The sequence below is a fragment of the Callorhinchus milii genome, unplaced genomic scaffold (assembly GCF_018977255.1).
Source record: "Callorhinchus milii isolate IMCB2004 unplaced genomic scaffold, IMCB_Cmil_1.0 Scaffold3, whole genome shotgun sequence".
NCBI classification, from domain to species: Eukaryota; Metazoa; Chordata; class Chondrichthyes; order Chimaeriformes; family Callorhinchidae; genus Callorhinchus; species Callorhinchus milii.
The window spans coordinates 43,547,760-43,836,117 of NW_024704744.1; the positions used below are offsets into that span (position 1 = coordinate 43,547,760).

General features: G+C 39.3%; 1 protein-coding gene and 1 non-coding gene across 13 annotated transcripts; both read right to left on the minus strand.

Annotated features, from left to right (window-relative positions):
- Positions 1-5,331: 5,331 nt before the first annotated feature.
- On the minus strand, positions 5,332-215,237 carry eya4 (EYA transcriptional coactivator and phosphatase 4). Of its 12 annotated transcripts, none has more exons than XM_007903513.2 (20): positions 215,182-215,237; positions 139,968-140,086; positions 100,150-100,199; positions 91,238-91,362; positions 85,163-85,249; positions 78,077-78,169; positions 61,857-61,923; positions 61,057-61,199; positions 60,512-60,634; positions 57,128-57,210; positions 56,371-56,548; positions 53,454-53,590; positions 48,758-48,841; positions 35,289-35,378; positions 25,648-25,706; positions 25,366-25,526; positions 21,130-21,244; positions 18,683-18,804; positions 17,572-17,672; positions 5,332-7,604 (listed from the first exon to the last, which is right to left on the minus strand). In XM_007903513.2, the coding sequence occupies exons 4-20, from the start codon at positions 91,356-91,358 to the stop codon at positions 7,524-7,526; spliced, it is 1,845 nt and encodes a 614-aa protein (XP_007901704.1). In that variant the 5' UTR covers positions 91,359-91,362; positions 100,150-100,199; positions 139,968-140,086; positions 215,182-215,237; the 3' UTR covers positions 5,332-7,523. The 12 variants fall into 12 exon arrangements, with proteins under 12 accessions (XP_007901704.1, XP_042188903.1, XP_042188902.1 ...); XM_042332969.1 differs by lacking the exon at positions 215,182-215,237 and adding an exon at positions 213,957-214,097 and having other exon boundaries at positions 78,077-78,154; positions 85,178-85,249; XM_042332968.1 differs by lacking the exon at positions 215,182-215,237 and adding an exon at positions 213,957-214,097 and having other exon boundaries at positions 85,178-85,249.
- A 54,127-nt stretch (positions 215,238-269,364) lies between these two features.
- On the minus strand, positions 269,365-269,468 carry LOC121848602. The gene has a single exon (XR_006084980.1). It is a non-coding gene; the product is annotated as a U6 spliceosomal RNA (small nuclear RNA).
- Between the last annotated feature and the right edge of the window lie 18,890 nt (positions 269,469-288,358).

A 288,358-nucleotide genomic window follows, 5' to 3' on the forward strand; every position in this document is an offset into this window, starting at 1 on the left:
TGAGGATACTGCCAATATCGTTATCCAAAATTTCTGAAATCGAAAATCAGGTGCGAAAGACACTGTTGTTGCTGCACCATCAGAGGTCGTGATTTCAGCCACTATGTCCCGAAACTCTAGGACACTCCCTCAATCCCTCTAGCTTGAGCCCTCCCCTTTTTGAAGTCCCGCCTGAAAACTTTCTTCTTTGACTGCTTATGGCCACATCTTACCATTAACACTCTTTTCTAAGTCCCTTTGGAAGTGAATACTTGATGCTGTATAGCTGCTGACTTTTTTTCAGAAATCTACTCCCTCTGCAGTCTAGTTGATTGCTGATGTGATAAGGTTATTTTCAGATAGGCTTCTGATTATTCATTCTCCTTGTTGCAATCAAGGTAATGGTTCCTGTTGTCAGACAGTGCTCCTTAGACACTTATATGGGTGACTACATTGACAAGTTTCCATTCCATTTAGAAATTAGTGTTCATTCACTCCAAAATGACCTTGAGTGCACAGCAGAACTCCATGTCTAACTTAGGGTATATTTCATTTAGGAGATTTGGTTAGGACACCTTTTAGCATATCTTGAACTGTTCCTTTGCTAAGCTCTCAGTACGGTCCTTCAGGACAGTATCCAGGCAATCTTGAGGCCAGCCCCTAATTGAGGCCTCAGGAGGCTGGTCTCGGGAGTCTGGTTCGTGAGTCTGCATTAGTCCAGGACACCGTTAATGACAGCCCAAACTACCCAGCAGGATTGGGAAGGGCAGACTAGTCACTGGGGACAGGGAGTCTTCCTATTGCAAAAAAAGTCATGCAGTAGATTGACAAGTTTTTCACTTTCCACTTGGGCATTCCAATTTTTATAAAGTGCTGTTAAAACAACAACAAAATTACATTTGTACAGCGCTTTTCACGGCGGGAGGACGTCCCAAGGCGCTGGACAGACAGAGTTACAGAGCCGAGCTGAGGGTCGGGGTGGGGGAAGGTGGAGGGCAGGGGGGGAAGCAGCGAGATAAGCATGATCAAAAGTAAAATAAAATGATAAAAGTACCTTGCCAGTAACATTTTACTAATCCTTATAATGAAAGTGGCAAGTTCTATACCAAAGGTAAAATGCTTCAGCCCCGCGATAACAACAAGTTGGATTTATATAGCGCCCTTCATGCCGGACGGCGTCTCAGAGCGCTTCACAGTAACGGATCCCGGGGCCGAGCCAGTGGGAGGGGGAGGAAGGTGACCAAAGGCATGGTCGAAAAGAAAGGTCTTCAGCAGAGACCTGAAAATAGGATGGGAGGGAGCGAGGTGAATGAGGAAGGCTGCTCCAGAGCCTCGGGGCATAGAGGCCGAAGGCACGACCGCCGAGGGTTGAGCGGAGGACTCAGGGGACAAGGAGGAGACCAGACCTGGAGGAACAAAGGCAATGGGTACTGTTTTGAGGAGAGAGGTCAGAGAGGTGGGGTGGGAGGGTGCAGAGGAGCGGGACTTAAATACAAGAGTGAGGATCTTGAAATCGATCCTCTCTGGGACCGGCAGCCAGTGCAGTCTGGCAAGGACTGGGATGATCGGGGAGCGGAGGTTCGTGCGGGTGAGAATGCAGGCGGCAGAGTTTCGAATGATTTGGATTTTATGGATGGGAGACTGGCGAGGAGAGAATAGTCCAGAAAAGAGGTGACAAAGGCAAAAGTATCTTAGCAGGGAACTTTGTATTGCAAGTTTTATCTAGAATGCTGTCTCAAACTTACACATTATACGGCCATTACATCCTTAATGGGAATATTCCTGTGGAAAAAAACATAGCACCTGTCTTAATTGAACTGAGTGATGAATCAGCATACAATTTTAACTGCAAGAGCTTCAAGGCTGGATTCCTGTAATTGCACACAGTTTGGATCAGGAGCATTTTTTAAATCCTAAGTCAATTGAATGAGGCACAGCTGAGCAGTACAAATATACAGTCAATTCACTTTACAACATATTCTGTGAAGCACTTTGAGATGTCTAGAAGACGAGGAAAGCGCTATATCAAATGCAAGAATTATTATTATTAAAGGGTGTGTAAGTATAATCCTAAAATGTTCTTTGTGTATAATGGTAAACAAGAATTCAGAAAGGAACTTAGAATTCTAGCACAGACATGGCAATGAAGATGAAGTGGTTAAATCAAAATATTTTAAGTATTCACTGCAAAGGAAATATGGGAGGGAGTTCCACAGAGCAAAGCAGTATGGCTGAAAGCTAACCCACTAAATATGCCTGCAGCAGGGAAGGAATGTTAAGTAGGCTTGTGTTTAGTTAGCGGAGGGGGAATCTGGGTAGTAGGATCAGCGGAGGTTGCAGAGATACAGTGGGGTAAGTAGTGGAGGCATTTGAAAGAGGATGAGACTCTTGAATTTGATCGGGCGGGTGGGGGGAACATTTATATAGCGCCTTTCACATCTGGAGGACGCCCCAAGGAGCTGGAAAGACAGGGATCAACACGGGTGGATAGTGGGGAGGGTAGGAGGGAGACATGGTCGAAGAGGAGGGCCTTGAGATAGGTCTTGAAAGAGGCAAGGGAAGGGGCAAAGCAGAGGGACTGGGGGATGGAGTTCCAGAGAGTGGGGGCAGAGAGACTGAAGACATGCCTGACGATGGTGGGGCGGACAAGGTGGTGGACATGAAGCAGGCTGGAGCCTGCTGAGCGGAGGGAGCAGACAGTTTGATAGGGGGTTAGGAGGCCACAGCGATAGGGAGGAGCAAGGCTATGAAGGGCTTTGAAGGTGAGGACAGGATCTTGAACTGTATCGTCTCAGTGATGGGGAGCCAGTGGAGCTGGGCAAGGATGGAGGTGATAGGTGGCGGAACTTGGTGTTGGAGAGGACACGGGCTGGAGAATTCTGGGTGATATGCAGCCTATTGAGGGAGGAGTTGGGGAGGCTGACAACCAGGAGAAACGGAAGTGAGCAAGGATGGGGGTGGTGGCTCGCAGAGCTCGGTGTGGGAAACGACTTGAGCTGCAGCCTGTGAAGGGAGGACCTGCGGAATGTGGTTGAGCAAGAAGCTGGAATAATCGTACCTGGTGGTAATGAAGTTGTGGATGGGAATCGGAGTAGTATGGGAGAAGAGAATGGCAGAGATGGGTAATGAAGCAGAAGTGAATAAAAGCTCAGTAGGTGATTGTACGGGTATAAGGTTTGACGGTTTGAAAGATAGTTGGGAAGTTTGAACAAGATACCGAGGTTCCACCGTGGATCAATAAGATGGATTCAGCACCTATTGAGGTCAAGAAAGTCAAAGTCAATGCCTGACGTTGCGGCATTGTTTGATGTGCCATCCTTTGGATGAGATGTTAAACCAAGGTCCCATCTACCTCTTTAGATGGACGTTAAAGATCCCTTGCACTATTCGAAATGAGAAAGGAATTTCTACTGATGTCCTGGCTAACAATCCCCCCCAAAAATTGGTTATTTATAATAATAATAATAATAATCATTTATTTCAGGTCGGTCCAGATTTTTGGCTGCCGTGGGCTGGATTTTGTATTTGAAAAATGTACGTGGGCTGCATCAGAGCAGGCCAGCTGGCTGCCCGGCCGGTCATTTTATCTTGCCCAAGGCCATTTCCAACATTCCAACGTCTGCTCCCCCCCATCCCTCTCTCCCCCACTCTCCTTCCTCTCTCTCTCTTCCTTCTCCCCACCCCCCACCTACCCCAATCCCTCTCTCCCCCAGACAGCCGTGCAGCAATCACTATGGGCTGCGGCAGGAGCCGGTGCTTGCCAAGGACACGGTTGGTAAGCGACGCGCTTGCCTTCCTGACAGACTACAGTAATGGCTGTTATTATTTCCACTCTCCATGCTGCGTTCTCCCAACCGCCGGCTCCTGCCGCCAGTTGGACCACTCTGATTTACTTTATGGCCACCTTTGGGACATTACTGCGTGCAAATTGGCTGCTGCATTTTTAAGTGTCTGAGACGCAAGTGCAAGTTGTTGTTGCATTCATTCACATAATTACTACACTTTATAGAATATCCTGTGAAATGCTTTGAAATATCCGCCTGACACAAAAGGCTGTATCATCAAATGGAATACTTTTGTTACATTGCTGCATTAATAGAATTAAAAAATAAGTATGCAGTAACATTGATTTAACTGTTGGTGGCTCTGTTGAGAAGTGACATAATAATGGTCTAACACTGCCACCATCTGGAGCCTTTTACTACAGCTTTTCCCAATTTCCATAAATATAAAATTAAAACATGCAATGGGTATGAGCTTTTCTTTAAAAAAACGATAAAATATGACAGTGGCTGCAGAATGTAGGGCCTCACACTATCCTAGCCAGTGTTCTGAAGTTGACTTTAATGGTAAGTACACAGCCCATTGTAAAATCAACAAATTTGACTACGACAAAATGTTTATATTACGTTTTTTTTAAATTCTTTACATAGATTTACAGAGAAGGTACAGCATGGGAACAAATTCCTGCCGGTGTTTATACTCCACACGAGTCTTCTCTCTATTCCCTCCCATACTCTTATTCTCTTCCTCGTGGGTACATCACATCTTTATATGATGTGAATTCTCTAACTGATATGAATTGTGTTCACCTTACTGAGGCTGAGCTTCCTTACAATCAATTCTGGTAAAATCATGCTCTGGTAAGCTACCAACATTTTTAAAATTAAGTTCCCTATGCCCCTTCCCCCTGCACAGAAACTTAACCGTAAGATCATCAGCTGATATCTATCGTGAGCAGACTATTTTCCCCATGAGAAAAGGACTGATCGACATCTTAAGGGAGCCTTTCCACACTGCGTAAACACACTGGGTAGATTATACTGGGTACAGTATGAATTCTGTTAGCAGCCATCTGTACTTAAGATGTGCAAAATGCAGTTTCATAAAGAGTTTTGATAATTAGCACATCTTGCCCAGCCCAACTCACTGTGAAAGCTGTGGTCTGGCTTTCAGCCTATCTGCCCCCACTCGGGAACTTCATCCCGGAAGTCCCTTGGCCTTGCCCCTCATATCATCTTCTACAAGGTCTGGCCAAACACCTTCCTCTTTGAGTACACCTTGGGTCATCTCTCCTACCTCCATCCCCCTTGGCTCCCACCCCTCACAAATTCAACCTCCAGCTTGGGAGCAAACCCTTTCCTATCCAGCGTCTTGGGACGTCCTCCCTATGTGAAAGATGCTATAGAAATGCACTTTGTTGTTGTTGTTTACACTCCTTGATCTTGGTCGTCAGTAAAAGAGTTTAGCAAAACAATTGGCTTTACTGGGCTACAATACTGAATTTAATACAATTATAGTAAACACCTTGCCTGAAACAGGTTGTTGTGTATCCCAAAAACGGAAACTGTCTTAATCAATGAAATAAGTTTGTTTTATTCATTTGAAACACAGAGGTATCAAGACCGTTTCTATACATGTATATTCAAGATAAATCACACTAAATATATTACAAAGAAACCAAGGACTGTTTAAAATTTCCATAAGAGTTGATTTTAATGTTCAAAAAGCACAATCAAAATAAATAAAAAAAACATAAACAGTATACTGTTACCACTTAAATGTTGCTGTGTGGCTAATACTTATTATTCTATAGCCCCTCAGCTAGAATCTGGAGGAACCAAGTTAAACAAATCTGAGTGGTGTATCAATGTTATGTGCATCCTCTGAGCATCCCTTGTACTAAATCACACTTAAAGCGGAGAACCTTTACTTACAGCATATTGGCAGAAAAGTCTGTACTTCTGCAGAATTTCCTTTGCTTTTTATGTTTTCTTTGGAGCGGGAGGGGAAGGTTGCTGTGTAAAAAGCAAGATATTGTTGCTTCTCAAAAGCTTTATATTGTATAGAAGAGAACCATCATATAAACCTATGTGTCTGGTTTAGAAGATCTGACTATCATAGGATAATTTCAGTGGTACACGGCAGATTGTATAAATTGGTAAATAGTATTTTAGAGTAACAAAGCAGTTGAAGTTGAACTGCAGTGTTACGATATAAAAAACAAATATGTGCTTCTCAACAAGCATTTGAGCCTTGCATTAAAAGCCATCATATTTTAAATTAATCTTTAATTTAATTTAACTTCTGCCATTATGCTATAAAGCTGTGTAATACATAATCATATTTATGCTATGTGAGGAACTTAGTTTAAAGGCCTTTAACATCAGTGTTACTTTAGGGTCTCTGTCCTTTGAACAAATGACTAGGATGAATTTGGAGGCATTGTCGTACACTTGTAACAGCCAATATTGATTGAGTAGGAGAGAATATTTAGATTATCTGAGAATTTACCTTTTCACTTTGGGTCAAGTTATTGCTGTGTGAGGCTGCCAATGAAGACTGGGAGTCTTGAGATGAAGTAAGCCCTTAAACCTATTTTCAGCCTTGTACCTGCTATCCCTTTATACATTGGGGAAGAGGTGAAACGAAAGTTATACAGTATGTTGATGTCAGTGAGGCTGGGACATTGTAGTTTTGAGATTAGAAACAAAAATAAACACTAGCATGAAATCAAATAAGTGCCCAAACCAATAATTATTTTAGAAACTTTCCAGAAATGGTAAAGACTAGCATATATCAAAAAGTGGCAAGCTGTTTCTTAATGACTAGAGTAGATTACCTCACAGTTTAAATTAAAATGAATCTCCTGAACATCATTAAGGATTGCAATTTACAATTAAACACTAAATTCCAAGTAAAAACACAAACTCTCCAATTTTAATTTCCTCTTTAGACCAATAGTCTGGAACATTTCTTTGCTTGCGGAACACAGAGTTCTTTTACTTCTGATTCTTTCAAATTTGGTCATTTCAAAAATTAATTATCACAAAAGAATTTATCTACACATTTGTGGAACAAAAGTTACATTGTAACACACCAACACTGTCTTTTCTTTTAAGGCACAACACATCGTTTATGTATATTCTCCTTGTCAAGCTTTACAAAAAAGTGACTATCTCCCATAAAAGCATTAAGTTTTCAAATACAGCTGCTAACTTAGTGTAAGCTCTCACAGTAACTAAGTTACACAAACTGCAGGTCTAGACGTGATTGTCAATATAGCCCAGTGCACTTCTAATGCAGGTTCAGCTTCGATAAGCAGACTAAAGTTTGCTAAAACACTGCATTACCGAGAACATCCAAAGGCAAGGAGTGCCATTGAACAACTTCATGTTGGATACGGAGAAGCAGCTTCATATTTTATAAAAGAACTAGTTCATTGTAAAAGCTGTTCAAGCATCCTGGGCATTGTATTATCACTTGAAGAGTTGTAAAATACACACAACTTGCACTTTATCTATAATGAACAATATTTTCCTAAGACCAACAGAGTTCCTTATGCAGAGGTTTAATGTACCAGTCACTGTTCAGCAGTTTGATTTCACAATAGCCTCACATGACAAATCAATTCTCTTCATTTCTTCTTAAGACAAATGTGGAAGCCAGAGCTGTTGCAAGAATGCAGAAGAAAAACTCATGTATTCCTAAACGTTGCTATCCAGATGTTGGTTTTGGATCTCTGGCTGTGCTTTTCAACGCAGCTACAAGTACTCCAGTTCCAGTGCTTGATTCAAAGCCAACAGGTCCGAGTGGCTTGATATCCTCCAGAAAGGCATATTGTGCTGGAACAATAAAACATAAAATAACATCAATTACTGAATTACCCATGCGACAAATGCAAGTAGGATTTTAAATTCCTAACTTTTCAAGCACATTTTATACAATGAAAACTACTTTGAGAGTTGTCTACACTGCATATCAGTTACTATAGCTATTAAACTTTGAGAGTTCTGCATTTCAGCTAAATCACTTTATGTCAAATCTCAGGATCATGTCATTCTTGTGATGGGTGTGTGCAGACAGCAAGGGCTTTTTGCCATTCATTCATTGCATGTCTGTCAATATATTTGAGTAATATCTCACCTGTATGGATGAAATGTGTCAAATTATATCATCAGAACAACTGACTATAGTAAAATGATTAGGTTTAGATTATATCGAAAATCTATCAAGATTTTTTGTGTGGCTCAGTAATCAGGAATATTCAGGAATATCTATCCTCAGTGTCTGAGATCAGCACAATGTATTTATTACATTAAAGCACAACAGAAGAATCATTTGCTGAGGATTAATTGGAGCATTGACTACTTGTGGCCATTTTAGATGAGCGTTCGCAGAACTTTAAGCTGTGAATGGTGCAGCATAGTAAATCCCTGCTATAGAAATGGCTGATATTGTGCTTTTTTGGTTTTTACACGACTGACCATAGTTCTTTGGAACGTCTGATATAAAAATAGAAGAATTTTACCCACAATGACCGAGTTGTAACCTGAAACATACAGATGGTCAACATCTCAGGTTTGATCCCCGATCTAAGAAGGTTTAGTGGAAGGGATACAAACACCACGGAACCTTAATATAATGCGCTTTGCTAGAGCCGTGACCCATTTATATGCGAATGGTGTTTGGCCCCCATTCAATACACATGCCTGGTGCTGGCTAGCTCCTGCACTAAAAATGACCAGGTTACTGCCGCCACTCTCTGTGTGATGTGCATGTGTGGCACACAGGAAGTGAGATCAGTAGCTAACTGATGGCCCAAAAGTCAGGCATTTTGGCTTCCAGTACACTAAAGATGGACAACATCTGGGTCATTATTGAGGTAATTTCCTGCATTGTGCATGTACGCCACACAGGATACAACGTCAGCAGCAACCTGTTGACCCAGAAGGCGGTCTTTTACTTTAAAGAGTTAGAGACAACCGACGAGCAAGAAGTGACTCCTGATCTGCATTCAGTGACCCCTGTCCCTTACTGGGTGTGGCTGAGTGTAATGTCTCTTCTCCCCCCCACCTCCAAAGTGACACTGGTACTAACTGTCTGGGTTGACATGTGAACAATGGACACTTGGGAAAGTTACTGGAGAGAGCATGGAACTGTATTCCAGCTGCAACAGTTACTGTTTTGGTGCTGAGTGTAGATGTGTCATTAAACATCGCGGGCTACCAGAATCAGCAGTGTGCACGCACAATACTATGAACAGCAACTACTGCAGATGTTCTTTCATCACTCCCTTCACTTCCATTGTGTGCTCCAGACTTTCAGACACAACTACATCGCTCCACAACTTGGTTCTAGCCAGTTAGACTGACATTCTAAAAAATTTTTTAGAAAAGTCATAAATGATGCTGAAGTATTTCCCACACATAATTATAAAAACTCAGATACTTCACTTAAATACACAGCATATGTTCCTGACTCCCGACTGACTTTATGGGAGGAAAAGAACCAAACGTTTATAAATTCCCTCCTGACTTAATGGGAAGGAAAGAAGAAAGTTTACAAACGGGATAGAATTGCCAGCGTCCCAGCTGTGGTGGCTTATTTTGTCAGTCGCACTTGAGGGAGATGTGGACCGACGGGCGGTAATGAAAACCAAATGGGGATGTGTTTAGCAGTGTGGAATGCAAGCAAGCAAGCTCCTCCCTCAGGGTATATGTGGTGCAACTCCTTACTGCATAAAAAATCATAGAATTCTACAGCACAGGAGGGCACTTGTCCACCATGTCCATGCTGGCTCTCCACATTTACTCCCACTACCTTGGCCTTAGTGGCAACACTCTCAGCTCTTAGTCAGAAGGTGGTGGGTTCAAGCAGGGCTTTGAACTCACATCATTCAGGCTGACACTCCAGTACAGTGATGGGGGCAGCACTACATTGCTGGAGATGCTATTCCTTCAGATGAGATGTTAAACTGAGGTTTCATGGAGTCCTGTAGCTCAGTGGTTACAGCACTCGCTTTGCAAGTGAGAGACCTGAGTTCAATTCCAGGCAGGGCGAAACCTTGGGCAAGTTTCCTTACTCCACACGCCTAATAATAATCCCTCCAAAAAACAAAACAATAATAAATTGGTCATTTTCAATCTACGACTGTTTGTGGGACATTGCTGTGCACAATTGGCTGCCGCGTTCGCCCACAAATATACAGTCAATTCACTTTACAGTGTGTTCTGTGAAGCGCTTTGGGACGTCCTCCCGACGTGAAAAGCGCTATATCAAATGCAAGGATTATTATTATTATTATTATCTGGCTGTTCGGATGGACATTAAATATCCCATTTTACTATTCAAAAAGTGAATGGTGTTTCTCTCGGTATCCTAGCCAACAATCCCCCAGTTACAATTGTCATTCACTTCATGGCTATTTGTAGACCACTGCTCTGTCCAAATCACTGATGCATTCACCTAGTCACTGCATATTGCAACAACAACAACAACTTGGATTTATATAGTGCCCTCCACGCCGGACGGCGTCTCAGAGCGCTTCACAGTAACAGATCCCGGGACCGAGCCAGAGGAGGGGGAGGAAGGAAGGTGACCAAAGGCACGGTCGAAAAGAAAGGTCTCCGAGACCTGAAAATAGGAAGAGTAAACAGTGATTGCAGTAAACCCTGTAAAGCACTTTCAGACGTTCCCCTAACATGAAAGGAGTTGCTTCAGATGTAAGGATTATGATTATTACTATGAACACTGACCCACTTTAGGCAGAATGTCACGGCAATGGAGAAGGTACAGAAGAAATTAATTTTGATGACACCAGGGAGGACGAGAAAAAAATGGGATTCTTTTCACTGGAACAGACAGTTATTGTTTTAACAGGGATGGTTGCGAGAGACCTGATAGTGGTGATTAAAATTAAGAAGGTTTTGGCAAAATAAGTGCAAAGAAACTATTACACTGGTGAGTGAGTGAGAAAGCACAGATTTACAATAACCACCAAAATAAAGGCAGAGGTTTAGTTTATTTAGAATAGTGTGTTTAAGTTCCACTCCCCTACTCTTGACCCATACTTATTATATTTTTCCTTTCCAAATATTTTTCGAATTTGCTTTTCTTTAAAAAAAACTAATGATATATTCTGCTTCCACCACTCTTTCTGTCCATGAACTAATACAACAACAAGAATAACAAAATTACATTTATAGAGTGCCTTTCACGTTGGGAGGACATCCCAAAGCGCTGAAAGTCAGGTGTCGGTTAATAATAATAATCCTTGCATTTGATATAGCACCTTATCAAGTCTTTGATACGTCTCAAAGTGCTTCCCAGAAAACACTGTAAAGTGAATTGACTATATATTTTTGGGGCGAAGCGCAGCAGCCGATTGCACACAGCAGTATCCCACAAACAGTCATGGATTGAAGTGACCAATTTATTATTATTATTTTTGAAGGAATTATTACCCCGGAAAAGCGATCCGTCAATTGACTAACAGCCTGCTTACTGCTAGGTAAACAGGCGTGTTTGTAAAAGAATGAATTTTACCAAATTCTTTGTAAAAGAAAATTCTCTACACCTGTCCTTTTTACTATGATCTTTAAAATCTGGCCTTGAAAGACAGCCCCAATAGTGTAGTGGATGGAGCTGCAGCCTATACAACAGGAGGTTCCTGGTTCAAATCCTAATCCTTGCTGAGTTTGCTGGTCTGGGATGCTACATTGGTGCTAAATTGACCCTCGCCCCTCAGGGTTAGCAAAGGTAAACCAACCAGGGTTCCTCTTTGCGCCCTCTACTGGTAATACATGTGCAGCTCCTGAATCAGGCTGAGATGTGATGCCCTCTACTGTCGAGTGAAATTCATTGCTAAGGCTCACACGTGAATTGCCACTCGGACAGAGTAATGGAGAACAAGTGGACGTGCAAGAGGAGGCCAGACCGGGGCAGCGCCATGTGCCAATGAGGAGAAAATTGAACTCTATTTTTTTAAAAAAATATGCCTCTGGTTACTGACTTGCCAACCAATAAAAATAGTTTCTTCCTATGTATCTTAACCCCCTCTCTCAATGATTTTGAACTTTATCAGGTCTTCTCTCAACCTTCTTTCTTCAAACCAAACAAGCCCAGTTTTGATTGTCTTTTCTCATAAATAAAGCCCATCATCCCAGGTGTCACCCTAGTGAATCTCTTCTGTGCCCATTCAATAAGATCACATATCTCAACTTCAATTATGCACTCTTGCCCCATATCCCTTGATACCCTTGATGACCTAACAAATATCTATCCACCTCTGTCTTGAAAGTATGAATGGATCCACCATCCACAGCCTTTTGGGGGAGATCGTTCCAGATTTCCACTACCCTTTGTGTGAAAAATTGCCTCCTGATTTCATTCCTGAATAGCCTAGCTCTAATTTTAAGATCATGCCCCCTTGTTCTGGATTCCCCACCCGAGGAAATAGTTTCTCTCTATTTACCCTTTCAAATACCTTTATTATTTTAAAAACCTCAATTATATCACCCCTCAACCTTCTAAACTCAAAGGAATACAGACAAAATTTATGCAACCTGTCCTCATAATTTAACCCTTTAAGCCCTGGTATCAGTGGCCTTTGGCCCTCTCATTGGCCATCACATCCTCCCAAAAGTGAGATGCCCAAAAATAAATACAACACTCTTGGCCATTAATTTGTACAGGTTCCCAGATCCTCTATACCACTATGTAGTAGTTTTTTGTTCATGGCTTTTATAGCTACAAATGCTAACCTTTAGGTCATGCCAGGCAGTATGAGAATTGAAACTTTCATGATTTATTTATTTTTAAAAGGTAGAACAATGATATTTATTTTTAAGATGTAGATTTATGGCAACTAGTCATAAAATCAGACTGGGATAATCTGACGTTCCTCCCAAAGACATACACTCTTCATCTCAGATCTCAACATGCAATCTTAAAAAAAGTTTGATTTGTTCTCAATTTAGCAAAATACTTCCCCTCTTTTTAGACCTGATCAATCTAAAAGATCTCCAGTTCCATGTCTCATTTCCAACTTAAGAAAGTTTGACCTAGTCTCAAGGATCTTAGTGCTAAAACCAGAAACTGTACTGTGAGAAAGTAGCTCAGGGTCAGAGTCTCTTCCCTGTCTGTGAGGAGGTTTCTAGATTCTGTACAGTGCAATTCCCTGTACAGTGATACTCCAGCCAGGCTCAGTCATTTCTGATGAAGGGCTGTGGACCTGAAACATTGACTCACTTTCCTTACTCCATAAATGCTGCCTGACCTGCTGAGTGTTCCCAGCGACTTCTGTTTTTGTTTCAGATGTCCAGCATCTGCAGTATTTTCTGTTGCATTTTATTAAAGGCTGTTTGGTGGACATTACTTTGCACAAATTGGCTGCTGCATTTGCCTGCACATAAAACATCACCACCCTTTAGAGTAAAATTTTGTGCAGTACTCTGATACTTCCTCCTGATGTGAAAGGCGACAGATCAAATGTAAGGATTTTTTAAAATTCCACTCCTTTTACATTTATTTTCAACATTAAGTGCTGCACAGCCACATAACCAAAGTACCTAAATTTAGAAAACTGCTTTATCACAGGTGAGGAATGTGTAGAAACAGATGAACTCAGGAGCATGTTAAACTATAGTCATTACAAGCAAAAATGAAGAGTGAGATAACCAGAAATATTTTCACACATGGTTATTGGGATATAGGATTGTCTTACAAAAAAATGTGCTTAAATAGCATTTAAGAATGTTTGAAAGAGAAAAAATCTAAAGAGATTTGGAGGAAATTGGAGAGGAATACCTAAATAGTTCTTTACCAGGAGCCGGCATAGACACAATGGATGAAATGTCTTTATTCTACCCTATAAAATGTTCTGAATCTAGCTGGTATTTTTGTTCCTCACCAGTAACAAATAACCACTTGTGCAAAGAACAAAAATAGCAAATCAGCAAATAAAAGTCGACATGTTTTAACCCTAATCTTTCGGAAGTGCCTCAACTCCTTCAGATTTATATTCCCAGTTTACTTACTGCAGTCCTGTATCTGTCAGAGCTGAGACAGCTCAATGAAATGAAAACCCTGGGCTATTAATAACACGTCTTTAATGCAGGAAAGAATGCATTATTTAGTCTCCTATGGATCATTAATTTTATTTCATCTTACGCCTGTAACCACAAAGCAAAACTGCATCTGATTTGATCTCAGGGGAGGAGTTTCGGATAAAGAATGGATTTACTTTTATGTGGAACCTACTTGGTGGGGGAGGAAAGCGTTTTAAAAAAACATATTTTTAAAAAAAGTTATGAGAATGGTTTGCTGCTGTCAGAAAGCAGACCTGAGCTGCGTACGACGTGGATCTCAGAAGCGTCTGCAAACAGGACTCCCAGAGGAGTCATGGTATTGACTAGAGAGTCCGGTAAGTGGAAAATTAATATTCAACTCATGTTTTCGGTCTGCCGATTGAACATTCCAAAGTATATTAATGTTATTTTCAGTCCTGACCACAGAGGCTTCACAGCACACGTTGGGAAGGTGGGACTTTACCATCAAATTTAGGAAAGGATCTGAGGAGTGCAGAGCTGAGACATGGAGATTTTCTGGTTCGGGAGGGAGACTGTATGTTAACTCAGGACTCAAGCCACCTCCTAAAGTCAGAGAAATAGGGGAACCAAGCCGGGGTACTCACCCTATCCAGGGGAAAATGGAACAGTTTTGTTTTGATCTATAAATGACCCGTTATGTAGTATACAATAAGAAGGGGAAGGGGGAAAATGAAAATTTCAGTAGCATATTTGTACAATAATTGATGATGGCAACAGACAGGCCATCAATCCTCCCTGTGGCTTGTGCTTTACAGATCTCCCCTGCTCAGAAACTGTCCCACCTATAGGAACCGAGGTCTCAATTCTGCGCAGTGACGCTATGGGTGGAGGTGGGGGAGGGCGGATGGACAAAATATTGATGCACAGACTGACCTTCAATTCCATCTGTTTGCCTGGTAATCTGCCCCTATTTTGTAGTTTAATCTGAAGACGAGTACAATTTCATTCACAAAACAAGACTGCATTGACTAAAACAAGACTGTGCTGCAGTGTGAACAGCAGCCCAATGTTACATGAGAACTAAATTCTCAGCCAGTGGTCAAAAATCTCGGTTTGTGTACATTGAAACATTAGCATACATAATACTGTACCTGAGCAACACACAGCTGCTTGCACTATATTCACTTGTGAGGAGGAGACCTCAACCTTGCCTGCAAAAGGTACAATTATGCAACTGTGCTGGTGCCACATATGCTGCTAAATAGCCAAAGTGATTGAATACTGGAATATTTCTACTCGCCTGAAATTCTCTGTTATGTGCAAAATTTGGGCTAGTCCTGTTTTTCCATTGCATGCTATGCTAAGAAACTAAACTCAGTGGCTGCTACTGGGTACCAGGGGAACGAGATTAATGTGCCTTTCTCAACTCTTCAGATTGATGGGGCAATAGCCCCAGTTGGTTGGTTAAACTACCCCAACTGTGGAGTCCTGTAGCTCAGTGGTTAGAGCACTCGCCTCGCAAGCGAGAAACCTGGGTTTGATTCCCGGCAGGGCGAAACCTTGGGCAAGTTTCATTACTCTACAGGCCTGATAATAATTCCTCAAGAAAAAAAAAAAATTCGGGCACTCAATCAGCGACTGTTTGTGGGACACTGCTGTGCGCAATTTGCTGCTGCGTTTTGGCCAAACAATATAAGGTCAATTCACTTTACAGTCTATTATGGGAAGCGCTTTGAGACATCTTGAAGATGTGAAAAGCGTTATATCAAATGCAAGGATTATTATTATTGGTATACTACCAACATCATCAACCAATCTGCCCTTTTAAAGACAAGCTCTTCAGTGGAGGCAATAGGCAGCGAGAGCTGCAGTTTAACTTTAAGAGATATATAAAGCGATTACACCACAGTTCTCTTTCTCCGCTCACGGTGCATTACAACTGACCTATCACTGTTTGAATGGTTTTGACAGCAGGAGTGCCGTACTTTTAATAAACGTTCCATCCTATTTTTAAACTTGCAATGCAATTCATACCATAGGTGCAGGAAATAACTTGGCACAGTATTTTCCATATTTCACGGAGGGGACATCATCAACTGGCAGGTGCCAAGAGTGGTCTGTTCTATATAAACTAGTCTCAGAAAGTAAGCGCTACCTCCCCTAACCCGATAAGGTTGGATTTTAACATTCAGTCACACATTGGTTCTAGCAATGCTTAATCTCTTCGACCATGCTTTTAGGTCAACATCCCAAATGCTCCCTTCTCCCTATCGTGCAAATGTTAAACACTTTGAGACATTCATTCCACAATTCCTAGGTATTAGCCTGGCTCAGTCGGTAGTACTTTCGTTCCTGGGGCAGAATATCGGCCCTCGAATTCACAATCTAGGCTGACACTTCAGTATAGTCCTGGGGGAAGCACTGGATTGTAGGGGTGCTGATCTTCAGATGACACATTAAACAGAGGTCCCGTTTGCCTGTTCAAGTGAATGTTAAAGATCCCTTGGCATTATTTGAAAAGAGAAGGGAATTTCTCTCTATATCCGGGCAAACAATCCCCCAAATAAAACTGGTCACTCATTTCATTTCTGTGTGCAAATTGGCTGCCAAGTTCACTCACCAAAATACACTTAAAAGTATATCCTGCAAAGCACTTTTGAGACATCTTCCCAATGTGAAAGGCGCTATATCAAATGCAAGGATTTGTCTTACAATGTTATATAAGTTTAAATTGCTGATACCCTTTCAGATGTAGAATTGCTCAGTTTATATGTCCCAATTCCATGACTTCTTTCTGAATATTTTAAGAATGAAAGATTTTACTTTTCTCCCCATTTCCTGCAATCTCACCACTGCCATGCACATACATATCATATTACATGAGTCAGTGATAGTTATAATTAAACTATGGGGGTAAATTGTATCCAAAGCAGTTTATCGCAAAGTGTAGTGACTTTTGTGGTTATAAATGTGATCTTCTTTGTCAGTGTCGCTACAATGAAGGGAAGAGGACTATCACTTTGTAATCTCTAGATTCTATTGTATTTTCATGTTGAGATAGAAATCTAAACTGGCTCCATTCTTTGCCTGATGTGATAATTATTATCACTGATTCCTGGCTTCTGCACGTTTCCCACCAATTAATCTTGAAATTACCAATCACTTTAATCTACTTGTAGAGCAGAACTTTTATTCTAATATCCTAAACTATTCTCATATCTTAATATCTCTTCTATCAGATGACAAAACCTAATGTTAAATGTAAGCATTGATTAATGTTCCACTTTACCATATGCAAGTCATTTCAGTGACTTTATTTACATAAACATTAAAATATAAAAGATGAATTATAGATGGTTCACGTCAGTGCTTATAATATGTTTTCTAACAAGGCGATGTTGAGGAAATGTATATTGATCGCAATAAAACATGCACATTGTTGCTTTGGTCCACTCAATCTGTACTATTACACTACACACACCATTTTGTGAAATATCAAGCAAGCAAACACAAATTACCCACCACCTTATAATGAAGACAAAAACAAGTATCTAATCGGGTTAATGCTATTAATTCCAATGTACAAAGCAGCATGTCCAGAATACTATCTCATCATGCTCTACATACTAATGCAGAACTGCAGAAAAAAGTTTATTTTAAAACAAATAAAACTTTTTAAAGATTGAATGAATTCAAAGAAAGCAAAGCCCACGGTAATATATCTAAATGTCACACCAACGATATTTAGCAGACTGGTTACCTTTTTTGCTGCCTGTTCTTCTTCTACACCATCCCCAATAACAACATACACTACTTTTCTGCCAAACCTTTGCATAATTCGTTCAAAGCAACTTTCTTTGCCTGGAAGATAAATGAGGAAGAGTTCAGGATGAATTTACCTGATTAGCAGCACACTCTTCATCTCGGGCATCTCCAATGCCAACATAAGTAACTTTAGTGCCAAATTTGGACATTATACGCTGAAAACAGCTTTCTTTGCCTGAAAAACAATGCATGGCTCAGCCTTCCAATAATAATTGAAATATTTTACTAGATTCTTCCCTTAAAATAATAATAATAATAATCCTTGCATTTGATATAGCGCTTTTCACGTCGGGAGGACGTCCCAAAGCGCTTCACAGAACACACTGTAAAGTGTATTGACTGTATATTTGTGGGTGAACATGGCAGCCAATTGCGCACAGCAGTGTCCCACAAAAGGTCGTAGATTGAAAATGACCAATTTATTATTGTTTTTGGTTTTGGAGGGATTATTATTAGACGTGTGGAGTAAGGAAACTTGCCCAAGGTTTCGCCCTGCCTGGAATTGAACTCAGGTCTCTCACTTGCAAAGCGAGTGCTCTAACCACTGAGCTACAGGACTCCACAAAATCAGTCTTGGAGAAATCAGCTCAACTAATCTTTCAGTTTGTAGCACTCTCGCCTCTGGGTTGTGTGTTCAAACCCCATGGAGTTTGAGCTCACCATGGAGGCTGACACTTCAGTACAGTGTTGGGGTAATCCTGTTTAGTCAGAGGTGCCTTTTTCAAATGAGATCTCAAACATGGCTTCTCTGCCTGTTAAGGACGTTAAAAATCCCATAACACTGTTCAAATAGACATGCGTTTCTCCCAGTGTCCTGGTGAAACAAATTAATTGGTCATTCACTTCAAGACTATTTGTGGGCGAATAGCTGGTACAAGTTGTAGTCTCATTTATCTACAGTCACAACCCTCGACAGGAATTATTTACAAAGCATTTTGAGACATTTCCGTATAAGTCACTAAAACAATCTTGTTTGACTTCCTAAATTGCAAATAATATTATTTCAACATTATGATAATGGCTATGATGTGGTGCTGGATCCTTACCTATTTTGGTTGCACTGTAAATATTTTCAATAGGGAAAGCGCCACCTAAGCTATACAGCAGGACTTTGGCAAGTGCTGGTACAAGTTGTGTTGTAGTTACCAAGACATTAACACAGTTACTTCTAGGAGGAAACAAAAAAAAGATTAGTCCATTTCCATGTAACACAAGGTAGAAATTCCACCCGAATTTAGATTTACTCCGCTTTTGAAATGTCTTGGTGTCCAAAATTTGGCAAATTTTCAACAGATTCTTAAATACAAGTTTATGTTATTTTAAGAGCAATAGAAAACTGTCTTCAAAGTTAAGACTGAATTCAATAACTTGCCAGATGCTGGACACTCTGAAATGCTACATAAATAGAGTAAATCTAAACCTGGTGGAAATTGTCACCAACATGCTGAAAACTATTGATTTTTTTTGGCTTAATTGAATATATATATTTTTACATGAATCCAAAATAAAGTTTGGGATATTTCCTAAAGTAACACCAAGTTATTTAGCCAATTTATCTTTAAATTCTTCCAAACAACCAAGAAACTCGAACAGAGAATCAAAACCAAGCAATATGGAATGGAAGATTAAGAATAACTCTGCTAAAATAACTTGCACCATTTTGTCATATCTATTTCAGTGGAGCATGAGGAAGATCGTTTTAATTCTTGGATTAGTCTTTAAATTCCATTGTACCATAAAGCACTGACTACACGATTGATAACTCACAAGTCAGACAACAGAGAATTTTCCCCCACAAAGGATTAGATAAAAGGAATAAACAGACGCGTCACATAGTTAATGCTGCATCAATTAACTCAACGTCCAAACATTTCAACAGGACTCCTCTGAAGTCTGCGAGCACAGGAAGTGTGCCCCTTTCTTTTGGTCAGCCGGGTGTCTTGACACATGGAAAAACCCATCACCGTGCTTAAGAGTATCCAAACCAAGCTGAGAATTCCATGCATCCCACCTACACAGAGATAGATTGGACTGCACGCACTCTCCCTACCCCCAGTGACTGGTCTGCCCTTCCAGGTCCTGCCGATGAGCCAGGTTGGCTGTGCTGCCATCAGCAGTGACCTTGAATACTGCGGACCCACTTGGCTCAGGAACCGGACTACCAAGACAACCACCCAGGGTTTATTCAGTGGATACTGCCCTAACTCTGCTCAAGTTAGTTACTTATCCTTTGAATAAACTTGGAATAATTGTGTTAATGCTCAAAAATGATCCCATTACGCATGAATCCAGGATGGTGGCACCCAGGGCTTTCAGCCAGGTTTGGGCACTATCCAATAATGAGTAGTGGGAGGGGAACATTTCAAAATTTGACCATTATTTCATAAATAAAGAATGGAAGGCATTTAAGCATATCAGTTTTGAAATATTTTTCTAAATTCACTTCCAATCATCTTAGCGATTCATTTTCCCAAGTCACCTTGCCAATATTTAATGTTAAAGACTTCAACAACAACAACTTATATTGATATAGTGCCTTACATGTGGGGTAGCATCCCGGAACGCTTAAATAACATCTTCATAAGATCACAAGATTAGTCAGATGAAGCATATCTTTCAGCCCATTTGATCTCATTCCCCACCCTCCCATCCTCCCATCACAGGATCTAGCTGTTTTTAAATGAGTCCAAAGTTCTTGTTCTACTGACTATTGTAGGGTTGTTAAGTGCAGTGAGTTTGGGCAGTTGTGGTTCAGATTTTGGTTCAGATCATGCTTGAAGACCTTCCTCTTTGACCACGCTTCAGACATCTTCCCCCTCTCCCCAGCTCGGCTTCAGGATCCACCACAGTTAAGCGCTCGAGTTGCTCTGCTACCCCAAGTGAAGGGCGCTATATAAATGCAAGTTGTTATTTAATGTAATCTGTGCCGATTGGTGAGTTCCATGTTTATAGTGGGCACCAAAACACTGGAACAAATAGGTTCTATTTTCTTGCACATCAAGACTCTCACAAATATAAGCACCTGAAGGGATGACATTTGTCCAAAACAAAACTAGTAGGAATTTAAGAATTCTTTGCATGTTTGTAATTTAACCATACTCTCCAGAGGCAAATTGGCACAGAACGGCCAACCTCTGCATGGGGTGGTGGTGCAGGATGAATCTGATCAGGACAGAACGTCAGAATCGAGCTAGACCTCTGTGACAGTCTTGGTAGTCCAGTTCCTGAGCCAGGCGGCTATGCAGTACTCCAGGGCACTGCTGACAACACACCCACCAGCCTGGCTCAGACACTGGGAGCAGGAATTCTTCCCATTTGCCTCTTGATAATGTCTTCTAATGGCAGCATTTGGTTCTGGATGAATGACATTACAGAAACTTCAATAAACTTCACTTGCATCAAGGTGAACAGTTTGACATTTCCAATGTGTACCTGTCTGCATGGACAGCATAATACATTGTACCGTGAGCTATATATTCTGTATATTTTGTACCTTGAGCTGATGATTGACAGTGATTTAAGTGCATTTGACAGCCAGGAGTCTGTCAAGGCTTCGATCTCAGCCCTTAACTGAAGCCAGGCATCTCGTTTTGCTGGACCAAGTAGTCCTAAAACAACAAGAGAGACAAACGTAGAATATGTACTATCAACATTTTGGATGTCCTGCTTGAAAAAAGATTTCCATCTTCACAAAAGTAATCATTGGTTATTTAGATTGGATAAACTATTTCTCGATCTGTTTAATGCCCTGTTTATAATGGACATGACCTCACTTCCAGCAGTGGAGTGAGAAGTAAAGGGAGCAGGATTTATATTTTCTGCTCCTGCTCTATCGCTCTCATCTGGACTAAATCTGGACTAAGCACACATGCAGCGCTCTGCCAATCTCAGCACACCACCAAAAGGCTTTGGTTACAGTGTGTGTGACACTTCAGTTACAAAGTCCTGTCTGTGGTCTGAAGAGGATGGGAGAGGGGAAAAAAGGCAAAATTGCTCACCCTGGTGACATGGGATCATTCTTGGCTAAGGGAGAGCAGATCTGTCCACTCACTCTCGGGGACTCACAATTCAATATCTGAGTCTGGCACGACGGACCAGCTTTCCTGGCTCATAAGTGGTGCATGAAGAAGGAGAGACTTGCATTTTCAAGTACCTTCTTACACCAGAATTCACCTCACAAGTAATTACTGTCATATGTGACTCTTTCTGATGGCAAACATATGCACTTGTCAAGGTTCCACAAACAGTCATGAGGTGAATGATCAATATATCTGGAGGATTGTTGGCCAGGACAACAGGAAAGAAAACAAATTCTCCTCTTTTCCATCATATCATGGGATCTTTAAGATTCATCTGAAAATAGAATTTGGGATCTTGGTTTCAAAGACTCATTTGAAGGGCGGCATGGCATCTCTGATGATACAATGCTGCTCCAGTACAGTACCAAACTGGCATATCAATCTAGACTATTTACACACATAATTACCCACAATCTTCTAAACCAGAAATGAGAGTGCAACTAACTGAGCCAAAATGACATCATCAGCAATGAGGGGTAGGCAATTTCTGGAGGATTAGATTATTTCCACTTGTCTCTTCATAACCTCTTTGGACAAGCAATGAGAATCTTACTTACCAGGTACCTTATACTGATATCAGTTAGTCGGTTCAGTTCAAGCAGTAGCCCCAAGTGTGCTGTGGGTTCTGATTTCTTGGCTTCTGCCAATATACAGCTGTAGTTTAGGCAAGTCTGGACAGGCAGGGAGAGATTACTTGCTCTCGACTTCTGTACGTTTCTCAGTAGCTGGAACTGGAGACTCGTGTGTCTGCAAACTCCCGGCTGACCAAAAAACATCTAACGTAATGGAACTATAAATCCATTTTCAGGATGCTGTTTTTCTCCCAAATTGAATTAACATATTTTTCGTTCAGATTAGACTTCCAGTTGGTTGTCATTCCATTGATATGTTCTTGTGTTTATTTAAAGATAAACAAACTCAACAGTCTCTTGACCAACTCCAGCTATTATTCTATTTGTTACAACAACAAACCTCCCTAATGGTAGACTATGGTCTCGGACACGTGTCGTAGTTCTCCACTTACCAATTTACTCTTAATTGAAAACAAATACTGTTTAGAAGTTGATCTGCTGTATTTTATTCAAACTATTAATAATTTCAGATATAGAAGTCAATTCAGCATTAAATCACTGTATCAAAAGGAACACTCCAACTTTCATTTTCATACATCAAAATCATACAGGAATTTGTTTGCGTAAAATAATTATGGGCATCAAATGTTTACTTGCCATGAAATGCCAGTAAAATTAATTAGTTGTGCAACACGTAAAAAAAAATCTATTTTGTTGCCCATCCTCCCAACAGTGTGCAGGGATGAGGCTGATGGCATATGATTGTGGGGAGGAAAAGAGGAAGGGAAAACAGTTTTATCTAGCACCCAAAATACTCTCCCAACAACATTCTTAGTCAGATCAGCATGCAGCAGTCCAGGCATGTCTGACTCACTAATAAAACTTGGTGATCTAGAAATGTCCTACAGTTATCATCATTGAAATGTCCTTAATAATAATAATCTTTGCATTTGATATAGCGACTTATCACGTCGTTGAGATGTCTCAAAGCGCTTCACAGGATATACTGTAAAGTGGATTTATTGTGTATTTTGTGAGCGAACAATTACAATTTAACTCTGTGAGCCAAAGCTCTAATGGTTCTAGTAGGAGATATACCATATTGTGCAGTTACATTTACACATTTTTCTGACAAAATGTTAAGTGGATTAAGTTATTATCGTGACTTATCCTGCAATAGTCTTGGGACAGCACAGAAACTGATGGCGACTCCAGGTCACTGGCCAATACAGAGCTCACTAATAGGTACTTGTGAACCGAGATCTTCCACAATTGCTAGTGTACATGAGCCACTGGCCCGTGGACAGGGCCTTTTTGAGAAGCAGATCATGCTGCGGGAGGTTTCCCCCTGCTCTGTCGCCAGACTTGGACATGAAATTTTTTTTTGGTTACTTTTAGTTTTGCGGAGATACAGGATTCCAGTGTCTGGAGGAGATTGGCTCAGTTTAGTTTTATACTATTGGGGCTGTTTAAGGGGACTTTTTGATGAAAACGAATGGATTGCCAAATATTATAAGCTCTCATACACACACACACAAACTGTTTTAGGTTTCTTTATATCTTAGTGAAAGAAGTTCCACTTCCCTTGTTTTATTGAGCTTCCCTCGCCTTTTTCCTAAAGACCATTTTGTCAAAATCAGTTTTTTTAAAAAACTAACTTGATTCATAAAATACTGATTCAGAATCACAGCTGCCAAATTATATCAGGGAATGCAAAACAAATACTAAAAACATGTTGGGAAATGGTCCTGGAACTGATCAGTGAGTATTAGAAAACAGGATAAACAAGATATATCATTGACTGGATCACCCCAACAGCTGGTTACTCTACTAGTAAGAAATCTGACTATTACACCACACAGGCAAAGGCTCCTGACCTCCCTACTTCCCCTTACATGGGGGGAAAAGAAGGGGATTTTTATCCGTGCACTGGACATTAATGTTTAATGCAGAGGAACAGGTGAAAGAGGAATCACAGTCACTCACATAGATTCACACATATCACAGGCACATATATATACATGGTGATCAACAAGATCCCCTTTCTATGGTACTTAATTGCAAATGTCATATACAAGAACCTTCCATATTGAATGTTAAGACAAAAAATTCTCTGAATACAATACACATCTCAAATTAATTTGTGCCCCGATGCTTGCATACACACAGGAGTCTAAATTGTGTTGTTTCTTAACAGAATTCCATAAATAAGGAATCCTGTTAAACGTTATAAAAAGTTAAAAGAACTACTTTGCATTGGGGAGAGTTCCTGTAGATTGATGCAATGTACTTCTGGTTAAAGGATGGAGTCCACATTTGTGCTTCTTGGATTCCCCAATAGGGAATCCTGTTAAGAAGTATTGTAAATTATTCTCCATATTAGATACGTATTTCAGTATCTGATTAAATGCAATTATCAGTTGTTAACTTGTCTCAGCTGGTAGCACTCTTGTCTCTGGGGCAGAGAAAGTTGTGGGTTCAAGCCCTATGTAGGGACTTAAGCTCACATTCTACAATGACTCTCCAAGTCATAGGGAGTGCAATAGTGGGGGAAGTGCAGAATTTTCAAAGATGCCGTCCTTCAGGTGAGAACTGAGGTCCTATTTGCCTATTCAGGTAGACTTAAAGGATCCTATGACGACTACTCAAAAACAGAAGTGGGTTCTCCAAGTGTCCTGGCCAACAGTCCTCCAGATAAATTGATCAGTCACTTCATAGCTGTTTGTGGGACATTACTATGTGCAAAATGGCCACCACAAATGCCCACAAATACACAGTCACTACTCTTAACAACACTTACCTTTGAGATGTTTTGACATTACATTATCAAATGCAATAATTATTATCATTATCATTTCTTTGACGATGGCTCTCAATCAATGTATTGCTAATAGTATGGAGTTAGTGAAAAATATTGGACTCTAACGATCACTGTAAGCTCTTCTTGCCAGTCCTTAACTGGATGCCAATGAATTGCATTTCTCAGAAAAGTAGCAATTTGAAATGTTCATGGTTAGGAGAAGTAGCCCTTAACAGAGCTCCCCTCCATTGGAACAAAACTAAAACAACCCAACTCACCTCCTACATTGTTTTTGTAAGTGTTGTACAATTCTTTTACACGTCTGTAGCGGAAGGCTAATTTTCTCATCCAGTCAACTCCACCCCGTACACCAGTGGCTAAGCAAAGGTTTGCACTGGTGGCAGCTGCATGAAAGCCGTCAGTTGCAAAGCTATAGGTACTGCAAACATAACAAAAATGAGCAACCGTTGAGATGCATTATAACATGAAACAGGTGTTTACCATTTTGAAATTGGTCTTCAATGTAACATTCATTTTTCCAAACCAGGTGAAAAGATTACCTTAAGTCTTGTCCATTATCATCAGAGGAGACATCATCTATATGAACCTGATCACACTCCTGTTGAAAGATCATTGAATTAAAAACAATTTGAACTTGTATATGACTTTGAATGTAGGAGAACATCTCCAAGCACTTTACAGAGATGGAGTGGGAGTCTAGGTAGAGTGGGAGGGTGAAGGAGGTAAGACATCCCTTTGATTTAGACTATTGTGACTGCACCTTAACAGACTATTAGCAGTCAAAGAGATAGGTTTCAGACAGGTTTTGAATGTGGAGAGGGAGTGAGCCGGGTGGGAGGATTTCAGAAGAGAGTTCTAAATATACAAGTATCTCCTGCTCACCATTCTTGGTTAGAGCACTGCTGCTGTTTCAAGTGTAGTTACTGTTTTAAGTTAACTGGATGCCAACCCCATGGCTGACATTTCCAACTTATATTTTGTGCTGCATTATGAAGCAGTCATTAAAGTTTGCCTCAAACTGTAACACTGTCAAGGGTTGTGCTGTTAACCTGAGTACTGTGCAATGAAGCTTTGTGATAAGATTGGTTTAAGTCAGTTGAAATGAATACAATCTTTTTCAGATTCGAAGAAAACCCATCTCTTTCCCTCACCCACGCATTCGTCACATCAAGGCTCGATTATGGAAACTTCTTCCTCATCGGCCTTCCCAACTCTTCCCTTCATAAGCTGCAGATCATCCAAAACTCTGCAGCTCGTGTACTCTCGCACACCAGGCTCTGTGACCCCATCACTCCCACACTTGCCCGACTCCACTGGCTCCCATCCCCCAGAGGATCGAGTTCAAGATCCTCGTCCTCACTTTCAAGGCCATCCATGGCCTTACCCCCTCCTACCTCTCTGACCTGCTGAATCCCTACCAACCTGCCCGCTCCCTCCGTTCAGCGGGTTCCGGCCTGCTCCACGTCTCCCGCCCGACCATCGGTGGCCGGGCTTTTATATTCTCTGCCCCCACACTCTGGAACTCCATCCCACTGTCCCTTCTCCTTGTTTCCTCCCTTGCCTCCTTCAAGGCTGGTCTCAAGATCTTCCTCTTCGATCATGTTTTTGGTCGCCCTCCCACCTCTCTGCCTTCCCTCAACCCTACCCCACCCCTCCCCCATGCTCGGGTCCTGACCCCGGACTGTCCAGCGCCTTGCGAAGTCCTCCAGACGTGAAAGATGCTATATAAATATAATTTTGTTGTTTGTTGTATATACAAATATCTGCATAGAAAGTTTTAGTAATAAGTTTTAGTAAGTTTTAGTAGAATTAGTGGAACTAAAGCTAATGCAAATCAAGTTTCATAAAAGATGGGGCTAAGAAATTAATTACTGTGCTAAAGTAATCAATTCATTTAACATCTTTAGGTAATGGCTTGCAAAATACTATTCAACCAGTAGGTGGCAGCATCGATACACTCATATCAATACTCACACTGGCTCTTGCGGTGCTCTGATCGGCATGTGGACAACAATACCAGTGGCTGACAGATTACTTTTCAATATGTTCACTGAGCATCATATTGTATTGGTCATGTGGTCTTTATTAAGAAGTAAATAGTTTATAATAGAGTTCACTGTGCTTCTGTAAAAGCAACAGAAAAGGTTCTACCTTCTCTGATTATTCATTGAGAACAATTCCACAGCACAATCTTTTGAGGATGGATTGTGAGTTTAAACGAGTGGAGCAAGGTCTTCTCAAGATCAGCTTGATTCCCAAAACACTGGGCAATGAAGTAATGTTTTACATAATACCCTGTTTGAGCTCCTCCGATGGCAGGTGGGTTCATCCAGTGAGTTTATGAGCACTACCAATTGTGAAAGTCCATGTTTGATTCCCAGTGTGTGCTGAGTTTGCACATCTAATTCTGGATGGGATTAGGGTGCTTCAATTGGTCTAACATTTCAGTGGGAAGGGAAAATTAGACAAAGATATAGAGTGAGGACAGTTTCAATCTCTGCAATGCCCCACATACACAGATAACATGCTCGCAAGGCTCACAAAAGTATAATAGTCAATTGAGTGAGGTATCCAAAAATTACTGATGCCCAGAAAGCTATATCCAGCAGCAGCAGAACAACTAAATAGACTCCTTTTTGGGGGAGGAGGAGGTAAGTAGTTAGAATAGAAAGAAATGCATTAAGAGAAAATTCATTTGGGCCTTTTCATCTTCCCTGAAAAAGGGACAATGTAGACATGGGGGATAATCAGCAAGGACGAACATAGTTGCCCTGATACTCTCTAATTGTTTGTTAACGGGACACTGGTGTGAGAAACTAAACATAAAAACTAAAGTTCAAAGCTTAATTTTAACGATGGTTCAAAAAAAACCACTTGAAAATGTAGGGCGCTTAGAGACTTGCATTCACTACCACGACTAATAAAGTATCAGGAGTATGGAACACTGTACCACTGTTCTCCAAAAAAGACTATCAACAAATCATTTTAATTTCACAATCGAACTGATGGCTGCTGCTGCCTGACCTCAAGCCTTAAGAGCTATATATCTTTCATATGGACCCAATAATTTACGGCATATGAAACTGACCTCAGCACAGCTGAATCAATGAATGTTCTGCACATATACCCGAATAGAGATTAAAGTAGAATTCCTGTACCTAATAGCCAAATATGACAAGGTTAAGCAAATATAGTCCTCAGTGATAGGATATACAACTGTAAAAAGGTAGGCTAGCTTCGATGTCCAATGAACAATGTGCTCATTAACCAGATGTCATTCTTGGGTAACACACAATAGGATCCTCACACATATAAAATGCATGGTTTCTCGGGATCTTAAATATAGACAAACCATACACAACCATATACGTTCCTGGCAAGAATACTTTAATATCATATGCTTTTCATATGGCTTCATTGTCAGCCTTCTATAGGGAGAATCTACTGTATTGAGAGGAAGCACCATACGTTAGGCATAAGAATCAGCCGAAGAGGGAGCAAGAGGTAGATTGAGGGAATTAGGTTTCATGCATGGAGACTGAGAATCCTGAACACGGGCAAGCTATTAGCATAACTGCACTCCAGTGGTTCCCCAGTAATATATAAGACATGCCACTTGTGGCTATTTTAATAAAAGTACACTGTTTGCTACACTAAAGCGTACCTTATAGCAGCTTAGAATAATTGTGACAGCTTTGGCAACGTCATAATCCGCCTCACTGTCTGGGTTATGGGGAACAAGCACGACTGCAACACAGGAGGCTTCTTTAACCCAGCAGAGCACGACGAAGAGGCCAGAGTCTGTGCCTGAAGCAAGCGAGACAGAACTCCCCCGCTCTACCAGCAACCACTTAGAACCAACAAAGCAGGTCAAGGTGAGGGTGTACAGGAACTAAAATGACCAAAGGTTATGGAAGCCAATGTCCCAGAACATTAAATGACAGATGGCTGCGTGAATCTAGCATGAAAAAGTAAACCCAACTAAAGCAATAATTCAAAGCACTGCTATGGATTCAGACAGCCATAACATTTTAAAATGCCAGATTCCAAGAAACCTTACAAAGCAAGAAAGGACTTGCATTTTTATAACACATTATCAATGTTGAAATGTCTCAAAGTGCTTCACAGGTAATTACTGTCAAGTGTGCTGACTGTTTCTGTAGGCAACCATTTGGGACAGCAAGGTTTCACACACAGAACAATCCAATTAATCTGGAGCATTGTTGGCTGAGTCACAGACAGAAAGGCAGGTTGTGGGTTTAAGCCCCGTGTTGGGATTTGGAACTCACAGAATCCAAGCTGACACTCCAGCGTAGTGCTGGGGGGTGAGCTTCATTGTCCGAGGTGCCGCCCTATCGATAAGACATTAAACTTAGGACCCGCCTGCCTGTCCGGGGGCATGTTAAAGATCTCATACACTGTTTGAAAAGAGAAAGGTCAAAGAGGCAGGTCTTGAGACGGACCTTAAACAGGGTGAAGCAATTGAAGCAAATCGGAGACACTCGAGGATGGAGTCCCGCACAGTGGAAGCAATAAGGTTGAAAGCCCGACTAACGATAGGGCAGACATGACAGCAAGTCTACTGAATGAAAGATTTGAGGAGGTTGCAGCGGTAGGGTGGAGTGATTTGAAGGTAAGAAGGACAATTGTGAACTCGATTGGCTGGGGGATGGGGAGCCAATGGCCCGATTGAGGATGGGGGTGATAGGCTCGCTGAGCTTGGTGTGGACTGCAGAGTTCTGTATTGTCTGCAGCTTGTGTAGGGAAGAGCTGGGGAGTCTAACCATTTATGAAAACGGTAACCAAATGCTAAAGAACTTGCATTTTTATGGCATCTTATGTTGAAATGTCTCAAAGCACTTCACAAGCTAGAAATCTACAGTCACAACCAACTAAAACCGCGTAGCTTGCCATTGATATCGCTGCCTGGCAAGCTTTCCCGCTGCTTGTCCAGCCAGGATCACCCTCTGTTAGAACTTTGGCTTGCAGGGTTAACAGGACCTGAGTGGGATGAATCCCTACCCCCAAATATACAGTCAATTCACTTTACAGCATATTCTGTGAAGCGCTTTGAGACGTCTAGAAGAGGTGAAAAGCACTATATCAAATGTAAGGATTATTATTATTACAAATCTATTTTTATGAGACACATTGTACACACATATTTACAACATGGAATGTCAGCCTAGACTATACGAGTTTAAATTCTCGATGCTTGAACCCACAACCTTCACACTCAAAGGCGAGAGTGCTACCAATTGAGCTAGGCTGACACTGAACTCAAGTAGAATAAATCTAGATCCAGGCAGAATTTGTCTCTCGAATCCATCATAAATAGAAAGAGGGCATTCAGCTATCCTCCCTGTGAGGAGGTAACCGGGGTCTACTTGGAGCTGAACTGGCTCCAAGGTGACATATTTGGCGATGGAATGTTGGAATCAAGTCAGCCCTCTGTGGTGGTCACCGTAGTCCGGCTCCTGAGCCAGGTGGGTCCGCAGTATTCCAGGGCATTGCTGATGATAACACAACCAGCCTGGCTCATCAGCAGGACATGGAAGGGCAGACCAGTTCCTGGGGGCAGGGATTCATCCCACTCAGCTCCTGTTAACCCTGCAAGCCAAAGCTCTAGCAGAATGTGATCCTAGATGGACAAGCAGTGGGAAAGCTTGACAGGCAGTGATATCAATGGCAAGCTATGCGGTTTTAGTTGGTTACACTCCAGCAGTACCCCAACACAGACTCTGGGGTCCCCAAGCCTTGGCTCTTGCCAAACTGCACCTAATACTTTCTGGAATTAGGCAAGCAGGATGTGTCCCTTCAGGGAGAGAGCACATTCCATTCCAACAAATATCTCTGGAATTTCCATGTCTAGGTGGGATGAATGGAATTCTCTGTTTAGTTTGGATATTCTTAAGCACGGTGATCGGTTTCCGCATGCGTCAGACTCCCCCCAAAAAGGCTCTTGAGCTTTCTCAGCCATTAAGACTAATGCAACCTTAGACTATTGCTGCCGGGACAGATATTGTGACCTGGCCTCAATTTAAGTTTGAGCTTTGTTGTGGAACTTTATTCTGTCCAGCATTATGAGGATCAAAGTACATAAACGTAAGAGAAGGGACTAGAAAACTACATACTTTCCACATTTTCTCACAATTGTAGCTATGTTTCAATATGAGGTGATATGTTGAGAACAGGTCTGATCTTCATTGGGGAACTCTGGAACACTCTCTCTCAATACCTCCACCTTGCTCCCTCCTTCCCCATCCTCATTGGCGGGAGAGCCTTCAGCCACTCTGCCCCCAACCTCTGGAACTCCATTCCCCAATCACTCCGCCTCACCCCCTCCTTAGCCTCCTTCAACTGTACAGCGCCTTGGGACGTCCTCCCGACATGAAAGGCGCTCAATAAATGGAATCTTGTTGTTGTTGTTCAAGTTCTGCCTCAAAACCCTCCTCTTCGACCATGCCATCGGTTACCCCCCTTCCTCTCCCTTCTCCTGACCCCAGCTCGGGTCTGAAATGCTGTACACTGTCCAGCGCCTTGGGATGTCCTCCCTACGTGAAAGGTGCTATACAAATGTAATCTTGTTGTTGTTCTGGTCGCACCTGAAGACCTTACTCTTCTACCATACTTACTGTCACCTCCCCTCACTCAACGTAGGTTTTGACTCTGGTGGAGCATGCTCCCCCACAGTCAAATGCTACGCTGAGTGAGGGGTGCTATATAATGCAAGTTGCTGGTATGATACTGTATGTGGATGCCATCATTTGCTTAGATTAACAACTGGAGCTTTGCTACTTCTAAACTAAAATATGGGTCGACATAAATCTCTCAGCAGACAACTGTTGCTGAGTAAGACTGAGGTTCTTCTGGGACTGCAAGCTAAATTCTACTGATATTAAAAGTGCTGCTTTCTATGGAATTTGCCCCGTCCCAATATTTGTAAATTTGCCTGAACATGCAATTCTAGCTGCTTAAAAAAGCAAAACTATTTCAGGGGGAGCTTGCTTGTGAATCCCTCCAGAATTACAGTATAATTCCTGCTTAATGGCTTTGGGTCTTATTGGCAGCTGTAGGTAGGTCAGTAGTTTCAGTATTATTCCACACAATAGGATACTTTCCATGTAAAATCATATTAGCTTCAGATATCTCCAATGACAATTCAATGCAAACTGTGCAAACTGCACAAGCTGCAATGATAATTGTTTCTGCAGCACAGCATAACCAACCCAAATATTCCACTGAGCACTGGAGACTTGAAAGTATTTTACATCCAGCCAAACACTGCTATTTAAACCTTTGGGTGAAACAACAACTTGCATTAATATAGCACCCTTCTCATAGGATAATGTAGGATTAATTTCTCTTCAGCTCCATTTCATGAGGGCTGCAGAAGGGAATGTGAAAGATGACTGATCTCATCAAGCAATGTTCACGTGGCCATCAATCAGTGTGCACACATGTAGAAATGAAGTCAGTTAGAGACCGGGATCTGAACAGGGAAAAACTTCCAATTGTAGGAGGAGCAATGGACCCATTGTTAGCACATCCAATGTGGGCCGAGCAGATTCAACTGTTTAGATCTCCAGGGACGATCCAGACAGGCAGTCCTGTAAACTAAACTCATTTCTTACTAATCAAACCTTCACAGTCATCTCCCCTGTATTACCTCTTCATTTAGCCCTGTGCAGCTGAAACCTACATTTCCTGCAGTATCACTTAATTTAATTAGCATCCTTCTGGTAGGATTACCTTTAATTTGATGAAAGACTGATTCCAAAACCATTGCTCACAATTGGCCCAATTCTTCCCATCACCACCAGCCTGGACGTGTAACAATAACACTGGCTAATTCCTAAAAAAACTCAGTTAAAGCCCTCAATTGCTTCCCCTTTGTTGTACTGATGACTAATGCAGGCGATTTATCTGACTTTGGTTCTTTTCATTTCATTACCAGCACCATTTCATTAGCGGTCACACATTTCCATTGTTACATAATATATGTGGAATGCATTATTCACTCATGTACAGGGGATGCTATAGAGGGTTAAGTGTTAGACTGAAGTGAACCTACTGAACACTGCACAGCTTAGAACATAAGAATTAGGAGCAGGAGTAGGCCATTCGGCCCCTCGAGCCTGCCCCACCATTCAATAAGATCATGGCTGATCTATTCCAACTCCACCTACTCGCCTTATCCCCATATCCCTTAATCCCTTTATCCACAAGAAATCTATCAATCTCAGTCTTGAATATGTTCAAGGACTGGGCATTTACAGCCCTTTGGGGTACAGAATTCCATAAACTCACTACCCTCTGAGTGAAGAAGTTTTTCCTCAACTCAGTGCGAAAGGGCTTACCCCGAATTTTAAGACTGTGCCCCTGGTTATAGTTTCTCCAAACAGAGGAAAAAGTCTCCCACTATCTATTCTGTCGTGCCCCTTAATAATCTTATAGGTTTCTATAAGATCACCTCTCATTCTTCTATATTCTAGAGAATATAGGCCTAAATTGCTCAACCTATCCTCATAACTCATCCCTCTCATTCCTGGTACCAACCTAGTGAATCTACGTTGTACCCCCTTCAAGGCGAGTACATCCTTTCTTAAATAAGTAGACCAAAACTGCACGCAATACTCTAGGTGCGGTCTCACCAGGGCCCTATACAGTTGCAGCAAGACTTCCCTACTCTTATAATCTAACCCTTTTGTCAGTTTCCACCTCCGATGTGAAATGTATTAAAATGTAAATTTGTATTGTATTGTTCAGGGTATGCGATTATAATGTCACTGAGTGAGTGGGGCGATGATGTCTGGCCTGTGGCACTTGTGTAAAAATGTTGTTTGGGACGACTCTCATTGAAATAACGACAGGGAGATGCACCCTGAATATCAGTCAGCTTTACACCTGGCTTCTCCCCTACTCCCCCTACCCCTGCTCCACAGGTGATATTTCATTAGCAGTGATCAGGAAACTGAACGTTAAAAGTTTTTTTCACATGTGCCCGTATGCATTTTTAACCAGCTACAACCACATTAGCATCGTCTGTCACACTACTGTCCTTCCCATCATTGCATCAAGTTGTTTTTTTAAATAAGTCTACTGGTCACTGGCACCCTTCCTGATCATCTGCTCCAATCATTAATTACTTTCTAAGGAAAGAAAATCTTCCTGGTGTCTGTCCTGAAATTGCCCTTTAGAACTCTTAAGCCTATTTCCTCTTGTTCTACTGTCTTGGTGCATTGTAAAATATTGTTCTGGGTTTACTATTTCAATCCCATTTAAGATTCTATACACCTCTATGAAGTAAGCACTCTGAGATGCTACCCCACATGAAGGGCATAATATAAATGCAAGTTGTTGTTGACGTCCTCTCTGAGTCATCTTCACTCAACACTGAAGAGCCCTAGCTTGTCTAATTGTTCTTCATGTCTCATTCCTCTAACATTGGGGATCATCCTTGTTCCTCTACTCTGCACTGCCTCCAGGGCTGGGCAGCCCCCTTTTGAAGGGCCTCGTGGTAACTGCCATTATGTAACAGTTAAAAAAACCTGCATATTTCCTGCTTAGTTTCCTTTTGAGGCACTGTTCCCTCTGACTGTTGCTGTGATTGATATTCAAATAAACCTCAGAGAGGGACAAGACAAGAGTGCAATGGACAATTTGTTTTTACTCTTGCACTGAGGAGGAATGTCCTTCTTTCATGAAGTGCTCAAGTTCTGATTAGAACAGGCAAAACACATCCAACTAAGTCAGATGAGCCTGAGCATCAGGCAAGGTAGGAACTTGAACTCATGGCTGGAGTCAAGGGCTCAGAGTGATCAGACAGATGTTCTGCAACCGTTTTAATGTAGTTTTCTTTCAACCAGATTCACAAATGTATCGATGAGCTAATGTAAATCGTAAATAGTCAAGGTGGTCAGATAGAAAGGAGTCAATCTCTTCGAAAGTAATGAAAAACAACATTTATATCAATAATCTTTCTGTCATCTCAGTATGATGGAGTTTGAAGTAATGAACGGAAAACACATGAGGGAATCATGTTTACCAATCCCAGCGAAAACATCCTGAAACATAAAGTTTGACTGAAGACTAGAGTTCCCAGAAAAAAACATTTTTTGAAAACTTCTGTACTCTAAGCCGAAAGCACTTGTTTTACAGAGATGCAAGATGTTCTTACCTCTAGATCATTGAAAAATAAATGGGTGTCAGCCAGATTAAAAATCATTTCTTCCATCCGAAGTCCAAGCGTCACAGCCATCGGTGGATCCTGAAACATAAACATCATCATTAACAACGCTGACCTGCTTTGTGTACTTCAGTGTCACTCTTTACCCAGTGCCTATAAAAGTGATGCTTCTCGGTACCTCACTTATATAGCGTGGCAATAACCTGGGTGTAACACTTTTACAATCTACTTACTGTTATTTTTCTCCTCTAAAACTGTTTACCTCCTGAAAAGGTAAAATAAAGTGTTAAAGAAACATGGAAAAAAAACACCCACTAGAATAATGATAAATCCCACAGATATTTTTCTGCAGGTGTTGATGTACTGTGGAAGAAGAAAGAGGGAAAGGAATAGACTTGTCTCTTGTTAAAGAGTTTCAATATTCATTTCCTTCCAAAACAGGCTATAAATTCTTGCAAACCAAACATTTGTACTCATCATTTTTAGGTTATTTTCTTCCCCCGTTTTAGATTTCCAAACCTTCTGTTCACTCTCCTCGACCCTGGCTGTAAGAAAAGATCACGTTCAGCAGAACAAGTATCGATTGTGGTTGTGGGAAGTGAGGCCAGGGCTAAATTAGATGTGACAGGCACAAGATCAAGGACTGAGCAAGCGGTGTGTTGCCACACCATTGTTGGAAATAAAAGAGGACCACGAGGGGATTGCACTATCAAATTTATGACTTTGAGCTCCAGTACGATGAATGAAATCTTCAGCTTTAAGACAATTATCATACCATACCTCTGCTCTGTCAATAGACACTTTTTAAAATTTAAAATTTGTGCAGGGTGGGGGGAGCGAGTGGGCTGAAACACAAGGTCCTCTTATACTCAGCTTGGGTGTTCTTTTTATGTAAACACTAGGATCTAACATATTTATTTGGATTTAGACACTGAAAACAGTACGAATCATCAAAATGAAATGTCTGCCGAATTAAAAGCTAGGTCAGCAGCAAAAAAAAATCTAAACATACAGACACAGTCTCTATCACACCTGTCCTGTTCTGTCAAGATCTTTATTTTAAGGGTTCAGCGTTTTCAAAAATTCTGTGGACCAACTGGTACTCAGCTGCAAAAACCATCATCGCTTCGAGGTCAGACCAGGTCAAATACCAATCTTCCTAATCTGTTGTTATGGTAACTAACCCAAAATAGAAATAGATTTACTACCATAAGGTATTTTCTCTATGAAGAACATTAACATCCATCTAAGCTTTTTAAAACCATTATTTAAATATTTATCTTGCACACAAACAAAGGAATGTATAATCATACAATTATAGTTTACATTTATATAGCGCCTTTCATATATAGCTTCGGGAGGATGTCTCAGAGTGTTTGACTCCACTGACTGGCTGGGAACTGAGCTGGAGGTGGGAACAAGGAGAGTGGGAAGGAGAAAGATGTCCAAAAGTTCGGTCAAAGTAATTTTAGACAGTCAGAAAGTCACAAATACATTATGTACAGACTATTTGTATTTAAACCTAATGAAAAATTCTTGCAATAAGTGAACACATCTTGGCATGAAATCCATTAGCATATACTGTAGGAACAGCTTGTTTCACTGTGTGAATGGGACATTTGCAATTCTTCAAAGTGGGGCTCCATTTGGATTGGGAGAATTTAGTTCAATACAGCAGGTGTACTCCATGGATGGGACAGCACTTGCCAAGGAGAAAACTGAAAGAGATCTAGGGGTCTTATTTGACTCAATGCTTGCCACGTCAAAACATTGTGAAGCAACAGTAAACAAAACAGACAGAATGCTGGGTTATATTGCCAAATCAATTGAGTTCAGGTCCCTAGCAGTACAGTGTTCTGGTCAGATTGCACCTAGAGTACTGTGTACAGTTCTGGTCAACACAATTTAAAAGTACCTCCCATGCCTGAGGGGTAGAATAGAGAAGAGCAATGAAAATAATCCCTAGTATTCGGGGATTGGGCTGTGAGCGACAATTAGATAAGCTAGGGCTCTTCAGTCCTGAAAAGACAACACTCAGAAGGGCCTCAAAGAGGTATGTAACATTTTAAATGGGATTGAAACTCAGAACAGTCATTTCAGAAACATCAAGATAGCACAACACAGGTTAAGAGTTGCAAAGGTCAATTTTTGAACAGACACCAGGAAATATTTCTTTATCCTGAGAATAAATAAAAACTGGTATAAGTTATCAGGAAAGAACACTGGACTCATTTTAAAAAAAACACTTGATGCTATAATAAAAGGACTATAGAATGAGACTATGCTTAGATTATACTTGGAAGGACTATATTTGGAAGGATAAGATCAAATGGGCTGAAGGTCCTTCTTCAACTAAACTGCTCTTGGAAGTCTGTAAAGTGAGTTGATTGTATATTTGTGGGTGAAACATGGCAGCCAGTTGCCCACAGCAGAGTCCCACAAACAGTCATGTATTGAAGTGACCAATTTGATTGCTTTCTTTTCTTGAGGGATTATTATCAGGCATGCGGAGTAAGGAAACTTGCCCAAGCTTTCGCCCTGCCGGGAATCGAACCCAGGTCTCTCGCTTGCAAGGCGAGTGCTCTAACCACTGAGCTACAGCACTCCTATATCAAATCAAAATAATTGATTATTATTATTAATTATATCAATAATTATGGAGCTGTGTAGTGCTTCCTGCTGAATGGTACATATACGCCATTGTTGTAAAGTAGAAATATATATTTTTAATGATACAAGCCCTCAGTTACTCTTAACAGCAATTACATTTACTGTGCTGCAGTTTTATTTACGTTTTGGCAAGTTAGCCATTATTTTGACATTGTTTTTCACAGACTGTCTCATTCTCATTTAATGGCTCAGTAATTCTTCCTGTATACATCTAGTAAAGTATTCCAAAGTACTCCTGAAGCTGTCACTTCACTAGATCTAATATACTGCATACCCTACAGTCAATAGCCTTCATCCTCCCACCTATCCTGTTACTGCTACATTAGCTGCAGTTCTCATCTCAATGTAGATCCTGAGGACTGAACTGTGCATGGTAATAATTAAAAATTTATTGATGTCTAGACAACTAGAAGATTCATTGTTACCCACTGGTTGTGTGGCTGGGAAAACAGAGACCAAATTACCTCAATGTTATGCATACTTAATATGCTGGTTCCCTTATCACTCTAACTTGACATTTAAGTACTTTACAGCTTATCTTTAAACACTTTAAATGGTAGTGCTTATAGCTCTCACACAGCCCAATGTGCAAAAACTATGTTTAAATTATTATCTGTAACACTACTTGCACTGTTTGAATGTTCCCTGGTTGCTGTCTTCGATACTCAATCTCACTGGATGAACATGCTTGCATGATCATGAAAACTCTAATAGGCCATCTTGTTTTAGTTCAACCTCACACAATGCTCCTCTAAGGTTACAGTTGCACTGTACAGTTACAGTGCAACCTCATTACAATGCGATGTTTGGGAGCCATAAAAACCCACCTGCACTATAAAGAGGTGCAATAGTCGACTTGCTTGCTCCCTGTGTGCCAGCCAGTTTCTATAATTTAAAAAATGGCTGATTCCCAAAGTTTTCACTTCCTCTGTGTTGAGCATGCACAAGGCAGGAAGCTGCATCGACAGCAATTGATAACCCAGAGGATAACCATTAGCTTAGCTCTGTAAACTAAAATGGCTGACTTCTGGTACATCAGAACTACACTGGTGTCACAAAGGAAAAATATTTTTCCTTTGATGGTATTATGTTTACTAAATGTCACTGTGTTCCCGACAACTATTTTCAACTAGGGTGCAGACCGAGCATTGTTTCTGATGGAAATACCTCAATACATTCAACAAGATGTGTAAAATTAGGTATGGTCAGCTGAGGTATTTATTCATTCTGCTATGAAGCCTGGCTAAGAACTGCATGTGCCCAGTACATAGGAAGTGATGTTGGTGGTGACCTAAAGTTGACCATTTTAGAGCTAGGACTGGCTGGCCAACGTTCTGGAAGTGAGCAGCCTGGTTGCATGCTCTGCTCCCTGCACTAAAGCATGTCTGACATCTGGGTCATCACACCATTGGTGACGTCACTTATGATGTGATGTCAGCAGTAATCTGATAACCTGAAAGTTTGTCATTATTTAGCATGTGGAGCACCAGATGTTATGCAGGGAGACAAAATGGCCAGAAATGGCAATGATAGTGACCCGATGACCTGGAAGTAGCTTTTTTCTAAGCCCGTGGAGCACAGCTGACGTTTTAAAGCAAATATGCCCATATTTTAGATTTTTTGTTAAGTGAATGTTGAGGTTCTTGCCTAAATGTGCTATGAGCATACGCACGTTATAATGAAGCATGTTTTTATTGGGATTATACTGGAGGCTGCTCGGTCCTCTGCTGACTCAAGCTACATTATATTCCAGAGTCACCTGGTGATCTCTGGTCCTTCAGCCAAATGGCTAGCTCTTATGCCAGAGCCTGTATAGTAAGTGACCCAAGGCTGTTTGACTATAGAACACTTTGCCCAGTTCTGTTGTAGTGTCAAATCCTGTTTTACCGAATATCTACAGGTGTACAATTGCAGGAGTGGGAATCATGGCAATTATCCTTCCTACTATTGACTCAAGGGTTCTTGTCAACTGTTGTGACCTTACCCTGCTTCAGCTAATAGCAGCTAACAATACAGAACAAGGCAAACCTGGGACCTTTCTGATCTGTTTGGCTCAGATGCACACTGAGCAATACCAATTCAGTCATCACAGGATTTGTAACTCCGTGTACTGTACCAGTGAATTAGGCTCAGGCAGTAAAACTGAAGGATTCAATTGAGAATATTTTTCCTTTTATGGTATTATGTTTACTAAATGTCACTGTGTTCCCGACAACTATTTTCAACTAGGGTGCAGACCGAGCATTGTTTCTGATGGAAATACCTCAATACATTCAACAAGATGTGTAAAATTAGGTATGGTCAGCTGAGGTATTTATTCATTCTGCTATGAAGCCTGGCTAAGAACAGGCAGACACTTCATTCAGGGTAAAAATACACTGGATTCATTCATATACAAATCTGGATGAAGTCGATTTCATCAGTTCTTTATCTTCTTCAATTTTACCAACTTTGGGTCCATAAAGTTTCTTCAGCTTTTACAAATCTTGTACTTTAGTGTTCGGAGACATGTGGAGCCCCCTGCTCTTAGTACTGAGCTTGTATATGAATGTAAGAATAAGAGAAAGCCATTCAGCCCAAATGAGGCTGTTCCTTCACTAAATAAACCACAAAGGATCTTTTGGTACTATTTATCTGCCTATTCTTTATGTACCTTCATACCTTCATTAATCTATCTTAGATTGGAAGCGAAACCTTGATTAATCACCAACTCAGAGGACAGGATTCGAACATGACATATAATCAAGGTTTTAATGTATGTGAATTTCTTATTGCTGATACATACACAGCAATAAGAAATTAGTACATAAAGAACATAAGTGATACAATATAACCAAACTGCTACCACACTCGCTTATTAATAGTGCATTAACAAGCGAGTGTGGTAACAGTTTGGTCATGTATCACTTATGTACCTTGTATCTTGGATATGCAGAATTATCTGAAACACACTCTCCTAAATCTGCATATATAACATCTGGAGAATTTCTTGAACTTCTTCCAAAAATACTAATGCCTGGGTTATATCAAAAGCTTGCCAAACAATTGTCAGAGCAACTGGTATCAGACAGCATCCAGAAATACAGTGATGCTGAGCTGAGCCAGTGTTGGAAAACTATTGATGAACAACTGCTTCCTGTACTTTTCCATACCTTTCCAACCCTTACGTGTGACTCGTCACTGTACAAATGATCACTCTATATTCTGACATTTGTTGACATTTCTGAAGGTTAGTTTACCTTTTCATTAGAAATATATACTGACATTTTCCAGTAAGCCTCACAAGCATGGACACATTCACCAGCTACCGACAAACTGGTAAAAATTGTTCAGATTGGAAAAGTAAAATGGTGAATGCTTAGCAGAGCCATGGACATGTTGTAAATTTCATAACTTGGCAGACTGATGTACAGCAATTGCTTATTGAGGAATCCAACTGGGAGTTCTTTCTTGTAACCAAGAGTTTCCATGAGTCAATCACTATGACGTACTTCTGGTTTCCTTATTAAGGAATCACGTTAGAATTGATTCTATATTACACCCCATTATTATGTTTCTTGTTATGCTGTGATGGTGGGATGGTAGGTTGTGGATTCTGGAAGGATGAGATCACATGGGTCGAAGGGCCTTCTTTATCCAAACCAATCTAGTGATCATGTGAACAGAAATACTATCCAATTTCCCCTTTGGTGGTGGTGGGTGAGAGGGACAAATAGGCTGAAATCAGCTAATTTAGCACAAACCAGGAAATCAGGTCTGCAGCAATTTGTTTCATGTAGGGCAGTAAATCTACGAACGGGTCATCAAAAGCTTTGCTTTTTATTGAAAATAAATTTTTGATCTCTCACACAATGGTGCTCTTACATCATTATATATGTGTGTATGCGTCTGTGTGTGTGTTCTTGTGATTTTGTTCAATTCAATTCACAGATGTCAAAGATAGGTGCTTATGTAGTATGGCCAATATACCGGTTGTCAAAGCACACCTTCAGTGATGTATTTCAACAATGACCACTAGCGTCAGTTGTTATTCCTGTTCAGCACAATCACAAACCTGCACATAGAACAACAAAGCACTTTGAATATTGGTTTCCCAGCAAGAGAAGTTTGCATTATAATGGGCTTGGTACACTCAGGTGTTTGGTACACTTGTGTAGCAATGCTTTTTATACCCATAGACAGGAGGCTTGCTTGAGCGTGTTAATTCAGGCTGAAAGGGAAGGCTGTGCCCTCTGCAGCCTATGTGTGTGGCATATGGGAGGTGCCAAGCCTGCGCAGCTTGTTTTCTGGTTCAGTGTATGTTACTTTCCCAACAGAAATATTTCAGACATAAGCAGACTTAATGTAAAAAGGTGGGTCAGGGCATCATATGCAAGACAGAAGGGAAAGTTAAACTGGAAAAATCGTAAGTAAATTAACTTAATTAAGTCATTAATTGAGTGAGAAATGAAATGAAACACACTGAAGCAAACAAAAGTAGGGGAGCCTCAAGCCTCATTTAATAATAATTCTTGCATTTGATATAGCGCCTTATCACGTTTGCAAGACATCTCAAAGTGATTCACAGAATATACTATAAAGTGAATTGACTGTATGTTCTGTGGGCACAATGCGGCAGCCAATTGTAAGAGGTTGAATAAAGAAAGCAACAATTTAGATATTATGAGGTATGAAATCCAAAGAAAGATATGATCTGAAATCCATTTCAAATAGGCTACTAAAATAACTGAACAGAACAAGCAAATGCGTTCATTTTATAAAAAATAAAGTCAATCAAAACACAGAGATTAGAAGAAAGTGAAAACAGATATAAGAGGAATATTAAAGTTACAGGACCAACAAAGAAATAAAATGACACGTAAACTGAAGGCCTAATGAACTCCATTCCCCCCTTCCAAAAAAAGAATGAATAGAAGAATGAAATAAATAGCCTAAAGAATAAAGTGTATCACACAGCAGGACATTTTGATGAGGATTTAACTTAACACTTTTGGAACGGCTCCAAATATAATCCTTACCAATTAGATTGCAAGCAATAGAAAACAAGCAATCCTTAAACACAAACATATCATAACTCAAACTTAGTTTAAGTCCAGTACACTAATAACTCGCTCGTTGATATATGGATCTTAGGAGGGAGTTTACAATGCAGTTAGACTATTAAGAGGCTCAAAAGACATCAGAAACCATAGGAGCAAGTTTGACAAAGGCAAGGAGCAAAATCATCTGAACTCCTCCCTCTCCCAGTTGGGCTAGTGCCCATACATTCTTGCTAACAGAATCCTTTATATTTTCTATTACAGCTCACTGCTACAGAATGATCATTTACAATATCGTACAGTCTAGGAAGTGCTCCATTGACCTAAACACTTCATGACCAATGGCGAAAATTCCCATAACATAAACATCAATTTCTCCAGGGAATAACCTGTATACCATGTAGTCAGTCCTGAAACTTTAGATTGGACCCTAGCTCTCTTGAGACAAAGTCTTATGGCTCTGTGTGGTGTACATGGGATTTCTCAGAGCAAATGCTGTTTTGTGTTGCTGGTGCCAACAGCCAGATGGTTTGACATATGCAGGGAGAAATTGTGTCTAAATGCAGTTGCTAAATAATTTAATGTATTTGATCACTCGCTGCCCTGCAACACTGAATAGGTCATTTTAAATAATAATTATCCTAACAATAATAATAATCCTTGCATTTGATATAATGCCTTATCACGCCTTCGAGATGTCTCAAAGCCCTTCACAGAATATACTGTAAATTGATTTGACTGTATATTTTGTGGGTGAAATGTGGCAGCCAATTGGGCACACCAGTGTCCCAGCAGTTATGGACCGAGTGATCAAATTATAAATGGTGCAAGCGATTACAGCCAATCAACTAACAACCAGGCTCCTACTTACTGCTACGTAAACAGAGGCATATGAAGTAAAGAACCTCTGCGACCTCTTAACCCCCTACCAACCTGCCCGCTCCCTCCGCTCAGCTGGCACCGGCCTGTTCCACGTTCCCCGACCCACCCGCCCCACCTTCAGCCACTCTGACCCCAACCTCTGGAATTCCATCCCCCAATCACTCCGCCTCACCCCCTCCTTAGCCTCCTTCAAGTCCCGCCTCAAGACCCTTCTCTTTGACCATGCCATCGGCCACCCCCCTTCCCTTCCCCTCCATTCTCCCCCCCCCCCCCGACCCCAGCTCGGGTCTGAAATGCTGTACACTGTCCAGCGACTTGGGACGTCCTTCCGACGTGAAAGACGCTACACAAATGTAATCTTGTTGTTGCCTGACATTTAAAATAAATAATGCTTTTTAGAAAAAATTAACGCAGTTGTAGAAATTCATGAAATAGTCAACTTTGAAACAAAAACAGAATACAGTAATTTGGGTGTCCCTACCCAGGGCAGAGAAATGCGTGTCAGACTCCTCCTTTTGCTGTTACCTCCTGAATGGGGACAGTGAAGTGTGGACAGCACTTCCAAACCAGCTGCTCCAGACCATCAAACAGGATAACAAGGTCAACCGAGTGACACCACTACATGTACAGTACTTGCATCTCGCTTCACAATTAACAGCAATGGCCAATTAATTTAAATGTACTTTCCCTTTAAGTGAAATTTTAATGCTCCATCATATTGTTACTCTGTACATCCACATGTCGAAGAAAAGGGTTTATAGATATCCTTTAGTCTGGATTTGATGTGGGTCTTCTTAGGAATTCATGTTACCATTAAGATTAATTATTGTTTGGGACCATATTTGCACTTTCCACTTTTATCATCCTTATCATTTTCTTAATTTGGTGTATTTTTATACAACATATACTATATATATATTTCTATTTTTTGTCTTGTAACAGTGAGCCACAAGATAGGAATTTTAGAATTCCCTAGTTAACTTTCAGTGGTTTTTAAGAAGTAACTGCTAGGTTCAGCCAGATGGAGTACACTATTCCTCAGGGAATGCAGTCTGTGGCGGAGGCAACTGTTCCATCTGTGACCAGGGGTTAGACTCTCAGTTCAATTCAATTTAGTGACAGACTCTTCAATGTAGTGACAAGCTGTTCCCTTCAACGGGAGAAATACAGAATTCCAGATTGTGTAAATACTCTCCCAGTTATTCACTGACTGTTCTGCAAATAGGGAGAGTGCCGGATGCTTACATACGATCCAGGGTTTTCATTGTGGGTTATGGCCAATGTCAGGAACCTCACGTATTTCTGTAGTTGTTTCAGTGACAGGATTTGTAAGTTTTACAGCTGTCTCCTGCAGGCTTACTGGCTCTGTCAGAAAGCAATAAACCACCACAAGAAGGACGGACAGTACTTCATTTGTGGATTTTTAAAAAAAAGAATCACAAACATTTCTTAAGACGACTGAAGAATAGTTAATAGAATAAATTTTCATTACCAATTGAATTATATCAGACATGTAAACTCCTGTATCCTGACATGAAAGGCACTATACAAATATAATGTGTTGTTGTTGTTGTATACTACATCTGAAACAGTCTTCCCTGATATTTAATTCAATTGGTTACTCACTCCATGGCTGTTTGCGGGACTTTGCCATGCACAAAATGGCTGCCTCATTCTCCCACAAAATATATAGACACTCCACATTACAGTGTATCCTATTAAGCATTTTGATGACATAATAAGGTGCTATATCAAATGCAAGGATTATTACCATCTACATAATTGGGTGAAACTTGTGGCTGTTCATAATTCATTCTATGTAATAATTTCACACTGAATGCATTATGAAACACCACAAATTTCATCCTTAGGTATTATTATAATGATCCCTGCATTTAGTGTATATTATATTCCACTGTTGTAAGGAGGACTCTGTTTTTCCAGTTTTTCTACAGCTAAGAATGAGATCTTGATTTTCCATTTCAGTAAGAATCATAGACTCACTCACGAAAGGTGACTGTTACTGTTGCCCTATTAAAGATATCAACTCCCTTTGAGCCTCTCAGTAACAAAATTAGACCCTCAGTTCTATCCATGAATTTGCAATCTAAGTTACTCCTCTTCTCAAAATTTACCCTGTATGACCTTGCTAATATAACATTGAGCTAATAGAAACATACTGAGTGCTTTGGTAAAATGACACCAGCACAAAATTAAAGGACAAAAGAACCCTGTGAGTGTATATTGCCCATAACACAAAAACCTTAGAGAGACAAACAAGTCAAACAATTGAAGGTGTATTTCGCTTGGCTCTCGTCTGACTCACTTGCATAATCAGTCAGTATCCGCAGGCATAGTTCTATTGAAGACGAGTGTCAGGATACTACCAAACGTAGGCAGGTCAGACAACCATTTTGAAAAATGTGGCAGCCATCTTATTCAGCTTAGAGGTGTGGGAGGGAAATGTTTGACACAAGCAGGGGTGTTTTTACAGCATGATTTGGATCCATAAACTAAACTAAAACTAGCTTCCCCAATGTCTTTGCGGTCTGTTTTTGTTTTTTAGAATTACCCCACACAACTTGGTTCTGCAAGTAGACAGGTGAATCACAGGCGTCTGTTTATGAAGGCCTCAATTCAAACTAAGTGGCTGAAAATAAGTTGCTGCTGCCATCACTTCCTGCATGTTGTGCAGCTGAATCACTTCCTGCATGTTGTACTTGGGCACTATGGGTATGAAGTCCTGCTGTTGTTACTTCCTTTGCAAAGTAACAAAGTGTAAGGCACTTCCTGCACACAGGCAGTATGCAGAAAATGAGATCAGCAATGTTTCCTTTGCATATTGGGAAGGAAGTGACGTCAGCAGCAACCTGATATCCCAGAAGTTGAATATTTTTTGGGATGGGACGCTGACTAGCCAGCCAGAAGCCGGATATGCCCTGTTTGCTTCTGGTATAGTGAGGTCCACAGTAGATCTACGCATTAAGAAAACCTGGGCTGAACTGTGGTGACTTCTAGCAGAATGTTCTGAATGGTTTGAAAGGATCATTCTCTTATCCGAAACTCATTCAGCAGCTGAACACTGAGAAAAACTAAATGAAGGTTGATACAGTTACATTGCTTTTTAAAATGAAGCGATGTATTCAGCTTAGAACCCGATGAAACAAAAACATTTCAGCACAAGAAGGGGCCATTCATCTCATTGTGTCTGTGCCACTGTTAACTGTTTTTATAAATCACCCTTTATTGATTAATCTCACTTTCCAATTCTTTCTCCACAAGAACATTTAGAATGATCTGGTTTTGTTAGGATGATACAGGTGGATGTTATATCTAGGAAGTCAAAACCCTGTGCTGACTGGAGAGTATCACTGTGTGTCTGGCTTTCCACACACGTTGCTATCAGGCTGGCAAGTGGAGGAGGTTTCAGCCATCAGTCAGCTTGAAGACTGCCTTCATAGTATCCTCAGTAAATGAAAGCAGAACACTGCATCAGTAACATCAACCATCCTGGGAGACTGGCCAAAGACTTTCCTTGAAATCTGAGGTCAATAGCTTGTCACATCAGACATCTTGAAGATTCATGCTGGCTAACGTGTAAGCTCGGTTCAGCAGTCAATTGGGGTCAATGTGTTTGTGATCTTGGATACTTCCAAGAGTGGGTCAGTGACCTACAGCTTATTAACAACAGTCATTAATAAAGAAGCTCCACCAGTGTCAAACTCGCAATATTTGCTAGCTGGACTCTCACAAGATTTGTATCCAGATGTCACGTTGACCTGTAAGACCTCCGCTCTCGAGGCTACCCCAAAATCTGAAACTGACTGTTACGCAGTGAGGTTTCTACCTAGTGTTCTCTGTGAAGTATGACAAAGAACTGTAGGTAAAAACATGGCATACAATATTCATTAAAACTTCAGTCACTTCGACAGAGAGGCTCATTGGTTTCACGTTTTATACAGATCAAAAATTCATAAATCGAGGCAATGAGGAGAGGGAGATGAATACACACGACAGTCACAAAGACTGTAACATAAATCGCTCGACTGGCAGCATTGCTTGTTCCTGGTTCTAATACAATTTTTTGATGATTTTTACCTGTTGTAGTGTAAACAAGACTCAAACATCATAGTATACAGATCCTCCAAATCTCAGTTAATTCTAAAGCACTGTCCCCACCATGTCCCACCCCATCACACAGGGATCTCACTTGCCCGAGCGAGGATCACACTTTCCTGCAAGGGAACCAAAGCTAAAATTTAATCTACAATCCCCTCCTGCTGATACTTTGGAAAACATGCCATAAAAGCAGCACTAAAATAAACAAAACCTTAAGTCCTTGGAACTAATTATATTTTGTTTTGAATATATTTGTAAAATATGGCTTAGATGCTCCAAAACAGGACATTTATTTGCAATTTTGCAGCACCTAAATTTGCAGACATCAAACTCGAAGAGACTCTTAAAAGGTACTTTAAAAATCATAAATTCCACTACCAAAATCAGATGGTTACATTTCTATAGAAGAAAACGTATTAAATTGTCTGTGCTTTATCTAGTGAGATGGTATGAAGTTTTTTAATCTCAGTGTTAGCAACAGTATCATAAATTGTCCAAGTCAGAAGTAGCCTCTTATCTGTTGGAACAATAACAAAAGTTCACAACTTGGCTGCAAACTCCAGTCCGTGTTGCCAAATGTTTGCCATTGCATTAAAACACAGAATCTCACTGGGGAAGTACACTGGGGAAGTAGAAAGGAAATTAATTGAGAAATGGAGAACTGGGGTTGTCACTTCTCATAAACAACAAAGCCCTTTTTATTAAGTGCAGAAACAGAAAGTAAATTGCACGGTTGGGTTAACTTCTTACCTTACCAAACTTTTGTGCATACGATCCTGTGAGCAGTGAATGAAAGATGATGATCGTCTCATCTAGATCCCACACAAATACTCGCTGTAAATGCAGGAATAAACAAACAGTTAAATACTGTAATAATTTCTATTTACTGTATTTGCAATTCAGAGAATCATTGAATGTTACAGCCAGTTGGCTCATCAACATCAAAAGCTGTTACTTTTCCGTATATATGGCACTTAATTTATCTCACTCTCCTGTTCGTCTCTCATACTCTCTAATATTCTTTTTCAAACATTGATCAAACTAACCTTGAAAAGAAATTTTCAAACTGTCCAATCTGGTATGGTTAAAAAACAAAAAAGGAATAGGACAAAGCTGTAGCAGTGAGATTTTTTTTGTGCTCAGTTAAGGTGAAGTAAAGCCATTAATAACAGCAGACTACTTGTACATACATAAGGTGAGTGTGCTACACAAGGCACAGTGACAGTGAGTCAGTTACCACCAAGGATCAATAAGGAACCTCGGCTGTGGCACCAGCAGACCAATCTTCCTATTGACCCAATGGACATTAAAGCATCGAGAAAACAAGAGTGGAAACAAAAAAGGAGCTAATGTAGCTGAGTCACTGCCATATTGTTTATGGCCGGGAGCAGCAATCTCAGCAAGCCATGACTCCCGCTAAGAGCTGTGCAACAGTTTTCCCACGTAATAAATAAAATGATAATTCCACACAATTTATTTAACTGCACTACTGGTACTGGTACCAATTGTTCCAATTGACTATTCCTGTTAGGAAGTGTGGAGACCACTGCTGGGCTGCGTACAGTCTGCTGAGGAGCCATTACAGCAGCTAAGCCAATTCAACAATTTAAGGGAATGGAATTACTCTCAGAACCCCAGGGAAATATCTAGTAATCAAAGCAGATGAGATTTTTGATTTGCTGCAATGCTATGTACCTCAGTTGTATCTTGGGAGTGTAAGGTTTAGTTCTCCTTGTTTGGAGCTGAACTGGTCCAAGGTGACATGCTTGGCAACGGAATGTCGGAATCAAGCCAGCCCTGTGTGGAGGTCTCGCTGAGCCAGGCGGTCCGCAGTATTCCAGGGCATTGCTGATGACTGCACAGCCAGCCTAGCTCATTGGCAGGACCCGGAAGGGTAGACCAGTCATAGGGGGCAGGGAGTCATCCCACTTAGCTCCTGTTAACCTTACAAACCAAAGTCCTAACCGCTGGGGTGCGGGAAAGCTTGCCAGACAGCGATATCAATGGCAAGCTATATGGTTTTATGGTTAGACTCCAACGCACAGTCTGGGGTCCCCAAGCCTTGGCTCTTACCAACCTGCACCTAATACTTTATGGAACTAGGAAAGTAGAATATATCCCTCCAGGGAGAGGGTGCGCATTCCATTCCAACAATCATTCTCTGGCATTTCCATGTGTAGGTGGGATGCATGGAACTCTCAGCTTGATTTGGATACTCTTAAGCACAGTGATGGGTTTCCATATGCGTCAGACACCTGGCTGACCAAAAAAAAGTTTAGTTGGGAAGTTGGGCAGCGTAAGGATTAGTTTTGAGGAGTTGGGTAACCTTGAGCACTTGAGAACTTGGATCACTATTTACTTGAAAAAGAAGAAAAGGGATTGAGAGGGAGTTTCATCTGATAGATTAGGTAAGAAATTAACTACAAGAAGTCCAGTCTCTGGTGCAGTTTGGTGGGAACGACACATAAATGTCCATTTTTGAAAAAAATACACAAGCGTTTGGTTGCTGTTGAATTAAAAACAATTGTAAAATTAGAAAAGTAGGCAGTACTGAAAACATTGCTTGGAGCAATGAGAGTAAAGGAGAGTGGGGCAGTCCCTATTAAACCAGGATATCTGGTCAGCTGAATGTATTAAATAAACATAAAACATTTATCAGATGCGATTCCTATTACACCAGCTCACATTTCTCGCAGTAAACAGTAATGTCCTTTTCACACACAGAGAATGTTGGGAGGGAAGTGCTAGGAATGAATGTGAATTAGTTCAGTGTTGGCAATGGCTCACTTGATTTTTCACTTTCTTAATAAGGAAATGGATTGCAGCTGAATTAGCAACATATGCCTAGGATTTCTGACTCAGTTAAGCAATGTGCGTGTGTAATTCTGATTACACAAGAGAACACAGAATACCACAACACTGGCCCAGCTGAGCAGGAATCCTGAAGGGCCCTTGCTCTGTTTGCAAAGTAACGGACAATCTTTTTGTAATGTTATGTGATGATGCCACCAGAAATAAAAGGGAGTCTTGCATCAAATACATTCCCACAGCACATGTCATTTGCTGTAGTTAGTGAGGCTCCAGCCTCGCGGTTTGCACCATTTCAGAGCTGGTTTGTGAGTTGCATTAAATCGATGTTTTGAGAGTTAAATGTAATTAGGATTCCACAAACTGGTACTGAAATGCTGGGATGTACACGGATGCTGCCAGCTGGCTCAATGGCTGCCAAAAGTGGATTTGGGCAAAACCATCTAAGACCAAATCAGAGGTGGGGATGTTCCTCCCCAGATGTTATCCTGGGAGCTTCTCCAGGAGCAGAAAATCCCCCAATGCGATATCACATTATAAACTGCCTCACGGCTGTGACTTCAAGTGCTCTTTATTACCATCAGTCTCCTCACCTGTGTAGTTCACAATGTTCAGAAGAGCTTGGGAATTGGAAACAAGAAAATGACTCATTCATGTTACAAAATAAAGAATTTCAATTTATGCCAATTCAAACCAACTGAATGGATCCAAAAGTCTGAACTGATCCGTGCAGATCACACCATTTTAGCAGCTACAATAGGTTGTGAAGGAGGACTGGTGCTCATAACTGACCTGGACAAATCCAGTAGATCCACAGACCCTGGCTATCCAACCACTTGTGGGATGTAAAGAATTTAAGCAGAAATTGGGATTTTCACCTACTTCTTCTGTGTTTGATTTAAAAATGTTTTAATAAATGTCTCGGGAGAGACCGTCGCTGTCTGCACCATCCCAAATACATGGTATAAGGTTAATCCTCCTGATTTCTTTCATTGCAAAACCAGGGTATGACAGATCAATGTAATTTCATTTTTTTTGCCATAATATCTTTTGGCATTTGTTAAGTTTGCCTATAAAACATAGTCACAATTCTAGTAAATCCTTTGAAAAGTCCTCTGACATGAAATGTAACGATTACTATTATTATAGTATTGAATGGGAATAGAAATTCTTATTTTATTCATCGCCGTTGACCACCAAAGGGCTTTTCTCTCCTTTACTCTCTTCACACTGCCTGTGACTGTAACCATAGGAAAATTGTTCTCCTTTACTCTCCTCATGTTACTCTCTCTATGTCAGCAAACATTGCAATTAGAAAGGATCATCGCTTACATTACACTCTGCAGGGACTTCCTACTCATTCATACAGAGAACCTTTCATTATTTCATTGTGGCGGGAAAGCCTTTATGAACATCAGGTTTGAGACCAATCCATCTGATGGATAAGAAGGAAAACCGAGGGAAAAAGTAACTGAGTTTTTTAGGTCAGTCAGTATCCAAACTTAGCAGCTTAGTATGTGGTAATTTTTATTTTGTCTTGTATACTTATCTGTGCTATTACCCTGAATGAGTTGATTTGCACTGAATGGTGCAAAGAGCATGCTGGCTGAAATCAGGAGATAGGTTAAAGAGGGACTATTAACTCCTTTGGTTGGGCTGAGTTCCTGGGACAGGCAGGAATAACCTATTTCTGAAAACTCCGCTTTTGTTTCCAATATTGTTCACTGGGAAAGTATGTGGTGCAGCGAGAATAGTTGCAATGTTCTGTTTGCAGCCCCATCTCCACTTGTATAAAAATAAATTATTTTCCTATGGCTACAGTCATGGAAAGAATGTCATATCATCACTAATCCCATGTTGCTTCTTGTGTGAGGCAATGTAAAAAGGTTGGTAGAACACTCTTCTGGTGAAGTGACACTGCTTTATTAACTAATATATTTAGTAACATTCCTCTCAGAGGGCCCCTGTTAGAATTTTCAGATGGTACAGACCATAGAACTATAGACATTTACAGCCCAGAAGAAGGCCATTTGGCCCACTGTATCTGTCATGGTAGGATAATGGGGAAAAAACAATCATCATAAAATGGTCATGAAAAATACACCTTTTTTTAATAAAAATGCTATGAAATGTTATTTGTGTGCAGTGTTAAATGCATCATTTCAGTAACATAAATAACTCCATGGAGAAAGAGCAGAGAACTGGGATTAAGATGGATGGCTTTATGCAAAAGCAAACACTAAGATGGAAAAATGGGCCAATGGCTTCCAACTGAGTCCGTGTTTCTATGGTTCTATGGATGAGCGGCTGAGATATCCCCATGATGCAGCTGCTGGAGGTTAATTTACTTTAATTGCTTCCTTTTGCTAAAGAGGGAAAAACAAGTCCTGAAAAATAGTATAGATTTGGAAGTGTTTGGAATGGTCCCACCATTGTGCCTGACCAGGGCCACCTGTCAGGAACAAAACCGCCTCACATAGCAGTTTTCCCGCATAGATTTAAGAAAATTGCTTTGTGTAGCACAGTTTCGGAAAGATCACTTCATCTTTTAGATCCAATTAACACAATCATGCCTGCCATCCATTCCCTGAAAAATTCATGTTATCTTAAACTTTCATCAATTAAAGTCAGGGCTTACCTCCAAGTCATTGTCAGGAGGTGGTGATGGATTGTTCTTCCTGCCCCTTCCCCGCGACTTTGACCCTGAACTCCTACATGTTCGCTCATCCATGTCTTTGATTGGTGTTGATGGACTCTGCACTGTATCAAACTCCCCTGTAAAAGCGACCATTCACATTACAGCTATCACACTGAGGGTTTTTGCCAGAAGCCGCTCAAGACAATCTGCTGTCCTTTGCAAAACCTCAGTGTTCTGCTCCCCTCCTATCCCTTTAGAGGCTTGATAGCTTTAACTTAAGAGAGATGAATTTACCTTAAAACAGCTATAGACGGCACAACCACGCAGCACTCACTGCAGCCCCGCCCGTTTCAACTTCGCCGGTCAAGTATTCAAAAACAAATCCCAGAAATCTGCCACTCTAGGCAGCTGCTTAGTTTGCCTATAACTAGAGAGGCCCCTGGTTTCTGTGTATGAGGCACGAGAGCCTCACACAAGCCCACACTGCAGCCGTAACAAAACAAGTGCTGAGAAGTGCATGGCAATGGGTTTGACAGTAGTTGAATAATTGCATATACAAAATACAGCAGACACAAAAAAGCAAACAGTTGAGGATATTTATTTAACTGTTACCACAGGACAAACTATTAAAGCTCTGTGAAGTGGAGCTTTAGCATTGTATTCTTTTACCGCACATTTGCACTGACTATTTGAAAATCTTGGGAGGCACCAAGTCAAGCACAAATTCAAATTATAACCCAAATTGGTACAACAAATTATAGATTGTGAGAAATGTATTTTTACTCCACCCATTCTAGATACTGTTATTTTTATGCATGGAAGCTCATTGGGTACTTCTAAGGATTAAAACCTTAACATATGGTTGTCTACATTCAGATCCATGTGGCTTATATATATTGTAAGGGTATCTCTATGTAGTAATAGGGTAATCCAAGATTCCAAATCTACCTTCTAAGCCCAGTGATTGAAATAGTTAGTGTTGCGGTAAAAAAAAACTGCTCGTTTTTCTAAAGGGATCATTGGAAAGGCGACAATGGAGTTTGGTTATAAAGCAAGATAATGAGTGTAAGGTTGTGGACAAAATGAAAGTGGCTAAAAATGTTAAACTAAAGTCAACAAACACAAGATCTTTTGGGGAAAGTCCTACAAGGCCAAAGCCAAATTGTTCAGAATCAGTATTTTCTCTGTTACAATTCTTACCCGAGAGCAGATCACACTCGAAGGGCATCTAGGGCAGTAAGAGTAACTGCTGAGCACGCAGACCAAGAATCCCACATAATTACCCATGTTTAGTGAGTGAAACTGAAGGGTGTTACAGAAAAATGTTAACAGGAAACAGAACAGGTTTTAAAGCACTTATTGTTATGTCTCAATAATGAAAAACAGTCTAACTCTCTGGAATGGAAAAAGAAAAATGTCCTTGATTGAAGAAGAATGATAAGCTTTCTTAATCAAAAACCTGTAAGGCTGCCAAAGACAACTGGAAAAAAAGACTTTAGATTCAAGAATGTTCCACTTTCTCAAGGAAGCTTTGATATCAGAGTTCAAATACCTGCTATCACAACAGTCACAACTGGAATAATACAGAAAATGCCATTTTTTTCACACTGCAATGTGAATGGAAAGTTCTGCCTTCCTTGAAAATAAAATAAGGCGCTTTGAAAAACAGTGAATGGCTCTGATGCTTGAGCCGTTTTATGATCTATTTTAACTATGAAAATATATTAACAGTAACATTTGAATAAAATCCTATCACCGATTATAGAACTCTCAAACAAAACAAACACATCATACTGTTATTCCGCAGATGATGATGTTGAACCCTGAACAACACAAGTTTTCAGACAGCTTTTGCTGCTCATGCAGTATTTACTAAATTGAAAACCTGCTTCTATTTAAGTCAACCTGGCTTTATTCACTTTATGGCTAAGCCTCAACATCACACACCATATAATAAAAAAAGAACCATACAAATCTATCAACAGCGTGCTTATTGTCCTGTGTGCTTTTCTATCTACTTGTACCAAAGACAATTTTTCTGGTTACATCCCATAACCCAATGCCTCTCTGTGCATAGTTGAGTGTATGACTTGGATCCCAACTGGAACTCATTTATAACTAAATCCCAATGTGAGGGACTAACGGCCTTTGTGTGAGTCTTACTGTAGAAATACAGGCTTCTGCTTTCAGGAGCAAGTGCAGCAATCAGTGGTGAAGTCATTGTTTTGACCAGTGTAAACTAAACTGCTGAATTTCTCTTTTTTTCTCTCTTGCTCTTCCCCCCACCCCCATTTATACCTTCAAAACCCAACTTGCACCTTAAACTTTGCACAAAATAAAATACACACATTCTTGTCCACTGGAACTCCCTCCCACTCCACAACAACTTATCAATCAGAATAAAATTAAATCCATCAAAGTTCAATGGTTAGGATCTTATATGAGAGGTAAATTGATTCAAGCCACGTTGCCTGCCATTGTTACAGTTGCCTCCATTGTAGCATTGAAAAATAACATGAAGACATTTAAATTTAAAAAGTATGAAAAGAAATGAGTAAAAAATGAGATCCGTTATTGGGTTAACTTAAACCAGACACATTCCATCTTTGTCAAAAGAGCAGCATTGATCATTTAGAAATGCCAACTTGGGAGAGAAATTCTACCTTAGTCTAAATTTATTCTACTTATGTATCATTTCAGAGCGTCCAAAAAGTAGCAAATTCTAAAATACAGCCTTCTTTCTGAAGCCGGTTTTCTGTAAGTTATTTTAAAACTAGAGAAAATAGAATTCCGAGTTAAGACTGATTCAACAATTTGTCAAAATGTGGATGCTCTAAATTGCCTCATAAAAAGATTAAATCTAGACTCGGGTGGAATTCCTGACTATAGAGTTACAGAGGAAAAGGAAGCTCATTACCTCCAGGTAGATCTGTGGCTGGTTGACTTGTGATAGTGGGAGGTTCCTGCAGCTGATATGTTGTTGATGACGAAGAGGTGCCATCAGTATCATTTGAGGTCATGTATGTGCCGTATGTTGAGGCTGGATAATACTGTGCATATTGGTTTTGGCCAAATGCAGTGTAGGAAGGGTAATCCTAAAACAGCAACAGGCAGCTTTAAGCAACACCTTCTGGATTTCACCTGTAATTATTTGCTTAACACTGTGCGGTCATATATCAATGCAGGTGCTGCAACATTGCTGGAAGTCATGAAAGAACTTCAGTTAAGCCAAATCATGCTCTGCATGGATACATGACGCATTAACCAGAAGAAAATGTTTCCCACCAAACTGAGATTATATTGGATAAAAATACAAAACAGCATCCCCTTGGATAGGGAGAGGTGGGAAGAAAGATCAGCCAGTGTTCCCAGTCCTGATTAGTGCTGTGCCCCCCTACTGGAGCTGTGTATGTGGCAGGGGCAGGGGATGGTAATTCAGCCTGAGTCTAAACATGGGTTGAATTTTTCCCTGGTTGAGGGCAGGTGTTTGCTGGGCTTTGAGGATTCTGCAGTATAACAGACTGCTGACACTCACTGTCCAGGCTCATGCATGAACAACAGCTTTTTATGTGAGGGCAGAGTGGTGATGATGGTTATCCCACTGTTACACAGGGCAGACCCTTCAGAAGAACAGAGATCCTGAAGAAAATTAGGGAGAGAAAAAAAGTGCATACCTGCTGGGAACTGTTGAAGTTTGTTGAGTTGGAGACTGAATTGCTGCTTGCATAAATGCCCGATGATGGTGTGAAACTAGAACCTATAATCAAAAGAAGCAGCACATTTAGAAATCTTGAACGTCTCATAGACTTCCATTTGTCACAGTAAGTGCTGTAGGTGTAAGTACTAAGCGTAATAGCCTATCTGTGTAATAGGTTAAAGACATCTCCCAAAAGACCACAGAAAAGAATAAAAGGGACAAAAATCGAATCCACACTTCTATACATCAGGAAAAGGACAGCATAATGTGTAATGATCTAGACATCAAGTAATCCTGGTACAACCTTACTCTCAGTCTTGGAACTCATATGACTTTGCAGTGTTAAAATTATTTGAAAATCACTACCAAATGTTCTCTCACTCTCTCTTCATATAATGTATTTTGTGTTGATTTGGTGCAGCAATAGCACCAGATCAACACTAAATGAACAGTGTAAGGTGAGCTTGGTTTGTGATCTTGAAGAAAATTGCAGTGAAATTTTTCCCCCCAACCAGTTGAAGGAGCTGGTTTCTCCCAGAAATCAAGTGCACTGCCTCATTGGAAATGGACAGTAGGAATTAATTTAGCTTACACTCAAAATTCTCTCCTTAAAACTTCCTTGAGCAGTCCAATGGCTCACATAATAACTTTTAAGGGAACATTCTTAGCGTAACTGAAAAGCTAGGAACACGTTAACATTAAAAAAACTTCTGGGTGGCAGTTCTTCTGTGTCAAACAAGGTTTGCAGAAATACCAATGCTGTTTCCCTCCAATGCTGAGAATGTTTTTTAAATAGCTTCCAGCAGTGCACAGTGGCATTTGCATTAAAACCAATCACAGCGACACACAAGACAGGAAGGGTTCAGGTGCCAGAGAGCCTCCATTTACTGCCACCCTGGAATGGCAGCATCCCCAGAATGAGCTGCTGTGGTCAGAAGAGGAAACCCCAAGGAATTTGACAATGAGTCAGGCTTTGGTTTTGTTTCAGACTCTTTACTCTCAGGTTTGCTAGGAGGCAGCACAATGAACTAGTTTTACTGATTGGTGCAAGAAACTACTGTGCAGTCAACTTATGTGCAATTCAACAGTTAGTGCTCAACAACCTATCTGATGCAATTGGGTAGCAGTTTAAGTAGGTTATTCTCTTGTATGTGCCACCAACTGAACAGTGATCAGAATTAGGATATACTGTATTTTGGGTATTTAATGTTAATTAAAAATTAGTCGAGTTTTGGGACCATAACTCCAAAGAAACTGAAATCAACAAGATGCCAATTTTGAATTTTTCTTAAAGAAAATCTGTTTCAGTGTACTTTTTATTTCTATGCTGAGCATGAAATCTATCAGGGCATCTCTTGTAGCTCAAGTTCACAATATCACACCTAAGTCTTCAGCTGGAATTGGAAAATTTAATAAAATATCTTTTAGATTTACAACCACAATGGCTTGGCTTCTCTCGTCTTTCAACAATTCCCTAACACTTCAAATTTGCAAGAGACTAAACTTAGGGCAAAATAATGCAACTCTGGTTCAACAGTCCCAGAGCTCATTAGTTCTGGATGGAAGTTCTGGTCCAAATGTAACTACTGCGAAAGAATGGAGTAATAGGGCTGCCAGTAATATTGTTTTATATACAAGACTAAAATAAACTTCTTTCTTACACCAAAACATTTTAATCACATCTCAGGCTCATTTTGGCAGCTGAAATTTTCAAACTTTAGCCGAGGTTAAAAAAAATTGTTCCTCCTCTTCTGAAAGTGCTGATGGTTTTGCTAATAGCGCTGTGTCTTGGATACCAGCCATCCCTCCTCACAGTACTTAAGCGGCTATTCAATACCCACCAGCCCAGGATTGGACAGCAGTGGACAGCTGAGTCCACACATTCGCAATTTCCAGCAGGGAGCTCGGGATAACAGTCAGGAGCAGGAACCATGGCTGATTTTCTCCTCCATAATCCACAAAGTGCTGAGACCAAATGTAGCACCTCTACTGCTGCGCTGGCTCAGACCAGAATTTGAGCTTCTGATTTGCACAGCTTATTGCTACTCTGTTCCATAATAGTGATAGAAATACTAAACACTAACAATTAGGTGAATTGAACAACCATCAGCGTCTTCCAGTCTGTACTAAACATTTTGCTTCTTACTGGGCTTTGACATGTTTGAAGCAGTTTCACATGGAGGCAAGCTGTCAGAAGAAGCATTATTATTTAACAGTGAAACTCTTCAAAGCAACAATAAGTATAAATAAGGTTTAATTACAGAGTTAAAAATACACAAGAAATGTTTGAGAATTGTATATTACAGAATTGATTCCTGTTTTGGGCAGAATTACTGTAACAGATTTCCAAATTACAAATGTTAGAATTTGTTTATTATCATGTCCAATGTTGATGGGACCATCACTGAGACTTACAAGTCTAACTGGTGGCATAACAAATATTATTTTCTACTAGTGTCTGCCATATTTCAAGAACAAATTCTTAACTAGTAATTGATTGACTCAGGGAGTTCATCCAGCAAATAGTTAAGCTGTCCAGATCAGAAAGGACACTCCCAGTCAATGTTTACACATGAGGAACGAGCAATTGGGTAAAGTTTGGGAACTGTGGCCCCATAGAAGAAAAATATTCATAACTGTCAGAAATGTGAACACAAGACTAAATTGGCCCAACAGTATTTATGACACAGGGGTTTAAAATGTGGGATTCACAACAGGATTCCAAAAAGATTTGTAAATATAAATTCCTGCAGCTATGTCATGCCAACCCTTGGGAGCTCCAGAGCTCCAATGTGAACAGGAGGAGATTTGCTGTAATTGCAACAGAAACAGAGACAAGAGCAATAAACATGATTCAAATCAGAGAATATATTTTTGTGTTTTGCAGATGGGTGGGGAGAGTACACAGGGGAAGGAATAATGAGAATCTCTTTCTAATTCCAGGGATATACAGGTTGACCAAAAAGTCATGACAACTACCATATTATCTAAAAAAACACACAATTTCTTTAAGACTGATTAGACATTGTAATGGTATCATGACTTTTTGGTCACCCTGTATAGTTTCCTTGTAAAAAAATGAAAGTTGAGGAAATAACTGAAAGATGATAGCAAAGAGTTTGTAGATGGAATGTTTCCATAGAAATATAAGAAAATGAATTGATCAGGCTACAGAATGATTCTGTCAGCACAATAGCACTTTAAATCTCTCCATTATCATTCTGAGAGCTTGAAATTGGAGAATGTAACTGCTATTAAAAATCAATATCTCTCCATTTGGAATAAGGAATAACATGACTGAAGCCAAAAAGCAAATCAATGTGACAAGGGCACATTGATGAAGGAAACGGCACACACTAACCTTGCATTTGATAGGAATATGGTGTTTGGCCTGGCTGAGGTGTGCTAAACCCTGGGCTGTAACTAAGGCACCCAGTCTGCAATGCAGATTGTGCTTGTGGTAGTCCTCCCTCTGTTTTGATTCCTGAAAGCAACACAATCAGATAAACCAATAAAACACACATCATGTTCAAGATTCTCTTCCTCACCTTTAAATCCCTCCACACCCTTGCCCCACCCTACCTATGCAACCCTTCTCAAACTGTACCAACCCAGCCGAATGCTCCCTCCGCTCAGCAGCCATTGGCGTGCCCTACCTGACTCGCCATTGGCAGTCAGGCTTTCTCTGGGACTCCATGTGAAGTTCCTCTGACTCACCCCCTCTCTCTCCTCTTTCAAGGTCCTTCTCAAGACTTTCCTCTTTAACCGCGCTTTCATTCACATAAATATAAATTTATTGTACGCGATTGTGATCTCCATTTCTCTCTTCTCTCGATAATAGATTACAACTAAAATGATTTTACACATTAAATAGCTCATATACCATTACAGAAGTGGGTGTCTCACCATAAGCAGGTAGTCCATAGGGCTGGCCTGTTTGAGAATACGCAGTATAAACTGCCGGCTGCTGCATTCCTGAATACTGTGTTTGTCCAGCATAAGCAGTCATTGACTGTGCTGCTGGTGTGGAAAGAATGTGTGGGTATGGCCTAAGGAGAAGAGAAAGCCGATGATGTCAAGCTGTCCACTACAAAAGATTAAAGCATTTTGCAACAGCAGAATCACAAACAGCAACATCTTGATGATTTTTTCCTGGAACACTTCTGCGGTATTACTTAGCGGCATCAATTGATTATAAAGAGCATCATAGCTGGTTTTATTATTCTAGTGAAATCGAATCCTATTTTGCTCTCTTTTATAGCAATAATAAATAAATTTGGCTTCAGAATTAGTCACACTTCAGTTTCCACAGAACATCCACATATGAGTAAATTCCTGAAAGCTTTTCCAACCTTCCCCCACCCCCCACCCCCCACCCTAAGTTCTCTCTGTACTCAGCTAACATTGGGCTTCTTCCTGTACCCAGCCTGATACACCACACCATCGATGAGTGAGCTTTCAGACATTCTGCCCCCACTCCCTGGAACTCCTTCTGTCTCGTAGCTTCTCTCCCCACCTTTTAAAGCCTGTCTCAAAACCTTTCACTTGGACTGTCCTTTCCATCACCTTCCCCTACCCTGCCCTGGCTTAGGTTCTCAGTCAGTTGCGTGAAGCTCTTTTGAGACGTCCTCCCAACATGGAAGATGCTATATACATGTGTGAATTGTTTTTTTGCCCTACGGTTGGCTTAGAAACATCACACTTACTTGGAAGGATAAAGCTGTGGTGAATATTGGTGTATTCCTCTTGGACTGTAGCCACTACTGGTTATTACTGCAGAAAAAAGAAAAGGCAAGTGAAACGTTAAATGACAAGCAGAACAAATGGGTTTGGGATTTTGTGGCACCAATTCAAATTAAGCAGGTGTGAGACAACAGAATAAATTTGAACAATTTGACATCTGCAAAAATAAATGCATGAAACACGGAAAATAACATTTAACATGGTTAAAGGAACTGTAACAAATGCAGATTAAGTTGTGTACAAAAATTGGTGTTTGGAACATTTAATTTAATGTAGTGCTAACTGGGTACATTAGTCCTGCTAAACCACAAGATGCAAACGGCGTAAGGAGTTATGAGAAGTTAGCGTTGACCTCTGTGAGTTTAGTCTTCATTTCAAAACCTCACTTCATGTCAGTTTTTATAATGCAATCATACATCCAGTGGATACGTTAACTCTTTCAGGACCTCAGTAACACTCAAGCAACAAAATAAAACAGCAAACAGAGGTTAGTAAAGAAGTAAATGCTAGCAACAGATGTTTGACTTAAGTGAAAGTTAAAAGATGACATGATACAGTTCAATCAGCACGGTTCTTCTATTTTTTGTGTGTTGGTTAAAAACAAACACTTTTTTTGCTGGCAGTCTCATCTACATACATCTCATATACACTTGAAGCTACTGCAAATGAAATATTTATATGATAAAGCATAAGTTATTCTATGTAGTCATGGGAGTCTAATTTGTGGTATTCAAACCCGTTTGCTACCGTTTATAGCATGGCAGAAAATAGCATCATAAAACAAGTTTCAAAATTGCAAAATGCACATTTTGCCATCAGATTTATTTACATTCAGTTTCCACAGAAATCCAATAAATTCTTAAGAAAAAAATCCTTTGCTGCAAGGGTAGAATGCAATAAATATTTTTAATCAACATTTCTATAGAATTCCCATCAACCCATGGGAATGCTGCTCTGGAAGTAGACTATATTAGAGTGGAATTGCCATGGATTGATGTGACATATTTCTGGATACCTGAAGGAGCTCTGCTTTTTGTGACTCAAATTCCTCATTAAGGAATCTCGTTAAGAAATGCTTCAAATTAAAGCCAATTTTCTTAACATAAAACTTTCTGAAAATCACTAATACATAATTTTCAGTGTGGGTAACAATCCGGTGGATTCTCAGAAATCTTATATGGTTATTGCTTGACCGTGATCAATTGTCAATTTACAAAAGCAACTTATGATGTTTAGAAAATTCGGAACTCTTTCTAAAAAAAAACAAATGCCTAAACTATTCATCGAATTTTTTTTAAAAGAATGGCTTAACTTGCTTCACTTAATAGTATCTTTCAAGAGATCTGGGAAATGATTGAAGAACTTTAGCTGACCAATTAAATTAATGTGTACATACTGAGATCAGTAATCTTCTCATTTGTGCCAAATGAAGAGCTTTGGAATTTATTATACTGTACGATGATAACAAATCACTGCTAACTGGGTCCATATGAGACTCAGCTGAACAATGTAAAATATTACCTATTTGTTCTTTATTAAAGTAAGAACTCTCAGGAATGGATTGAATATTGTGAAGGGTTCAATTTGGAATTTCCCCTCACCCTCTGTGCGTTATTCAATACCGATATAAATATAAACATTATCGTACATTTAAACCCGGTGAATTCTTATTTTTGCTCAGTTTCTGATTGGAACAGGAAGCACTAGCCATTTCCTAGTTCAGGATTCATGACAGAAATGGTAAATGTTTCATTCCATGCACAAGAAATAAGGAAATATAAACTTCAAATGTTTCATTTCCTCTGCACTGATAAGGTTACGTAATCAATCCATAAAATGAAAAGTTAATAACAAATAGAAACACTGGCTAGCAGTATAGGACATATTTCTGTACTTTTCTAAATCTAAAATGTTTGCAAACAGTTTCTCTTGTCCATCAACCTGCTCCTTAATACAGACATGTCCTAAAGAAATGAAAGACACCCTAGCCATGTTAACTTAAGAGACATGTAATTTCAGTATTAGTGAGTTATGCTTATTTACTGCACATTGTTTATCTTGAATAATACATACATGGATACAAAATATTCAGCAGCTTTACGAGTTCATTACTGAACTAAACGTTTACAACCCTGCAATGTCCTAAAGCAGCAGTTACATACTGGGAGCTGGTGAGAATGACATTGAAATAAAATGGGAAATTTACTTCCAATGTGACTTCTACTGTCAGTGGCTCTTGCTCCTGACTAGCACTGAAAAGGTAGGAAAAAGGGGGCTTTGTGCACATTATATAAAATAAAAAAAATGGCAAGGGATGGGAGAATGGAATCCAGCCCAAACCTTTTGTCAGCACTCTCGCCTCTAAGTTCGAAGATAATGGGTTCAAGCCCCACATCAGGACTTGAACTCACATAGTGTAAGCTGACACTCCAATGCAGTGCTGGGGATGTGGTGCATTGTCAGAGGTGCTGTCCGTTGGAGGAGACGTTAAACTGAGGTCCCATCTGCCTGTTCAGATGGATGTAAAAGAACACGGAAAATGAAGTGAGTTTCTCCCAGTGTCTTGGCCAACAATTCCCAAATAAAATTGGTCATTCACAGTTTATGGGATATTGCTGTGCGCAATTGGGCTGTCATGTTCGCCAAAAAATACAAAGTCACTCCACTTCATGGTAAATCCTGTAGAGCGCTTTGGAACATCCTCATCATGTGAAAGGTGCTATATCAAACACAAGATTATTATAATATTATTACTATTATTTAAAAATGAATTTCCTCCATTTTGCATCAGTGATGAACAGATGAAAATGTTTATTGCAGACATGTACATTCTCTACATGAGCTGTGGACATGCTTTGGAAGCAACTCATGAAATTCCAAAATATATGCACTAAAGCCAATAATGTCTACAATTGGTTGTCATTGATGTGGTGGGAATATTTTCACATCATAGCTCTGTTCCAGTGTTACATTACTTTTTCAAATTCATATCCATTGCTTCTGACATTGCAGTCCCAGACCTTAGGGATAAGCACTATATAATACACATTGGAATAATATATGTGCAAGTTACTTCAACCTATAATTATTTCAACACAGCAATGATAGGAGTCACAATTCTTATAGAACCTTTGACATCTGGTATTTTACTTCATGTGTAGCTCAAAATTAATTAAGTAAACTCCTTTCCTTTGATCACCATTGATATCTTGGAACAGAGGACAAGGAGGAAGTGCCTGCTCAGTACAGAGGAACCTGTGGCTCAGGAGAGTGTGAAGGCCAAAGTGGGCAATGCACTTACCACTTCATAGAATCATAGATTTATACAGCACAGAAGAAGGACATTCGGCCCATCCTGTCTGTGCTGGCTCTTTGAAAAGAGCTATCCAATTCAATCCCACTCCCTCACTCTCTCCCCATAGCCGTGCTAACTTGTCCTCCCCAAATAATTATCTACTTCTCTCTTAAAAGCTATTATCGAATCGGGTTCCACCACCCTTTCAGGCAATGCATTCCAGATCCGAACAACTCGCTGTGTGAAAAAATTTCTCCTCACCTCCTCTCTGTTTCTTTTAATAACTATTTTAAATCGGTGTCCTTGGGTTACCGACCCACTCACCGGTGGAAGTAGTTTCTCCTTGTTCACCCTATCGAATCCTCTCATAATTTTGAAAATATCTAGTAAGTCTCCTCTTAACCTTCTCTACTCCAAGGAGAATAATCCTCGCTTCTCTAACTTCTCCTCATAACTGAAGTTCCTCATTCTTGGTACCATCCTGGTAAATCTCCTTTGCACCCTTTCCAATGCCTTGACGTCCTTCCTAAAGTGCGGTGCCCAGAACTGAACGCAGTACTCTAGCTGACTTCTAACCAGTGTTTTATAATGGTTCATTATAACTTCCTGACTTTTGTATTCTATGCCCCTAATTAGAAAGCCTAGTATCCCATATGCTTTTTTAACAGCTTTATCTACCTGTCCTGCCACCTTCAAAGATTTACTTATATGAACCCTCAGGTCTCTCTGTTCCTTCACTGCCTTTAAGATTGTACCATCAGCTTATATTGCCTCTCCTCATTCTTCCTCCCAAAATGCATCACTTTGTATTTCTCCACATTAAACTTCATCTGCCACGTGTCTGCCCGTGTTACCAGTCTGTCTATATCTTCTTGCAGTCCGCTACTATCCTCCTCACTGTTTACTACTTTTCCTAGCTTAATATCATCTGCAAACTTGGAAATTGTACTCTCTATATCCGAGTCCAGGTCATTTATATAAACCAAAAACAGCAGTGGTCCCAATACTGATACCACTTCTCTTGGTATAGACATTTACGTCTAATATGGATACTAAAAGTTTGCACTTCCTGAACTGAATTAAATATAGACATAACACTAATATACAAAGACTAAAATACATATATTGAACCACTTATTGGAGACCTCACAAATGAAGTAATGCTACAATCTTCAACTGTATTTACTGTTGTAAGTAAGTCTCCGAGAGGCATATTCACAAACTATCTACTGTGCAGTGCTCTGAGAAGCTATCCTGCGTGAAGGGCACTATATAAGTGCAAGTTGCTGTTGTTGTACAATTCCTACGTGTCAGATGGCTTACTTAAAAGGCATTGACAAGTAACAGTTATGATAATGGAGAGCCTGGCGCGTAAAACCATATCCCAGAAGCTTGTTAAAGCGAAATGCAAAATACAGCCAACTTTGAAACACNTTTTTTTAAAAGCTATTCAAATATTATTATTTAAATCATAAACCTGATTTTCAGTATGGAGAACAAAAAACAGGGCCTGTGTTCAAAATTGATAGTTTTTTCTAATTTTTCTAATTTACCACACCTTTAATGGTAGAAAACTATTATAGTAAAATTCGGTAATGATCAAAGATTGGTTATTATCAACGTCCGGTATAAAAACACTAACTGAAAGAGACGTATTGGGGAGAGTATCATTATAAGGAATCCCCACCTGAAGAAAGTATTTCAGCACAAAGGTAACTACGATCCCACCAGTTAATAATCAGAAGATTCCTCCAAAAAGCATTGATTTCAACAACTTGCAGCAGACTAATGGTGTTAGGGGAATAAGAAGAAAGCTGTAACCAGGTGACTTGTACATGGCAATTGTAACACTTTTTTTGAATTGATGCAGTCAGACCAGTGGGTGTTTAGGGAGTGTCCACTGGTTGGAGTGGTAGTTCCCTGGCACCTGGAGGATGTGACATTGTTTAGAGGGATATTGTCTTCTGGATAGCTCATGTTCAGGTGTAAACACGTAAAGGTGAAATGTAAACAGGAAACTGATGAAAGTCAGCTAGCACAGCAACAACGTACATTCAACAATACAACAACAACTTGCATTTATTTATAGCGCCCCTCATGCAGGGTAGCATCACAGAGCACTTAATATTATAATAATAATCCTTGCATTTGATATAATGCCTAATCACATCTTTGAGACGTCTCAAAGCGCTTCACAGAATATAGTGTCAAATGAATTGACTGTATATTTGGTGGGTGAAACGTGGCAGCCAATTGCGCACAGCATTATTCCACAAACAGTCGTGAAATGATGGACTATTACCCCCGGAAAAGCGATCTGCCAATCGACTAAGTAACTATGGAGTAAAGAAACTTTTCCAACGTTTCACCCTGCCTAGGAATCAAACCCAGGTCCTCTCGCTTTTTTTCAGGCTTTTTGATTGGCTCTCTTGCACGTTAAATAGTATTCCATGGCCAAAGTAAAGACTACCTGCAGATGGACCTGGCTGATCATCAGTGTGAGAGCTTTAAGGACTAACTGGATACACTAGGACTCTTCAACCATGAAAAGAGATATCTCAAAGGGTAGGTTACAGAGGTATGCAAGATACTAAGTGGGATTGAGAAAGTAAATCCACAACAAGGGAAGAGAGGACAGGTTCAGGGTTATGAAAGGCAATTTTAGGACAAGCACCAGAACATACTTCTTTACACAAAGGGTAATCAACAGCTGGATTTGGTTACCAGTGAGGCCAGGTCGCTGGACTCATTTGGGAAAAACTTGATGCTGGAGTTGGAAGGCAAGTAGGGTGGATATTCTGGAAGAGGAGGATCAAGTGAGGCAAAGTATTAGAATTGCAGTTTCACAAATCTGGGAAAAATGTACACAATGTAGTCATCGCTCATTGCTCATTATACCTTTGGAGACCTTTCACACAAGACATCAACCTGGTATTTCTACTTTAAGGTATGGTACTACTGAAATGAGGTATGTCTACCTCTTTAAATCTAATTATCATATATCAATGAAGAATTGAAACAAATAAAAAAAGTATCAGAAGAATATAAAATCACTGAGTCAGTGTAATAGAGGCAAATCAGCAGAATACCAACTAAAATTGGTTATAGAAGTGCTTGAATTACTTCCTTATCCATCGCAAAGCTGACTAAAGTAAATTATTACCTTTGTAAATGATTTGGGAGAGCTTCATATACTGTATTAATAGCTTGTGCAAGTCTGCATATTAACTTCTCGGTCAGAAAAACTGCTCGTGTATCATTGTAAATGCAAAGCAGAAACTAGCACTGGAAGTGTCCTACTGCGAGACCATGGCGTACCCAGGACCAATCCATTCACATCAGAACTCAAGCAAAATAAATAAACCCTGGGACTGGATTGAACACTAAGCTTGTGTATGATAAGCGAGGAGCAAATCTTAACTATCACAATGCTGTACAGGGCTAATCAGGCTCAGATTATGGTTTGGGGCAGGACTTTAGTATTAGGTTCTGCCCTCTCCAGAAAGTGGTAGTAAACCAGATCCTAACTGGATCATTTCCAAAATTGTGAATAGTAGCTTTTTCTTCCAGCCATCTGACATGACTAAGATAGATGTATTCTGCACACAAACTCTAGAGTGCTGAACCAATCCCATCAGCGAAAGACCAGACTGGGCAAGGATACAGGGTCTCTTTATTATCACATCTGCTATTCATTCTCCATTCTAAAGATTAAAGTAGCACGTTATGCAACACAGGAATCGCTCTCTCCTAATCCATCATATTTGCACTTCAAAGAACACAGTATGATATTTAAGTTATTTGTTTTGCTATTAGGAATATGTTGATTTCAAGTTTATTTGAATGACAACTGTGATTGCACAAAAAATCTTCAATGTCCATACATATACTTTGATGGATGTCAAAAAATTGCACCAAGATTTAAAAAGAATCCGTTTAATAACTTGCAAGTTACCCCAATGTATCTAATTCCTAATTTTATGGGGTGTGCATTTCTAGAAATAACTGCCTGTGTAACAATTATATATATGTGTAATTAATTACTCATAACAAGAAGTAGTACAGTACAGTATTATATAAAAAGGAACCTCTCAGCACTCTGTTGAAATTTTTTTTTACCCAGGCTACAAAGGCTAGATTTCAAAGCTTAGAAAACATAGATTAAGACCTTATGCTCACTTATCCCAGTAGCACAATTCAGGATTTAAATTTTGTTGAGTAAGCTTCCCACTGTGCTGTACAAATATGAAACCGTTATGAAACTGTTGCACAATGTGCAACAGTTTAGCCAGGTTGAAGGCATTTACTTATCTACTTCTCCATTTACAGTTTCCATTTTGTTTACAGTGGAACCCACGCTGACTAATCTCTCCACGGACTGACCCGAATCAACTCATTTAAATCTCATTAAAAATCATGGCAATTGGGCTGAAAAGCAACAACTGTCTGATACAGATGGAGAGCTTCCTGCAGCTGGGGGAATTCACAGACCGGCTTTGCAGTATAACTAGGCAATAATGAATGAGATGTACACCAGAGCTCCTCATCTTTCCCCCAAAATGCTGGTGTGAATAATAAAGCCTTCAAGCTCGTTATTGGAGTCTATAGTGCAACATTGCAAAATGATTTTTAAATAGCATATCCTGAAAACGCTTCGATGTGCACCTCTGGAACACAGCTCAGACACCAAGTTGAGTTTTGATGTTTGGACTGCCGTCTCAGGATGAGATCAGTCTCTGTGTGGGGTTCCAGATTCGCTATTTACAATCCTTTTGTGAATCTCGCAATTTAGACCCCATTAATTCTGTTTAACATTTGGTGGTATATTTAACATTTTACTATTACAGTTCTTTAAAGTTGTTCTCAGCTGGTGACTGCGATTTTCTCTCACACATTTACACTTACATATTTTAAGTTGCTGACTGCAATCCGCTCAGGGTACTGTCTCTAATAGACCACAGGAGCCATTAATATAAATGTGGGCGCACTCTAGAGTGTCGGTTTAATTCAAAACTCCTTGTAATATTTCATTATTGACTGTGATCATAATGACTCAATATATAACCAGGAGTCTGCAATGCACTGAATACTTATAAACCCCATAATTCTCCCTGTTTCACAACAGCAGCTCTGATGCACAAAAAATGCTCTAAGGTAAAGTGAAACAATATTCAGTTAGAGTTTGACAATGGTTCTCTATCAGTTCAAACCTATTCTTAGGCTTTTAGTAACAAGCAGATTTTGACTTTCCTGAATGATAAGGTCAGCTTAATTGCAAGAAGTAAAGTACTGAATATTTATTTCCAGAAAAGAGGACATTTCAGATGTTCAGATTATCAATCCTCAAATATATTTATTAATTATTTACCATTTGCTTGTTCCAACAAAGGGAGACTTTTGAATAGGGCTTTCTTATTTCATTAAATTGTATCAGGCAGTCAAACACAATTCTGTCCTTTCACTTTGGTGATCTGAGTGTGATTTTCAATTCGACTGATGGGTGAAAGACATATCTGAATGGTGTGAAGTAGGCTCAATCTACAATCCACTGCCATTGAGAATTGGATTGAAACTGCTGAAGTTCATTCCATGTACGACCATCACAAGCAACAGACAATCATTATGAGCTGGACCTCTTAACCTCCTTGTGGAGGCAAATCCACTGAGGAAAACAGGCTGCAATACAGGACTAATTGACAAAAAAAATTAGTGTGGTGGAGGATGGAAGTTACGTAAAGATACAGTGGGAGCTGCTGTTCTGAGGTTAAAGACTAAGGTACAATGTTAGGAGTGCAATGAATATCTGCAACCATGATACAAATCAATGCCATTCATTAAGTTTGTTGTTTTTTAATTGAAAAAACTGTTTTCTTTCTAAGTCGAAATTCAGTGAAACACCAGGATCTAATCTGTCTTCACAAACTGCGACTTCTTGTTTGTGAATATTGCAAATCATTTCATTTGAAAGATTCCCAAAAGGACCATTTGTGACTTGTGAAAGCCGAATCAAGCTTTGCTAGCATTTGGGATTCACAATTAACCATTCTTCAAATCTCGCCCATTAAAAACAGCCTCCAATACTCGCTGACTGTTCAGCGCCTTGGGACGTCTTCCTGACGTGAAAGGTGCTTTACAAATGTAATTTTGTGTTGGATTTTATATTCACAAACTGGAGGATGTCAATAATGCATCAAATCCTATTTGCAAATATCACCAATTAGACCCAATTATTTAGCAAAACTAACAATAACAAATAGCATTTGTATAGAGCCTTTTATGTCGGGAGGACGTCTCAAGGCGCTGGACAGTTAAGGATTGCCCGAAGGTGGGAAGATGACTGAAGGCACAGTCAAAGAGGAAGGTCTTGAGACTGGTCTTGGAAGAGTCAAGGGATGGGGCGAGTCGAAGGGACTCCGGGATAGAGTTCCAGAGGGTGGTGGCAGAAAAGCTGAAGGCCGGACTACTGATGGTGGGGCAGGCAGGGGACATGGAGTAGGCCAGTATATAACAATAATAAGAATAATAATCCTTGCATTTGATATATCACCTTATCATGTCTTCGAGACGTTTCAAAGTGCTTCACAGAATATAGTGTAAAGTGAATTGACTGTATATTTTGTGGGCAAAACACGTCAGCCAATTGCACACAGCAATGTCCCACAAACAGTCGTGGATTGAAGTGACCAATTTTTAAAGGAATTTTCACCGTATCCACCAAACGCAGAGAATAGGCAGGTTGATAAGGTTTTAGTAGGTGGCAGAGGTAGGGAGGGCCAAGACCGTGGAGGGCTTTAAACATGAGGACAAGGATCTAAACTCTGCGGGATGGAGAGCCAGTGATTCTCCACAACGTATCAACACATGGTGCAGAGTTTTGTGTTTATGGGTAAATTCTTGGATACTTAAAACACTTCATTTATTTAATGGGTCACATTACCAGATTTGATTAATAACAGAAATGTGGAAACTTGACTGAATAAAAATCCTATTAATCTAAATGGTTGCAGAGATGTTGCTTCAGGAGAATAATTCAATAGGGCAATTTTTAGATTGGGATGTTTTGGAATATGCTTAGTCACAATGGAGCTGAAGAAGATGAATGGGACATGTGTGGTGTTAATGATTTCTACATCCTAATAATGAATGAAACTGAACTGCCTCATTTTATGCTCATTTAAAGGCTGATTGTTAACCAACTATACATCCAATCTTTGGCACTGATTGTCTGTCAAAATAATGCCATGTTTTGCCTACAAAATCAGTCTATCCACTTTATAATATATTCTGTGAAGTGCTTTGAGATATCTCAATGACATGATAAGGCACTATATCAAACGCAAGGATTGTTATAATTTGAGGGGTGTTAATACATCTTTTAGGCCAAAAATTCTATTAAAAGAAAATTAAAACCACTCCACAAGGGTTTAGTCCAGCTCTAAGTGCTGGTATGGAGGTCTCTTCTGTTGTAATCTATCTCTCTCCGCTTTGCCCCTTCCTTCCCGATTTTCAGGTCGCGCCTGTAGACCTTCCTATTTGGCTGTTCCTACGGTCACCTCCTCTCCGCCCGGCTCAGAGTCGTGCTCCGCCACTGTGAAGCGCTCTGGGATTCTACCCAATGTGAGGGGCACTATATAAATGCAAGTTGTTGTTGTTGCAATCCAATAGTGCTAGAATAGGGGTCTCCAATCGATCACCGCTAGGTGGCGCTCTCGTGCATGACCAAAAAGGCAACAGGTTTGAGAGATAGAACTGGGAAGTTATTGAGTCAAATTGAAAACAAAGCCAGATGAATGAAGTATTTCATGCATCTTGAAGTACAAATATAAACTTTAATGTTTAAACTGTGGTAAATATCGCTCCTGCTCTTGTTTTTATTGAGCATGCGAGGGACGCCACCTAGCGGCGATCGACCAGTTGGAGCCCCATGTCCTAGCATATCAAAGGAATTTAGAAGGTTCAATCTAGTTTCCAATAACTGTGGGGCTATTAGCATTTAAAAAAAAAGCCTGAGAGTAGCCATAGGATGACCATGTGTGAGAAGTACAATGCTGGGGTAGGATGATGCTATCTTTAGTCTGACTGAATCTAATTGTACTCAAAACTGATAAATGAGTATCTAAAATGGGAAAGAGCGCCAACTTCTCTCACCTTGATGAATTTAATGAGCAGCTTGATGCTGCTGATGAGATCAGTTGGACTGAGGGGGCCTTCTTCATCCAAACCAATCTTGTGAGTACAAAATCCACTTCATGTAGCCTGAACGAATCTTGTCACCCTGTCACAGGGTGTCATTTTCACTCCACAAACCTCAGATCTAAATGCTACTGACATAAACTCTAACCAGAAAATGCATCACAAAGGAATCATGTGCCCATTGCTCCTTGTGGCTTAGGAGAAAAAAGCTAACATGTTCCTGATTATCTGACATGTTGCCTGACACAGAAAAAAGGTTTCAGTCTGTGTTGATTTAGCTGATATAATGTCACTAAGTTGGCATCAGCTCCACATGTTAGAGAGAGAAAAATTGGGCACAGTTCCCACTTCTGAAATTGGGCCCTCCATTGACTATTAGAGGTTCACTAGTGTGGATGTGAGGTGCAAGCTGGAGCAGGCCTGACTATGATGCCTCCAGGATCAAATAGTCTGCTGACACTCATTGTCAAGGTTCACTTGGGTAAGATACTGGAGAGCACCCAAAATCCTTGGACCCACGCTCAATTAGAGCAAAAAAAGCAGGCAAGTACCTTCACAAATGGAGGGCAGAGAAGAAGAGGCGTCTTCTATTTATTATAAAGAAAATCATCTTTGATGACATGAAACTCTCTAAAAATGGAACTTCAAAACAAATGGATAAATAATATATCAGGCAGTAGAATATGATATTATCTACCGAATCTACTCGCAAAAAGCTCTTGAATTCCAATCGAAAAATGTGTAAATAGTTGATGTTTACCAACCTCAATATTAATGCCCGATTGATTCTATTGATGGCTGATCTACTTCCTGACATTTGTCTATGACTGAATACCTGGCATTACTCTATAGGGCTACAACCATGCACAGGATGGAAAAGGCAGTGGAATAAATATGATAAATTCTATATCTCGCTCAGCTTTCACTCACCTCCACAATATTGACTGCTTCTGCTGCTACCTTTGCTCAGACCCTTATTCATGTCTTCATCACATCCAGACTTGATCATTTAAAAACCTGCCTGATGGGATTCCACAGCTCCTCCCCAAACAAGCTGTACAGTCCATCCAGAATTCGGCAAACAGAGTCCTCTCTTGTAGCAAGCTCTGTGAGCTCCATCACACCCGTCCTCACTCGATTCCACTGACACTCCATCCTTCCGCAGATCAAATTCAAGATCCTCATCCTCACACTCGATACCCTCTGCAGCCTCATCCCACTCTACCTCTGCAACCTCCACAACTCTACCAACTTGGCCACTTCCTGTTAAGCCAACTATGACCTTCTTCATGTCTTCCACCCAATCTGCCCTACCATTGACAGGCGAGCTTTCAGCCATTCTGCCTCTAATCTTTGGAATTCCATTCTGGAGCCCCTCCGCCTTGCCCCCTCTATCTCCACTTTTAAAACCCACTTCAAGACCCACTTCTTTGATTGTGCTTTTGATCATCATTACCCCTGCCCCAAACCTACTCATTCAACTTACCTGTAGCTCGGCTGCTAGTCAGCTCTGTGAAGTACTTTGAGATGTTCCTCTGATATGAAAGGCACAATATAAATGTACATTGTTGTTGTTGTTGTTGCACATGCAGTAAGCCTTAAAGTTGAATGCTAAATAGAACTAAAAATTGTTACCATTTCATTATTAGAGAAGGAAAACAAATATTGAGTCACTGTTAGAAAATATAAATGCCCAGGCACATCTTACAATGTTGGAATTTTAATTGAAATACAATGATGCAAATAGACCTCCTGATAAAATAAAATATCTGTTGCGATCTGTAGCACCCACATCAGAACATTGGAATAGATTTATTCATTGCAACATGCAGTTTCTGAATCTTAATTTGTCAACTGTGACTACAGAACCAGAAGATAGAGTATAAAATTAACAAGCCTCAAGGGAGATTGGAGATTATGAGACTTTATTCTAAGATTCCAATGGCTAGCATTATGTCACTGAACTTCTTTTAAAAAACACAGCTGAATAAATATTAGGAACACTGCTGAAGGCTACAAAAGATTACAGAATGAGATGGCCAAATATTCCGTAGAACACAAAAGTGCCATCTATGGATTCCAACAGGTCAAAGCTGAATAAAGAAAAAATTAGCGTAGATACATAGTCTGGAGTTTGATTCTTTGTTTTTGGGGGTTAGGGAGAAAGAGTATAAGGTATTGGAAATCAGCAGGCTTGATGGGCTAAACAGCTTGTTCTCATTCCATGGTTCATTTTGTTCTTAAAGGTAAAGGTTTGCCAAACCTTTGTGTTAACAGCTAGTCAGGAAAGGTGGTTAAGGTCAGGGCACTGGACTCATTTAAAAAGCAACTTGATGCTGTGGTGGGAAGACGGTAGGCTGGGTATTCTGGAAAGATGAGTTCAGATGGACCGAAGAGCCCATCCAAACTAATCTGCAATCTTGTTGATGATAATATATTTCAAATGAATGGATCAAGATCAGAATCTATGGGAAATTTTCTGCCCAGACTGGGGAGATGTAGCATGGAAGTATATAAAATGGCTGTCCAGAATAGGAATGTATATTATTTATACAGTTACAAAGACAGACTGTCTAAAGGGTCTGAAGAAAGTAGCTCCGGACAGGAAAAACAGATGGGACTTGTAATATACTACTTGTAATATAGAGCAAATTATATGTGACTGAATCAAAGCATTTTGCTCAAAATTAAGCATTCCTGAGTGCATATTTGTCCTTGTTTAAGTATGTATTCATACTGTAATATTTTATTATTATGGCATTATATATTATGTAATGTGTCATGCTCTGGTACAACTCTTGGCAACTACAGTAAAACTTACATAAGTTGTATCAGTCGGGACCATAACATTTAATGATTTATTTGAACACCGAGTTGCAGGCCAACTTGGATAAATCATATAAAATCCAATCAATAATCTACACTGAGCATGTGATACTTTGTCACTGAAGGTGGTTAGTGCACATGCGATGATGGGTGAAGACGATGTTTCCCGCGATTCAGTGAGTTTTGACCTGTCACCACATAGACATTTACCAGCAAGTATAGGAAACGCTTTGAATTGCGGAAAATGAAGTTCTTCTACGCATGCATTGACAGATTAAGACTACCGTTTCCCGCGATTCAATGCAGCTGGCCAGTTTACCACATTTGTTTGAAGCATCTTATTAGCACTAAGAAATGCTTTGTTTTGCCCATTATGGCTGATGCATAATGCTCCTTCCCCTCAGGTGCCAAGATGCTGACTTTGTTGGAATGCAGAGGGCAAAATTGAAGTAGACAAATTACTGCTTCCCCAAATCCCAATTCCTCTTTCTCCAATGGCCAATCTAATCTGATCATTGCATAACAGTAATAAATATAGTATATTTTATTGGGGGAGGGGGAACAAGAACCCTAACCCAGGAGAAACTACAAGCACAACCAATATGGCGTTGTACATTCTGAGCTATTTTGTTCTGAGTAAATTCATTTTGTACCTGTAATAATGGGTTAGATGGGTGGTTTGACTCCATGGTGGAACACTTGGACCAGATGTTTTTTTTCCCCATTTTAAAAATAAACTGGAATCTTATCTTTTGAACATGAAGCAATTGAACAGCTATGTTCTGGCCCAACCATCTTAAGTTTTTAGCCATTCCTCGGGGGTTAGGGGGGGAACCCCCAAAAAGTAATTTAAATACATTTCAGAAACTATCTTAAAGTTGGGTTTAATATTGCTGCAGTAAATCAGGAGCAGGTGGTTACTACTGGCCAGTCATTACAACAGACATTAACCCTGTGAGTACTGAGAAGTAAATGGCATTTCACCAGTTGTCTGTTAGAACCTGATGCTAATAGGGAGAGCACACTTTTAAATTAGTGTAAAGCATGGGTGGAGGGTAAAAACTCATAATAAATTGATAGCAATTAAATAAAAAATGGCTCTTATAGTAAGAATTCAATGAATGAATAGCTGCCCCCCTACACCTTTTCTTTTCTTTTCAAGCCGTGCTGGACACCACTTGTATGAAAGTAAAAAAAGATTTAAGCCAATGTGATTTTCTGAAGAAACAAATGAAAAACAAGGAAGTGCTACTTAAAAGAAAACAAAATAACTATTCTACTATAAATATAATAATCCTTGCATTTGATATAGCGCCTTATCACATCTTCGAGACATCTCAAAGCATTTCACAGAATATACTGTAAAGTGAATTGACTCTTTATTTTGTGGGCGAAATATGGCAGCTAATTGCGCACAGCAGTGTCCCACAAACAGTTGTGGATTGAGTGACCAATTTATTATTATTATTTATTTTTTTGAAAAAATTATTACCCCCCTGAAAAGCAATCCGCCAATCAACTAAAAAACGGGTTCCTACTTACTGCTAGGTAAACAGAGGAGTGTGGAGTAAGGAAACATGCCCAACTTTTCCTTATTCCCTATATGTTCCCTATTTAATAATATATAGTGGCTATTTGGCCAGAGAGCCCAATTTCCTCACTAATACCATGCAAATGTGATCCTCATACAATAATACCCTAGCGGTTTGCTGGCCAGAGAGAGCCCATTTGTCCCCTAGTACCATGATGCCAATGAAGAGCCGCAATAAACATTAATCTACCCAGCTGAGTTCTTCCTTTGCCATCAGTCAACAAGGTCGGGACATTTATGTCTGTACTCTATGTTGAGCTATGTGGCCAATGCCTTACCTGACCCAGTGTAACTGTCAAGTGATCCATCTCCTGTTGTTGTGGCAGTGTCACTGCTGTTCATTGGCTCTGTTTTGACTGCAAGAAGAGACACTACATAGAAGAACAAGTACAAAAAAAGATTTAAGCCCTAGTTTTTCATACTGATTTGTACACTAAGTAGCTCCAGCATTGGTTTAAGGCCATATGGTTTATGGTTAGCATGCTACCAGTACTGGAACAACAGGTCCCTGAGCTCACCACCACATTAACTCATCACAGAGTGGTTCTGCCTCAAAACAGAAACTTTTTTTGTTAAAGAGAGTCTGGATCTTTATAAAACGTAAGATAATACAGTATCTGCTGTATATAGAAATTCCTTATATTTTACTGCAAATGATTCCCTATGGCAATGCTGCAGTAATTACATCAAAATGTGGTTAATATCTTCATGGAAGTGCACAGGTCCAAGTCACTAGAATTCTCCTGACAATGGTAAGAAACAGAAGTTGTCATTTTGTAACTTAAAATAAAATGCAAACAGTGTATCTTGTACAAAATAACAGATTGCAGATAGCAATTTCCAGACGGTGATCTAATCTAGGGTTTCAGATGATGTTTTTAAACCACTTAAGCTCTGCTCTTGCAGTTTAGGATATCATGCAAACCCTTGATTAGATTGCAACCTTGTAACTTACCCCCAGGTATCCATTATTGTTTATGTATAAATAGAACACACAACAGATAGTGATGGAACCACTAAAAATAAAATTCTTGTAACATCAGGCGAGTGATGCCACTCAGTGGTTTACTTTTCGTAAATCATCACTGCCCATCATGTATTTGCTATTTAAAGCTATGAGACCTTGACTGGGGACTGGATTTAGCAAACAACCATCTATTGCTGTGCTATTATAACACTGTAGAACCAGACAAGTTAATTAAATATGTATGGCACTAAAGACAACAATAAACTGAATCGCAAACTTCTATTTCTCTATGTATTAGCAAAGTCAACACACGCTGAAAACTTGTAAACCAATCAGTGTTAGATATAAATGCCAATGGGACAGGTTTAGTAAGTTAAAAAAGAAAGATTGGGAAACACTTGCATGCAATTTACAAGACTTAGCCAAGAGATGTGTCAAGAGACCAAAACATCTGAGTGCTGTGTTACTATATTAGTTGTGTATAAACAGATTCTTCATTAAAAGCTCCGCCACCATTTGGTACAGTAAAGGTATTCAGATACCAACTCAATAAAGCCAGAAACAGAACAACATTTTTATAAAATGGTACAAATGGAATACACCATCAATGAGATAACATTCCATAAGTGACCAGCTGATAACTCATGAGCTACATAGAAATCCTCATGACTGGAATAAATGGGATAATAAACCTTGCATTTAAATCGGATATTCCACTATTGTTCACTAAATATTTTATATTTATACACAAATTTCAATGTTCTTTCCAATTTCACAATGCGCCCTGAGATGTCACAGGAACATCCTCATGTTATTGTAGGTGGAGTTTAAGGCTAGGAGCATGGCTGGCTAAATTCTCATAAGATACTGCAGTTATATCAGAAAGTTATCTCAAATTGACCGAAGAAATGCTGACTTTTAAATGCAATTTGTTACCAGTGCTGCAATGTTCCATTAAGAGGGAATGAAAATATGAAGCAACATCATTACCATGACTTTTCATTTGCTTCAGTTCAGTTGTTACTGTGCAAGCCTAAGGGAAGGAAAATAGCCAACTTTTCGACCAGTGAGACTGCCTTTGCCCAGCAAAAAAAAATACTTCTTGCCGGTGACTCACTTGAGGGGTGATGGGTGGATTATGATAATTGGGTCACCACAGACTCCCAGTAAAAAATATAAAAACTTTGCCACTACTGTGCCCATTAAAAACTTTTAAAAAATAATTCATGTACTTTACAATGGCTCGTTCCAGCCATGTCAATTTACTGCAATTGCAGTGGTGGAGGGAAAGTGACCTCTGTATTTATTTATTTAAAATTTCTTCTGGCTCATATTTCAGTGCTGGGCCACTGCCTGCTGGTGGTTTTCCATATTTCAGAGGTTACTATATGTATACTAGTACCATGTTGATGTTTACAGGTAGCTCTGCTTAAGGTAATAATGTCATATGAGAATGTATAGGCCTTACCACCCAATCTTCTGAGCACCAGTGCTTCTTCATTTGAACTCAAGTTTCCACACTCCAGGTTATGGGTCTATTTAGCATGATCACATCATCAAATCTATGCATATCTTGTTTGACATTGCTGTCTAAAATAAAATACTGTACTGGAAAATAAGTCTAAGCAACAACATCGGGTTTGTCACAAATGTAAACCAAGCATCATCTTACCTTACAAATTTTATTGGAGATTCTGTGATAGATAAATGTTCTGACTCTCTTTTAAGGTGTTCAGGCAATATGAAGCGGAAACTTTCCCCATGTAATATTATTAGATTTTAGCTGAACATCATAGACCAAGATCAGAATGATTTCCGAGCAAAGTTGTTTTTCTACTATCCTAATAAAAGTTAATGAAGTGGGACAAATGGGCAATCTGAAAGTGGGTAAATATTTGGGAAATAGCAAATCACACCAAAAACAGGTGCAATATAAGAATAAATAAGGAAAAGGGAAAGACAAGTTTAAGGGCACTCTACTGGAAAACAGCAGAGTTCACTGAGCGAGATAAAAAGGGATCTAGCCCAGATTAATTATACGGAAATTGTGGCAAATAAAACAACATTTCAGCAGTGAGAAATATTTAAAGGTGGATAGGTTATAGGTTAAAACACATTGTTACAAAACATAAAGTGGGTAACTCAATTGCTAGCGTTCCATGGAAGAATAGAGAAATTAGATCAAAAATGAACCTTAAAAATTGACATATGAAAAACATAGGATTGATAATATGAAAGAAAAGTATAAAAAAGTATAGAAGGGAAACAAAAAGGGTGGTTAGGAAGTCTATTAATAATAAGCCTTAAATTTGATATAGCATCTTTCATGCTGGGAGAACATCCCGAAACGTTTTACAGACTATACTGTAAAGTGGAGTGACTGTGTTTTTTGCGGGTTAATGCTGCAGCTAATTTAAATACAACAACATCCCACAAACAGCCATTAAGTGAATGACCAATTATATTTGGCCAGGATACTGGGAGAAACTCCTTTCCCTTTTCACATAGCACCTTGGGATCTTTAACGTCTACTTGAACAAGCAAACGGGGCCTCAGTTTAACATTTCACCCGAAGGATGGCACCTCCAACAATAGAGTGTCAACTTAAGACAATACGAGTTCCAAGACCCGATGTGGGCTTGAACCCACAACCTCCTGACTCAGAGGTGAGAGTGTTACCAAATGAGCTAGCCTAACACTAAGAGCATTAAAAATATCCAGTGGCTGATATAGAGGGTTCGAAAGATTTTAGAAACATATTAAAATAATTATCAAAGAAATATTGAGACAACGTAGGATTGAAGGCATCGAATATATTACTGAGACTGAAGGAATGGTGCAGTTACTTGTTAAGTACTTTCCCTCAGTTTTCACAGGGAAGTGCTAAAGTGAACTGCTGAATTACCAAGGAAGGATGTTAAATAACTACCGGGGAGAATTATTCAAAAGGAAACTCAAACTGAAAAAATACATGGAATTCAAAGCAGAAACATCATCAAGCCCTGATGGTTAATGGATCCTAGAATGATTCTAGAGAAATAATAGTATAATGCATTTTGGGAGGAAGAACAAAGAAAGGAAATGAACCGTAAATGGTAATATCCTGAATGGAGTGGAATAGGAGAGAGACAGGAGGACAGGCACATATTTGTTTAAAGGTGTATAATTCTAGCCTGTACATATTGAAGTTGAAATTCCAGTTACCAAACTGATACTGGAGTAAAGCGAGAAAGAGGTCACATATACATTGGAGTATTCGTATCTGTTGCAGTGATTGTAGCCTTTTTCAGCACAAGACTCGGACTGGTTTAACAAGCAAAGCAAGTGATAATCACCCTTGGGACCCGTTTGCTGTACATAAGCATTCATTTCCATGGGAAATGACACTGGCAAACATGGAATCACTGGGGGAAAGTTTGTGACAAGAGAGTTGGTGTCTTGGGCCAGCTGCCCCTAGCTGAGAGAGCAGGTCTGTTTGGGTGCTATGGCAGACTTCCTAATGCTGCCAAAGGAAAACCTGGCTCAAGGCTACAGTGGGAGTCAATGTTACCAGTATCTTCAGGATGTCGTGCCTGCCAGTCCGGAGGTCTTTTCAACAGCAAAAGGTAATTAGAAAGGTTAGATCAGCAAAATATGATGCTGTAAATGGAATACACAATTATATATCTTCCTAGAAATAGGCGACAGCACAACATAGAAAGTTACAAATGTGCATGTTTTCTTCACAGAGTAAATTCCTGCACAACCTACTTCACGTAGAGCAAAAGTGGAGGGCCCAGGCCTGTCCAACAATTGACCTATAGGGCCAATAGGGCCTCCAATCTAATCAAAAAAGGAGAGGAGCAGTTTTAGATTCAGGAGCCAGGTTGGAGCCAGGGAGGCACGGGCACAAAATTGGGCACTGATGGAGGAGCATTGTTAAGTATATAAATATTGTGCATTTACAATATTGTATGCAGTGTTTGATGGGGAATTAGAATAACTACTTGGGAAAAATAATATTAAAAAGTACAAGGGAGAAAGAGAAGGGGAATGGGATTATGGCAGATAACTTCAGTGAGAAAGCTAGCAACCAACAAAGACCCAATGGGCTAAATGCCTCTCCCCTTACCACCACCATTAACTTTCTATGACTCTAAAGCAATCTGAAAATTTTATTTCCTTCAGCGTTTAAAACACATGTTCAATGCATAATATTTTTGTCTGCTAAAACTATATACGGCATACACAGATGGTATAATAAGAGAAAATTAAAATTAAATTTTTTGCTTGGTACTTACACAATTCTCTCCTGACTTTATTTATTTCATGAAGCAGGTGGGGACTAACCACAAGGTGTTTGATTCTCCCGCCCCCGTCCTTTTTATTCTAAGAACTAGATTCTAAGAACATTGAACTGGAGAATAGTTCAATGGCTCAATTCACTCTGGTCTATTTGCATTATTCCAGGTGTTTTGACAGTTCCTTTTCACTCTTACACCTGGATTTTGAAATTGCATATCATTAGGATAGCAATCAGGTTTCCCAGTTAGCAGCAAGTTCTGGCTGCATTTGTTTATCATAGTAGAAGTATTTGGCAGCTGGTATATTGCCTATCACGCTTAATGTGGAACACAAGGCATGCAAAGGCCAGGGCTGGACTTACCCTCATTCAGATTCTGTCACCACATGGAACCCCATCCAAACTCTTCAGGTGTGTATCATCTATCACGCAGCATTGCTAACTCCTGCTTTTGAAGCACAGGGAGAGCTCTGCACATCTATTCATGGAACTACAGTGGAGGTCAGGCATCCTGTTCATCGGCCTCTGCTGACAGCATTTTGTGATTGGCCACTAGGAGGCATGAGGCCTTCAGATTTCCCCTTTCCCTGTTGGGAAGCACCCAGACTTCACTCGGCAATTTTTCATTGATCACAAAACTAATCGGATCAAAAAGGCCCTTCTTATCCCTCCAGAACATCCACCCTACAATCCTCCCATGACAAGTTCAAGCTGCTTTTTTATATGAGTCCAGTCAACTGACCTCAACCTCCCTTCCTGGCAACCTGTTCCAATCATTAATTACCCTCTGGGTAAAGAAGAGTGTTCTGGTGTCTGTCCTGAATTTGCCTTTTAGAACTCTAGACCTATGTCCTCTTGTTCTACTGTCGCACTGCATCAAAAAGTTCTCTTCCTCAACCTACCCGATCTGTCCTTAAAATTCTCTGAACCTGTGCGCAACAGGTGTCAGGTTCGATCCCCAGTTATCCTTCCTTCCCTACATCCAGTCTCTGGCCAGAACCGCTTTCCTCCATCTCTGCCACATTGCCCATTTCTACCTCACTCCACAAGCTGCCGAAACCCTTGTCCATGCCTTCATCGCCTCTCGGCTGGACTACTCTAATGCCCTCCTCGCCATCTCCCCTCCTCCACTATTCACAAAATTCAACTCATCCAAAACTCCGCCACCCGCATTCTTCTGCCGCTGTGCCTTCAGCCACTATGGCCCGAAGCTAGGAACTCCCTCCCTGAATCCCTCATCTTGCCGCCTCTTTCCCCATTTTCAGGTTGCGCCTGAAGACGTTCGTCTTCAATCACGCCTATGGTCACCTTCTCCCTCCCCCTGGCTCAGCATCAGGCTCCACCATTGTTAAGCGCTCTGAGACTCCGCCCGGTGTGGAGGTCGCTACATAAATGTAAGTAGTTGTTGTTGTTCTGGATTTACTTTTTCAATCCTATTTAAATGTTACACCCCTCTGCATGGCTGGTACTGGTAACTCGCTGAGGGTAATGAGCTGGATGGATGCGTTTCATGCACACTGACAACGTATGCTTGTACATTTATAATTGAAAATCCTATTAACTGCATACAAGTGAGCTAAATCTACTGGCCATACCCATCATCCTTTTCATTGTTTGGAAAATCACAAAAGTATACCTTGGTGCTTCTACCCTGAGCCACATTTCACCCACTTTCCAACAAGCTGTTACTTCCTGAATTCTTCTAGTAACTTTCCATAAAAGTACACAATCTATTCAAACCCATAGGGTATTGAAATGAATTACACTGCTGTTGTTCTCAAAGTACTTTTAACCAGATTTCCCTAGTCTAAGGGAAAATGTAGAATGGGGTTATTACTGCAGCTGTGTAAAGTTGAATTGGAACATAGGAAAAGACAGAAGTAGTTAAGACTTTATTGCAAAAATAAATAAAATGGCATTTAAGGGACCTCAATGACAACAGGTTCCACTCCACACAAATAAAAATCAAGTCCATAAGCATTCTGTTAATAGCAAAGGCAAATGCTAAAATCTATTTGTCTTTGTAACAACACTTTAATAAAAGAAGCATTCAGAGTATGAAGAAGACAAAGGCACTGCACTCATATTTCACACTAACACACACATGCACTGTACCATAATCTGTCATACTTGATGCAGAGGAGGGGGTACTGCAACCCAGCAACCAGTCTGCTGTGTTTAATATAGTCATGGAGGTGTCTCCTGAAGAGGAAAAGTCAGAATCACATTCAGTTTCAATAATGCTGCTTGTGACAGTTGCCATTTATTTATATACAGTAATTCAGATTCCTGCACGTAAATGCTCAAAGGCATCAAATAAGTATGCTTTAAAGTAATGTAAACATTAAGTCCCATAACAGGGCCTCGTGGTTGAATAATAGCTTTTTTGGCAGAATGGATTGGTTTGAATAAATAACTTTTTTGAAGTACAAACATCACACTTCTTGGAATGCTGGACTCCACTCTGTGCTTTGTTTCAATCAAATCATCTTTTCTCTTTTATAATAATAATAATACTAATCCTTGCATTTGTTATGGTGCCTTTCACGTATCGGGAGGACGTCCCAAAGCACTTCATAGGATTTACTGTGAAATGGAGTGACTGTAATTGTAGGTGAACATGGCAGTCCAATTGCACAGAGCAATATCCCACGAACAGCTATGACACAAATGACAAATATTATATGGGGGTTGTTGATCAGGACACAGGGAGAAACTCCCTTCTCTTTTCAAATATTGTCATTTTTTTTTAATATCCACCTGAACAGTGAGAGGGGAACTTGGATTAACATCTCATCAGAAGGCCATTCACGGCCTTGCTCCCTCCTACCTCTCCGACCTACTATCCCCCTACTTACCTGCCCATAGCCTCTGTTCCTCTGGCTCTGGTCTGCTCCACATCTCCCGCACTAACCGCCCTACCATCGGTGGCCGGGCTTCAGCCTCTCAGCCCTCAGGCGCCTTGGGACGTCCTCCCGACGTGAAACGCGCTCTATAAATGGAATCTTGTTGTTGTTGTTGTAGGCTCTGGAACTCCATCCCCCAGTGCCTTCGCCTTGCTTCCTCCCTTTTCTCCTTCAAGGTCGGTCTCAAGACCTTTCTCTTTAACCGTGCCTTCAGCTTCTTTGACCGTGCCTTCAGCTCCCCTCTCGACTCTCTACCCCCTCCTCGCTCCCTCCCTCCCTCCCTTCCCTCCCCTCACCCTGACCATTTCCCCCCTGCTCGGGTCCAACCCAACTGTCCAGCACCTTGGGGCGTCCTCCCGACGTGAAAGGCGCTCTATAAATGCAATCTTGTTGTTGTTGTTGACGGTACCTCTTAACAAAGCTGCACTGCCCTGGCACCACAGTGGAAGCCACAGGCTTTGAATATACAACCTGGAATGTGGGACTTGAACCCACAACCTTCTGATGCAGAAGTAAGAGCGCTACTTCTGAGCCAGGATAACACACTCATCTTATAGTTCTGTCTAACATGTGGTCAGTCGCAAGCTATTCTTTTCTTGCAAGCAATAAAATGGCATTGTCGTTTGAAAAGAACTATTTCACATGGGTTGGCTTTTAATGTAAATTGCAGTAAAACTGCTCACTGGTTAACTATAAATTATTACAGTTACGTTTTTAAGAGTAAAGATTCAGTTAATGAATTATGATCTATATATCTTAACACACTGCATGAGGAATGACAGGACAGAAACAGTGATAAAGAACAATAGCAACTGTGTGTCATTCCAAACTCCTATTATCCACCCTGCACGTTCATGACATTAGATGTTTTAAATTTAAAACAAAGAAATAATTCAACATAGTTTAGGTAAACTGCAGAAATCATTGAAACCAAGTCTAAATATGATTTCAAAGTAACAGGACATTCTGCTTGATACTATCACCTGCTGAGATTCTGGCTTGTTGCATTTTAGTGAATCCAATAAACGTTTTTGCAACAATTTTTTTCTGCCTTTGGCAATTTATCAAGCAAAATGTTGAGACTTTGTATGAAACAAGACCCTTAAATCATTAATTGAAATGTAGTCTTGCAGCAGGTAGTTTTATACCCTTTCTACTCTTTCTACTATTTTAGAAATAAAATAGTTGGAAGACAACACTACATTTTGGATAGCAAAAAAATATTTTTTAGTTAAATTCAGTTAATCCAAGTACTAATGATTTGCAAGGAATACAATGTTCTCCATTTTGTAAGGTCTTTTTACTTTGGTACCTGAGTATATATTACTCCCAACATCTGAGCGCTAAAGTGTACAGCGGTTCTGTTTTACATCTCAGTCAAATTAGTATAGGTTTGGTCTCAGGATGAATTATGCATGACATGAGGTACACATATGTTGTGGTACAAATCAGCTGGCATGACATTCCTAGCTGCTACAAATCCAAAGAGTAAAGGATAGTGGGAATGCTTCTTTGTTCCATTCACAACATCAGAACAGGAAATTAGAATGACCTCTGAAGTCAAAAGTAAACAACATTAAATGAAAAGGAAAATAGAATTAAACTTCATAAATCAATGTCGTGTATTGGACATCAAGTCGACCGGACTCTTGCTTTCCTCTCAAAAGCGCTTTGAGACGTCCTCCGGGCAGGACAAGCATAATATAAATGTAATTTGCATTGTGTATTGTAAAATATAAAGGATAATTTAAATAAGTACTAATCTAAGATAGGTATATCCATCAACTATTGGAAAGAGCATGACCATTGATTTAAAAACAGCACAAGGATATACTTTTAGTTTCTGAAGGAGCTTTCCCACTCTTAAATTTACTCCTTTCCATGCATCACAAAAAGAGATCTTAAAGACACAAGAAGTAAAGCGAACATGAAAAAAGGGGGAAAGAGAGAAACAGAGGGTGTGAGTGTGCACTGAAAGACTGGAGAAAAACGATACAAAAAGCAAGCACAGATGTGCAAATAAACACAGAGGGATTAAACTTGAAGGAAGACTCAAACACAGAAACGTTGAGACAATAGAAAAAAGGATCAAGTTCAAGCTAGAGTGAATAGAATAAATAGATTCAGTAAAATGTAAATTATATACAATATCTGAAATCAGAGTGCTTTAGAGGAAAATAGGAACTTAAACCACACAAGATGTGCTAAAGAAAAATAGTACAAATTCTTATGTTACAATATTAAATAATGTCAGTTTCAAGGTTTTATCTTAGGCACAAAATTGCTGATAGACTTAGATCGACTTGATCCTCGAAGACCCATTACAGATTGTACATAGTCATTATAAATATCTTTGTGCTAAATAATAACACATTTTTACGTGGTCACTCTTTTTGTCTGAATCTAAACACAGAAAAATTTGGAGCGCAGTGGAAAAGAAACATGATTTTATTTCCTACAAGCTGATTAATTCACACAATTGACAATACACAGAATAACAGAGAACAGAAAGTGAGATAAAAGATTGGAATCAAAATGAGTTACGTGTGAAGATGGAACCTTATAAACAGTATCTGAACTCAAAGTGGTTCCATGTCGGGTTTGAACTTTTTTTTACTATTTATTGTGGGTTCTTGTAGTATGTGTCCCAGACAACCTTTAAAACATAACAATTTACATTGGTTTCTGAAACATTTCTGTAACATCCCAGATGAACAAGGTTAGAACAAAACCATAAAGTCTGAAGTCTGTACGCCTCAGTTTTTCTTAACATTCACTTTAATGTTGAAAACAAAATCAGAAAAGAGAACAAGTGACACAGGGGGATATCAGTACTTCTCTTTCGTCTCTTTGACTAAGAAAAAAGAAATGCAAGTTTCCCTTTGAGATAGTCTTACATAAAAAACGGAGGATTTTGCAAGTTGCAACAATAAAATATATGATTTGAGGTCCAGGTGCCTCATTTGCAGACAGATGTTCCCATCCTTTGATAAACTATACAGACAATATAACATTCCCATGGGAGTTACTTCACTATCTGATTCTTCCTTCAGTGCTGAAAGAAGTATTGGAAACTCCTCTCTATGGGTCAGAGCACAGGTCTTTAAACAGGAAAGCATTTCTTTGTTTCCCATGCACATGCCTTTCTGAATAAACACTGCAATAAGACAGAATTAACTATCGGTCAGTAATGGCAGGTAGATTTAGGCGACAATAAAGACTCCTATTTGCAGTGTTCAATTTGATGCATGTGATATTGGGAGTCAAAGTGAAATGGATGTAAATTAAATTGTAAACATAGGTGTGATTTTGACAAATGGAAGTGCGAGGGGCAGAATAAATAATGCATCTTGTTGGGACCATCATTGGTCATTTTCAACCAGATTTCTTCCGCTTTCTGCTTATTTGACTCTTTGATAGGTTTTGGATCCATAGAAATGTATGACAGAATAGGAGGCCTTTTGACCACCTTTTTATTTTAGTGTTTGCTTCTCAAAGAAGCTATCCTTCCTAATCCTAAATCCCTGCTCTTTCCCCACAGCCTTCAATACCTTTCCTATGCATATGTTTCCAATAATCTTCTAAATGTCCCCAATCAACCCTGTTCTTACAGCCGCCCCTAGCAAATCATTCTGACAACCCTGTGGGAAACTTTCTTCCAAAACTTCTCCTTTCACTCCCCCAGTCACAATTTTTAATTTGTGCCCTCTTATCCTGAAATCTTTCATGAGCAGGAAGAGTTTTCCATAATTAATTATTTGAAACCTTTTAATTATCTTAAACACCTCTACATTATCACCTCTCAATCTCCTCTACTCCAATGGAAAGAATTCTAACCACTCTAGCCGCTTCTCATAGCTGTACCTTTTATTTCTGGTATCATCCTCTCATGAATCTAAGTTGCACCTTTCCCATTGTTTTAAAATTCTTTCTGTAATGCGGAACCCAAAACTGCACACAATATTCCAATTGCAGCCTAACAAATATCTCCAAAATATTCGTCATCACTTGGTACCTTGCCCCAGTTGTCATACTTCATGTGTGAGCCAAGAGAGTGAATGTGGACACCCTATCTATGTGTAGAGACACCACACCCTGGACCAATCTTGTTATCGTCCAATGCCCACAAATAAGCATTTTCCAGTGGGAGGGGAGAGGTGTCATTGAATGTCAGTGAGGAACATGAATGTTGACTCAATCTCATCTCTAGGCCAATAAAATGCTAAGGTCCACAGCAGCACCCTGCTGTTTATTGGAAGGAAACAGGGGAATAGGAAATATGGAATAGGAACAATTATGACAAGGAAAAGTTTGAAGTATATTGACATTGTCCATCTACCTCATCAACATGAGTATAACATAACATAAGTCAAGTTTTCATAGTTTAACAGTCTTGCCTTCAAATCCAAAACAGACGTAGTAATAGGAAACACAACACAGGTACATGTCTAGATTTCAGGAAAACTGTCTGGGTATATATGGAGGGGGAGGAGAGTCCTGCATGAGTCACCAAATAATGCAATGATTGACCCCATGGCTCAATCCAAATGTAGAAACAAGGCAAATTCTTCATATTTGATGATAACAAATATACATTTGTTCACACACAAAGGTAAAAGATAGTTTATATGCAGTGAATTAAATGAGGGGGTAAAAATCAAACCACACAAAAATGTAGAAAAACAACCAACTCATACAGTCAAATATCAGTGGTAACCAACAGCACTCCCGTTATCTTACCTTTATGTCTATGTGGTTTTCCTTTTATAGCAGGGGAACATTTTCAAATTTGTAGAGGTTGTCAAAGGTCATGCTTTAGTTTATAGTTGCAATGCTTCAAACAGAACTACTGCCACTACCATCAACAGAAAGTCGTAACTATGGAAATATACATTGTGGCAGTATGTTCTAGAATAAATAATGTTATGGGAGAAATTATATAAGACATCAATACACTATAAACACTTTTGCAAATATGACTTATTTGTACAACTTTATCCATTTTTGGACATATGCAGGTTGAGCTGGAGACTGAGAAATGTGCACCCCCGTATCTTTGAAGCATCTAAAACAAAAAGCTGACATCTCTTGCACTTTACACTCAACCACCCACGAAGGACATGAACACACATCTCTGAACCGAGGAAGTAGGTGAAAATGTTTCCCCTATTTCTTTGTTATTCTCATGAAAAGAAAACTGGAAATAGCAAAGGACATTGAAAAGAAGCACTAGAGAATGTAAGCAAAAGGTAGAAATGTTGGAGAGTCACTTTCCACAACTCACCCGCTGTTCCATTTGATATGATTGAAGTGCTACTGAGGTTGGCCTTGTCCAGTTTGGAGCCAGCAGAGGTATCACTACTGCTCACTCGATTGTGCGGACTTGCTAATTCCTGCATTTCCATAGACCTGCCAGGACAGGAACATTACTTACATCATAGCCATGAATACAAATATTCAACTTACCACCATATCACTTTGAATAGTCCTCAATGCTTCAAAAACACACAGTGACTAAATAATGAAAATGGTAAGGTCAAAGAGCGACAATATAGAACAGAAATCACTGTATTTATTCAACTGAAATGAGAATAAAAAATGTTGACATTTTCCATCCTAACATTTTACATGAACCATCTCACAATCCCACCAATTTGTTAGCAGTCATTCACAAAAAAATTGTGAATTTTGTATGCTTATTTTATATAAGCATACAAAATTCACAATTTTTTTGAGCTGTCCCCTAATGTTACAAATCATGCGTTTTTTCAAACTACCACCAAAATGGTACATAAGTTGGAATCTATTTCCCATCCTAAAAATCCCTCCCCCAACCCATTAATTCAGAGCACAAGGACTCCTGGATCAGATGATCCCAGTTACTCTCAGGTTGCACTCTGTCAATCCAGATTGCAGGCTTTGAAAGCCATCTCCACACACACGTTTGCACTTGAATCCTATCTCACTGCTAACAGATTCTCGCTGCCCTTTCAGAAAAGGAGGGAGGACACTTTCCAGTGTCTATTTTACAGGTATGTATATTGAAAGAATACCAATTCCCCCATATGCTTTTTAAAAGCTCTCCCTGCCCCCTTACCAGTGCACATCCTCTTTGTGTGGCCCCATCATTAAAAATGATATGTTTTATACTTTTTTTCAAAATGTGTCACATTTCATTTGTGCGGTAGTTGGATGATAACAAATGTCTTTATTCCAAAGCACTTAGACGACATATAGTACTTTCTACAAGAAAGTATTGATTTCCACCTCAAATGATGTCATGCAATTGGTGTAATGCCCTTGAAAAATGCTAATTTGCAGTTAAAAGTTCAGCATTCCCACTAATACTTAGTAAATATTAGGTACGTGAAAAGTTTTTCTTTCTTTTCAATCTTTGTTCAACCACAAATAAACCACTGTCGAGCATTTTGTTAGCGGAATTAATGTTCTTTAGAAATCATTCCATTTCCTACATTCATTGAAATACAGATGTTTTTGAGAACAGTTTAGTGGTTTTACATGTTAAAATATTTTTTTAAAAAAATAACTTTTTGACAAATTAATACTCAACGTAAGATCATGGCAGAACATGAAAACACATTTTAATCAAAAAATAATAATCTCATCTGTTGTAATACTTTCTAATGTTGCTGAAACATTGCTGAAATATTTCAAAGCGCTTTACAGTATTTACTGTAAGCCAATTTGCACAGAGCAATGTCCCACAAACAGCCATGAAGTGAATGTCCAATGTTATCTGGGGATTTGTTGGCTGGGTCACCAGGAAAATTTGCTTCTCTTTTCAAATAGTGTCACGGGACCTCACTTCAACATCTCATCCAAAGGATTTTAAAACACGTCAATACTTCCAAAAGGATACCTCTTTGGAACATTTAGTTCTTCACTACCCAAATGTACAAGGCACACAAGGAGAACTACATAGCTCTATGAGCTGCCTGATCATATGTCACTCTGCATGAATACGGTTTAGGAAGCATACATTTGAGGGTCATGTTCGCATGCTTTCCTTACATCTATAAGTGACTCAAAATACACCCTCCTGATTGGAAGAAGACTTAAGAAATCTACACTAAGGAGCTGTCATTAGTTTATTACTATTTCTGGGACTATGTATAAAGTAAAAGAACCTAGGCCCTAATCTTGATAAAATTATAAATAAAAATCATTTCATTTGATATAGCACTTTATTGTTGAAGAATCTCAAAGTGCTTCAGAAAATTTACTATAAAATATAGTGACTGTATTTTTTAGGCAAATGTGGCAACCACATCGCACACAGTAATGTCCCACAAACATCTTTGAAATAAATGACCAATTTTTTTTCCAGAGATTAATCCCAGGAAACCAGGAGAAACTACATTCTCTTTTCAAATAGTGCCAACTGAACAGACATATGGGACCTCGATTGGACATCTCATCCAAATGAGAAAATATCTGCCAAGGCAGCATTCCGCCAGCACTGTACTAGAATGAGCTCAAAGTCTCGATGTGGAGCTTGAAACAAAATTCTTTTGACTCAGAGGTGAGACAGCTACCAAATAACCAGTTGGACACCAAACAGAAAAGAAAAATGCAAAAAGAAAAACTCTGAATATTGGAAATCTGAAGCCGCAAAATAGAAAATACCAGTAATCCATGATAAGAATTTGAACATTGAAAGCGAGTTTATGCAACCAAGGATCATGAAAAAAAAATTGGCCAAAGGTTGAGACTTAGATTTTGAATCTATTTTTCCACCTTTGAATTATTTATTATTTTGCATGTATGCACACCTCACAAGCAATTTATTTCAAAGCATCAAGTCAGAATTGTGCACATAAATCACATCTAAATAATCTCAGAGGAATAGATGGGATCTGTGAGCCTGGTCTGAAATGTAAATATGAACGAAGCTGATCCATCAGTTATAATGACCGATCTCTAAATCCAAATCATGTAAACTTTTACAGGCACTGTTTGCCAAAAGTGCTACTATGGCAAAGTCACTGCCAAGATCATCAAACTAAATATATTTTAAAACAAATGTTTTTAATGGCTGTTGAGTTCCACATGATTTTCAATTTCTATGCAATCATCATTTCTGGATTAAGGTTTAGAATTTAAATATATTGCTTCACAATAACTGATAGTTAATAGCAGATGGTCACAAATCAAAGTAGAATCTGCACCAGTTGAAGCAGAAATTGAGTACACTGCTCCATAATGTAATAATAGCACTTAATGTAGATCTCCCTTAATCAAAGCATGTGCTCAGGCACTATTTCCCTTCCTGACTCCACCACCAAAGACTAATGGCAGAAGTCACAATGAAGCCTCAGATGTGATGTTCAGGAAGAGGAATCTCCAGTTACTGTTTCCAGTTCAAATAGCAACTGACAGAGTGCATCATGCCGATCCATAGGAATTCTGCACCAACAAAATTTACTTCTGGAGCAGAGTTCCTTGGATTGGCATGATACACAGTTACCATGATCCACCATGATGTACCAACACAAGCTGATATTTGTTACTTAGAACTGCTATTTGTGCTTCTGAATATCTTGTTTCTGTTCCTGAAAATCACCCCCTGGATGTGCTAAACGTTACATTTTCCAATCCTGTATTGAAAATGATCATTTATGGTCTATAGCTGCTACCTGGTTTAAATCTTTAGTGCCTCAGTAGTATTGTGCAATGCAATATTTTTTCCAAACAAAGACAGAGATATTCCATTGTGTACAATAAAAATAATAAATAGTCCTTGCATTTGATACAGCACCTTTCCTGTCAGGAGGAAATCTCAAAGTGCTTTACTGGATATACTATAAAGTGAAGTGACTGTATATTTTTTGTTAGCGAAAGCAGCCGCTAATATGGGCACTCTCAGAGGTGAGAGTCTTACCACCTGAGCCAGGCTGGCACCTAATAAGGGAAATAAATTAATTATTTGTGGTTCAGTATGTCTATGGTTCTCTAACAGTCAAGAATGAATGCATTTTTCTTTAGTTTGGCACAGAAAAACATAGACCAGACTCCTATGATTGAACATCCACAGCTTTATTAACGGCTGGTGGAAGTGATTTGGTGAAGCTCAGACTTCGGTTTGAGCTCCCTTATAGTTTTACAATGATCCAATATAATGAAAGATTTTGATGCCAAAAAGGGTCAAATTGTCTATTACTCTAATTTTTCTTTCCTCCAGCTAAGAAAATGCTTTTACATTGCATTCTTTCTGCTGTACAGTCCTCTCTTGACATCTTTGCTGAGGTTAGGAGCACAACATGTGAGCAGTCGCGAGTACAACCCTTGTTGTTTCATTTTGTGCCACAGTATGTTGGGCACACCACAAACTAAGCCGCTGAGCTATCTATCCAACCAATCTCTCCCAATTTACTGCTCAGCTCAAAATGCTGTTATTTCTAGAACACTGGTATTCGACTGGAACAGTTTACGTTCAGGGCTGATACTTTTGGGCGGACATTTTGAAAACAAGTTCCTCAGATTATCCAGTTCATAGATCATTGCTCACAAGTAAGCCATTTTTGTAACGTTTTTGTTACGAGGCATTTTCATGCAAGTGCTCGATGTCTCCTTTACCATTTGTCTTCAGCTGAAAACGCACACAGCCGTGGGGTATGATTTTCCTATCTGACCTTCACTTCCCTCCTACTGGTAGGCCTTCATCCAGACTGGGCTGAGTGGTATTTGAATGTACATCTGTCCCCATTCTATGTGAACTACCGCAATACCTAGCTTGGCTCTTGCCAAACTGTGCCAAATAATAGGCAGAATTAGGTAATGTTAGTGAGTCCCTCCAAGAAGGGCATTCTATTCTAGACACGGGGAAAAATTACCATGTGTAGGTGGCATACATATGTGGATCTGTTTGGTTTGGATGCTCTTATGCATGATGATGAGTTTCCGCATGTGTCAAACACCCAGCTAACTCCCGCAAAAAAAATTGAGGAACATTTTGTCACATTTGGGTTTAAAATATTATCTTTAGGAAGTTGCTTCTTAATATTTTTATTTGATGTATTTAGCATACATTGAATCCATTTCATCGCTGTTTCATTGAGTCTAGCTGGAAACCTCTAAGTGGATAGAAGAACTCAAAGCACACATGACATGCATTGTTCATTCATCCCTTTCATGGATAAATGTATTTTGGCTAAGCATTGCTTTTTCTGAGAGGCATTATTAGCTTTAGTTACTAGCAATACTGGGATAATTTGGGTATTGTGTGTGCTTCAGAGACTCGGCACTACACTAAAATACAAGGCCGCAAGTTTAAAAGACATGCTCGCGGCACTAACACATTGTACAATGGATAGAAGGAGCATATATTAATTTGCATTTAGCCCTACATATTATTTTTAACTTTACCTTTACTTCAAGTCTAACTTTCAAACACTTTCTGTGCCTCTCAAATCCCACATCAAAATCATTGAAGGGAGCTTCTCCCGGCTTCCTGGCCAACAATCCACCCAAATAAATTTGGTCACTCACTCACTGTTGTGGGACACTGCTGAGCGCAAACTGGCTGCCGTATTTTGCCCACAAAATATACAGTCAATCCACTTTACAGTATATCCTGTGAAGAACCTTGAAACGTCTCGAAGATGTGATAAAGCGCTATATCAAATTCAAGGATTATTGTTATTATTATTGTCCTCTGAAAGGCTGAAAAATGGTTTTCAAAGTCAGGTTCCTCAGCAAATCAAAGTCTAGATGTCCAGTGATTGACAACAACCATGCCATTTATGCAGTGTCTTTCACTTTCAAAATAAACATTTCAAAATGCTTTACAAAATAATACAAAAATAACTTGTGAATCAAAGGTGAAACTTGTGACCTGTGGTCTGTTAATTAACACTGGTATTTATCACTTTGAAAAATACAGTCAGTAAACAACTAAAAATACAAACTAGTCTGGAGGAGTGAATCCTCTTTTGACTTCATCACAACGGTTGGGTCTGAAACCGGTCTATGGATAATGGCACTCGATGACCAGTTACCAGATAGCATCTTAACTCTCATTTGTTTTGTGGAGTTTAGGTAGTACCCTGCTAACTGACCAGCTAATCCAGCCTAATAGATAGGCATGTAGAATCATAGACATTTACCACAAGGTAGGAGATTGTTTGATTCATGGTGCCTGTGCTGGCTCTCTAAAGGTGATATCCATTTAGCCCTATTCACCTGCCAATGATCCAGTTTTATGGTTGTGACGTTGGGCCCTGCAACCTAATGAATCAACTATGACTACCAATTAGTGTCTAGGTCACTCACTAGAAGTCAAAAAAGGAACTCACACAGAGTTACGAAGAGGCGTACTACATAGACAATCTTGGAGTCCTTCCCATTTGTGTATTCCCAGTTTACGTTGGGGTTGTTAAAGTCCCCCATCATTGCTATCTTCTTTTTCTCTGTAATATAACCATAAAGTGACACATCCTTTTTCCTACTTTGGCCTAGCAGTTTGTAACAATCCTCAAATGTTAGTCGTGGTCTTTTGTCTTTGAGCACATCTAACAAGAGAATTTCATGCCATGATCGACCCTGGTTTGCTGGCTCAACTGCATTTGTTTTGTGCCAGTGGTTTAGTTACGTATAAACCATCATTGCCATAAATGTTTCATATATTTAAAAACTTTTAAACTTTTAACAAAAATCTCCAGGTATATACAAATTTAATTTCCTCCCCTACACACAACTTTCCTATCCAGTTAGTAAAGTTAATTTACCAGCAAATGGGGATTCAGCGAGCCCAAAATGAAGTCACACTACTCACAGCACACAGAGGAGATGCTTTCACTAAGCTGCTACATAAATGCACTAGGCTCACTGTTCTATAGAAAGCTCTCAGGCTGTATGATGGAGCAATGCAGCAACTTTCAGTGGGTCGAAAGTCAATGTTATTAAAGAGCTGATCGTACAAGCATCTCTTTAATAACATTAAAAAGGAAATATCTGATTTTGGTGCTCTGTGCAAGCACCAAGCAGCCTGTGGACCGACTTTACATCTGCATTGCACAAAAGCTGGGTGCTTGATTTTCTTTGGCTTCAATTTGATTTGGAGCAGCAAGGGTACATCAGAGGCTTCCCACTCCGCAAAGTAAAACTGCCAGGAGCAAAGGGGCTTAATTCCTGGCAGTATGAAGGCAGAATAAATAGAAGTGGGCTGCATTTTCTCACTGCCAGTATAAAGTTACTAAATTATCATTGTGCTCTGAGATACGCAGCAATTAACACAAAGAAACATGATGACTAGTATCTTAAGGGTTAATAATGACATAAAAGTAACTTCATCTAACAAGAATGAAATAACCTACAATGGTTGGGTCAATAAAATGATCTTTCTGCATTTTTTCCCTGTAGCTCCATCTATTTCTATATCCATTTATCCATTTATGTAACAAGAGATGGATGGATATAAAGCTGAGTCTTTACAAATAAACTGGTTTGCCCGGATCAGTACTCTAGTAGACTGCTTATTCAAAAAATGGCTAATCTGTAATATTAATACTGCAGCCCATTTAGTCACTCACATTGCAACTAAATCTGAATTCAAACAGTTTCTTATACAAAATATGAGAAACTGGTAATTCAGACAGGCAAAGTTCCCTTTAACACACTGACTACAGACAGCTGAACACAAGTGCTCTGGGACACTATCCTCCATGAGAGGCACTATATAAATGCAAGTTATTGTTGTTGTAGCTTGATATGCAAAAAATCTATGAAGAATTTAGGCACAATTTAGGCTAGATTCAACTTGAATCTAGCCTAAATTGTGCCTAAATTCTTCATAGATTTAGTGCATACCAACCTACAACAACAATAACTTGCATCTATATAGTGCCTCTCATCAAGTTTGATTCAAGTGGATCAAAAGTTCTGCATGATGAAATTCAATGGAAAATTCCTACTTGGGAATTCCTTGCTTGGATTTTAGATTGCTTAGATTATTTACATTGTTTAGATTATTGTAGATTGAGTAAATTGGGCTGAAATTGATGATGTTTCAATAATGTACTAATTGTCGCATCAAGCATATTTTTGAAATGTCGCTAAATTTGCCCCAACATTTGGCTCAACCTCTGTAAAATTCTAAATACAGCCCGTTGACATTATCAAGTGCTTCTGTAAAGTGTGAGCCTGCTTATAGTACGGATATACCATATAGCAGAAGTGGGGTACACTTGCCTCTTCCGGCGCTGCTTAGCCAGTTTCCTGCTGGAAAGGCTCGCAGGAGCGGGAGCTGATTTCCTCCACCCTGTGAGACGAGCAGTGATCTGATGCCCTAGAAGCGCAGACTGGCAGGCATTTTAATAATGTGGGGTTTGATTTTGCAGATCCAAACTATCATGTTATAACAAGGTCTGACTGCATATGAAAATGTCAGCTCAGTCATAGTGCAGTTCTAGCGGAGCACTGCATTATTTCCGATGAGATGCTAAACTGGTGATCCATCTGGCTGTTCAGGTAGATGCTAAATATCTCATGGGATTATCCAAAGGGGGAAGGCAGTTTCTCCTGGGCTCCTGGCCAACAATCCTTCAGATAAATTGACCATTCATTTCATGGCTATTTGCGGGACATTACTGTGTGCAAATTGACCACTGAATTTGCCTAAAAAAATACACAGTCACTTCACTTATCAGCAATTATATGTGAAGCATTTTGGAACATTTCAATGCAATAGGCACTGTATCAAACATGAATGCATAATACAAGGATCACAAAAATAACTTTCCACTTAGGTCTAAAGATGTCAAATTGATTTCATCCAATTACAGTTCTACAAACATGCCATGCAAAATTAAGACTGAAAGTTTAAACAACTTGGCGACTGTACAGGACGGTAAATTCCAGTGTTCTGATTTTCAATTGCATCTGTAGCTTGAATGCTTGCTCCCTATAGAGGCGAGAGTGCTGAGCAGGAAAAGGAATTTGCTGATATCGGCATGTCACTCCAAGAATTCTCTTGACAGAGTTCCCACACCCACTTTAATCATTTCCTTGCTGTAACACTCTCCATCTGCGACCATTCTTATGGTTGTTTATAGAAATGTTGAATTTGAATTTGTTAGTCACACAATGAGCAAACTCTCAAGCCATGAATTCGAGGCAATGCAGCAGCCTTTAACAGTACAGGTCAGCAAAATGAGAGAGCACAGAATTCTCAATTACCTGGAGTTCTGAGGCTCTGTAACATCTGAGTCCGGCTGTGTTTTCTTTACCTACAAGAAGAAGGGAGTTTATTAAACTCACCGAATAACTTAAGACAGCTAATCTAAACAAGCCATCATCATTGACACATAGAATATGGGTGATCATGTTATTCACCATGATCTCTGCAAGACACTTTCTAAAGCTTACAGCAGCAGTACATAATACTAAACAGTATGAATCATTATTGCACATGAACAGCTGCCAAGCACGCTTCCCCAGACTCATTAGAATGTGAAATGCATTTTTACATTGGTCAGGGAGCGCTCTGCCTAGAAACAAAGGAGCCAAAGAACCAAGTTCCAGCATCTAGAGTGGAAAATGATACTGTCTGCAGCTCACTGGAGCATCAAGTTCTGCCATGCCTTCTGATCTGCACTTGTCTGCCTCTTTTTTGGAACAGTTCTGACATTTAAATCTGGTAAAGCTGGTATTTCTCAGTGAACTCATTTTTGCCTTTCTCTGTAAAAAATCAAAGATGCAGAATTTTGCTTCTGCTCGTCAGTCTACAAACCAGTTCAGACCTTAAAATGAAAGTTTTAAAATGAAAGTTTTACTTCCTGTCTTATGATCTTGCTACATCTAATTCCTCTCCCCTAACTTGTAACTTTGTAACTTGTTTGGTATATGCACCTTTCATGAAAGTGTTCGCAGACTTTTCTTTAACAAGGTGCTTCTCATACAAATAAAATAGAGATGCAGATACCTCCCACCCTTATTAAAAAAGAGGAATGAATGTGTCTGTTTTTGTATCCAATATTTTCACTTCGCCCCTCCTCTGCTGAATGCAGTTAATGGCTCATGTAGAGATACGGTTCCTTAGACACCAACAAGCCTTCAGTATTTCACCTAAGTAGCCATTTTTCATGCAAGAGACTGGCCAGCAAGTGTCAGCACCCTACTTGACTGCAGACAGCATCACAGCTGAGCCTGATTCTGTTTTTCCCTGACATATCTATTCGCCAGTATAGGATGCTGGATAATGATCAGCCTGGAAGAATTGCCCCTCATTAACCCCAGAACACTGGGATCTAAATTGCGGGAATCCTAAAAGAATTCAGAACTAATGAATCCCAGATATGTTGTGAACGACCCTTTGCAGCTCTGCTGGGTATTGACTTCACAGGGGTTGGAACTGAGATTGACGTCTGAGTGGAGTTCCAGAGGGTCAGTGTGACATATCTATGATCTACAGATTACAATCCTTTCACGATTCCTGCAATTTAGACCCTATTGAGACGACCTTTGGAATTTTTATTCACATATTAAAGAAACTCGGAGCAATGGCTAATTCCATTCCAGAAAGATTCTCTCAAAGACCAGTAAAGATATACAGTAAACTGGTGAAAAAGTTAACAGTGCAGAGCGATTTGTTGAATATACAAATGGAAAAATACAAATGCCAAATTAAATGACCGAACAATTCTGTGTGGTTAATTAATCGATTAACAACAGTTTCTGTACATTTCATGTATCATATAACAGAATTGGAAAAGCAGGTCAAATTAAAAATTGATTCGCTAATCTATAATGTAAGTGGACTGACATAAATTAGTTAGAAAAGTAAATGTCTGTAGGTGTAACTTTTCTGGTACGATTTATAAATAAATGAACTCGAGAATTATCCAGAACTCTTTAACTGAACAGAGAAAAGTAGTAAACGGTCCATTGATGGTAAATAAATATGAGTTGTAATTTCTGAAGTGTATTCTTTTAGTGCAAACAGCACAGGTATTCAGAATAAAATATCTTTTGACATGCTATAAAAACAAATATCCATCAGTTAGATGTATTTTTCTAAGCTTCACCTTGCCAAGATTCTGTACTGTTTAGGCTTATAGTACTGTACTTCGTAATGCCTGGCAAACATTTTAGTCTCATGTGTATAATACCGTCTATGAGGGAACTACTGTAAACACACAACACTATACATACAAAAGTGCTATGATCACTTGACTAAATTATAACTGAAGTGTCAAAGTCTACAAGAAACTTCATTAATCCAGAAATACATCGTTGTAAAGCAATAAATAAAATACTTGGGAAAACATATCGTGATATTGAAGTATAAAATGTATTTTCTGTACAATGAAAGGTTATCATTTTCATCATGAGCAGGGTTCGACTGGAACACAATTCAACAGAGCAATCCATTAATCCAAGCAAAAGTAACACGTACCGTAACTTTACACTTCACGGACTAATTGGGATAATTTTGCAACAAAATAAAAAGTAAAACAAGGGTGCGATAGTTTATTCACACAACCTTTTAAATCTAGAACTGTTTCTGAATGGAGACAGTGGGCTTGAATTTCTTCCTAATGTCTTTGCTTTCTTGTTCTACTGTTCTACTGACCCTCCCCATCCCAGCTCAATTGTTCCACTTCTGATGAAGGGTCTCATCCCACCCTTTCTCTTTCAGATGGAGATTGACTATCTGCTCGACATTTCCAGCACTTTGTGTTTTTTATTTTTTTCATACGGAAACTGTGTTTGGTTTTGAGTGAGCCAGAATTTACAGCATTCAGACTGTTGACTTGGGGAGTCCCGGGTTCAGTTCCCAACTGAATACTAGCTGTACTCAGGCTTCCCCCAGAGCATACATTTCACCAGTCTCGGTCAGGATGTGTGTGGGAGGAAAGGAAAACTGTTGGGAGGGGGAGAGGGAGGTGATTTCCTGCTGGTTAGACCAAGGTGAAAAAGTGAAAGGCTCTGTGGCAAGGTCCACAGGCAACCCTGTCAGATGGCTGAGGAAGTTCATACATTTCCCTGAATTTGGTGTTGCAGTATTTCGCTTTCTAAAGGTACTGAATTGGTTTCAGATTCTGACAACTGTTCAGATCATTAAGAGCTACAGAGAAAGAGAGAAGCCTTGGAGTACTGGCTGTGCAAGCAATTAAGAGAGTCCCTGAGGTCCAGCAAATTGGGGTTAGAGCCACAAGTTTGGTCTCGTAAATTGCAACTTCAATTGGAAATCCCTGATAAACCAATGAGATGACATAAATATCCAATGAACACAGCTCCAAAACTATTGTGGGATATTTGGGGATTGTCGTAAAACAAGAATGTAGTTTACCTATTGGGAAGATTTGAGATTAAAAGACAAATTAATTTTAAATAATTGTGCCTGAATTTCATCATTAGGACTTCTCAAAATGTTACACAGGATTTTGCTGTAAAGTATGGTGACTATGTGTTTTGTAGGTGGATGCGGCAGCCAATTTGCACCCAGCAGCAGCCCACAAATAGCCATGAAGTGAAAAACAATTTTTTGGGGGATTTTTGGCCAGGACACTGGGAGAAACTCCCATTGCTTTTTGAATAGTGCTGTGGGATCTTTAATGTTCACCTGAAGAGGTAGACCAGGACTCGGTTTAACATCTCATCTGAAGAATGGCACCTCCTACAATGAAATACCCTCCAGCACTACACTGGAGCCAAGACTATGCAAGTTCAAAGCCCAGTTTGGGGATTTGCTAATCTAGATTGGATAAACATGTATACAACAACAACAAAATTACATTTGTATAGCTCCTTCCGTGTCGGGAGGATGTCCCAAGGCACTGGACATTTATTACCCAGCAGTATAGAATTATTGCTGGGTAATAAATAATAATAATCCTTGCAGTTGATATAGAACTTTATTATGTCTTCAAGATGTCTCAAAACGCATCAAAGAATATACTGTAAAGTGAATTGACTGTATATTTGGGGCAAAATGCGGCAGCCAATTTTGCACAGTAGTGCGCAACAGTCGTGGTTTGAGTGACCAAATTATTATTATTATTAATTTTTTAGGAGACTAGTACCCCTGGAAAAGTGATCCGCCAATCGACTAACAACCTGGTTCCTACATACTGCTAGGTAACCAGAGGAGTATGCATTAAGGGAACTTGCCCAATGGTTCACCCTGACTGGGAATGAACCCAGTCCCCTCACTTGTGAGGCAAGTGCTCTAAACACTAAGATACAGGACTCATAGTCAGTATCCCCGATAATGCTCAATAATGATGCGCAAGACTCCATTGCATCCGGTAATAACATGTTTGGGTGTCATATACAGTTTGGCTCAATTGGTAAGACTTTCACATCTGGGTCAGAAGATTGTGAATTCAATCCCCACGTAAGAACTTGAGCACTTAATAATAATAATAATCCTTGCAGTTGATATAGCGCTTTTCATGTTTTCTAGATGTCTCAAAGCGCTTCACAGAATAGACTGTAAAGTGAATTGACTGTATATTTGTGGGCGAAATGCGGCAGCCAATTACGCACAGCAGTGTCCCACAAACAGTTGTGGTTTGAAGTGACCAATTTATTATTGTTTTATTTTCTTGGGGGATTATTATCAGGCAGGTGGAGTAAGGGAACTTGCCCAAGGTTTCACCCTGCTGGGAATCAAACCCAGGTCTCTTGCTTGCAAAGAGTTTAGACTTAGTCTGAACTGATGCTCCAATGAAGTAATGGGCGAAGTACTGCATTGTCAGAAGTGCCATCTTTCAGAGCAGACGTTTAATAGAGCTCTGTTTGTTCAGGTGCATATTATATATCCCATGACCCTAAAGAGTAGAAAGTTTGTCCTGGCCAACAATTCACCAGAATAATTTACTATAATTAATTTACTGTAGGTCACGGGGTCATTGGTGCAAATTGTTGCTGTACTTGCCTACAAAGATAGTCACTACATTTGACAATAATTAATCTGAAGCACTTTGAGATGTTTGAATATGATAAAGCACTATAAAATATAAGTTCTTTCTTTCATACACTGTTAAGTGGAAACTGGATTGCACAGGAAATTCAGACTGCTCTGGTTTCCAACAAGCAATATAAATGAGCTGTTAAACTTCCAGGGGTGGAAGGGAATTCCTAAATCCCCACATTGCTTTACTGTCCTACTGTACTGTGAAACCATTACTTGTTTTCCTTTTCCTGTTTATTACAGTATAATGTATCCCCTCAATTCAAATTCAATGTCATATTATGTACTACCTCAAGATGGCTCCCCTAATGGGTGAAGGCATCGCCAAATGTAGCAGTGCAGGCCATGTCAGTGATTTGATCCCTAGTCTGCAGTGCTTTGGCTGATTTCTGAGGGACAACAAAAAAGCCAGAAAAAATTCACAAATGGGCTCCTTGCTCCTGATCGCTCACTGGTGACTCCCCTCCCCACAACCCCCACCCCCCTGGCCTCTGCTGGAAATAGTGTTGGTGGGCATTAGGTGAGGAACGGACATTTAGACAATGAACTGGAGAACTAGTGCACCTCTAACAAGAGGGCAAGGAAAAAAATTAGGAAATTAAAACAAAAATGCACTACATTAAAACATTGAATAAAAGAATGCATCACTTTGTTCTGATACAGAAACTTCATTAAACCAAGATTTGTCACTAATAATAATAATCCTTGCCTTTGAGATAACGCCTGATCACTTCTTTGAGATGTGTCAAAGCGCATCACAGAATATACTGTAAAGTGAATTGACTGTGTATTTTGTGAGTGAAACACGGCAGCCAATTGCGTACAGTAGTGTCCCAAAAATAGTTGAGGATTGAAGTGACCAAATTATTATTTAAATTTTTTTTGAAGGGATTATTCAGGACAACATTGCCTTTGCATTTTTTTTTCATCTTTGTTTTCATATCTGTCTGCCTCACAACTTTAAAAGAAGCAAAACTGTAAAAGAAGCAAAACTTTGCTCTTTGCATTGAAGTAAAGGTCTCTAAACAGAAGCTTTTGTTACAATCATATGTAAACTATTAATATATTAGATGAATTATTGATAGCATGACTGTAGAAATGCATCTAGAAAAAATAATGACAAACAAGTGAAAACCTTGGGTATTTAGGTTAGACTCTCTCTAAGGAATTGGGTCCTAGCAGCAGACGCGATTAAATTACAAACAGAAAGGTCATTGCTCAGTAATGTGCCACAGAGCAACATTTCAATGGCCATTTTACTCAGGAAAAAAATGAGCACAACCTTTTAAATACTGAACCGTAGAGGCTAAGATATAATAAAAAGAGCCAATATTAATTTTCCTAATAATATATGTTTTGTAATTTGATGCGATTTGGGTAACAGACAACATGTCTGTTGAACAACATGTTCCAAGGCAAAATTAGTCAGGGCATGGTTCTCAATAATGTAACAGAACATCTTTTAATAATTGAAGTACAGAATAAACCATTGTGCACACCTTACATATAAAATTATTTTCTAAATTAGCTGCAACGATATTTGATTTAATTGCCTCTCTTGATACAGTACGTGTATTTGTAATCAGGTTAGTCTATTTTGTCAAGCAAGGATATCGAAATAATAATAATAATCCTTGCATTTGATATAGCGCTTTTCACGTCGGGAGGACGTCCCAAAGCGCTTCACAGAACACACTGTAAAGTGAATAGACTGTATATTTGTGGGCGAACGCGGCAGCCAATTGCGCACAGCAATGTCCCACAAACAGTCGTAGATTGAAAATGACCAATTTTTTAATTATTGTTTTTGGTTTTTGGAGGGATTATTATTAGGCGTGTGGAGTAAGGAAACTTGCCCAAGGTTTCGCCCTGCCTGGAATTGAACTCAGGTCTCTCACTTGCAAAGCGAGTGCTCTAACCACTGAGCTACAGGACTCCACCGTAGAAATGTAATTTCAATGCATTTCATCTGCTCGTATATCTCTTATCATCCTGATACCCATCTTCATAAGGTACCAAATCATCTGAGACAAACCATGTTTTTGGGCAGTTTTCTTCCTTCCATATTGATTCATAGATAATTGATTTTCTTTTTAAATTTCCTCTTTTTATCTTAATTTTTATGTAATTCATTCAAAGCGCTAAGAGGGACTAAGCCATACAGACAGGAAGTTTGCAGTACCAAATCCATGTTGTTACAATAGCCCGTGAATTGAGACAAAATTACCATATTACTTGTCCTTGTGATAATCATCACCAGTAAAAATGACCAGGTCACGTTCTCCCCAAATTGCTCAGTAATGTGCCACGGAACCACACTTCAATGGCATTTTACTCAGAAAAAAAAATGAGCATAATCTTTCAAATACTGAACTGCGCAATTCTCCCCCCACAAATAAAATTACTCACTCACTCCATGGCTGTTTGTGGGACATTACTGTGTGCAAACTGGCTGCCACATTTCACCCACAAAATACACAGTCAATTCACTTTACAGTATATCCTGTGAAACGCTTTGAGATGTCTCGGCAACATGTCTCGACCCATTATAAACACTTAGTCACCCATGTGGAACATCTCTGGTACAGATTGAAATGATGCATCTGCTAATGACTACAGTGATGTTTTCTTTTTTTCTTGAAACTGAACATTGAATGGACATCTGTAAAGATAATCCACACAGATCAGTCATGGCTGTTCCAAGGTACAACTAGAGGCACACAGTCTAAATAAATCTGTGGCAGTTCACATTTCAATTATGCAAGGATGGTGATTTCAACTTTGTTTCACATTTGCCACCACTCTACCACCACCATCAATAGCTAGGTATTGCAAGCGAGGATCTCCAATAGGTAATATATTTACCAACCATGACTGGCAAGATCATCTTCAAATTAGCAAATGATACCAGGGCTTAAATGGTTACATTATGAGGGCAAAACTTGGTGTGTATTCTCTTGAGCTTAGAAGGTTGAGAGGTGATCTGATTGAGGTTTTTAAAATAATAAAGAGATATGATAGGGCAGCTACAGAGAAACTATTTATTCTGGTGGGGGAATCCAGAACCAGGGGCATAATCTTAAAATTAAAGCTAGGCCATTTAGGAGTGAAATCAGAAAGCATTTTTTCCGCACAAAGGGTAGTGGAAATCTGGAACTCTCTCCTCCAAAAGGCTGTTGATCCTGGATCCATTCAAATTTTCAAGACTGAGATGGATAGATTTTTGTTAGGTAAGAGTATCAAGGGACATGGGTCAAAGTCAGGTAACTGGAGTTGAGTACAGATCAGCCATGATTTAACAGAATGTTGGAACAGGCTCAAGGAGCTGAATTGCCTACTCCTGGTCCTATGTTCTACTTTGATGGCTGGTAACTGCATTGATGTTGACACTAGTTATCGGGACAAATCCATTATAAATTACAACCAAAGGCTGATGGGTAAATTTACTCCGTGTCTGATTCTCCACTAGTCATATTGAAGAATCAGACACAGAGTAAATTTACCCATGGTTGGAGAATTAAACTTCATGGTTTTTTTCTGATATGTGCAACCTGACAGAATCCGAAATATCTTGTGCAGTTTCAAAGCTTATCAGGTAAGTTGTCTTTGCTGATGTTGATTCAAATCACTTTGGAATTTCATAGATAGGAGATGTTGATTTCAGGAGCTTCACTACATGATTACCTGGAGATATTCCCGCAGTTAAGATTTGTTCTCCATTGATTTCTAGTACCTGGTCACACCAGAGGGGAAACACAATACCATTTTTCTTCAGGACTCTATTGGTACAGGTTGAATAGTTGTTTTTTGGTAGTGAACATAAAATAGTACAAAGCTGCACAGTGAGAATTTGTCTTTTGTTTTGAGTTCTACTTTTTTTGTTGGTGTGGATGACAAGTCCTATACATCTTTATAAAGTACCTAAGTTCTCTCCTGTGTATCCGATCCAATGACGGATCATAAAGTATGTGTTTGTCCTATGGTTACGCATCGTAAAGCACGATGAATCCTTACTCTACTGACAAAATGAGAACAAATTCCATTAACTACTGCAAATTAAGTGAACACAACACACAGGGACCCTGAGCTGTCCTTTCTCCCTCACATACGCACCACAACTGGCACCGCCTTCCATCACCTTCGGAACATCGCCAGACTACGCCATTACCTCACCCCTCACGCTGCTGAAACCCTGGTTCACGCCTTTGTCACCTCAAGGCTGGACTATGGGAACTCTCTCCTCGCCGGCCTTCCCGCCACCTCCCTCCACAAGCTGCAGGTCATTCAGAACTCTGCAGCTCGTGTACTGTCCCGCACCAGGCTTCGGGACCACATCACTCCCACCCTCGCTCGCCTCCACTGGCTCCCCATCCCCCAGAGGATTGAATTCAAGATCCTCATCCTCACCTACAAGGCCATTCACGGCCTTGCTCCCTCCTACCTCTCCAACCTACTATCCCCCTACCTACCTGCCCGTACCCTCCGTTCCTCTGGCTCCGGTCTGCTCCACATCGCCCGCCCTAACCGCCCTACCATCGGTGGTCGGGCCTTCAGCCTCTCAGCCCCCAGGCTCTGGAACTCCATCCCCCAGTGCCTTCGCCTTGCTTCCTCCCTTTCCTCCTTCAAGGCCGGTCTCAAAACATTTCTCTTTGACCGTGCCTTCAGCTCCCCTCTCGACTCTCTACCCCCTCCTCGCTCCCTCCCTTCCCTCCCCTCACCCTGACCATTTCCCCCCTCCTCGCTCCCTCCCTTCCCTCCCCTCACCCTGACCATTTCCCCCCTGCTCGGGTCATGACCCAACTGTGCAGCGCCTTGGGACGTCCTCCTGACGTGAAAGGCGCTTTATAAATGGAATCTTGTTGTTGTTGTTGTTGTTGGAAAGAATACAACTAGCAAGGTCCATTGGAACCATTAGATCCACTCCTTTCACAGTCTGTATATAACTTTCTATTCATGGTCTGCCCACTCCATTCATTTGATTTTCTACCAAAGGGTTCTCTGTGCCCTCTCCCTAACCCTAACTATATCATTATGGGATCTAGTACATTGGTAGTTCGGGACACATGTGAATGCGACTGCCAGGAAGGTGGAAGGTGAACTAGATGGACCTTGGTCTTCTCCATCCAGCATTTTTTATGTTCTTATGTAACCCACCGAGGATATTCAAATAAACTCCAGAATATCTATCCACTCTCCATCTGTTATCCTGGTTGGCTGCCTTTCACAAGTCCGATTAGCACTGACCATCATGTCCTCTGAGTATGTGGTTCTTTTGGTCTATTAATAACCTCATATTTCCCAACAGATATTTATCTAGTTCTTTTTTAAGGTTCTGATCAAATAAGCATTAGCTACTTTATCTGGCAGTTTATTCTACATATCCACTCTTTCTATCTCAATTTTTATATAATCTATCCAAAGCACTAAGCAGCAGTAAGGTATACAGACTGGAAACTTGCAGTCCCAATGCTTGGCTATTGATGGTGGTGGTAGAGTGGTGGCAAATGTGAAACAAAGTTGAAATCACCGTCCATGCAGAAATGAAATGTGATTTGCAAAATATTTTTCTTTAGACTTGGTACCTCCAGTTGTACCTTCCTCTTAGAACCTGTATGCGTGAATATGTGTGTGGTGTGATGGGGGGTGGGGATGAATGTAATCTTGCTGAAGGCTTGTAAATATTGTATTTCTTGCTTGCCTTGAATTTTATTTTCATAGTCTAAGTTAAATAGCTTTTTTAATAGACATCCTTCATATTGCACACAATCAAAACGTTACCCATTACCTTATATCTATCCACATTAAAATCCATCTGTTACTCCTTAGCCAATACGCTTCAACCTCTCTGAATATAATCAGTCTCTTCTCTACCTAACACATGTCTGCATAGCTTTATCAATGGAAATTAGGGTCATCAGAGGAGAACAGAACTAAATAAATACATCAGACAGCCAAAAGATCATTCAACCAAAATTATAGAGCTGTAGAATCCTTCTTAATTCCCACCATTTACTTTTGGATTCAAAAGCAAGTAGAACAAGAGGACCCAAATTTAGACACATAAACAGGAATTTCAATACAAACACTAAGAAGCATTTATTTACTCAAGATGATAATTAACAACTGGAACAGGTTACCAGGAAGGGTCAGTACCAGCAGCACCACTAAAAAAAATAGCTTGAAGCTGTGATGGGAAGATGGTAACATGGGTTTTCTGGAACGATAAAAATCAAATGGGCCGAATGGCCTTTGTCCAATGAACTAATCATCATCTTGTAATGTTGATATATGCCACAATGAGGCTGGAGCCACAATTCGGTAGAAGCAAAACCTGTCCAACGCTACCTGACATATGTTACACAGCCCAGACACTATTTGTCCCTTATTTAGCCATGTTATCGGGATGACTTTACTCTTGTGTCTCTTTGAATGTAAGTTGGTAATATGTCTGAATGGCATTTATCGCAAACATACTGAAATAGCCGATTTGATTTCTCCAATAAAAGGAAAGTGTGATGATAAGAGGTGAGCTTCTTTTATTAATATCAATCCTCATTTAGTATTGGTTCCAATCTGAGATGTCAGTAGATGAAAAATGCTCTCATCAATGAAGAAAGTTAACAGTTAGCAGTTTCTGATCTAGATGGGGGTTTCATGTTTTTTCATTGTTCTGTATCAGCTGTCAGAAAACATGGCCACACATTCTCCCCCCACACCCCCCCAACAAAAAGTTTGAAATCAAGCTCCTCTTGCATTCCTGTGAATGTAGAAAAGTTGACTAATTTTGCAGCTAACAAAAAAAAGCTTAATTCTTCAAGGAAAACTATAGTTCACACAAAATATGACAGTTCATTGAAAGTACCACATGACACACAAAGAGGCTTTTTGGGTGCTTGCCCCTTAACGGATATAACATGTCATTCTATCACTTTTCATTAGACCTCTTCATTCAAGGGAGCATAGAGCCATAGACATTTACAATACGGAACAAGGCCATTCATCCCACTGTGTTTGTGCATGATATAAAATATGTATACGTGTACACATACATACAAGACAGATCCTTGGAACAAATTTCAGGATTTACAGTCTGAAAAGTACAAAAACAACAATTTGCAGTTATATAGCAATCTACACATGGGTAGCGCCTTGGGAGTATTCAACATTAGCAGGGCTTGACTTTGAGCTGGGGAGAGAAGGGAGGTGACATTAGCCATGGTCAAAAAGAAAGGTCTTCAGATGTGATGCAGTCACTCCTGAGAATAAATGTCTTCTGATGGATTATGAACACAGGATATGTCATGAATTCATCCTCTTGCTGATAATTATTATAACCTGCAATTTTTCAGTACGAATAAAAAGTGAGCTGAAAGTGTTTAGTGAATCCCTGAAGCATATGGAGAACAAATAAGGAATTAATTTTTGCTCTTTAGGCTCATGACACTTGATGTAATAGTTGCTGCCTCATATTCCAGGCACTCAAAGTCCAGAGTCGGGATATGATGACACTGCCATGGATGCCTTTATGCATTCTTCAAGAGAGGAGAGAAATGAAAGTAAAACTGTAAAACTTGGCCTAACTCATAATCCATAATCTCTCAGGCAGTCAGTGTGTTTTGGACAGTATTGAAGAAGAGGAGCGAGTGGAAGAGATTTTGTGAAAAGCACTACTGATGCATTAAGAGATAAACAAAACTTCTGAGTTAAAGTGACCCTTTTCTTATAGTGAAAGCTGGATTTTTAGATTTTTTAAAAAACTTGAAAATGTCATTGTAAGACAATGGCAAATCAATTAAATCAGTAGATGCTATGATTCTATTTCCTATAATATTAATTATAAATGTATTATTATTAATTCCATAAGACAGTCAAAGAGTATGTTAGGATTAGATTTAATAATATAGAATAATGTCCAACAAACAAGTGAAGCTACAGCACTGCATGTAGTTTTAAAAAATATCTGCATACCAGTGGCAATCTGCAGTTTTATTCAATGTATTTTTTGTTGCAAAAAAGAAAAATGAAGCTACGTTTTTGATCTATTGCTAATGATTTAATCCAAAATATCATGAGTGTATAGTTCTATTATGGGGCACAAGTTCAGACTGAAAAATAATAGAGTTTTAGCTCAAAACTGTTTAGTTTTAGGATTGAAATGCACAAACTGCAGGCTTAGCTATCTGATGGCAGCTACAGCACAGACTGATGACCAAATAATATTTTCTTCAAAGTTCTTTTTTAAGACAAGTACTAAAAGGATGACATAACTGTCTGAAGTGCAATACCCCGAAGGTCTATGATCAAACCACCTAAAGGAAAACAGCAGGAGGCAGGGAGACGCATTTCTCCTTCCTCTAAAGTGTGGAAAAAGTGAATAATTCTAGGAATTTATTCATGAGATGAGCAGATAATAACTGTAAAGTTAATCTGCAAGGCAGAAACTCAGACTTTTAAAATTAAGTATTTTGATTAACAACATAAGTGATATTTGGTAAAGAAGAAAAGGATATATTATTTTACAATATGCGCAGAATTACAATACAATTTACATTTAGAGAATGCCTTTCACGTCTCAAGGAGGTCTCAAAGAGCTGTTAAAGTAGATTCATAAAATTTTACTTTAAAATCAAAGCTCCAAAACTTCACAAAGGTTCTACGTGACGATTTTGAGCATTAAACCATGCATCATTAACCCTGATCAATCATATCTCCTATTGTACTTCATTAGCATGAAATTCCTTTCAAGGGTACCAGTGTACAATGCCTCGACAGAAACAGATTTCGGAATGTGTAGCTACTTAGAATTATACAACTTCTAAAGAGCTTAAGAATTGCCAATGATTCACAATTTCTCCTTTGATGTTATGTTTTTGATTACTATCATCCATCAGGGACCACATCAGAGCTACACTAAACACTTTGAATGTCAAGGTATGGGTCGCGTAAAGTCATGATAAAGATCACAGTATGAAACGGCACAAATCTGTGCATGCTTACATTTTTTAAAAAAATATTAAATGTTTTATTAAAGTAGTCATCAGAACAAATATTGAAAAAAACACTGGTTCATAACAACACAACCGCAAGCTGTGCTGAGGAGTTACAAACACTAAAACAGTTACATTATTTAACTTTACTTGTGGAACAATTATGTTACTGAAATCTTGCAGGTAACAACTTTGACAACTGAAAGTTAGTATTGACTCAAAATTGTATCAAAAAGAATGTTTTACTTGAGACAATGAAACTATAGAGGACATATTTTTTAAAAAATGTTAAACCTAACACCTTTCAGACATCAATAAAGATGTGTTCCCCAGATTATGTCCTTAATAGTTTTAAAATAAATAATTTAATCATATAATTCATTGAAATGAAGGCCTTTCATTTTGGTTTCCTTCTGCTAGGGTGCAGTTCTATGAATGCATTAGCCCAAATTACCATTCTTCACATTACCTTTGACAGTAAATGTTGTCAGATTATTTAACTGTGTAGACATCACAGTCCAACTAATACTGTCTCACCCCAGTGCACTCTGGAAACATGTCAATGAGGGGCTTAGAGATACTAACAAGAAGTGAGATTCATTTGTCAGATAAACCAAATGCTTTCACTAAACTACAATTCAACTATTTAATAATGAAACACTGTTACACAAATCACACTTGCTACTATTTTAGTGTTTGTAACTCCAAAGAGATATACAGACCTTCGTATCCAATTTTTCCTGATGTAGAAACAACCATTTCATCCAAAAAGAAAATAAATTAAAAATACGAATGTGTGTATTCTATTTAGAACAATAGTTACAAAAGAGTCCTCAGCATTTAGGGGCACATCATCACCTCAGGGGTTCTGGACATTACTGATCATTAACAAACATGACAGGTATCAAAGCCATTTTAAAGTCATTTTATCTTTTTTTAGTTTTGTTGCCAGCTAAGACCATGTGTTAGTACAACAACTTGCACTGATATAACATCATTCCAGTGCTTTCGATGATTTACAATTTGCAAAGTGCCTTGTTGTGAAAGGCGCTTTATAAATGCAATTTTTTTCATGTACATTAACATCACAAAGTGCTACAAAGGCATTTGCCTGCAAATATACAGTCACTGCAATTTACAGTAAAATCCTGTGAACCTGTTATAAGGTTGTATGTGATAAGGTTGTATATCAAAAGATTATTATAATTATTATTATAAGGACTGAATGCAGGAACCAAAGGGAAGGTAACCATGCAGCGAGGCATGGGGTTGGTTAGCACCAGCCTACCAATTGGGCTTTGAGTTGCAGGAATCATGATATTATCCTGTGAAGTGCTTTGAAATGTCTTGATGATGTGATAAGGTGCTATATCAGAGGCAGGATTAACATTATTAATCATGCTATCCTCTATACTATATTATATATTGTGTATTTTCTGCTAACTAACTCTGGGCTTCTAGTCCATAAACCTGGAGCTGCACAATCTACACAATCTTGCAGATCACTGGCTCCACAGTGTACAAGATGAACCATTTATAACGTCCCCATAGGGCACAAGTCAACTTATATCTTGTATCTCCTTGGACCCACATTTACTGGAACTGTGGAAGATTTCTGATGCAAAATCGCCCGGCTTTCTCTGCTAGAAACTCTTGCAAGAACGGTGATGTCTGACCAGCCAGTTTCCTGGGCACTGCTCACAAGTGCTGGACGGAAGTCATAAGGGACCAACACCGTTTCATTTTGCAGATCTGTTACATCGTGGGGTCCCTCAAACCATTGTGTTAAAATGGGGTTACCCCATATATTCTTAAAGAAAATACATTAGCAGAGTAGTAAAAGGTGTGGTTTCAAGACAACAATCTCACCTCGAGGTTCGGATGTCAGAACTAAACTGCTCCAGCTTTGCTCCCACCGACCTCATCTGGACCACCCAATGAGACCACTACTTTTCATCGGCGGTGCTCGTTATTCCACAAACAATTTCTTTGAAGAGATCTCATTCTCTGAATATAAAGTTTCAGAGACCATACAGGTACTAAAATACATATATAAAATATCCAGTGGTTATTGAATTTCACCAGGGTTAATCTGGGACAAACAAGTCAGATTTGGCAACACACAGGACTCATGTGGCATGAAACCGCTCTTTCAAATGACTCAAAATGAACACTGTGGGCTTGTATATGTTTAACCTCACCATGATGTAAAATCAGCCATGAAAGACTTTTTTTTCACAAATACTGAATCCTGCCAATAATCAGATATGTCCCACCACACCGACCTGCAGCAGAACTCTGCGGCAATGCAACTCGAAGTGATCATTTTGTGTCCCAACATGACACCTTTGGACGTCCTCCCGACGTTGAAAGGCACGATATAAACTTAAGTTGTTGATGTGTTCCAGAACAAAAAATCTATCAAAGTTTATTTATTTCAGCCGTTCTGAGAATGTTGTTAAAATTTCTGCCTGACAGATAATCAAAGCGGATCACTGTATCTATTTTTTGCTTGCTTGTTTTTAACCAATGGACTTACAGTAGATGTAATGATATAGGAGAGATTTAAATCGACTCCCCATTATAATTTACACCCATTCCTTTGCACATCATCCTTCATGAGATATTGGAATGCTGTGGCCACAAGGTTAAGCTAGGATTCTCCATTAGCTATGACCTGCCAAACAAAACAGGGTCATGATCCTCACCAGAAATCCGGCACTTAACTAATCCTGGTTCTTACTAGGATGAAATATCTGAAAAGAATTTGCTAAAGGCCTAGATTTAATGCTTCCCTCACTTTTAGGAAGAAGACAACTGTCAATCAAGTGTGTGAACAGTCTTACTACACAGCACAGGGAACAATATTAGCAAATTAAATGACAAGTTTCTATTTATTTTGTGAAGCACCACACAGCACCTCCTGAAGCAACAAATAATTGTAACTTCAGATGCTGAAGCTCATCTTCAACACTCATTAACTAATAGTTCGCACAACCCATTGAACAACAACTTAATAATAATAATCCTTGCATTTGATATAGTGCTTTTCACATGGGGAGGACGTCCCAAAGCGCTTCACAGAACACGCTGTAAAGTGAATTGACTGTATATTTGTGGGCGAACGCGGCAGCCAATTGCGCACAGCAATGTCCCACAAACAGTCGTAGATTGAAAATGACCAACTTATTATTGTTTTTGGTTTTGGAGGGATTATTATTAGGCGTGTGGAATAAGGAAACTTGCCCAAGGTTTCGCCCTCTGCCTGGAATTGTATTCAGGTCTCTCGCTTGCAAAGCGAGTGCTCTAACCACTGAGCTACAGGACTCCACATATAAACTTGCATTTATATAGCACCCCTCATGCAAGGTAGCATCCCAGAGCGCTATTCAATTAACATATAGTAGTTCCTGTTGATCTAAAAACATTTCATTTTGAAGTGTTGCATGACCAAGTTAATGCCTCTGCAGAGAAACTACCTGGGGCAATAAGACTCTACACAAAGCATGTTATGTGAAAATACAACACTTTGTGCCCCTCAAGAACTCCATCTATATTGCTCCTTACACAGCTAGGCTTTTCATCATCGAACACAGACCACTCTGCCTTTACCTGTTATATCCTTGTTTAAGCATATACTGTACTACCAATGCAATTTTGGTGACTCTTCTGATGCAGATTCAAGTCAGAATAATATATTGCTAAAACCATCATTAGCCCACACATGACACAATTACTAAAATTTACAGTAAATCCTGTGAAACGCTTTGAGGAGTCCTCCCAAAGTGAAAGGTGCTGTATCAAATGGAGCATTGCCATTATCATTAGCCAAATATTATACAAAGAATAATTTAAGATAGATTTCATTGTTGTTTAAATATCATTGTTGCTTGAACCCACAACCTTCTGATTCAGATATGAGGGTGCTACAAACTGAGTGAGGTTGACTCACAGTTTATTAACCGTTAGTCAAAAAGGTAGGTTAATTACTTTGTTATTCATTCTTCCTTGACAGTAGAAATTTTAACAGTATATGGAGCAGTGAGTATTAATAGTTTATGGCATACTGGGTAATACAGAATTAGAACACTGCCCTTCACCTCCTGGTTCAGGATGGTTCAAATCCAGGCCAATAGAATGGGATAATGTCTCTGATTTCTGAAACAAATAATTCTTAGAACCAGAAACACTATGAATGTCACACCAAGTTTACAGCAGCTATATTAAGTATACACCTCAGTGGAATAAATGTTAGCCTGGAGGGTTAGGAATAGGGTTTTAAGACTGGAGGCTAACATGCTAAATATTTTATTGGTTAGCTAGCTGGTTCTATAATTTTCCTATTCAATATTAAGTTTTACCAGAAGCAATGTTATGATGCGCTGAAGTGACTTCGCTGAAGTAAAGGGTTAAAGTAATAACCTTCTGAATAAGATTTATTTTTCTCATGACAGCAAAGGATTAAGTAAATAATTAGGGATCATAGTTTTCACAAAAGTTTTCATTTTGTATTGAGGCACAAGATTAACTCAACTTTACTTTTTACAACTGAATTTGATCCTTGAGTATTTCTTGACAAAACTGCCCCGTGACACTACAAGCTACATGAGAAGATATATATTTCGTTGCTTTTGATCATTTTTTGAATCCATCAATTTTAAAACAGAAGTTGCGTGAATGTCATCAACTGAAATGTCTCGGACACAAGAAAGAAAGATACTTAACACAGGGCCTTTGCTGACTTAAAAATACTGTAAAATTTTTGGCTCAAAACATGAGGGAGGTTGGCCTTGGGAATGAGTCACCTTTATTCTTAAATTATTAATAATCGATACAACACAAATTTATTAGAAATTGTAACACATAAAGCGTCCATCAAATCCTGCTTTTTCCAGGATATAATCATTCAGAAAGTAGGGTGGGATATCCTGAAGGTGCTGGCAAAATAGTTTATGAAGTTTTAAATTATAGGTAAAAAGTGGTAAAACAAGTAAGAATGGGAATATTAACTTCAAATAAAGCAACATTAAAATAAGAAAATAGGAGAGACAGAATTGGAAGAAATTATGGAAAACAAAACTTAGGGTGAAAGGAAATAAGGTGTTCAAGTCTTTTTATAAAAGCAATTTGAAGTATTTATTTCGGCAGTACTGTGTATGGTTAATATTAAGAGTAATAACTCTGCTTCTGACATTTGAGTGGTTTCAGTGCAGTGAATCTTAAAGTAGCCAGAGGAGAATACCCTGGAACTCCCAAGGGTCTAAGTGCTAGAGCACATTCGTATTGTACAGGTTTAAAATATATATTTTGGGGAGCGGGAAAAAGAAATTGTATCTGTGGAAGAAAGGAAGGATTGAATGGTATAGATGTGGGGATTGTATGGATATTTTTAAATATGTTAGGAAACCAGGGATATTCCCCTGAGAGACAGAATAGATGGGGTGGAGTTCATAAAGGGTGGCTTCACATTGTCTGTGAAGTGGCGTGGATCCAATGAATCATGTCTTCTTGTGTTCTAAACCCGAAAACAAAAAAGCTTTGCCTTGCTCCCTGTTAGTCACTGTGCTGCACAATGAAATTACACGTCAAGCACAACAAAAAATAACAGTGTTATGTGAACTGCATAAAACTTGTCACGTACATTGGCGACTTCAATTAGATTTTACTACAAGCAAATCAAATTCTTCCCACACAGTAAAAATATATGCCACAAATAAACTGACTGTTGTGTACTGAGCTGCTACATTTATCTCCCCAACAGAAAGTCCAACGATTTTGTAAAAGCAGCATCTGAATTAAGTCTCAGCAGATACTGTATATTGCAATACTGCATTGTGCATAACCTGGGCGTACTCAAGTGCACTGAGCCTCTGTGTACTACCAACTACAGGACCTCCGCTCACATCCTCAGCATTTATTCAGGGGATTGAAGAGGTTAATGCCTTGTAAGTGCACAAAACGCATATATTTATTGCTGAGTTTTCTAACAAAATTCATCAAAAAAATTCATTGGATAGAAGCCTTGATAAAGAGCCGGAGAGAATCAACAAGTCACCTGAAGAGAAGCAGAGCCTTTATTGCAGATTTTCCACTGAAACGTTCACCTCTGTCATGCAAGCATAATGTGGTTATTCTTGCAAAGGAATTATATTGTTTCTTACAAGGTACTTTCTGACAATGCGATTCTTCAATTCACTGCACATTACCATTTCTGTGAGCAGTTTTAATTAGATTGGTTGCGACCGATCGCCACAGAGCTGCCGTAGAGTATAAAAGACAGCAGTCGGTCAGTTGGTCAGTCGGCTGTATCCAACATAGGTACTGCAACCTAGAAACCAACAAGCGGTCTCTTCATTTCAACCAGAACAAATTGTTACAAATACCTTTGGTTTATGTGCGGTACATTTCCTTTGTAAATTGTTCACTAAGCCACCTTCAGCAGATCATAAAAAGACCTATCCATTCCCTCGAAAATCATCCGTTAATCTCAATCGTACTCGGGAATTTGTCTGTTACAGTCAGCACACAACACCTCTTGGAAGCTTGCTAAAATAGGTTTAAATGAAAGAGTGTAAAATGCCAACTTTTTAAGAGCTCTTACATTAATAAGGTACCTTTTTTAAGCATCAATTTATTTTTCCAAAATAAAGCTCACAAATAGCATAACTTTACTTAAATACAACAGTTTTGTAATTGCAATTGTTTGATCCAATTCGAACAAAAATAGCTACATGTAAAGAATTATTACAATTATAAACCAGGAAAACAATTATAAAAAATGAAAAACCCAAAAGGTAACTAATCCAAAGTAATTTTCAAATAACTGTAGATGCAACTCTGTCAATATACTGTACTTAAAATGCTCAGCTCGATAAGACTGCAGCAAGTGTGGGAATACACAGTATTATCTGAGCAACTATAAATCAATTAAACCATCAAGCAGCAGTTTCAAAGCTCTCTGTGAATTTCCAGCTTGGTTTGCCTCTTCTGGTGTAACCTTTACTTAATTAGTTCAATAGCATAAACCTACAGAGGAGATTGAAGTAAATGTTTTCAGTCTTGCGTTATGTAGAGTTCTTTTTAAAAAAATTACATTTTCAAATTCCACATCAGTTTACATATTTAAAAAAAACACATGTATCCGACAGATGGAACAGGATGAATGCTTTCAACGGAATTAAAAGAATTAACAGAGCTCAATGCGCAGACTAATCCTGAAGCATAACCATACTTCAGCCACAAGTTAAGTGTTATACAGGATTAGGCTCTTCTCTTCAAACACAGCGTCTGTGTGAGTTACGTGCAAAAAATGAACTCCCCTTATGTCCGAGCAAGTGCAATATTAGTACTGTAAAAAAAATCATAATGCTTTGCTATTCGTACATTTCAAACTAACGAAGATAACTTAGCTTTCTCACAGTTGTGATAGTAGCTGAACAGAGTCATTGTGATAAATGGAAATGAACCATGGCTGAAGAACCCTTAACCGAAGCTAAAAGGAGGATTAATTTTCTTGGTAAACAGTTGGATTAATGGTTTCACATGTGTGATATGTCAGAATATTTTTTAAATTGTCCAATTACCAAATCAGCGTATTGTGATACATCACTGCCTTCCAGAAAATCAGCAACATCCTCTTTCTACAAGAGTTAATCCAATCCTATCCAGGGTTTATTAGAACTACAGTTTTTAATCACGCTAAACACAGATTTCTGTGTACATATTTTCATTCCCTAACAATTGTTTTCCACCCCACAGTAGCTTTCACTTCGCTGTATCAGATGTAACGGTTAAATGTAACTTTACAAATGACATTCAACAACTGCAACTTCTAACCAGTCAGTGTCAAACTCAAAATGCTCACCTCTTTAAATGTGCAGATCAACCTGCTGGGGATTTGCAGGTTTTAGTTCAAATTTCCAGTGTGTGCTTGTTTTTTTTGTGTTTTTCTTTTACTCCTGCAATCCTCACCAGTTAGTTTCACAGCAATCGAAAGCTTTGGTGTCGGGAAAAAGAACCGCTTGGTATTTTCAAAGAAATAAGACAATGAATTAACACTTCTTTTAGAATTGGGCAAAACCCTGACAGCATCTACTTTCCCACAAGAAAAATAAATCAATAAAGCCCTTGATACACATACTGTTCCTCAAACCGAGTATGGGGAATTTTTTCTTTTGCTTATAAAAAAAGTTGAAGCACTGAAACACCATGAGAAATTTTACAAATGTAAGCTGAACTTAATCAGGTTTACTTGTTAAATGAAAGAAGCCAAATTGCAACTATAGACAGTCTTCCACCCACCCTCCACAACAAACAATCTCAATCAAGCTGCGTTATAAATTGACTGTAGGTGTCTAATGTTAAGCACACTCGTCTCACCACGGTCTCCTGCAGTCATTTACACACTCACAATCCTTTCGAGAGAGAAAACAAAACAATGCCTGGTATTTTTAACACTCGTCTAAGAATCTTTTCTCTGCAGCAAAATGTGAGTTGTACTTTAATAGGAGAACGAGTAAGAATCAGATTCCAAAGTCTGAAAATGCAGCCCTGCCTACAAGCACAGCAAGCATTAATCTAACCCCGTACAGGAGCTCCGTAGTTTTGAGGCACTCGGCTACAGAATTAAATCAGACAGGAAAACCTTCCTCAGTTTACACACTACCATACCTGTTATTGCAATGAAAACAGAAGTCAGGTTCTCAAAACAATCCAAAGCCTTGAAGGGGAGGGGAGGGGGGAATCTGATTTCAGACACTGAAGAGCCCAGTCTGTGGTGTTCCGTTCCCTCTACAAGACTAATAATGAGACACTCCTATGGTAACCTCTCACTTGCTGCCCCGTGAATGAAGCAGATATTCAAGAAGTCAGCAAACATTTTGCCAACTCATGAGATGGCCTCAGATTGCAAGGGACTGACACTGACGGTGGCTCTTAAAACTGAACCTGATGTTTAACAGGTATGGATCCCTCAACGCAACAGTAACATTTCGGACAACCAGAATTTGCTAGAAGGTTATTGCTATTTGCTCACAAACAAGCAATCAAAGATGGAGAAGGCTGGTTCTTTGCCAGACAAACTAAACTGTAGCAAATTATCTCACTTCAGCGGCAGAAATTGTTCAAAACCAATTTAAGAGCTGATTTGTTTTAAAACATAGATGCACAAATAAATTAAATTATTTTTTATTAAACACTTCAGTTTTAATTTTTAGGCCTGCTATGCTTTCTGTGATGATTTGTAATTTATTCTTTCCTCTGTAGTTCTTGACTTCCTTCTAACAAATTGCCATGAAACTCCGTTACAGATAAAGAGAGCACAAAAAACAGGTTGTTTTGCTCATTACTTTCCACTGAGCACTGAATCAGCAAGAACCATTCTAGAACTCAGCTTTACTGAATAATGTACTAGACTGCCTCCCGACAATAAAATAAAATCCACCTTTTCAAAGAACATTAGCTGTAAGCCATAATTCCTTCCAATACAAAACAGAAAAAAATCATCAAAATGAACGCACTGAAAAGCATAGCTCATGGACTCTGATTCTGAATGTGTCAAGTAAAAATGTCATTGTACGGCTAACTTAAAAAAAAGATCTGTAACTCAGCAGCAGCAGGAAGCTCCTGACGTACAAATACTGTAACTTATCTGTATAACACAAGCTTGTCTTTCATTAAGAAACCGCATGGAAGCGTATACTGAAGAACACCAGCAACCTCACAATAACTTTTCAGTTCCCCAGAAGTGAATTGACAAAGCGCTTAAGCCATTTTCTTTACTGAATTAAAGAAACTGACAATTAATATCGTAGCTCTTGGAATGACAATGGCGATATTTCATCTACTTCAACTTGAATTCCCCTAACATAACATAATTAATTCTTCTCAGGTATGGTGTTAATTATACGGCATTAAGAAAAGAACACACAGAACAATAGTCTCACTGTTTTAATGAAAACAAAATGAAACGATATAACGTAAGATCTTACCAGAAAGGCCTAAGAGGTCTCCAGTTAAAACTTTGACACTTTCATTTTGCTTTCACCTCTGCAACGAAGATACTGAATCTGCCTTTTTTTCTTTCTTCCTTTCGTTCGTAACTCAGTCGGTCACCAGCTTAAAGTTGCAGATATGGAGCGGTTTCTGAACTCAACAGCAATTATTTTCCCAAAGGTATTTTTAAAAAAAAATTTACTCTGAACAATTTCTTCTTTTTTAAAGCTGTGGCTGAGTTCCGAAGTTCAGCACTGTTGATTTAAGTTTACCATGAGGATAGTCGGAATAGTAAACAAGTTTCAGGCTGACCAATAGCTTTCCACACTCTTCTGTTTATAGCAAGCTGACTTACACTCAGAGGTCACCTCGTCAACAGCTCCTGTCTTTCACTGGATCTATAATGTGCTGCATTTATCCAGGGCTCATTTGGTGAAGCCACAACCCCAGCCTGTGCTAGCCTGCTGTCACTTTGTGACGCATCTGCTCTCTGGCATGTGAGGTTCCATTAACAGACGGGAATTCTGAATGTTTTTCCCAAGAATGTAACACAGCTTACTTACACAGAGCCAGTGAAAAATTGGAAAGACATAATATGAAATTCAACATCTCCCTTTCGATTCAGCCCTATTAACATCTAATTTTCTTTGCTATTCTTTTTTTCCCTTAAAGAAGGCGAGCTCCATTTTGTAATTTCGTAATCTCGAATCATTTATAAATTGTAGAAAACACCTAAAATAATGTCATGCTCTTTAAGCTTTCACAAATAGCAAGGCTAAATGTAAGCTGGACGACTAAATCAATGGATTAATTTCACTGTTTTAAGAAAAAATGACACGTTGAGTTTTAGAAGAAATTGGGATTCTGTTGTTAGATTCGCGCAAGAAAAACTGTCAAATGACAAAAGGAGCAATAAGCTTTCTTCAAATGGTAGTTTCAAAAGATCACTCGCAATTTAAGAGCAAAAAGCAATCAGAAATGAAGTATACCAGAGGTGCTCATCTGACAGAGCTGCCAGGTTCCATGATGCTAACAGAGCATTTATTAACAATCTTGTGGGATGGAATGGGTACAAATATCATAGTTAATCAACCCAAGAGAAAAATCACCATCCACTGACCAAACAAAGGAGAGACGGGACTGAAGGTGGCACCCTTCCTCCATCTGAGAGATCACGGAGATAGCTGTCATGACGGGGCTTTGAGTGAAGGTTACACCTGCAGCACATTTTTGGTTCACTTTTGTCACCACTGCAATGTTTAAGTGACGGAAAGTGGCCAAGCTCTATTAAAGCTAATAACATATGATTGATGTCGTGGGTTAGGAAGCCGTGTCAGTACAGATTAGAACATCTGTGCCGTCACTTTGACAACTCAAGCACTTTATTATTAGAAAGGATCTTGGGAGGCTGAAAAAACTTAAAATGTGCCGCAGATTTTTTTTCCCCAAAAAAACACCACATAACATATTCAACCACAAGAGTGGCGAGGATAACTTTTTGCTGAATTAAGCAAAGATTTAAACTTGGTTAACTAAAATGTTTATTCCATGGTTATTTCTGTTACACATCAGCCTATCCCCCAGCAATAAAACTAATTTCACACTGCAGAAATTGAAACAATAGATTCAGTGTACAACGCTTAAGTGTGAGCTAGGTTCCAACCTGGCGGAACCACAGTCTGTTTTAAAGGTATTCCCACATGTTTATGTGTAAAGAATCAACTCCGTGCAAGGATAGATTTAGACACAATTGTCTGACTGATTTGTGGCACACCACTTACATTAAAGGTGCTGACCATAGCAACAAATAAAAGCTGATACAATATAAGAAAGGGAGAAGAGAGGAAAAAACACCAGTACATCACCTGTGAGCAAAAGGCGAGTTCACATGCAGCACATGCCATTCAATTAGTTTTACAGCAAACCCCAGCATTGAAAGAGGCAGCAAACAAGCACTGCTCCAGCCAGGACTGGTGGGCAAATCTGCAAACTGTGTTGTGAAAACACAGTTCTACAGTCACCCGTCTGCAGAAAGAAGCATTTTTGTCTGAGAGCGCCGATCCCTTCAGGAAATACCTAGACTACTAAAAAAAAATTAGAATGCTATTAGCGTCAGCCCTTGTCATATTTCTTCAACAGCACACAGGTAAACATCAGTGCTGGCCAAGTACTCAAAGATACTGCCAGAAACCTAATGGAATACAGGCAAAACTAAGACATTTATGGAATTTCCTTGCATTTAGCCAAATGTCTATTTCCACTTCTAGTGGTGCTGTGCTTGGTTTAAGCACCATCCATTTTACTCCCTTCACCCACCCCACTCCTCCACACAGACTCCTCTCCCTGAATGAGAGTTAAAGTCTATCTTGCTGTCCTTGCTTTGAAGCTGCGTGAAACTTGGCAGACATATGACACATCTTAAAAAGGATGAATAGTTCAAATTTACTGATTTGTTAAAATATTTACTGTCCACCATTCATTTGGCTCAGCAAAATGACACAATTATAAATAATAATAATTCTTGAATTTGATATAGCGCTTTTCACATCTTCTAGACGTCTCAAAATGCTTCACAGAATATGCTGTAAAATGAATTGACCGTATATTTGTGGGCGAAACGCGGCAGCCAATTACGCACAACAGCGTCCCACAAACAGTCGTGGATTGAAAATGACCAATTTGTTATTGTGTTTTTTTTTGAGGGATTATTATTAGGTGTGTGGAGTAAGGAAACTTGCCCAAGGTTTCGCACTGCCTGGAATTGAACCCAGGTGTCTCGCTTGCAAGACGAGAGCTCTAACCACTGAGCTACAGGACTCCAATGGTTGGATGTGAGTCTTAAAACAGAGATTTTCTGGCATTCTGGGTAACATGAAACATTAAATGAAGAGAGAGCCAAGTGAAGCAAAACAAAACTTAATTTCCTCTCAAGTTAAATAATGTATTTTCAACATCTATCCTGTCAAACAGCAGCATTCTGGAATTGTGACTGTTTTTTTAAGATGTCCAAGTACATTGAAATGAGATTATTCCTTACGAACAAAATTAATTGTTAAGGTCCTCGAAAGGGTATTCCAGATTAGATTAAACTAAAGTAAATGAACTCTATGTTGGTACGTCTTTCTGACTGCACATTTAATAGTGGATCAAATGGTTTTACTGTCCATTTTAAGGAAGAAACTTTAAAACTAAAATCTAAAGGATAGATTTGAAACATGGAACTGCCAAAGAGTTTTCAAATAAACGTTTGGGAGCACAAATCGTACCTACACTTATATTCTATTTGCACATGTTTAAAAGATTTGTCAGTGTTCGTCCAGTCACAAGATGTGTGCTTGCTGATCAGTCCTGAAGATGGCGCTATAAGCACTATCTCAGGAGTGCTGTCTGCTACTTTTAAGGATGTTATTTTTCTTTTATTTCCTCTCAACATTTTTCACTCCAGGATCAGTCAAGCTCTTTCGCAACCACATGGTAGAATGGATGAGGATAATGCGCATCCTTTAAACATGACCACATTTCATTCAGAAGTGAGAAAGTCGCAGACCTTCATTTTGTCTTGTCAAAAGTTTATTTTTCCCAGGCTCCCGCAAAACCAGTCATCAACAGTCAATATAAACAACGGATCACGAGTGTCACAACTATTCCTTAAATTTGCATTTTTAAAAAGAGTATATAATTGTTACCATGGTTACTACTGCAAGGCACGGTAACGTATTCTCCCTGGAGACTTTCAGCAAACAAGCAAACCACCTTCCTGACGGGGAGTAATATGACCCATAGCCTGACTCATGTCCTACTGTATAGGGAAATACAGCAAAGACTGCATTTAATTTGTTCTCTACTCCCACTCCCACCAATAAAAGAGAGTAATCTCATAAAAGAAATAAAGTTAAATAAAAGGGATTTTAGTGGCTGTTGCAGGCCATGCCTTTGGAAGCAGAACAGACAGAATCTTTCATTTATTATTCACAGTGTCTTGCACCTGTGTCAGTGCCTGATAAATAATTTAAATTAATCTCATTACGGAAGATTTCATTACAGGATAATTTAATTAAATGATGAATTGTCCCCCAGATGTCAATGTGTGCACCATCGGTTAAATGATGCTGATGATGACATAGGGATTTGCAAGGTTTCAATCCAGATCAGGGGTATGTGTATTATTTAACATGCTCTGTCTCACAAGCTCCCTAAAAAGGTGCTTCCTTTGAAAGGTCATCTGCACTCTTTGTTATGGCTTTTACGGAATTTTTTACGGAATTAAAATAATCCTTACAAAGACCTGAAAAAACAGAACAATATTGCTCTCAAATGCACATGCATCAGGCATGATGGAAGCAAATCTGTAAGCCCATCTGGAAATCCTTCGAAAAAATATATTCTTCCTTTTGAAATGAATGGAGACAGAAATTTTGGGTATCTTTCGAAGGAATGAAGGGGTAAAAAGCCTTTTTCAAATTATGGACATCATCACAACTGAGTTGTAATATTTTTGCTTTGGTTTGTACAAAACAATTTAGATTTATGGAGCGTGTTTCATGTGGGAGAATGACTCAAAACGCTGAGGGGTTTGGGGAGGGGCAAGATGACTAAAAATGCAGTAAATAAGTACGTCTTGAGGTGGGCCTAAACTGTTTTGTCAGTGGTGAGATTTTAACTCAATTCTCCAGAGGAGACAGCGACCTGAAAGCAGCATCTTAGACCTCTCAGCTATCCATTGGTGCTTATGCAACATTATATGCCTTTTACACTGTTGCTAGAAATATGATCATTTTGGTTACTGAAAGGCCTCAATTTGTAAAAACTTTTTACTGAGCTGCGATGGCCATGGCCTGGCCATAAATTAAGATAAATTCAATAAAGAAAAAATTATTTAGGTGTCTGACGAAAAAGGTTGGCCACCACCGTTTTAACCAAATCCAGAGTCTGGTGGAAAGAAATCACTTATCAGTTCTGGTTGAGACCTAATTAAATCTTTAGCTTGCTGAGGCCACCCAGATAATGCTCAAATATAATGTACGCTAGTTGCCAGTTTGTCCAATTACTCTAGGAACAAATGGAATGATAAGAGAAATTGCTTATGAAGTTTGGATGAAAAAAAATCCAATTTACAGTTGAGTTAGTCAGGCATGTAAACCATATCCCAGAAGACAATGGATAATCCAATGAACAGCTCCTTGTATTGTCTTTTTTTCTGAAGCAACCCGTGACTGGACGAGCAGAGGAAATTGCTGGTCAAGTTTATCAATAAAACTGCTTAATTGGTTTAAGAATGATTCTAAAGCAATGTCTGACTTCGTAAAGATATGTTAATAGACTGTGTGGATAGTTCTGGAGAGGAACAGAACTGTTTAAGTGGAATTAGAATCAACAGAAGCATTTCAGAAATCAGCAAGGTGACACATCATTCCTACATATGTAGCTGACAGGAAATACTGACTAATCCAAGGCCAGCCCAGCTCCATTGGTTTCACTGTGGCCTCCAGATTCAAGCCCAGCTCCTGACTTGAGCTCATCACCTATGCTGACAGCCTCGTTCAATACTGGGGGAGCACTAGCAGGTGCTGTTATGTGTAATAAACCTTAAAACAAAACTTCCCCTGCCCATTCAGGTGGATGTTAAAGCCCCTGTTATGTTACTTGGAAAACGAGCAAGGGTCTCCCTGTGACTTGACCGGCAATCTTTCAGTTTAATTGATTATTCACCTGATGGCAGCAGGCAGGACCTCACTGGCTCACATGGCTCTGGCATTTGTCTACAAAAACAGGTAGTAATTACTTGCGAATCATTTGGAGATATTTCAATATAGTAAGTTGTTATGAAGTTGTAAGTTCTTTCTTTTCTTTCTGCCCCCAAATTTAAATGATGCCATGTGTGGAATGGGGTTTAGGGTAATTAAGCAGTCCATGGTAAAAAGAATCTTATTTGGCAGCGCCAAGTGGAGGTTAGCACATGGCTGAATTAATATTAATGGGCTCACTTAAAGTCTATTTCTGGTGTGCTTCACATCAGGCATGCCAACAGCGCTGAAAGTATGCAAGAGCACTATAGAGGAATAGCCTCACATACCACAGAAAGTTTAAGGAGCCAATTTAGCCCCCTCCTTCCACGAAACTAGAAAGTCCAAGAACAGCAATCGATCATTCCAAACCCACAAGGAGAGTTACAGGCTGTTAATTTTTTTTGAATAAGGTAGCAACGTGACACTACCATATTAGCCCCTCATAGCAGGATCAGCAGTCTGTGTTGGTCTGGTGCCTGACTGAAAGGAACTTTTTCTGTTTGTGGTGCTTTAGTCAGGCATTAATGAAAATTTCCATACCCATGTCCTCCTCTAATATTGACATGAAAATCCTGCACTATTGCAATAAGGAGGACTTATAGAATAATAAGTATTTTAACACAGTGCTAAATAGCTGAAGCACATCTGGATAAAAAATGTAGTTTCTGTATTTCAGGGAATTAAGGATATTCCTCACTCCTGTTCCAGATTTATACAATAAGATTTTCTCCCAGAATTCTGAGATCCTGCACTCCTTCCACTATTAAAATGGCAGGCAGGCCACAGATGCTCATGCCTCTGCCAAAACTCCTCTCAGCTTGGCCAGAAAGAGAATCATTTTTATTTTTGGCTAGAAGACTACTTAACACCAGCAAAACTAGTGGTAAATCTGTCACTGGCCGGCCAAGGAAAAACTGTAGCGCAATCCCTTTCGTTTTACTGATATTAGATTTATTACCTGGAAAAATGCACACAATTGTTTCAGCCCTACTGCTTAAAAGAGATACTTCTTGAGAAATGTTAATTGTCATCAAATTAAATCTTGGGAGTAAGAAGTCACTGGATGCAGTTTCAACAGAACTATACGAAAAAGTAGTATTGTCTCAGTTTTCCATTTGATAAAATAACAAGATAATCCATAATCTACAACACATGAAATAACAAAATGCTGAGTGAAAAATACAGTTCCACTACTAACTGTTAAATGTAGTAAACAGCAATGTAGCTGTGAACATACACGTTATGTTACTAATTGTTTATGTTCCCATTGCCTTTGGTTCAATGCTGTGTTCCACAATGTTCTCGCATTAACTATAACCTACAAGCTGTCTTTTTCTCTGCATTTTATGTCAAATCTCCAAATAATGTTCAATGTAGCAAAGTTAATCGGCAATAATAACTTTGTTGGATCTAAGTACATATTCAAGGTTATCAGAATTTCACAAACTTTGTAAAATCTGCCAGGGAGAATATCATAAAATCAATCAGGTTATACTGAAATTAGCAGCACTTTATGATGTTATGCTGAATGTATGATATTATCATGAATGGTAATTTTGTTTCAAACTGTTCCAAACTTGTATATTTCATGAGAAGCTTGGACTATCTATGTTCCCTCACTGCCTTTTGGTAAGATGTTCCATTTTGGATTCTTTTTAAAGAAAACAATTCTGAATCACTTCATCGTTCCCTAAAATCCACAAAAACGTGAATGCACCTAAATTATCGACTTACAGGGCGAAGACAACAACCCTATAAACAGAGCATAGTAAAATGTTAAAGTGATAATATAATGAACACAGATAAAGTGCCCTATTTAACAGATAGCTTCATTTATATCTCTCCTAGAATCTTAACCAAACGTGGAATTTTCAAATAAATAAAAATGTTTGGTCTCTCAATCCAGGACTGTTTGTGGGACACTGCTGTGTGCAATTGGTTGCCGCATTTCGCCCACAAAATATAAAATTAATTCACTTTACAGTATATTCTGTGAAGCGCTTTGAAGAATTTCAAAGAGGTGATAATAATAATAATAATAATAATAATCCTTGCATTTCATTTAGTGCCTTATCAGGTCCTTGCCCAAAATCTTGCAGTGTCCGGAAATAGAACCCAGGTCTTCTTGCTTGCGAGGCGAGTACTCTAACCACTAAGCTACACGACTCCACAAGGCACTATATCATATTTTAAATGGTGACATTTTTGCTCAGTGATAGGCAATACATATCACAATGCTCCTTTTGTTAGCATCAAGTGATTAAAGGATCTTCCTGATGAAACAATATACTTTGTAGGGTGTGACAGTAGGGTTAAACTTGCAACTTAAATATAGAAATAGATGACCTGGATGCTCCCTGGCTGCTCTCTCTCTCCCCTGCATCATTCATAATGGGTCACACATTCAACTTCCAGCTCACGGATTGAGGCTTTAGTTTGCCAGTTACTGTGATAGCTGCTTTTTCTGAAACTAAATACTCAAAGTAAAACCTCGATCCTATCCAGATCTTGTGAGCCAAAAAGTTGAATAAGTGATATGGGTTCATAGACAGTTACTTCGAGAGTGTTACTGAGGACGGGAAGTGGGGTCACCTGGGTACTGCATATTAAATTTAGACTCCGATAGAGGCTGGTAGGTTATTGCAACCCTGGGACCATCACAATCATTGCTAACTCCAGGGTTTCCTGGATGGTAATCAGGTGCAGGAACCCTAGCTTTGACCATTTGTAGCATCCTAAATGTTTACAGATTGTACATCATGGAAACAGGCCATTCAGCTCAGCTAGTTCGTGCTGGTGTTTATACTCCACACGAGTCTCTACCCACAGGGGAGATGGCTCTGAAGCACAGAGCTGTCCTTGATCTAATAACTGAGCAGAGACCAGGCATGGATACTGGGACTTTCCAGGTCTTGATGGCTCAGTAGTACTATTTATAACAACATTATTTAGTGACTAAATAATGGATTTACAACCTATGCCTTCGGAGGAGACCGGAAAGTCTTTTTTTAATTTTAAAAACATAAGTATTAATGGTTAGTGAATAGTTACTTGAACAGTTTATATTAAAATTTGCATTTTAAATTTTACCTTGAACATTATTATTGAATAGAAGTTTACAGAAATAATAGTGTCCTTTACTTGTTTGAAAGCGATGATTTGACACCTTTTCAGCACATTTTATTCCAATAGTCAACCACCTTAAAATGTTATCTTGTTAAAGATGGATTTGCTGGCTAAAGACCTTATTGTGTAATTATATAATTTCCAATATCCAAATTAATAATGTGCTCAACATTGCCATTACAAAATAAATCAAAATTCATACAATATGCAAGCCAAACTTTTACAGAGTAAAAAAGGGATAGAATTGTTAATAGTTATTTATGGATACAAAACATAGACACACAGATACAGTATTTAGGCCAGTTCACTACAGTTTTGTTTGGTCAGCCAGGTGCCTGAACCATGCGGAAAGCCATCCCCATGCTTAAGAATATCCAAACCAAACTGAGATTTCCATGCATCCCACCTACACGTGGAAATCCCAGAGATAGACTATTACAATGGAATGCGCACTCTCTCCCTGGAGGGACATATCCTGCTTACCTAATTCCAGAAAGTATTAGGCTCAGGTTGGCAGGAGCCAAGGTTGGGGACCCCAGAGTGTTTGTTGGGGTACTGCTGGAGTCTAACCAGCTAAAGCTGCATAGCTTGTCATCAAGAATCCTGAGAATTAAAATTTTAATTCAAGTGCGGGAATCCTTCAAATTGCCAGGAAATTATCAGTGGAACGACATAACAGGAATTTCAATGAAAACCTGGAATGATCTTGCATAAAATCCTTTGGAATGAATTGGCAGCTAAAGGGTTAAAGCTGAGTTCTCATTCATTTTAATGAGGTGGGGATGTTAAAGGTTTCAAAGTAAATAATAATAATAATAATCCTTGCATTTGATATAGCGCTTTTCACGTCGGGAGGACGTCCCAAAGCGCTTCACAGAACACACTGTAAAGTGAATTGACTGTATATTTGTGGGCGAACGCGGCAGCCAATTGCGCACAGCAATGTCCCACAAACAGTCATATGGATTGAAAATGACCAATTTATTATTGTTTTGTTTTTTTGGAGGGATTATTATTAGACGTGTGGAGTAAGGAAACTTGCCCAAGGTTTCGCCCTGACTGGAATTGAACTCAGGTCTCTCACTTGCAAAGTGAGTGCTCTAACCACTGAGCTACAGGACTGCACAGAACCCCAAATGAATCCCAAGAAAGGTTTAGAATACAAAAAGTCCAACATTTGGATTGTTTGGGTAGTACAGTATTTCCTGGACCCAGACAATTTGTTTTGGATCCAAAATAAAATACATCCCCCAACACCCCCCTACCCCGTGTGTAGAGAATCGCAGAATGTACTGTGAAAGTGACGGCAGCCTGAGCAGCAAGAGATGCACTGCTGCCTCTCTGTTTTGATACAAGTTGCTTTTAATAGAACTAAGTATATAAATAAATGCAGGGACGGTGATCCTTTCAGAAGCAATATGGGACTGAGGTACAGTGTCTGGAACAGGTATTGACAGCTGTTGAGAGTATTTTGTCTTCACCTGCTATATCGGGAGAATTTTATTTTAATGGTCCTCCATTCTTGACTGAGTATGCAAAGCAAGCAACCCTTTGGGCTTATCTTTGGAATCTGTACTGTTGGTACCAGTTTAAAAAAACTGGTGATGCTGAAGCCAGCAATTTTACCTATTGAAATGCTGTGGCGAATGGAGTATAGAATGGACAGTGCTTGCAAAATGCTGTTGTTGTTGCTGTTGGGGGGAATGAGAATGATGATTTTCCATTTAGTGAGTCTATGCACAATGCAAACATCAAATCCGAATTGGGAGGAACTGAACTCACATGGCAGAGATCTTGAAGCAGATAGACAACAGCATCCCTTTCCAACACATTGAAGGCACTGGATATTGGCAGACTGTGGGTGCCACTCAGAATTTTCCACTCACAGCCCCCAATCGGCTTAATCTTTCTGTTTATGCAGAGGTCTTTGACTCTTACCCCTCCCTAAATATTATGACTTTTTTAAAAATATACCACTGGTATAAATTATACCTCAGGACTTGGGACTCATAATCTAAAATAACCTCCATTCAGGGTGTGCTACGTTGTGAAGATGCCACCCCTCGATGAGACCTTACCCTGTCAGCCTGTTCAGGTGGATGTTAAAGATCCCATTGCACTATTTCAAAAGAGAAAGGAGTTTCTCTTGCTGTCATGTCCAAAAATTCCCAAATCAAATTGGTCATTCACTCCAAAGGCTGTTTATGGGATATTGTTATGTGTAAATTGATTTCTACGTTCATTCCCAAAACACACAGCAACTAAACTTTACAGCTTATCCTGTGAAGTGCTTTGGGATGTCCTCCCGATGTGAAAGTTGGTATACTAAATGTAAGGATTATTATTATTCTTTAATACCTGCAATAATAGGCGCCAGCCTCCAGCAGTACTGCCCCAGAGCCACCAGACAGCAGCAACACTGCCCAAAAGCACTGGACAGTAGTACTATCCAATAGGCATCAGACTCCAGGGTGTCTCACATACCCGTTGTTAACATGTTCTTGGTTGTAACATCACTCTTTAAATTCATGTGGAAAACCAACAGTTAGTGACAATTACTGCTCGCATGCCATTGATCTACATGAAAAATATACCTTGAGCAGCATTATGCCCTGTGGGCACATAACAGAAAGTGGCGTATGAGCCATACTACACGTTGTCCGGTACTACTGTTGCAGAGAGCTCACATACTCCTAAAAATCTGACCTTTGTGACTTTCAGGAACACTGACAATGAAGTTGGTAAAAATCACTGTGACAATTTTTTTTCCGAAACTCAACATTATGGTAGCTACTGAAAGGAGAAACGTCTATAAATAAAGTAAATTATCTTCTGGCTATTCTTTTTTCAGATATTTTCAACAGAAATATTCTTTCACTTTTCATTAAAACCCAATGTGTTTCCAGCAGATATATTCAACTTTCTTAGCATTACACTGAAAGAAACCACACAGAAATCAAATATACCTATCCCAGCCAAATAGGGTGAATTTCTCATTTCTTCAGAAGATTTAAATTGATGTGCAAATGTCTTTCCCGACAAAAATTAAAGAGCTTTTCATGTCAGGAGGATGTCCCAAGTCACTGGCCTTTCCTACCAATTATGAAATCAAAATGGCTGTGGTATTCCTAAACCCATTGCATTCCTGGAATAGTGTTAAAATGTGTCCTAAATAAACTCTACACATCTTCTAAAACAGAGCAATCAATACAGTTGGGTTCCCATTCCCATTGGCTTCCTTTGTCTGCTACGAACATGGAAAACGGCCTTTCTGGCCTTATTTTAAAGGCTTATTGCTGATTAAGTTAAGATCACGTTTGGTGTTTCCAACAATCCCAGCTAAGTGGGAATTCAATATGGCACTTCAGGGCTTCTCAGCTGTTTTTGTGCACCAACAAATTAAAAAATATGTGTTTGTGGGGTGTGTGTGGCAGAAAGGCATTTTAATGATATTCCATAAATAAGGAACAGAATGCGTTTAAACATACTGCAATATTGACCCCTACAGTAATAATAAAAAATGGTCTTAATCTGTGTTTTAGTTTTCCTATAAAATTGCACTGTAAAAATTAGCCAGGATAATTTATGTCTGTAAATCTCAAAGATCTTTAATGGTTCTCACTGCTGCTGTTTCAGATGACTGGTACTGTTTCAATAGCTGTTCTTCCCTTTAAGCTTGCGAAACTTTGGAAGGGTGAACCCATTTATTGTACGGTATTCTGGTCATAGGATTGCTAGCTTGCTTGCTGCCATTTGTGGAATAAACTTCCCATTCCAATTGAAGTGTTTATATATTACAGGGCGAAAGAGGACACATATTCACTGTTAACATTTCATATCATGTTTCAGATTTTTTTTTAACCGCATGTGATACGTGTTATACCTGCATCCTGGGAGAAACAGGATATAGAAACCTGACTATGCATCCGCTGTGTTTAATTTCACTTTTTCGTTTATAGCCTGGAGTACAGCACTGTGTAGGATTGGATTTGATGAAGGGGGTTTGAAGTACTCCAAATAAAATATTTAAATTCAAAGTTAAACNTTTTTATTCAGGTAAGAGTGGGCCCTACCTGTCTTAAGTGTTCAAAAAATGAGCTTTTTTCCCCTTCCCCTGCCATTCCTGACAAAAATGGGCAGAACACCACAGAACTACAATATGATGTCCCTTAACTGATGCAGGCTGGGTTAGATGTTACACTATGACACACTATTCCAAGTTTGATTTCATAATTGGTAGGAAAGGCCAGTGACTTGGGACATCCTCCTGACATGAAAAGCTCTATATAAATGTAATTTGTCGTTGTTGAAACTTCCTCACAGTTTACATTTTGAATATCACTGAAAAACAATTTCATCCTATTCTCATCTCATTTTATTGTGGGCAGTTTGTTATGGGCCCACACTTACTAGGATCTCTTAAAATATTGTCAACAGGATTTTTTGAGTGGTCAGCCGAGTGTCACACATGTAGAAGCCCATCATGTTGGGGTTAGGTGCAGCTCTTACAAATCTGCACTTAAGGAAAGTGAAGCAGACTCAAACCACCTAAACTTGTAAACTGAGGGGAGCCACCAGTAGAGTGGAGCAATGTTCAAGATTTCCTTTGTGAGTCAGTGGTTCACACCAACCATGCATTCTGTTCAGTTCAAAACAATTTTTTCACTCCCTTCCAAATTTTGCCATGAAAGTTGAACACATCTGAGTTCAATAAAACATTTAAGATGGTGGGGATTGTTGACCATAATCAATTACGCTTTAAATTTTCAAAACCCATGTGCAAAGCAGTAACATGGTACTCAGAATGTCATCAAGAATGATAATGTTACCATGGATTTCCAGAATTTAATTACACTGGGAGAAAGTAGATGGGGACATGAATGAACTCACTTCACTGTAAATGTAATACATATGTATTATTATTATCTTAAGATAGATATTTCCTATTTGAGAAAATTGTCATAAAGGCATCAGCCTGGCTCAGTTGGTACCACTCAACAACAACTTGCATTTATATAGCACCCCTCACACAGGGTAGTGTCCCAGATCGCTTACTGAGTCAAAATGCCTCTGATGTAAAGCCCGGGACCTTGAGCTCCTGTCTCAATACACCGACAGTGGTGCATTGTCAGAGGTGCTGTCCTTGGAATGGAATGTTAAACCAAGGTCCCATCTGCTTGTTCAGGCAGAGCTAAAGATCCCATGACATTGTTTGAAAAGAGAAGTGAGTTTCTCCCAGTGTCCTGGCCAACAATCCCACAAATAAAATTGGTCATTGACTTCATGGCTGTTTGTGGGACACTGCCGTGTTTGCCTGAGGAAATACACATTCACTAGATTTTAAAGTAACATCCAGTGATGCTTTGAGATGTTTCTCCGACATGATAGTGCAATATCAAATGCAATGATTAATATTTATTATATAGTGCCTTCGCTGGGACTTCTGTTATGTTCTGCTATCCTAGTATCTAAGGGAATGAGAATCACACTGAAGCCAAACATCACTTTGAGGACAATTTTCACAATTCTCTGAAATTCTGACATCGTTTTAGGAGAATTATTGTTTGTGCTCACCGGGTATAAATGTCACTGGGCACACTTTCTGCTCTCGAATGTCCTTTCAATGGAGCTTTTTTGAAAAGTTGATCATTTTTATTAACATTTGAAAAAAAATGAACATGTTAAAATTTGGGTGTTGGGGATTGGCTCCAAAGTGCAGACGAAAAAGTAACTTAAACTTCCCTCTCCACATTACTTTGCTCTCAGCTATACTGTCTCAACACAGGATTATTAATGTTCAGCACCATGGGTTTTAGGTGCTCTTTGTGTTGGAGTATTTCCTTCCATGAATTTGCACCATTGTTACAATGTTTTTTGGGTCAATAGGGTGTGGAAACACATCACTATGCTTAAGAGTATCCAAACAATACAGAATTCAATTGGTTTGTTACCAACGCATGAAAATTTCTCTTTGTCTGGAAATGGAATGAACACTCTCTCCTCTTAGGAACACAATCTCTTACCTAATTTAGGAAAGTATTAGGCGCAGTCTGGCAAAAGCCAAAGCTTGGGGACCCCAGCGTGTGCGTAGGGATATTGCTGGAGTCCAACCAGCTAAAACAAAACAAATGGATTTTAACCATTATCAAAAGCCAGTATTGACACAACAGACTGATCTGTTATAAAACATTTATGTCCTGTTTAAAATGGAGTAAACAATGGACACAGTCCAAATAAAGTTCATTTGACAATTCGTGTAACATTTCCATGTAATAAAACTGGTATTTATTTATTTGTTTATTTATTGAGAATGAAATTATTTTAGGAAGCAATTTTCCACTTTCATTTATTCCAAATTTGTAAAGAGTCACGATGACACAATTTGGATCTGAAATTTGCCAAGTACATAATTGCAATTTAATATGCGTCACACATCTGATAAGTCTAATAGAGGCAACAGTAGAAAATAAACTCTCAAAACAGGGTTTGTGTAGAAACCGCAGTAGTTCTGCAAGTGAGATTAATGCAGGTAAAGTAGATCAAGGCTGCACAATTCCAATATTTAGGCTGTTTATCAGCAACAATTGAACAAGCTCCTCCAGAAAGGCCAAATTAACACATTATTCTGAAACTGCTCTGCTTCACATTCTTCGTTCCTGTTGATATCGGATACAACTTCCGTTCTGGTGCCTGTCGAAGGCCCTTCAATAAGTGAGTTCTTTGAATTTAAAGTAAACATTAGGTATAATGCCAGTGAAATGAAAAGTTAAACTCAGATAGTAATAATACTTTACATAGTGACATTATCTAAGAACTGGACAATGTGACTAAAATAATCTTGAGATAATCTCATATTAGATTGTATTTTGGTCCACACAGACACTTTATCCGTCCATATTATCTAAAAATTATAAACTGCACATTCTTAGAAGTCTGAACATTCAGTTTTCTAACTTCAGAGCTGTAAAGCATGTTGGAAAAAAAACAACTGGGGTATAAACAAGGCAACAGCTGATACTCCCTGAATTGTTTATATATTAAAATGGCTCATTTATAAACATTATTTCCACTGTGCTAGGGACGTCTTTAAGCATTAATAGGCTACTTTGGTATGTGACCAAAATGATGAGAAAAGCTGTTGAAAGCGAAGGCTCTATATTGATGTTGCTACAAACCGTTTCTTACTTTGGTCTTCCCCACCTATGTCCGTCCTTGTCCACAGCTGTCCCTTTCTGGCTCACATCCATTTTCCTAACCTTCTATTCATCTTTCCTCCAATTCTCACTTGTCACCATGAAAATAACCTATAAATAAAAACATTCTGGCTGTTTATTCTGACAGACCATTTTTACGATTACATCATCCACAGGGGATTACTGATCACTAGAATTCCAACAGCCCAAAAATCTCTTGCAATTTCTACCAGCATCTGTCCCAATGAACAGGTTCCAAGAACTTGTCGAAAATAAATGAGTGCCTTTTGTTTTGGACTGCTAGATAACAACCATCAAGGCAACGTGCTTTCATTATGTACACATGATCCTTTCAAGGTAAAAAAATAGTTGGATGAGCAGTGTTTTTGCAGCGCTGTGGCAAAGTAAATCTTACAGATGAGTGTACAGAATTTTAAAATCTTGCTTGTGAGATCTTTAAAATGTTACTTACATTTGTCCTACAACTACAATATCTGCCTCAAGTAAACAATGAAGAACAATATCAGCAAATGTATAGAATACATAGTTTGCAAACAGAAAAAAGGCAGTTTTGAAAGAAATAAAAAGCTGAAAATAAAGAAGGAAAGGGAGAATGTGTGGCATTAATGTAATAATAATGTAATAATGTTGTTGCCTCCCAGCTGCGCTCTTTCCTCTCCACCCATGCATTATTTGAACCCCTTCAGTCGGGTTTCCGTGCTGCCCATAGCACAGAAACTGCCCTGGTCAAGGTCACTAATGACATCTTGACCATCTGCGACCAGGGCTCCCTCTGCCTCCTCGTCCTCCTCGACCTATCGGTAGCATTCGATATGGTCGAACACGCTATCCTCCTCCACCGCTTGTCCTCCCACCTCAACCTTCAAGGCCCTGTCCTTGAGTGGTTTAGGTCGTACCTCTCCCACCGTCTTCACTTTGTTTCCACGAATGGCTTCTCCTCCAGCCCCCGCATTGTCTCGTGCGTGTCCCTCAGGGCTCTGTCCTCGGTCCCCTCCTCTTCACCCTCTATATGCTCCCCCTTGGTGACATCATCCGCAGACATGGGGTTAACTTCCACATGTATGCGGATGACACCCAACTCTACCTTTCCTTCTCTATCCTTAACTCCACGACCACCGATGTCCTGACAGCCTGCCTGTCCGACATCGAGTCCTGGACAAGAGACAACGTTCTTCAGCTCAACGTGCGCAAAACTGAGGCCCTCCTGATTGGCTCATGTCAGCGCCTCCGCACCTCAGGCGCTGACAGCATCAGCATCCAAGGCTGCACTCTCCACCTCTCAAAGCCAGTCAGGAACCTCGGCGTTCTGTTCGACCCTGAGGTGTCCTTTCTTCCTCATATCTGCCCCACAACTGGCACTGCCTTCCATCACCTCTGAAACATTGCCAGACTATGGCACTACCTCACCCCTAACGCTGCGGGAATTCTGGTCCACGCCTTTATCACCTCAAGGCTGGACTATGGGAACTCTCTCCTCGCCGGCCTTCCCGGCACCTCCCTCCACAAGCTGCAGGTCATTCAGAACTCTGCAGCTCGTGTACTGTCCCGCACCAGGCTTCGGGACCACATCACTCCCACCCTCGCTCGCCTCCACTGGCTCCCCATCCCCCAGAGGATTGAATTCAAGATCCTCATCCTCACCTACAAGGCCATTCACGGCCTCGCTCCCTCCTACCTCTCCGACCTACTATCCCCCTACCTACCCGCCCGTACCCTCCATTCCTCTGGCTCCGGTCTGCTCCACATCCCCCGCCCCAACCGCCCTACCATCGGTGGCCGGGCCTTCAGCCTCTCAGCCCCGAGGCTCTGGAACTCTATCCCCCAGTGCCTTCTCCTTGCTTCCTCCCTTTCCTCCTTCAAGGCCGGTCTCAAGACCTTTCGCTTTGACCGTGCCTTCAGCTCCCCTCTCGACTCTCTAGCCCTCCCCGCTTCCTCCCTTCCCTCCCCTCACCCTGACCATTTCCCCCCTGCTCGGGTCCTGACCCAACTGTCCAGCACCTTGGGACGTGAAAGGCGCTCTATAAATGGAATCTTGTTGTTGTTGTCGTCATGGTCATAGAAAGGTTGCAGAGATTTACTAGGATCATACTTGGGACTGCAAGACTCGGGCCTATTTTTATTGCAACAGAGAAGGCTGAATGGAGACCAGCCAGAGGGCTTTTGATAGAGTTGATAGGAAGAAATTATTTCCACTGTTTGGTAAGTCAATGATATCTTAAACTCACAATGTAAGATAGTTACCAAAGGATCAAAGCGGGAAGATTAGGAGTAATCAATTTTACACAGAACATTGTTAGGATGTGGAATGCCCTGCTAGAAACAATGGTCGAGACTGGATCCTTATTCATTTTCAAAAAGGAGCTGGATAGGTATCTAACAAGGAGCAATCTGAAGAGGCAAGGAGTAAAAAGGAAGATAAATGGGGCTCAATGGACTGCTCTTTCAAAGCCAGAATGGAGATCATCGGCTAAATGGCCTTCTTCAGTGTCGTAAAGTCCTAGGATTGAGAATTGCTACAAAATAAAATTTGAGAACTGCTTGGAAGCAGATCATGGCAACTTTAACTTTCTTTGTTATCAGGAAACAACGCGTTTGATTGTCTTTTCATAACAAAATTTTGCATGCAGCAGCACTGCTACTTTAGAGTTCACTTTCATTTGCTAATACTCACATACTTTTCATCAAATATGCTTTTTTATATATGCACAGCAGCAGGTATAGAGTTTCACTCTCCCCTCTCCCTCTCAACCCTCCCACAGTTTGTAGGGATCTTTTCGTAAACTCACTGAAATTATCCAAACTCTTATGTAATCTTTGCATTTAAAATGACAGACCTTTGTGCCTGGACGTGCAGAAAACGTCTTAAAAACAATTTGTGCGAAATCTTTGCTGGTCTTAAAACGTACAATTCCAGCACTAAACATATGCAATTTACTTTGTGGAATGATTGGGGTGGAGATTGCAGGACAAGGTAACCAACCTCAACGAAATTTGTTTCTGTAACTTGGCAACTCAGCAATGGATACCCAAAACATTCGTTTCCCCTTGATCCTATGACAAGGAATGAGAGAATGAGGTGCCATGGTCCAAATTGAAAGAAATGTAATAAAGGTGACCAGCCACAGTATTGGGTCACTTTACAGCAGTAACCAGCACATGACATGCATTAGTTTGTACAACAAACTGTAAAATTGGCCTAAAACTCTATAAAAGTTTAACACAACATCAGATGATTTCTTAAATCAAAACAGCTGCTGGTCACTTTCATAATGAAAGCAAATCGGTAACAATACAATGCTGCGGTAATGTGACCTTGCGACAAAACAGAGCATGTGACCTATATAAAAGCCTGATGAGGCAAAGCTGAAACCCTTTCAATTGTCGTAAACACTAAGATACTAAATTATTCAAATCTTCTGCACAGCTGTGGGCTCATCACGACAGAAAACTAAAATCAACAAATGGCTCTTCATATTGCATGAGTAGCTTCAACAGCAAGCAAGCTCTGCATATGCTGGGGTCTCGCACCTTGTGGGTTTTGGCCCATTTACGCTCCAGGTTGAGTTGCACAGCGCTGATGGTAAGTGGTCAAACAACTCAGCACATCAAGTGTTATATGCAGTTATTTGACAGCTGTTACTGGAGACCCTCAGGTTTGGTATCAGGTCTGGACTTTCTCCACTACCTGCAGAAGGTCTGTACAGGCTGAACATGTGAAAGCTTACCTGTGACTAGAAAATGCATGCTGCTGACAGCTATTTGTATTGTTTGGTCTCTCTGGAGGAGCCCTGAAGAGCTACATTGTCACTTGTTTTTCAGCACTTCAAAAGCAGAACTCCTTCACACTGCAACACTGCCATCAGGAGCAGCTCTGCCTTTGATAGCAAAGTTGTATTTCACAGGTCAAAAAACAACGAAATGTCCTTTGGAATGGTGAAACAAAAAAACAACAGTACTTTTTAAACAATATTATATTTCTAAAAAATGCTTAAAAATCCCAATCCAGCATCATATCAAACTCCCAGTTATAAAGATGGATGAAGTAACAAATTTCAAATCCTAAACTACTAATATAATCTTAAAGTTGCTTTTCTTTAAAGCACTATATTGAGTTAAAAAAGCCCTTTGGTTCAAACACCACAATGGTTCACAACATAAACTCAAGTTTTCTTCAGGGAATCTGCTGTATATCATGTTGACTTGCGAGACCTCAGCTCCAAGGAGATCTCTCTCTAAGTCACAAATCAGTATGATGCATACAAGGTTTCTCTATGGAAAAACATTTACATTCACACTAACTCTCTGCTTGCTGGACTTCTCAACTCAAAGCTACAGACTATTCAGAACTCCCGTCGCAGGCTCCATGAGCCTATCGCTCTCATCCTCATTTGGTTCCCCAGAGGATTTAGTTCAAGATTCTCGTCCTCACTTTTAAAGCCCTCCACAGTTTTGCCGCACTTCTACTTCTGTGACCTTCTAAAACCTTATCAGCCTGCCCGCTCTCTCGGCTTGGCGGGCACTAGCATGCTTCACATCCCCTACTCTGCCTGCCCCATCATTGACAGTGAGGCTTTCAGCCTTTTTGCCCCCACTCTCTGGTACTCCATCCTGGAGACTCTTCAACTCACCTCTTCCATCGCCTACATCATGGACAGTCTCAAGAGCTTCCTCTTTGCCCGCGCCTTCGGTCATCTTCCCACCCCCATTCCCCTTGGCCCCAACTCCGGAATCCAATCCCCAACTTAGAAGCAAAGCCTCAGCTGAACTGCACCTTGGGACGCTGTATATTCCATGCACGTACCTTCTGTGTGCATGTGATGAAACTACAATCATGAGCCCCAAGTACAAACTATTTACTTGGACAATTTGTTTAATTATATACAGTCAATTTACTTTATAGTGTAGTGTGAAACACTTTGAGATGTCTCGAAGACGTGATAAGGTGCTATATCAAATGCAAGGGTTATTATTATTAAGTCACTGGTGACCAAGCCAATCCTTTGGTCAGCCAACAAAATACATTTTCTTGATTGAATGTTTCTTATATGCCATAAGAAATAATGAATCAAGAAAAATCTATTGATTGAACATGAACTTACTCAGACTAGTGTGAATGTTCGGGGGCTGCTTCCGGCCACCACTGGTTTAGGTAAATGTCAACATCAAAGTCCCAAACACGCTATACGCAAACCCGCCTTCTAATGAACCACTTCATAATGGGGTTTCACTGGATTACAAATAACGATAGTCTTAAGACAAAGTCAGAGTTACTGTTCTTCAAATGAGATGCTGAACCGAGGTCCTGCCCATGTGTCATGTGGATGTTGAAATCCCATGACAATATTTGAAAGGTGAAGTGAAGGGAGTTTCTCCTATTGTTCTTTCCAACATTCTCCCAGATAAAATTAGTGTTTATGGGACATGGCAATGTCAAATTAGCTGTTGTATTCAGCTACAAAAAACAGTAAATACACTTTACAATCAGTCTTGTGAATTGCTTTGAGATAGTTTGAGAATGTGATAAGGTGTTATATCAAATGCAAGAATAATTATTATTATTGCATCAAGGCAATTAGTCCACTCGCAGAGAAACAGACTCATTGAGATTCCAACGGACTAAAATTCTACTTTGTCTTTCTTTATGGCCTGAGGTCGAAGTGGTTCCTTGATACCTTACAACCAAATACCCATTTATTGACTGGCCCAAATTTGTTGCTCTAAACTGCTAAGAAATTCTATAAAAATGAAATGAACAGAAGAGTCCTTTTCACACACACAGCCTCCATAAATGCCTTCTGTACAGGAACAATTGGATGTTTCATCACATTCAAAGGCCTGCACTATTGGGACAGGTAGTAACAACAAATCAATGCTGGTCCATAGCTGTGGGAGTACCAATTGGACAGAACAGAAGTTTGGTTCTATCCCTGCCCAATATGAAAGAGAAAGACTGTCTCCTGCTTCAAATTCAATCTAGAAGATGGGCACCAAGTCATGTAGGTGACCAGTTGAGCCACTGTAGGAGCAAAGCCAGGAATTGTTTTGAAATTCTACTAGTGTTTCTTGAAGCTTTTCAGCATCTCCTCAACTTGCTGCTTTAAAACTGAAGCCTCTGGAAACTCCCATGAAGATCATGTTGCTATAGCAGCTTAGCAGTCTGCTAAATGTTCTGCACATCAGCCAGCATTCCTGGCAGGAGCTACACAGATGTGTCAAACAGCAGCATTAATCTGTATCTGGAGTGTATCCTGGATACATGCCCTTTTCCCCAAGGTATCCAGCATCTTAGACTTATTTCTCTATGGAGCAGAGAGCTCTTGTTCTGGATAAGAGACTACAGAGGGTTGAAATTCTACCTAGTCTTAGCCTTTAGGAGCATCTTGTCTTAAAATAGAAGTCAGAGCAGAGTAGTGGTCAATTCCTGCATTCAGAGTAATTTAGAAATCGGGTTCTTTTTAAGAACTGCAGAAAAGCACCCTACAAATTGTGTGTGCTCTTACATTTCAAGACAAAATAGTTTTACAGGCTAAGACAAAGGGAAATTTCTAAACGCTGAAACTTTGTCTCTGTAAAAGAACATATTATAGATGAATCTGTGTACGAAACTGAAATAAGCTTCCTCAGTGATTGAGTATACTTTTATAGTCTGTTCACTAAATATCAAATCTGGGCAGAAAGGTAATTCTTCTCTGTACTAATGAGGTGCAATACTACATGAGAGATAGAAGGGCAAACCTAGAAAAATCTAAATTGGAGCAGGTCCTCGGTATTTCGTTGGCTAAAGGCAGGATTTGCAGATGAAGAAATACCAAGTTTGATTGTGAGACACAATAATAAATAATAATAATAATCCTCACATTTGGTGTAGTGAATTTCATGTTGGGAGAACGTCCCAAACACGGGATATACTGTAAAGTGTAGTGTCTGTGTGTTTTGTGGGCAAACATGGCAGCCATGAAATGAATGACCAATTTTGGGATATGGTTGGCCAGGACAATGGGAGGAACTCCCTTTGCTCTTTTCAAATAGTCCCATGTGATCTTTAACATCCACCTGAACAAGCAGACAGGGCATCAGTTTAACATGTCTTCTGAAGGAGACAGCACCTCCAACAATGTAGCATAACCCCAGCACTGCACTGGAATGTCAGCTTAGATCATGTGATTCCAAATCCCTATGTGGGGCTTGAACCCATAACCTTCTGACGCAGAGGTGTCAATGCTACTAATTGAGCCAGGCTGACCCACATAATAATCCTTGCATTTAGTATAGCACCCCTTCACATCGCAAAATGTCTCAAAGTGCTTCACAGGAGTAAAATGCAATGACTGTGTATTTGTAGGCGAACGCAGTAGCCAATTTGCACAGAACATTGCGACCATTATATTCAGCAAAGTGGGAATCCACCTTAGTGTCTTCATTTATTTTCAGATATCTTTGAGCAAGGTGTTTATTCAGAATTTGGTGAGGGTGGAAAGGAGGGGAAATATTTTCAAAATATTTTCAATAACATTCCTTAATTCAGGAATGGAATGTGTTTAGGAATACCACAATTTTACCCCTATATATTTCTGCATAGAACAATTCTACAGCACGCATGAGGTAGTTATGTATCACGGGGGAGCAACCTGTTTGCAAATGCAATTTGTCAGTTTAATGTTAAGGAAAATTAAAGTGTATTTAAATGAACTGTGTGTCATAAATGTGGCTAAACCAAAGCCTTTTTTCAACCAAAAGAATGACAGGAATGCTTTCCCTCAGCAAATTCACGAGACACAATCCAACTTTATGAATCATAGTTTTTAAACAAAATATGTAGGTCACTCTAATGCTATAGCAACTGCATGATGGGATAACCTGGAGTCCAGTTTCCACAATGTTGGAACACAATCAATGATAGGAACGAACAAACCAATAAAATATTTCCGTTTAAAATAACTACTGTAATTGTATTTTGTAAAAAAAATCTGATTATTCAGGCAGTTTTTGTCTGGAAGAGCACTTATTTGAGAAATAAATTTGTTCAAGCTGCTCAATGGATGGACACTTAGAAAGAGAGTGGTACCACATCTGTGCTGCAATTATACCTAAACAACAACAACAACAAAATTACATTTGTATAGCGCCTTTCACGTTGGGAGGATGTCCCAAGGCGCTGGACAGAGAGAGTTTCCAATAACAACAGCAAAATTACATTTGTAGAGCGCATTTCATGTCGGGAGGATGTCCCAAGGCGCTGGACAGAGAGAGTTTTGGACCCGAGCTGGGAGTTGGGGTCGGGGAGGGTGGAGGGCAGGGGGGTTAAGCAGGGAGATCGAAAGCACGGTCGAAGAGGAAGGTCTTGAGATTGGTCTTGAAGATGGCAAGGGAGGGGGTGAAGTGGAGGGAATGCGGGATGGAGTTCCAGAGGGTGGGAGCAGAGTGGCAGAAGGCCTGCCCGCCAATAGTGGGGCGAGCGAGGCAGGGGACGTAAAGCAGGCTGGTGCCCGCTGAGCGGAGGGAGCGATCAGAGCTAAAGCCCGAACAGAGCTCAGCCGCCTGTGACAATCATGGTTTAACAGCTTAACAAGCCGAAAATAAGCAAGTAGAAAATATGTGTGTAAGTTTCCATGGTGTGTGAAATGCAGCACATAATGTGAAAATGATCATTTCACAGAAATGTGGGATCCAAACCTGGTTTGAATTATTGACAGATTTAGAAGTGAGCACCCTTGGTCTTTGCTGCAAAAGCTCTGTCCCAAACTAGTTGTCATCTTTATTTTCTGCTGGCTGCTATAGCTTCGCTTCCGTCCTGTTGCACTGAATATCGGCGTAACACTTTCCATTTTATATATCTGGCCCATTGACAGAAACCTTATTCAAAATCAGTCAGAAGTAATTAACGTTAACTTCAATATCCATTCAGGATTCGGAAGCCTTTAGATTTCTTTCAATTAAAAAATGATCCAAATACAGAATAGATTGTTCCCTCTTGTTTGGGGAATGTGAGGGGGAGGGAAGGGAAGGGAGGAAGAGGAAATCAGGGCAGAGGAATTCTAGCCAAAAACCTTAAAGAAAGCCTCTCCATTTAAAATTCAAGAATCAAATTACAAGACATTATTACCTTCATCACCTATTTAATATTTTAATGTATTTTTTAGAAAGTAAGCTCTGATTAAATAAATAGTGCCTTAAAAGTTTTACTGATTCCAACAATGTAAAGACACAATTAATATATACTTCTGCCATAATGAACTCACATTTAATTAAAAAAGTGCTTCCATTTTACTATGTATTAATTTAGTTCTTTCCCCAAGCAGCTTATCTCTATTAATACATAATTTTAAAACAAATAAAGGACTATTTGCCTTTTTGCTTAAAAAACATTTTACTGTGAATTTTTATATTCATCAATGTAAAAATTATTAACAATAGTATTGGCATTTGATATAGTGCCTTATTGAAATGCCTTAAAACACTTTACAGAGTTTTTTTGTAAAATGTAGACAAATGTGGCAACCAATTTGCACACAGTAATGTTCTACAAACAACCATGAAATGAATGACTAATTTTATTTGGTAGATTGTTGGCCAGAACTTCAAGAGAAACTTCCTTCTCTTTTTGAATAGTGTCATGGGAACTTCAACATCCTCCTGAAAAGGCATTGCACTGGAGTAACAGTCTAGACTATAAGCTCAAATCCCCGACTTGGGGCTTGAACCCACAACCTTCTGACCTAGAGGTGAAAGTGCTACCAATTGAACCAGGTTGATACCTTATTATTACAGGGAACAGAAAAATGTTTGTATTTCAGTAGTGCAGTGTCGATGTTAACCACTCATTTCAGGTGTAGCTCAGTTGGATGCAGAATGCAGCTCCTTCATTTCTAACCCAACAATATACCCGGTGGCAACCTCAGGAGAGCACTTCCGACTGTGCCAGTTTGACCTCGTCTCGTGTGTCTATCTCAATTAGTTAGTGCCAAATGAAGAGCACATTTGTGCTGTGAACCCTTTTAGAAATCGGATTCAGAATGGCTAAATTCTTTTGAAAAGTATCCTTATAAGCAGACAGAAGTTTAGCCAGGCCAGCACCATCGATACAATGCTTACAAGGGCAAAAGTGGTCCATCTTCTAACTTCTCAAAGCTTCTCCATCATCGACAAGGCTCAAGTCGGGATGACTCCACTAGACAGCTGCAACACCAGCAACACTAAAGTACCTTGACTTCATCCAAAAGGGAGCAGTTTGTTTGATCACCAACCCAACCACCTGAGTAAACATTTATTCCGTCTGACCGAAGCATTGTCACTGCAATGTACATTATCTACACAGAATAACTTCAGCAAAGCCCCAACCTTACTTTGATAACAGCTCTCATTATTGAGACGTCCACCATCCAGGAGAACAACAGCGGTGTAATAGGAACACCACCTCTAAGTCACTCACCATTCTGTCTTGGACACAATACACCCTTCCTTCATTGTTGCTGGATCAACATCCTGAAACTCCCAACCAACATCAATGTGGGAGCACCATCATTACAAGGACTGCAGCAGTTTAAAGAGAAAATCCACCACCATCTTCTCAGGGCAACTACAGGACGACTCAAATCGCTTCACAGGATTTACTGTAAAGAATTGTGTATTTTGTAGGCAAACACATCTAAGTGGGTGTGATAGAGAACACAAAACTAGCCCATATTTATTGCCAAATACCAACTGAATTACTAATTCTGCTTAGAGAGGAGACGAGGATGGCTTGTACACAAATCAAACTAGTTTTTTGGTGTGAGGGGAGAAGGATTTAATGCTCAAACAGTGACTGATGAGGCCAAGGAGAAGCTTTAGTCTACATCTGGGAGTGTTCAATGGTGACCTTAATTAATAAAAGTAGAAAAAAGTCTTTCATTTCTCACCATAGATATTTGTCATTTCAGACAGTACACCCTGGAAAACACACAGTCACAATGCTAAATCCATTTTGAAATGGTTTAACGATGTGATAAAGTGCTATATCAAATGCAAAGATCATTAATTACATTTTAGTAATGTAAATCTACAATATCTGGCAAACACTGGATTACTAAAGCCTTCTCATGACTTTGATTATGTAGTTAGATTTGCTGTTGGCATAAACACATGAAACCATTGTCTAGCTTTGTGTAGCTTACACAAAGTGCATATACCCCACTAAAGTTTTTAACTTGATCAATTGTTTGAAATATGCTGATATTGAATGATTAAATTGATAGAGGTGATCAAAATTGATATTGTTTACAAATACCACAAATATATAGGAGATAATTATTTTATACTACTTATAGTAAGGCTCAGATGATATATTTACAATGGTCTTACATCTACAAGAATCCATTACAACATACTCCAGGGTATATCCCTTACAAGGTCATCTGCAAACACCTAGGTAATAATATACTGCAGCTGCTAAATTCAAATAAACTTATTGTGCAGGGTCATACTAGAATCAATACTGCTGTAATATCAAAATGTCTGAAACATGATATCAAATTCTATTTCTGACAATGCAGTTTGATTTGTTAAGTCTCCTTTTATTTCAACTTGCTTAAATGCTATCTCGCGTGAAGGCGCTATATAAATGCAAGTTGTTGGTGTTTGAACGACTAAACCATAAGAAGATTAGATTTGGTGCAGAAGACCATGTTAACAAATTGAATACCTCATTGTACTAAGATGCTCCATCTTGAATAAAATGTTTTTTTTTGGCTGTGAATTTTCCTCCATTTTACAATGCATTCATGAAATATGGTTTGAAACTTTGCAAACTGTATTTATGGTGATCATATCAAATTCATTATGAAATACTGCTAATTTATTCCTGTTTGTTAATCATTGCTGCTTCATAAACCCCTCCCATGTTGGACTGTGCTTTTCTTTTCTTAGTGCCATCTTTGAATTTGCAGAGAATGCTGTGAGTTTAATTTAAAACCCTAGAAGTTACATTTGATTGCTGCTTCATAGCATACTGCCTTAATTCAGGGTGTAGCCTGTTGTAGTTATACTCAAACACCGATCCCCATGAATAAAGCTGCTTTAAGAATAGAGATATCCTCAGGAGCAATCATTGGGTGGGGGGAGTGGGAGACGGATTTCATTTCAATAACCACGATGTTGTCAACTCACTTAGAATTGTAGATACTCCTTAGTTATAAACATTCAACTATTTGCCTTGCTTATCAAGTCTGAATTATGTTGGAGGAAAAAGGTATCCGTAAAAGCTGGTAGGAGGAAGAGAATTCTTGAAAATACCTTACTTACTACTCCCAACAATACACGTGCTCCACAAAACCTATTCCTACCCCGTGAAAGATCATATAACCATACTTAGCTTGCTGCAGAGAATACCCATCTCTTACACCTGAACTCAGCATAATTCAAAGCTGTGCAGCTCAGGGCGAAGGTGACGTCTCCAGAGACGACGTAGCCAAGCTATCTATTCTCTGTAAGATTCTGACTCCAGCAGCATCAAAAGAGTTGCTAGTACTTCAACTGCAACTCTAGTTTATACCAGGAACATAAGACCTTTTGCTTCTGCACCTCACATTCTGCATGAATTCAAAACATCTGGACACACTTTCAACTGCTAAGCTCATGTGCCACTTTCCTCGTCTGTGGAACTCGCTACCAGACAGACTCTGTTGCACCTGGAACTGTCTACATTGCAGATGTTCAAATGCAGAGTTAATGATCACTTGCTGGACTGAGGTACTGGAATCTGTATATTTGCCTAGGGGAAATCGGTGGCTTGCTGCTGTACTCCAGTCTGATTTCTCCATATTTTCCTGTGCTCCCAGCAATCATTAGGGTCAAATTCATGAGCCACGTGTCATTGGCACAATTATCTCTGGCTCCACCCTTTTGCTATGCCACTTAACGTACAAGACAAATAAGGGTTACATACAGTACTTACATACAGTACATACAGGCTTATCCATCTCTAATATTAACTGTTCACAAAGTGCTTCATCTGCTGTATGCATTTTTAAAATTTAGTATTTTTAAATTTATAAGTAATCACCTAAACTTTGGTGACAACTGTCATAGGTCTGCATGCACAGCTCTGTTCTTTACAATTGCATTTGTCCAGTTATCATAAAACGTACGTAGATGCATATTTTGGAGTTGGAAAGCGCGTTTGTGTCGGGTTTGCTGCTGTTAAAACCATTAGAGATGCGAACGGTTGTTTGGACAGCTGTTTTAATTTTGATTATGGAAAAAAAAGGACTATTTAGTTCTAAGAGCAAAGAAAAAATGTAATACAGTGAGTCCATTGGATGAAAGAGTCTGCTTCAGGGGAAATGCATTGTAAGGCCGAAATACTAGAGTCACTCTGCATTTTTCATCATTCAAGGGATCTAGTTATTATGGATTCTGCATTGCAAAACTGTCCTCAAAAATCACCACAACTGTTTGCAACAACCTTGTAAACATTTTGCCAATTTTCTTCTGGATAATGCAATTATTTCCCATCACTAGCCTTGACCTCAAGTGAGACTAGAAAAAAGTTGCCCTATCTATGCAGGGAACAAACCAAATTTTAATGTGTACTTTAAGGGTGTCAGCCTGGCTCAGTTAGTAGCACTCTTGGATCCGAGTCAGAAGGTTATGGGTTCCATGCCTCCCGCCCGACCCGCCCTACCATCGGTGGCCGGGCTTTCAGCCTCTGCCCCCACACTCTGGAACTCCATCCCACAGTCCCTTCGCCTCGCTTCCTCCCTTGCCTCCTTCAAGGCCGGTCTCAAGACCCTTCTCTTCGATCGTGCCTTTGGTCGCCCTCCCACCTCTCTGCCTTCCCTCACCCCTACACCACCCCTCCCCCATGCTCGGGCCCCGACACCTGACTGTTCAGTGTTTTGGGATGTCCTCCTGACGTGAAAGGCGCTCTATAAATGTAATTTTGTTGTTGTTGTTATTGTTGTTGTTATTCAAGTCTCATATAAGGACTTTGAGCTCATATTCTAGAGTGACTGATACTCCAATGCAGTGCTGGGGGTAAGCGGTATTGTCGAGGTGCCATCCTTTGGATGACTCTCTGGAACTCCATCCAAGAGTCCCTTTGATTTGCTCAGATCTGTCCTCCCCTCTTTAAAGGCACATCTCAAAACTTACCTCTTTTGGTCATCTTTCCTCTGACATGAAAAACACCATATAAATGTAAATTGTATTGTTAACCGAGGTCCCATCTTCCTTTCAAGTGGTCATTAAAGATCCCATGGCACTATTTGAAGACAGTAGATTTTGCTAGTATCCTGGCCAACAATAGTCTGGAAGATATAAAATTGGTCATTCCAGTCATGATTGTTCATGGGACCTTGCTGTATGCAAAATTAGTTGTCATGTTCACCTACAAATACATAGTCACTACACTTCACAGGAAAATCATGTGAAGTACTTCAAGACATTTTGATGATGATAATAATAATCCTTGCATTTGATAAAGCACCTTATCATGTTGCTGAGATGTCTCAAAGCTCTTTGTAGATTATATTGTAAAGTAGATTGTATTTTGTGGGCAAAATAAATAATAAATGAATAAATAACAATGTGTTAATGTACTGCTTTAGTTAGGTCCATTAAACATAAAGAATCCTAGTATTCCATGAAGCATCTTGGAGAATATGTAAAGTACCTTGTCTGTTGTGGTCACAGTTAGAAGGAAGAGTTTTACTTCCTTCTGGCTTTGGTTTAATATTAAGAGATCCATTATTTGGACATTCCAAAGCCTAACTTGATAAATTTATGACAACCGACAATGGAGTTTACTGTGCAATGTGCAAACCATGTATAAATGCCCTGCAACATTTCCTACACCACCAGAAAAAACAAATATAATAATTTCCCTACTATACCATTAAAAAAAAACTGCACCTTTACCCTCTTCCAGGTCCGTTAAGCACCATTGACCAATTACCACATAAAGAACAGGTAAAATAGGGTGCATTATTGACTATAATAAAAGCAGAGTTTGGACACCGACCAGTACATCACCAAAGAGAATAAATAGACACCCTACCACTAGACGTTGTTCCCACCATCTCACCAGGAATCAAATGCCACTTCAAAAGACCATCACATGAATTACATCAAATTGTAATTTTTTTACAATCATCTAAAATTGTTGCTGACTGACACCTACGTTAATCTTATATTCTATGAAGCGCTTTGAGACGTCTTAATGCCGCGATAAGGTGCTATATCAAATGCAAAGATTATTATTTTATATTATAAATAATTGGAGATCTGAGGGCTTTTTCTCTGGCAAGAGCCTTCACAGGCCCTCAAATGTGAGAATAATAGCCCCCACCCGCCTCGCCCCCCACACACACTTAAGACACTTTATAAACAACACCCACAAAATACGTAGCCAACTCTATTTCAACTGATCAACAGACACAACCTCTTCTAAACATAGAAAGGCAAGAGGGTACTGAGATAGTATCTAGAACCTGCAGATAAAAAAAATCAACATAGTTTTTTTCAGTCCAGATTAAATCTTGGTTAAATTAAACAATAAGTTTGTTCATAAATTCTTGTTATCTTTTTTGTTGCATTGTCATGAAGACATGGTTAATCCGTTTCTGCTGTCAATCAGTCTGTTTCTATAGGGATACATTTTCCCTGTTTAGTTCCTTACTTATTTGTAAACATGCCAACTTGTTCAAATGTACCTGTAAACAAAGTTTTCTGTGCTTATCATACAATAAAACACTTTATTTACCAAAACAGTCTTTTAAACTGTTACCTGTTAACTGTGCTCCTACCACAAGTGACAGGTAATGGTCATCCAACCTTTTCGATGAAACACAGAAAATGACAGTTTATATGAGCAGAGGGACAGAGCAGAGTTTACTACTCACTGATGTCTCAAAACTTGAGCTTCAAGCTAATTGCAAAAAAAGGCAATTGTTCCCCAATTTTTAAAACAAGTTTAGGCCAAGTGTTCAATAAAATAAACACTGATTGACGTTTCTAGATGAGAGACCCAAATTCCATCTGGTCTAAGCCTGTAAGACCATTTTTGTTTTAAAAATTCAAGACTGCATAGAATTGTGAAAAAATATTCAATTCACTCTTAATCTGGTAACTGGTTCTGTTGAAGAACTGTGGAAAACTGGCTTCCAAATTAAGACTGGATTGAAGAAATGTTTCAGCATTCGAGTCATTTAACAGGTGAAGCATAGCCTTTCAAGCTTTGGAACAAACCTCAAGTACAAAATAATGCACAAAGCCAATTAAGAACACTCTCCATCACATCTGTAACCTCCAGGCCAATAGTTTACTACTACAATCCTGAAATGTAGTCAATATTTGTATATTATTTATTAGTTTTTCATCTGTTCTGAGACTCAAGAGAAGCATAAAATATTTCAACTGAAGGCATTGAAGTTACAGTCAATTTGTTTTTATTATGGTTTTTGGCTGCAGTCATTTACAATAACTTTTACACTCACTAAGTTCAACTGAGTACCTCAAAGAATAGGTGCGTTGCCAAAAACAAAGCTTTTTTTAAAAATATATATTTTTATGCCTGTTGGTGAACTGAGAGTAGTTTCATATGGTCACATCAAGGGAACTGGATTACGATTTTCCAGACTCTTTTCACTAAGCATCTTTAACAGCTGTTGGTATGTTTACATGGATAGGGTATTATACCTCAAGTAAGACTATATCAAACTGAAATCCCTCTTCTTCCAGCTAACCTGGTAAAAGACGGCAAAAAGGGACATGTAAGAACTTTATAACAGGCAACCATCTCCAACTACTTTGCCTCCAGTTACCAATTCAGCAAAGGTGTAAGCTCCTATGATGACTTCAAAATAATAATAATCCTTGGATTTGATATAGCACCTTATCATGTCTTTTGAGACTTCTCAAAGCACTTCACAGAATATATTATTAAAAACGGCAAAATAAATAAATTAATTGTGACCATCAGGGAGCAGTAAAGTCTCAGTATGATCGGTATTTGCATTATATGGTGATACAGAATTTAATTCTGTAGCGTTATACTTCATAAGAGCTCCACCTCTCCTATTTACCTTAATTCCCGTCTCCCTTCCTTATGTACGTATCAAGTTTTCTCTTAAATACATTGAATTCTTTCTTATCAGCAGAGTTGTCACAACAACAACAACTTGGATATTTATATAGCGCCCTCCACGCCGGACGGCATCTCAGAGCACTTTACCAGGGAACGTCACTTACTCAAGTGTTACCTGATAACAGCAATGGTAATGTCAAAGCAATGTCACATTTTGGTTTAATTTACCCTAAGAATTCACACAATACAGTACTGGACTAAAATGAATTATGCTGCAAATAATTTCCTCCAAACTTCAGCTCTGCACAGAATACAATCCAGGCACCTAATATTATACAACGTGCCCAGGGAGATTATAGAGGATTAAGGAGTAAACACAAACACGACCATTAGGTAATCTGCCAAGACAGTCATTTTACCAAATGGAAAAGAAAATGCAAAATACTGCAGATGCTGGAAATCTGATACAAAAACAGAAGTCGCTGGGAACACTCAGCAGGTCAGGCAGCATCCATGGAGAAAGGAAACAACAACAACAACAACAAGATTCCATTTATAGAGCGCCTTTCACGTCAGGAGGACGTCCCAAAGTGAGTCAACATTTTGGGTCCATGACCCTTAGTCAGTTCTGGCTCACTTTCCTTTCTCCATAGATACTGCCTGACCTGCTGAGTGTTCCCAGCGACTTCTGTTTTTGTTCTATCTTGCCAAATGGTATTCGACTACAACAATATCCCTCCTTATCCTTATATTGGGGAAATTAAGAAGTTTACAATACTGACTATATATATTTACATAAAGGAATAACACCGACAACTGCAAGATTAATGCAGAAGCAAAAATGATTGACAAGCCTGGATGAATTAAATGTCTCACAGTTGTACGTATGAGCAACCAAAGGTTCCAGACTGTGTAGTTAGATTGTTGAGGTGATTCAAATCTGCCTCAGTAAATCTCCAGTGTTGGTTTGGTTTATTCTAATTAGTTTTAAAAATGATGGTTCAATGAATTCAAGAATTAATTATAATAACCGGGAGTTCATTACCTCAAAAATTATATTGGAACAGTCATAGATTATTGCAGAATTTCTTCTTTCTGACATTGCTATCCTTCTCTTTTCCTTTTAATGAATGTTTAAACTTTGTGCTATCTGCAATATAATCTTAGTCAACTTTTCATTTCTATATACTTTAAGATTATTACAAGAGTTTCAAATGTTTCCACTTCTAATTTATTTTCATTGCTGCATTAATTTGTTTCAGTCTTTTCTGCAACCTTCTTGCTATATTCCTTGTTGCATCAACGCCTATTTTTTTTTACCTCTCTTCCCAGCGATTCCTTTCCCATTTTTGCACTCACAAGACTCTGACACCTGCAGCCTTTCACTCTCACAGGCAAGGGCATCATACAGATAAAAATGCGTGATACGAAGGCACTTGTGAGGCACAGTCCAAGTAATTAAGAGGAGATGTTGTCAATTAATGAATTTAGGAGGGGGAACTGATGAAAAATTAAAAATTGGAAGTTGAGAGACGTATAGATCTGGACAAAAATTTCCAGAGTCTGAAAAATAAAGAGTCTTGGGACTTGTAACCCCAATTTAACAAAATTTAAGCATTTTGGACCCTCGGGTTATAGACATAACCTAGTGTTTGCAAACATTAATCACATTATATAAAACTGTCAATCACAGCTGTACCCCTCCAAGGCAAAATGTTAGTATTATAACCCTTCCATCCCGTTACTACTTAGTGTATGTAATATGACTTCATTTTAGCCAAATCATATTTGGAATTTTCATCCAAATGTAGAAAGAGACACAATTATATCCAAATGTGCACTTGGTAAGGAACCAATATTGAAATTAAAACCTTCTTTAAATTGCAGCATAATTTACTTTCTGATTTTTTAAAAAAAAACTCAACTCTGGTTAGTTAATATGGTTATAATTTCCCAAGATAAACTTTGAATCCTTGTAAAACAAGACAATTTTAATCTCAAACAAGCAACTTTATTAAGTATCAATATTTAGATCACAACATTTAAGGGAACTGGCAGTTCTGTTCAGAAACTATTGTCTAAAATAAGAAGACATTAACCATAAAGTTACATGTACTATTACTACAAATAAGTATTTTCATGTTAGGAATGTGAATACGTTATAATACAGCTTACTGTTGATTGAAAGGAGGTTTAATAATTATTTGTACAGAGTCTATTTTCTAGGTTTTCTTTCTATTTCTTCTCTACTACTTGTTACACATAGTTTTCATTATTTCTTCAATAGATTCGTGATTTAAACAGCGCCTATTTGAGTTATGCATAAATATTAAATTGAACAAATGTTGCCTCCGTTTTCAATTGGAAAAAAAGCGTCAAACCAACTTGCATTATTAGTATTCTTCACTAGTTAGGGCATTTCCACTAACATGAATTTACTCTTTCCTATGTTAACTGGAAATCTGCAAGTAAACTGTTACATAACTAATGATTTTCTGTTACTGATATTGTGGATGAAAAGTATCTAAATCATTTTAAAAAGTTTTCAGGCAACAGAGCACAGTTTCCATTTAAACTGAAATTAAAGACAGGCAGAATCCTAGAAATAAAAACATTAAACTATTCAATATGAAGAAAAAAGAAAGAGAAAGCACACAATTTTACTCTGAATTCTTACTACTTAAAAGTGGATTGCAAAGATTTGGTTTGGGAGAAATATAGTTCTGAACTAAATCATCCTCTGATTATATTAAGTAATCTCAGACAGTCGTTCAAAGATGCTTTCAAACTTTTTCTTGAAAGGTCGTTTTTCTCCTTTGGTGCTCACAAGGGAATACTTTCAAAAGTATTAACCCTTGTACTGCTGGCATGTCCACAGAGACTATTGCTTAAGTGGGCTGACCATTTCTGTACATTTTTCTCTTACACAATCATTATAGTAATGAAGCCCCACCGCACCCCCCCAAAAATCAATCCCAAGCAATCTAAAACATAAATAAAATTTATCAAAACGATTCCCTGTGTTCAGCCCTCTTCTATTTGCTTTTCCCTATTCTCACTGTTCTTTTTTATTTTAATCTATTCTAATCTGAAAATACATCACTTACAGTTATTCTTCTTTTGTCTAAACACCCAAAGTTCATTTTGGAAGGAGGGAGCAAGTATTTATAAAAATAATGTTAATTTGTCCCAATAAATTATTTCGACAGCCAAAGAAAACCTAATAAAATCAATGATAATAATACTACTACTAATACAAATCCTTGCATTTGAAATTGCACCTTTCACATCATCAAGACATCTCAAGGTGCTTCACAGGATAATTGACAGGACCATATTATAGACACAGCCCCATTATTCACAGGTGCAAGTTATACATCTGAAATAGGTAATGCAGCCACAAAAAAAGCATATTGTCAGCAGCTGTCAGAGTTAGCTCATTTGCAGTGTTGGATTAAAAGTTTAAAAACTTGACTTTGCAAAAGCTATAATGAGACTACAGCCAATGCAAATTCAAAGTGGTGTGAAATTATCTCCCTGATGGTCTCCCAATGTTTCTCCTCAACTGAATTGTGGCTGGATTAATAAGTACTTTGAGACGTCCTCCTAACATGGAAGGGTGCTATATAAATAAATTGTATTGTAATAATCCTTGCATTTGACATAAGTGCCCATAATGTCAAAGCATCTCAAGAGGCTTCAATTAATTGCTGTCAAGTGTTGTGACTGTGCATTTTTAGGCAAACTCAACAGTCAATTTGAACAAGGCAACCATGAAGCAAATGATTAATTTATCTGGAGGGGTGATACTGTAGAGTTTGTGATGTGAGAAGTTGCACTAAACAGCATAAACAATATCATAGAAACGTGTGAAACTCAGTATTATTTTTTTGCCTGAACCCTATAAGTCTGCAAGCTACTGAATTCTTGTTCTCAGCTGTCAGAAGGTGGAATCCCAGGAGTGACACAGCCCATCACCACCCACAATAAGCATTTAGATCAAATATAGTTATGGGATATTTTACAGTACCTAGTGATGGGGAAAACAATGGGCACTGCAGCAGACCGATGGGATACAATCCTCTTCAAACCCCACTATCCAAAGCAAACAGGGTCAGTACCAACCACTACACAGAAATCCCTCACTAGCTTCCACGTCTATGATGAATACCCAGTTCAACATCTTTGCCTCCTCTCTCACCTCCAAGCCCACTGGTCATGACAGGCTGCCTGTCAGTTATCAAGTCCTGGATGAGTCTTAACTTTTGCCAACTAAATACTGACAAAATTGCTGTCCATCCTTCTAGATTCCCACCACCACCAACAACATCAAATTACATTTGTATTGCGCCTTTCAACCAATGGCTCTTTATCTCTGGCTCTGATTGTTCCAATCTACCCAACTGCTCATTCCAGCTAATAAATATTGCACAATCTCAATGTTTTGTTTCACCCACAGATCTCCTTTAAGTACTGTATCCGGTCCTTAACCAACTCCGCTTTCTTCCACTTCTACAATCTCACACGCCTTGGTTCCTACCTCACCCCCAATCCAGCTAAAACCATCATCCATGTGTTTATCCTTTAAGTGGAGTCCTGAACCTTACAACAACAACAAAATTACATTTACAGAGTGCCTTTTACGTCAGGAGGACGTCCCAAAGTGCTGAAATCTTCGTGGTTAGAGCACTCACCTCGCAAGTGAGAGAACCTTGGTTTGATTAGTGGGCAGGGCAAAACGTTGGGTGAGTTTCCTTACTCCACACGCCTTTATTTACCTAGCAGTAAATGGGAACCCGGTTGTTGGTCGATTGGCGGATCGCTTTTCTGGGAGGAATAAAAAAAATTCACTCAATCCATGACTGTTTGTGGCACACTGCTGTGCACAATTGGCTGCCGCGTTTTGCCCACAAAATAAACAGTCAATTCACTTTACAGGATAGTCTGTGAAGCGCTTTGAAAAGTCTCGAAGATGTGATAAGGCACTATATCAAATGCAAAGATTATTATTACTATTATCATTTCCAGACTTGATTTCTCTAATGCTCTCATCTCCCTCCCAACTTGGGCTCCCAGTTAATATTTGTAAAAAACTTTGAGACAAATGTCCCAATGTGAAGGATTTAATAAATGTAAATTGTTGTTGATGCAGCTATTTGATCACCCCCAGAAGCTACACAACTCTCAAATTCATAAGCTTCTTGAGCAGTAGACTAATCCCTGCCATGCTTTGTCAGCAAAAAGTACAAGCAAAATGTGCCAAATATGTAAAAGTCCTTTTGCATAGATCTATAAGTTGTAACTTGAAATGCATCCCGTGATTTGGATTACACTCAAGTCAAGAAAGAATCTGAATCTTGCACAACTTTGTTTTAAAATCCCAACCTTTTCCCAAAAAAAACACATAAATGGAGACTCCTACAGTGAAGCCTGTGCAGATTTTAAACAGATCTATCTCTGCATGATGCTAATACACTAAATCATACTAGAAAATAAAGTGTAAAATAGGAACTCATTTTTTCTCTGTACCTTTTACTTTAAACAAAATTATTATTGAAGCATTCGGGAAAATAATCTCAAACACACGCTCGGAGAGGGAGTGCAAGTAATCCTGTCTCAACGTGCATCGCTCTCATGTGGGCATGACTTCCAGTTTAAGAATTGCTTGATCAAGTAATGCTACCTGATCCTTCAACACCACACCAATGCTGGTTCGGTATTTTGCCATTCCTCTCCATCAAAATCACTTCACTATCCCATCAGTCACTCCTGATTTACACAAGCCCCCACATTTTTATACAATCTCCCTCAATCACATTAGGTCAACCCTGCTTCCTGCCTGCAAGCAAGCACCAGGGGATTCAAAAACTACTGAGAAACATTTCCCAAAATAAAATGAGGTCTCTACAATTAAACTCCATAAAAAGGGACTGGCGTATCATCAAATCCAATTATTAGATTGATAACCTGGTTAAGGCAAACAGTTAGAACAGTCTTGTGGAAGGTAACTGCATTTTAATGTAATATAGCACAATAGAAAGAGAGTTTTACCCCCTGAGATTATGAGAACAAATTAAGGAAATTTTAACAAGATTACACAAATCTAACTTGCCATCAAATTCAATATGATGGCACACAACGTCAAGCCTTTTATAGCAATGAAAAACAAACAGGATCTTTCAATATATTAGTGCTGGAATTATCAAATATTAAAACAGCTATTAAAAATTACTTTAAAAAAAGTTTTTTTTCATTGCTCTATAGAGCTTGATGTTGTGTGCCATCATATTGAATTTGATGTAATAGCATTTGTGTAACACAAATTATTTGCACACAGCTTGATCTTTACTATTCCTATGTGCAAAAATAATCCACTTGCTGCACTCACAAGATGAGTTGCATTATTCAGTTAAGAGGCACCAGTGTGTGCAAACAATAATCTCTAAAAGGTTTTCAAAGGAAGTTTTAATACCATGATGGCATAGACTGGTTCATACTGAACATTATTTTTATTGACTGTTCAAAATAATAAAAAAAAGATGGTCTTAAATACCCCAAATACATTTTTTTATTGCACCATTATACATGTTCAACATCATAAGCATGTCAGTGCCATTCCAAATGTACATTTGGTATGGCAAAGTACATCTAAAACTCAAAAGAGGTTTTTTCTGCATTTCCAATAAAGTACTGGAGATTTCAGTACGTATTTCTGTGTAGTAAACTTTACTCCCTGGAAAAACAGCAATGATTAGTTTTGTAATCTGAACATCACTGCTAAAGAAAAAAATGTTTTGGGCAGAAAAGAAAATGATTGAATTGAAAGAAACTGGTGTACTCGTTTACTTACGGTTTATACAAGTGAATATTTACAAAACTCCACTACACACTACACACATTTTCAGCTATATTGAATGAAGTTTCTAAAAATGATAACTCCATATGCAGTTTTGCTTTAAATGTAACAAGCACTGAATACTCCAGATAGATGCTTGAAGGATGTTTTCAAAATAATAGGAAGGTTATTTCCTCTCTACTCTCAATAATGCTCCCTCAGAGTATAATAAATGTCTTTATAACTGGACAATCCTTATTCAATTGCTATTAAAATAGTGAAGGTCCTAACCATATGAAAGATGAGTATAACTGTGATATCCATTTGGTATGCTGAATTTCCATGGCCAGATTCCAGATTCACAGAACCACAGTGAACTTTGTTTGATAATTAACTTAAATGGTTCATTATTTGGATTTCCTGAGCAGTTTCATTCTGCATTGTGATTCTAAAAAGGAAACAGAGAGTCTGCACCAGTTTATCGGCTCTATAACACAATCTATTTTAGAAGAGAACGGGAGGGCAAAGTGTGGCTGAATTTGCTGAAAATTTTAATCACCAATGAAATTAAGTACATTTGCCTCACAAAGATTTATAAAAACTGTACAGCACAGAAACAGACCATGCGACCAAACCAGTCTGTGCTGGTGTTTATACTCCACATGAGTCTTCGCCCACTCCAGTTTGTGATTTGTCTAATTTGTTTTACAGTGATTTTATATTTTTTAGATGTTATTAAAATGTAGGTGTGAATGAGGTAATACTCAGTTCCATGATACAGCAAATCTTACATCTGTCTGTCTCAGTCATTATTTCTACAATAAACTTACACTGCACCATCACAATTGGGTAAAGTTCCCAGTCTGCTTTTGTTGCTGTTGTTAATTAGGTTTTCAAGAATGACGTTCACTTTTTAATTTATATCTGTGGGATTTAATTTGAGTTCTTAAAAGTATTTCTTATTCAGGAGTTTGGATCGGACAAATAAGGACTCTGGATGCGTACGTCACATTGATCCGGAGGAACTTGGTGAAATCTACTTCTGGAGCGAAAATTCTAACATGTTGTTGAGATTTCTGATGGAATCAAGGAATCCTATTAAGAAATACCGCAAATTAGAACCCCAAATTGTACTTAGCTTGTCATTCTTTGTACCTTTAACACTTGGGGAAGTGTGGGTTACAGTACTAAGGTCCTCAATTTTTACTTGTATTTTTATAAATAGTAAAACTTAGAATCATTTCCAGGAAAGTAGTTTGTGAGGCTATCGGAGTCTTGTGAAATGTTTTGGACTGTAGGTTTATGAAATAAATATAAAGCTTCTATACATACATGTGGATCTGCTTATAGTGTTGCTGCCTTAAAAGAGGAAACCAAATAGCAGAGCAGTGCTGAGTCCCCATGAATGCTCAGACTGGAAAGTCTGTTGCTGTAAAGTGAACCACAAGCTGAAATGGAAAGGAAGGAAGGAAACCGACCTCTAAGTTCAGAAAAATTCCTCAGCGAAAATGGACAGTGACGTGCTTACAATTGTCTGAAGTTTAATGCTCTGAAAATGGAAGAATCCTCAGATAGTTGCTCTGCTCCTTTGCTCTCCTATCCATAGCAAACTGACTTTAGTGAATTGCAAATGTTTTAACATATATGTTGAGTGAATTTGGTTAAGTAACTTTAAATAGAGTATGTAAAGGTCAGGGAAAATACATGTTTAACATACATTGAGATGAAGAATAAAGGTCAACAAAGATGTGTATTTGTCTATAGTGGGATAAGGTAGCAGTGGATTTCAGGTAATCCAGATAACTGAAATGACTAAACATACAAAGATATATGGTAAAATAAATGATATTTTAGTTTGGGGCCCTGTAATAAAACACCTCAACAGTGTTTGTACAGAAAAGTGGTCCTTAAGCACAAATAAAATCCTGATTATTTGCATTATCTCTGTTTTTAAGTGCATAGTGTGTGTGATGGTGGTGGGACCTCCATTCATTTCATTAATAATAGATAGATAATAATAGATTACACTGGAGCAAAAATATGTGGTATGTGATGTGATAATTACCACTGCTAAGCATTATCAAAACATACATCACAGTTTCCACCTCTCCGTTGTCTTTATATCGAACAAGAGTATAAACATTTTTTTTTACAAGATCTTTTAGTTTATCTAACTGGAGTGCACCACACTCAACACTGGTGAATTATTTTAAAATTGGTTATGGTTTATAAATTGTTTGAGTTTCTGCAGGATTCAGACAGCCACATGCTTTTAACATATTCTACCATAGAGACCCCAGTACTTATAAAATGATTGGAGTCAGTTGCTATCCTGCAAATTTGTGATTGCTACAGAAGCTATATCTGCTGCAACAAAAATATTTGTACAGTGATTTGTAGAATAGCACCTACCAGATTATTGCTAATCATTCTGTTTGCATCCACTGTACTGGGTCACATTTCCAGCTCCAATAGCTGAGACCTCAGGGTGTGGAGAGGTTGTTTGATTGGGATCATTCCCAAAGAGACAACTGCTTTAGACCCTAGGAGATTGGAGTCTGACCATGTACAGTAAATGTAAGTGGAATTATAACACTAACTCTTCTAACTAATTCAACATGTGTTGAATGTAAATTACTTAAGTAAACCAAGGTTGAACGGCTTATTGGTATGACCTTTGACAATTTCTAGACATAATTCCATACTCTATTTTGTACAATTAATATATGTAGCCATGTAAATAAACACTTTTGGTGTTCTCCATTTCTACGCCTCCTTTCCCTCTGCCTAATACCAGCTCCTAGCAAGATGCAAAGAAGCAACATCCACACAAAAACATAACCTGAGCTATGACTAGCCACCACAAGACATGCTTCTGCACAATAGGCCAGCACATCATTTGTTGTCATGACATGGCAGGACACGATAGGGCGAGATACGATCCACTGTGCACAATCCATTGCCCATGATAAGGCAGAATAAGAAATTATACTTTCTGCTCGTGTTCCCCTTTCTGAGAAACAGTGTTTCTTGCCACAATCTACCCACCTCACTGAGTACTTCCCAAACCCCTCTGCAGTGATCACGGTTAAACCTAAGAATCAAATTTGCGATTCAGTGAAAAATTAATCTGCCCAGATTTTGTGGTTGGAAGATCAGAATTTTGCTGCCAGAATTACCAGGCCACCCAGCCATCGTAATTTTAATCAACTATATATGCTGGAAATATATATTTTAAAGAATGAGCACTCACCACAGCAGCAGTGCTGGGCTTAGGCCAAATCGTGACAAAAGACACTGTGAGATGGGTAGCACGGGAATAGTACTTCTTCTTAAGAAAAAACTTTACAACTAAATGTACAGTGTTAAAACAAATACAAATGGGAAGGTTAAAAATCTGTTCGCTTATTAGAGTTCCATAAATATATTCTGTATAAAGCTACTCTACATGTTGACTTTGAATAAGCTAGACTGGAATTGATCTGAATACTGTTAAAATGAATGCATTCGCCCAATAGCATATCTGGGGCACAATCAAAATTATTGTGGTTGTCACATTTCCAACTACGAGCAGAACTACTGGATGTCAGCCAATCAACATAAACATAACGTCTGATCATGTCAACATTAATATTTAACTTGAATAGCAAACTCTAGTAATTTTATGGTATAATTGAAACATTTTGTCCACTAAGAAATAACAAACATCTGACAAGTTTTAAAAAAAGCTTTCATGACAGTGGAAATTTTTAACTGCATTTTGAATCATATTTTGATGTGGTTTCGGACACACACACATACATTTGAAATGCTGTATGAGACAGTGATGAGGAGACAGTAGGGCGCGTGTTCTGGAAGAATGAGGTAGGATAAGATCTTCTTCATCCAAATCAATTTTGTTACTTTCATATATACACACACACACTTACCTACATACATACATATATAGGATCTAAAAATTCCTAACCAACAATTCCCTGCCAATAAATACCATTAAGTATTCCAATCTGCAGCATCAAATCAGTCCACAAATATTTCAGAGGCAGAGAGAGAGAAAGAGCCCTTTTTTTGCTGACAATTTTAAAATTAATTACATTTTTAAGCATAAAGCAGGAAATGGGGGAAAAAAACTGAGGCCTCAGGCTCATTTTCAGTACAGCAGGACTTCAGCACAATAAAAAAATGTTAACTGTGAAATAATATTCATGGACTATCCTAAAATATATAGACCCTACGACATACTACACAGTCAATTTGTTTCACGTTAACACTGTGCTTGATGCAAAAATATATTCATAGTTGTATATATTTTGTGTTACATATTTTTTATATTTTACATTTAGTTGCATTTCTTCCAAAATGCAAACAGTTTTATATTATTATATTGGGAATGGAATTCTGGAACTCCATCCCAGAGTCCCTCTGGCTCACCCCCTTTCTCATCTCGTTCAATGTCCATCTCAAGGCCATCTACATCGCTTTCACATTGCTTTCCGATCATCTTTCCCAGCCCCATCCCCTTAGCTTCCACCCCTAGCCTGGGTGCTTAGATAGCAGTGTTAAGTGATTTCAGACATCCTCCTGACATGATAGGTACTACATAAATGTAAATTATATTATACTGATGTGGCTGAGTGGATCTCATTTCATAAAAGTCCCACATGGTGGTGTCATTGAGATAACCCAATCTGATATTGAGTTTAGTTTATGAATGGGAAGTTAATTGTACTGTGAGAAAGTAAACATGGTTGGCTATGTTGGTTAAGAATCCTGTCACACCTATGATGGATGGTCTCTTGGAAGAGAACAACAATGATGCAAAGGAATGGTCTGAATGGCCTCCAAATGCATTGTACATTTCTATGGTTCTACGCGCAGTGCTCAAGTTTCTGAAAAGGGTGATTGTTAGATGGAAGTATAAAACCAACAATTCCCCCAGATAAAATTGATCAATCACTTCATGGTTGTTTGTGGGATATTGCTGTGTTCAAGTTGACTGCTGCACTTGCCAAAAACATACATAGTCACGGCACTTTACAAATGCTGTGAAGGTCTTCGAGACATCTTCCCAACTTGAAAGGCGCTATGTCAAATGAAATGATTTTGATTATTTAACATCTCATTCACAACTTTCTACCTGGTTGCCAACTTGGCTTCACATCAAATCCGTTTACAAATACAGTCATATCTCACTTATAATGTAACTCGGCAGGACTACTGCTTTGCTTTTTTCAAGGCCAATATTTGTATAATTTTAGTTAGACAATAGGAGCAAGTATTAGTTTTATTTATTTCCATCACTGAATATTACAATCTATCCTCATCCACCGCCTCTCCTTGCACCTCAATCTCCATGGCTGTCCTTGACTGGTTCAGATCGTACCTCTCACACCGCTTCCACTTCATTTCCACAAACGGCTTCTCCTCTAGTCCCCGGACCGTCTTGTGCAGAGTTCCTCAGGGCTCTGTCTTTGGTTTCCCCCCTCTTCAATATCTATATGCTCCCTCTTGGTGACATCATCCGCAGACATGGGGTCAACTTCCACATGTACACGGATGACATCCAACTATACCTCTCTGCCTCCACCCTCGACTCCAGGACCACTGCTGTGTTGATAGAATGTCTGTCAGACGTCAAGTCCTGGATGAGAGCTAACTTTCTACAGTTGAATGTCAACAAGACTGAGGCTCTCCTGATTGGCTCCCGTCAGCGCCTCTTCACTTCAGGCACTGACAGTATCACCATCCATGGTTGTACACTCCACCTTACTAGGCCATTCCAGAACCTTGGGGTCTTGATTGACCCTCAACTATCCTTTCTACCCCACATCTGCGCCATGACCCGCTCTGCCTTCCCCCACCTCCGCAACGTCTCCCAACTCTGACACTGTCTCACGCCGCAGGCCACCGAAACCCTCATTCACGCCTTCATTACGTCGAGGCTCGACTATGCAAACTCATTGCTTGTCGGCCAACCCAACTCCTCCCTCCATAGGCTGCAGATCATCCAGAACTCTGCAGCCCGTGTCCTCTCCCGCACCAGGCTCCGTGACCCTATCACCCCCATCCTTGCCCAACTCCACTGGCTTCCCATCACACAGAGGATACAGTTCAAAATCCTGGTCCTCATCTTGAAAGCCCTCCACGGCTTGCTCACTCCTATCTCTGCGACCTGCTAACCCCTACCATCCTGTTTGCTCCCTCCACTCAGCGGGCTCCGGCCTGCTTCACGTCTCCCGCCTCGCTTGCCACACTATTGGCTGGCAGGCCTTCCGCCACTCTGCCCCCACCCTCTGGAACTCCATCCTGCAATCCCTCCGCTTCGCCCACTCCCTTGCCTCCTTCAAAACCCATCCCAAGACCCTCCTCTTCGACCATGCTTTTGGTCTTGCTGCTTCACCCACTGCCCTCCACCCTCCCCGACCCCCAGCTTGGGTCTGTAACTCTGACTCCAGTGCCTTGGGACGTCCTCCCGACATGAAAGGAGCTTTACAAATGTAATTTTGTCATTGTTGTTGTTTAAACCATGTGGTAAATTACATAATTTATGGAGATATACAACTCTAGGAGCCATTGGCTACAACATTACAGACAAGGATTCAAATAATTATAATGCTGGTACCAAAAAAAGCCTCTAAATGCCAGTAATAGCACTGTAATTACACCTAGCCAGAAATTCCAGCTCGCCGGATACGACCTTCCCACCTTGGTCCAGCTAGCCAGGTTTGACTGTATTGTAAAGGTGTGTGAATCCTGCAGACAGTTTGTACACAGCGATGTCCCTCAAACAACAATGGAGTGAATGATAAAATATTATTGGGGGATTGTTGCCCAGGACACCAGGAAAAACTCCCTTCTCTTTTCAAATAGGGCTATGGGATCTTTAACATCTGCCTGAACAGGAATAGATTGCTCCGGAAGGCCACAATGCAGGATTAATTGAGTTGTTTAAGTGGATGATAAGGTAAACACTTGGAAAGGGTATTATATTTTTAGGTGAAGTTCAGGAAAATGCAATTAAAAGATCTCCCACTATATAATAAATTGTTAGAACAGGCTTGATGGGCTGAATGGCCCCTCCACTTCCTACATTCCTATTTCCATCCTGCCTTTTCAAGTCTTCCTCAGAACATTACTCTGTGGTCATAGCTCCACACTGGGATCAACTTATTTTAAAATCAATTCAGAAAGAGTTACAGGTATTTATAGTAATGAATGCAAATGAATCAGAACAGGGCTGGAAATAGGAATGACAATGAAGTGCACATCCCCATAAATTAAGGTGGTGAAGCACGCCATGCTTGTTTCTTGTAACAAGATTCTTCAAGATGTCACCTCATCACAAAGCAACAACAAGAATTACTAGAGCTGTCTCGATCACAGGGGCAATTTTTAATTCCTGTAAAGTGGATATTTGTGAATCACAAATATTTTGTGCACCCTGGATCATTTCAAATGTTTTCCCATGAAATAACTGTTCAACTCTCGCTCTGAGTCTCACCCGTCTCCTAGCTTCAAACTCTAGTCTGTTCTAATCTGAGGCACTGCTGCTCGGTTCCAGCTCTGGATTCCACTACCTCGAGGCTGATTACTTTCATTTAAATTTAAATTTATGGATATGACAGTCCCAAACCCAGAGTAAATTTAAATACAGCAGGTCCTTTTTTTTAAAATGTGGGTTTTTTATTTAGTTTGGGTCTTCTATTCATTGGCGGTAGCCTGGTGGTTAAGGGATTGTTTCTTTAGCCCAGTTTTTTTTTAGGACATGGATAAAAGGGAAACAGATGCAGGAGTTTAAATATTCAGCACATTTCATTGTGCCGGCATTTGGAACAAAACAGTTCCATAACAGAAAAACATTCTTGATGCGAGTTTGCACAAAGATTATTGCCTGCTGGCATCACAAACCGCAGACTACAGGTTGCTGGAGCAAAAGCCAAAATGATGAACATTTCCCATTATTGTAAATTTAACTTTAGCCCAAGGGAATAATAAAAACAAATATCCAACACAATTCGGAGTCTGTAATTGGTAAATTATTACCCCTCAAGTGACCTTAAGCATGCAATAACACATTAGTTATCAGCTTCGTGGGTTGTAATGTACTCTCTCAGGACAATACTTTTACGGTCATAGCCCTCAGCAGACATCAGTATTTGTGCACTACGGCATCTGGGACCGAAGGTAACTCTGCTGTGATATCACTCAGAGGGTAATAATCTTTATTGTGACAACAAAAGTCAAAGGCCAACATAAGATGATCTTCCGTACTATTGCCCCCTGATGCCATCTCCAGAAGACCAAAGAACTCTCTAATGATCCAATGCACAATTGTGAAAACAACTTTGCTTTCTGACTGTGTCTTGGCCAACAGTCATCAAATTTTGGCTTAACTAAATACTGGGCTGCATTATGATGTAAAAGTAAAACACAACAAATCAATTTTAAAAATCAAGTTAAATCAATTTGGAATCTTTTCCCATGAACAAAACCAATACCAATGTCCGCAAAACTTCCCTAACTACTTTGCTAAAGTAAAACTCTAAGCAGTCTCATTTGTAGCAGTCTAAAGTTCTACACTAAACCTGCTGCTCTGGAGCAGTTCCTGTTCCAAAGGAAAACTAAACTATTTTTTGCCCCTACATTAGAAACCTTCATCTGTCCCATGGGCCACTGAAAATCCTTTCTCACATCGGCCGCCTTCTCAAAGTCAGTCAAAACATTTGCAACTTCAAAAGAAAGTCTTGCTGGCTCCACTGTTGGCCCAGGCTACATTGCCCGAGAGAGATGAGTTGCTAGGCTGTGTTGATTTTTTTTCTCTGGACGTCTGTTTGACTTCCACAACCTTGTACAATTTGACAGGAAAACTGAAGATATGAATGTCTCTCTTGGTAAATGATGTTGAACTAAATTTCAACATCTCATTAAATTTGTTCAAACCAACAGCTTCACAAAAGCACCGAGGCACACTTTCTGAAATCTGACACTTTGCAGAGACAGGTGATCACTGGTCAATACTCATGCTGAACCAAACTGTAATAAAGCAGTAAATACAATAGACAAGAAGACGGATAACTGCCAGAGTATGTCTTCAGAAAGATTTTATAAAAGGCCTATTATAGCAAAAAAAATGTTATAGATAAGATGCTTTACTTTTTATACGCCAAAGTGCTGTTGTACAATACTCATGGTAATAGGGATGGAGTGATGGCCCAGCATGACAGAAGTGTAAACATTGTTAAAATTACTCTTAAAAGTACAAATTATTGTACAAAGGGATTGCCTCAATATCTGGTGCTGACAATTCTGTACATCTCTGGTCGTGATGGAGATAGGCTGAACTATTTGCATGAAAATGAGTAGCTTAGTGTTCAGGAACATGCCTTCAATTCTGTTGCAGCTCCATTCCTTCTAGTTCACTCCCAGAATATAGTTACTCCTGTAACATTCACTATCTCACAGACAGATCACATCACATCAATTTCATAACTTCAAAACCATTTTATAATGGTTTCACTTATTTGCATCACTTATCAAAAATAAAAATCAGTTGGAAAAGAGATAATAGCTAATCAAACATAAGGATTCACGTGACTTGTATAAATCATTTGCACTTTGTGTAGTCTATAATATTACCTATTGTTAATTGTATCTGTGGCTTCTTTAGCTGCATTTTTAGATGACACTTTAAACTGAGGTCTTACCTGCCTGTTCAGGTAGACGTTAAATATTCCATGGCACTATTTGAAAACAGAAGGGAATTTGTCCCAGTGTTCTGGCCAACAGTCACCGAAAATAAAAAATGGTCATTCATATTTGTGGATCATTACTGTGCGCAAATTAGCTTCCATATTCGTCCACAAAACAGTCACTTTACAGAGCATTCTGTGAAGCGCTTTGAGACAAAGATAGTAAATTGAATAAATAATAATAATCCTTACATTTGATATTATTTAGTACTATTCTACAGAAGCTAGTATCCTCAAAAAGTATTAAGCAGCTGCTCTTCAATCACTTGAATGAAAGCAGCTTCACATTATTATTAACTGTAATGTAACCAAGATTCAAATTAGTCACAAGATGTATTTTGACATAAGCAAGTTAATATTGTGGACTATAACAGTACGGACTTATGTTATGGACTTCACAGAATATACTGTAAAGTGAATTGACTATATTTTGTGGGCGAAATGCGGCAGCCAATTACGCACAGCAGTGTCCCACGAACAACAACAACTTGCATTTATGTAGCACCCTTCTCACAGGGTAGCGTCTCGGAGCGCTTAACAGTGGTGGAGCCTGACTACGAGCTGGGCGGTGGTGGGGGGGGGGGGGGTTGAGGTGACTGTAAGCACGGTCGAAAAGAAAGGTTTTCAGGTGGGACTCGAAAAAGGGGAGAGAGGGAGCAAGGCGGAGGGATTGAGGGAGAGTGTTCCAGAGTTTTGGGGCATAGTGCTGAAAGCGCTGCCTCCAATGGTGGAGCAGAGGGTGCGATGGACGAGCAAGAGAGCCAGTGCCAGGCGAGTGGAGGCGCCGGGTGGTGGATTGGGGAGTGAGGAGGTTGGAGAGGTAGGGAGGTGTCAGGGGGTGAATGGATTTGAACACGAGTGTGAGGATCTTGAAGGCAATCCAATCGGGTGTGGATTGAATAACCACAAATGTTGCGAAAGATTTTTTTTCTGACTGATTGAAGTACATTATGATTTTGTAATATATAATATATAGTGAGGAAATTGCAAAATAAAATTACTATTGATAAGTGAACTCTCAATCTTAATATTGAGAAAAGCCTTTAATTCACATGGATACCCTCTACTATTCCAATGTTTTTTGTCCATGAAATGTTATAAATTTTGGTACATCAGCCCTCTTTTGTTTTGAATTCAAGACGATTATTGAGTTCAATGTATAAACAAAATACATCTGATGTTAAAAGCACAGGAAATGATGGCAAAAAAATAAACTTCAGTTTATCTTTTTTTTATGAGCCTAACATCTAAAAGCTGAAACTACTGTACTTTGACTTCTGTTTACATTTCAAAAATGATTTCATCTCGGTCACTCTGTCCAAATAAAAGTTTCTTCCATAATCACCCCACCATGAATTATTATGTTTCTGATGCAGAGATAAACAACAATCAGTTGGCTTTCAATTTTAAAATTATGACCAGAGCTAAAATTTCCCAGCAGATGGAAACATCACACTTTAGCTTTAAGAAAAAGTGGAGCAGTGATTTGGGAGTACTGATAGCCTATCTAATTAGCAGAGCAAATTACTGCAAACAAATGTGTGCTTTAACACAGTCCCAATACACTTATTTCAAGCTGAAGCAACCCTGTCGTGGGCAATGGAGCAAGAAAAGGCTATTCATCGCCTGTCCTTCCCCCCAGACCATATACAATCTGCACTATCAATGGACTGTAGCCAACCTATTTAATCATCTGAGGGAGTTGACTACAGGTCAAACTTCCAAGAGGAAAAGACGCAGTTAACTTTCGCTCTGGGCTCCTAAGGTAATTTAATGAACTTCCAGGATATTAATCTAACCTCACATCCTACATTATTCAGTCCTGTCCAGTTGCATTCCACAATAACTTTGTATGATCATCTCAGCATTGGAGACCCAGATGGTGACAATCCAGATGGGCAGCATTTTTAACACCCATCTAATGGAATCCTTTGATGAGGTATGAAGCTGAGGTGCTGTAGTTTATTTGTTCACATGTGTGATGACATACGTGTACTTTCACAGCTGGTACCAGGCAGAGCACTATTCATTACATTATTCATTATACAGTCATCAGAACCCCAGGTGAAAAGAGCCAACAACAACAACAACAACAAATTACATTTGTATAGGGCCTTTCATGTCAGGAAAACGTCCCAAGCTGCTGGACAGTCAGGGTTCCTTAAACAGAAACCAAACAGAATTCTATGCATCGCATCTACACATGGAAATTTCCTGAGATATTTATTGGAATGGAATGCACACTCTCCTCCTGGAAGGAGAAATATAAGCGCAGGTTGGCAATATCAGATTAAACATTAAAATATATCCAGATCCCAAGTAAATCAGATAATGTTGCACCAATTAATTTATTTAAGAAATGAACGATATTAGAGTGTATAGATGTGGACATTACAGCATAGAACAAGGCCACGTGACCCATCAAACCTAGGCTGCCACTAGCCCTCCAGTGTTGCTGGATACCTTAATCACAACCTTTCTTTCCCGTAATTCACTGCTCTGCTCCCTTAACTGGACAAATACTTCATGTGATACAATCATTTCTGTGCTGCTGGGTTGTGAACCAATAATAAAAGGGGAGACGGCAAAGAATTAAGATTATAAAGCTATTTAAGAATAATCATCCTTCCATTTGAGATATCAAAATGTCTCAGATCCATCTCATCTGCTTGTTCATGTGGATGTTAAAGATCCCATGGCACTGTTTTAAAAAAAAGGGCGTTTCTCCTGGTGTCCTGGCCAATATTCCTCAGATAAAGTCATTCACTTCATGACTGTTTGTGGAATACTGCTGAGCACAAATTGGCTGCTGGGTTCACCCACAAAACACAAAGCCAACTTCACAGTACATCCAGTAAAGTGCCGCAAGATATCCTCCCGACGTGAAAAGCACTATACTAAATCTAAGGATTATCATCATAAAATGCTATAGAGTAATTACAAACACAGCAACTGTGTATTTGTAATGTGAACACCAAAGCCATTTTGCATGTAGCAATAACCCACAAACATCCAGGAGATGAATGACTTATTTATCTTGAGGATTGCTGGCCAGAATGCTGGGAGAAACTCCCTTCTCTTTTTAAATAGTGTCATGACTTTTTAATGTCCAACTGCACAGACAGATGGTATCATGATTTAGCTTCAATCTTAAGGTTGTCATCTCTGACAATGTAGTGTTCCTCCGGCACGGTACTGGGTGTCAGCCTACAATATGAGCTCAAAGTCTCTGCATGGGGTTTGAATCCACAATTTTCTGAGCCAAAGGCAAGAATGCCACCAATTGAGCCAAATGACTAAAGCAGGTTGATAAGAGCAGGCTGGTTAGAATGGCCCTTTACCCTGCCATACTTTATGTTCATATAAGGATTGAGCATTGTCCAGGTAGAACGGTTCATTGAACACATGAACTGCATTTGAAAGACTGGCTTGGAATTGAAACAGACATTGGAGACATAGTACGAAGCAATAAGATTTTATTACAATCACTGAAAAAAAATTGCTCTTTCACAGCAAATTTAATTCACTATATTCCTGGAAACCAATACATACCGTTCCAGTTTTATATTATTACAGGTAAATTATATATTATTCAGTGGAAATAAACATTCAAATGTCATTCAAGGTATTTTATTCAAATGAGGATACAACTTGTGAAATTTCTTTATGGAATTCCCGAAAAATTCCCATCCAAACCATAGGAATGTTGCTCCAGAAGTAATTATAATTATAATAAAATCAGCCTTTCATTTGATATAGTGCCTTTCATATCAGGAGAATGTCTTAAGTGCTTCACAGGATCTACTGTAAAGTGTAGTAACTGTACTTTGCTGTACTCAAATTGGTTGCCACATTTGCTTACAATGTCCTACAAACAGCCATGAGGTAAATGACTGATTTTACTTGGGGGGATTATGCACCAGGACACTGAGAGAAACTCCCTTCTCTTTAACATTCAGCTGAACAGGCAGACAAGACCTCAGTTTAACATTTCATCCAAAGGACAGCATCTCTGAAAATGCGGTACTGCATTGGAGTGTCAACTTAAGCTGTAAGAGTTCAAAGTCCTGATTTGGGACTTGAACCCACAACCATCTGATTCATTAGATTGGAGCCTTATCAGGGTGGGGGAAGGAAGGGAGGGAGGGTCATCTTAGCCACAGATGAAGATGCTCCTGTCTCTACATCCCATGCAGGAAAGACGTTAGATGCTTCTTTACAGTTCTACAGACGTAGAAGATTCCTGATGGTTTTACATCGCTCTGGCAATCAGATTAATCATAGAATTATACAGCGCAGAAGTAGGCCATTCGGCCCATTGTGGCTGGACATACAAGACTGGACATACAAGTCTAGTAACTACACTAAGTCTATATTATGCAGGGAAAAATCATTTTCAGGGCGCTCAGTGGACAAACATTGATCAAGTATCCTGGAGGAAAACCTCTAAATAATCTGAAGTACCTTCGGTGGAGAGGGGCGGTGGGTCTGCAGAGGATGTGGCAACAAGTTGCACATGTTCTTGTCAGGAGGCCGTAGATTTTCTCCTCCCCCCATATTGTATGGCTGGTTTCTGGTGTTTCCTCACCACTGAATTCCTTGCCCTCATATCTTGTCAATCTGGGTTAGACGATTAATGGTTCAACTGCCACATCATGACTTGAACTCATTATCTAGGCTGATACTGCAATGCAGTAGTGATGGAGAACTGCATTGTTCGAAGTATCATCCTTCAAATTAACTGTTCTTCAAGTGGATGTTAAAAAAAATTACACCATTTGGAATAAAAAGGGAGTTTCTCCCATTGTCTTGTCTAACAATCTCCCACAATTAACTAGTCATTTACCATTGGCCATCCGTGGAATCCTATTGTGCACAAAATGGCTGTCGGGTCTGCCAACAGAAGGTAAATACTGTAAAGTACGTTGAAAAATTACATGATAAGGCACTATACTTTCTTGTTCCCAGAAATTATTTTGGCTTCTTCAATAGATGGATAAAATGTAGAACACAACAACTAATTTGTGGAAACAAAGAGAAACAATGTACAAGCTGCTGAATTGGGATGTCCTCCCGTCGTGAAAGGCGCTATACAAATGTAATCTTGTTGTTGTTATTGAATTACTTATAAACAGACTTACTTTGGAAGTAGAGATAAACATAGGTGGAGTGTGATTGTGGATTATTATACAACTGACATTTTATTTAAGAGACTTTACTGTTCTTCCCTGGAATTACATTAGTTACATTATAAGTCCTGTGAGTTTCCAACTAGTTTTACCTATGAAATTTATTAATCGGATTCCAGTAGAATTCCCTTGTGAAATGTTACTGTATTGGAAGATTTCATAAAATTACTTATTTAAACTTACCAGACTTTGGGTCGTTCTGGGGAGGTACTTCAAGGTCTGGATTGACATTTTCTATATGCAATCTTGTCCTCAAGCTTCTTGTTGTGGCAGTTCCACAACCTCACCGATATCTTTTTGTTCTTTCAAAACTGAAATGCAGATTATTCCCAGTTCCCACCCCCTCACCCCCCAACTGATTCAAGTTTATTTTTGTTTTAACAATTTGTAGCATTTGATGAAACAAAGACACTATTACCTGTTGCAGGTATTATGGCCCAGGGGTATTATCTACTTTTTGATAGCATACAATAATTTTCTCCCTTCAATACAACATTTTGCCCACAAAACATACAGTCATTTCACATTACAGTGTATTCTGAGAAGTACTTTGAAACGTTTCAAGGACCCGAAAAGTCACTATATTAAATGCAAAGATTATTATCAAAGTTCAATGCTTGCAAAACTCTTTGACCAATAAAACAAGTCTATTTGGGCTTGATGTTTCTCAGTTAGTGCTAGGCTTGTGTAATGTTACATTCATTATCATATATTGGATTCTCAATCATATTATTTTTATAATCTGGATTTGCAAAGGATTCAATCCCACCAATAACTAGATGTGTATCACACCAACCCATGTCTCCACTACTCCAATGTACCAGGGGATTGCGCTCAAGTGATGATTCCTTTGTAATCCAGGTTGTAATCCCTATATTTTTCATCCCATTGTCAGATATGGGGGTGGGAGAGGGAGAAAAAGACTCAAACAAAGAATGGCAAACAGTCAGTTCAGATTTAATTATGTTATACAAGGAAGTATATACCCAGGGGCATAAAAGAGGCAGATTATGTTTTAAGAGGAATTAAATAGCTATTTGAAACAATGGATATTTATTTTTACTTTGCGATCAGATCAGCAATGTTTCTTTCCAGTCTTGAATATTACACATAATGGCTCAGTGAGTTGGTAGATTTGAAGAACATCAATTAACCTTTGATTAAATGTTTAGCATACTGCCACGTACACTTCATACTTGAGTGGCAACTGTGTCCAATCACCATTAGGACACAGTCTAAAAGAGCTGCCTGCATTACCTTCTGAACTATTTCACGTATTCCTCTATAGAGTAATCTCTTTCCTAGCCTCTTCTGAGCCTTCTTCCATGCCTCCTTTTTTTAATATAGTTGTGACAATATAAAACATATTAGAGTTAATTTTATTAATACCATTTAGGCCCATGAATACTTAATAAGCACTCCCTTGAACCTTCTCTTCTGAGGTGTGAACATTCCCAGTTTCTGTAGCATCTCCTTGTGACTCAGGTGCCTTATCAACAGCTATCAGTTTTCACCGCACCTTCTTCAATGACAAGATGTCCCTAATGTAGTACACTTCTTGGCATTTACTCATGAAGCAACATTGGCAGAGGCATAGGCATTGATTGTCTATCCACTCTCTTTGCCAGAAATAGTACAAGACAAGTAACAAATACCATTTTTTAAAAAAAGAGTACAATTTAAATTGGTGATCTTTTCATTGGGAACAATAATACAAAGTGAAAAAGTCTTAAAAATATCTGAAGTGGGTTGTGCATCCATCCTTCTGGGATAAGATCTAGATAAGATCTAGCCTCAATAGATCTGGCAATATTGGTATACACAGTATTCTACACCATGAACATTTTGAATAGTACACAACCATTATGGATATTGCGGCATGATTATTTTCTGAGTGTGGTTTTACGTGTTAGTTGAATCCAGTTTGGTTATTTTGTCAGAATTGCATAAGTGCATAACAGATTATGGAATTTGAGAAAGGCAATACAGATGTTTTTCAATGGGTTGAAAGTACTTGATGATGAGAGAAGTTTCTTCTGTAATTGCAGATGAATGTTTACTCTTTAATTCATCAGATTATCCTTTGTTGCTTTAAAATCATTCCTGGGAAAACAAGTGCAACTTATTTTTGGAGGAACTATATTTGATACAATTCAACCTATTTTGATGCAAACATCACTGTGGAAAATCTGTATACCTTAAAATAATTCAGTACTAAATAGTTACTGGCATAAACAAGTCTGCACTTCCAAGTGTGCATTTTTTTAATAAAAATAATAAAATATTTGAAGCCTTATTGAACGTTCCACTGATCCCAAATTGACAACTGTGCACTCTACTTAAAAAGGGACAAGTAAGCATGTTAGGGTAAATAGCACTTTTCTGCTCGTATAAGCTCTGATGTGTACATTGCATAACTCAGTGTTTTTTGACTCTTACACCTGCTACATTCGACACTAATCTGAAATATTCTTGTTCATGCAGATAATTGCCACAAAAATGGTACAGGAGAAACTTAAGTCATCTGATTTAATTCCTGCGCAGATTTTTAGAGGATACTAGAGAGATCTCATACAACTATTTGCATAACTCGAGACTGAAGCTACCAGCAAACTACTAACCACAGAAATTTATTCATCAACTCATTTATAACATTCATTTTTCTGAATGAGTTTCTTTCAATAAAAATTTAAATTGAAGGACAACCTCTAGTGATCGGTACCAATTCAGTCAGGCTGCTATTTCATCAGTCCTGGGACCGTATATTTAAGGTAACTCATCTGACAATATCATTTGTAGCTAGATCCTTTAGGAAAATGCTTAAAAACTCTAGATGCAATATTACAAACCAGCAGAAGAAATATTTCTAAAGCAAATCATCTCTATGACTGTAGTGCAAGCCGGTATTTAGAGAAGAAATAAACAGCAGTCAAGTTAATATTTCCAACTCAGTGTCTTCAAACTAAAAACGTGCTTATGCAGCATCCGTTCCTCCTTTCACGGTTTTCAATTGGCACAGAAATTGGTGCTAATCCACATTTAATCGCGGATTCTAGTCTCAAATGAACACATGTGTAAAAGCGTTGTTCTGAATATCTGGCTAATGATGAACTGGTTTAATACAGCTTGGTATGTTCTTATGCAATAAACCTTCAGTTGTCAGTCGCTCAATCTATTGCAGGCCTCACCTGCAATACTCTTTTCTCAGGAACTGTCCTTTGACTGGAGGTAATGAAAGCTAGTGCACTAGCCTTCTACCACATCACAACCCTTGGCAGCGTGGGTACAACTTGCAAATTACAAAGGCTTTAGTTCATTGGACATGGTGGTGGTTAAGTCCTATTTAGCTGTGACAGCTGAGTCAGCTCACAATGTGCCAATCTACCGTTTTGCTACTTACATATTAATGGGTTTTAATTTCAGATCTGTTCAATCAAATGTACTTTTAAGTATGGTGTCTTGAAGTATGTTAGTACAATATTTTTATGAAAAGTCAAATTGTACTTTCATTAGTTATCTGGTAGTAATACCCTCCCTGGAAAAATTCAAGCTATAACATGATCAGTTTAATGTTTTGCCTTTTTTAAAAATAGCCAGTGAATGCATTGTGAGGCTTTTATTCTGTGACTGCGGGTCATTAAAGTGAAGAAATAATGCTGGAGTCAACAGATTGAAAAAAGAGATTCAAGGTCATCTTAAATCACCAGGGAGCAATGCAATGGGAAAATAAATATCTGACTGTAAGCAAAACAGCTAGCTGTTATAATGGGGATATCAGGTCATAGAAACAGACAGAGAACAAACTCTTCCCATTAAGTTGGGTGGATGGGAAACTATCGTGTAATATTTGAAATAGATTATAAAAATAATAGTTCACAGTGTTAAAACAACAAATCCTGAGATAATACTGATGGGTTCATTGGTTACTTCCCACCGCTAATTAATAATAATTCTTGCATTTGATACAGCGCTTTCACGTAGGGAGGACGACTCAAAGCGCCAAACAGGATATACTATGAAGTGTACTGACTGGATAAAATTCAGGTTTTATACTTCCTACCTGTGCCACATGCACTAGTTTATATGTACATGCAACTAGTTAAGCGCTCCGAGACGCGGTCTGGCATGGTGGGCGGTATATAAATGCAAGTTGTTGTTGTGAAAATTAATCAGCTTTTTTAACAAAACATACAGAAATAGCAAGGCATCTAAAATGAACAATGATACGATTTAATTTTAACTTTAGTAGCACACTAATTGTACCTTTATACCTGGACATCTGCAATCTCTGAAATACCATAAATTATAGTCCGTTGTTGTAGGTTGTGACTGAATAAACAACTGAAATCGATAGATTTTTGTTAGGCAATGGTATCAAGGGATAAGGAGCAAAGTTGAGTAAATGGAGTTGAGATACAGATCAGCCACGATCTTGTAAGAATGTGGAACTGGCTTGATGGGCTGAATGGCCTACTCCTGTTCCAACATTCCTATGTTCCTAAATGCATGCAACAGGCAACTGATTGAACTACTTTTTTTCCTCAGTTTTCAAAATATTTTGGCCAAAATTGCTCAGTCACAATCTGCAATAAATTGTTCAGGATTTTTTCTCCAGGTTTACAAACAGACAGGACCTTCAAGTTTATTTAAAAAAAAGAGATTGAACAATAAAACTATATTCTGCAGCAATCAACTTTGCACAAAGATCTACAAAACAAAATACTGCTACTAATAATGTCACTCAATCCACAACTATTTGTGAGACATTGCTGTGTGCAATTGGCTGCCGAGTTTCGTCCACAAATATACAGTCAATTCACTTTACAGTATATTCTGTGAAGCTCTTTGAGACGTCTCGAAGACATGAAAAGCACTATATCAAATGCAAGGATTATTTTTATTATTACTCGCTTTACGACTTTTGAATTTAGCAAGGATCTGGGATGGATGGCGATTGCACGCATTACAGATTTGGAAATGACTAGACTTATTCAAGAACTGGCTACTGAGAAAATGATTAAATAATTGCAATTGATGGAAAACTCTTGATACATAAAGATTAGTTTAATTGCTGTAATATTGGATAAGTACACACATATGTATGTACTCCACGGTGTGTCATGTGATCATAGAAGTCAAAAAGTGGCAAGTGTTATTCTACAATGTACACAAAGAAAATATTGATTTTTAATATTCCACTAAACGGTGGTATATTAAACATATTTCACATTAAGAATATGTGAGAAATTGTGTAACAGAAAAATTGCAAAAAAGCTTTATTTTGAATTCTTGGCAAATGAATGATCCAGACAAGCAATTAAAATGTGGCAAATGGGATTGACACTCAACAGGAACAGTCTGTACTGACGACAGATGTGTGGATTTCTCTGCATTTTTTAAAAATAACTTTAGTGCTTTATAAAGAGTTATTTTATGTATCCTGGTTTAATGACTTATTTTTTTAAAAATCTACACTTTCAGTGTATGAAGTATTGAAATTATTACCAGCTTTAATTGACATAACTGGTGTTAACCACATCTATTGGTATCCGGCAATCGCATTCATTGTTTTTAAACGTGCATCAATAATTGATTACTTTACCAGAAACTTTTCAATTAGATTAATGCCAAAATGGTTAAACATTTCGGAAACCAAATCACAATAAATTAAACCATTTTTTTCTTAAATAAAATTAAATTGGCCCGCAGAACGACCTTAAGTTGTCGTCTATTCGAATTTTAATGGAAACACATGTTGGAAAAGAATCTTAGGAGGAAAAATTATTTGGCAAAAATACTGTTGTTATTTTATTATCGGCATTTATGAAGCCTTTCTTGATATTTTACAATAAGGTTGTTAGATTTTAATGGCATTTTGTGTGAATACTCAATAACTATCACTGAAGGTTGGATTGAGGTTTAAAGAATGATGTTTAAAGAAAGAGCACCAGAACACATTAATGTGGCCTTTCAAGCAGAGCAACAACCGAGAAAATGAACTGTGAAAAAAAATAAACGTTGCTCTTTCTTCTGCATTTCTCTTTCCCTAGAGACCCACCAGTTAGAGCAAAAGACGTGAACAAGAAATATATTGCTTAGAAGTTAAAATGGCAGCGTTTCCCCACAGGGAAACAATTTGTTTTTTTAGAGACTAACTTTGAAGTGTTTTTCTTCTTTTGAATTAGTGACAAGAGGGTTTCAGTCCCGTTTATATTCACTGTACTTTCTGAAACTTCTGTACTTAAAGAGACAACCTATTTTAAAAGCTGGTCTCTGTGGCTATTTTAAAACAATTCAAAAACCTATCAAACAACAATGCAACCTTTGTTCACCACCTCACTTGTGATTTTTTCCTGAAAACCCCAGGTCTGTTGATTTATACCAAGTCTTAAAAAAGTAGGTGTCATGGTTTTGCTTTCTTTGATGTTCAAAACTGCTAAAACAATCAACTCCATTTCACCAAGGGGGGAAAATGGTTAAGAACAGATTATTTATTGACGATATCCCATTTAAAGTAACACAAGATCTTTGAAATGCTGAAATCAACCAGCCGCCATTAATGTTTTGGCAGCATTATACTTTATTTCTAATTTTAATAGTCTTTATTAAACCTTATTTAACCAAAATGTCATTTCAAGCAATATAATTTTTGGAATATAATTAGTTTTGCAATTTAGATTATATATTGCAGGCCTGTATGCACATGTCGCATCGGTCTCTATGCCCTTTGCACTGAGATTGTGACTCCATAAGTAGTAGGAACGCAGACTATGCAAATCAGTGCCATTTGTATACAAACATATTCGTTGTGGAGGTCAATTTCTATTGCAGAGTTTAAGTATGCCTTTTGAGTATGGTCTCAATATCTAGACGAGGACTTTTGTGATGGTCCAAAGTTATAATGGGTCAATTCAAAAATTCAACCCAGGACCTCTTTGATTACCCATGGATGAAATGGGTAAGTTCAACCCAGCATCCATATGATTGTCCTAAGATATAATAGGCAAATTCAGAATTTTTAAAAAAATATACATTTTAAGGTAAATGGTACTAACCTTACATTTAACATATCATTGAAGAGAAATAAAGTACGTATCGATACAAGATTGTGGTAAGAGTTATAGGTGTTCTGTTCAGCTTGAAATCAGTTTAATTTCATGAAAACAATACAGGAGTTTTTTTTAATACTTTCACAATCTAAATTTATTGCAATATTTTATTTCTGTTTTTTCTGCTAGTAATTCTTGAAAACATTTATCTAAAAATGTGGTATTCTCACCCAATTCAACATCCACTGTGTACATTTACAGTACATAAAACACGTAGCTTTTATATAGTGCAAAGTCTAAGAGCTCTTTACAGTGTTGGTGATGGACACCAAATGGGGGCTATGGGGGGGGAGGAGACAGTAAGCACCCTTGAAGGGGTAGCTTTTGAAGAAAGACAAAGAGGCGAGACAGAGGGGTTGAGAGAGAATGTTCCAGAAAGTGGGGCATAGTCTCCGATGCTGATGGTAAAGCAGAAGACAGAAGTGCTTACAGATAGAACAGTAATGTGAAACAAACCAGATATCATCACNAAAAAAAACTAGAATGTACATGCCGTATCATTGATGTGGTCATTCCAAATGAAGACAACGTCTGAAATAATATTAAATATAATCCTTTCATTTGATATAGCGCCTCATCACGTCTTCGAAATATCTCAAAACGCTTCACAGAATATAAAGTGAATTGACTGTATATTTTAATAAGTAACTAGAGAAGATCAGGAAGCATGGTGAACTACAGTAATACATGTGGCAGTACAAGACAAGCATAATGCAGTCAATGGTGCAACTGGGATTGTTAATAAGACAATTCAGAAATGATTTGACAAGATATCTAGTGCACAAAATGTCCACCTCCTGCAGAAAGTAGTTATTTTGGGAAGTTCAAATAAACCAAGAAAAAGTAACATCCATTCAAGTACAAATTGGCATTGTTAATGGTCTAGCTGATTCACCACTGAAAACCACGTAAGAAACAGAATAACATAATAATAATCCCTAGATTTAATGTAGCGCCTTTCGAGAGGATGTCTTCACAGAGCTTCACAGGATTTACTGTAAAGTGGAGTAACTGTGTTTTATGGGCAAATGAGACAATTTGCGCATGACGATGACTCACAAACAGCCATGATGATCAATTTTATTATGATGAATTTTACTAGTGGGACCGTTGGCCAGGACACTGGGAGAAACTCCCTTTTCTTTTCACATCATCTTCATATGATTTTCAATGTCCACCTGAGGGGGCAGACTGGACATTGGGTTAATGTCTTACTGATAGGTCGGCATCTCCAACCATACAACACACTCCCAGTACTGCATTGGAGTATCAGCCTAGAATATGAGTAACAAGTCCCAATATGGGGCTCGACTCCACAGCCTTCTGACTCAGAGGTGAGAGTGCTACCACTGAGTCAGGCTGATACAGGTAGGGAGGCGTAAAGGCTTGAAGGCATTTGCAGGGAAGTGTGAACATCTTGAAGTTGATCAGCTGGGAGCCAGGGAGCCAGTGGAGCATGGCGAGTGCGGAGGATGTGAAATTTCATGAGGCAAAGGAAGCGAGTTTTGGATGAACTGGAGCCGGTGGAAAAATAAACTAGCAGTCTTACAAATGTAAACTACCGCCAATCAAGTATCTCAAAGCTCTGTTGTACAGCTGAAAAGTAGCTATTCACATTACCATTTTCAACCCAATTATTTAACCCCAAAATGGCACTGTAGATATTGTTATTAAAATACAATCACTGTAGTTTGTAATATTTTGTACAATACCCAGCACGTGATTTCCGCAAGACAATTCCAATATCAGAACAAATAATTCCTGATACACTAATTGGGGGGGAATACATCATATTTAGCTCTTTCAAAACTATAGGTGCTGGATCAATTCACATTTTCAAGACTGAAGTGGATAGATTTTTTGGAGCAAAGGCAGGTAAATGGAGTTGAGGTACAGATCAGCCATGATCTAGTAGAACGTTGGAACAGACTCAAAGGGCTGAATGGCCTACTCCTGTTCCTATATTCCTATAGCAGTGTTTGGAAATTATAGTCAACAATCAAATATGTTGAAGCTTTTACACATGTTTTAAGCAAGGTAAACTTTATTTGTTCCATAGTTTTATAGAGCTTAATTCAAGATTGTGTTCTTACATGGCATTAATCTAGAAATAAATATTAAAACTGATAAAAGAAATAAATTTACTGCTTGAAAATTTATTAAGCTCCTGAAGCTGACAAAAGATTTAACAATGCACAGGATGAGTCCACATTATTGAAGCACTTGTGTACCATAAATAACTCCAGCCATATACCAGCTACTGTCACTCAATATATTGAAGCTTTCCAGACTGGTATGTAACAGTGTGCAGCTTTTATTTGGGCATTTTGCCCTCACGTTTCATGGAAGCACTGGAATGACTAACAGACTAGTTTAGCCCCCACAAACGCACTATGCCGTGATAGCTACATTGGCTACACTTGTAGAAATAACTATACAAGACCACTATTATGTGAACAATTGCCTTAAAATGATAAATATGGTTGTAACAATTTAACAACGGGCCATGTGCATTCTTTCAACAATTCTACTGTGCTGTCAATTGAAATGGTTATGGAAAATTCAGGTTAGAGTAAATGACTTGTTCATTGCGGTTTCAGAGAAGGGTATGCACAGCAGCACTTCAGAATGCAGCCAAGTGCAGATCGTTGCCATCTGCTCGCACACACTTTCACCAATCAATCAAGCGTCCAAACAGTGAGGAAAAGCCACAGTGGAAAGGTTGGGGTTGTTTGGAGGATCCTACAGCTGCCATCTGATGCTGAGTAAGCACGATCCTTTACCCATAAACTGTACAAAAGAGAGCTCAGAAAATCTTCTGGGAATCAATATTTTGCTTCTAATTGTAAACTGGCACCCGATGAGCAGGATTACAGAACTGTAGTAATACTTGTATGATCTTTCTAGCCCTGTATGCTTTTGGCTTAACCAAAGCAGATTTTTATTTTAAATCCCGATAAATACTTCTTTTTAACATCAATTTTAACAATTGCTTCTTTCGAAATGGCACTGGGTCATCTATCATGCTATATGCAACTATTCTGTAGCTTAGTGGTTGGACCACTAGCCTCGCAAGTGAGAGGACCTAGGTTTTATTCGTTGGGCGAAACGTTGGGCAAGTTTCCTTACTCCACACGCCTCTGTTTATCTAGCAGTAAGTCGGAACCAGGTTGTTTGTCGATTGGGGGATTGCTTTTCCAGGGGTAATAATTCCTTAAAAAATAAAATACAAAATAATTTTTAAAACATTTGGTCACTCAATCCACGACTGTTTGTGGAACACTGTTATGTGCAACTGCCTGCAGCATTTCGCCCACAAAATATACAGTCAATTAATTTTACAGTATATTCAGTTAAGTGCTTTGAGACGTCTCGAAACATGATAAGGCGCTATATCAAATGATTATTATTTTATTATTAAATACCTCCAAATTTGGAAAGCCTCAGGAGATAGTGGAAACCTGCAACTGACTAGTTTATTTGATATCCAGCATCAATTAACTACCTCAATTGCAAGTTTCAAAAAAGTTTCAGAAACTTCTATGCAACATGTGTACAGCTTTCCAGAACATTAAAACTATATATTTTTTTAAAAACGTGTGAACATTTTGTGTCAGTTTACAAATTGTCCCCCTGTCTCTCAGCAAAGTACATTTTCTCAATTCATCCTCACCACCCAATATCACTACTATGGTAATTGACAGACACGGTTGACTTATGCAGAGTTTATATCTAGTTACTGAAAAAACAGAATAGTCTGCAATGGACTATCAGTTAATTATGATAATATCTGGATGTGCAGTCTGGAGAGAAAATCATGCACTACAATCAGTAATGTTATATACATGCAGGAGTGGTAGTAAAACAAGGTTCCATTTGTGGGCTGATGAAATTTGCCACATGTATCAATTTATTTGCATTAATACATGAGTCTTACTTGAAAATGTTAATTTGAAGGTTTTTTTTCTTCCAGTAACTGGATTAAAATGATAAAATAACAATTAAGCTTCTATCAAATGCTGAGTGAGATTTAGGGACGAAGTATGCTGATGGCGCAAAAATTATTTCCTCGGGGATTCTGTTACCTTTCTGCTTACCATCCTCCAAGGACACTACCTTTTCCTACATTGTTATTCATCAACATGTTCAGGCTGAAGTGTTTCAACATATAATAAAATGATACACCCATTTCTTGGTTCTTCCAGATCACTTTGTCATAGGCCAGCACACAAGGCAAAAAGAGAGAATGTTAATATTCATTGAGCTGAAAATAATTTCCCTTAACAAGATCAGCGTGAATGACTTTGGCCCCTCCAATTTCATCCCTGCAGAACACCCACCCTACCGCCCCCACGCCCCCATCAGAGCATCAATCTGCTTTTGAAATGAGTCTCACGCTAGAATACTTCGCAGCTCACAAGTGCTTTATCAATGGTGATAAAGAACGACTTTAGCAAACATAAACATACAACTTAATGACAGTCAGAGGCAGGGTGTCTGGTGAAAGCTCCAATCAGAAGCAAGGAACATCGCGCAGGAGGTGATGAGAGTGTGTAACTGAAGTATCAAAGTACAAATCGCTTGCATATAAACAATAGCATTAGTCATTTTACTTCCCCTATCGTCATACAGTTTTGTTGTTGTAAGTCTTTCTTTGTGCACTCCTTGCCCCTTAAAAGAAAGTAGTGCATTGTACACAGCCAAAGTGATATCTTAAAAACAATTGAATATTTTTGTTCAGGTTAGGGATGCATTTGTTTTCAAATGCTTGAAAGATTTGGTTGGAAGTGAATTCCTTATCCATCACAAGAAAGGATTCAACAGGTCTTTGTGGCCATAAACAGTTCCTCTTCCTCAGAGAACAGAGGAAAACTGAAATGCACTGTTGCTCTGGTGTTTATAATCATGGATCAACTACCAGCATATTTCTGACACCAGGAGTTCTACTCTGTTGAATGCAAACAAAAAAAAAAACTATGTTATGGGTGGTGACCTTTCAACTCATCGAGTTGAGTTGCTATGCCCCAAAATAGCGTTTTATAACTAATCAGCAATGACATTAATTAAAGCTATGCATGGACACATGGACTGAGATTCTGATGTTCCTTTGCTGCACGCTGCTACACTCTAAAGTGAACCACACTAGGGAATGGAAAATTACATTAACAGTGGCATTATAAAAGATCAAATGCAATGATGTAATTGCTCTCACCCAATTATATAGCTATCAAATCAATCTGGCCACAATGATAGGTTATTGGTGCATAACCATTTTTTTCAGTTCATGACCACATTGCAAATTAGAACAATTAAGTATTGTCTGTTTCAAAAACCTGGAGGCCATATAACCATAGCCAGGGAGTTATTATGCATTAGTCAGGTTTCTGATTGTCTGGGATGGCTACCCCTGTGCTCATTAGAGTACTCTCCAAAAGACCCCCTTTACTCAGTATGCTTTGCTTGATGATCAATGTCTTCCTGAAATAATTAATGCAATTTCATGCATTTTAATAAGTGTTTCTATCGAGTGGAGGATAGCAGGAAAGACAGAGAGAGAGACACACACAGTGAGTTTTAAATTCAGCTATTTGGTGTGTTGAGATTGGTCGGGGATTGGAGAAAGAGTGAGTATTAAATTCCGCTACTTAGTGAACTGTACAACTTTGGAGTTTCAAGATTCTTTCTTTCCTTGGCTGTTAAACTGTTACATTGGACAAGAACAAATTGAATTTATAAAGCAACCTTCACGTAGTGTAACATCTTGGAGCACTTTACAGGGACTGAGCAGCGATAGATGCTGAACAAGGAGAGAATGGCCAGTGCTAAGTATGAAATGACAATATGGGTAGAATTCTACACTTCTTTGCAATGGTATATTGGTAGCACAAAAAAAGAAACATTTTAGTAGTGCCCCAAGTAGAGTTCTGTTCCATTAATGGATTTTTATGCCATAGCATTATAGATTAGCACTTGGCAGCAAAGTAAGGGGAAGGACATCTTAATATATAAAAAGCTTTTAAAACCCCTTCTATCAGTCTGTAAAACAAACTACTCATGGAAGTGCTTATGAAATCAAGCGATACAATTTCATTAGTTTTTAAAATCGCGGGAATCAATCTTCGCAGCCTGCTGCTATCTGTTGCAATCCTTCAGAATAATCCTGGCAGCAAACAAAAAATTAAAAATGGATCACATTAATAAATTACTACATTTGAATGCAAAACAGAATGTGTTCCAAAACAGTGATACATCTCAAGGTTGCGATGACATTAACTAACTGCCTGAGTTTCGTTTTTCAAAGTTCATGACATCATCTCAGCCCCTTGATGTGCTGGTGCCTAATTTTCCTTTTATACATTAAGTGCCATAACAGGGTGCAGCTGGAGAAAAGTAACAAGGACATACACTTGTGAATTTGATCCTGTTACTGTCTGGAAAGACAAAGAAACTATACTGGGGTACCAACATGCAACTCACACATTTTCCAATGTGTGTTCCAGCAACTCTGGATTAACCAGTGAATCTTAACTCTGGAGATAAAGTTTTGTGTTTGACGAAAAGAGTTCCACCTACCGACACTATAAGGATTATTATTATTATTATTATTTTGGAGGCAGCAGAAGACATGGCGAGAGCTTTTTTTTTTAGGTGCAGCTATGATAGCTACAACAACAACTTGGATTTATATAGCGCCCTCCACGCCGGACGGCGTCTCACAGTGCTTCACAGTAACAGATCCCGGGGCTGAACCAGGGGGAGGGGGAGGAAGGTGACCAAAGGCGCGGTTGAAAAGAAAGGTCCTCAGTAGGGACCTGAAAGTAGGAAGAGAGGGAGCGAGGCAAAGGGAGTGAGGAAGGGAATTCCAGAGCCTCGGGGCATAGTGGCTGAAGGCACGGCCACCGAGGGTGGAGCGGAGGACTCAGGGGACGAGGAGGAGGCCAGACCCTGATCCAGGCACAAAATGATATCTGATGTAAGTACCAGCACTTTTGTGATAAATTAGTGAGTGCACACTATTTATCCTGTTTGTAATACAGAGCAGGGTTATTTTACAGTACGTGACAGCAGACTGAAGTCCTGTAAATGTTCAGTGATCACATCATAAATATAATTGTTCAATGACGTATGTGATCAGGAATCACTGACATAGGTCAGAGAAAAGTGAATTATAAATAGCAATGGTATACAGCTTATAACAAGTAATGTATCACAACTGATGCTCCTTACCTCTCTCCAACAAGGTCTGCTGAACAGTGATCAGTACTGACAGGCACTGTTGAGGATGGTTTCTACCAATGGCAAGCAGGCCAAAAAGGGGAAAGAACAAAATCCGATAGAACCATGCCTTTGTGTTACTTTTGCACAGTTCCTTTTATTAATCTTGCAGCAACAGCGATGAATCTTAAGAGCAGACCACCTATCTGATCACTAAGTTGGTACAATGATCCAAGAGACAAAGAGGGGCTGCAGAGAAAACAGAATATTGCAATGTTGCAATGATCCCAAATAGTTTTGTTGGTCTTGCAATCTGTGACGTCATCTGAATTGTACTGAAATCATGACACAAGCACCACTTCAGGGAAGGGTCAGTGACATGCCAAGTGCATTTGATGCACTGAAATATGATATAATTTGGAATATTTCTAATGGAATTTCTTACTGGAATCGTAACTCTTAAAACCACAGTAGCAGGAAAACTATAGCTCTGTCCATTTACCCCAATGTCAAGTAATACAAGTTATAATAATATTATATATTATAATAATCCCTCCAAAACCAAAAAAACAATAATAAATTGGTCATTTTCAATCTACAACTGTTTGTGGGACATTGCTATGCGTAATTGGCTGCCGCGTTCGCCCACAAATATACAGTCAATTCACTTTACAGTGTGTTCTGTGAAGCGCTTTGGGACGTCCTCCCGACGTGAAAAGCGCTATATCAAATGCAAGGATTATTGTTATTATTATTATTATTATTATAATAATCCTTGCATTTGATATAACACCTTATCACATCTTCGAGATGTCTCAAAGCGCTTCACAGAATATACTGCAAGGTGAATTGACTGTATATTTTGTGGGTGAAACACGGCAGCCAATTGCACACTACAGTGTACCATAAACAGTTGTGGATTGAATGAACAAATTATTATGGTTCGAGTGCTCTAACCACTACACTACAGGACTTAGTGTCCTGTATCATCTGAAAGAGACAGAATGCATTTATGAGTTATTCGAAGAATTAAATAATATTTAAATCTGCATTTTATTCCCTGTCGTCCCATTGTTATTTACAAGACCGTTGCCTGATTGATCCAGGGAATTTGGGGTTCACCATTTGAGATCGTAAATGTCTCTTTTTTAAGAACACAATGCAAAACAATTTACAACTGTGATGATACAGAGATATTGCAGGGAAAAATAAATCATCTATAATGCAGTTTGGATGATTAGGTTAATGTAAAACAGATAAAACCTGCTTCAATAAAACTGCTAAACTGAATGAGGTTAAACAATGAGCATACGGATCAAATATCCTTCATGAAATCTAGATCAAAAATCATTTCACAAAAACTAAATAAATTGGAGCTTCTCAGTCCTCTTACTCACAAGTCTAAACCTACAAACTTCAAGTGATTTCTCAGAGTGTGATGGCTATTAACACAAGAAACAGGAACATGGATACTGTCCTACTTATCTAACCATAATTTCTTTCCAGGTCTGAGTGACCTAAATATTTCCACGATTTAGACAGGACTGGTCTAACAGATGAAATTACACACTTTCTTAATGAATCTCTTTTTGGAAACGAACACCATTGTGCTAATAGCTTTTTCGAATAATGAGAACTTTTCTGTAAATGTGGAGCATTGATAAATAAAAATCACATATTATGCATGTTGTACAACATAGTTTTTGAGGGGTCACAAATGCCATTCAATAAATTACATACAATATATTTTTAAGAGTTCAAAGGGATTCTTTGATAATTATCTAAACAGTTGTTTCTTTATCTCTGAACTTGAAGATGTTTATTCAACCCAGGAATAACCGTGGGGTGTATTGCTGCATTAATACTGTATTGTTTTCACTTTCATTGGGCAAAAACAAATTCAGAATTTATTGGGTTTCATCAGTTAAGTGTACACAAGTACATAGAAACATATTTGCCATACAAAGAAATCAACTTTGTACCGTTGTTACTAAATCACCCTCTTATTGCTTTGATTCCATATTCCAGTTCATTCATCATATTCTTCACTGTAGGCAAAAAGTAAAGTACTGCAGATGTGGGAAATTTGGTATAAACACATAAGTCGCTGGAAACACGCAGCAGGTCAGGCAGCATTCATGGAGAGAGGAAAATGAGTCAGAACTGATGAAAGGTTATTGACCTGAAACATTAACTAATTTTCCTCTCTCCATGGATGCTGCCTGACCTGCTGCATGTTCCCAGCAACTTCTGTGTTTATACCATATACCTTTTACTGTATTCACTGCCCAGTATTTATTCAATTTCCTCTTGAATAAATCCACCCTGATTTCAGTATTGGACAGACCAACAAGTTAGAAGGTACACAATGTGTTCAATGGTGACATATAAAGAATCATCAGCTCAGGAAGTCCAAATTAGAAACATTGCATTATTTTAATATAGTCTGTCTGCATGATCATGAAGTTTGGGTCGCTCTCTGGAGAAATATCTCAACTTTGCTTGGAATCTCCTCCTGAAGCTGGGCCAAAATTGGGAATAGTGGACCTGTGCCTATATTCCTGCCACCTGTTATGCTGATTTCTTAATGTTGCAATTGTTTTTCATAGTATCAGAGAATATAATCATTGAATATTACTGAACAGAAACAGGCCATTCTGTCTATCAAGTCTGCACTAATGTTTTTTCCCCACATGAACATAGGAAAACAGGATGAAGGTCATTCAGCCTACCGAACCAGCTCCACCATTTTAGATCTTGGAAGATATTTTAATGCCAATGCCCTGCCCTTTCACTGTACCTCTTAAAATCTCTATTACCCAGGTATGCGTCTACCGTGCTTTCAAATATCCCAATTATTAATAATAATAAGCTTTGCATTTGATATAGTGCTTTATCACATCATCGAGATGTCTCAAAGTGCTTCACAGGATATACTGCAAAGTGTTTTTAATTGCGTATTTCATAGGCGAAATGCGGCATCCAGTTTGCGCACAGCAATGTCCCGTAAACAGCCATGGAATGAACAAAAAATTTTTTTTTTTAAATTGGGGTATTAGTGGCCAGAAGACTGGAAGAACCTCCCTTCTCTTTTCAAATAGTGCCGAACGATCTTTAACGTCCACCTGAAAAGCAGACGGGAACTTGAATTAATGTCTCATCTGAAGGATTGTTAATAATCAGATGGGTAATCCTTTCATTCAATATAGTGTCTTATGACATCAAGAAGTCTCAAAGTGCTTTACAGAAATTCCTGTGAAGGGTAGTGACAATGTATTTGTAGGTGACTGTGTAATTTTGCCTGTACAGGTTTCTGGGGAGAAGATTCTGGATCTTCGCAACGCTCTGTGTAAAATAAATGTATCCTAACCTCCTTTCTCGACATTTTTATTCTGATTTTAAGGTCCCTTGTACTGAATCCCCCAAACAAAGGGAAGAATCATATCTAGCCATCAATTCTGTCCATTATTTTAAATACCTCAATCAAATAATCTAATCTGACAATCTAGTCTGCTCTCTTCTATAACTTGTAATATTCCTAGTCTTCAAATATTTATAGAATTTTGTTTCAATAGAATCTACAAACTATGTTTTTTGACAGAGAATACCACATTTCAACCAATGTCTAATTCTTTTTGTGAATATCTTAAAGTTGTTTCCTTTAACTAACTCTCTAACCAATCTAAACTGACCAAGAAACTATCCGTTCCGGTTATTCTACTACAACCCTTCATAATCTCGAAAACCTTGAACAGATCACAGCACTATTTCATAACAGCACTAAACCTTTTCAGTTCTAATGAAAAAAGCTACAACTTCTAAAGTTTCTTCATAATAGAAACCCCTTTTCTTAGCATTTTACAACAACAACAAAATTACATGTCTATATTGCCTTTCACGTTGGGAGGACGTCCCAAAGACTTGGACAATCAGAGTTTTCGACCCAAGCTGGGGCTTGGGATCAGGGAGGGTGGAGAAAGCAGGGAGATGAAAAACATGGTTGAAGAGGAGGGTCTTCAGATGGGTCCTGAAGGAGGCAAGGCAGGGGATGAGGTGGAGCGACTGTGGGATGGAGTTCCAGAGGGGGGGGCAGAGTGGCAGAAGGCCCGCCCGCCAATGGTGGGGCAGCGAGGCAGGGATGTGAAGCTGGCCGGAAATTGCTGAGTGGAAGGAACGGGTAGGATGGTAGAGGGTTAGGAGATCGCAGAGGTGTGGGGGGGGATGTGGGGTGGGGAGTGGGCAAGATCATGGAGGGCTTTGAAGATGAGGACCAGGATCTTGAACTGTATCCTCTGTGTGATGGGAAGCCAGTCGAGTCAGGCGAGAATGGGGGTGATAGAATCATGGAGACTGGTGCCGAAGAGGACATGGGCCTGCGGAGTTCTGGATGATCTGCAGCCTGTGGAGGGAGGAGTTGTTAGGCCCACAAGCAAGGAGTTTTCAAAGTCGAGCCTCGATGTAATGAAGGCATGTATGAGGGTTTCGGCACCCTGCGGTGTGAGACAGTGTCAGAGCCGGGCGACCTTGTGGAGGTGGGGGAAGGCAGAACGGGTCATGGCGCAGATGCGGGGTAGAAAGGATAGTTGAGGGTCAAACAAGACCCCAAGATTCTGGACTGGCTTAGCAATGTGGAGTGTGCTGTCAGCGCCTCCACAGCTCAGGCACTGACAGCATCACCATCCACGGGCCTGAGGTGTGGAGGCGCTGACGGGAGCCAATCAGGAGAGCCTCGGTCTTGTTGACGTTCAACTGGAGAAAGTTAGCTCTCATCCAGGACTTGACGTCTGACAGATAATCTATCAGCACAGCAGTGGTCCTGGAGTCGAGGGTGGAGGCAGAGTTGGGTGTCATCGGCATTCATGTGGAGTTGACCCCATTTCTGCAGATGATGTCACCAAGAGGGAGCATACAGATATTGAAGAGGGGGGACCAAGGAAAGATCCCTGAGGAACGCTGCACGAGACAGTGCGGGGGCTAGTGGAGAAGCCATTTGTGGAGATGAAGTGGAGGCAGTGTGAGAGGTACAATCTGACCCAGTCAAGGACACAGCTGTGAAGGTTGAGGTGAGAGAGAGGTGGTGGATGAGGATAGAGTGGTCAACAGTGTTAAAGGAGGCCGAGGAGGCAGAGGGAGCCCTGCTCGCAGATGGACAGAATGTCTTTTATCACTTCGACCAGGGCTGTTTCTGTGCTGTGGGCGGCACAGAAACCTGATTGGAGGGGTTCATGTAGGGAGTGGCGGGAGAGAAAGGAGCGAAGCTGGGAAGCAACAACTCGTTCCAGGACCTCGGAGAGGAAAGGGAGGTTGGAGATCGGATGGTAGTTTGAGAGCAATGAATGGATCCAGGTACGTTTTTTTTAAGGATAAGAGCAATGATGGCTGTTTTTAATGGGGTGGGAACAATACCAGTGGATAGGCAGAGGCTTATGATGTCTGTGAGTAGAGGGGCAAGGAGGTGGAGCTGGGAGGTAAGGAGAGATAAGATTTTAGCTAACCTGTGCGTTAGTTTATCTGAAACCAGGAAAAGTGGCACTGGAAATAGATTCAATCCAAACAGAACATAAAATAAGTTGACAGAAAATGTTAGGCAATTGGTGATATTAATGAATAAAGTGTTGATAATGTAAAACAAAACAATAAGTATCATATGAGAGATTGAGAGCTGTGGTTGGATACAGGCCATTGGAGGCAGAACACAAATGAGACCAGAATTACCCCAATTTCAAAGTATTCAGTTTAAGAAACTATTTTTCACAAAGTCAGTAACATCTTCTTCAGTGAAAATATTAATATTTACAGTATTACTGTGGAAAGCATGAAGACAACATTCTGCAGCTTCTTCATTAATAACTGAAGTGATGCTTTCTTTGTTCAGCACTGTAAAAAAAGAAAAATCAAGATTACGCTGTGGCCTTTACGTCAATCACAAACTGAAAAACTGACTTCCTCTTTTATTGGGGTGAGGGGAAATCTTTTCATTTTATGCATCTTGATCTCCACACACAATCCTTTCTGTACTTTTGCAACTCCACTGATCTGCAGCAAGTGTACCTCCCTACCTCTAAATATGATACTGTGTTGCTAGTCCATATTTGATGGTTGAAGGAGTTTTGATTACTGAGGTGTATATGGTCACCTTGTTCAATTTTGGCTTGTACGTGTCACTTACAAAGCTGGCCCCAGAGAAATTCAGGTTTGTAATTCACCCACAACAATTGCTTAATCTAGTTTTATGATGTCTTTGAAAACAAAGTTACTGTTAGCAGTAAGGATGGCTGCTGTATTGAGTTCTCTTACACAGCATTTAATGTACAGCATTGGCAAGACCCCAGATTTCAGCAGTCGTACTATGAAGTTGAATCAGGATCATTAATCATTTAATATTATTAATCATAGTAATCCTTACATTTGGTGTAGTGCCTTTCACATCAGGAGAACATCCCAAAGCACTTCAATTCAGAAATATATTAAGGATTATAGATAATGGGGAGCAAGGAGAGGAATGAGTTTAGAGTAGATAACTCCAATGGGGGAGCAAGCACCTCGATAGTAACAATAGGCGAATGGTTCCTTTTGTGTAGTAAAGTGATTAAAGTGGCATCATTGCTGTCTCTGCTGCCAAGACGTATCCAAAGAAGTGCTTTTTGTAAGCATGTCCAGAAGCAGCAATGGTGAATACAAACAGTGCCACTACAGGCAGTAACAGATGTCTTTTCCAGCCATTGACAGGCTGAGGAACCTGCTTAAATAGGCCAGCACTGTGCTTGTGGTATGGCTCTTTCTCAAACTTTGAGGAAGTTGTGATGGCCAGGAACAAAATGGCACATGCCCAGAGCTTTGTGTTGTATAATAGGGCAGATTCCAAAGCAACAGCTGTGCCAGAGTATTGCAGAACAACTTCTGTTAAAAAGGCAATGCTAGTGTTTTCTCACATTTTAGTCTAGACTATCAACAGCAGCTTTACTATTAAATCAAATAAAGCGTTCTGTCAAAATAACTTGACGTGTTTAGCAGAGCAGAGAGTAAGTAAAACTCACATAAGTCTGACTTGTATAAATCGTATAATTGCCTAAGTCGTACATCTGCCGAAGTCCCGCCCAAGTCCCGTTCTATGCAAGTTTGACATAACTCATACTTTGCGTAAGTCATATTAAATGTATGGACCCAACTGATACGACATATGTGAGGTTTACTGCAATCAGGCAAAAATATTAAAATCATTTTTAAACAAAAATATTTTTAATCCTAATGAATAACAGGGAAAAGAAGCATCGTTGTTTGAATACTGTAGTCACTATACAGTATTTCTGTCTGTGACTATTATTGCTTAGGCAGTGTAGGTAACATGTGCCTCTGTTGGCTTTTCTGGTGACTGCATAACTAACACATACAGAAGTTCAACTGTCACCAAAGCAGCTGGTTACAAATGCTCCTTTGACAACACAAATCCTTCTTTACAATTTCCTGAATGTCTGTTTGCTGCATCACTGAAAACAGTGTTAATGTGTTGAACAAACAATGTACTATATTTTTTAATGTTAAGATCATATCAAATATAGATACAAATACTTAGCAAATATTTGAAAAAAATATGGTTGCTTCCACGTATTTTATCTTCCTAAATTCAAAAACAATTAAAATTTAGAAACATACCTATTAATATGCATAAAAATTGTGTTTTTCTAGCCAATTTATTTTTTTAAAATTGCAATGTTATAAAAAAAGCTGTCAAAATAGTTGTAACTATCCCCCCACCCAAAAAGAAAATGTCATTCTAAGCACAAATTAATTTATTAAAATTAAATCTCTTTGTCTACAGGCACCAAACTGCAATATGGTAAAAACATGAAAATACTGTCCACAGAGATTGCTTAGTTTTATTTATTACATCCTACTTCGCAACAGATTTGCTTCATAATGCCATATTATCCTGAACAGTTCAGATTACTCTCTCTCCAGGAGTGCCCGATATGTAATCTCTGCAACATGCATAGCGCGAGATCAACATTTAGTGGAACGTGAGCTGTGTTTTAATGACTGGAAAGTTACACAATCGGGGTTTGGCACCATCTTTGCACTTGTTCCAAGCTAGCAACATCTGAACAGGCAGATTCTTGGTCACTGAGTTTATAATGATTGTCCAGTGCAACTAAATGTGAACAAAACAAGCTGCAGACAAATGAGGAAATCTTAATTGCAATCACACAATTTCCATATGAAATTTTTTAAAAAAAAATCATCTCTGGATTTCTGTTTATAGACACTTTTCCCCATTTTCAGACTTAAAAATCATACTTTCCAAAAAACATTAAAAAGTTAAACATTTTCCAACCTTTTTTTAAGAACCCAAAAGACCAAAACAAACTTCCAATGAAACAGCATCGTTAACACTGCAAACTCATTCTAAAATACAAGACTCAAACAGGAAAAACAAATCTCACCAAATAAAGCATGCTTTGATGATAAAAGAGTTGCAAATTGATGGATTAAAAAAAAGCTTTAAGGAAATATCAATGAAATGGATACTCACATGTTTTTAAATCAAAAAATGGAACCAATGAAACCCCCCAAAAAATCCAGCACTGCATCCTAGGTCCCTTTTGAATAATTAAAAAAAATATAGGCAAATTTGGTCACAGATCACATTCATAGATATTAAAATCCAGATGTCAAAAAATCTTCTTTCATTTGCACGTATTATTTCTGAATCTGGTTGCACACTTGCAGAAGTCAAAAAGAGTTAATTTTACACTGCCAGCAAACATACTTTGTGGTAAGAGGAGGGAGAGTTAGCAAAAAAAAACAGACCTCCCATTTGATGCCCATAAAACAAGACAGCAACATTCTGCCAGCATCTTTATGCCATATTCTGCATTCCCAAGATGAAGTAAGATTACAAAACTGGTTGTGCATTTTTGGTTATATTTCACTCACCGATCATTCATATAAATCCTGTGTGTCTTTCATGTGGGGGGTTTCCTCAGTTTCCTTTTTTTTAATACAGTAGGACTGCTTGCTGCCCCTTGGAATTATAGTACACTCACTGAAAGAAAACCAGACTGCTTTTGCTCCTTACACATAGTCTTGCTTTCAGTTTTTTAATTGAAACATTTATAAGCCATATGAGATTATGTGTATTTTATTAAAAAAACTGTTCCATGTATTTTCCTATTAACTGTTGGGGAAATATTTGAACTGTGGTCTCACCCGGTAAAACAAATACTTAAATGCCAAAACAGAAGTAAGTCATAATTTCCAAGATGCTTAAAAAAAGTTCATTGTGAGTAGTTCCTGTAAAAAAATGACAGCTGAGGGGAGGGGAAATTAGAAATAGTTTTAGAAAAACAATGCAAAAGCCTTTTGTATGCTTTTAGCGATAACCTCACCTCCTCCATTACAATGTCCACTATTCGAGCAGAAATTTACAATTATTGTAGGATCTATAATCCTTTCTCAGGCACAATAAATTCCTTTAGGATTATGTGAAATGCACACAATTATATAGAGCAGGCTGCTTCTCGTAATGTGCAAATGACAGGCACTAACCTGGTTATTCCAGGCTGACTAAACTAATTTGCTTGTGGTGGGAAATAGGAGGGTGATAGAATGCAAAGCTTCTAATAAAATCATTATCCACCCTAACTGAAATTACAGATTTGTAGCCATTTACACAATTTTAACTGGAAATCCAATAATATTTTACTAGTACACTCATGACTTATAGAATGCTAGAGCTAATTGTGTGAAACACCNTTTTTTTACTCCCAGCAGCTTCCCCCCTGCTGCCTTATCAATGCTGAAAGTGCTCAATTGCAGCCTAAAGGTTTCAAATGACCAAAGTAACCTACTGTGACGGGCTGCAGGGGGTCAATTAGCACCTTTCAAACTGTCTTGGCAATATAGACATCTGACAGATTGATGTCTGTTAAAGCACTATGTTTTTGATTCAAACATTTAACTTTTAATATTTGTAACGGGTGTATTTGCATACCCTGCCCGTTCAAAGTATTTTTGTGAATAAAAGACCCAATTCTGCTAATATATTTTAATGAAACATTAAGTAATTGTAAAATGCATTATCTTTACTGTTTCAATATATTGTGCCAAAGATGAAGCAGTAATGTGATCGTACCACCATCTCCTTCTACATTCTTCCATTGATTTATGGCTATTTCACAAATAAATTCACTGTGCACTGTATAACGTCAAATATCCCAAAAGTTTATTGTAATACTAGACTAGAAAACAATCTCTTTATAAAATATTCAAGCTGAATATCTTGAGAATAAAATATTTCTGTACAGAATACACTGTGTTATTCCAAGCTTTAATATTTTATATCAACACAGCATATTTCACTGATGAACTGAGTTAGGCACAGGTCCACAGCCTGCAAAGATGAATATTCTTACCAAAACAAATCCTTGAGTTTGCGTTGGTCAACGGTTTGCAGGTTGTTGAAAAATATGTTTCCGAGGCCACTTTATTACTGGTAAAGCATGAAATTAAACCACCAATACATTAGTCCTGAAAAGGGTATGGAATTAATATTATTCAGTGTGGGATTTTTAATTGTTCCAGGACTTCAGATTGCAATCTGTAACACCAAATTTGCAGCACTGTGTAATGCACCTCCAAAGGCACAGCAAGCAACATAATCAGCACTGTTCACAGACACCCTGAGAAGAGACTTCTCTTTTGGCCACTTTTGTGACTACAATGCATCTAAACATTGAACTAATCATATTTAATTAAAATATTCTGAGAGTATTTGCCAGTCGCGATTAAAAACAAATCAGAAATTAACTGCAGTTCTAGTTATATTTTCTGAAACTCATGCTGCTCTTTAACTGTCAATTTTCCAACCTGCCTCTTATTTGTTTGCGCTTCAATATATATTTCTGGTGACTGTTAAGTCATTCAAAGGATTTATTACCGCTGCAATAACTATACTTGGATTATAAGTACTTTACCAGCCTCAGTCAGAAAACAGCTGCTGAACGAATGCAACATAAAGGTATACTATGAAGGAAAAAAATATTTGAACAGTGTTGATCACTCAAGCTACATATTGACAATATTGTTTCAAAATGAAAAGCTGCTACATTAAGTTTCAACAGTGAATTATAGAAAATACCTCAAACTCACTTTTTTTCTTTTTATATTGTTAAGCCTGTGAATATTAGGAATGAGCATTCTTACTTTGTAAGATCTGCTATGCAAAAGCATATGATTTTATAATCAAACTACTGATTTCCAAAACACCGTGAGTTAGTTGTATCAGAGAAACTAATTTGTTGGAAAAGAAAACTTCGCTATCAAATTCAACAGATGAAAATTTGTAATCATGTTGCCAATCCATAAACTAACAAAATACAAATCCTGCAACATGTCAACACTTCTCTTTCTAATTATTCCCACTGGTGAACATAAAAACAAAGAAATGAACTTTTTTCAACCCGATAAGTACTTTTCCTACTAACTCTTGAATCATCGTGGACATAATAATTCTAGTTTCCTAGACTTGTCACATAAAAATTCTATTTTTGTAAGACATTCTATTTGAATTTACAAATACTGCATTTGACAATTCTTTTTGTAGGGAGGGAAGTATTCTGGTTTTGTTAGTGGAACTGCTGGTGTCTCTGAAATCAATCCAGCTAGAAGTATTAAATATTTATTTGGTTACACTGGAAAAGATAAACTGTAATCCAATGCCGATACTTGACAGCTTCCTATCATAATTATTTTGTTGGGGGGCAGGAACAGGGTTACCTGCTACCACATTTCTCATCTAAATTTCGCAATCTGAACATGAATTATAAATGGTCATTGGCTGAAGTCAACAATGTTTTGCCACTGTTAGCACAATATTTCAAGGAGGAATAGTTCATTGACACAAGCCATTTTGAGGAATCATGTGAGAGGGGGAGTAACAGATTTCATCGGACCGTCTTTATATGAAAAGCTGAAATCTGGAAAAGTCAAACTCTCTTCCTGTGTCTCACACTAACCTTGGGAGAAAGCTGAAATGTCCTCTTTACCTTCATTCCCAGAAAAGGGAAAGGTGCAAACTGAAAGGTACCACTATAGCTATGGAATAGAATGGAAACAATAATCCATACTGCCAACTCTAACGGAAAAAAGCTAGATTAAACAACTTGAGGTTGAGAATACATGGAAAACACACAAACTAAGTATACTCACATCATATTGTTAAAGGAAACAAAGCTCCCTATTCAATTAAATTCTACAAGAATTACTAACAACCCAAAATATGTTGAGACAGTAACATTTTCTGTGCCATTCTTGGCAGAAGAACTTAGTGTTTCCAAACATCTTATTCAAATACCCAAAGAATATCAACCATTTGGATACAAAATTAAAGTTACCGATCTACCTGCGAGAAATTAGAAACCTTTGTAAATTGGACAGAATGAACAATTCTAGAAAAAAGGAATTAGCATCATTTTCTTGGGAAAGATGCAGGCTTTCAAAAGGATAGACATGGACTCCAAACTATTGTACGTCCAAGCCATACATGGAGAGGATGGAATTTCCCCTCAACAAAAATTGGAAGAGAGATTTAAATGAAGAATTATGAACAATAATGAACTGGAATGAAGAGCCATTATTAGCCAATTAAACATCAATTAAATAAATTATACGTCATAAGTATCACAAATTAGCACATTGTATATATTTAAATAATAATAATATTTGCATTATATACTGTCTTATTATATTGTCAAAATGTCTCAAAATGATTCACAGGATTTAGTGTAAAGTGTAATGACTGTGTATTGGTCGGTGAACACAGTAGCCAATTTGCACACAGCCCCCTCCCATAAATAGAAATCAAATGTATAATCATTTTTATCTGAGAGATTGTTGGTCAGGACATGAGGAGAAACTCCCTTCTAGTTTGGAAGCAGTACCATATTTAACATCCACCTGAACAGACAGACACAACCTTGTCTCATCAGAAGGATGAATAAAATCTTAAATGTGGCATGGAGTAGATCATCCTCAATGGCATAAATAAAGCATTCAAGATATTCTCACTATGATGTTCAAATAAAATGGAAAAACTAATTTCATTAGGGCATAAAGGATAAAAGATGGGAATAATACATAGCTATGGTATTTAAGAAATTACAGTAGATCATGTTCTAATCTCTGGAGTTCTACTGCTAGACTGAATAGATATACGTTTTTTAAAATTGTATTAATAACTTAGACCTGAATGAATAGAGCTGATATGAGCCTCATTTAAAACACAAGACATTCATTAAAGACACACATTCAAATTTGCCCTATGAAACACGATTGCATCACCATATATTTTCACCCATTTCTTTTTTTGAAAGTTCTACAAGATTATATGATTGGTTCAAAGGAAGAAGGCCCATTGGCTCATTTGATCTCATCGCTCCAGAATACCCACCCTATCATCCTCCTGTCATATCATCAAGTTGATTTTAAATGAGTCCAGTGTCCTGACTACAACCATCCTTCCTGGCAATCTGTTCCACTACAATCTACCTCTTATGGCTCTCAAAGCCCTTTCTCTCTAGCCATGATGAGCCCCTTTTCCAACAGCTTGGTCTCCACTCTGAATGGTGGCATGGTATCTATAGCATCCACCTGAACAAAACCTCGATTTAACTTTGATCTCATTTGAAGGATGGCACCTCTGATAATTCAGCATTCACCCAATACCATACCAGAATATAGACTAAATTCAAATCAGAAAGTGAGGTTTGAACTCACAACCTTCTGATCCAGACACACAAGTGCTAACAATAAAGCTAAATGGCCACTTGGTAATGACAAATTTGCAGTTTTGTGTATATGACGGGATGATGAAATATCAACCCATACTGCCTAGTGCACACCATTGCTCTTGGACCGTTACAACATCTCAAGTTGTGTGCTGAAGCCAGATGTCCGTTCAATAGCTGATGAGAAAACTCTGAGGCCTGGGATGGCAGCTGCTGAGTGGCATTACCTGGAATTCAGGTTTGTGAATACATGTTCATATATCCAGGGCTTTTTTTGCAGAGGTAAGCAGCTACTGCTCAAGCTCTGCACCTCCACCTGGTGAAGAAACCCTCGCTCAATCAGTAGGGATACGTGTCCAAGCTGTTCGCAGCAGAAGGGTGACAATGCTGCATTGCATTTCATGATGAGCTGTACAGAAAGCTCATAGGTAGTTCCTGGTGCCTGCCATTCACCTAGTGAGGGCTCAAACCGTCTGCTTTGTCAGGTATCAAATGATGGAATCTTTGACTCTGGCCACCTGTGCCTAACATCCTCCAGAATTAGGCAAGCAGGATGCACGCTCCGGGGAGAGAGTGCACATTCCATTGCAGAGACAGGAAAAAAATCCATATGTAGGTGGCATACATTTATGGAACTCTTTGTATGGTTACATAATTGTAAGCACGTTTATGTGTTTTGCCATGTGTGAGACACCCAGCTGACCAAAAAAAAAAACTTCATTTTACTCAGGATATTTGTAGCCATCAAAGAGAAAAGCTTTTCTTTCCATCAGTCTACACTGAGTAGCAGGCAAGTCTTGGAAGGTGAAAGGACAACGTTCTAACCTTATGACACCAGTAGTTTAAAAGATCAAAGTTAACACCTCTAATTATAACTAAATGCTTAGCTTTCTTTAAACCATTCATTCATGAGCTTGTTCTGAGCATGCAATACATTAAGAGTGGAATGATACAGTAGACGTTATGCTGACCTTTCCCATATATGTATTGGTAAACAGTAGGGAATCACAGCTACTACGGATGTTGGAGGCATTTTGTACCAAAACAAGTTCAACTTTGCTCACACTTTAACAAAACCTGTTCTTTAAAAGCAAAAAATAAGAATGAGCAGCCCACACAGATTATGTTTTTCCAACCACAATAACAATATAAGATCAATATATATTTTTTGAAAACCTAAAACCAGAATATGACAGATCAAATTAACAATAAAACCAGCAGTAGCACTGCAATTTCACCAGAAGAAAATCATGGACGCGGTAACTGAAATAAAATGTCTATAAGTTCATGCATTTTGAATTACAAATTGAGATCAAGACACCTAGTTAGGTTAATCAATTGTTTACATTGTGTGTGTATGTATATATGTATTTCATAATTAAATTGCTATCAACATAGACTTGCCACTTTAATCAATAATTTATATATTTAAAAATCCAACTTCAAAGTAATAATATATATTTTACAGAAGTGGTAAACACCTCGATATGATATAATGATCTTCAACAATAGCTTAAAATTATGTTGTGTAGTTCTTGTGACGGTATTATAACTGGGTTGTAGACTAATACGGCGAATGATCGATCACTAAATGTATTCACTGGATAGAGGTGCACTCTGAAAATTGTATAAGAAGACAATTTTAATCTTATTAAAGCATATACTTGAACAAGTGAAAAACCTTTTTCAATAATACTCTGATGGTAAATCATTATTGGAAAGGACACAGCTCATTAGGGAATCTTCTCTAAGAAATCCTCAACTGCTTGTTGCACGTTTGATATAACTGATATAGGGATAGAAGTCTTTGTCAAGTGCGAGCTGTGTTCACTTTAAAAATTATCAAGGATCATTTTAGGCATTTTAGATTATACAGAATTCCACACCATGTGGGCAAAGAACCATTTTTCATCAGGAAAATTTATTTTGTACCTAAACTATAGTAACTTTTGAAAACCTTTTAAAAGTTTACTTGAAACAAACTGTAAATCAAGGTCCATATATATATATATAATAATTTCCACAAGTATTAAACATGTTCAGATACAATGGCACAAGTCTATACAAATTAATATTTACTCTTAAGCAAAAGTTTATTTGTTTTTAAACGGACCATAACACATTTCTTGCAGTTTTTCATAAATTAAGCAGATTACTCTTTTACTCCTGCTAAAGATCCCACAAAATAGTTGTAATATCGAAGTAAGTATCTTACCCATTTCTACCCTGTGCACGATTTACAGTTAGGCTTATACAGGATGATTACAGGTTTGTGTAATCTATTCATTTGTGTAATCTATTAACCATTCTAGTGTCTAAAATATTTCCACATATTTTTTAAATGGTCACACTGTATAATTACAGTAGACTTACACAGAAAAGAATCATATTCAGTGTGTCATCCTCAAATAAGTACAAAGATGGTGCTAATGTGGTAATGTTTCTGCAACTTTAATAAAAAAACTGTAACGTTGACATAATATAACAACAACAACAAAATTACATTTGTATAGCGCCTTTCACGTTGGGAGGTCGTATAACATTAGCAATTGCAATCAAACATACGGATTAAAATCCAACTTAAAGCTTTGGTTAAGTGTAGCCTTGTGCTAGCAGAGTTTTAAAGAATATAAAAGCTGAAAGTATAAAATGAACTCCCCGTGCTAATAAATATAACTCCTAAATTCTATCTTTGTACCCAAAAACTTCTACTTGACTACACAAAGAGTATTAGAAATATTAATAAAATGATTACCTACTTGCAAGCTATTTTGGTTTTTCTCAGTTTGATCTACCAACACGGTGAATATAATACTGTGTTCATAAAGATTGCTACATAACCCAGTTAAGAAGATCTATAACAGCTTGCAGACAACAGTACTGTATGAAAAGGTTGCTAGTGCATATATAAAAGGATGAAGAATTTATTTCAGTTGTGACTTGAACTACCTGCCTGGAACTACTTACCTGGGAGTCACCAGCAATGAGAAAATATCACTTTCATCAACATCAAGAGAACAGCAACAACCATAGTAACTGAGTCTTAACAACGGCTCTACTGCACAGCACTCCACTCTGCGTGAAAAAGACTGGCGCACCAATGACTCTCTTAAAAGGTAAGTTTATTTTAAAATAGTGACAAAGTAACGTGAAACTGGAACACATACATTGTACACTGTACAGGAAGTGTTCCCTGTGAAGACCAGCAAGTCAGATTTTCTCTTTGACTTGTGGATTTAAAATGGTGCGTAAAACACTTTTTATACAGTATCACGTATTTACACCTTGGACTGAATTGTTCGGTCTACTGAACAATACTTACAATATATGGATTTTACCTACAATATTTTATTTCCATACATGGTCACATAATATTGCGATGCAAATGTAAACCCATACTGCTGATATTTTAACCACACCTCAAGCTGCCAAGTATTTGTTTTCGGCCCCACATTCCCATGGCAACCTTGGAAGTATGAACAACCTCCATAACATGCATCTTACAGCAAATCTTACAGTCTGCTTTTTTTAAAAAAATCCAACATTTGAAAGACTCATGCCTTTGTTTTAAGCGGAATAAATTGGAAACGTATTTGTAATAACCCATTGGATATAACATTAGTAAAATAGGCAGATCGGTCATAAAACTACAGATGAAGCATTAGAAAGAAACTACAGGAGCAGACAGGTGGGAAGACAGAGAATGCAGAATGCCTTCTAGAGTATTACAATTTGTTACTGTAAATGAGGCATTTTCTCCCCCAATATATTGAAGCATTCACTACTCAAAGTGCTTTTAACTAAGAAATGATTGATAAAATATACTTTTTGTGTTTTGGAAAGTTCAGGGAAACAGAGTTAATACAGGAATGATCTTGCAGAGGGCAATCAATCAAGATATGGCTTCAATCTCTCTTGACCATTGATTGCACAACTGTTCTAAGCTAAGACTCCCCTTGGTGGAAAGATAAAGGGTTAACCTGTTCATAAATTGTCCTAGTATTCTGAATGCCTTGCACTTACTCTATTTGTTAGAGAACCGCTTTAAATTCCTCTGGAAAAATATGGAAACAATTCATCAATCAACAGATCTATTGATCACTTCTGTATTTTTCCTTCACAGGAATGTTAACAATAATACAAGCTATTTCCCAGTGCACCGTTAATAGTAACACAAAGTTCTAGTAACTGCTTTAGTTTTATTCAAAATTCTCTCAAATGACCTCTGATGTATGACATTACTGTACCAAAAAGAAAGTGCAGGTTTTACTAGATTTAAAGTACATTTAACGTTTTCTATTATATTTATACCAAACATGAGTCACTGGCTTTTTCTTTGAACCTGCATTTTTGCATCATTACCTTTTAATTGCTGTATTTTTCAGAAATGTTTTGATCCTTCAATGCATTCCGCACAATATATTAGTCACATTTGTAAAACGCTCATCTAAAATAAAAATATGCTCTTCAAAAAAAATTGCTGCGTTTGGTATCACCTTAATAATTCTTTAATATTACAGATCTTTTGTGTATTTTTTTTTAAAAAGTTGCGAATCAGGTCATTGAGACTGGACATTGAAATATTAAAATAAGTGTTTAAATATCTAAAACTACAAAACAGGCATTTCCTACATTTTTTTTAAAATGGTAGAACAATGTGAAATAATAATGAAATGTCACTTGAGTTTTCTAAAAATGTCAAAAAAAAAATGAACTTACAGTGTATTGTTCATTTATGGGAAAATGTATGCTGACCACTGTTATTTCAAGACTGATGATCAGAAAAGGCAGCGAAGAGTGAGTGTTGATGCAGCCCAGAGTTCAATCCTTTTCAGAAAAAAAGAACAGTTCTGTTTAAAATAAGTCACAAGCTATGAACCCAATTGCAAATAGCAAACGTGCACTCAATGCAGGACAAGTGACATGGCATTGTGCTTATTTGCTGTTAGATAATATTTTATTTGATGTGATACATTTGCTTTGACCGTCCTCACGTTATTGCAGGGCTATACATAATGCCTTAGTCGTCAGGAAAAACAGGTTTGTCTCATGTGCGAGGTTGTGCACGTAAACGGGCAGCAATGTTGTGCAGAGAGTCGCCTTACGCTAAAATGAGCAAACGGGAAAGACACAGTGGGGGGAATGAAAACAAACCGAAATCTGTCACAGCAACAAATGCATTGGAAGAAAATCGGAGACGGTTTTTCCAATTTAACGAAAGACTAAACAAAGCCCCGACAAACTGTGCTGCTAATGCACAATTGTGCTGCTAATGCACACTGTGGTCAGGGCTCGGCGGGATTCACGGCAAAACCGACGAGATAGTTTCCTTCCGACTTGTGTAAAATAAATAGATGGAGCAAATGCCCTCGGCACAGGGTGTGCAGAACTTGCTATTCGTTCTTGTGCTGAGCTGAGCGTCGCCACTGTTTGTTTTGCCTTCTTGGGCTAAAAGGGAAACCGATGGGATTGTTATCCGCCTCCAAACCCGCACCTTAGCTTCTGTTTTGGTCAAAAGAATAACTCCTGACTCGGAAAACCGAGGTCGATTAGAGCGGAGCAGAAATAATAAATACCAGCAACACGTCCCCGGGTGCGAGTGGGTGTGTGTGAGAGAGAGAGAGGGAGAGAGAGAGCCGCAGCTTCAGGTTGTGTTTTGACAGCAGCAGATCGTCAATAACAGATTGGCAGATCGCACGAGTTCTTAACTCTGCACCAACTCTTAACACAAAACATCCAACCACTGCCTCCCCCCCCCCCCCCCCGCACCCCTTCTGCAATTTATAAACATTTCTGGGGATTGGTGAGGACAAAGGACATTCGTGATAAAGGATGAAGGTCAAAACGAAAACATTCAGCAGAATCATTCTCAAACCATCGCCACACTGCAGGGAAATGATCTCCCCCGAGTATCACAGCTCCCACCGGCCACACACCGTGTGTCCGGGCGCTTTCCTGGCCAATGGCAACCACCACTGTCGATTCGCAATGAGACACTATCGAACGATACGCAATTTATCCCAAGACATTCACTGGGCCACGATTCCCCCCTCCACATCCCCCCCCGAGATGCAGAGGAAAACGTGACTGAGAGCTGACAACTCATCTCCACGAGAATCCAGACCAAGGACCACATCATCATCATCACCACCACCACCACCACTATTATTATTATTATTATCATTAGTATTATTCCTTGCGAGTGTAATGAAACCACGCTGCCGGGAACATAACTGTTAAGTACGTGTCGTTAATGTGAAATCCAACCTGTGGGTTTACTTAAGTATCGAATTCAAAAGGACTTGTCATGACAGACAGCGAGAAAACTAATGGACAGCAGCCCATTGGGCTTACAGTGTGAGCTGGTTACTGTACCCTGTGTGTGTGTGTGTGTGTGTGTGTGTGTAGTAAGACTATCCTCCTCCTCGCACATCAGATATAAACAGTAAATACACGTGGACCTCTGCAATACAATAACCACAGCCTGGAAAACCTCCCTCACAAACTGAGCGTTACTCACACACACAAAACATCCCTTTTGCACTGGAGGGAACTAAGTCGGATTTAAAGCAAAGTCGTGGACCACAGGCACAGCTCACTGTGACTCCTCGCCATCCCTCTGCACTGCACTGCACTACACTGCACTGCAGCATCACACAATAATAATCCCCATCAAACTTCTCCCACTCGCATTTATTCTCAACTACGTTTGCTTTTTTTTAAAAAAAACACACACACACACACACACGCGGTGGGTAACACTTCCCGATGTGTGTGTGTGTTTTTTTAAAAAAAATCTTAACACACACACATACACACACACACGCGGTATTTTGTATTTTCCGCACAGTTTAATAGATTTTTTTCACCTGAAACGAAAGTTCGTATTTGCACCATCGCAGACACTTCTTACATTAATATCTTGAGGGAGGGGGTGGGAGGAGGAGAGCAGCAACGCGGTGCTTATTTTTTTTTGGGTGGTGGGGGGTGGGGGGGTGGAAAAAAAGAACAACTTACGTTCTCAACACAACTCCCAGTTTCTTTCGCTCAAATCGTCCTCCTGGATACAGTCAAGTTGTCGGGATCTTCCTTGGAGCGGGGGAGTAAGTGTGGGTGTTGTGGAGGTGTGTGTGTGTGTGTGTGGAGGTGTGGGTGTGGAGGTGTATGGGGGTGTGTGTTTGGGTTTGGGTGTGGAGGTGTGTGTGTGTATGGAGGTGTGTGTGTGTGTGTGTATGGAGGTGTGTGTGTGTGTGTGTGTATGGAGGTGTGTGTGTGTGGGTGGAGGTGTGTGTGGGTGTGGAGGTGTGTGTGGGTGTGGAGGTGTGTGTGTGGGTGTGTGGGGGGTGTGTGGGTGTGTGAGGGGTGTGTGTGTGTGAGGGTGTGTGGGTGTGTGTGTGGGGTGTGTGGTGTGTGAGGGGTGTGAGGGGTGTGTGAGGGTGTGTGTGTGAGGGGTGTGTGTGAGGGTGTGTGAGGGGTGTGTGGGGTGTGTGTGTGTGGGTGTGTGGTGTGGGGGTGTGTGGGTGTGTGGGGGGTGTGGGGTGTGTGTGTGGGGGGTGTGTGAGGGGTGTGTGTGAGGGTGTGTGAGGGGTGTGTGGGGTGTGTGTGTGTGTGGGTGTGTGTGTGGGGGGGTGTGAGGGGTGGGGTGGGGATTGGAAGAGAAAACTCTTGTTTTTGTTGTGCGTGTCTTTAGTTGCGAGGGTTTGTGGGGCTGTGTGTGTGTGTGTGAGAGAGTGTGTGTTTTTGGAGTGTATAGTGGTGTGTATCTGTGTGTGTGAGGGGGTTGGTCCCAGTCTCTGCTCCCCTCTCCCCCTCTCTCTCCCTCTCCCCCTCTTTCTCCCTCTCCCCCTCTCCCCCCTCTCTCCCTCTCCCCCCTCTCTCCCTCTCCCCTTCTCCCTCTGTGTGTCTCCTCAGCTCCGACTCCAAACTTCCCCCTCTCCGGCGCCGCGCTCACTCCCTGCAAACAAACTACCCCAACACCACAGAGAGAGAGAGAGAGAAACCCACCCGCCCTTTCCTCTGCTTAAAAACAAACAAACACGCAGTTACTTATATTATTCTGCATAACACACGCAATCAGTGACTTTGCAAAGGGTTTGTGTGTTGCAGACACAAGCTATAAAGATTATTTTTTTTTGGGGGGGATATATTTTGCAGGAGAGACATTGCCATTTAATACATGTGGCTGTGGGAGGTTGGCCTCACAACACACAGCACAGCAGGAATACTGGAGGATCAGACCTACCTCTGCTATATGCACAGCTCCTCTAGGCTTTGACCATGTGCTCGCCTCTAACCCCCATTGCACTATAACCTGCAGAGGGTTGGGTCTATCTCTTCCCCCCCCACCACCCACCACCACCTCTCGCCCACTTTCTATTGCACTCAACGAATGTGCAATTGCCTTCTCCCTGCAAAACACCCCTACACCCCCACACATGTGATGATAAGAAGAAGAATCATTGCATTTAGTACAGCGCCTTATCAGGTTGTCAGGACGTTTCCCAACGCTTCACAGGATGCACTGTAAACAAGAACAACAACAACAGCAAAATGGCATTTGTGCAGCGCCTTTCATGTCGGGAGGACGTGCCAAGGCGCTGGACAGTCAGTGTTTCGGACCTGAGCGGGGGTCGGGATCGGGGTGGGTGGACGGCATGATGGGGGGAAGGAGGGTCGAAGAGGAGGGTCTTGAGATGGGTATTGAAGGAGGCAAGTTAGGAGGTGAGGTGGAGGGACTGCGGGAATGGAGTTCCAGTGGGTGGGGTTAGAGAAGGCCTGCTGCAAATAGTGGGGTGGGCGAGGTGGGGGATGTGAAGCAGGCCAGTGCCCACTGAGCGGAGGGAGCAGGCAGGATATTAGGGGGTTAGGAGTTCACAGAGGTGGGGGGCAGCAAGGCCATGGAGACTTTGAAGGTGAGGACCAGGATCTGGAACTGTATCCTCTGTGTGATGGGAAGCCAGTGGAGTTGGGCAAGGATGGGGTCACAGAGGACACGGGCTGCAGAGTTCAGGATGATGATGATGCCTACAGAGGGAAGAGTTGGGGAGGCCAACAAGCAGGGAGTTTGCATAATCAAGCCTGAATGTTATGAATGCGTGTATGAGGTAAGAAGTAAATCTTTAAAATTGGGCAGGGAGGGAATGAGTCGGAGGGACTTGGGTTGGGATAAATTAATCCATGGATAGAAAAATAAAGTTGAGCATAAAAAAGGAATTCCAGCAAAACATTGCTCTGTGCAAATTGATTGCTGCATTTCGGCTACAAAATACAGTCACTACACTTTACAGCATATCCTTTGAAGCATTTTGAGATGTCCCCCCCACACCCACCCTACCATATCCCCATTTTTAGAGGAAACTTTGCTCATAGTTTGACGAAACACCTTTTATGAACGGCAAGAATTTAGGAATGTTCTTTGAATATTTTCTTAAATAAAGAACATTGTTGCAGGAAATCATGGAACATGTTACACCACTTTATGTAAACATTAAGAAGTTTAATTTTTGCAAGATGGTTTCTAAGATGGTTTCCAACCATCTGCAGAGTTAAAGATTTGGAAATTAAAATAGATCGATATTTTGTTGCAAAACAACAAATAGCATTTATATAGTGCCTTTCATGTTAAGAGGACACATGTGACCATTGCATATTTATTTTGAAAGTAAAATGTCAGCCTGAATGCAACATTGTTTCCTTTATTAGTTATTTAAGTAATTTCACCAATACTAATATTCCGTGTCAGTGTTGTACTTTGTTCAAATGTGTCAAATAATTTGCCACAGCACTTAACAAATTGAATTATTTGTATATGTACAATGTAAACTTTGTTTTGAGATATATGATGGATTCAAACTTCTCTTCCCCTCTCGGCTTCGACCCCCAGCTCAAGCCAGGACTATTAAACACCTTGGAACATCCTCCCAACATGAATGGCACCTATATAAACATAAATTTGTATTGTTTAACTTGTGACCCAAGATTTCCTCAGAACTGAGGTCCCAATAGTCTAATAAATAAATAGTTCTTGCTTTTGATATAGCACTTTATCATGTTGGCAAATATCTCAAAGCATTTCACAGCATTTATTATAGTGTATTTTTAGGTGAACACAGAGGTCAATTTGCACACAGCAATGTCCCACAGATATCCATTTAAGTGAATAACCATTTTTTTAATGGGGGATTGTAGTTGAGGACATTGGGAGAAAATCTTTTCAGTGTCATGATTGAAAGTTTAGTTTTGCAATCATTTTATTTTAACGTTAAATTGGAAATTGAACAAACTATTATGAGATAGGATCCCTAGAGTCAAGTTTTAGTGAGAAATCTTATCTCTTGAAAGTTTACATAGATCTATATAATCAATAATAATATTTCAACACTATGATCACAAACAAACACAAATTAAATTAACCTATTATATTTGGGGTGTGGGGATGTAACAATAATATAATAATAAAAATATATAATAATATCTAACAGAAGACATTATATCTGCATACTCCAAATTTGATTTATGATCATCAGGATCAATCCAACTATATTCTGCTCCTAAAATGAAAATATTCAGCAGTGATTTGAAAATTATTCTATAATACAGGAATTCAAAAAGGTGTCATATTCTATATTTCATAATTATAGCCTAGGACTTTAGACATTAGAGAATATTATGGATGGAAATACAATAAAAGATAAACATCTTCATCAATTCTAAGTGAGACAGACATTAAAGCATTAACTTTAGATTACATAGAACAATATAATTCCTCACTGCAGAAGACAGTGGCCCTCCCCAGTACAGACGTTAGGGAACACTCACAGCATCTTTGACCCATTACAGGCATTACATCTCAGAGGATTATGTTGGCAGCTGGAACAGTCCACGTGCTGAAAGGTCAGCATCTGTCAAAAATACAGACACGACAGAACCAGTTGCTAAAAGTCCCACTGGTAGGACAAGCTGGTGTTTTGGTGTGGTGTAACTCTAGTGAAAGATAATGTTTGGAAAACAGTTCCTGTTGTTAAACATGTAGAGAGATGCAACTTACCCAGAGATTTGATTTAAAGAACAAATACCACAGTTCACTAAATACTGTTGTTACTGTACATGTGTTTTGTGACAGTCGGTGAGTCAACCTTAGGACCTTGCAACATGTAAAATATGAAACTGGATTCATTGTAATGTAATCTAATGTTTCTTCAATTCATGGAGTACATGAAGCTCTTCAACTGACAGAATGTCACTTAATTCTTATCGCGTTAGCTAACATGTTGAATAATACATTGGAAAAGACAACGGCATTTGTAAACTAACATAATTTGAACAGCTAATGTATTGGGAAACATTTGTGCTGTGTAAGAGACATTTGACCAGCCTGAAATCAAGCTATTTCAAATTCAAATATATTTCACCTATTGATTTATATGAAAAGAGAATATATCCTTTAAATAAGAGAGAAAAACATGGTTTTGTAAAATAACTATTGATTTGTAATGTCCCCATGTTAGAAATAAGAATACAAGGGATCATTTATTGTTTGCTTTCTTGGGGAAATATCCAGTTTTTCCAAAGTCACCTAGCCTTGTTTTGTTTTAATTTTGGCTTTATCTGGTTCCTTACACAACATAATTCCAATCTGAGTAAAACTCTTCTATGAACTTGTATTGACAACCCGATCAGGGTAAGGCTCACTGCTCACCTTTCATTAATGCCTTACCTGTACACATTATTGATTTCAATTTGTTCACATGGTTTCTTTCAGTTCACATATTCTGCAGGCCATCAAACGGAAGATTGTCATGATTGATTTACTTTCCAAATTAGGAAATGTTTATCTGCTAAAACATTAATAATTATCAAAGTACATCTATACTAATAAAACAACAATGTTTCTTTGTGTGTGTGTATCAGCCAAGAACTCTATAACTGATTGTTGTAGAGACATGATTTATACCTCATCTGAAAGGTATTGAATGCGCGAGTGCCATGGGAATATATTTCTTCAGGGATCTCCTATCGTTGATGAGCTATATTTAAAAAATGCTTTAATTGAGCCCCAAGATATGAGGTTATGCATGCAACAAAGTAGCGACGGAAGAAACTACACACAGTTCTAAAGAGATAAATCTGTACTAATATATTCTGCAACAAAGTAGTGTCAGAGAAAACCATTGGGGACAGTAAGAACAGTACCATTTTAAATTGTTTCCTTTAGTTACTGTATCCAACATACAGAGTACCAGCTTCAGAATTAACGTGGTATTTTGTCAATTTTTCAATTCTTAAATTTCTAAAATGCTACATAAATAGAGTAAATTTTCACAGTTTCCACTCGTACAATTTATTTTAAATGTACCTTCAAAATGCATCAATACTCAGATGACGCATTTCAATTGTCAAAACAATGTGACAAGATAAAATGAGTGACTAGTTTTTGCTGTGGCTGAAAAATAATTTAATTATTAAATAATCCAGTGGAGAAAAATGTGCAACTGAAAATGTGCATTAAATTGAATGCTTCCTCTTGCTGCTTTGTAAAGACTAAATGTTATAATATAGTATAATATAGTATATATATATTATATACTAGTATTATATTAACATAGTATATTATACTATAGGTATAATAATATTTTTTGCATTTGATAAAGCATCAGGAGCACTCTGAGTGCTTTTACAGGATTTACCACAGTGGCTTGGACTAGAGCTATATAATTTGTAGATGGATTTTGTAGCCATAGAAGATTGCAATGTTAAAATATTTCTGGGATAATAGATATCTGCAGTGAATTACAACATGTTAATTCAATCAAATGTTTTGGATAATATACACTTTAAATCCAAGGTTAAATGAAAGACTTCATATTGTTGCCAGTTGTTTATTATTTAATATACAACAATTGAAATTATTTGTGCAAAATTTTTGTTTTCTCTGCTTTTTATTAGCAGTGAAGTTGATGATGGTTGCATGGTAAAGAATTTCAATATAGGAAAAAGGGATATTGAAGCCAATGTTGATAGAAGGGCTGAAGATAAAGGACTTCACATGATTGGTGTTGAGTGTTGTTTTCTGACAGCAGATTACTGATCAACAATATTTCAGTATCCGTGGAAGAAATTGCACCCGAGTCTAGATTTACGCTATTAACCTAACATGTTAGAGTACCCGGAATTTGACACATTGTTGTAGTCTTAACTTCATGTTTTTTTTCAAATTTTTAAAAGATCTTACAGAAATTCAGGATACAACTTAATGATGCATTTAACAATTTGCCAAAGTTTGGGTGTTCTAAAATGCTATGTTATTAGAGTAAATCTGGATCCACAAGGAATTTCTCCCCCATTAGAATCTATACAACAGGGAGTGATGGGCTATCAAAAGTAAGTCAATGTGTGCACTTAGTCCACATAATAGCATTCTCACACCTCACAGCACAAGTAAACATGCAAGTGTTGTAAAGTGAGAACCCATTCTCTCCACAGAGTTTGTATAATTTTTCCTATGTGGACTCTATCCACCAAAACATTTTCCTGAGGGAGGCAACTCACCACAAGTAAAAACTTCAAAACGACAAATCTTTGTGAAAATTCTCTCATACCTGAAGCTAATCAAAACATTTACAAGATATTCAACTTACCTTACCACTCACACTACTCAGCTCTGATTAGTTGTATTTCACAAATGACGACAACAATTGCTATTGCATTTATATTGCACCCTTCACGCAGAAGTACATCTCAGAGTGAGTTTGCACGTCGTTACATGGTTCTAGTGGTAAAGAATCTATTTCTATTCTATGGAGCATTTGATCAATTGTCTCTCCCTTTTATCTTGGTCTGAACAAGATGTTTATAAAGCAACCCTTGAAACACTGCTGATAGGATAACATATTGGATCCTGCATTTGCCTACACCACAAATTAATTCTTTAGTTAGATATATGGTTTGATTTAGTATAAGTCTGAAAATAGTGTCACTGACACCTGGTTTAGGCTTTTCTTAATGTGATTTTTGAATAAGGAATACAAGTCACACAAATTAGGATTCTTTCCAGTAATTGTAATTATGTTGCATTCAACCATAAGAACCCATCTGACCCAAGGGTTAACAGGAATTCCTGAGATATATTGCATAACTAGATTCCATTTACTTGATCTGTTTGTGCCAACAACCATGTTTAATGGCAACATCTGACTAATATTAGTATAGTAATAATACATTTTGCTTCAATGTCAGAGAATGAGAGGTGAAATCTAAAATAAAAAAGATTGGCCCAGGGAGTACAACATTTCTTAGATCTTCAAGTGGGCCAAGCATTCAGGGAATTAGTCAATAGAGTTGTGATGCTCCTGTTAGGACCTTATTCCAAATGTTTACTACTCTATGGGAAAAAAAATCTAAACTCTTGCTTGAGAGTTAATCATTTTCTATTCATATCAACAAGTGCTACAATCCCAATGTTAAATTAAATACCCACACTTATCCACTAACCATGCCTTTCAGCAATTGATTTTTTTTGATCAGTTTGATGTCTGACATATGTGGAAACCCATCATCATTGCTAAAGTGCTATATCAAATGCAAGGATTATTATTATTAATATTGAAATAAACAGATGTGCATGCCAGTTACACATTGATATTTCCCTGGGTCAGCAATTGAAAGGCTCCGTAAATCTTCTTCATCAATAAAAGCAAATTAATTTCGAACTGTAAGTCCCAGTGCTTCTAATTCCAGGCAGGGTGAAATCTTGGGCAAGTTTCCTTACTCCACACGCCTAATAATAATCCCTCCAAAAAAAAACAATAATAAATTGGTCATTTTCAATCTACGACTGTTTGTGGGACATTGCTGTGCGCAATTGGCTGCCGCGTTCGCCCACAAATATGCGGTCAATTCACTTTACAGTATATTCTGTGAAGCGCTTTGGGATGTCTAAAAGACGTGAAAAGCACTATATCAAATGCAAGGATCATTATTATTATTATTCTCTGAAATCGTTGAAAATTGTTATTGAAAAGAAAAAGTACAGTAAACCTCTGGCTTCAGGTCTCCAGAATTCAAACCAGCTGGACCTAGCACACAACAACACCCTCCTTACTGGCCTTCACTGTGGCCAGGGATATCGACTTTGACTCAGATTATTTGAATCCTGAGAGCAGAAAATAGCTTATTTGCTGGCAATATAATTACAATTAGTCGGAAATTCTGGCTTGCTGGACTGGATCCCCCCCACCCCACATTGGTCCGGCTAGCCTGGGTTTTAGTGTATTTCAGTAGTGGATGAGTGTGGTGCACGAATGTGGTGTGGTCTGCACAAACTACTGATTATAACTTACTTGAAACAGATTCACATCTTGTTGAAATAGTTTGAAAGCCACAGCCACACAGCTATTTTGTTCCCTTTGAGAAATGAACATGCTGTTCATTCATACATATGATATAAATAAGCAGCCAACTGAAAAAAATGTTGGCAAGCAGTTTTTATTATCACTCTGAATTAAACTGAAAATATTTTCTATATTTCCACAGACCCTACATCACAATGGCTTTAAACGGCTAAAGAAAACATAGAGAAATACACTTTTGAAACCTGAAGAATTCAGGAAATGCAATAAAAAAATACTCAATACCTGCTGTTCAAATGTGTTTCTGAGGTTTATTTGTGAAGTAGGTCTGTAACTCATTCACAATGCCTGGCCCACCATCATAAGCGCATTGGCACATACCTTTTCACTGTGCCAAATGCTATAGATTCCCTTTAGAAAGTTGATTCTCCTCCAATATTACCTTACAGATTCTGGAGGGTTGATTTATTTCCACACAAAGCTCTGTTGTTGGTCTATTGAGATCAGGAACTCGCCATTTTCTGGGGGGAGCTGATAGTTTATTTGAAAATATTGACTTTTATTATTTTTCATCCATTAAGCATTTAGCATGATGGAAACACTGGCCTCCAATGAATCGTGTACATGGGCCATTCCTATACTGCATTGGATTGGAATACTAAAGCCATACATAATGCCAATAAGAAAATGAAGATATGGATGAATGCCTTGGGAACAACAATCACTCAGCAGGAATTATTATAATTGATATTATACTAATTAAGGAACTTGTATATCAATTTAATTTAAAGTCTGTAGGGAATGGCATACATAGAAAGCATGTCTTGAAGGAATTAATGTCAGTTGGGTTCTCAGACATCAAAGAATGGATCAGGGTTGGTATGCCAATTAGTTGAGCACCAAATCGAAGACAAGATATTTTGGAATTCAAATTTACCCAGTGAACAGAGTACCATGATCAAAACAAAAATATCCATTGTGAGAGGGGAAGGCAAGCACTTTCTTCTTGAGAATCAACTGGTTCAGAAGAGACAAGTCTGGAAACACCATGCAAATCTGAAGTAGTTCAAAGCATTGTCTGGCTCATTAAAATGACATGGAGATGTAGCGATGCTCCCAAGTCTGAATGCCCCATTGGGTAATAATAATAATAATAATACTTGCATTTGATGTAGCACATCATGCACATCTCAAAGTGCTTCACAGAATATACTGTAAAGTGAATTGACTGTATATTTTGTGGGCAAAAGAACACAAATGCTTTGTACTAAGCTATAGTTACCATTATTAAAAATATCAGGGCAGAGTTGGGTGCTTTTGGTGAAAAGATACTGAGGAATGTCAGACAGATTTAGAAAGCTGATTGATGAGCCACCATAGATTGGATCTGCTCCAGGAGTTTTAAATCACAATAGTGGTCCTACTGTTTTGGCACAGATAAAGCCACAGGATGTCAAGTCTGAGCAGTGCCATGCCTATAACTCCCAACTATAATGAGCAGTTACGGTCAATGCTATTGTCAATGCTAGGGTTCTCTTAAGGCTACAGCACTAGAAGAAATATCTGGCACTGTAACCCTGAAGAATTCCAGCACAATAACACTAACTATAAATCCTCATTGTTCTTTATGACCTTGCACCAGGGGTATAACTCTGCTGTGAGTGGACCATAAAGGGATCACAAATCATTGAATCATATAGAATCATAGAATCATACAGCACAGAAGGAGGCCATTTGGCCCATCGTGTCTATGCCGGCTCTTTAAAAGAGCAATCCAAATCAATCCCACTCCCCCGCTATCTCCCCATTGCCCTGCAAACTTGTCCACCCCAAATAATTATCTACTTCTCTCTTAAGAGTTGTTATCAAATCGACTTCCACCACCCTTTCAAGCAATGCATTCCAGATCCGAACAACTTGCTGTATGAAAAAATTTCTCCTCATCTCTCCTCTGTTTCTTTTAACAACTATTTTAAATTGGTGCCCTTGGGTTACCGAACCGCCCACCAGTGGAAATAGTTTCTCCTTGTTCACCCTATCGAATCCCCTCATAATTTTGAAAACTTCTGTTAAGTCTTCTCTTAATAATCCTAGCTTTTCTAGCCTCTCCTCATAACTGAGTTCCCTCATTCCTGGTACCATCCTGGTAAATCTCCTTCAAATCCTCTCCAATGCTTTGACATCCTTCTGAAAGTGTGGTGCCCAGAACTGAGCACAGTACTCTAGCTGAGGCCTAACCAGTGTCTTATGAACCAGTTCATCATAACTTCCTGACTTTTGTATTCTATACCCCTATTTATAAAGCCTAGTAACCTGTATGCTTTTTTAACAGCTTTGTCTACCTGTCCTGCCACCTTCAAAGATTTACTCATATGAACCCCTCTCTCTGTTCCTTCACCTCCTTTAAGATTATACCATCTAGCTTATATTATTCTCCTCTTTGAAAAGTGCTATCCAAATATTGTAGTATAACCAAGAAGTGACACTCAACACATATGGATCACACAAATATACCAAATATGGATTGGGAGCATTGATATTATACTAATTAAGGTACTTGCATAGCAATTTAATTTAAAGTCTGTAGGGAATGGCATAGGCTTGAACATACCATGACAGGTCAATACTCATTGATGTCTCAGTCTCTGTGGTAAGTCCATATTTAGTTTTATTTTTAGTTCATCAGGAAAAGAATTCATCAATGATGCGTTGACGCACCTTTTGCCCTGCTTCCTATGGGACTTCCTCCAGGGACAAGCTCAGTCACAGCTGTTTCCCCTGCTGCACCACCTTTGCTATAGGTCTCCCTTTCTGGAACATAAGGATGCTTCTGTGAATAGGCAAGTTGTGCAGTATCCAGCAGGCTGCTACAGTATTGGTTACTTTGACTCTGGTGTTACAGGAAGCCCCCCTTCCACCCCTCCAACCTGCCCAGACAGCGGAAATATTGCTTCAAAACTCTGAAGAGTTCTTCTATGAGAATTCCTGCAAAAATAAATGCCTGATGCAGGAATTCTCATAGAAGAACAACAAATGCCTGATTAAATGACATTCACTCTCTGCCCATGCACGATGCAGAAGAATAATGAACCAAGAGGGAAGTACATACCCTAACTCTCCCAGGAGCCATCCTTACACATGGCCCTCAGCCTCAAACACATCTGGAACTGGAAGCACACAGAATGGATTAGACATGCATGTCTCAAAAAATCTAGCATTTAAATGTATTATTCAACATTAATGTTAGCATACTTCCTGAACAATGAGGGAGCATGTTTGGAAGCCCATGATGGCAACATGGGAAATAGCAATGAGACCTTGAATGATAATATGGTTGATTGAACTTATGTCAAAGTACACCTGGAATCTTCCGTTCTGCCTCTGTTTATGGAGAAGTGGCAAAATCATATGGTCCTATTGCATGGAGCTTATGTCACTTGTTCCCCGAGGTGGAAGAGGGAAGTCTGCCTGCTGCCACTGATATGTTCATAGCCTAAGCTTGCAGTAAGGAAGTTTCATATTGTGGTCACTTTTGCAGGCCTAGGGAACATTGTGGTATGAATGGTGAGATGCACTACTAATACATCCTAAAGTTCAGTGGTTGCGTACCATGTAAAGTCCAATCTGTTGAAGCACTACTCCGTGCACATATCCAGGTAGGTTAATCTTCACCTTACTCACATATGGTGATGTTTGGAAATGGATAAAGTTTTACATCTTTCTCCACTCCAATCTCTGTTCCTTCTCCAGTATACAATATCCAAAGGCTCCATGTAGCACTGATTTTGATCAAAAAACATACCTGTATAGTTTAAATGCATTAAAAATAAACTTCAAAATCTATCCAACTCTTTTCAAGGCAAGGTTAGGATTATTCTCCATTAGAAGCACAGAGAATTTGACATATAAATCAATATCACAAAAACAAGCCTTAAACGTATTTGATGCCTTGGGACGTCCTCCTGACGTGAAAGGCGCTATACAAATGTAATCTTGTTGTTGTTGTTGTTGTTGATGGCTTTAAACCTCCAGTTTACTTCACACAATCTTTCACTTGATTCCCAGCCTCAATTTGCACTCTTCTTGAGTGGATCGATTCCTAACATTAGAGCCCAATGGAGAATTACCAGAATTATCAGAAGAAGGTGAAGAAGTATGGCTGGCAACATGACTGAGCTGGGTGCAACAAACAACAGCAACTTGCATTAATATTGCACTCCTCATGCAGTGTAGGTTTCAGGGAGCAGGAGGCTAGTAGAGAGCAGTTTAGTGTAGCTATTAGATTGATAAGAGAATGGATCTGCTACTAACTGTGCCCGATCCACTTGAATGGCTAGTACAAATACAATGAAACAAAAATAGTTAACAATACATGGTCAAACGTTAGTATCTTCTTGCACATCCTATACCTCCTCTCTTTGACCCTATTCTCTGAATATCCCTTCATCTTGCCTAAAACATATCTCCAAGATCCCCACACTCTTAGATGCCTTGCCCTCTCTGTGATTTCATCATTCATTCTCTCATCCTTATCCTACTGAATGGAGATCCTCAACACAGTTCATATCTCCAGAGTCCCCCTGTGTTCACTGAGGTCCCTAGTTCTATCTGTATTTTCAAGATTCCCTCCACTCACTGGGTCTTTCAAATTCTGTAAAGTTCTACAGATTAAGACTCTGCAGGGTGGTGTATGTACTCACCTTGGACATATGAACATACGATGGAAAAATACCACTGTCAAATTGGGTAAATTTATTAATCACTGTATCCAGTGTCTTAGTCCTTTACTGCTTTTCCCTTCTTTGATTTACTCTAACACCTCCATTTCACTGAAATCACTGATCAACATGTTGTAGAAAGCTTTAGTCAGAATGTGTTGATTGTCAGATTAATTGGACAATCTTACATCTGGTAATCCTGTTTTTTTGCTGATTTTGAAATGACCATTCATTGCCCTATACTTTGAGAATCAAATCTGCAGCATTTCACACTCCGTTCAATATGATAATTACCGTATCTTCATAATGAATCTTCACAAATTTTACCCTTTCTCTTTAATTCCTTCAAGTCAGGAAAGTACATTGTTTAACAGAAAATATGGTTGTTCTTTTAAACAGTGATAGGAAAGAGGAAATGAGATGTTTTTTCTGAAGAAAGATTTGCTTGATGAATTAAGCCAACTCATTGGTTACAGATAATTAACAAAGCTTTATGGTATGTTTGTTTAAAGTTCTCACATTTCGTGGGAACGCACTGAGGTGAATTCCTGTCAAAGACAGAACCACTGCTATAGACTTCAAAGCAATGGCTGGTACCCCTGACTGATGAACATCAGCCAGTGAAGAAGTAGCGTACACACACACAAACATGCAGTTAAGACATTTTAATAATATCACAGTACTGTATGTTGTTTTATCTGTCTCATTCTGACATCATGAAAATGTATCTCTGCAATCTAATGTAGCAAAAAGTAAAGATCCTGTGTCAATAGGTATGTACCTCTTACCACTTTATCTTTTGAATATCCAGTTATTTAACCAGCTTTAACTTTAAAAAACACACTTTGAAGTGCTTTTGTACAAAATGTAACAGGATCAGACTTTTTAAGTTTATTCAGAGAAAAGTGTGAATTTGTGAATGTTCTATAGTTCTATAATATTCTTTTCCAATTCTGCATTTGAGAGTATTATTTTATCACCTGTTATTTGATAGTAAAAGTTTTTTCTTACGATATATAGGCAGGAGCATTCAGTACATAGTGAACAAGTATATATAACTTACATCCTCTTGTATGTAATAGGTTGAGATGGAAAAGTAGCTGGCTCCTTCACAACAAAAATGGTTAAAGCAATACTAGGTCAGGATTTCCTTACATGAAGAATTACCTAATGTCAGAGTTTTCTTGCATTAGGTTGGATTTATATCAGATTTACATAAAACTGAACTTAACTGCATATCATGATTTCAAATTGAATTTTGCAATACAGTATTGTATTTAAAGAGCAAATATGTTTTGAATGTTACAGGCTGGGTTATAAACTACAAATAAAAAATGTTACTTGCAATATATTTTATTTTGAATAACATTTCTAAAGCCTGGGGTTCATTTCACTTAAAGTGGTCACCAAAGAAGTAGTGCATTGAAAAACAAGGCCATGTTTACATTATTATTTTAAGATTTGTAATATTGTAAATAAATCTGAATAAATAAGTTGCAGGAAACATTTTGGTTAGGCTACATCATTCTGCATATAATCTGGAATTTATTTTTCAGCATGTATCGAAGGGCACTTGTAAAAACGATATTGTTTGAAAAGTAACTATTGAAATAGAGTGGTTTTGAAATATAGATTGATTCCTTGTCCCTACAGTTTTGTAAAGATTCCTGCCCATCTCCTGCCTTCTATCATTCTATCCCACAATTGTATTTGACTTATAAATCATATTTCCACTCTGGAGCAAAATACGTTCTGCCCTAATGATGTTCAACAATAATGGTAAAGATGTACCTTTATAAATGTTTTCTTACTTGGAATCTATTTTCACAGTTGATGATGTCATTTGGTTTTGTCAACTATGTATTTGTTAGGCAAAATAAGACAAATTGTCATTTCAGCTGCAATCATGTAGCTATTGATTAGTTATTTTGTGTCAATAGTGAGTTTAGAAAATAATAATAATAATCCTTACGCCTTTCATGTCGTGTGGATGTCTCAAAGTGCTCACAGGATATACTGTAAAGTGTAGTGACTGTGTATTTTGTATGCGAATAGGGCAGCCAATTTGCACACAATTTATCAAAAAATTTAAAAACAATTGTAGGTTCTTGAATTTCCTAACATCATTTTGTAGTTGAAGCCAGAACAGTGTAACGTCTGCTGCCAAAAATATCAGATCCAGGACCCATTTTCAAGATTTATGACCACAAGCTAAGCACAAGCAACCATTTTTGTAACAATTTTCAAGAAGAGTTTATTGATTCTTTTCAATAAATAGCTCTGGGATGCTACCCTGCGTGAAGAGCGTTATGCAAATACAAGTTGGTGTTGTAGTTGCTGATGCATGTCAAAATGTTCTGCAATCTTGCCAACTGAGCAGCAAGTATATAAAACTACATTTAATTATTGCAATGCATAAACCAATTCAGTAAGCTGCTAAAGCACTAAATCCCGGCGACGGCTGATTTGTCTTGAATGTAGATAGGATCTCTGTGAATTTCTAATCAGCCATTATTTTTCTCCCCATTGTAAATCTGCCATGCTGTTTTCCATCTGCTCCCATATGTCTGTTTTCACTGAAGTAATTTTGTTGCAATTTTAAAACAGTTCTTATAGTGGAGATGATAATTGAGACTCTTTCAGTCACATTTGGCACTAGAGTGTTTATCCTCTGCTGAAAGGAGATAAAGTTTAATTCAATTACTGGCTTGTTCAATTGAGAAATGAGGAGAAAAAAGTCCTTAAATGAACAGATAACAGACACTGGCGACAATACAAGCCTTGTGTCGAAGCAAAGCCATGCTTATTTCAGTCTGGGAAAAAACCCAAACTCGGCATTTGTTGATTGCTAATATTTAATATTTAAAGTATTAATCATGCAATATTTAAAATATTATGTTAAATTGTATAGATAATAATAATCCTTGCACTTGATATAGCACTTTATCACATCTTCGAGACATCTCAAAGCACTTCACAAATATACTGTTAAGTGAATTATCTGTACATTTTGTGGGCAAAACGTGGCAGCCAATTGCGCACAGCAGTGTCCCACAAACAGTCATGGATTGAATGAACAAATTGACTAACAAATGGTTCTTACTTACTGCATACGGTCGACCACTCTATCCTCCTCCACCGCTTGTCCTCCCACCTCAAACTTCAAGGCCCTGTCCTTGAGTGGTTTAGGTCGTACCTCTCCCACCGTCTTCACTTTGTTTCCATGAACAGCTTTTCCTCCAGCCCCCGCACTGTCTCGTGCGGTGTCCCTCAGGGCTCTGTCCTCGGTCCCCTCCTCTTCACCCTCTATATGCTCCCCCTTGGTGACATCATCCGCAGACATGGGGTTAACTTCCACATGTATGCGGATGACACCCAACTCTACCTTTCCTCCTCTACCCTCAACTCCACGACCACCGATGTCCTGACAGCTGCCTGTCTGACATCGAGTCCTGGACGAGAGACAACTTTCTTCAGCTCAACGTGCGCAAAACTGAGGCCCTCCTGATTGGCTCACGTCAGCGCCTCCGTACCTCAGGCGCTGACAGCATCAGCATCCAAGGCTGCACTCTCCACCTCTCAAAGCCAGTCAGGAACCTCGGTGTTCTGTTCGTCCCTGAGCTGTCCTTTCTCTCTCATATCCGCGCCACAACTGGCACCGCCTTCCATCACCTCTGGAAAATCGCCAGACTACAGCACTACCTCACCCCTCACGCTGCTGAAACTCTGGTCCACGCCTTTATCACCTCAAGGCTGGACTATGGGAACTCTCTCCTCGCCGGCCTTCCCGGCACCTCCCTCCACAAGCTGCAGGTCATTCAGAACTCTGCAGCTCGTGTACTGTCCCGCACCAGGCTTCGGGACCACATCACTCCCACCCTCGCTCGCCTCCACTGGCTCCCCATCCCCCAGAGGATCGAATTCAAGATCCTCATCCTCACCTACAAGGCCATTCACGGCCTTGCTCCCTCCTACCTCTCCGACCTACTATCCCCCTACCTACCCGCCCGTACCCTCCGTTCCTCTGGCTCCAGTCTGCTCCACATCCCCAGCCCCAACCGCCCTACCATCGGTGGTCGGGCCTTCAGCCTCTCAGCCTCGAGACGCTGGAACTCCATCCCCCAGTGCCTTCGCCTTGCCTCCTCCCTTTCCTCCTTCAAGGCCGGTCTCAAAACCTTTCTCTTTGACCGTGCCTTCAGCTCCCCTCTCGACTCTCTACCCCCTCCTCGCTCCCTCCCTTCCCTCCCCTCACCCTGACCATTTCCCCCCTGCTCGGGTCCTGACCCAACTGTACAGCGCCTTGGGACGTCCTCCTGACGTGAAAGGCGCTCTATAAATGGAATCTTGTTGTTGTTGTTGTAGGTAAACAAAAGCGTGTGGAGTAAGGAAACATGCCCAAAGTTTCACCCTGCCCAGGTCCTCTTGCTTTCAAGGTTAGTGCTCCAACCACTAATCTACAGGACTCCACACGAATGCACATACTGTATATGAAAAGGAAAATTAAAGTTGGTTACAATTCACCAATTTGAATCATTTTAATAGGAATTTTGAATGACTGATACCACACCACATATGTAGAAGAATACATTCAAAGACTGAGTTACAAAGTCATGACTGCTTGAAGGGTTCCGATAATGATGAAGCGTGAGCAGTTAAGAAAGAAGTCACCTGAACCCTGAGATTAGGTTACAGCCTGTAACTGGTTTGTTGGTATCAATGTTTGTATGTGGTGTGTATAGAAGATCTTAAGTCCATGATTTGCTGTCATTTCCAGGAAGTGCTCCAGAAAGTGGAATACTGAAATACAGTACTCTCACAGAAGGGGATTATATTCCATCATAATGCTTTCACTACAAATTTACCAGAAAGTAATTTTCTATAGATTACTGAGAAATTGCATACCATTTACAGTATTATACAACTATCAATCATATTCGATTCAAATTAGTAAAAAAAAAGGAATTATGGCTACTTCTGGTCTAGGTTGACTCAAAGGTCCTTAAATTGTACATAATATTATATGACCATTAAAATGTCACTGAGAATTCTGACTTTTCATAGGGTTTTAAAATGTGCCTTAAAAGTATCAAGAATGTTTGAAAGGTTAAGCACGTTAAATGGTACATGCGGTTTTGTGTATCTGAAAGTTTTGAAATGCACACCGCAAAGGGATAGAATTTTTCAAAATCTTTCATTTTAATTTACAATTCTGACTTAAAGCTAGGTGAATCATTGTACCACACCCTCAGGAAGCCTACTCGAAATTCTTTGTCAGCCCAAAGATTGATTCTTTTGTACAAACCTGATAACATTTCCATTCTTACACTATCTCAGGACTTGTAAGTTGATTTTGGAGCATTATTTCTCCACATGGAATACATTTTCTTACAGAACATAGATTAATGTTGCTGTAACACATGGATGGAATTGCATGTGGTGCCCTGAGGTGAGACAAAGCTTAGGTATTTTGAAGAACCCTCATGGGTAGTAAGGCACTACCTTTAAAAGTTATATTGAAAATCAGGGACTTTGAACTCACAATCTACAATACAGTGCTGGGAGTGTGCTGTAATGTTGGAGGTTCTTTCTTCCATTTGAGATATTAAACCAAGGTCTCGTCTAATTGTTCAGATGGATTTTAAAAATCTTCTGGAACTGTTCAAAAAGAGAAGAGAGTTTCTCCTGGTATCCTGACCAACAATTTCCCAGATAAAATGTGGTCATTCACTTCATAGCTATTTGTGGGACATTCCTTCATGCAAATTGGCTGTCACTTTTCGCCTAAAAATATATTGTCACTACACTTTACAGTAAATCTTATGAAATGCTTTGAGGCGTCCTTCTGACTGGAAAGGCGCTTTATTGAATGCAAGGATTATGATTATTATTAAACTGTAAAGGGAACATAAGGAGGCAGCGAACCTAATTTTCAAAATGTGAAAAATAAATTAAAAATAATAATAAGCCTTGCATTTGATATGGCGCCTTATCACATCTTCGAGACAAAATGAACATCGATCAGGAAAAATAATGTCTGGGGAAAAAAAAGACAGAAGACTGTAAACTTTCTAAGATTCATCTCAATACTCAAACTACAACACCAGTGTGATTGCATTTTCATGCCAATTTGGGATGAATTGTGAAAAATTGTATTCTAAATTCAAAACAATTAAGGATGGGGTTGAGGCTGCACAAAGCAATTTTACTGAAAGTCCCTACAATTGGAAGGGAGAAGAGACTTTCCTCTTTTGAGTCTAAGCTGAATGTCAACCCGGGACACAGAAATGAAAAGGCACAAATGTTTTCATCCATTGTGCAGCCAGACTCTCATTTCTGTAACCAGTCACTACCTTAGTGGTGATCAGTGGAGTCCTGTAGCTCAGTGGTTAGAGCATTCGCTTTGCAAGCGAGAGACCTGAGTTCAATTCCAGGCAGGGCGAAACCTTAAGCAAGTTTCCTTACTCCACACGCCTAATAATAATCCCTCCAAAACCAAAAACAATAATAAAATTGGTCATTTTCAATCTACGACTGTTTGTGGGACATTGCTGTACGCGATTGGCTGCCGCGTTCGCCCACAAATATACAGTCAATTCACTTTACAGCATGTTCTGTGAAGCGCTTTGAGACGTCCTCCCGATGTGAAAAGCGCTATATCAAATGCAAGGATTATTATTATCATGTATTTGAATTGTATTTATAACGGTATTGTATGAGTGTTGATGTCCAGCTATTTTAATACAACCAAACATCATCCTGAGTGTGTTCTGCTTGTACTGTTCATTTCATGCAGCTGTTTGCTGTTTATTTCTTTGTGCAAAAGACACCTATCAGAGCTCTCTGCATCCAAGCTCTGTTTGGAACAAGGGTCCGAAGGCTGGAATGGTCTTGTCCAATTGACTGCTCTGCCCTTTACTTCTGATATAAAGTGTGATTTTAGATAGGTTTATACTTGCACTATCCTTCTAGACAAATTGTGTGCCAACTTTCAGAGTCAAGATTTATTGTTCAGTCCTGAAAGGGTCTTCTTACCTTTGAGTACTTCTTCAGTCAGAAGCTTAACCTTTACATACATTAAAGCTGTCTCACATCCAATGTTTTATCACAATTGCCTATTTAAAAATCTTTCAGTTCATGAATTCAAACCATTCTTCTGCACTTTTTAGTAGTCACTTTGGAGTATTTACAAATGTACATGGTCCAGGAAAAAGTTGCCACTAATAGTGATGAGGCATAGTTTTTGATATAAAGGGAATGTAATGAGTCAGAGAAAGTACTTCCATGCTGTGAGAAAGTTAATAGAATTCCAGCAGTTTGAAATGCTCAAATGGTCTCTTAATTTCTTGCATAAAGTTTCTAATTGTTTATTGAAATTTTGATTCGATTGTGTTGGCATTGACCACAATTCCTATATTAACACAAAAAAGTTAGAGAAATAAACTGGTGGATTTTCTTCCCACTAAATGTCACAATCATCATTTGTACTACAAGCACAATGTTTTCTGAAGGGTGGGAATTCAATGTCTGATGTGATCATTTTCACCAGGTATAATTATCATACCATACATTGTATTTTTCCCCATAAGACTTCTCACTTTCAGAAGCTTGAGAGTGTGAAAGCTCTAGAGGTGAGTGAAGAACTGAAAGGGAACAACTTATTTATGTTTCAACACCAACTTTATTGTGAAGAACCTATTTCCTCTTAGTTACAAAAAGTTGTATTCTGTTGTACACATGCTACATTAACTAAGCAATGTTTTTCTTTCTTTACCTCCTGGATTATAATGGGGAAATTACATGTATTATAATTTATTTATTGGAGCCCTGTAGCTCAATGGTTAGAGCACTCACCTTGCAAGAGGAGACCTGGGTTCAATTCCTGGTAGGGAGAAATATTGGGCAAGTGTTCTTGCTCCTCACCCCTCTGTTTACATAGCGGTAAGTAGGAATCAGGTTATTAGTTGATTGGCGGATCGCTTTTCCGGGGGTAATAATTCCTTAAAAGAAATAATAATAATAATAAATTGGTCACTTCAATCCACGACTATTTGTGGGACGCAGCTGTGCACAATTGTCTGCCATGTTTTGCCCACAAAATATACAGTCAATTCACTTTACAGTTTATTCTGTGAAGTGCTTTGAGATGTCTCAAAGACATGATAAGGCGCTATATCAAATGCAAGGATTATTATTATTACTATTATATGAAATTATATGCGTGTGGGTATTGTAATCAAAAATATATTTGTATTCTACGTGTATTTTACTTGTAGTTGAAGACAATTTACAAATGTTTTGCTGGATATGATACTTCAATGGGAGTGTCCGTGTTCAAGAGAGTTATATTTTACAAACCAGTTTTTGAAGCAGAGCCCACAAATAATTTTAAAAAGATAGACATGCTCAAAAAAGCAGTGTACTGAAGGATTCAGGAGAGAGCATGAGAAAAGAATTATATTGATTATGTGGAGAAAGTCACCAGTGCAAATTTGATGTGCTGAATGGCCCATTTAGTGACTCTGGTTTAATGTCTTATCTGATAGATGGTACCTCAGATAATGCAGTACTTCCCCAGCACTGCATTTGAGTTACAGCCTAAACTTTGAACTCAAAGTTCCAACATTGGGCTTGAACCTACAACCTCTGACTCAGAGGCCAGAGTGCTAACAACTGCGCTACGCTGACACATAAACAATGTGAAGAGCACTATTTAACAACATTAATTTTAGAAACATTGGAGTCTAATTTCCATAACAAGAAATCCTGATAGAATGCTCTCCAACCTGCAAGTGCTCCATTCCAGAAGTAGATCATGACAGAGCAGAGCCGAAATGTACTTCTCTTTATTTGGGTGTCTGATACACAGGGATACCCATCACCATGCTTAAGAGTATCCAAACCAAACTGAGAGTTTCAATATGCATGCCACCTGGTATGTACTCCCATTACCTAACTCTAGAAAGTATTATTATTAATAATAATTAATAATAATCCTTGCATTTGGAATAGCACCTTATCACGTTGGAAATATGTCTCAAAGTGCTTCACTGTGAAATGGAGTGTATGTATTTTGTGAGTGATATGCAACAGCACAATTGCGCACATAAACAAAACAGCCATGAAACTAGTGCCCAATTTTATTTGGGGGCGTTTTGGCAAAGACACCAGGAAAAACTCTCTTCCCTTTTCGAATAGTGCCATGGGATCTTTAACATCCATCTGAACAGGCAGATGGGACCTTGCTTTAACATTTCATCCAAAGGACGACACCTCTGACAATGCAACACACACTCAGTGTTGCACTGGAGTGTCAACTTAGACAATATGAGTTCAAGTCCCAATGTGGGATGTGAACTCACAACCTTCTGACTCAGAGGGGGGAGTGCTACCACTGAGCCAAGCTGACATACAAGGTGTAGGTGTAGGGTGGCAGGAATCAAAGTTTGGGAACCCCAGAATGCGTGTTGGAGTATTGTTTGAGTTTAACCAGCTAAAACTCCATTGGTTGCCATTATGAGCACTGTTTAGCAAGTTTCCCACAGCTTGTTCAGCCAGGACCACCTTACTCATGAGGGATTTGGCTTGCAAGGTTAACTGGAGCCAAGCAGCCGGAGTCCCTGCCCCAATGACTGGTCTGTTCCTTCAAATCCTGTCAAAGAGCCGAGTTGGTTGGTCCACTGTGACCACCACAGTGGATTGATTCAATTCCAATATTCCATTGCTGACACATTACCTTGGAACCAGCTGAGCCCCAACGAGACCCCACTTACCATTCCGTTTCCCCAGAGATCTCTCCAATTACTGGATGGATTCTTCATTTGCATGACTCAAATTCCTTGTTTAAATAACTCAATAAAAATATTGCAAATTAAACCCAATTGACAAATGTTATACACAGTATTAACCAACAAAGCAACTATTTTAAGGCAGTGATCTGTCATTCAACCAGTATCAACCTCAAACAATCATGTTGCTTTTACTATTGTAGTTGTTATAAGCATATCCTTGGGAAACCAGACACTAAATCTAGCATCACGCCCTGTCCTTACTGTCAGTTAAGGTGAAATTCCATATAATAGCAACTTTTAACAGCTGTAAAATATGAATTGAAAAAATTGAAGGCTTCGACAGAAATAAATACCTATACAATTAAAAGATGTATTGTGTGTTAAAGGAGTTATTTTATTGAGCAATGTGGGCTTTACTTATTCCATACCTATTTCCTATAAATAAATGTTCCAGGTTGGAGCTAATTAACGCACAAACATTGCTTTAAATATAAATCCAAATCTGTTCACAAGTGCCTCCAGAAGGGAGGTTTGTCATCTGACATTTATAACTCCGGTGACCAATGCATTCATCAACTGTCCTGAGGCTTTCATTCCTGCAACTTTCCCATTATACCATCCGAGGAGCGAAGGCGAGGAGTTTGGAAGGAGACATTCCCAGATAGTCGGCTGACAGCTCTTCCGTCATTCATCAATCCATGATCATGTCTATACCACATTGTTGTAAACGCTGGCACCATGGCATGGATTGCAGCTAACTTATATCTTAAACTCCAGAAATCTACCGCCAGGCTCCTCTAGCAAAGTCGTGCTCTAAGATTAAGCCAGGGCCTGTCATAGTATGACTGGCAGCATCATCAAAATAAATTAAAATTTCAAGCTGTGGCAAAGCTCAAAATAGATAGGACTGCTGCTGATCCAAAAATCTCTCACAGTATGTCAACACCAGTATCTGGCTCAGAGCTTATAGTGCTGAAAAAAGACCATAACCTATAGACCCAAGAAAGCAATTAGACCCTTTGTCCAACTGTCAGTTTGTGCACATGAAATGAGTATTTCAATTGTTGACATAAAATGTTCCCCTAATTAGTCCAGTCTAATTCCAAAACATATTGAAAACAGCACCAGATGAACCTAACTTTGGAGGTCAGCTGTTCCCCAAAAAAATTGTTTCTAGTTCCTTGCCAAGTCAGACCATGATTCTTAGAGCGAGGGGTGAGCAAATGCCATTCAGATCAGCAGTATTTAATGCCCCGTAAGGAAGTTTAACTGGCAGCTCTGCTGACGATGTTAAACAAGAAGACATTTCCAGAAGTGTCTGTCAAACAAGGTATAAAAATAAGCAGAGATGCGTCACATCATTTAATGATTTACTAAATGTGATTTTGTCAGTCGGGGAAAAAAACACGATTGAATTGTCAATTTGTCTTTTGTTGGTGGTGAACAAGGATATTTTAGTAACTTGAAAACCCACCAGAATAAATATAAAAATTAAATGGACTGTGCTGATTTTACTGTTTATAATTTTGCAGAATATAGCAACATTCTAATATTTGAAGGAAGGGAGAAGCAACTTTAAAGAACACATTTGTTTGAAAGAACTTTACAGCTTGACTGATGATGATCAGTAAGAACGTCATGGTCAGATGAAATCTACTTTATTCGTACTCTTTCATAACATAAAAGCATAACATACTTTTTGTAGCTTTTAATACTCTACATATCATTTATATAGTATCCCTTCATAGCTAGAAATGTTCAACTAATGTTTTTTTTCCCCTCATTCCTTTCTCTTTCCTTTGTATTCCCAGTGGTACCTCTCCTTTTTGCTATTGAAAAATGACTTTGCTTGTTCAGAATAGTATGCAAACCATTAATAGTCTGAAATTTCAATTTAATCTGAAACAGCATTTTTTAAAAGTCAAATTTCTGACATTGTTGGAAAACAATGACATTTTTCCAGCTGAAAATCATCAGCAATATTGATCTTTACAGTAGAAAAAAAACACTTTCAGTGCAAATTGTAAGGAAAGGTAGTCAGACCAGTGACTGAATTATGGAGTATTTTAAAAGTTCCAGAGTTTAATTCTCTTTTAGCTCCTTCTCCAGTAAAACAACCATCATCACAGTGTTACAATTATTGGTTAGTTTTGTAAAAAAAAACATTTCAAGTGTTATTCTGGATGTTTTCAAGTCTGTACCTATTTAGCAGGATATCTTTAGGAAATTAAGTTATTGAAGAAACAAAAACATATCTACAAAATTCACCTACAAAATACACAATCCTGTGAAGCACTTTGATGCATCCTCTCGACATGAAATCAAATGTCAAGATTCTTAGTTATTATTTATTATAAACAAAACCCTTTGTTGTGAATGGAGCATTAGCACCAAAACAAGAATAAGATGTGCTCATTTAAAATGATTCTGTTTTGTAGGTTTGCTGTTCTCAGGCTTATTCAACATTGTAGGGCTACATGTTGCTGTGCTTTTGCTGAGTGACTACGAAATGCCACGTCACAGGCAAGACTAACAGCATAGAAACTCCAGGGGGAGGCTTATGCTGAGGAAAAACCTATCTGCACATTAAGATTGTCCTTGAAAAACATAACAAGAGCATTAAAATAATCAATAAAAGTTTGTGAACTAGGGAGAAATACTTGATGAAATACATTGGAGATGCTACCTAGAAAAATTAAATGTGAAATAATACTAGCAGGCCTTTCTTACAACAATTCCAATACTCCATGGGAACTTGTTATAAAACTGATTTGGAAAAAAAATTCTGCTGGTCATTCATTTCCGCAGATGCTTTCTGGTTCATCAGAACCATTGGCTTCAGCCCTGAATCACATCCCTCTAACATCCTGCAGCTGAATGCCAACAAAACTAAAGTTATCTTGTTTGGCTTTCACTAGGGCCTTTGGGTTTCTGTTAGGATTTCATGAACCTCTCTAACTGTTCGCTCTGGCTAGTATGCAACCTTGGTGCTTTGTTTGACCCCAGGCTCTGTTCATGTTACAAACCCTACATCTGGCTCTTGCCCCAAAATGCCTCCTTGCATTTGTGTAACATAGTACTCTTACATCCCTATCTCACCTTACACAGTGACAGAAAGAAATCAATAGAGAGGACTCATAGTTCAAGAAAAGTTGCCTCTGATCGGCCCTTCACCAGTTCGTGTCACTATCCTCCTTGTGGGGGAGGTAAACAGGGTCTCCTTGGAGCTGAACTGGCTCCAAGGTGAAATGCCTGCAATGCAATGTTGGATTCGAGCCGGCCCTCTTTGGCGATATCAGTAGTCCGATTCCTGAGACAGGCAGATCTGGAGTATTCCAGGTCACTGCTCATGACAGCACAGCCGGCCTGGCTCATTGGCATGACCTGGAAGGTTAGACCCATCACTGGGGTCAGGGAGTCATCCCACTCAGCTCCTATTAGCTTCGCAATCCAAAGCCCTAATGGGTAGGGTGTTCCCAAGCAGCAGGAAAGCTTGCCAGTCAGCAATATCAAAGGCAAGCTATGGAGGTTTAGCTGGTTAAACTCCAGCAATACCCCAATGCACACTCTGGGGGCCCCAAGCCTTGCCTCTTGCCAACTGTGCCTAATACTTTCCAGAATTAGTTAAGTAGGATGCACTCCTCCAGAGAGAGATTGCGCATTCCATTCCAATAACCTATCTCTGGGATTTCCACGTGTAGGTTGGATATGGAGATCCTGTAACTTAGTGGTTAGAGCACTCGCCTCACAAGCAAGTGGACCTGGGTTTGATTCCCGGACAGGGTGAAACGTTGGGCAAGTTTCCTTATTCCATACGCCTCTGTTTACCTATCAGTAAGTAGGAACTCAGTTGTTAGTTGATTGGCAGATTGCTTTTCTGGGGATGATAATCCCTTAAAAAATAATAATAATTTGCTCACTCAATCCATGACTGTTTCCCCACAAAATATGCACTGTGAAACGCTTTGAGACGTCTCAAAGACATGATAAGGCTCTATATCAAATACAAGGATTATTATAAGGGTGATATATTACATGTATGGAAATCTCACTTTGGTTTGTATATTCATAAGCATGGTAATAGGTTTCCACATGAATCAGACACCTGGCATGTGTCCTCACCAAAAGCAACTTGACAAACCCAATATCCTAATGCATACTCCCCAAACATTGGCTCTTACCAACCTGCACCTCAACTGCTTAGGTAATCAGGATGTTTCCATCTGGAGAAAGAGTGCATACCAGATGCATGGAGGTTTCTATACATACAGTATATGCGTAGTTTGGTTTGGATACTGTTAAACATATTGATGGGTTTCCGTGTATGCCAAAACAAAAATATCATTCCAAAGATGGATTTATGCATGATCTGGAGGTAGTGTCGGGCAAAACAGACCCCAAAACATTTTTAGATGAACCCAGATTAAGTTCAGCACCTGCTGCCTCAAGCGCCTCCCCACCCAGCTGCAGGTTACAGAACTCCCCTTTTTCTCCCCACTGCTGGCCGACATGGTCAACCAGTCTCTCTCCTCAGGCTCTGTTTCACTCCCCTTAAAAAACGCTGTTATCACACCCTCCGCAAAAAACCCACCCTCGATCCCTCTGATCTCTCACACTACCATCCCATCTCCAACCTACCCCTCCTTGCCAAAGTCCTGGAACGCATTGTTGCAGGTCAACTTTGGTCACACCTCCTCCTCCACTCCCTCCTCGAGCCCCTGCAGTCTGGTTTTCACCCTGCCCACAGCACAGAGACAGCGCTTGTCAAAGTCACAAATGACGTTCTCTCTTTCTGTGACCCGGGCTCCCTCTGAATCCTCGTCCTCCTGGATCTCTCTACCCCATTCGACACAGTCGACCACACCATCTTCCTCCACCACCTCTGCTTCTTCATCTACGTTAGTCAGACTGCACTCGCATGATTCGAGTCCTATTTATCCAACCGCCTCTATTTCATCTCAGCAATTGGCTTCTCCTCCTGATCCTGCCCGGTCACCTGTGGGATACTCCAGGGCTTCATCCGTGGTCCTCTTCTTTTCCTCATCTTATATGCTCCCTCCGGCTGATGTCATCTGCAGACACGGGGTTAACTTCTACATGTATGCGGATGACACACAAATCTACTTTGCCTCCTCCAGTACCAACTCCAGGTCCGCCGATGTTCTATCAACTTGTTTGGCAACCATCAGGGCCTGGATGAGTGTAAACTTCTTGCAGCTGAATGTGGACAAGATGGAAGCCGTACTCCTTGGCTCCCGTCAACGTCTTCACTCCTGCGGATCTAAACTTCTCAACCTCACTGGGCTCGCCCTCAGACTCACTGAACCAGTGTGCAATCTGGGCGTCCAGTTCGACCCCCAGCTGTCCTTCCTCCCCACATTCGATCCCTGACCAGGACTGCCTTCTTCCACCTCTGCCACATTGCCCACCACCTTACCCCAATCGAAATACTCATTCATGGGTTTGTCACTTCCCGCTCGGATTACTCAAACGCACTGTTCGCCGACCTCTTCAGCTCCATCATTCAAAAGATCCAGCTCGTCCAAAACTCTGCTGTCCACATACTGACCCAAATCCAAATGCTGGACCCACAGCTCACCAGTTCTGGCCAGGCTCCACTGGCTCCCAATCACCGAACGGATTGACTTCAAGATCCTCACATTCATGTTCAAATCCCTTCACTCCCTGGGACCTCTCTACCTCTCCGACCTCCTCACTCCTCAATCCATTGTCTGGAGCTTCCAATCGACTGGCACCGGTCTCCTGCTCGGCCATTCCACCCTCCGCTTCACCATCGGAGGTCGCGCTTTCAGCCATTATGCCCCAAAGCTCTGGAACACTCTCCCTCAATCCCTTTGCCTTGCCCCCTCTCTTCCCTTTTTCCCTTCTTCCCTACCAACCTGCCCGCTCCCTCCGTTCATTGGGTTCCGGCCTGCTCCCTGTTTCCTTCCCGACCCTCCCTGCCATCGGTGGCCGGGCTTTTAGCCTCTCTGCCCACACACTCTGGAACTCCATCCCACGGTCCCTTTGCCTCGCTTCCTCCCCTTGCCTCCTTCAAGGCCGGTCTCAAGACCCTTCTCTTTGATCGTGCCTTTGATCTCCCTCCCAACTCTCTGCCTTCCCTCATCCTTACACCACCCCTCCCCAATGCTAGGGCCCTGACACCTGACTGTTCAGCGCTTTGTGATGTCCTCCCGACGTGAAAGGTGCTCTATAAATGTAATTTTGTTGCTGTTGTTGTTCAAGTCCTGTTTGAAAACTTCCTCTTAAGGTGCTTAAGTAACCTCTCCCCCTCCCCCCAGCTCAGAGCCAGGCTCCGCCACTTTTAAACGGCCTGAGACGCTACCCTGCTTGGAGGGCGCTGTATAAGTGCAAGTTGTGATTGATGTTGTAACAAATTGCTCTGAATGTGATGACAAAAATCAGTCATTGCACTTAGCAGTAATTACTTACAATGAACTTTTTGGCATGATAAGGCATTATGGTAATTATTATTATTATATTGAATAATGCAAATTAATTCTTTCATTTAACACTAGCTAGGTTTCTTTCAACCAGAACCTCAGTTTGTTGTCTCTCAGAGGGGCATAATTATAATAATCTTTACATGTAGTATAGTACTTTTCATGTCGGGAGGACATCACAAAGCACTTCAGTGAAGTGACTGTATGTATTGTGGGCAAACACGGCAGACAATTTGCACCCAGCAATGTCCTTACAACAGCCATGAAGTGGATGACCAATTTTGTTTGGTGGTTTGTTGGCCTGGCCGCTGAGAGAAACTCTATTTTACTAATTTACTGCATTAGAGTGTCATCTTAAACAGTATGAGTTCTAAGAACCAGCATGGGGCTTGAACCCACAACCTTCTGACTAAGAGGCGAGTGTGTTACTGACCTCAGCCAGGCTGACTTATAGACTCACTTTATTATTGTTCTCTCAATAGTCCACGTTTTGCGGACAGATAAGGAGCAAGTTATTCCTTGAAACAAATTCATCATTTGCCCCAGATTCAAAGAATTATTTTTCCCATAGAATAATGAGTACATGGAACAGAATCCAGCAAAAGCAATTAATACTCTCTTGATTAACTCCTTCAAAAAAAAAGCTGGATAAATATCTGCTTAAGAATGGGATTGACTCTGGACACGGATGATCAAATACTTCATGGAACATGATGTTTCCTGAGCTCACGGGACTCAGGAAATGTCATCTGTGGAATTCAACAGTCAGCGCTGACTAATGTAGGCTATAATCCTAGAGTTTTGCTAGATTTACTAGGTCAGAGAGAAATTTCACACAGCTTTATCTTGGTAGATGATTTACTTGGAGTTATTCATGTCTTCCAGAGCACTAAGAAGTGCACCACAGAACAAGATGTACATGTTCTGTGGAGGGAATTGTTCTTTATGCGGTGAATGCTCATTTCTCTTTTCAGAAGAAAATAAAGAACAAAATACAGAGTGGAGGCCATTCATCCATTAAAAAAGGCATATAGAGTTGCTGCACCTCTCTATTTCTCACTTTAAACCCGGACTTGTGAAGGCGATCTATTGATCTGATTTGCTGGGTCAAACCTGCAATTTGTCAGAAGTCAAATGTCCAACTAGTGACTATGCTCCTTGGGTGGGAGGTAATTGGGGTTGTCTTGGGAATTCAGCTGGTTCCAAGATATGTCAAAATCAAATCAATCCTCTGTGGTGGGCTCAGTTGTCCCATCCCTGAGCCGGACGGATCTGGACTACTCTAGGACACTGCTGATGATAGACCAGCCCAGGTTCATCTGCAGGATTGGAAAAGCAGACTGGCCCCTGGGAGAGGGATTTTTCCCACTCAGCTCCTGTTAACACGGCAAGCCAATAATTCTTATCATGCTTATATTAGAATATGGTGCCTTTCACATTGGGAGGATGCTTCAAAGAGTTTCAAAAAACTATTGTCACCCATTGACGTAAATAGAAGGGAATTTCATATTGAAACAATTGCACATTTTCTGGAGCATGCTGAGCCTAAGTTAAAGGAATATCGGTGTCAACTTTGCTTAGTTGGTAGCACTCTTGTCTCTAGGTTAGAACAACAACAACTTACATTTATATTGTGCCCTTCACATGTGGTAGTGTACTTGAAAGTTTGGGGCTCAAACCCCACATTGGGGACTTGCACTCATTGTCCAGGCTAACACATCAATGTCAGGGTATTATCCTTTGGCTTAGATGTCAAATCAGGTTACTACCGGTATCTTGGTCCAATATAGCTCCAGATAAATTGGTCATTAAGCGCTATGGGCAGCTACCCTGTGTGAGGGGTGCTATATAAATGCATGTTGTTGTTGTAATTTCCTTATGGTAGTTAGAGGGCAATGCTGTGTGTAAATTGTCTACCATGGAGTCATTACACTTTAATGAAGTGCTTTGATATGTAATCTTGTTGTTGATACATTATCGGTGCTAATAAAGTCCAGGTCAAACAAAACTCTGCTGCCCACATTCTTACCCGTACCAAACTCCGCTCCCCGAGGACCCAAGTCCTTGCCAGACTGCACTGGCTGCCTGTCCCAGAGAGGATCAACTTCAAGATCCTCACCCTTGTCTTCAAATCCTTCCACTCCTCTGCACCCCCCTACCTCTCTGACCTCTCTCCTCACAACAGTGCCCGTTGCCTTCGCTCCACCGGGTCTGGCCTTCTCCTTGTCCCCCGAGTTCTCCGTTCCACTATCGGCGGCCGTGCCTTCAGCCACTACGCCCCGAGGCTCTGGAACTTCCTGCCTCACTCCCTTCGCCTCATCCCCTCTCTTCCCACTTTCAGGTCTTGCTTGAAGACCTTTCTTTTTGACCGCGCCTTTGGTCACCTTCCTCCCCCTCCCCCTGGCTCGGCCCCGGGATCCGTTACTGTGAAGCGCTCTGAGATGCCGTCCGGCATGTAGGGCACGATATAAATCCAAGTTGTTGTTGTTGTAATTATAGATATATTATAGAAGCAAGGATTATTGCTAATTCCTGCCTGACAGTAATTTTAACACCAACTCATTGCCATGAAGTGATGGCAGCCCAACTGTTAAATTAGTTGGGTTTGCAGAATCTGCCCTTTTTACACAGTGTTAAAACTTCTTGGTGCTTTCCAAAATATATAATAATGGCAGCAGGACTCCAACACCAGGATAAAGCAATGATCAGCATCCTAATTAAGAAATTTCATCAAGAAATATCACAAACTAATTCCCTAATATTTAACCCTAATATATTTAATATAGCTCAGTTAGGAAGTTCACTATCCAAAGTGACACTGAGCCAAAACACAAAATACTGCAGGAGCTGGAAATCTGAAAACAAAAACAGAAGTCGCTGGGAACACTCAACAGGTCAGGCAGCATCTATGGAGAAAGAAAAGTGAGTCAACATTTCGGGTCCACGACCCTTCGTCAGAACTGGGGCATGTTGGGAGGGTGAGGCTTTTAAGGGCTAACAGAGAGGGGGGAGGCATGGGCAAGGAAGACAAAGGGGAAAATGGGGTAGAGGATAGGGGATGATGAGTTAAAGAGGTGTTAATGATGCAGAACAAAGAGGGGGATTGGAACAAAGCAGGGGAATAGAGGTGTTAATACTGCAGAACAAAAAGGGAGGGGAAAAAAGAACTTGCAACAAAACAGATCAGGGAGAGAAAAGGTGTGTCTAGGACCAAGAAACATTGACATTGAGCCACATAGACTCAGAAAAAAGTCCCAGGTTGAAACTCCATACTGAGTTAACTGATATAAGCCTGCAATGACCAATCAGTTATTTGAGTGAGAGAAATCAGGCATTCAGATGATAGGAATGTAATTTCACTTTAATGCCTTTACAAATATGATATATCAATCTTAATCTCAGCTGTAGACAAAAATTGAGTTAACATATGAATAACATCACCTCTTTCATACCAAAATACACTGATTCCAAGTTTCTGGTAAAAATAACTGGAGAAAGATAGAAGAGCAGACAGTTTTCATGTTTCTGTCTCTGATTATTCGGCTCTGGATTGAGTCATGTCTCCAAATTCAGAGGAGAATTGTTTTTGCAGATTTTGATGATGGAATTTAGACACTCAACATCCTGTGAAGTGACCTATGGAAGTATAGATTTCTTGTCTTGGCAAATAGCTAGAGGATGAAGCCATGGAACTTCGCTCCACCGGGTCTGGCCTCCTACTTGTCCCCCGAATCCTCTGCTCCACCATCGGTGGCCATGCCTTCAGCCACTATTCCCCGAGGCTCTGGAACTCCCTTCCTCACTCCCTTTGCCTCGTCCCCTCTCTTCCTATTTTCAGGTCTCGGCTGAAGACCTTTCTTTTCGACCGCGCCTTTGGTCACCTTCCTCCCCCTCCGCCTGGCTCAGCCCCAGGATCCGTTACTGTGAAGCGCTCTGAGTCACTGACACTGTGTGGAGGGCGCTATATAAATCCAGGTTGTTGTTGTTGGAACGCAGTTCAACTCCTGTAACACTGAGGATGCTACCTATCAATTAATAATGATAATGAGTAAAAAACACTTGATTTCAAACAAGATTGCTTAACAAGTAAAGTATGATACACCTCCCTGGAGGTTGGCATGACATACTCCTGATAAAGGTTAGAGTTCCTATTTAATTTCTTTATTAAGAACTAGTAAAACTAGGATAGACAATAAGGATCAAATGATAAGGTCTCTAGCAGCTTGCTGTTGACAATGAGTGTAAGTACACTTTGTGAATGAGTCTGTTTGTCTGTCTCTTTGTGCCTCTTGCCACCTTCAATTGTTGTGTTTGTCCCCCCTCTCTGTCTAGTCCATCTCCCTGTGGATTTCTTCTTTCTGTCTCCCACTCTGTCTTGGTGTCTGTCACTCTGTCTATCTCTTGTCAGGTTTCTCTGTGAGTTTTCACCTCTCTCTATTGCAAATTATTTGACACTTACTTGCTCTTTCCCATACTTCTCTTTCTTTTTTACACTCTCACTTTTTCACACCGAGTGTGTACATCTGGCTTTTCCTATATCTATGTTGTGTGTGACACTCACTCTGCCTTGTAGCCCTCTCTTACCTCTTAATATTACACTAACTTGCTCTTCTTTCCCATACTTTCACCTCCTGTTTCAAATCTGTATAGATCATTAGTTAGGCCTATTGTATCCAGTTTCCTGTAGACAGTCCTGTAGAAATGATGTCAGGGCAATAGAGATGGCGCAGAGAAGGTACTTGGATAGGTTTAACTTGAGAGACTGAAGGAACTGGGGCTACAACAGAGAAGAATGGAGATCTGACCTAAATATTAAATTAACTACTATCCATGAATTTTGTTCCGCAGTTCTGTGCGAATCATTGTACGATAGATGAATTTCCATCATATTCATGTCTATTTTACTATATAATGGACATTTAGTTGCAAATTTTTTTTAACAAATAAGGCCATTAACTCCATTCAGTATCAACTGATTACAGCCCTTCTCACCTGTCCTCTCACTATATCCTTTCATCCCTTTGCTCTCCAGAAATGCATTTAGTTTGCCTCTTAAACAATTTACTTCTGTATTCTGCTGAATTGCTTCAAGACAAATTTTCATATTGACCTGAAAGTGTGGAGGTTTCTTTGAATTACTTGGGCTATTCAGTGAAGCTAATTGATTGTGGATATAAATGTTTATAGAGATAAGTGCACAAAGTCAATATATGGCCTGAAATTTCACCCATTCCTAGCCTGCAAGATACAAAGTTAGGAGGCACAGTAAATTGTGTAAATTGGAGCAGAAAGTTATAAAGGGACGTAGACAGATTAAGTAAGTGAACAAAACTTAGCAGATGGAAATCAATGTAGGGAAGTGTGAAGTCATCCACTATGGATCCAAAAATAGTAAAACAGAATATTTTCTAAATGGTGAGAAACTAAGAACTGTGGAGGAGCAAATGGATTTGGATGTCCATGTACACAAATCACTAAAAACAAGCTCACAGGTACAAAAAGTTATCAAAAGGGCTAAGGGGATGTTGGCCTTTATCTCAAGGGGCCTGGATTATAAAGGAGAGGAAATGATGCTTCAATTATATAGAGCCTTGGTCAGACCCCATCTGGAGTACTGGGTTCAGGTTTGGGCACCACACCTCAGGAACTTTATATTGACTCTGGAAGGGGTGCAGTGCAAATTCATCAGAATTTTACCAGGGCTAAAAGGGTTAAATTATAAGGACAGGTTGCATAAACACGGCCTCTATTCCCTTGAGTTTAGAAGGCTGAGGGGTGATCTGATTGAGGTTTTCAAAATAATAAAGGGATTCAATAGGGCAGATACAGAGAAACTATTTCGTCTGGTGGGGGAATTCAGAGCAAGGGAGGATAATCTTACAAATAGAGCTATTTAGGAGTGAAATTATGAGGCAGTTCTTCACCCAAAGTGTAGTAGAAATCTGGAACTCTCTCCTCCAAAAGGCTATGGATGCTGGATCTATTCACATTTTCAAAACTGAGGTGGATAGATATGTGTTAGGTAAGATGGATTGCTGTATATTTAGGATGTAACAAGACAGTAGAAGAAGAGAACATAGATTTAGAGTTATAAGGGCAATTTCAGGGCAGATATCAGAAACCTTTTCTTTACTCAGAAAGTAATCAACAACTGGAACAGGTTGCTAGAAAAGTGGTGGAGGGGAGAGAGCTGGATGCATTTAAAAAGTAGCTTAATGGTGTTATGAGGGGACAGTTGGGTGGATGTTCTGGAAGGATGAGATCAGATGTGCTGAAGTGCCTTCTTCATCCAAGCCAATCGTGTGATCTTGTGAAATCAGAGCTATTAGGAGAGGAATGCAGATAACCAATGTAATGATGATTGGTATTGTGCAATTTCCCTTGGCTCAGTTGGGGATGTGTCCACAGATACGAAGGACAGGTATGAAACTACATGTGTATTACCCTGGCTTTATCCATGAAAATTCACTAACCTCAAATTGGAGCAAAGTAATCAATATGTTAAAACCATCATGATTAGTTTTCAACATCAACTCTTGTAATCTCATTCTTTAAAACAATTTTTTATACTTTATTTTTGCATTGATGACGTTGTTTTTGGCTTATGATGTGAGCCAGTCCATTAATAGTTCTGCCAGACGAGGTACTGGTTGAAATCAATTTACCGCAGCTGAGATTCATAAACTCTATTTACTTATTTTTATCACTGTACTGCTTTAGAAGTAAGCCTTTCTCCTATTCTCCAGAGGAGAGCTGAACTGTTAAAACACGACCACCCTGTAGAAAGCTGAAAAAAACGTCCTCAAACTATTTCCAGAAGGCTTGTGTTACAGGAATATGCAGTTTTTTTATTAAATAAATATGTATGTTCCCTTGCAGTATGCAGTTATACAAAAGCCTTTTCAAGTTGCATTAATTGAAATGTAGAAAAGAGAGAAGCCTTGGCAATGGGTTCAGAACCATCAAGCAATGGGCAATGTGGTGTGTCAGCCTGGCTCCGTTGGTATCACTCTCACCTCTGAGTCAGAAGGTTGTGGGTTCAAACTCCACATTTACCTTGAACTCACACCAACAATCTAATGCAGTACTGGGTGTGTTGCATTGTCAGAGGTGCTGTCCTTCAGACATTAAGACCAAGGCTAAAACTACTTGTTTCGGTGGATGCTAAAGATCCCATGGCACTATTCAAAAAAACAAGGGAATTTCTCCTAGTGTCCTGGACAAGAATCCCCCAAATAAAATTGTTTATTCATTTTATGGCTGTGGGACATCGCTGTTTGCAACTTGGCTGCTGCATTCACCCACAAACGCACAGTCATTCCATTTCACAGTAAATCCTGTGAAGTGCTTTGGGATGTCCTTTCGAAGTGAAGGGATTATTCATTATTTATACCATGAAATACAAATTTAATAAATAATACACATGTATCATGTAGCACTCTAGGTAAGCATCAGACTACTTGATTGTGGCAAGAGGATATCGCCACTGCGCAATCTAGCTTTGTCCAGCTCTTAACTGCCTGGTCAAGTGGCCGTCGAGGGGATAAGAATTGGCACAGGTTTTATCATAACTTTTACCAATAAACTCAGTTGAGTTCAGAAAATGCTACTTTATGTCAGCCTTCAAAATGATTGTAATGTAATCTAAAACATACATACATTTTTTTTGGTGTTTTGCTTGGCTTAATGGAGGAAGATTCACTAACAATGGCATCAAATTGGAATAACTTCTGGACATCTGCCAATGCACCACTAGAGCTGGTTGCTGGGCGCTGAGTGCGAACATACTGCGGTGGATGGCCTCTACTTTGCTTCACCTCTGTGGGTGAAATGTTTGGCCTCTCAATGATAGGTTAGGGGGAAAAGTGCATCCGTGTGTCTTAACATCCTGTATTCCTGTTTCCAACACGTTTAATGTTGGGTGGGTGACTACTTAAGTAACTTGAACAGCAGAAATCTGCTTTAGTTTAGTCTAGTTGCCAAATTGTTGCAATTATTTTTGGAAGTAAAATACTGTGTATGTTTAATCAAATATCAAGGAGAAACCAGAGACACTGATAGTTAATAGAATACTGTGTGATGCCACAATGAGTTCTCTCTTGCTATAAAAGCTGCACAGTCAGAATTTGCTTTTGGGCGCAACAGGATCTCCTTGTATACCAGGCATTTATTCACCCTGAGCACATTCAACTAAATTAAGCTTAAAGGTGCTACATGCCGTGAGTAACCAAGACAATGGAAAATTTCTATGCCTAGCCTGGTTTGGATACTCTTAAATATAGTGATAGGTTTCCACATGTGTTAGACACTTGGCTGATCAAAGAAAATTTCAGAATTATAAAAAAAAAGCTGGTTTGTACTCTCTGCGTTTTCCAACAGTAAAACCTGTTTCTTGAACACAATTCAAAATTGTGATCTTTTAAATCGTAAAGTACCAGGGTATCCAGATAACAATAAAAAATAATTCCAGACTCCCTGGGATTAACATTGTTTTACCTTTCAGGTCACACTCATTTAAATATATTCTATACGTGTGTTAGTTTCTGTATTCTCTCTTCACCATCCTTTCTTCTATAGTAAAATCTGGATAACTTGTCACTCCAAGGGAAGAGGGCCCATTGATAAATTACCTGATGTGACAACTTAGCTATAGGTCCTCCCAGCCAACTCGGTGCTGTTCTCTCTCTTGCTCAGCCAGCACCAGCTTGCCCCAGACACCGCATCTGAGCATGCATGCACCCAACTTCCAACGAATACCCACATCAATCATAGGATAGAGCGGGAGACTATGGCTCAGCCCTCCAATAGACCAGAGGCCTCTGCTTGCATCTGAGCAGGCACTCCAAACCTCCACTGAGCACCTGCGATTGGTGCTGGTGCTCAGCACAGAGGCCCTTAAGTCTATTGGAGAGCTGCACCATGATCTCTCGCCCTATCTTATCACAGGAATAGAACTCTAATAGACTAGAGGCCTCTGCGATGAATCTGAGCATGCATGCCCAACCTCCAGAGCATCTACATTAATCACAGGATAGGGCAGGAGGCTTCAGCGAGACAATGCGCCATCTTATAGGACGAGATATCGGATCAATTTTACATTGTAAGTAATTTCTACAATGCGATGAGTTACATATTAAGCAGAGTGATGAGGAAAGCCATGTTCCTTATTAATACTTTTGATTGGGAAGTGGCCAGGATATTGATGGCAATAATGATTTTAGTGATAGTGATGAACTAAGCTAGGGTTGAGTTATCCGGAGTTTACTGAAACATTTATTATTTTAACTCTCCTTTCCCTTTTTTTTCACACCATTCTATTCTACCTTTTGAAACAATTGTCCTCTGGTTGAAAAGGGGCTGTTTGTATAATAGTAATCCTTGCATTTGAGTTATCCCAAAACGCATCACAGGATTTTACTGTGAAGTGTAGTGACTTCATTTGAAGGCAAAAGCAGCAGCCAATTTATCACAATTTATAATAAGACCTATGAAACGTTTTGAGATGTCTCGACAGAGTGATAAGGTGCTATATCAACTGCAAAGTTTATTATTGTTATGAGTTACTTGATCTCAACTGTAGTGGTGGTGAGCATTGCTGTTAGCATTGCTGATTATTACTTGGTGCCTGTGCCTACGCAGCAGAATAAAATCAGCCAGACATCCCGCTGCTTATCACAATGCACTACTGGCAGTTGCAAACCAACCAGTCAGGACTTGGATGTCAGATAAGGACTGTATTGGGCTCAGTTGTGATGCCTCTTTTTCCCACTTCAACAATCAGGTTGCCTGTCAACATATATGTCTGGACAAACATGTAAAGAATGGTCACTTGAGTGAGTTTCCAGAAAGATACTTAAGGAACTGTTCCCCTGTGTGAATTAGTGCCCTCAGGAAAAGAGGTGGAGGGAAAAATAGTAATACGGCACATACACAGTTTGGATTGAGGTTAAAGATAAAGAAGTTTTTAACATTTCTTGGGCAGGAGGTGAATGCAGACCACAAACCGTTTGGTAGATTAGACAGATAATAAATTTGCCATATTATTGACTATATGGGGACCTTGATTGATGGTAACTAGGGGGTGACAATTCCTGAGGTTTGGAACGGGCAGAATAAGTCTATTTAAAGGGTCAGAGCAATATGTGGAAACAAAAGATGACTTTGTTTAACATCTGTTGCAGGGAAAATCTTCAAAATTATTTTCAGTTATCTGGGGGAAAAGCCTGGAAAATCACAGCTAGATTAAAAGCAGTCTGGTTGAATTCAGAAAGAGGGAGGCCAGGTTGAAATAACTTGCTTTTTTGAAGATATCACTGCCACGGGGGACAAGGAGCAGACAGTGGATGATATACAATATTTCAAAGATTTCACAATCTAGACTAATGGCTTAAGATAAAGAATTATTGTTATATTTTCGTTCTATTTAGGACTTGTATTTCTGTTCAGTCATCTCCCCAGCTAATCCCATAAGTGGAACTCTCTTGTCCACTATGATTTGAAGCATTGTTGTATGTCTGTGCTCTGACTCCATATTCGGTTTTTGGTCCAGGTAAACTATAAACCTGTGTTTTACTGGAAGTGTGTATACTTCTTACAAACTGTTATCTCTTTCTGAAGATGGAAATCACACCACAAACTAAAGCATTACGGAGTAAAATAGATCTAATAGGGATTTTAGGAGGAGGTCTTTACACAGCGGAGATCAGTGATGTGAGCTGTGGGTAAAGAAAACAGCATCAAGGTATTTAAAAGAAAGCTTGATGCATACATGAGGAAGAAGGGAATAGAGGGGTGTAAGAAAGTGGAAATGGAGGGTGGGGGCTTGTGCACATTATAATTCACTTTACAATATACTCTGTGAAGCGCTTTGAGATGTCTCGAAGATGTGATAAGTTGCTACATTAAATGCAAGGATTATTATTATTATCATAAACATCAGCGTAAATGGTCTTATTCCGTACCATATCACTCTATAATTCTATGTAGATATTAGTTTTATTTACAGCCAATTCTATCATTGGACAGAATTTACAACCTGTTAAACAATAAGAACTACGCCACCCACATCCAATTGCTGATCAGGAGCACTTTCCTCAACCTCCATCACATTGCCTGCCTCACATCCAATGCAGCCGAAACCCTTATGCACGCATTTGTCACCTCCCCACTTGGTTATTCCCATGCCCTCCTCAGTGGTCTCCCCAGCTCCACCATTATAATAATAATAAAAATAAATTCTTGCATTTGATATAGTGCTTTTCATATCTTCGAGACGTCTCAAAGCGCTTCACAGAATATACTGTAAAATGAATTGACTGTACATTTTGTGGGTGAAATGCAGCAGCCAATTGTGCACAGTATTGTTGGATAAACAGTTGTGGATTGAGTGACCAAATTATTACTTTTTTGAAGGGATTAACCCTGAAAAAATGATCCTCCAATCGACAAACAACCGGGTTCCTACTTACTGCTAGGTAAACAGCGAGTGCTCTAACCACTAAGCTACAGGACTCCACCAAATCCAAAATCACTTTACAGAATTCACCAAATCCAACTAATTAAAAACTCCACGGCCCGTATTCTCACCCACACCAAACTCTGTACTCCCATCACTTCAGGCTCCACAGCTTCCCTACACTTAGTCATCCTTACACTTATTTGCAAATCACTTCATGCCCTGCACTTCCCTATCTCTCTAATTGTATCTTAATGGTTAGAGTACTTGCTCACAAATGAAAGGACCTGGAGGCTTGATTCCCGGCAGGGCGAAACGTTAGGCAAGTTTCCTTACTCCACACGCCTCTGTTTACCTAGCAGTAAGTAGGAACCCGGTTATTAGTATATTGGCAGATCCTTTTCCAGGGGCAATAATCCCTTCAAAAAATATATATAATAAATTTGGTCACTCAATCCACGACTATTTGTAGGACACTGCTGTGCGCAATCGGCTACCAAGTTTCGCCCACAAAGTATACAATCAATTTCACTTTACAGTATATTCTGTGAAGCGCTTTGAGATGTCTTGAAGTAGTGATAAGGCACTACATCAAATGCAAGGATTATTATTATTGCTTTTATTATTATAACCTGCTTACACTCGACTTCACCTCCTGCCACCTCTGCTCGGCTGCTTCCTGCACGTCCCTCGTCCCGTCCACTATCATCGGCCGTGCCTTCAGACACTACTCCCCCAAATTATTGAACTCTCTCCTCAATCTCTCGGCCTTGCTTCCTCCTTCCCCATCTTCAGATCAAAAGTGTGACAATCATGGGATAGAGAGTGAAGTTCTGAGCTAGATAGAAAACTGGTTTAGAAATAGCAAACAGAGGGTAGCATTAGTGGAAGCTTTTCAAGTTGGAAAGAAGTTCTGAATTGGATACCCCAGGAGTCTGTCTTGGAGCCCTTACTATTTTAATACATATTTTAAAAATCTATTTTTGTATATCTATAAATGTCATGACTAAGGGCATTCAAAACAAAATGTTGAAAGTTTGCAGCCGATACTAAATTTGGAAGCAGAGTAAATACCAAGTAACTATGCAGTCAGGTTCAGAAGGATTTAGATCCTTTGGGAACCTGGGCCAGTTCATGCCAAAAACATTTCAATTTACAAGATGTAGTAAGTAAGGGAGCAAGGAACCACAAGGGGAAGAAATGTGCATGATGCAACAGTTATTTAGTGCACTGATCAGAAAATATATCTGAGGTATTGTGAAAATAATTGAAACCAGCAGCCTTATGCATGTTTGGAGTAAAACAAAAGGAAATACGTTGCTGGACTGCAGAGTGCATGGATGATCTTGGTAAATATACATTAAAGTCTCTCCTGTCATCTCCCACTACAGGATAAATACTGTAGTTCGAAAATCACTGTGCATAAATGTAACTTAAACCACCTACCTGTAAAAATCTTTATTAAAATCTATAATCAACAAGTTCATGGTACAGTGGTTCACAGTTACATTTTAAGTCTCTTCTGAATTATACAGAATTCAGCTGCCTGTCTTCAGTTCCACATCATTTGTATTTAGAAGTAATAGTTTGTATATTGATGTTTTTGTCTCCATAGATGAGTGTTGTCTTCTTCCAGTCCTACTCCATTGCTTGCAGAGGCTTTTACCATTTACAGGAAGTGGGATTTATGGATGAGGAGTCATCTGCAACCACTGGATAGCCTCCACTTAGGAAAGGAGACTCCACTACCTGTAGTCCATGGAATACCTATCACCTATGACTGAAAATTTGAAAGGAAGTCTTCAATATTTGTGCACTGGTAAACAACGGGGATTTGCCAAGTACAGATCTATCCTACATTGTAATATGGAGATACTGAAGTTTCACTGGCATTGCTTATCTTTTATGAATATTTTCACAGAATATAGCGTTGTATTACATATTGCACAGAAAACACAGTGTTGTATTACACATTGTGCAGTTGATATAACAGTCTCACATTGCCGTGCAGAAACTGAGGTTCATCATACATTATCTTTCTTCCTAATAAGAATTGCATTGATCTATAATATTGCCTGCTTCTCAAATGTGGCACATGGGAATGCGCAGCACTAATATTAATTCTTCTACATCTTGTTGATGTTGTTCAAAAATATGCTTTTCTTTTTCCCAAAAGGAAACATGTTAGCCCGAGATTGGTAGCTTTACTTAGAAATATCACTTTGCATTTATATTACAGGGATGCTGCCAATGGCTGGCCTGCTTTCAATGGCTGCCGAGTGTACCATGCCTCATTAAGGCCCTTCAGTCTGTCTACAAAACAACACCAATGAAGACAGCAAGTCAAATGAGTTGTTCAGTCTCTGGAGGCAGGAATTCGTCCCACTCAGATCATGCTAACCCTGCCAATGGCAAGCTATGTGGTTTCAGCTGGTTAAATTCCAGTAAACCCAACACACACTCTGGGGACCCCAAGCCATGGCTCTCATCAACGTGTTCTATCATGCTCTCTGGAATTAGATAAGCAGGATGCGTCCTCAGGGGAGAGAGTGCTCATTCCATTCCTGACATGGGAATTTCCACATGGAGGTGACATGCATGGAACTCTTCGTCTGGTTTGGGAACTCTTAAGCATGGTGATGGGTTTCTGCATGTATCAGACATGCACTGATCAAAAAAAGTCAAATAGGCCAGGATGCCATGATTTCCCAGCCATGTGCAGATTGATTGAACTATTAGTCTGTCTGGATAGAACAGTAATTGTTGTATTCCTGGCCTTTGGGAGCCTCCATAGACAGGGTTGGGAGGGTGAGGGAGAGAGAAGTTGAAACAAAAGACAGAAACAAAACTTGCAATTCAGACATAACTGCCCTTGTCCAAGTTTATGCACAAGTTATTTATGTTTTGCTCCCCACGGTGTAAACATAGTAGAAATCACAGACACTTGGTAGATTTAGGGTAATGAGGAGCCACTGCCATTTCAGCCAGGCATACAACACTGTAGCATCTAAATACACCATTCCATTGGGGCAGTAGAAGTGGTTTTCTGAAGCTGAGGTTACAGCACTGAAGCAGACAGGGCTTATTCTCCTATTAACTTGACCTGATGCTGTATTGGAGGGCTTGATGCCAGCAATTGGGCTGTAAAAAAGTGAGAAAATGGTCTGTGGTCTCCCTGACATAGTTCAACAAGTCCAAATCCCAAACTCCTGCTTTATAAACCGTTAAGACAGATTGTTCCAAAGAAATGATCTGAATGGCTGAGACAGCAGGCATTAATGCAAGGCTAAAACCCCCCCATTGTTAGAATGAGCTTAACAGATCAAAAGCAGTACCACACAAGTTCTTAAATCACCACTATTGACTTACACTTGCTTTTGTTCTACCTACCGACAGTTGTAATGAATTCTCCCACCGGTGTTATGCTAAAATAGGCGACCTTGTTGCTGATTAAAGCATTTGGCTGCCCCCAGTCCTTTAATCAGCTCTGTGTCCCCTATTTCACATAATGCACACTGGAACATTCATTGTAACCATATGAATTCAATCAATGACACTTTCAAACCTTCAAAAAAGAACTTGCCCTGGTTTCTCATTTAGAGATTTGAAAAGAACTCAGAATACGGAAAATCTGAAATGAAAATAGTACAGACATGCAATTGGCAAACATTTTAAACAGGAAGTCACAAACATAATGAAATGTTAAAGACTTTAGCACTGAAGTGGTTAAAGCAAACCAAACCTACTGTGAGCCATTACATTGCCTAATAAATTGCAAAGCTTTGCATAATGTTACAGTTGACATGAGGAGTCTCAGTGGCTTTCTAATTGCTGTGCCAGGCTACCAGGGGAGGAACAAAGGAAAAATTTAGCACATCGTAAATTCTCCTGCAGCCCTGCTGAGTTAGTTAAGTTGCCTGTGTTCAAATTACAGTTTTATTTCTATCATCTTGCAGAAATTTCTACTTCAGTCATGGAGGTAGGCCAATTATTTGTTTAACCTCTTTGCAAAAATATAGGCTTTTAACACTGGTAAGCTTCAAGATGCTACATTCAGATTAACTTTCAAATATTATGAAATTCAAAGAATAAAATTCAGAATAATCTGGGATTTGTATTCTCTTCCTGAAGATGCTAACAAATGCTGGGGTATAATGAGTGACAGAGAGCTTTCTGTGGTAATAACTCACCAAAATTGCCATTTCTTCAGTGTGAGCCAAGTGTTTACAGACTCTTCATCCATTGATTCTGCCCTCATCAAAGATGCATATACAGACATAGAGGAGACACACATATAGGGGTAAAAATTCCCTTCAGAAACAAGAGAAATTATTAGAGAAATTGATAGGATTAAAAACCGATAAATCCCCTGGACCTGAAGGCCTGCATCCTAGGGTTTTAAAAGAGGTGGCTTCAGAGATCGTGGATGCCTTGTTTTTGATCTTCTAAAATTCCCTGGATTCTGGAATGGTTCCCATTGTTGGAAAGTTGCAAATATACGCCAATATTTAAGGAGGGTGGGAGACAAAAAATGGGGAACTATAGACCAGTTAGTCTGACATCGGTGGTAAGGAAAATTCTAGAGTCCTTAATTAGGGAGTTTGTCGTGTGGTACATAGAAAATCATAACATGATTAGGCAGAGTCAACATGGCTTTACGAAAGGGAAATCATGTTTAACAAATCTTATAGAGTTTTTTGAGGATCTAACTAGCAGGTTAGATAGGGGGGAACCAGTAGATGTGGTGTATTTGGATTTCCAGAAGGCATTCAACAAGGTGCCACATAAAAGACTGTTGCATAACAACAACAACAACAACTTGGATTTATATAGCGCCCTCCATGACGGACCGCGTCTCAGAGCGCTTTACAGTTTTGGATCCCGGGATTGGATCTAATAAGATTAGAGCCCATGGAATTAAAGGCAATATATTAGCATGGATTGGAGAGTGGCTAACAGGAAGAAAACAGAGAGTAGGGATAAACGGGTCCTTCTCAGATTGGCAGGATGTGACTAGCGGAGTGCCACAGGATCAGTGCTTGGGCCTCAATTATTTACAGTCTATATCAATGATTTAGATGAGGAAATAGAACTTAATATATCTAAATTCATGGACGATACGAAGATAGGTGGGAGAGTAAGCTGTAAGGATGACACACAAAGAATGCAAAGGGAAATAGACAGGCTAGGTGAGTGGGCAAGAAGGTGGCAGATGGAGTATAATGTGTGGAAGTGTGAAGTTATTCACCTAACTATCTAAAATTAGAAAAGCGGATTATTTTCTAGAGGGGGAGAAACTAGGTAGTGTTAGTGTTCAGAAGGATTTGGGTGTCCTTGTACAGCAGTCACAAAAATGTAGTATGCAGGTACAGCAAGCAACTAGGAAGGCTAATGCCACGTTGGCGTTTGTTTCAAAAGGGTTAGAGTACAAGAATAGGGAAGTTTTGCTGCAGTTGTATAAGTCCTTGGTGAGGCTGCACCTAGAATATTGTGTGCAGTTTTGGTCTCCTTATTTAAGAAAGGACATACTCGCCTTAAAGGGCGTGCAGCGTAGATTCATTGGGTTGGTTCCTTGGATGAGGGCGTTGACCTATGAGGAAAGGTTGAGTAAACTAGGCCTATATTCTCTAAATATGGAAGAATTAGAGGTGATCTTATAGAAACCTATAAGATTCTTAAGGGTCTTGACAGGGTAGATGGTGTGAGACTGTTTCCTCTGGTTGGAGAATCCAAAACTAGAGGGCATAGTGTCAAGATTAAGGGTTAGCCTTTTCGAACTGAGTTGAAACATTTCTTCACTCAGAGGGTAGTGAATTTGTGGAATTGTCTACCCCAGAAGGCTGTGGATGCTCAGTTCTTGAACATATTGAAGACTGAGGTTGATAGATTTCTAAAGGATAGAGGGATTTAGGGATATGGGGATAGGGCGGGTAAATGTAATTAGGTTAGAAGATCAGCCATGGTCTTATTAAATGGCGGGGCAGGCTCGAGGGGCCGAATGGCCTACTCCTGCTCCTACGTCTTATGGTCTTATGGTTTTAACAACAACTTGCATTTGTATAGCACCCTCCACACAGGGTAGCGTCTCAGAGTGCTTAACAGTGGCAGAGCCAGACTCTGAGCCAGTGTTATGCACAGAAACTTTGATGGTGTGCACTTCCAATGGGAGATCCCAATATTGGTTGACATTGCCAAGGGTGATGTATATAATGCTGAATGGATTTTTACTCAATAGGAAGTGTAAGGAATGAGATAAAAATAAAAATGCTAACTGTTAGCACTGAAAAAGCACTGAAGTCATCTGGTGCCTATGAATGAGATAACCAACTTTTAAGCATGAACAAAACACAAAATACTGCAGATGCTGGAAATCTGAAACAATAACAGAGAGCTAGGAAAACTCAGCAGGTCAGGCAGCATCTACGGAGAAAGGAAAGTGAGCCAACGTTTTGGGTCCACAACCCTTCTACGAGTTCTGACGAAGGGTCGTGGAACCAAAACATTGACTCCACTTTCCTTTCTCCACAGATGCTGCCTGACCTGCTGAGTTTTCCCAGGTCTCTCTGTTTTTGTTCTTAAAGCATGGTTGTTTTCGAGGAATATGCACTGGCCTTCCGGGAAGGGGAACTGGAAGGAACTGGAACCAAAGATGCGAGTTTGCATTCAACATCCAGCGATTTGGACAACCCGCCTTTTACTATCAGGTGAATGAGCTTTAGTCATGAAATATACATGATTGGGCTGCGATATACACACAAAAAACAATAAAGGGAGCTCAGCCAGGACAATAAGAGATGCAAATCCACTGAAGCCTTTATTATCTGCTTCCCTCCCAAGGGATAGGTAACTGCTCACTATGTAATTCTCCTGATAGTTAGTTGCTACTTTATCTAGAAACTAAGATACTGTTTATCAATACATGTGTAACCATTGACTCGAGAACTTCTGTAATAAAGGAAACTATTATTTGAATTTGAAACCATTGTTGAGAATCAAATTCATTACATTATTAAATAATTTCTTTATTCACTTTACAGTGCATTCTGTGAAGTGATTTGAGACATCTCGAAGACATGATGAGATGCTTTAACAAATGCAAGGATTATTATTATTACAAGAGGCGATTCTCCTTTTGTTGGTATAATTGATCTTTACTGACCATTGAGTGTAGATAACTGGGTAGATAAGAATAACTATCTGGATTTGTAGTCGGTTCCTGCGATCCCTCTTACAAACCTGCGCACTTGCTCATTTTTTGGATCATATTATAAAAGTTGTGCCTGTGCAAGGCATTTAGCTAACTGTATTTCCTTACGACAATGTTTGGTAGTTTGGCCCTTGTCGACATGTGCCTCCTCTTCTCGAGAATTAGGTAAGCAGGATGTGTCCCTCCAAGGAGAGAGTGTGCATTCCATTCCAGACACAGGGACATTTCTATGTGTAGGTCCATACAAAGGTGGAAGCCTCTGTCTGTTTTGAATATTCTTAGGCATGACGATGGGTTTCCACAAATGTCAGACGCCTGGCTGAGCAAAAAAAGACAATGTGATTATCGTATTTTACACTTCTGAATGTGCTGGTGGTGAACTTCATTGTACACTACCAGCACATTGTTGTAGGTGCTGAACTTCAGATGAAATGATGAAATAAACTGAGGTCCTATCTGTGCCTATTTAGAGAGACATTAAAGATCCCACCGCACTATTTGAAAACAGAAGGGAATTTCTTCCAGTGTCCTGGTCAAGAAATAAAAAAAAGGTTTAAAAATGGTTACAAAGTCCATGGGTACTACACTTACAGTGAATCCTGTGAAACACTTTGATATGTTCACCCGACATGAAAAGTGTTATATCAAACGTAAGGATGAATATTATTTTTATAAATAAAAAGGTAGCAAAATTGGCACAAACTCACTTGAATTATTTTAAATCAATTAAAACAGTAATATGGTACAGCCTCCATCAGCCTAAATATCTGAATGATGGAGATTTGCAGAAATATATAACTGGAATTTTTTTAAATGAAAAAATACTGGTAAAATGAAGATTTGTTAATAATGCCAAAAAAGCACAATTTTACTAAGTTGGAACTAGTTCATTTTTTTTATATTCTTAACAATATTACTGTAGCATGAACAATGATTGATCAGATACAGTTCGCGAAGGAGACTGAGCAGCAAGCCAGCTACAATCGTCTATATACCTCCTTTTGTGCTGTAAACTTTCTACGATTCTATGGTTTCTATACACAAAACAAAATATTCTGCACAAAAGTCTAATGGTTCATATTATAGCTGGACCTCTTTAACACATTCTTTCTTCAGCTATGAATTTATGATGTGCGAGGAGCTATTATCAGCTCATCAAGAAACCTTTCACTTTTAGTTTAAGAGTTGGGCAGGCACAGAGTGCAACCTCTATTTACTCGAGGACTCACTAGCATGCTGTTCTGCTGCTTTTAACATTACTGTTCCTGTGGCACAGGCTGTGACTCAGAAATCCAGGTGCTCACGATTCTGCTTTGCTTTTCATTTGGCCCACACATTTCCCCTCTGTACATGGATGGTGTCAGAAGATAGGCAGAGTCGGAGGGCAGAGAATGCACGTTCCATTCCAGAAATAAGAGAAATTTCCATCTGTAGGTGGCATAAATATGTGGAATTCTCGGTCTAGTTTGGAATCACTTAAGTGTGGTCATGTTTTCTGCATATGTCAGATACCCGATTGAGCAAAAAAGTAGCGTTGTGATGACATCATACACTTTATGATGTTCTCATCAACCAATATTGAAACAATTTTAAAAATCTTTGCATTTGATACAACAACAACAACTTGGATTTATATAGCACCTTCCACGCCAGACGGCGTCTCAGAGCGCTTTAAGCACCTCACTCACATCCGCTAAGTTTACTACAAAGGTTTAGAGTACGTAGGTTTAGAGTTTCAAAGAGCACTTTCAGGGCAGACACCAGAAAGTTTTTCTTTATTCAGAGGGTAATTATTGACTGGAACAGGCTGCCAGGAAGGGTAGTTGAGGCCAGGACACTGGATTTATTTAAAAAGCGGGTTGATGTTGTGATGGTAAAATGGTTGAGTAGTATTATGGAAGGATAAGATAAGGGTTTCTTCATCCGAACTAATCTTGTGGTTTTCTGAACTGTTGAGACATCTTAAAGCACTTCACAGGATATACTGTAAAGTGGATTGCCTGTGTCTTTTGTGGGCGATATGCAACAGCTGGTTGCGCATAGCAATGTCCCACAAACAGCCATGAAGTGAGTGACCAATTTTCTGCTGGGGGATGGTTGGTCAGGACACTGGGAAAAACTCCCTTCTCTTTTTGAATAGCGTCATGGGATCTTTAACATCCTTCTGAACAGGCATACTGGACCTTGGTTTAATATCTCATGTCTATTTAAAGAGAGCCCACGCAGCTCCTGCATTGTATATTTGACCAATTAGCATAAATCTGCTCAAACTCAGAACACATTTGATGTAAAACTAGCCTCATTACTTATCCCTGTAAGATAACTGATGAATGATCAGTGGTCTTTCTGTCACCACCGCTCCCCACTCCCCATGGCTCCCACCTCCAGCTTGTTTGCCCATCCAGCACTGGAAAGAGCTTTGAGACACCCTGCAGGGTGAACGACGCTATATGAACATAAATTGGAATGTATTTGCTGCCAGTTCATGGCAGAATAAAGGCAAATATAAAGAGAATACAAATCATTTATCACAATTGTGTTTTGAGTTACTGCAAAGCAGCAAATTGCCATCAGGCTACTATATACGGTTGACGTGAATCTCCTGCTGCTTTCAACTGCCAAGAATCCATGCATCCATTAAGCAGGTCATTTAATACCTCCCAGTGCAGGGGCAGGCTTGGTGAGGCCTCAGTGCAAACCTTGGGGAATTGCATTTGGTTCAGGACATCCTGGCCCATACTGACAGTGATGAAACTACAAATGGAAGATGAGAAAAATAAATGACAGACAGTTAGGGAAATGGAAATGGAAAATATCACACTGGTGCAGTAACAGGGGCTCTTCTGAGGTTTAGGAGGAATTACATTTTTGGAAGAATGCAGTGGAGTCCTGCTTTACATCTGCATTGTATTTTGTCTGGGTGATGAATGGCTTCAAATGCTTGATGATGCCACTGGGTGAAAAGGAAGAAAATATTCCATTGCGAAGAACTGATCATTCTGTCACATGCACACAAAAGGAAGGATCAAATATTGTCATCTGTATGAGAAATGCACTCATTTTCTGTGAATAATAATCCGATTCATCTATAATTTTGACTATGTTTCTCCTTACCATCCTCCCCCACACTTTGAATAATTTCCTTTCCCCTTCTTTTGGAGCTCCCAAGCCATACACTCCCTAACTTTGAGTGTGGGTTGGAAACCTACACCAATAATGTTCTGTATCCAGTTTAGAGGCACATCAATATATTCTTGCTCAACTCTTTGTCCCTGAAGGGAAACTTCCCTTTTCAGGACACTCTTCATTGTCATTAAGAAAATGCCTGTGAGGAATAGTGGCCATTAATCCACATTGTCTCCTGCCTCAGTTGGTAGCGCTCACCTCTGAGTCATGATGTTTGTGGGCTCAAACTCCACATGAGGTCTTTGAATTCACAGTCTACACTGGACAAGTGCTCCATTGGTGGAGTTGATGTCCTTCACATGAAATTTTAAACTGAGGTCTCAGCTGTACCTGTTCAGATGGATGTTAATGATCCCTTGGTACTATTTGAAAAGAGAAGGGAATTTCTCCCCATGTCCTGGTCCAAAATCCCCTATATAAAATAGGTCATTCATATCATAACTGTTTATGGGACATTGGTGTCATGGTTCATTTTGATGAAATTGGTCATTCACTTTATGGCTATTTGTGGTACATTAAAGTGTGTAAATTGGCTGCTGTGTTTGCCCGCAAAATACACAGTCACTACCCTTGATAGTAAATCCTGTGCAGCACTTTGAAGCCTCCTTCTGGTGTAAAAAGGCCTGAATCAAATTGAAGAATGATTAATATATTATTATTCATGTTGAAAATACTTTACAGTATTTACTGTTAAGTGTGATTACTACTATTTAGTACGAATGTTGCACCCAGTAAGTCCCTCAAACAACCATGAGATGAATGATCGATTTTACCTGAAGGATTGTTGGCCAAGAAACCCAGAGAAGTTCCCTCCTACTTTCAAATAATGCCATGAAGGACTAGAAGGTTTATAGCAGAGTGTTCTAAAGAGCTTTTCCCAAGTGAACCCTCAAGGAAATAACACTGCCCCTTTAAATGAAAATGGAGTGAAACCCCTTTTGCGTTCAGGTAACCTACTCTGTTTGAACATCACACTTTAACTCCTATCAGTACTTTGTTCTGATTTAATGTCAGCTAACTCTGCCATTTTCAGAATGCTTAAAGTATTAGGAAATAACCAGCACTTAAAGCACAATTTCCTTGACTCACCACACTTATTAACTCCATGTGCACTTTGCAAATAAAGCAATCTTGAAACCGGAGGCCTCTATCCAACCACCACCCTGGCCCCTCATCTCAAGCTGCCCAGATGCTGCCTGTTCCTGCCAGCAGTGACCTGTAGCACTTAGAGTTTAACAGAGGCTAGGAGGTAAAAGAACAACTGTTATATGTATCCCTCATGTCCCACAAGAGACAGTGAGCCAAAACTTAACTAGCAATTGACTGTACAAGCTGCCTCCAGGAAGTAAATCCGTAATCTCCAACACCCGCATATCATACCCTGGTACCCAGAATGCCAACATCAATACCGATCAATAGCTTTTAAAAGTAAAAGATTGAGTATGGAAGCACATTCGGTATGTTTTTCTTTCTGACAGTCTTTTATTAATGCTTCCATTTGGACCAGTGCTTCTAAAATATAGTACATGAATCAAGAAGCAACACACCCCCCCCACACACACCACCACAAACACCACAGGCACAAAATTCCTCCAAGTATTAGCCTGTAAGACTATTTTGTATTAGAATTTAACATCATGCAGAATTGTAGAAAAATTATAAATTCAGTCAAAATTTAGGAACGGACTTTCTGCAGTTCTTAAAAATATCCAGTTTCTAAGTTAATATTAAATTTAAGATGTTTTCTTAATTCTGTGGGAACTTAAATATTAAGACACAACAGTCTTATGGGCTAAGACTAGGTGAAATGTCAGCCTCTAAATTTTAACATATCAGTTTTCCATTGTCGGTGCTGACTGCATGGTTAGCAGATTTGGCAACATATTGTAATGTATTTTATGACACTAATTCATTATCACGGAGAACTATGAAGAATTGCAATTGATGTTTACATGAAAATGTTTTCAAATGAGTTGTGTGAGTTCCCAGTTTTAACTCTTAATGTACACAGGGTGTGAAAAATGTGTTTCGTAACAGATTCCTTCTTCTGAGGCCTGCAAATAAAAGGAAGCAAATATATTGGGGTGAAACATCCCAATATTGGTACATTATGTAGATTTGTGGTAGATTTAATTTCTTGTCTCCAAACTAGCCTTGCTTCTGAATTTCTAAACAATGGGCAGTGAAAAGACCTTAATTTGCTTGACCATTCAAGAGCTGATATTAATTGAAATATTAAAATTGGAAGCTAATGTTGATTTTCTAAAAAAAAGGTCTTAGCTATCATATTTAATCAAAAAATAATATTTTTCTTCTAAAAGGAAACATGTACAGCTTTGTGCCATTTCCTTGGGTGTACACTACCGTTCTCAAGGGTTTTCCACAAGCTTTGTAGATAAATATAACACATATTATTCTAATAGTGAATGCCATTCTGAGCTCAGTCAGAAGCCACTCTTCATACATTTTCAGGACTGTGAGGGCTATGGTTAGTCTGTGCTGAGTTAGCTGTTCTAGGCCTGAGTGATGATCTGGTTCCACAATTAGGTCTAGTGTTCCTTAGCGAGAGAAAGTCAGCTGGGATTCCCTCTTCTGAGGCCTGAAATTCCATCTAGTCTTGGCTTGTAAGACCATTTTGTGTTAAAATTTAAGATCATGCAGAATTTGGGAAAATTCTTAAATAGAGGCTTGAAGGGATAAGGCAGGGCAGTGGGATTGAATGAACACCTTGCTCTGAGGTGCGATACAGGCTCGATGGGCCAGATGCCCTCTTTCTGTGCTGTAAATTTCTATGATTTATCCTAAGTGTGTAAGGCATTCAATTTTAAGAAGTTAGGGGAGATAGCTTTCAGATTAAAGCTGAATTTAAGTCTTTTCCATAATGGTGTATGATTTTATATATTTAAGACAAACACATGTCCTCATTTACTGTATTATATGTTAATGAGTATGAATATATTTGAAGGAGCACCTTGGGGCACTAGGTTCTAACTTTTGACAGTGAGCGATCCCATCAATGATCTCTTCAGTACTTGTTTATATGAAAATGAGATATTTATTATCACAAAAAAGCACCGTGTTGGCCAGCAGCATGCGATGGCCTCACAGTGCAGGTGCAGCACATTAGTGCTGGCCGAACACAGCCTTCCACACAAAGAAATAGCCAATATTAACCAACTGAGCAGACGCCAGCTATCTCTCTACAGGGAGCGAGTGAAGCTAAAGTCATGTTACTTTCGGTACGATGAGTGTATGTATGATATATGCAAGAAGTGTCTCCCTGGCCCATCGTCTTCTTTCGTGAGACGTACACCCTGTAGGGTTCAAGAATTGGGAATCCATTTCAAATCCAGTTAGAAATAGGAAATACCACATTTTAACTCCATACATGTATAAAAATTGAAACTGCTTTGGATAATTTAAGTGTGAAAATGTTGAATGAATTGATGTTGAAATATTTCTATCCAAGTAACAGGTTTAGTCCATGTTCTTTTAAACTGCACCTTATCCCAATATATTTAATAAAGAAGTCACAGGCATCAAATGTGCAATGTGCACTGGCATACCCTCAATGTATTATGGATCAATGACTTATGGCATACAGGTTAAAACTTGAACTTATAACATCAAAAATGTTTTCCAAAACAAGCGGACATAAATATAACATTGCCATTAGCATGTCTAAAAGGGAATATAGGAGGAACCTCTTCACACAGAGGGCATTGAAAATGTGAAGATCACTCCTATACTCTGTGGTTGAAGCAAAAAGCATCAATGTATTTAAGAGGAAACTTGATGGATACATCAGGGAGAAAGAAACAGAGGTGAATAGGAGAAGAAAATAGGAGGAGTGGAGGCTTCTGTGGAGTATAAACACCAGCATGGAATAGATGGGCCTGGTGGCCTGTTTCTGTGCCATATTATTCTGCATAATTTGTAAAAATCTGTTGGTAGAGACCAGTAGTGGCCAACGTGTGGCTTGTGGGCCGCAAGTGGTGAGTAGTATATTTCTTCTTGATTGAATATTTCTTGTTTTATGGTATAAATCATGAAATATTCAACCAAAAAACATAGTTTGTTGGCTGACCGTAAAGGTTGGCCAGCAAAGGTATAAAAGAAACAGGAAAATAAATCAAACTTAAATCCTCTTTACTGTTCAGTCACGTATATTCAGAGTTAAAATATTTTTGGTGTGCAGGACTACGGCAGTAACAAGTACAGATGGCACAAAGCCAACTTTTGCAAATAAACAAATGACAAAGAAATGCGGAATGCTTCACAAATGTGCGTATCATCCTTGCACAGAGGCCATGCTAATCTCTGTATCGGTCCAATTTTAATGGATGTGCTGCCAAAGAGAGCACTAAATTACATTTTTATGCTTTGTGCAGAAGAAAATAATAGAAAATAAAATAGCACATCTTTGAGTCAAAACTGCAGTGATTTCAACTGAATTCCCTACCCAATCAACTGGTGAGAATCCTGCTTCCAAAGTAGATTGGGACAGGACAGTTTTCACTGGCCAGCTGTGACATACAGAGGGAATCCACATTTGGCGAATTCTGATTTCTTATTTAGATTTTCCACTTGGAAATATAATAATAAAAATAATAATCCTTGCAGTTTAGTACAGCAAATTGCATTATATAGCACCTTTCATGTTGAGAGAATGTCCCAAAGCACTGGACAGTCGAGGGAATAAATACCCCTAAAAAATTATTTAAATAATTTTTTTTTTTTGTCTTTTGCACATTTTTTTCGCTGCACAAATATTAGAAGAATTATTTCCCTTTGTTTGGGGCGTGGGGGGTGCTGGGGTGTTGGTATAAAGAGTAAGGAGTGCAATAAAAACAAAGTTGAAGTGCAGGAAACTTTTTTTTAGTAAAAAGCCAAATAGACACATGGAATAAACTTCCAATATTGGTGGTGAAGCAAAGAGCAGTAAAGGTTTTCAAAAAAAGGACTAGATGGCTTGCCAGAAATGAAAAGGATTCAGAGCTATTGGATAGTGAAATTAATGCTCTCCGGGACACTGCCTTGCGTGAGGGGCTGCAAATGCAAGTTTTTGTTGTTGAATGATGATGTGCCAAATTAATCTTTTGGAAGGTTGGATAATTAGGTTGATAGTCTACTTCTGAAAATATATAGTCAATTCACTTTATAGTATATTCTGTGAAGTGCTTTGAGGCATCTAGAAGACATGAAAAACGCTATATCAAATGAAAGGATTATTATTATTACTGTATGCCTGTAACCACCAGCAGGTATCTACAGTTTCCCTACCTGCAGGCAATCCATTTATCATCTGACGTAAGCAGGCACCATTTCCTTTAGCTCAGCCCTTGGACCATTGAACTGCTTGTGAGCAGACACAAACAAACTTGACCCAATGCTTGTGAAAACCTAATTTTCTGGTGTCTGCTTACTTGAATTCCTGCCTAATTGTGTCATGGCCTCAGATGAAAGAGATAATAAGGTGGTGAGAGGTGCAAAAAGAGAAGGGACTGAGAAGAATGGACAGCCACCCATGCTTCATGCCCAGAGTCCTGAATTTTATTTGAATAATAAATATATTTTAGAGACTTGTCTTGTTGAGAGTCTAAAAACTGCAGCTGCTCTGTGTGTGTTGGGGGGTGGGTGGGAGGGAAACGCAGTCAGTCTCTGGCATGCAACATTTGGAGGTCTCTTCAACACCAGAGGGTCACCGTGTAGGGCTTCACTGACAGCAGCCACACAGTGTGAGAAACAGCCAACACAGAGAGCCCTGACAGATGTTATGAAGGGGGTCAGTGTTAAGTGCCTTTTCAGGATATTAAACCACCGTCATAACAAGTGAAAAAGTGAATTGTCACTGACATCATTGCTGGCCTCCGTGAAGCAGCTCCCCTCCCCCACCCCCTCTTCCCCACCATCCACCTTCAGCAGTCTGGGAACCATTACAGGCCAGAGATCAATATTCTTAGCTGCAGTGGAATTTGAATAACGATTTCCAATAAAATGCATTTCAGGACTGTTCTGGCTAGAGGACAGAGACGAGCCACAAACATAATACAGTTAGGGCTTTTATTCAGAGACTGAAATAATGGAAGAAAAGATTTTAATGATAAGGTACTGAACAGGCATTCTAGGCAACCAATCTGCTTTGTTAATGGCTGTAAGCTGACACCCCTAATGAAATAAAAATGTCTCCATGGGAGCACGTAACTGCACAATTGTTACTAACACTAGAATCCTGTTTGTAATCTCGATGATGGGTGCTAGGCAATATGTTGATGTTTCGCAGGCTATTTTTTTCCATTAAAAATAAAACAATTACGTTCACAATAAAATTGAGTACCTTTCCTGTTTCTACTGAGAAAGAAATTATGGATGATATTTTGTCTAAAAGGCCATCTCTGTGGGTGAAATGTTTGTCTAATAGTAGGGCACATAGCCAGGGCTTGTGAAGTACACACCGCTCACTGAATAATCTATCCATTGTACTTATTCTCAGTCATTTTAGCACAATTCCAAGTCCAGTTCTCTCAGTTACTATTTGAAATGTAAATGCCTTGGTTTGGGATTTTAATACCGAAAAACTTGGCAATCGTTTTTAAAAGTCTTTTTTTGTCATTGTTTGAAGGATTGTGCTTGACCTGTATTGCAGACTGCAGACAGAGGAAGGCCCTGTCCAAGTGCATTGGGAGCGAACAACTGCAGTTATATGGTTTCCCCTGTATCCCCCTCACAGCTTGCAGTTGTCTGATTCCAATTTGGTCCACATGTCTAGCCATCAATCTTCCCCTGAATTTGGGTAAGTGCCTAGCAGCGTGATGCATGCTACAGTCATTACAATATTTTCTTTTTTAGACACTCGAACTATAAGCAATAATTGCATGCATTCTCCTGCACCCCCCACCCCATTCCTATGAAAGGAAACATTCTATGCTGATCCTAGTTTTGCTGATAGTAAGGATCAACATATTGTTTTGGGCTGCAACTGAAATTTCCTGTTCTCACAACTAGGGTTGGCTCATTTGCAGTGCAATTGATTGTTCCTGCCATCCTTTACCCCATCCCCCCAACAACTCATCATTTTGAGGCCCCAAATTCCATCAATATTTAATCTTTTAGTCCATTTTGTAGCGTAGTGGTTAGAGCACTCACCAAGCAAATGAGAGGACCTGGATTGGTAAGATGTGGGTACAGAGTATGGTCCAGGTCAATATGTGGGCGGCAGAGTTTTGGATGAGCTGGATCTTTTGAATGGCGGAGCTGGGGAGATCGTCGAGGAGTGCGTTTGAATAAAACAAGCGCATGCACGAGTGTTTCGGCTGCATTTGGGGTAAGGTACAGTCGGAGGCAGGCAATGTAGCGGAGGTGGAAGAAGGCGGTCCTGGTCAGGAACCGAATGTGGGAGAGGAAGGAAGCTGGGGGTTGAACTGGATGCCTAGATTGCACACTGATTCGGTGAGTGTGAGGGAGAGCCCAGAGAGTTTGAGGAGTTCAGAACTGCAGGAGTGAAGATGTTGACGGGAGCCAAAGAGTATGGCTTCCATCTTGTCCACATTCAACTGCAGAAAGTTTACACTCATCCAGGCCCTGATGTCTGCCAAACAAGCTGATAGAACATGGGTGGACCTAGAGTCGATGCTGGAAGAGGCAGAGTAGATTTGTGTGTCATCCACATACATGTGGAAATTTACACCATGTCTGCGATGACATTGCCCAGAGGGAGCATATAGATGAGGAAAAGAAGAGGTCCAAGGATGGAGCCCTGGGCTATGCCGCAGGTGACTGGGCGGGGGCGGGAGGAGAAACCATTTGCCGAGATGAAGTAGAGGCGGTTGGTTAAGTAGGACTTGAACCATGCTAATGCGGTCCCACTAAGGTGGTTGAGATAGGAGAAGCAGTGGAGGAGGATGGCGTGGTCGACTGTGTCGAATGCAGCAGAGAAATCCAGGAGGATGAGGAGGCAGAGGCAGCCATGGTCACAGATAGAGAGAATGGCGTTTGTGACTTTGACAAGCGCTGTCTCTGTGCTGTGGGCAGAGTGAAAACCAGACTGCAGGGGCTCGAGGAGGGAGTGGAGGGAGAGGTGTGACCAAAGTTGACCTGCAACAATGCGTTCCAGCACTTTGGCAAAGAGGGGTAGGTTGCAGATGGGATGGTACTATAAGAGATTAACGGGATTGAGGGTAGGTTTTTCAGGAGGGTATAATAACAGCGGATTTCAGGAGGAGTGGAACAGAGCCTCAGGAGAGAGACCGGTTGACTGTGTCGGCTAGCAGAGGGGAGAGGAAGTGGAGTTGAGTGTCCAGCAGCTGGAGGGATTCAAGGCAGCAGGTGATGAATTTCATGCGTGAGATTGTGGTTGAGAGAGGTGGGAGAATGGGGGCAAAGAAGTGTAAGGAGGGGTAGTGGTAGAAGTTGTGGAGGAGGGTGAAGGTGGTGGGAATGGTCTGGGTGGTGTGGAAGGCAACATGAGGGGAAGGACTATGCAGCCAAGTGGATGTTTTCAATCTTTGAAGTGAAGAAGTCTAGGATCTCTTCGCACTTGGCGTTTGATGTGAGGATAGAGGGATCTTGAAGAGGTGCATGGAGGAGATGATGGATGGTGGAAAGCAATTTCTTTGGATTGTTGTTTGCCTCCATGTTGACTTTGAAGTAAAAGTCAGTTGTGACCTGTGAAAGGGAGAGGTGGTAGGTGCGGAGGTACTCGAGCCACAGCCGGCGGCGAATCGTGAGGCTGGATTTCTGCCACGTGCGCTCGAGTGTCTGGGTTTGTGCTTTGAGTGAGCAGAGATGACTGTTGTACCAGTGGGAGTGGGTGGATTTAGAAACAACCATGGATTTCAGGGGAGCCCAGGGCTTTGGGACGTCCTCTCGACGTGAAAGGCGTTCTATAAGTTTAATTTGGTTGTTGTTGTTAAGCCAGGGAATTAAAGGTTGTGGAGAGACGGTTATTCAGCAGCTTGATGGCTACATCAGGATTGCTGCGGGTGGAGGACCAGAGGAGGTCTGAGGAAGAGAGGGCATTTGTGGGGGACTTAGGGGGAAGCTTTCTCCAGGGGCAGAAAAAGTGGTGGAGGGCTTCGAAGAGGGGAGGGGGATGCGGAAGGAGAGGGAGATGAGGAAATGGTCCAAAATGGCCTTGTCCGTGATAGACAGGTCAGAAATGTCAAGGCTATGTGTGATGACGAGGTCAAGGGGATAGTCACGGTTGTGGGTTGGTGCGTCGATGTGGATGATGAGGTTTAGGGATGGGAGGAGGGCAGTGAAATCTGAGGAGGTGGCGCAAGGGGAGTTTAGGCAGAGATTGAAATCACCCATTATGAGCAGGTCTTTAGTGTAGAGGGACAGGGATGAGAGGAGAGAGGAGATAGTAGTGAGGAAGGAGCCAGAAGGTTTGATAGGGTGGTAAATGAGGAGAATTTTGAGGGAGAGAGGAGGGATGGTAGAGGGTGAGGTGCTCAAAGGAAGAGAAACAGCCAGAGCAATAGGGTGATAGACCAAGGGAAGCTTGGGAAATGAGGGCTACCTCGCCACCAAGTTGGTTGGGCCGGAGTGTGTGGTAAAAAGTGTAGCCAGGAGGAGAGGCTTCAATGAGGGGGACGGGGTCACCGGGGGAGAGCCAGGTTTCTGACCAAGAATATCAATGTGCTCATCCAGGATGAGGTCATGGATAGTAAAGGCTTTATTGGAGAGGGAGTGGACATTTTGGAGGGAAATATGGATAGGTTTGCTGGTGCGGGGGGATAGAGGAGAGAGTGGTATAGAGATGATTTGGGGTTGTGGGGGAGAAATTACCATGGCGTTTGAGGAGGGGGAAGAGTTGGAAAGGGTATGGATGAGGGAGGGAGAAGGGGTGTTTGCCTTTTGGAGGCAGTTGGTGCAGAGAGAGTGAGTGATGGGACAGTTGGGGTGGCTGCTCTGGGACAACCAACGCTAGTAGTCACAATAGGCCTGGTGGAGGATGCCCAGGCTGGAGCAGAGGTAGGTAACGGTGGGGTACAGGAGAGAGAGAGGGCAAGGAGGGTGGTGTGAGAGAAGGACAGAATGGGAGTAGTGGAGGGAAGGGAGTAGGAGCAGGAACATTTTCGGAGGGAGCGGCTCGGGTCGGGGCAGCAGCCAAAATACACACGCAGAGACCAGGAACAAGTGATCAGTGGGGCAGCATCAGCTCGGGGGCTATGGGAGACAGCGCAGGAGCGGAGGGAAAGAGGATGGGGATCATGGCTTAGGTGCTAGACACTGGGAAGGAAAGGAGGGAGGATACGGTAGCAGAAAAATAGCAAAATTAACACTATACTTACCCTGGAGGGTTTGAAAATGGCGCCCAGAAAGTCACAAAGCGAGATTCACCTGTCAAACCAAGAAGCAATAGACCAGAGGCCTCTGAGCATGTGTGCCCAACCTCTGCCAAGTGCCCACACCAGTCACAGGATAAAGCCAGAGGTCTCTGCAATGCAACAGGCCATCGTATAGGACAAGTTATCCAATCAATTTTACATTGTGAGCATCACAAGAATTTCTAGAATGCAACTAGTTACTTGTTAAGCGCAGGGGCAAATAAAGCAGAGTCTCCTTTTAACATTTTGCATGGGAAAGAGCTGGGATATTGACAGAATGTTGTTTTAAGTGGTAGTGACAGAGTTGAGTTTACTGAAGTTGGATAATAAAATCATGTTTTTTGCTACTGAGCCAGTGAAAGTATTGATTGCTTTTAGGTATGATGGAGGCCGTATCCACTGACTTTGCTTTCCCCATTCCAATTTGCCATCCTCACCACAGCCATATACCAACCACACATCCATAAGCAGAATATTTTAAAAATCTAATCCCCTGAGCCAGCGTACAGTTTTAGTTTCAATGTGTTTGACCTGGATCCCTCAAAGCTACTTGTGGCTGTGGATTCATGTTCACTGGGGACTAACTTGAGATTTCAAACCATGTTATTTTTTATGCAGCCATTCAACACTATAAGCAAAAAATAACCATATGGCTGTTGTCACGATTGCCTACATGATCCAGACGTCTCTGGGTTCTAACTAGCACTGATAGCCCCAAACTGGTGAGTTTTTGGCATGTCTTTATCATGGAAATTCACAAAATGACCAAACAAAAAAAAACACTAATTTAGAGATTAGCTTAAGATAAATTCGTCCTAGAGCAAGTTAAATCAAGACAATAGCTTTCTATCGCCAGGTATCCAAATTAAGATTTTTTAAAATGAATTTCAAATCATACCTGAAGATGTTCCCCTCTGACCATGCCTTTAGTCACCTACCCTCCCTTTCCAGCTCAGCATCAAATTTACATTACATAGACTGTACAACAAAAAGAAAATTCCATTTGTATTGCATGATTCACGTTGGAGTCAGGTGAGTCTGGGAGTGATAGGGTCATGGATCCTGGTGCAGTAGAGGACATGGGCTGCAGAGCTCTGGATGATCTGCAGCCTATGGAGGGAGGAGTTAGGGAGGCTGACAATCAAGGAGTTTGCATAGTCAAGCGTCGATATTATGAATGCGTGTATGAGGTTCTCGGCGGCCTTTGGTGTGACACAGTGGCAGAGCCGGGCGATGTTGCTGAGGTGGGGGAAGGCAGAGCAGGCCATGACATAGTTATGGAGTATAAAGGATAGTTAAGGGTCAAACAAGATGCGAAGGTTCCAGACTGGCTCAATGAGATGGAGTGCATCCTTGGATAGTGATGCTGTCAGTGCTTGAGGTGTGAGGCGCTGACGGGAGCCAATCAGGAGAGCCTCGGTCTTGCTGAAGTTCAACAGTAGAAAGTTAGCTTTCATCCAGGACTTGATGTCTGACAGACATTCTGTCAAGACAGCAGTGGTCCTGGAGTCAAGGGTGGAGGCAGAGAGATAGAGTTGGGTGTAATCCTCATACATGCACAGAAACAGGTCATTTGACCCAACTGATCTGTTCCGGCGTTTATACTCCATATGAGTCTCCACCGTAACTCCTTCCCATATCCTTCTATTTCCTTCTCCTTCATGTGTATATCTAGTTTCGTCTTAAATGCATTTATAGTCTCTGCTTCAATCACCGCTTCAGGCAGCGAGTTCCACAATCTCACTACACTCTGCATGAAGTAATGAAGTAATTCCTCCTAAATTCTCTTTTTGATCCCCTAGTTACTGTCTTATACCTGAATAACCAGGATCACAACCAGTCTACTTGGGAACCAAGTGCATATGTGCTCCCAGGCTGTAAGTAGACTGTAAAAGAATTGGATTGTTACAGGAGTAGGCTTATTGCTACATTTTCTCACGGGATGTAAAAGTTGTAGCCAAAAGGTATTTCTAGAGAGGCATACACATGAAGAGTAATCTGTATCCAATTTACTCATCATTTAGCTAACTATGTTTCTTCTAAAGTGTAAGGGTGATTTGCCTTATCGCTACTTGGTGTATTTACTGAACTGGATGTATGACCCATCTCATTTTCCACTGCTAGATTAATTATTGACCTTGACCTTGGTACTTTAAGCTTATTCCCATTAAGAGGTCAGCAAATTTGTAGACCACAGATGAACCTGTCAAAATGGGCAGATTGGCAACCACAGAAAGAAATATCAGTCTTACTTATGAAAGTCAGAAATCCAAGTATAGGTTAGAACTATAACTATCTTTAAGGTCCTGCTTGTTCATATGGATCTTAAAAATCCTATGGCTATTTGAAAAAAGAAAAAAGAAGGGAGTTTCTGCTGGGACCCTGTCCAACAATTCTCCAGATCATTTGACATTTATCTCATAGATGCTAGTGAATCTTGGTTGGTGCAAATCTCTGCTATGTTTGCCTACATAAACAATCACCACACTTGATATTTACCACCTGTGTAGCTCTTTGAGATATTCTGACATGACAAAACGCTGTAAAATGCAAGCTGTTTCCCTCTTTGTTACTATTGTACTATCATCACACTCAAACCTCAGTACAACCTCCAAATCATGGGGCAGAATAAGCACATTGGCCAGATTAAACCAGTGTCTTCCCCAATGAGAGCAAACATCTTCAAACTTTTTCCAGCAAATACTCCAGATTTTATCCCATGTCAGCACTTTGGGCTTTTTCAACAAATGGTTCAGGCTTTACTCTCAACTGGTGCTCCAGGATTCCCCCAACAGATGCTCCAGGCTTTACTCCAGAGACTAGCTAGGCTTCCCATTACTTATGAATTAGGCTTTCCCAGCCAGTGCTCATTTTTTCCTATACTGACATATCAAGCTTTTATTGAAGACCTTAACACTGCCTGCTCGTAGACATGCACTGAATAAACCTTCTGTAATGCTGGTTACCAAGTACTTCTGGGACAGTTTTATGGGATGTGATGATATCATTGCTGTATTCTTGGGGAATAAAGACACATCGCAGGAGATGTTGATGTTTCTTATGGAAAATGTTAGGACAGAACTGAACTGAAGTGATCTTTTAATGTCAAAATCTGACTCTTGTCCAACCAAAGCCCAATTAAATTCAGATCAGTTGGGTTTTTTGGCCCGGATCCGCACTCATCTGCTGGAAAATCTATACTGTGTTTGTCACTTGTAAGTGCTCCTTTCACATCTCTGTGGGGTTAGTTACATAGTTTGATCCTTGGCAGAGGCAAACATTCCAACATGCTTACTGTATGTGTGAGAAATGCTGTCAGTTCTCAGCTGCCCGATGGTCACTGTTTTGGGGTCCCACAGCCAAGAAACAATTATGAAAGTCAAACTCAGCTGTATCGGCATGAGCATGTGTGTAGGCAGCTGTGTAATTCATACCAATCAATTCATTGAGCAGCTATAAAGCCAGTAAGTAATTTTAGATTATTTTTTGTCTAGATACTCTCCCTAGTGGAAATGCATAGCACTATAGTGATCTGATAAGGAGAGGGCATTTGGAATCACTCATTCTCCTGCAAAGGGGAGTCTGTCTGACTATATATTTACAATTTATGTTAGTTAATTGTCCTTTGTTTCTGTTGATACCATACAGCTATCAAATCATTTCATATTTTCCTTATTTAAATTGTTGATGAAGTGATTTTCTTTTATTCCAAAACATTACATTTTGACCCAGGCAAAATGTTATCAATAAAATTGTAGGTGATTTTTCTGTTCCTCTGCTCTCTGTTTCTCTATAACTTTACAGTCAGGATTATTTGTCAATGATTCCAACACAGGTTTCTGCGGATTTCACTGTAACATTAATCGACAAGCCCCACATTATATATCTGTCTTAACTGTGTTTATATCGTTGTTCAATTTATTTTGAGAGTTTCAGTGATGGCACATTGAGTTTATCCAGTGATCAAATTCAAGATTCTCACTGTCCCTTTCAAATGCTTCCACAACCTCTTCCCAAGCTACTTCTCCAACCTCTTGCGATCATATTGCTGCACCATTCTCTCCACTCACCAAACACTAGCCTGCTTCACCTCCTCCATTTGCTCTGCCCACCATCAGTCGGTGAACTTTCAGATGTTCTGTTCCTGTTCGCTGGAACTCTATCCCTCTGACTTACCCTCTTCCTATCCACCTTGTGGATCATAATTATAACTGTGGAATAACGTCGCAATTTAGTCCAAAATGTTATGGTTGTCCTTACGTCTTTCTATAAGTGGCTGACAATATGCATAAAATAATTGTATTTCACTTACTTCTCCAGTAAGTCAACAAAAACCCTCAGCAAGATAAACATCCTCCTGCATCCAACTCTTGCACAAAGAAACATCCAAGTTTTGGATTTGTTTCATCTAAATTCTTTTTGTAATATATTTAGGACTAATTGGATTTGATCGCTATGCTGGGAATGTTATTTTGACTTTGTCTAACCTTAAATAATACTTTATAGATTTTAGCTCCCAACATGTAAGAAATTCCAACAATTAGCGCATCAGTAACGGTGCTGATCTAAATTAATAGCACATTGAATAGGCAGCATGTTTATATTATGACCTCTGGAGACAATAGTTTTCTAACTGACCCTATACTTAAAATGACCCATATAATTACATAATTATTAACAAAATATTCCAGTGTATTTCATTTAGCTGAAACAGTTTTCTGCCCTTGTTCCACTGCCTCTTAATTTTTCTGGCTGATCACTTTTGAACACAGGGGTTTTAGTTCTGCCAAAATTAGAGTTAAGATAATAAAAATCCTTATATCCGATATATTGTCTTTCACGTCAAGGATGTCTCAAAGTCATTCACAGAATGTACTCTAAAATGTAGTGACTGTGTATTTTTGTAGGTGAATGTGCCAGCCAATGTTCACAAACAGCCATTAAATGAATGAACGATTTTATTCAGGGGATTGTTGGCCAGGAAACTGGTTGAGACTCCCTTCTCTTTTCAAATAATGCCGTGGGATTTTTAATGTCCTTCTGAGTTGAATTGGTTAATATTAACCTTTTATAAGCGAAAACGAAATTAATTTTGGTTGTATTCTTTTCCTGTGTGTGTGTGGTGGTGGTGGGTATTTTTGTGCATAAAATCTGGCATTTTTTTGGCCAGATTTGCAGGGAAAGAGGGAGGGGTATTTTGCAAGATTTCTCAAAAGAATATATAAAAAATGTATCCTGCACATGCAGCTGCCAACCCTCTAGAAGTCCACTTGGATATGAACTTGTCTGATTGTTCTAAAGTTTGGGATGAAAACGGTAAGGTTACCAAGTGAGGTGGTTAAGACCAGAACACTGGACTCATTTGAAAAAGCAGTTTGATTTTGTGATGTACAACGATCTTCGGCCCATCTGATCTTGTTTGGATTTTGTGATCTGAACAAGATCGAATAGGCCGAAGATCGTTCATCATCCGAACCAATTTTGCTATCTTGTAGTGTTGCCCTTTTCTGAACTGTTTCCAATGCCTCAATGTCCCTTTGAAAGTAGAATGCTCCAAAGTACACATAATGGGATGAGCAATGTGATATTTCAGAATTATCACATTGCATCTGGCAAGAAACAACTCATTGTTCATCTCAATATTTTAAACATAGCCTCACCTGCTACGTAGAAAAGATTAAAATAACCTCTTTGGACTTATGGTCAAATTCCTTTTGGAAGGATGCCAGTATCTGATTAGCTGACTGGAAACTTTCAGTGAATGTTCAATAATTACTGAAGTGTTGCTAAAAGAATGATACTGCTTGCTTTTTATTTGTTCCTGGTCTGTTTAATCTATTTCAATTGCCCCAGAATAATTTCAATGTTAAAAAACTACAAGATACAATTGTCCATTTCAATTACCTTTACAGAATACTTATTTTACTGTATCCACTGTATAAGCCTGACTAGAGCACCACTTGAACTTCTGGTGAGCTAACCCCAACTTATTGGGAATTGTAGCTCAATACTTAGCTTGGAGTCTCTGGTTTTCCACAGGAACACCATACACCCAAGTGCCTAACTTGGCAAGCTCCACATCAGGCATATAACAGCCAAGAAACATTTTTTGTGGATGATAAGTCACTGGGGACACACTGTAGTAGTGGTGCAGGGTGAGAAGGCAGTTAATCAGTAAACAAAAACAATGTGAGTATCATGTTATTAACTGATCAGTAAGTACTTGTACATATTTGTCTTCATTCATCTCTTCAGACAAAATAGTGCCTTTCACCAGTAATATCAAACATGGAATGGATTAATCATCTGTTTGCAAAGTGTATTAAATTGTATTATTGATACATAACATGTTTGGTTACATACCGATCATACAGAGTATGAAATCATGGTGTTGTTACATATGGGACAGGCTTCATAGACTGAATAATCTTATCCTTTTCCTGTTTTCTTATGTTCCTGTGTGATTTTATGCTGTATATCATCTGAAAAGGTTTTAAGGAATTCTGAACCAGATGCTCCAGAAAGAACTTCTACTCCAAAAAATGTGTTCAAACTGACTTACTCATGGACTGGACCTTTCTGTGGGTCCAGCAACTGTACATCTTTCCTTCTTGAAACTTTTCTTCTCGAACAATGTGGTGCAGACTCCAGAACACTGCAGAAGCTGCACATGGCCTGAGTTTTCCAATTAGTCAATGCTTCACCGTCCCTGAGGATGTTAGCAAATGGCTACTGTGTGAACATTGTTTGTTTAATGTTTTCTTCAGTGTGATCAGAACCTTGACCGCGATGGGCACATATGCACAGTAGTGATGCTGCTAATGTTATGTTACTGATGAACTTCCAATTCTGGACAAAGAGAATGTCTGAAGTTAAGTAAAACAGCAGATATGCGTGTCACCACGGATTGCTTTGAAACGGGCTTCCTTCATTATCAATCTTTCTATAAAAAGGCTTCAGGGTGAAAGTGAGGGGAGCCTTTAGAAAACAAAATAGAATGTGACCCATTTCCTTGATACATGCATGACAAGAGTAAAATTCATATTTCTTTACATCTCCTAAGAGTCATAGCTTTTCATTACTGTTTCCTTTTGGATCGGATCTACAGTAACTTAACACTGCTGATCAAGAACTTCTTCACACTGCTAAGTTTGTATTCCTTCGATCCCCTACAGGTATGTTTTTTATTGTGTGGAGGAGAACGCTATAAAAACCTCAAAGCAGATGTGTTACATTTATCAAAGAAAAGCGTCTAGAGAGAGATGGCTCCTTGGCAGTTTGTTAATATCGTATGTGACAGTTTCCTCTTCAGTTGTTTACTGAAGCTTAAGCATGACAGGTTGAAGTGTGTTTGTCTGTCACTGGTGGTGATGTATTTAGCACCACGTACTGCCAGCCAGGCTTTTCAAATAATCGCTTTCTGCCATTTGCACTTCAGAGTATTCCTGTGTATGAAGCCTATATTGGTTTAGCAGTCTTTAAATGATTTATCACATGCTTAGTGATTTCTGTTTTCATTTCAACACCTGTGAAAGTGATTTTCATGTCAAAAACACAAAGAACATATAAAGTTTCAGCCAACAATCTTGTCCTCAAGTTAGGAACTAAGCGCCAGGAGCTGGTGAGATCAAACAGTGACAGGAAACATGGGTGTAATATTAATAAACACCTGTCCAGACTTACACTACCTGCTGGCAAGTATGTGCCCTAAGAATACAATTAATCACCGTACATAGTATCTGACAAAACATTCTCCTGAACTCTGTGTAGTGTGACTTATGAGGTCATCTCTCCACCAGGAACCTGCTTTATGAGATAGACCCAAGAAACCAGACATTATGTATTTGAATCCATGAGGCAAACTTCTGTTAGCTGGAACCTTCAGCTCACTGATGCTTCACAATATTGATGCCTCTTCAATGCTGCACTATTAGTATTGATCCAAAGCAGTGTGTTGTATTGAATTAAGACTGAATGTAAGGTTTAAATTGGGTTTTAGGCCTTTCGATTTGATTACAGGGGGTGGTTTCAGAATGGAATCAATGCAATTTGCTGCAATGTAAATCCGATTATACTGAAGCCGATTCCAATTAACTTTCTAACATAAAAAAACTTTGAAAGTTCTTGAACGGTCTCTATTGGATCAATTTGCCTTACTACCTATCTCTTGGTCTTGAAAAACATCCTGAAAACATATTTCTTCAACTGTACCTTTAGTCAACACCTTTAAATCCCGTATTTCCCGATTCAGAATCCACCAGTTTGAGACTTTTTAATGTGGAGTGCGATATGTAAGTGCAAATTGCTGCTGTTGTAATTAAAAAGCTTGCCACAGTCCAAACTCTTCAAAAGCATTAGTAATGCGAATAGCCATCTAGCACCGATTTTTGGAGTTCTACACGTATTCTTAGATGCTATTCTCAGGTCTCAGTGAAAGTGTGTGCATGTATAAATCAAGTTTCCCACTTGGCATTGCTGTAATGCTCAAAGGAATATCAAATTGCTCCAACAATATAAATAGGGCATAGAGAAGGTTTGAGACACATTTGCTCTTGTGTCAACCTTGATGCCAATAGTTTCTTTCAAAGCATACTTTCATTAGATTCACTTTTCTTCATACAGTGTATTTAATTCATAAGCAATACAGTGCAATACAATTCATTATCTTCTTATTTCTTCCCCACTTGGCCTACTTTACGCCCTCCAGTATAGATATTACAAGAGTTTAACAAATAGGAAGAAAGTATGTTCAGTGATTTTTAATACTCAAATGTCAGCAATATGACACGAGCTCCGGGAGTTGCACGTTTGCGAAAGATCTGACTTTGTTAGTGTTAATGAAATTGTATCAATCAAAGACTATGAATATTCAATAATAAATTTTTCACACTTCTGAGGCAGCAAATGAGGCACCTGAGTCCAATAAAATTCAGATGGACTTATGCAGGTTGAAGCCAGGGAACACATTTAAGCTCACTTTCAAGATTTGTATATGTATAAGGAAATGAGTACCCAGGGGATAAAGGTGGAATGTGCAGGACACCTCCAGATATTACCTGACAGGGCAAAGTCCTGGTTTATTGCTCACTCCTCACTCGTTCCACCCCACCATCAGTGGCTGAGATTTCAGTCACTATGCTCCTACCTGAACTTGTCTTCCAAAATGGTCTCTTAGCCTTTTCCCCATGCTTTCCCACTTTCAAAACCGTCTTAAATTGTATCTCTTCGACCATGCTTTTGCTAAACATTTTCAACTTTCACTGATCCCTATTTTATCTGCAAAGTGATTTGAGTCATGCCTGCTTAGTGAGAGGCGCTATGCAAGTATAAGTTTGTTGTACTTTGTACAGTGAGTAGTCCACCTAGACTTGCCTTCGCTATGATCTGAAATATTGCTTCAATAGGCAGAAGACCAGTTGGAGGCAGATTTTCGGAAGAGGCCTCAATACTGTGATGCTCTGCAGTATTAACAACAGACAAATGGGTCAACAGATACTCAGACACTTTCGGGCTGTGCCAATAATCAAAGAACACACACAAAGTCTGACATGCTCTTAGATATGTGAGAGAGACTGCCAGGTGAGATCGGTCAGTAGTTTTATGACAGAGTCAATGCTCTCATACAATAACAATCCTTTCATTTAACATAATGCCTATAACATCAAAACAACTCAAAGTTTTTCTACACTTATTAAGATTTAATTTATGATACCAAATATTATGCTTGCAACTTTTTTTAAAAGCAAGACTTTTGCTGAACAACAACAACAAAATTACGCTTGTATAGGGTCTTTCACATTGGGAGAACGTCCCAAAGTGCTGAATTTGTATTCATGAGGCCAGTTTCTATTTAAAGGCAAAATGTTCAGAACCACATATACCATAGCTGTGGAGAGTTTGCGGTTCAACTCACTTGCAACTTACAAATTAGGAAGTACTACAACAAATTAATGGGAGACAACCTCATCGAGGCTATTAGGAGTCCCGTAACTCAGTGGTTAGAGCATTTACCTTGCAAGCGAGAGATCTGGGTTCGATTCCCGGCAGGGAGAAACCTTGGCCAAGCTTCCTTACTCCACATGCCTGATAATAATCGCTCAAAAAAAAGTAATAATAATAATTTTGTCACTCAATCCACGATTGTTTGTGGGACACTGCTGTGCGCAATTGGCTGCCATGTTTCGCCTGCAAATATACACTTTACAGTATATTCTGTGAAGCGCTTTGAGATGTCTAGAAGCTGTGAAAAGCACTATATCAAATGCAAGGATTATTATTATTATTTTTATTACTACTCACAGTAGCCTGTCCTCCTCTATGGTACCTTAGCCAGGTGGGTATTCCTCATATAATACTAATCATTCTTACATATGATATAGCACCTTTTATTTGGGAGGACATCTCAAATCACTTCACAGGATTTTACTGTAAATGGTAACCTTGTGTGTGGTAGACAAACAAATATATGTCACCCCTGTGAGTGTCGGCAGGCTTTTGAACTGAAAACTCGACAGAAAATAAATAACACTGCACTCCCATTTGTAAAGGATCACAGCATCTTTCCTCTGGGCAGGCACTGAATACTTTGTCTCCAGCAAACCATGTAGTTTATTGCTTCACCTACTTACACCCTACCAGTTAGCCCATTGTAGATTTGTTTTAGGAAATTAATTTATTTTTTAAAATGGAGTGAGGTTAGGGGTTGCCAACATAAGACTGAGGTGGCCTTTCATTGTGTTGGGCTTTTCAAATCAATGGCACAGCATCTGGACCAACATCTGGTGTTTACAGGACAACCAGTTCTTTAATATTAATTGTATCGCTGCTATTCTGAAATAAATTCAGAGAGATTTTTTGTTATTTCTCTAATTTGTTTCAAGAGATGTGATATATTCTAGAGTTCAGTGCTGTGGAACATCAAAATCTTTAACCAGATTTATTTTAAAATGTTTTATTATTTTAAATCGAGTTGAGGTGTAAGTCTGGCTCAGTTGTCAGCACTGTTGCCTGTGAGCCAAACAGTTACAGGTTGAAGCTCCACATTGGAACTTTGAACTCACGCAGTCAGAATATGTGAAGGAGATAACACTGAGTTGTTGGAGGTGCCGTAATACGGATGAGACTTCAAACTGAGGCCCTGTCTGTCTGTTGTGGTGGATGCTAAATATGCCACGGCACTATTCTAAATATGCCAATACACTATTTTGTAAATTAATATTACTCTATTAAAATGAAACATTGTGTTGCTGTAAATCAAACAGCTTGTTTAAATTTTATGAATCATTTTATGTGGAAATATCTATTAAGATACGTGACGCTGCAATACAGTTTATGTGATTTATTCTAGGGTTTTTTTTGTTTCTCCCTCGGTTCCCTTTTATTTTCACTCACTTAATGTGCGGTTCGTTAATCAATTCAAAGCTGGTTTAAAGTTCTTCATGTTTTTTGCTCTGAAAGATGGCAAATGTGAAGATAATAATTGTTTCTGGCACGTAGCTCTGAGTTGTTCATCAATGCCAAACAGAACTGAACAAGTTAAATTGTTTCCATCTGCGCTTTCTTTCTTCAAACAATTTCTTTGTTATCTTCATGCAATTCAACTGAGCCTGAGCTTTTGAATCACCGTCTACACTTCTCTTCCTCTCATTCATTGCCAAAAATACTATAATTTGGTGTCTCACGCTTCTACTGAAACATTAGTTTCACAAATACCTTCATCCGTCATTTTGCTGAATTACAATTAAAATCCTTAGCCAAAGCTCATGAGAGTCTTTCTCTTGACTGATGTTGACATATAGTCTATAGCCTTTGGAGAAAGATCAATTTTTTTCTCGTCTGTTCATCCTGAACCAGAGAAATAGAAATGGTGTTCGGAAAAGTTATATTCCATCTTTAAATGGTTGGAGACCACACAATGATCCAACCACCAATACATTGTAAGCTTGTAGGCATTTATGTCATCCAAGATTTCATCCAAAGCAGCATCAAGCAGAGGATACAATTAAATTATATTAATTATTGAATTTGATCTGGTACGTTATCATGTTGTTGAAAGACTCAAAAGTGATTCACAGTATTTTACTATAACGTGTAGTGACCGTGTATTGACAGACAAATGTGGCAGCCAATTTGTGCACAGCGACATCCCTCAAACATGAAATGAATGACGAATTGTTTTTGTATCTGGGGGACTTTTGGCCAGGACACAAAGTGCAACTCCCTATTCTTTTTAAATGGTGCCATGGGATCTTTAACATCCACCTGAACAGGACCTTAATTTAACGTTCATCCAAAGGATGCCACTTTTGACAATGCAGTACTCTCCCTAGCACTGTCTCGGAGCATCATCCTGGGCTGTGAGCACAAAGTCCTGACATGGGGCTTGAACTTACAACTTTAGGACTCAGACTTTTGAGCCAGGCTGATACTATGAAAGAAATGACAGACATTAAGAGAAAAAGAAAAGCATTCCATTCGTAATCACAAAATTCAGAAGGGAGACTTTGATGCAAATGAAACATTAGGAGTGAAAGTGAACACAGGTATTTTGCAGAAGGCGGTGTTTATTCATGTTATTTTTATGAATTTGCAGGTCATTACTTCATGTTGACTTTGACTAGTTCAAATAAAGTACTTCCTGCTGCTTGTTCAGCAGGATTGCACTTTTAAATAGGTAGGATAGAATACAAAACTAAATATAGATTCTATTTAATCAATTAAAACTGTGCGAGGTAGCCTGACAAATACATACATTTCCAGTCTTTGTATCGTATTAACCTTCAGGTTAAATTCTTCACCTCAAACACTTTCACAAACTGATTTTCATTGTGTAATATCTACCACGGATTTAAAGACAAAGATTTTGGACAGTGAGGGCTTTGCTTCATGACAATGTACAGTATATCACTTTTACACAATGTCTC

Bases quoted from the DNA above. Each gene is read 5' to 3' on its own strand.
- eya4 (XM_007903513.2), bottom strand. From the start codon at position 91,358: ATGGAAATGCAGGAATTAGCAAGTCCGCACAATCGAGTGAGCAGTAGT. The intron at 61,924-78,076 runs GTAAGGCATTGG...TTTTTTCTGCAG, and splicing joins TGACAGTTACACTGGGTCAG to TAATAACCAGTAGTGGCTAC. The intron at 17,673-18,682 runs GTAAGGATCCAG...TTTATCTTCCAG, and splicing joins TTACAGTGCAACCAAAATAG to GCAAAGAAAGTTGCTTTGAA.